This window comes from Bombina bombina, chromosome 9 (assembly GCF_027579735.1).
Source record: "Bombina bombina isolate aBomBom1 chromosome 9, aBomBom1.pri, whole genome shotgun sequence".
Lineage (NCBI taxonomy): Eukaryota > Metazoa > Chordata > Amphibia > Anura > Bombinatoridae > Bombina > Bombina bombina.
In genome coordinates this window covers 230,066,754-230,330,908 of record NC_069507.1, presented here as the reverse complement: position 1 = coordinate 230,330,908, position 264,155 = coordinate 230,066,754, and the positions used below count along the sequence as shown (strand labels likewise).

General features: G+C 38.8%; 1 protein-coding gene across 1 annotated transcript; it reads left to right on the top strand.

Annotated features, from left to right (window-relative positions):
* Nucleotides 1-64,500: 64,500 nt before the first annotated feature.
* On the top strand, nucleotides 64,501-239,123 carry LOC128640512 (pancreatic triacylglycerol lipase-like). Its single transcript, XM_053692988.1, has 13 exons — nucleotides 64,501-64,578; nucleotides 71,819-71,867; nucleotides 72,805-72,959; nucleotides 80,884-81,000; nucleotides 135,828-135,962; nucleotides 139,055-139,163; nucleotides 139,404-139,523; nucleotides 139,631-139,750; nucleotides 140,567-140,685; nucleotides 161,008-161,134; nucleotides 221,675-221,783; nucleotides 234,408-234,578; nucleotides 239,060-239,123. The coding sequence occupies exons 1-13, from the start codon at nucleotides 64,501-64,503 to the stop codon at nucleotides 239,121-239,123; spliced, it is 1,473 nt and encodes a 490-aa protein (XP_053548963.1).
* The last annotated feature ends 25,032 nt before the right edge of the window (nucleotides 239,124-264,155 follow it).

Genomic DNA, 264,155 nt, shown 5'->3' with positions numbered 1-264,155 from the left:
CCAATTCGGCTCCCACCCACCAACGATACCGGCCATCGATGTCCGGTGCAGAGAGGGCCACAGAGTGGCTCTCTCTGCATCGGATGGCCATGTGAGGTTATTGCAGGATGCCTCCATATCGAGGCATCACTGCAATAACCGGAAAGCAGCTGGAAGCGAGCAGGATCGCTTCCAGCTGCTTTCCACACCGAGGACGTGCAGGGTACGTCCTCAGGCGTTAACTGCCTTTTTTTTGAGGACGTACCCTGCACGTCCTCGGTCATTAAGGGGTTAAGCAATGGATGCTGCAATCTACCCATGAAACAGAAGTTAAGAAGCAGCGGTCGTAACTTCTCCTCTGAGGCAGCAAACTACAATCATTCTGATCAGATACGATCGGGATGACTGACACCCCCTGCTAGCAGTGATTGGCCACGATTGTGCAGGGGGTGGCATTGCACAAGCATCACTAGAAATGCTTGTGGAATGTTAAATGCAGACAGCGTATGCTGACAGAATTTAGTAATGTCGGACTGACATGATCTGCTACAGCGCTTTATGTCCGCCCGACATTTAATAAATCGTCCCCCAAGAATCAAATAAAAAAAACTATTTTGCCATTTTCATGCAGCATTTGTTTGCTCTCTCCACAGATTATTTTGATGTTTTTCATAGTTTTTTTGTATGCTCACTTTAGTTTTTATAAAAGAGCATCTTGTTAATAAAACAGATAATAATAAAGTTCAAATCATATTTTGAACTATAAAAATTGTACACAAATTGTGCAATTATTATTATTATTATTATTATTATTAATTGAAGTCAAGTGTTTTGTGTTTATGTTAATTATTGCATTGATAATAATGATTTGAAATAACTAGTTGCAGTCATGACATAAATTGATATAAGCTCAAAACAAGGCCTTCGCTATTTTCTTCAATATGTTTCTCTTTTTTTATGTCAATCATTATAGGGAAATTGAAGTGACCAAAACATCTTTTATGTAATGACGAGAATATGAAAACAAGCAGTCTGAGGTTTACATTTTTAAAAATGCAACTTTTGTGATAGAAAAAGTCACTTTTAAGATAACTAAGCTCCTAAAACAACCAACTAACATAAATGCTTTATTAATTTAGAGGATTCCTACATAAAGCAAATCAAGTGCGACATCCTAACAGCTATGCAACTCAACAGGGATATATATACAGTATATATATATATATATATATATATATATATATATATATATATATATACTGTGCTGTGCATTAATTGAGAGCCTCTTTCCCTTCAGTTCAATACTGCCAATATACCTTGTATTATATATGGTGAGTGTAACATAATTTAAAACCATAGAGTGCAGAGATGTCATTCACTTTTCATATCCTATATGAAGATGTCTCTGAGTCATTGGGCTTCATGTACAAAGCAGCGAGAGCTGCTCTGGAGCCCTTGCGGGGCAGGTTCGCATATGCAAGCCTGCTTCCCGCAATGTAAGGAGCAGCGCTCGTTGTCGGTGATTGACAGTCCCTTCATTTGTTTGATTGGTCACTCAAATGAAGGGGCAGGCATTACACACTCATCGGAGTGTGTAATGATACATTGATCCTCTGCTCGTATGCAGTGAAGGCGGGTGGACATCTTCGCAAGTTGAGAAGCTGTCCGGCCTCCTTTTAATACATGGGACCCATTATCCAAAACAAATAGACTAGTTCATCCATTACCTTGTTATATTTATGCATTACTAGCTTTTGGTTGTATAAGGGAAGAACATCTACATGCATGATGTTATAGAAAATGCCCAACATCAGAGACGTTTACTCATTTATTTGATTGTGGCTACAGGGGCTCTTTCAGAGATTCAGTCTATCTTCTATATTACTTAGAAGGACTGTGTCCCCTAATTTAAATCAGATAAATCTCCACTTTCAAATAATAGTCTCATGCTCCCCAAAGATGCAGAGCAGATATCTTCCGCACAAATGGTGATAACCTATATTATTAGGCAGCATGGAGATATTACTGTGAGGCAAAAGCTTTCCACAGAGGTGCAATTTTTTCCTTCTTGTACCATAAAGGCAGTGAAGTAAAAATGGGTCAGTACCTCTAGGATGCAGTTAATTGACACAAGGAGCAGTCATGTTTCTGTGTGAGCCTTCGTGCTCGCCAGAAACACCAGTTATGAAGCAGCGGTCTAATGACCGCTGCTCTATAACCTGTCCGCCTGCTCTGAGGTGGCGGACAGACATCGCCGGAAATCAACCTGATCAAATACGATCGGGTTGATTGACACCCCCTGCTGGCGGTCGATTGGCTGCAAATCTGCAGGGGGCGGCGTTGCACTAGCAGTTCATAAGAACTGCTGGTGCAATGATAAATTCGGCATTTATCGATGTGCGGCGGACATGATCCGCAATATCGGATGTCCATTCGCACATTAGTAAATAGGCCCCTTGGTCTGCACCACTGGATATCTGGGAGGATCTTCATCTTTTGAAAGTAAAGAAAACAAGTAGACCATACATCCAACTTATTTTTAGGTGATCAACCAGTTATTGTGATTACCTGGAACATTGTGAACATTTCGGGTTTTCTAAAAAGTAGGGCTTTTAAAGGGCCATATCTCTCCCACAAAACACACACAGGGACAAGAGACCCCATTCCAGAATTAGAGAAGTCCCCTCTTTCTAGTGAGATATTTCATGTCTCCCTGTTATTGGTAATGGATTGCTCAAAAAGATGTCTGAAAGATGTTTTCTTAGTGAATGAAATTCCAATGTAAAATACTCCCCACACCAAGCAAATGAGGAGTTTTGTTGACCAGAGCAGATTTAAAAAGCATAAGATAAATGTGTTATCATGGGGTTTTCAAGAGATTTTAGAATCAGAAATAATAAAAAAATGCCATCAAAATCCATTCAATACAAAAAAAAAAATTCTAATTGATTAAAATGGACTTCATAGCTAAAACAATATTACTGTACCATATTCAGTAAGACTATATTTCTTCTTTCAGGAGTACATTATGTGGTGAGGAAACAACAGAAGAAAATACTCTTCAGATCCTTAACCCATGTTAACTTGGCAAAACAATAAAGACTTTGCTGACCTTTTGGAATAAAACTCATCTAAAAATAACTGTTTTGCCTTTTACATTTTTTTTCTGATGCTCATTTATCTCTCTTTGCCCACATTGTTGAATGTTTCTGTTCTTTGTACAATTAAGGTCTAACACAGATACTAAAAAGCAGGCACCAAAAACATTCTCATAAGAACCAATTCTAGCGGAATTTCTACCTTCTGCCATTTCAAAAAAATGCTACCCTTGGCGAGAGTTGTGTTGCCCCTGCTAGCGGCCAATTGGCGGCGAATCTGCAGGGGGCGGCATTGCACCAGCAGTTCACAAGAACTACTGGAGCAATTATAAATGCTGACACCGTATTTTTAACTATTTAAAGGAAACAAATGAATACTGACAAAATTGGCACTAGTCTATTTTTTTTTGTTATTTAAATTTCGTGTTGCATTATTTCGGATATTAATCTTGTTAAAACACGATGAATATCAGTGTTTTGTTAACAAATGTGCATTTGTAACAAAAAGAATGCACATGTCTAAAGGAAACAGATTACAAGGAAGATGTGTGGGACAGAAGCGCTCCACAAAACTGGAGCTTACCAAGCTAAAATAATCAACAAAGTGAATAATTTGTATGTGCTGTAATAATATTATTGCTATATTGTGAAAGTAGATAGTGTTACCATCTATAAACTGAATGAGACAAAAAAGTGTTTTAAACAAGTGTTTTAAAACAAAAGCAGCCAATTTATTAAAATCCTAGAAATTGTTAATATAGCACACTAAAAATGCTATTAGATGCCGGCATCTATAATAAACATTACAAATAATACTGTGCACACCTCTGCATTAGCATATCAAAGTTATGAATATCAATATTATATCATAAATAGCACTAATCTGTATCATAAATAGCATATTAAGAACAAAACATATATGTCTAACCCAAATTTATTGGGGACTTATTAGTTCGTTGGTGCATAGTGTTTAAAGCGTTGAATTCTAATGATCTTACACCAGTTCCGGGAGTATACTCTTCGGCTGTGCACAGCTTTAAAGGTATTATGTAACTCACAGTTCTCCGCTACACAAACGTGTATTGGCAGTCCGTTGGGAGCTCCGATGAGATGGTGACGTCAGGTCTCTTCTGGTCCAATCAGTAAGCACTGTGGATTTCTCGCCCAATTTTGAAAGCTCCTGTGTCGGACACAGAGCGAATCCTCGATTTCAGTTTAAGTTACAAAGATGTTTGTTCTGTTTAGAACTTTTAGGCAATAACTTTATAAAGATCAGTGGCAGTCTCTGTTTGAGATATCTTTGATCCTAAATGCTTGTATCACTTAGGGCCTAATAAACGTAGGCTATATAGAAGTATAACACTTGAAGCAAGAATTACACATATAGTTTGTATCTACAAAGTATAACACAAACAATGTACCTGCAAGGTGTTACAAATACAGAGAGAGAGAAAACACACCAAGTAACACAGGAATTATTCATATGCCCAAAAAACGATATTGTCAAAGTTTTGGGGATGAACCTGCTTGTTACAAGTGTATATATTTTAGTACAGACAGTAAAACAAATTCTACGCGTTTCGGTAGTCACAGCTACATTTATCAAGATGTTTACTGATACTAATATGGCACCTTATATAGGGATCATTTACTCTAATATAATCATGTGCTAAGTTCACCTGTGTTAAAGTGGGAGTGTCAGAAAAGTCTTCATGTTAAACTATACAACATTTAACCCCCAAAGTGTTAGGTATTCTGAATTCAAACATTTTTTATATTGCCAACTAATGTTTTTGAAAAAAATGTGAATTCAGACTAGCAATGTACCAATAATTTCCTTTCTAAAGGTAAATAATTTTATTTGTGTGTCTCTTTCTTCTTAATTTTTTGGTTTTTATTTTTTATTTTTATTTAGAGGACATATAGATTTTTTTATATATATATAAAGGGTTATTTTCTGTTGGTGACATGTGAATACATTTTATTCAAATACAATTATACACTGATGTTTGGTATATATATTTTTTTTTTGTTTTGTTTTTTTGTTGATAATATTAAAAAACTTTTTTTGTTTGGAAATAGTATTTCCAGCGGTCTCTCATCCACATTTGTGGCCCGGACTATCTCTACTTAGCTTCCAAGTTGAAACATGGCTCTGAATGACCAAGACCATATGGAAGCTGTTTTCAGTCTTATGTTTTATGTATTTCTTACATCAACAAAAAGATGATTCTATGTATGGTTTATGTTATAAAAATATGTACATATTTATAATAGAATATTTAAATCAAAGGAGCTATTTAAACCATATGGATGTATGGTTTTAAAACGGTGGATTAATTCAGCTTCCATATGGTTTGGTCATTCAGAACCCTGATTCAAATTGGAAGCTAAGTAGAGATAAACAAATGTGGATGAGAGACGATTGGAAATACTATTGTCAAACAAAATAAGTTTTTTAATATTATCAAAAAAAAATGTATCCCAATATGTGGACTATTATTTACAAAATCTATGTATGTGAGTTACCAGCATATTTGAAGGATTCAACACATTTTCTTAATCTCATCAATGAAATTGAATGGAAGGGAAACTATATTATAGCAATGTGCGATGTGAATGCGTTATACACTAATATAGATCACACATTAGGGCTTCAAGCAAACACACATTTCCTAAAAAAAGATGCCATGCTAATGGATACACAAAAAGAGTTCTTACTAGAAAGTATCAAATTTATATTAAAAAATAATAGTTTCTTATTCAACAAAGAATTTTTTCTCCAGATCAGGGGGACAGCGATGAGCACAAGGTTTGCTCCCCGCTATGCCAATCTTTTTATGGGTTTTTTTGAAGAGATTTTTTTCCATAGTGGGCAAAGGGGAGCAAACCTTGTGCTCTTAAAACGTTTCATAGATGACTTCTTCCTGATCTGGAAGGGTGATCCAGAGATTCTCTCTATGTTTATGGAGGATCTAAATACAAATAATATAGGAATAACATTTACACATTAAATAAATAGTAAACTAATACATTTTTTAGATATTGAAATAGAAATTATGAACAATCAACTAAAAACTAGAACCTATTTCAAACCGATTGACTCAAATAACTACATCCACTATAAAAGTTGCCATTTAAATAGATGGAAGTCCAACATTCCCAAAAGTCAATTTCTAAGAGTGAGAAAAAACTGTACCGATATTGAATCTTATGATATTCAATCTGATATACTGGTAGACCGTTTTAAAGAAAAGGGATACAACCTAAAAAAGGTTCTAGATACAAAGGATAAAATAAGAGCAGTTGATAGAGAAAGTCTACTCAATAAGAATATATCCAACAGAGCAACTAAACTAAAGAGACCTCCTAACACCCAGTTTGAATATGAAGATGATATCACAGCTCCATTCATCACAGAATACAGTTCCCAACATAGAGAAATAAAGAGTATCCTAAATAAACACTGGCACTATATTAAAAAGGATCCAATTTTGGGGGGAAAAAGTTAAAAAATATCCAGATTGTATTTTCAGAAAAGCAAAAAATCTCAAAAGTTATCTTTCTCCTAGTGAATTCAAAAGTTCAAATAATACCTTGACTGTTATAAGTCTAGACAATAAGAAAATTATTGGTTTCTTTCCCTGTCATACTTGCAAATCTTGTAAATCAAGTAGTAAAATCAAGAAAATACCATTTACAGAGGAATCTAATATATTTACAATTAAAGAGATTATCAAGTGCAGTGACTCTAATGTCATATATTGTATTAAATGTTCTTGCAATTTCTTTTATATAGGACAAACTAGTCGTATCCTACGGGATAGGATTAGAGAACACATTTGGAATATAGAACACAAGACAAACAAGACTGTACTATACCAACATTTTTCTGATGTACACTTAGGGGATCAAAAACAATTTAAATTCTGGGGCATTATGAAAATACATCCAAATAGCAGAGGTAGAGTCATGGAAAGTTTTTTGCTAAAAAAGGAAGCTGAATTAATCCACCATTTTAAAACCATACATCCATATTGTTTAAATAGCTCCTTTGATTTAAATATTCTATTATAAATATGTACATATTTTTATTACATAAACCATACATAGAATGATCTTTTTAGTGATGTAAGACATACATAAAACAAAAGGCTGCAAACAGCTTCCATATGGTCTTGGTCATTCAGAACCCTGATTCTACTTGGAAGCTAAGTAAAGATAGCTTGGGCCACAAATGTGGATGAGAGACAGTTGGAAATACTAATTTCAAACAAAGTAAGTCTTTTAATATTATCAACAACAAAAAAATAAAAAAAATATACTAAACATCAGTGTATAATTGTATTTGAATAAAATGTATTCACATGTCACCTACAGAAAATAATCCTTTATATATATAAAAAATTATAAATGTCCTCTAAATAAAAAATAAAAAATAAAAACACAAAATTAAGAAGAAAGAGACACACAAATAAAATGATTTACCTTTAGAAAGGAAATTAATGGTACATTGCTAGTCTGAATTCACATTTTTTTCAAAAACATTAGTTGGCAATATAAAAAAATGTTTGAATTCAGAATACCTAACACTTTGGGGGTTAAATGTTGTATAGTTTAACATGAAGACTTTTCTGACACTCCCACTTTAACACAGGTGAACTTAGCACATGATTATATTAGAGTAAATGTTCCCTATATAAGGTGCCATATTAGTATCAGTAAACATCTTGATAAAGGTAGCTGTGACTACCGAAACGAATTTATTTTACCGTCTGTACTAAAATATATACACTTGTAACAAGCAGGTTGATCCCCAAAACTTTGACAATATCGTTTTTTTGGGCATATGAATAATTCCTGTGTTACTTGGTGTGTTTTCTCTCTCTGTATTTGTAACACCTTGCAGGTACATTGTTTGTGTTATACTTTGTAGATACAAACTGTATGTGTAATTTGTGCTTCAAGTGTTATACTTCTATATTGCCTACCTGGATTAGGCCCTAAGTGATAAAAGCATTTAGGATCAAAGATATCTCAAAAAGAGACTGCCACTGATCTTTATAAAGTTATTGCCTAAAAGTTCTAAACAGAGCAAACATCTTTGTAACTTAATCTCAAATCGAGGATTTGCTCTGTGTCCGACACAGGAGCTTTCAAAATTGGGAGAGAAATCCACAGCAGAAGAGACCTGACGTCACCATCTCATCGGAGCTCCCAACGGACTGCCAATACACGTTTGTGTAGCGGAGAACTGTGAGTTACATAATACCTTTAAAGCTGTGCACAGCCAAAGAGAATACTCCCGTAACTGGTGCAAGATCATTAGAATTCAACGCTTTAAACACTATACCCCAATGAACTAATAAGTCCCCAATTAATTTGGGTTAGACATATAATGTATGTTTTGTTCTTAATACACTATTTATGATACAGATTAGCGCTATTTGTGATATAATATTGCTATTCATAACTTTGATATGCTAATGCAGAGGTGTGCACATTATTATTTGTAATGTTTATTATAGATGCCGGCATCTAATAGCATTTTTAGTGTGCTATATTAACAATTTCTAGGATTTTAATAAATTGGCTGCTTTTGTTTTAAAAAACACTTGTTTAAAACACTTTTTTGTCTCATTCAGTTTATATTTGTTAACACTATCTACTTTCACAATATAGCATTAATATTGTTACAGCACATACAAATTATTCACTTTATTGATAATTTTTGCTTGGTAAGCTCCAGTTTTGTGGAGTGCTTCTGTCCCACACATCTTCCTTGTATACACAATTTTTGGATCATTTCTTAGGAATCAATGATCCCATACAGGAACAGATTGCAATATACCTTCTAGCTAGCACTCACACCACTCGCAATAGGTTCCTAAAGCCTGGGTATGAAGATGCAGGTACTAATAGTGACAATCATGACAGTGTGAGTGTGACGTAAAAATAAACATTCACAGAAAGACAAAAAAGACAATTGGGGGTCCCAACTAATTTATCACAATAAAATAAACAGACTAATGAAAGTCATAACACAAAATGTGCCACTTAACTGCTAACATTCAATAAAATTAGAATATAATATATAACATATAACGTAAAAGTAAATATATATATATATATATATATGATATATATAAATGTTGTATGTGATCTTAATGAAATCTTGAATATCAACAGTCCAACATATCCACACCACAGGATGACAAGTTGGAACTCAACAGGCTGCACTCCAACGTCGTCTGGCACAAGATCAACAACTAAAAAACAACAAGAAACATGATGTAGTAACTGAGGTAAGTATCACATTTTTAAGGGTAAAGAATTCCACTCACAAGTTAGAAGGCACTATGCAGTTCACCACTAGTTACAGGAATCTCATTATAATCAAACTTTCTTTGTATGTAGGAGAGTGTATAGATCACTGCCAGATGGTATCCATAACTCAGTTGCCCAAACCTTATTGTCCCTGGAAGATTGGAAATCACAGCAATCCAAAAAAGACTTCTTCGATAAAATAACTAATGCAGGAGTGAAATATTATTCAGGCTTAATGACAATGTTAAAAACACTCCTGTTATAAACCCCAGCCCAAACAATAGGAAAGGTTCCCCCAAATACGTCATAAAAACTATACTGATCTGCACCTTGTGTATATTGTCTAAAACTAATGGAATTCATTGTTTATAATAATAAATAATAAAAAAACAATTTAATGGATCAATCATCCAAATAAACAGTGTATATTGCTCACAATCTTCTCAAAATACTTATCCAAGTTAGGCACCCAATACCATATACCTGAGGGTCCTCCTACCAACTTGCTCCTCCCAACCTATGTAATACACCTACCCTAATATTCGTAATGCTAACAAGCAACCTACTAATCTGCAATGGGATTCCACAATGATGTTAACAGTTCCCAATAATACTCTGCCTCATCTATGTGTAAACATAATATAGTCTACTGATGGAGTCCATACCCTATCACATGATCTCACACTCGCTCAATACAGTGACCAAACACCACAAACTTACCCCCTCCCCCCCCCCGATCAACACAAAATCAAAGTTAAAGTGATGGCAACGCCCACTTCAAAAGTATTTTTTTTTGTGTACTAACGGTTTGAATTGTTGTCTAATCAGAGCTCTCCCCATGTGGCACTTTTGTTGGAGAACAATTCAAACCTTTATTTTACAGAACAATTTACTTTAGAAGTGGGCTAGGAAGCACGGGGTGTTTTAAATTTATATCCATATTAAAAAGTAAGTAATAGAGCATCTTCATTACAACTGATACATTAATCTCCATCTAAAATATCACTAACATTCCAGATATGATTAGTTTACCATCACTTTAAATATAATGCTAAATACATTGACTTATAAAACTTATAAACAATAATTCCTACAAATAAATAACAGTGAAATATCTATACAGAAGATAATTGATAGCCACCCTCATAACCCCATTACTAAAGCTCATCTAAGTGGTTGCTTCACATAAAGAAGGCCTACCCTCTAACTCTATATCCTCCAATCTTGAACAAGAACCACACCGGCAGTCACTAACATAGCTGTAACGACCAATTCACCACATCAATCTTAACATTCCTCAACCAAACAGCTTCAGGCTTCCCCAACGACTACTAACCAGAAAGCTTCCCCAATAACATATCAGGACCTTCTAAACAAACACTTGTACGCCACCTAAGTGTGTATAGCCAAATAACACCAATGTATCCAAAAGTTCTGCTTGCTATCTAATGCAAATCACCCTCACAATAGCCGCACTTAAAACTGCAAATTCCCCTAAACAACAACACATGAAAATAAAATATAAAATATAAGATCCTATAATCTATAACCTATACTCTCAAAAAAAAGTTTAGTTTATTCCTTGATCTAACAGGTTATAGCTTATAGGATCTTATATTTTTATTTGCTGTAGTTTAGGAGGGGAATATGCAGTTTTAGTGCCACTATGATGGCGGTGATCTACACACGCTCCCATGGACAAGCAAAGTTTGATTAAGATAAGATTCCTGTAGCCAGTGGTGAGTCCGTGCAGCACTGTCAGCATTGCATAGTGCCTTCTAACTTGTGAGCGGAATTCTTTACCATTATAAATGTAATACTTACCTGAGTTACTGCACCATGAGATGCTTCCTATTTCTTGCTGTTTTTTATTCACAGAAAGAGAATGCTGCATGTTATTTATAGCTGTTTGGGTCCTGATCTCACTTTTCCTGTATATAGCAGTAGGATATTGGTATAATACAATTGTACATACTCAAATGACCCTATACATATTTAAATATATGCCCTAGCAACTGCAGACAGAGTGACTATACAATAGAGAAGAATAGAGATTTAAAGATTCAATACCATATATGCTAATACACCTCTAAAATGTCTCAGATGGCCTTTTCAGATTATCTTGCCCATGTGGAATATAATAGAACTAGTCCTAAAGCCCGTTCACACGGGCCATTTTTTGCAGTACAGTGGTCTCACCCGTTGCGCTCTCTCCCTCCCCCTCTCTTTTGCTCTCTCTCCCCCCTCTCTTTTGCTCTCTCTCTCCCCCTCTCTATTGAGCTCTCTCCCCCCTCTCTTTTGAGCTCTCTCTCCACCCTCTCCCCCTCTCTTTTGCGCTCTCTCTCTCCCCCCTCTCTTTTGCGCTCTCTCTCTCCCCCCTCTCTTTTGTTCTCTCTCTCCCCCTCTCTTTTGAGCTCTCTCTCTCCCCCTCTCTTTTGCACTCTCTCTCCCCCTCTCTTTTGCGCTCTCTCTCCCCCTCTCTTTTGTGCTCTCTCTCTGCCCCCTCTCTTTTGCGCTCTCTCCCTCTCCCCTCTCTTTTGCGCTCTCTCTCTCCCCCTCTCTTTTGCGCTCTCTCTCTCTCCCCCATCTCTTTTGTGCTCTCTCTCCCACTCTCTTTTGCGCTCTCTCTCTCCCCCTCTATTTTGTGCTCTCTCTCCCCTCTCTTTTGTGCTCTCTCCCCCCTCTCTTTTGCGCTCTCTCTCACCCCCTCTCTTTTGTGCTCTCTCTCCCCCCTCTCTTTTGTGCTCTCTCTCCCCCCCTCTCTTTTGTGCTCTCTCTCCCCCTCTCATTTGCGCTCTCTCCCCCCTCTCTTTTGCGCTCTTCCCTCCTCTCTTTTGCACTCTTCCCCCCTCTCTTTTGCACTCTCTCCCCCTCTCTTTTGCACTCTCTCTCCCCCCTCTCTTTTGCGCTCTCTTTTGCTCTCTCTCTCCCCCCATCTTTTTTGCGCTCTTCCCCCCTCTCTTTTGCGCTCTCTCTCTCCCCCCTCTTTTGCGCTCTCTCTTCCCCCCTCTTTTGCTCTCTCTCTCCCCCTCTCTTTTGCGCTCTCTCTTCCCCCCTCTTTTGCTCTCTCTCTCCCCCTCTCTTTTGAGCTCTCTCTCTCCCTCCTCTCTTTTGAGCGCTCTCTCTCCCCCCTCTCTTTTGCGCTCTCTCTCTTCCCCTCTCTTTTGCGCTCTCTCTCTCCCCCTCTCTTTTGCGCACTCTCTCTCAGCCTCTATTTTGTGCTCTTTCCCCCATCTCTTTTGTGCTCTCTCTCCCCCATCTCTTTTGCGCTCTCTCCCCCTCTCTCTCTCCCCTCTCTTTTGCGCTCTCTCTCCCCCTCTCTTTTGTGCTCTCACCCCTCTCTTTTGCACTCTCTCTCTCTCACCTTTCTTTTGTGCTCTCTCTCCCCCTCTCTTTTGCACTCTCTCTCCCCCCTCTCTTTTGCGCTCTCTCCCCCCTCTCTTTTGCGCTCTCTCTCCCCCTCTCTTTTGCGCTCTTCCCCCCTCTCTTTTGCGCTCTCTTTCTCCCTCCTCTGTTGCGCTCTCTCTCCCCCCTCTCTTTTGCACTCTCTCTCCCCCCTCTCTTTTGCGCTCTCTCCCCCCTCTCTTTTGCGCTCTCTCTCCCCCCTCTCGTTTGCGCTCTCTCTCCCCCTCTCTTTTGCACTCTCTCTCTCCCCCTCTCTTTTGCGCTCTCTCTCCGCCCTCTCTTTTGTGCTCTCTCTCTGCCCCCTCTCTTTTGCGCTCTCTCCCTCTCCCCCTCTCTTTTGCGCTCTCTCTCTCCCCCTCTCTTTTGCGCTCTCTCTCTCTCTCCCATCTCTTTTGCGCTCTCTCTCCCACTCTCTTTTGCGCTCTCTCTCTCCCCCTCAATTTTGTGCTCTCTCTCCCCTCTCTTTTGTGCTCTCTCCCCCTCTCTTTTGCGCTCTCTCTCACCTCCTCTCTTTTGTGCTCTCTCTCCCCCCTCTCTTTTGTGCTCTCTCTCCCCCCCTCTCTTTTGTGCTCTCTCTCCCCCTCTCTTTTGCGCTCTCTCCCCCCTCTCTTTTGCGCTCTTCCCTCCTCTCTTTTGCACTCTTCCCCCCTCTCTTTTGAGCTCTCTCTCCCCCCTCTCTTTTGTGCTCTCACCCCTCTCTTTTGCACTCTCTCTCTCTCCCCTTTCTTTTGTGCTCTCTCTCCCCCCTCTCTTTTGTGCTCTCTCTCCCCCCTCTCTTTTGTGCTCTCTCTCCCCCTCTCTTTTGCGCTCTCTCCCCCCTCTCTTTTGCGCTCTTCCCTCCTCTCTTTTGCACTCTTCCCCCCTCTCTTTTGTGCTCTCTCTCCCCCCTCTCTTTTGTGCTCTCTCTCCCCCCCTCTCTTTTGTGCTCTCTCTCCCCCTCTCTTTTGAGCTCTCTCCCCCCTCTCTTTTGAGCTCTCTCTCCACCCTCTCCCCCTCTCTTTGCGCTCTCTCTCTCCCCCCTCTCTTTTGCGCTCTCTCTCTCCCCCCTCTCTTTTGTTCTCTCTCTCCCCCTCTCTTTTGAGCTCTCTCTCTCCCCCTCTCTTTTGCACTCTCTCTCCCCCTCTCTTTTGCGCTCTCTCTCCCCCCTCTCTTTTGTGCTCTCTCTGCCCCCTCTCTTTTGCGCTCTCTCCCTCTCCCCCTCTCTTTTGCGCTCTCTCTCTCCCCCTCTCTTTTGCACTCTCTCTCTCTCCCCCATCTCTTTTGTGCTCTCTCTCCCACTCTCTTTTGCGCTCTCTCTCTCCCCCTCTATTTTGTGCTCTCTCTCCCCTCTCTTTTGTGCTCTCCCCCCCCCTCTCTTTTGCGCTCTCTCTCACCCCCTCTTTTTTGTGCTCTCTCTCCCCCCTCTCTTTTGTGCTCTCTCTCCCCCCCTCTCTTTTGTGCTCTCTCTCCCCCTCTCTTTTGCGCTCTCTCCCCCCTCTCTTTTGCGCTCTTCCCTCCTCTCTTTTGCACTCTTCCCCCCTCTCTTTTGCACTCTCTCCCCCTCTCTTTTGCACTCTCTCTCCCCCCTCTCTTTTGCGCTCTCTTTTGCTCTCTCTCTCCCCCCATCTCTTTTGCGCTCTTCCCCCCTCTCTTTTGCGCTCTCTCTCTCCCCCCTCTTTTGCGCTCTCTCTTCCCCCCTCTTTTGCTCTCTCTCTCCCCCTCTCTTTTGAGCTCTCTCTCTCCCCCCTCTCTTTTGCGCTCTCTCTCTCCCCCTCTCTTTTGCACTCTCTGTCTCCCTCCTCTCTTTTGCTCTCTCTCCCCCTCTCTTTTGCGCTCTCTCTCTCCCCCTCTCTTTTGCGCGCTCTCTCTCAGCCTCTATTTTGTGCTCTTTCCCCCATCTCTTTTGTGCTCTCTCTCCCCCATCTCTTTTGCGCTCTCTCCCCCTCTCTCTCTCCCCTCTCTTTTGCGCTCTTCCCCCCTCTCTTTTGTGTTCTCACCCCTCTCTTTTGCACTCTCTCTCCCCTTTCTTTTGTGCTCTCTCTCCCCCTCTCTTTTGCGCTCTCTCTCCCCCCTCTCTTTTGCGCTCTCTCCCCCCTCTCTTTTGCGCTCTCTCTCCCCCTCTCTTTTGCGCTCTTCCCCCCTCTCTTTTGCGCTCTCTTTCTCCCTCCTCTGTTGCGCTCTCTCTCACCCCTCTCTTTTGCACTCTCTCTCTCCCCCCTCTCTTTTGCGCTCTCTCCCCCCTCTCTTTTGCGCTCTCTCTCCCCCCTCTTGTTTGCGCTCTCTCTCCCCCTCTCTTTTGCACTCTCTCTCTCCCCCTCTCTTTTGCGCTCTCTCTCCCCCCTCTCTTTTGTGCTCTCTCTCTGCCCCCTCTCTTTTGCGCTCTCTCCCTCTCCCCCTCTCTTTTGCGCTCTCTCTCTCCCCCTCTCTTTTGCGCTCTCTCTCTCTCCCATCTCTTTTGCGCTCTCTCTCCCACTCTCTTTTGCGCTCTCTCTCTCCCCCTCTATTTTGTGCTCTCTCTCCCCTCTCTTTTGTGCTCTCTCCCCCCTCTCTTTTGCGCTCTCTCTCCCCCCTCTCTTTTGTGCTCTCTCTCCCCCCTCTCTTTTGTGCTCTCTCTCCCCCCCTCTCTTTTATGCTCTCTCTCCCCCTCTCTTTTGCGCTCTCTCCCCCTCTCTTTTGCGCTCTTCCCTCCTCTCTTTTGCACTCTTCCCCCCTCTCTTTTGCACTCTCTCCCCCTCTCTTTTGCACTCTCTCTCCCCCCTCTCTTTTGCGCTCTCTTTTGCTCTCTCTCTCCCTCCATCTCTTTTGCGCTCTTCCCCCCTCTCTTTTGCGCTCTCTCTCTCCCCCCTCTTTTGCGCTCTCTCTTCCCCCCTCTTTTGCTCTCTCTCTCCCCCCTCTTTTGTGCTCTCTCTCCCCCCTCTCTTTTGTGCTCTCTCTCCCCCCCTCTCTTTTGTGCTCTCTCTCCCCCTCTCTTTTGCGCTCTCTCCCCCCTCTCTTTTGCGCTCTTCCCTCCTCTCTTTTGCACTCTTCCCCCCTCTCTTTTGAGCTCTCTCTCCCCCCTCTCTTTTGTGCTCTCACCCCTCTCTTTTGCACTCTCTCTCTCTCCCCTTTCTTTTGTGCTCTCTCTCCCCCCTCTCTTTTGTGCTCTCTCTCCCCCCTCTCTTTTGTGCTCTCTCTCCCCCTCTCTTTTGCGCTCTTCCCTCCTCTCTTTTGCACTCTTCCCCCCTCTCTTTTGTGCTCTCTCCCCCCTCTCTTTTGCGCTCTCTCTCCCCCCTCTCTTTTGTGCTCTCTCTCCCCCCTCTCTTTTGTGCTCTCTCTCCCCCCCCTCTCTTTTATGCTCTCTCTCCCCCTCTCTTTTGCGCTCTCTCCCCTTCTCTTTTGCGCTCTTCCCTCCTCTCTTTTGCACTCTTCCCCCCTCTCTTTTGCACTCTCTCCCCCTCTCTTTTGCACTCTCTCTCCCCCCTCTCTTTTGCGCTCTCTTTTGCTCTCTCTCCCTCCATCTCTTTTGCGCTCTCTTTTGCTCTCTCTCTCCCTCCCTCTCTTTTGCGCTCTCTCTCTCCCCCTCTCTTTTGCGCTCTCTCTCTCTCTCCCATCTCTTTTGCGCTCTCTCTCCCACTCTCTTTTGCGCTCTCTCTCCCCCCTCTCTTTTGTGCTCTCTCTCCCCCCTCTCTTTTGTGCTCTCTCTCCCCCCCTCTCTTTTATGCTCTCTCTCCCCCTCTCTTTTGCGCTCTCTCCCCCTCTCTTTTGCGCTCTTCCCTCCTCTCTTTTGCACTCTTCCCCCCTCTCTTTTGCACTCTCTCCCCCTCTCTTTTGCACTCTCTCTCCCCCCTCTCTTTTGCGCTCTCTTTTGCTCTCTCTCTCCCTCCATCTCTTTTGCGCTCTTCCCCCCTCTCTTTTGCGCTCTCTCTCTCCCCCCTCTTTTGCGCTCTCTCTTCCCCCCTCTTTTGCTCTCTCTCTCCCCCCTCTTTTGTGCTCTCTCTCCCCCCTCTCTTTTGTGCTCTCTCTCCCCCCCCTCTCTTTTGTGCTCTCTCTCCCCCTCTCTTTTGCGCTCTCTCCCCCCTCTCTTTTGCGCTCTTCCCTCCTCTCTTTTGCACTCTTCCCCCCTCTCTTTTGAGCTCTCTCTCCCCCCTCTCTTTTGTGCTCTCACCCCTCTCTTTTGCACTCTCTCTCTCTCCCCTTTCTTTTGTGCTCTCTCTCCCCCCTCTCTTTTGTGCTCTCTCTCCCCCCCTCTCTTTTGTGCTCTCTCTCCCCCTCTCTTTTGCGCTCTTCCCTCCTCTCTTTTGCACTCTTCCCCCCTCTCTTTTGTGCTCTCTCCCCCCTCTCTTTTGCGCTCTCTCTCCCCCCTCTCTTTTGTGCTCTCTCTCCCCCCTCTCTTTTGTGCTCTCTCTCCCCCCTCTCTTTTATGCTCTCTCTCCCCCTCTCTTTTGCGCTCTCTCCCCCTCTCTTTTGCGCTCTTCCCTCCTCTCTTTTGCACTCTTCCCCCCTCTCTTTTGCACTCTCTCCCCCTCTCTTTTGCACTCTCTCTCCCCCCTCTCTTTTGTGCTCTCTTTTGCTCTCTCTCTCCCTCCATCTCTTTTGCGCTCTTCCCCCCTCTCTTTTGCGCTCTCTCTCTCCCCCCTCTTTTGCGCTCTCTCTTCCCCCCTCTTTTGCTCTCTCTCTCCCCCTCTCTTTTGAGCTCTCTCTCTCCCCCCTCTCTTTTGAGCGCTCTCTCTCCCCCCTCTCTTTTGCGCTCTCTCTCTCCCCCTCTCTTTTGCACTCTCTGTCTCCCTCCTCTCTTTTGCTCTCTCTCCCCCTCTCTTTTGCGCTCTCTCTCTCCCCCTCTCTTTTGCGCGCTCTCTCTCAGCCTCTATTTTGTGCTCTTTCCCCCATCTCTTTTGTGCTCTCTCTCCCCCATCTCTTTTGCGCTCTCTCCCCCTTTCTCTCTCCCCTCTCTTTTGCGCTCTCTCTCCCCCTCTCTTTTGCGCTCTCTCTCTCCCCCTCTCTTTTGTGCTCTCACCCCTCTCTTTTGCACTCTCTCTCTCTCCCCTTTCTTTTGTGCTCTCTCTCCCCCTCTCTTTTGTGCTCTCTCTCCCCCCTCTCTTTTGCGCTCTCTCCCCCCTCTCTTTTGCGCTCTCTCTCCCCCTCTCTTTTGCGCTCTTCCCCCCTCTCTTTTGCGCTCTCTTTCTCCCTCCTCTTTTGCGCTCTCTCTCCCCCCTCTCTTTTGCACTCTCTCTCCCCCCTCTCTTTTGCGCTCTCTCCCCACTCTCTTTTGCGCTCTCTCTCCCCCCTCTCGTTTGCGCTCTCTCTCCCCCTCTCTTTTGCGCTCTCTCCCCCTCTCTTTTGCGCTCTCTTCTCCCCTCTATTTTGCACTCTCTCTTTTGCTCTCTCTCTCTCTCTCCCCCATCTCTTCCCCCCCTCTCTCTCTCTCCCCTCCTATCTCTCCCCCCTCTCTATCCCTCTCAACTCTCTTGCGCGACCGTGCGCGACCACGCCTCCTTCACGTATGACCACGCCCCCTTCACAGCAATTCATGTCCGACCACGCCCTCTTCATACCGACCACGCCACTTCACGCCGGCCACACCCCCATTCACATCCGGCCATGCCCACTTCTGCCGCAGATCAGCTAGGGATTCAAAGGCCAGGTGTGTTTGTCCTTGTGCTGTCTCTACTGCGCATGACAGCTTCGGACAAACACACTTGGCCTTTTATATAATAGGATGTTTTCAAATGGTCTCAGAATACTTGCAAAGACATGCAAAAGGTAATTTCTGGGTGTTGCCTTGATGTGTTAAATTTGCAAAGGCAAAACTGGTCTTGAAAAGAGGTTTAAAAGTCTCTTGAAAATGGATTGGGATCACTAACAACTTTTTCAGTCCCTTTAAAAAAAAGGGCTTTTATGGGGTAACCTAAAAATATTGTGAGCGTGGCAAGTAGCTCAAAATGATGTTTTATGATCACTTTGAAATGAAATTAGCCAAAGAGGCCTCAGTTAATAAATTATTTGGAAGAGCCAGTCTAAACCTGTAACTGGAATGGACAAAGCTAGCCACTGTCATTTGATTAGCAACATCTCCATTGTTTGGTAGTTTATTCTCTTTTGATCTTTGTTTAGCAAGATTAAGCTTGTGAAGCCTGCCAGTTCTCAGAATTAGAAAACTCTTACTTTTCAGAGTTAAATTACAGGAAAAGTGGGCAACATACAAAATAAAAAGGATATTGTCATGGTTTTTACTAAACACCATTAAACATTTTATGTCACAATCTCAAAATGTTCACTTTTTCTTTAAATCTGGTATCCAAGAATTGATGTTTACTTTTTTGGACCCATTCTATCTATATTGGAAAAATAGTAATCCTCTGGCATTAATGTTCATCCTTGTAAACAGAACAATTATACCTAATTTATATATATAGGCATCATACCAGTACCCATGAACTACACCATAGTTAATATGTTTGGAATATAAAAAAAAAATCAGTGTGCAGTGTGCACATGTGAGCAGATATTCATTACCGCTATAGACTTCTACATAAGCAAAAATCCCCTGTCTAGAGCATACTCGGTCACACTAAGGGGCCGATTTATCAAGCTCCGTCAGGCTCACAGGAAACAGAAGTTATGAAGCAGCTGTCTAACTTGTCCGCCTGCTCTGAGGCCACTGACAGAAATCAACCGATCAAATACGATCAGTTTGATTGACACCCCCTGCTAGTGGCAGATTGGCCGTAAATCTGCAGGGGGCGGTATTGCACCAGTAGTTCACAAGAACTGCTGGTGCAATGATAAATGCCGAGAGCGTATGCTGTCAGCATTTATCGATGTGCAGTGGACATGATGCGCTTCATCGTATCATGTCCGCTCGCACTATGATAAATCTACCCCTAAGATTCAACTTAAGAGCAAACAAAAACCCTGAAAGTATAACTTTGCTACCCCTACAAAAATTCTGTCCCAGTCCTTAAGATGCTGAAAAATACAAAAAGAAAAAAGGTATGCGCCTGTAGAAGTCAGCTATAAAATGTTGGAATATATATTTGAGGGAAAATACATGTTTGTATACTTCACAATTCTATAGTGGTATAGGCATTCTACTTTGTTGACGTTCGATATGATATACTGATTGCAAACTGTTTTATTAAATAATAAAACAATTGTTAAAACATATTTTAAAAATATATTAAATATATTACAACCTCCGGTGGTTACCTAACATTAAAAACTTTAAACAAAATAACAAGATTACTAAGTAGCTAAATTATTGCTGCTTTTAAATTGTATCATGCTATGTTGCCACTTTAAATAACAGTCTGTATTATGAACAGTCTATATTGTGAACAGTTTATCAATAAAAATGCAGATAGTATTTACTTCTGTCCCTTGGGAAAGATATTATAGTGCTTTGTTATATGGAAGTTGTTTCTTTTGATTGGAAACTACTGTAGTCCAAACTCCAGGTTGTTTCAAAAATGGTAAACTTAGCCGTTATACGGAGAACCGTTGTATAAAATAGGTGCAAATAGTGAATCAGTTCTTTTGCAATCTTTGTAGCAATGGTGTGATGACCCAGTGTAGGACGATATGACTTACCGGAATAAAAAAAAAACGTGTTTCTTTACCACTATTACCTGTAGCTGATCCAGGCCAAACTTACAGTGTCTTCCTTTGCTAATATGAACACTGTCTCCAAGTGGAAAACATTCAAGACCTTTGCCAAACTTTTCAGGAGTGGACGTCCAAGCAAATTTACCTCAAGGTCAGACCGTGTAATACTCAGAGAAATTGCAAAAAAAACATGCTCTGTTACACGCTCCGAGGCGGCGGACAGAAATCAACCCAATCAAATACGATTGGGTTGAATGACACCCCCTGCTACATCATATAATGTCCGCTCGCACATTAATAAATTGACCCCTCCACCTTAACCCGATTGAAATGCTGTGGCTGGACCTTAAGAGATCTATGCATAAACAAATGCCCGCAAACTTCAATAAACTGAAACAATGCTATAAAGAATAGTGGGCCAAAATTCCTCCACAACGATGTGAGAGACTGATAAAGTCATACAGGGAACAATTACTTCACGTTATTGCTGCTAAAGGTGGTTCTACAAGCTATTAAATCAAAAGATGTAAAAAAGTTTTTTTGCAGTTTTCCATTTTTGCTTTATTTTTGTTAAACAAAACATAACACAGTGCAATATGTTCTGTGTTGTTGTTCATTTGAGGAAGTATTTACCTAATTTTAAGACCTGCTAAGGAACAGATGATGTTATTATGTCCTGATACAAAAAATCATAAAATTCAAAGAGGGTGTACTTTCTTTTTCCTATGACTGTATATATATATATATATATATATATATATATATATATATATATATATATATATATATGTGTGTGTGTATATATATGTGTGTGTATATACATGCATACACATATCTAGACATGTATATATACATAATAGCCTTGTCATAGACAATATATCTCTAAACCCTTATAAAAAAATGTATTAACGCTTTAAGGACCAGGCATTTCAGACAAAAACTTCCCCAGAGCATTTTTAACATTTTTGCCATCACTACATTTAAACAGAAATAGAGCCTTTTTTTATATTTACCTATCAAAACTATATATTTGTTTTTAGTAGACAACCCAAAGTATTGATCTAGGCCCATTTTGGTATATTTCATGCTACCATTTCACCGCAAAATGCGATCAAATAAAAAAAAATTGTTAACTTTTTCACAATTTAAGTTTTCTCACTGAAATTATTTACAGCTTGTGCAATCATTACACAAATGGTTGTAAATGCTTCTCTTGGATCCCCTTTGTTAAGAAATAGCAGACATATATGGCTTTGGCATTGCTTTTTGGTAATTAGAAGGCTGCTAAGTGCGCACCACACTTGCATTATGCCCAGCAGTGAAGGGGTTAATTAGGTAGTGTGTAGGGTTAATTTTAGCTTTAGTGTAGAGATCAGCCTCCCACCTGACACATCTCACCCCCTGATCCCTCACTGACCCCTCTCAAAGAGCTCTCTACCCTCCCCCATTCTCCAATGGTCACCCCCATCTTAAGTACTGGTAGAAGGTCTGCCAGTATAAAAAAAAAAAATTTTTTTAATTAAATATTTTCTGCAGGGTAGTATACCACCAAACTCCCTGATCCCCCCCAAACAGCTCTCTAACCCGCCCCCTCTTTGCCACCATCTTAGGTCTAGCAGGTACAGGTGTACTGCTCACTTTTTTTCCGTGACTCGAGCATACCGCAAATCCCCTTACGTAAATTGCGTATCCTATCTTTTCAATGGGACTTGCCTAACGCCGGTATTACGAGTCTTGGAAAAAGTGAGCGGTACACCCTCTCCTGTCAAGACTCGTACCGCATTTAAAAGTCAGTAGTTAAGAGTTTTATGGGCTAACGCCGTAACATAAAACTCTTAAATAAAGTGCTAAAAAGTACACTAACACCCATAAACTACCTATTAACCCCTAAACCGAGGCCCCCCCACATCGCAAACACTTAAATAAATATATTAACCCCTAAACCACTGCACTCCCGACTCGCAAACACTAGTTACATTTTATTAACCCCTAATCTGCCGTCCCTAACATCGCCCACACCTACCTACATTTTTTAACCACTAATCTGCCGCCCCCAACGTCGCCGCCACTATACTAAAGTTATTAACCCCTAAATTTAAGTCTAACCCTAACACCCCCCTAACTTAAATATCATTTAAAATAATCTAAATAAAATTACTACAATTAAATAAATTATTCCTATTTAAAACTAAATACTTACCTATAAAATAAACCCTAAGATAGCTACAATGTAACTAATAGTTACATTGTAGCTATCTTAGGGTTTATTTTTATTTTACAGGCAAGTTTGTATTTATTTTAACTAGGTACAATAGTTATTAAATAGTTATTAAATATTTAATAACTTCCTAGTTAAAATAAAGACAAATTTACCTGTAAAATAAACCCTAACCTAAGTTACAATTATACCTAACACTACACTATAATTAAATTAATTCCCTAAACTAACTACAATTAAACTAAAGTACAAAAAAAAAAAAAACACTAAATTACAGAAAATAATAAAATAATCACAAGAATTTTAAACTAATTACACCTAATCTAATCCCCCTAATAAAATAAAAAAGCTCCCCCAAATAAAAAAAATCCCTACCCTATACTAAATTACAAATAGCCCTTAAAAGGGCCTTTTGCAGGGCATTGCCCCAAAGTAATCAGCTCTTTTACCTGGAAAAAAATATACAATCCCCCCCCAAAATTAAAACCCACCACCCACACACCCAACCCTACTCTAAAACCCACCCAATCCCCCCTTAATAAAACCTAACACTACCCTCTTGAAGATCACCCTAAATTGAGACGTCTTCACCCAAGCGGGCAGAAGAGGACCTCCAGACGGGCAGAAGTCTTCATCCGATCCGGGCAGAATAGGACCTCCAGGCGGGCTGTTCCAATCAGCCAATAGAATGCAAGCTCAATCCTATTGGCTGATTGGATCAGCCTATAGGATTGAAGTTCAATCCTATTGGCTGATTGCATCAGCCAATAGGATTTTTTCTACCTTAATTCCGATTGGCTGATAAAATTGTATCAGCCAATCGGAATTGAAGGGACGCCATCTTGGATGATGTCACTTAAAGGTACCGTCATTTAGTGTTAGTCGTCGGATGGAAGAGGATGCTCCACGTCTGATGGCTTGAAGATGGACCCGCTCCGCTCGGATTGGATGACGATAGAAGATGCCGCATGGATGAGGACTTCTACCCGTCTGGAGGTCCTCTTCTGCCCAGATCGGATGAAGACTTCTGCCCGTCTGGAGGTCCTCTTCTGCCCAGTTGGGTGAAGACATCTCAAGGTAGGGTGATCTTCAAGGGGGTAGTGTTAGGTTTTATTAAGGGGGGGTTGGGTGGGTTTTAGAGTAGGGTTGGGTGTGTGGGTGGTGGGTTTTAATGTTGGGGGGGTATTGTATTTTTTTTTCCAGGTAAAAGAGCTGATTACTTTGGGGCAATGCCCCGCAAAAGGCCCTTTTAAGGGCTATTTGTAATTTAGTATAGGGGCTTTTCTATTTTATTAGTGGGATTATATTAGGTATAATTAGTTTAAAATTCTTGTAATTATTTTATTATTTTCTGTAATTTAGTGGGGGGGTTTTCGCACTTAGGTTTATTTAATTTAATTGTAATTACTTGTAATTAGTTTAGGGAATTAATTTAATTATAGTGTATTGTTAGGTGTAATTGTAACTTAGGTTACGGTTTATTTTACAGGTATATTTGTCTTTATTTTAACTAGGAAGTTATTAAATATTTAATAACTATTTAATAACTATTGTACCTTGTTAAAATAAATACAAACTTGCCTGTAAAATAAAAATAAACCCTAAGATAGCTACAATGTAACTATTAGTTATATTGTAGCTATCTTAGGGTTTATTTTATAGGTAAGTATTTAGTTTTAAATAGGAATAATTTAGTTAATTGTAGTTATTTTATTTAGATGTATTTAAATTGTATTTAAGTTAGGAGGGGTTAGGGTTAGACTTAGATTTAGGGGTTTATTTATTATAGTGGCGGCGACGTTGGGGGCGGCAGATTAGGGGTTAATAAGTGTAGTTAGGTGGCGGCGACATTGGGGGCGGCAGATTAGGGGTTAATAAATATAATATAGGGTTTGGCGATGTTGGGGGCAGCAGATTTGGGGTTTATAAGTATAATGTAGGTGGCGGCGGTGTCTGGAGTGGCAGATTAGGGGTTAATAAGATTATACAGGTGGTGATGATGTCGGGGACGGCAGATTAGTGGTTAATAAGTGTAAGATTAGGGTGTTTATACTCTGGGTTCATATTAGGGTGTTAGGTGTAGACGTAAATGTGTTTCCCCATAGGAATCAATGGGGCTGCGTTAGGAGCTGAACGCTGCTTTTTTGCAGGTGTTAGTTTTTTTTCAGCCATATCTGCCCCATTAATTCCTATGGGGAAATTATGCACAAGCACGTTTAGCCAGCTCACCGCTACCGTAAGCAGCGCTGGTATTGAGGTGAGATGTGGAGCAAAATTTTGCTCTCCGCTCACTTTTTTGCGGCTAATGACGGGTTTGTAAAAACCCGTAATACCAGAGTTGTTTGTAGGTGAGCGGTGAGCATAAACCAAGCTTTAGCACCGCAAGCCTTACCGACAAAATCTCGTAATCTAGCCGTACGTTTTTTTTTATTTATTTAAAATCCCCATTTTTACTGTAGTGTAGCTGCCCCCCCTCAATACCCTACCCCCTCCCAGATCCCTTTCCCTCAAAGGATCGCACATAGGATCCCCCTAATAGCCCCTTCTCCCTCCTTCCCCCTCACTGACGCAGCTTTTTTTTAAAAAAAGTTTTATCCCCTGTAGCGTGGCGTAGAGTTCCCACCAGCTTCCCCAACCCTTCCGCCCCCTCTAGCGATGGGCCACCCACCCGCTACCCTCCCACCCACCAATGATCAACACCACTGCTGTCTGATGCAGAGAGGGCCACATCGGTAACTCTGCAAATCTATTTCTGCAGTGCCCCACTCATGGGGTATGCATGAAAAGCGCGGTCTCGCTATTTGTAGCGAGATCGCGGTAGAGAGAAGCCCAGGACTGCAAAGTACAGGGTCGCTGGTCCTTACGGCATAATGACCAGCGTCATACAGGGTACGGCACTGGTTGTTAAGGGGTTAATATTGGTATGAATCATTTTTATCAGATAGTTTCTATGAGTGTAAATGTAATATGTTTTATTGTGTTTTGTGCAACTTATTTTTTAATCCCTTCAGTTAAGTGTTAAGTCTCCTCAACCGGTTTCCGTAGCAAAAAGTCACCAAGATTACAAATTGTGCGCTAAACCGGGTGCGTAAATAACGCAAAAAAATTAGCGGTATTGCACTCTCCATAGCGCTGCCATTATAAGTTACTGAAAAACCTTATTTTATTGTGCGATATGGTGCGATAAGCCCAAAGCCTGACTTTAGGTGCTCGTGCACGTTTCCCCCCATAGACATCAATGGAGAGAAACCTAACACCTGTGATCGTGGAATGGCAATCGCTATAATGCAATCCCATTGATGTCTATAGGGAAAAGTAAGTTATATATAAACCTAACACCCTAACAAAAACCCCTAGTCTAAATACCCTTAATCTGCCGCCCCCGTCATCGCCGACACTAAATAAAACTATTAACCCCTAATCCGCTGCCCCCGACATCGCCAACACTAAATAAACATATTAACCCCTAAACCACCGACCCAACACATCTCCAACACTAAAATAAAGTATTAACCCCTAATCTGCCAGCCCCCACAACGCCAACACAAAATAAAACTATTAACCCCTAAACTGCCTCCGCATCACTAACACCTAAATAAACCTATTAACCCCTAAACCGCCAGCCCCCCACATCGCAAATACTAAACTAAACCTGTTAACCCCTAATGAACCGGACCACCCATATCACAAATCACTAAATTAAACTATTAACCCCTAAACCTAAATAATACTTTATAATATAACTATCTGAAAATAAATAAATACTTACTTGTGAAAAAAAAAACTAAGATTAAACTATAAATAAACCTAACATAACTATTTTAAGAAAAGAAAATAAACGAAAATTTAAAAAACCTAAATTACAAGATTAAAAAAAACCTCACTACAAAAAAAAACCCTAAAAAACTAACATTACCAAAAAAAAACACAAAAATTACGAAAAATAAAAAAAACACTAATTACAAAAAATAATAAACTAAATTATCCAAAATAATAAAAATAAAAACTAATCTAATAGTCCTATAAAAACAAAAATTCCCCCAAAATAAAAACGCCCCTAAGCTAACAATAAACTACCAATAACCCTTAAAAGGGCCTTTTGTATGGCATTAAATAGTTCTTTTACATTAAAAAATTACAAAGTCCCCCCTAACAGTAAACCCCCCTCACCCAACCAACCTCCCAAAATAAAAAACTTGTCTTAATCAGCTCTTTTGCAATCAGCTCTGTTACTGCCCTGCCCAAAAAAACACGCCAAAAAATAAAACCTAACAGTACTAACCCCAGAAAATGTACTCACAGTTCCTGAAGTCTGGACATCCATCTTCATCCAGGTGGCGAGAAGTCTTCATCCAGGCGGCGACATCTTCATCCATCGTGGGGGCATCTTCTATCTTCATCCCCGTGGCGCAGAGCTGTGGCAGCGTGGAGATGACCAGGACCGGCGGCGACATCCAGCACGAAGCCTCATCTACATGCGATCATCCGCCGCACACTGAAGCTTGAATGCAAGGTACCCATTTTATATTGGGGTACCATTGCATTCCTATTGACTGAAAAATTCAAATCAGCCAATAGGATGAGAGCTGCTTAAATTCTATTGGCTAATTCAAATCAATAGGTTTATTATAGTATTTGTGATGCGGGGGGATGGCAGTTTAGGGGTTAATAGGTAGTTTATGGGTGTTAGTGTAACATTTTAGTTATGAGTTTTGTGAAATATTTTTGTGAAACATTTTTGTTTTGCAAAATCCATAACTACTGGTCTTTGATCGTGGAATGGATCAGGGCAGTATAGACTATAACACTAGCATTTTAGCCGGACCACACAACCTGTAGTACGGCACAATGAAAATCCTGCACTTAAAAGCCATTTATTGAGTGCGGAATGGAGAGTTGCATTACAGGCTAAAATGCTGCGGTATAGCTGTACCGCTGCGACTTGTAATATGGGAGACCTGCATATTGCGCGTGCAATGGCCAATTTTTCAGAGGTATAACCATACTGCAAAACTTGTAATTTTGCCCAGTGTTTGGAAGCTGGCGTATAGAGACAAGGGGGTCAATTTACTAGAGGGCTAGCGGACATAATACGATGTAGCATTTATCATGTAGCATTTATCATTGCACCAGCAGTTCTTGTGAACTGCTGGTGCAATGCCGCCCCCTGCAGATTTGCGGCCAGTCGGCTGCTAGCAGGGGGTGTCAATCAATCCGATCGTATTCGATCGGATTGATTTCTGTCTCCCGCCTCAGAGCAGGCGGACAGGTTATGGAGCAGCGGTCCGTACGGAGCTTGATAAATATACGGAGCTTGATAAATTGACCCCAAGGACTTTTTTTGGGCTGCTTTTTTAAAAACATTGACGGCTGTACACATGAAACACCGGAGCACCGTGCCCTACTTAACCCCTTAATGACAACTGACGTACCAGGTACGTCCAGCAAAAACTGACAGTTAATGACAATGGACGTACCTGGTACGTCAGTTGTCTAAGAGAGTGCTGGAAGCGATCGCAATCTCTTCCAGCAGCTCTCAGGGTATTGCAGTGATGCCTCGATATTGAGGCATCCTGCAATACCCTTTAAAAAGCATCCGATGCAGAGAGAGCCACTCTGTGGCCCTCTCTGCACCGGTAGCGATGGTGCCGTTGGTGGGTGGGAGCTTACAAGGGAGGCGGGTGGGCGGCCCATCGCTCCCCGGCATCCGGTTCCTTCAAGTGCTTTGTGCACGCCGGATGCTGGGAGCGTGCGGAGGGGGGCCTGCGGGCGCGCGCGCGTGCATGTGTGTGTGCACGCGCAGCAACCACTGCCACCAATGACTAGAGAAGAGAGAGGGGGGCAGAAAACGTTTTTTTTTTTTTAAATAAGAGGATCTGCTAGGGTAGGGGGGTGGGGTTAGGTGGGGGGGGCAGCTACACTACAGAAAACCACTGTTTAAGAAAAAAAAAAAAAAAAAAAAACAACCTTTCTTTTTTGGGGAAAACTGGGTACTGGCAGACAGCTGCCAGTACCCAAGATGGTGGCAAATAGGTAGGCTGGGAGGGTTAGAGAGCTGTTTGGGGGGGATCAGGGAGGTTGGGGGCTAAGGCAGGGGTCCATCACAGATGAATAATTAAAAAAAAATAAAAAAAAATAAAAAACACCTTTTATTTTAGTACTGGCAGACTTTCTGCCAGTACTTAAGATGGCCGGGACAATTGTGGGGTGGGGGAGGGAAGAGAGCTGTTTGGGAGGGATCAGGGGGTGGGATGTGTCAGGTGGGAGGCTGATCTCTACACTAAAGCTAAAATTAACCCTGCAAGCTCTCTACAAGCTACCTAATTAACCCCTTAACTGCTGGGCATAATACAAGTGTGGTGCGCAGCAGCATTTAGTGGCCTCCTAATTGCCAAAAAGTAACACCAAAGCCATATATGTCTGCTATTTCTGAACAAAGGAGATCCCAGGGAAGCATTTACAACCATTTGTGACATAATTGCACAAGCTGTTTGTAAATAATTTCAGTGAGAAACCTAAAATTGTGAAAAATTTAACTTTTTTTTTATTTTGCCAAAATGGGCCTAGATCAATACTTTGGGTTGTCTACTACACTACACTAAAGCTAAAATTAACCCTTCAAGGTCTCTACAAGCTCCCTAATTAACCCCTTCACTGCTGGGCATAATACACGTGTGGTGCACAGCGGCATTTAGTGGCCTTCTAATTACCAAAAAGCAATGCCAAAGCCATATATATCTGCTATTTCTGAACAAAGAGGATCCCAGAGAAGCATTTACAACCATTTGTGCCATAATTGCACAAACTGTTTGTAAATAATTTCAGTGAGAAACCTAAAGTTTGTAACAAAATTTGTGAAAAAGTGAACGATTTTTTTTTATTTGCTCGCATTTGGCAGTGAAATGGTGGCATGAAATATACCAAAATGGGCATAAATCAATACTTTGGGTTGTCTTCTAAAAAAAAAATACATACATGTCAAGGGATATTCAGAGATTCCGGACAGATATCAGTGTTCCAATGTAACTAGTGCTAATTTTGAAAAAAAGTGGTTTGGAAATAGCAAAGTGCTACTTGTATTTATTGCCCTATAACTTGCAAAAAAAGCAAAGATCATGTAAACATTGGGTATTTCTAAACTCAGGACAAAATTTAGAAACTATTTAGCATGGGTGTTTTTTGGTGGTCGTAGATGTGTAACAGATTTTTGGGGTCAAAGTTAGAAAAAGTGTGTTTTTTTCAATTTTTTCCTCATATTTTATAATTTTTTTATAGTAAATTATAAGATATGACAAAAATAATGGTATCTTTAGAAAGTCCATTTAATGGCGAGAAAAACGGTAAATAATATGTGTGGGCACAGTAAATGAGTAAGATGAAAATTACAGCTAAACACAAACACTGCAGAAATGTAAAAATAGCCATTGTCATTAAGGGTAAGAAAATTGAAAAATGGTCCGGTCATTAAGGGGTTAAAGGGACATTAAACCCAAAATTTTTCTTTCATGATTTAGAAAGAGCATGCAGTTTTAAACAACTTTCTAAATTACTTCTATTATCTATTTTGCTTCATTCTCTTGATATTCTTTGCTGAAAAGCATATCTAGATAGGCTCAGTAGCTGCTGATTGGTTGCTGCACATAGATGCCTCATGTGATTGGCTCTCCCATGTGCATTGTTCTTTCTTTAACCAAGGATATCTAAAAAATGAAGCAAATTAGATAATAGAAGTACATTGGAAAGTTGTTTAAAATTGTATTCTCTATCTGAATCATGAAAGAAAAAAATGTGGGTTTAGTGTCCCTTTAAGATAAAATTATTGAAAAAGAAGTCAATACGGTCAAGATAACATCTATTGAGAGCGGACTTGGACTTACTCTGAGGCAGAACATGGCAGGTTCTCCTGGACGTTATACTGTTGTATATGCCTACGATAATTTAAATCTTGTGAATGTCTGTCTTATACATAGGGGCAGTAACTAATAAATTGTATTCTTTTTATGTGAGTCGCTGAAGCGCATCTCTTACTCTTTGTTTTTCAGCATCTTAAGTTTCAGATACTTATGGCAGGGAAGCAGCTCTCTCTCACTTACATGTCCTGTTGAACAGCCTTGATGTATTGTATTGTTCACTGGATATCTACAGTATATTTGGAAGATTTAACCAGTAACTTTTTTACTTTGCACAGGCTGAATCACTAATTGTGGTGATCTAAGAAAACGTGTAAGACAAATACATTTAAGAATGTATTCGTATTCTGACTTTTAAAGTTGGTGTGTTGTACACAGACTGCATAACTTGTGAGCGGTCGTGTTTACTTTCAAATTGTAACTATGAGCTTTCCTTTTCGACCCACGTAAAATCCTGATATGGCTTTCATGCTAACATTAGCTCACCAAGTGTAATCTAGCCCAATGTGTTTCTAATTACTTGTTATACCAGCTGAATAATATTAATGATATGGGGAACTCATCCTTCTGGATTATTTGAAAAAGCTGGTAGTAGGAAATTAATGTTTGCTCCCAACTAAATGATTTCTTATTGGCTCATAAACAACTCAAAAAGTTTTATAGTTGGACAGAGATATGCCCTATTTTACACAAGAAAGATAGTTGTGTCCTGAACAGAAACAATTATTTTAAAGAAGAAAAAAAGAAAGATGAAAGAAGATAAAAGAAAGAACATATATTTTTAACTATAACATTATTTTATTAACTATAGACCTTTTTATATATATAGGCTAACTAATAGTGGATACAGTTGTAAGCTTTCAGAATGCCTGACGAAGAGCAATTGTATTCACTATTAGTTAGCTATTAAAGGTATCATCTGTACATCTCTTTTGTTATCTTCATACAAAAGGATTTTTATTTTCTTCAGATAGATATACATATATGTATATAAAACAAAACAAATACTAAATACCGTATTTGTGGAACATTTACATTTTTTTTTTCGTTAAACGAATATAATGTTCCTTTGTTACAGGTGAAGAAGTTTACCTGTAGCATTATTCTTACTTCTAGGGGCATATTTATAAAGCTCCGTATGGAGCTCAATGCCCCGTGTTTCTGGCTCGCCAGAAACACAAGTTATGAAGCAGCGTTCTAAAGACCGCAGCTCCATAACCTGTCTGCCTGCTCTGAGACGGTGGACAGACATTGCCAGAAATTTACCCGATCCAATACGATCGGGTTGATTGACACCCCCTGCTAGCGGCTGATTGGCAAGATTCACAAGAACTGCTGGTGCAATGAGAAATGCGTAGAGCGTATATTGTCAGCATTTATCGATGTGCGGCAGACATGATCCGCGATATCAGATCATGTGCGCTCGCAACTTCTTAAAAAAGGCCCCCTAGTGTGCTGGAGAGCTGCACTAATTCCCTCCCTCTTTCATAGGTTCCCGGCCTTCTCCTTTTCGCAGGTCCTGGTTTCCACCAATCTAAGTCTCATTTTAGCACAGCCCAGGGCTCTTTGAAGAAGGGTGGGTATTAGCTCAGAAAACTGAAGTATGCCTTTGTTTTCATTAAATTTAGTTGGTGTATTTGCTCGGATATTCGTTTCGTGTAAGCAAAACAAATGCACATGCTTAGGGCTCCATTTATCATTGTTTGGAGAAATCCGACTTTCAGTTCTCCAAGAAGTTCTCCGCAGCTCGCCCTCTGTGAGGCGCACTTGTGCGCCAATATTTATCAAAAAACTGGTCGTATTATACCGCTTTTTTCCAAAGTCGGGATGCGGCGTGTTAATGATAAATCTCGACTATATTTACCATTCCATCATCGTAAAAAAACGCATATTTTTGGTATTTTCCTTTTTTATTACTGGATATAGCCATTCTTTTTATTAATGTTATATAATTGTTGTAATTTAATGTTATATAAACATTTATATTTGTAATATGAATTGAACAAATTTCTATATTATTATTCTTTTTGTGTTTTTTTTACAAACCACAACCTTTTACTACTATTCAACGTTATTTTTAACAGATGGCTTACATATTACAAAGTCATTTTTTTTGGTTTATCTACTTAACACACAATGCATGCAGACCTTTTTCTACTATTCAACATTATTTTTAACACATGTCTTACTTATTACAAAGTCATGTGTTTTGGTTTCTCTACATTACACACCCCATACAGACCTTTTAGGCCTCCATTTATCATGATAAATGGAGCCCATACTATTATTCAACGTTATTTTAACACGTCTCACATATTACAAAGTCCTTATTTTTTGGTTTAACTACTTTAGACACCCCATACAGACCTTTTACTATTATTCTACATTATTTTAGCACATGTCTTACAAAGTCTTGTTTTTTTGTCTTTTGTTTAGCTATTTTAGACACCCCATGCAGACCTTTAACTATTATTCCTTTTGATTGGAGTGGGTAGGAGGGGGCATCGGCAAGCACTGACGTACGCGTGACGTGACGCATTGAGAGCTGCGCCAAGTCGGGCTGAGTGAGACGCCACTGGATAGGCGTCCTCGCACAAGTTAGAGCCCGCTAAAAAGTTTGGCTGCGGGGTGGAAGTGGGCTACGGACCGGGATCCACAGCCGGTCGACTCAGTCCCACCTACAAGGCCATCTACTCAGGCGTATCAGCCCAGTTCCTTAGGCGAGGCGAGCAAGGGGGAGGACAACGCAAGGTAAAATTCAAACCGATTTTCTCTATTGAAGTGTTGCAAGCAACAATTTTTACACCACCATGTAGCTGTTTGGTCCCCCTTGCGAAGCCTTCCAGGATCTGGCTCTAAATTTTGTACATCCTAGAGGCTTGCCGCATTCTCACTGCAATAGCTAGCAGTGTTGAAACCCCCTATCATTATTAGGTCTGTGGAGAACAGGGTATTGTAAGTTGAGTATGCCATGGCCCACTGCACATATACTTAAAGTTATATTAAAAGGACTCCTGTGCTGGAAAATCTAACTGATAGGTGGCCTGGATGGGCAAGAGTGATCTTACTTTATCCCCCCCGCTGATAACACGAATAGGAGACGGTGCTATAAAGTGTGCTGGGTCGCTGCAAAAGGTTCAGACTGTCTAACCTGGCATTTCTTGATGCTGCTCTACTTCTACAATGCAGATAAACGTGAAAACAGCGAGCTGGGCTGCTGAAAAAGGCCTAGCCTGCCTTACTAGGCACATCTGGGTGCCGCAACTTTTGTGAGTATTCTGTGAAAGTTTAATCTGAATCTTCAGGTGCACTTTAAACAGATTTACACATGTTTTTTTGTATTTTGTGTCTTACTTTACGTCCCTATGGCCGTGCACTCCATGCCTGATGCAAGTCATCTGTAAAGATAGCCCAGGGAAACAGCTAGCTGGACTGCTGCTGAAGGTCCAGCCTGCAACTAACGGCACAAGAGAGTGCCTTATCAGAATGTAAGTATCCTGTGTTTATTCTATGATGGGATAAAAGGGGAAGTGACAGATACACACATGAGGAGGCCTTGTCTTCTTTCTCCCCCAGCACAGATTGGATATCGAAGTCTGGAACCTCTCTAATTACCTGCGGATAGCAAGTGGACATAGCCTCCTCATCTTTTGCCAATTCAGAGGGGGAATCTGGGGAGAATCAACAGTTAGGAAATTCTTGCAAGATTCGGAAGTGAATCCACTTGAGTATCTGATTGACTTTTGTTTTATTTTTATTTTTATTTATTTTTTATTTTTTATTTTTTTTATTATTTTTTTTTTCTTGTCACCCTCCTTGTATTGTTCTTCATATTTCTGCATTGTTTGGATAATTCTCACTAATGGCATTTTGTTATAAGCATTGTTGTGCAGGGGATAATGATAAGATCAACAGTTCTAGGTCACCATTAACTTAAAAGTTTGTAGTCAATTTCAAACTAGATAATTAAGGTGTAGAAGCAACAGATAGGAAAATCCTTGCAAGATTCGGAAGTGAATTCACTTGAATATCTGATTGACTCTTGTTTTTATTTTTTCTCGTCTCCCTCTTTGTATTGTTCTTCATATTTCTGCATTGTTTGGATATTTTTTACTAATGGCATTTTGTTACAAGCATTGTTGAGCAGGAGATAATGATAAGATCAATAGTTTTAGGCCACCACTAATGCAAAAGCCTTTAGTCAAATTCAAACTAGTTAATTAAGGTGAGGTCTCTCAACTAGGATTAAATAGGGGTAAATAGAAAGTTTTAAGTCTCTCATAACCATTCTTTATGGATAAATTCCTTTTTCCTTCAGTTAACAATAAAACAACAAGCATGGCGAGTAGAAGGCAGCAGGAAAAAAAGTTAATAAGACGCAGCACTGATATTAGTCAGGAGATAGCACAAGGAAATGTGGTCGAAACAGTAAATAACTCTGATTTATTGAAACAAATAAGTGAATTATTTCTTCCTAAATTTGAGGCAATCCAAATAAGCATAGACTCAGTGTCACAGGATATCAAGCAGATGGTTACCAGAATTGGTCTAGCAGAACAGCGAATATCAGATCTGGAAGATAGAGACATAGAGAAAGATAAGGACTTAACATATATTCAGAAACAAGTCAAATATCTTAGTGACAAAGTTGAGGATCTAGAAAATAGATCCAGGAGGAATAATGTAAGAGTGATTGGAGTCTCTGAAACAGTATCTGAACGAGAGTTAATTCATTTTACCTCAAACCAACTGCCTTCCTTATTAAACATCACTGAGCCAACATGTACTTTCACAGTAGAAAGAGCCCATAGGTTAGGCAGGCTAAGAGATCAAGAGGATGATAAGAGTAGACCTAGACCAATTATTATCAAATACCTGAACTTTCAAGAAAAGGTCAAGATTATGCAAGCTTATAGGGCACAAAAAACAGTCCTCTTCCAAAATAAGAAAATATTAATTTTCCAAGATTTTGCATTTGAAACAGCAAGTAAAAGGAAGCTATGTGCCCCCATCTGCTCACGCCTGATCCAGGAAGGTAGGGTAGTTAGGCTACTATATCCAGCCAGAATCAGTATACAGACCAAAGAAGGTTTTAGGATTTTTGATAATCCTCAGGACCTAGAGGACTTCTTGAGAACAGAGCAAAGGTAAAAGTGATCAGATGGGGGATACAAGCTCTGTATCATGGGTAGTCATGCTGAGTAAAAAGTGGAATAGGAGAAGGGAAGAGGAAGGAAATATATCTCTAGGTGTAGAAATGCGGTCAAGTAAGAAGCTAAATATTATAAGTAGGGGTCAATATAGGAAGGTCAGGTGTACGTGTGAATGGGACTCTCCCTTTTTTTTTTTTATCTTCTTTCTTTCTTCCTCCCCCCCCCCTCTCTTAGTTCTCCTATGTCTCTTCCTAGAAGCAGGAAAGAAGCATAAGTTATGACGGGATCATGTAAATTAGGATCGTGGAATGTGGGAGGGTTTACCTCCCCGGTCAAAAGGAAAGCAATACTACAACACTTTAATAAACTTAAAATTGATATTGGCTTTTTACAAGAGACCCATCTAAACGAGTTAGAAAGTCAAAAACTTAAATGGGGATGGGTGGGCGAAGTTATCTATTCGGCAGGAGTGCAGAGAAAAAGAGGGGTAGCTATAATTTTTAGGAAATCATTAAAATATAAAATTCTGAAACAAGAAATTGATCAACAAGGGAGATTTATTATACTAGAGGTAGAACTAGGCTCAAAAAGATTCGTGTTATGCAATGTATATGGTCCAAATGTAAAAAAAAACGAGTTCTGGGAACCTCTTCAAAACAAATTATTGGAATATAACCAAAACATAATTCTAGGAGGAGACCTGAACCTGGTAGCATCCAGTATTCTAGATAGAAATCGGAGGGGGAAAGAGGCTATATCAGGCTGTAAGGATACAAAAAATTTTAAAAAATTCTGCTTCAATCTAGGCTTATTAGATATCTGGAGGAATATCTATCCAGACAGTAAAGAATTTACGTGTCTATCTAAAGTGTATAAATCCCTATCACGAATTGATATGTTCCTAATTAGTGACAAATTGTTTTCTCTGGCAAAAAAAGTCGAAATCTTGCCTATCACAATTTCGGATCACGCCCTATTACTATTTCTATGTCAATCTTGAATCCTAAACCAGGAAACCACAGATTATATTTTCCAACATATTTTTATAACAATTTAAAATTTCGAGGTTTTTTGCTAGAGAAATGGAACCTTTATTATAATGAGAATAGAGGATCAGTACTGAATATAGAATCTTTATGGCAAGCTTTCAAAGCCGTGATAAGGGGAGAAATTCTGGCTTATATGATAAAAGTCAAAAGGAAAAATGACGCTTACTGGATCCAACTCTCTAAGCAGATTATTAATAAATTTCAAAAATATGTTGCAGATAACAGTCAAGATAACTGGCGAAACTATCTGGAAGCCAAAAAACAAAGAGACAATTGGCATATATCAAAAGAAATTCAGCACGAGCTGAAAAGAAATAGTAATTACATGCAATTCGGTAATAAGATAGGGAAATTCTTAGCCAGATTGGTAAGTACTAGGAAAACTAATAGTATCATATCAATAATAAAAACTAAACACAAAACTTGCACTCTCCCTCATGATATCTTAGAGGAATTTACGCACTTCTTTAAACAACTATATCAGGCTCAACCTATAGATAAAATAAAAAAAGATCTCTTTTGGGATAGGATTAAAATACCTCAAATAGCCAAAGATGACCTGGATCTCCTTAACTCTCCAATTAAGGAAGAGGAGATTAAAAACTCTATTGTGAAACTGAAGCTAAACAAAGCGCCAGGTCCGGATGATCTCCCTGGAGAATTATATAAAATTCTTGCAGATTCGATCACCCCTATTCTATGTGAGCTTTTTAATGGTTTCCTACAAGATAATCAAATACCTTCTAAATACTTCACAGAATCTAGAATAATCTTAATCTATAAACAAGGTAAAAATAAAGAATTAATGGAGTCTTATAGACCCATCTCTTTGCTAAATGTGGATTACAAAATCCTAACCCACATTTTAGCAGACAGATTTCAAAAAGTGATTAGTGAACTGGTCCATCCTGACCAAACTGGTTTTATTAAAGGAAGGACACTTATTAAAAATCTTAGGAAACTAGAGATAGCAATTAATTATTGTGAACTAAAAAAAGAAAGGGGAGAAAAGCTCACAGAAGATGCTGCAATTATTTCGATTGATACACAAAAAGCGTTCGATACGCTACTCTGGGATCATATGCTGACAACTATTAATAATTTTGGTATCCAGGGTAAATTCTCCCAAATTATTGCCTTACTTTACTCTAATCCAGGGGCGATTCTAAGTGTTAACTCCTTAACCTCAGAACAATTCAGGCTTCAGCGAGGAACGAGACAAGGATGTCCGTTATCCCCGCTGCTTTTTAATCTGGCGTTAGAGCCTCTGGCAATATTGTTTAGACAAGAACTGTTAGGGATAAATATCGAAGGACACAGAATAACTCAAGCTATATATGCTGATGACCTTCTTATCTTTGCTCAAAATCTCCAATATAATTTGCCTATAATTGTGGAAGCCTTAGAAACTTTCCAGGCCTTTTCCGGCTTTGCAATAATAAAGAAAAATCGGAACTTATGTGGCTTATCAAACTAAAAAGTTCTCCAGAAATCCCTTTTAAAGTGACCAAAGATCATATTACATATCTAGGGATAAAATTCGCATCTAACTCCAAGAGATGGTATAATTTAAATTTTGCACCAGCTATTGCATCACTCCAGGCAGATTTAGAAAGATGGAAGAACCTGCCCCTATCTCTTATGGGTCGAATACATTTAATAAAAATGATCTCTCTCCCCAAATTTTTATATATTTTTCAGGTCCTCCCACTCTTATTACTGAGGAAAGACTGTCAGTTAATCAATAAACTAATAACACAATTCATTTGGTGCAAAAAAAAGCCTAGGATAGCGCTGAAACGTTTGTGTGCCAGGAAAGAGGCTGCAGGCATGGCTCTTCCCGATTTTGAGATGTATAATATAGCCTCCAATTTAAAATTTGTTTGGGACTGGTTTTCTGAGAAAGGACATTTCTCCTTGCTTGAAATTGAAGGAGCCCTAGTAGCACCTTATGCCCTTAAAGCATTAACACACATGCCCTTAAAACTAATTCCTATAGAAACAAGGGGGATGCTAATCATAGACCAACCAATACGGGCTTGGCGTCAATTCTGCGCTAAAATTGGGATCAGCCATAGAGGATCATCTTTTCTATCAATTAAAGGAAACCCTGAATTCGAGGTAGGCTATGACTCAGCTAGATTTAATGCCTGGTCAGATTTAGGGATTAACTACATCGCACAGTTACTCAAAAAAGAAGATAACTCGATTAAAACTTTTAATGAATGTAAATCTGAATTCAATATACCAAATCGCCTTTTCTTTTCTTATTTACAAATACGCCACTATGCTGATCAGTGTAGGAAAATAAAGGCAATAGAATGGGACAATGATATATTAAGGCAGATAACTAGTATGTTTCAAGCAGGAAATTTTTCTATCACGCACTCTTATTATGCCCTACTCACCTCTCAAGAACAAAGCAATAAAAGATATTTGGAACTTAAATGGGATTTAGTAGGTGAAAACTCACAAGATTCAGTCTTATTTAAGAACTCTGGAGATAGGGTAGCAAAGGCAATGAGAGGGGAATACTTTAAAGAACAACAGTTAAAGATTTGGTATCAATGTTATTATACACCCAGCTGGCAGGCTTGGTGGGATAAAAAACATGAGAAGTTAGTTTGTAGTAAATGCAAGTACTTTGCAGCAGATATGTTCCATCTTTTCTGGTCCTGCCCTGTAATTCAAAGATTCTGGGGGAAAATTTCATTCTGGGTCACTAAAATCTTAAACCAACACTTTCAAGTAAGTAAACATGTAGTCTTTTTCCTAGTAAACCAGGAAGAAGCAGGTCCTAGCCATTTATTAATAAATACAATGATAATGCTTGGTAGGAAACTGGTGCTAAAATACTGGCAGTCTAATAAAGAACCCAGATTTTCTGAATTTAAAAATGGGATAACATATCAAATGTTTCTAGAACAAGCCTCAGTACAGGCACAGATAAATAATAATATAAGGCTCTTCTTAAATAAATGTGGGATTTTTATCAAATCTTTAGGTCAGGAAACTCAAAAATTGATCCTGCAGCCGTTTAAGAACTCTCTTTTCCTATTGGAAGCTAACCTTAGAGGTGAGTGGCTGCTTGCTTGAAAGATTGTGGTGGAAACTGGTAGGGGAGAGGTTGCTGTTTTTTTTTTTTTTTTTTCTTCCTCTTCTCTGTGTGTGTGTCGGATAGGATCTAGAGAATATAGCATTAATGGAGATTATAGTTTTGGTAAGGGTCTTTATGTATTAAGAAAAAATGCCATGTCAGAACCGTCTTTTTCTTTTTTTTTTTTTTCGAGTGGTTAGGTGAACATTTCTACCCGCTGAAGGTGTCTATTAATTTCTAAGTGAGATTGTACTCTGTTTTGTATTAATGTTTATTTTTGGTAGCATTTTGTTATCTGCTTTTATGTTGGAAACACCTATTGTTAATTGTTCTTTCTTTTTGGCAAAATAAAAAGATATAAAAAAAAAAAAATTATTCCTTTTGATTTTCAACACGTCTTTTATCTTTACCAACTAATTTGTTTTTCTCTACCTACTTTACACAACCCCTCTAGACATTTCAATACTATTCTTTTCAAATTAATGTCTTACATTGACCTAATCTTACCCTTTCATTGATAAGATGTTTCAATATATTACACAATAGCGACAATTGTTTATATTTGTTAAATAATATATGCATTTATTCTGTATATAAAATAAAATTAAAAAAAATGTTGCTAGCACATTCATAAATTTTTTAATAACACATAAATGAAAAAGTTACATTTTTTCATATTTCAGCCTCATTTTCCTGACTGCTGAGTAACTGCTTATCAGTCCAGTTTCAGCTTTAAGCAGGACTTCAAGGAGCTCTTTTTTGCTTATTACAATTTTTTCATCATCCGGAACTAAAAAATAAAAAAAATATATATTTATATTAAACATATATTTTGATTCTTTTGAATAGCATTTATAGACATGAGAGTAAAAAAAATATCTGTCAATGGAATTACCAACAGCAATAACATATATTCATAAATGCTATAACACTTACCCCAGTTATAATATTGAGGTGACTGAGAGTCTTCATCGTGCACCTCTAAGTTTCTTATATTTTGTTGAGTTTCTTCAAAAAACAAAATTTTGATTACAATGTATTGATAATGTAACTTTAAAATATATCTATCTTACACTATATTTTTCTCTCTATCTATGTTATCTTTCAATAAATTTTATTTCTATATTTAAATCTGTCTTTTTTGATCTATATACATATATCTATCTGTCGATATATATATTAATATATCTATATATATATATATATATATATATATATATATATATATATATATATATATTGATATATATAAAAAAATATGTGTGTTTGTGTTTTTATATATATATATATATATATATATATATATATATATATATATATATTTGTGTATTTAAAAAAAATATATACACATATTAATAAAATTGATATATATATATATGTGTATATAAATATATATATATATGCATACATATCTATTGTTTTATATATATATATATATATATATATATATATATATATAATGTTTGTAGAATAGATATATCGCCATTAAAAAATTAAAAAAAAAATCACCTGATGTTCCTTGATGAACCTCATCTTCTTCATGGCCCTCCTCGTCCTCTTGTTCCAAATGTTCTTCATCTTGCCAACTATGCATAGTATCCTCAATTTCTGACTCTGTAGGCTCTACATGTCCTAAAATTTTTATTACAAATAAATTTATATTTATAAAATATATATGTTAAAGAAATGTCAAAGAATTTTTTTTAAATTACCTTCAATGTTATCCATATCTTCTTCTCCTTGCTCATCCATTGGATTATTATTTGGAGTGCTATTATCTATAGCATTATAAAAAAAGTTAAAAGATAAATTTACTTTAATACCTGGCTTTGAATTTTTTTTTTTTTATCGAAATTACAGTTACATTTTTTATACCTGTGTCTTGAGTCCTATCTTTATCCATAAAAACTGTGGGCAATGGGTCTGATTCCCCTTCAGAACTAGAATTGGTATCAATGGGAAGAAGGTACCTTGGAGCTCTTCTTCTTTTGACTATTAAATAATATAAAATACAACATTTTTGAAAATATATTCTTAAAAATCCAAACACACAAAAACTTTGTCTGAAAATCCTATAAAAACTTGATTCATTCACACTTTATCTGCAGGCAATGGTAATCTTTTAATCCTATTATTGTTTAACTTGTTTATCTTATTGAAAATATTCCAATTAAAAACTATACATTTTTAAAACTTAAGATTATATAATTAAACTATATTTATATCTATATTGCTTACATTTTTTAAGATAAGTCTTTATCAAAGTGCGCATTTTAGATTGCCTCCGGTACAAGTCGTTATATCTTTTCAGACATTGTTTCCTCGTTCGTTTTTGCCCAGAGACTCTCCTTACTCTTCGCACCATTTCACAGAGAATTCGGTTTCTTGTGTCCTGGTCCAAAGTGAAAATCCCTTTCCTTTTTTTTGGAAAATATTTATCCATAGTGTAAGAAATAATCAATAATTCTCCAATAGAGAACTTCTTGGATCGTGGCATTTTCTAAATATTATTCAATCTCTACTCACTGACGGGACTAATTTTGTTTTTTTAAATGCACAATTTTGTAAGCTAATAACTATTTTTACAAATAGCACTCAATTTGGATACATATTTTGGAAAATATTATCAAAAATCGTATTTTAGTATACAACTTGATGGTTTTTTTTATCCATTTTAATAACAATGAAACATTGTATAGAACTGTGCCACAACAGCACTATTTTTTTGGCAACATTAACAAATGTTACATGTATCTGTTGATAAGGTGAAATAAAAGTAAAACAATGTAATGATATTTAAATTTAATATTGTTATTCATAACCAAATTATCTTTATTTACATATAAAATTGTTATTAAAAACAAAAATGGAAATCCAGGTATTCCATATGAAAAATAAACTGCGACATATATCTTTCCAGAACATCATACAGTATACGCCCATTTACATCAACTACATTTAGATACTTTTTTGGAAACCGTTATAAAAGAAAACTTTATTTAGTTTGTATCAACACTTTAGTTATTTTTTGCGCTCTATTGTATCACATTTTTACAATGGCATCTTCCCAAGCTGGAAAGACCAAAAGCGGGAGAAGTATCATGTTCACTCATCGGCAAAATTGTATTTTGGTCGAAGCTGTTATCGAACACTACGATGAAATCATTGGGTACCAAGCCAGAACTGTAAACCCACAGAGAAAGAGAACAATTTGGACACAAATCAGTAGATCGGTTTCAGCTGAAGGAAGTTTTCCTAAGGATGTGCGGGCTTGTCGGAAGAGAGTAACTGATATTAGAAAAAACATAAAGAAAAAGGTTTGCAGGGAAAAGCAATCTGCCAAAGGAACCGGTGGAGGCCCTGGATACAGTGGCGGCTCGTGGGTTATTCAAATGGGGGTTCACTATATATATATATATATATATATATACATACACACACACACACACTATATATATATATATATATATATATATATATATATATATATATATATATATATATATAGACTGCAGCACTTAGATTGAATAAGATCACCTCTTCAGTCAAGATTTTATTTAAAATTCTACACTTGTTTGAATTTTTTTTTGAAGCAGTACAGATTTGTACAAAATAATAGGCAAATTATCATTTGCATAAATAATAAATAAAAAAAACATTTCAAACAAATGTAGAATTTTAAGATAAAATCTTGACTAAAGAGGTATAATGGGGCAGATGATGCAGTTAGAGATATTTCTTTGATAGTGACACTAGCTAATAAACTAAACAGCATTAATTCTCTAACAATATAGCCAGTCTTTTTTATTTATTTTTTGCCTTTTTTTCCCCCTCTCTTCTCCAATATTTTTTTAAATTGACACCAGGTTGACATAGAAACAAAATAGACAGATAAAATTTATGTTAATTTCTTTTTTTAACTGTTGAGGGCAGACAGTATCACTAATCATGAAAAATGTAATTATATTTGCTGTCAGAAAAGCGATACTACAAATGACCACTAGAGGTCCTCAGAGACAAAAAATATTTTTTATGAAAAAGAAAACAAATACAATACGTGACAATTTTATAAACATTTTAACAGTCTTATGATTAGTGCAGATAAGATGAAGAGTAAGTCACCTGCTAGTGCTACAAGACACCTACTCACATAAAGGCTGCTGCTCTGAGTTCACACACTCCCCTTCCTATTCCTAGTAGCAGTGCCACTGCCTGCTCTCAGCCTCTCACTGACTGCTGGAGAGACACGGGGGAGGGAAGTTTAGAATCAAAGACAGATGTGGGATTGGAGTTCCTTACCAATGTAGCTACGGTAGACAGTACCATCATACCTTACACATTCCTTTGTGACATACAGTTAATCAAAAAGTCCACATTTTCCTACAATACAGACACTCTAAAATGATTTATAAAATGTGCTACCAGTGCCTACATTTGGCTATACTAAAAGTAAAGGTATACATGTCTAATTGTCCATAGCAAATGTCAGTGTAAATTCCATGTCCAGCAGTAATAACACAGAGAAACAAAGTTAGACTTTATCCAAATGACTGCTGCACTGCTCATCTCACGATTATACTAAGTATGGGATTCAAGCTTTACTAATATGGAAGATAATGAAGTTATTCCAGCTTGTGGAGACAAGACAGACAGTAAGTGTTTGACAGCAGAAGGGAGGGATGATTTTTTAGTAAATTGAGCATAACACCGTTCACGGAGAATACAGTTTGCAGCAACCCATGTGACTGACTGCCTCGCAATGTCTCTGGATTAAAACTGTACATTGACAGTCTGTGCTCTCTTGATGCTCAAATTTGCCAAACTGGTGTTCAGATTCACATAAACATATTTAGTTATAGCCACTCTGCTTACTGTTAGTCATCCGTGAAGTAACTGACCATTGTTAAAATTCTGATTAAGATTAAGGTCAGTTACTACACGGATGACTAACAGTAAGCAGAGTGGCTATAACTAAATATGTTTATGTGAATCTGAACACCAGTTTGGCAAATTTGAGCATCAAGAGAGCACAGACTGTCAATGTACAGTTTTAATCCAGATTTCCACGCACTCACCACTAACTTGGTCCTTCTTAGCACCAGCAGCTCTTCTCTGCAGGAGTCCCAGGACATGTGACTCGGCTCCCTCTCTTCCTGCCAGACCTAGACAATCAGGAACATGGCAAGAAGAGAAACAGTCACACTCACACAGTCACGTGAATTAATGCAGAAGATGCAGAAGAATAAGAAAAAAAGATGGCAGTAGGCACATTATATAAATGTATTCATCCAATATGACCAGAACAAGGGGTCACTTGTATAGATCATATCCCTCAGACAGTCATTTATATAATGTGCCTAGTGCCATCTCTTTCTCTTATTCTTCTAGTAGAAATATGATCAGTATGGGAGACGGTGACAAACATGCCACATGGAAAAAACATTACTCACTCGGCAGGCAGACAGGCACTCAGTCTTTTGCTGCAGCTCCCTCCTCTTCAGTACTGTAGTTCCCGCCACCAGCCGATGAGATCATGATGCCTGATGTCAGCCCAGATGCTCCACCTCCCAGTGCTCACATACACAGCTCTTAGTGTGCGAGTGTCACGTGACAGCTGCCTCTCGCACACTAAGAGCTGTGCGGTAAGGAGAGCTATAGGCTGGCCTGTAGGTGGCACTGCAGTCAATGCAGTTTTAAAGTGGAAAGGTCTTTTGCCTATACTTCTAACTATCGCACGTGCGATAGATAGAAGTATTAGGCAAAAGACCTTTCCACTTTCAGCCTAAATGTTTAAAAATGACCATTTTAAATGTTTTTAGTTAAAACTGCAGTGGAGCCTGGATGAATGTTTTTATTTAAATCAGCAAAAAAAAAAAAAATTTTTTTTATTTATTTTGTTTTATTTCTCACTCTTTTTTTTTCTTTTTTTTTCGTCAGGGGTCAGGGTGTTCATCAGGGGCATCAGGGGCCAGGGGGTTCACGTGCTCAAGTGCTCCTATAGAGGAGCCTCCACTGCCTGGATATAGGGCCGAATTAACGGACTTTGAACAGATGCTTTATGCACGGATGGGTGATGCCGTTGTGGTTGGCCTGGATGTCCCAGCAGACACTATGGATTTTAGAGGTAAGTTAAATGTAAACGACACCCAAATTTTGTTGTTCATAATTTAAAAAAAGAGAATTAAAAATTATATATCTTTATTATTGAAATCTATTATGTAATTATTTTGATTCAATAGATATTCCTTTATGGAAAGTATATGTAGATATGCTCACTATCTCTTTAATTTTGTAGATTTCTGCTATTGGATATTAAAATTGTGATTAGTTTACATTTTTATTTGGCAAATATGGATTATGGAGAAAATGGAGGCATGAACTATAATAAAAGTAATCTAGTCATTGTTATAACTATCTATTGTCTATCTAAATCTATCTAAATATTTGAAATTGTGTTTTTATCTATAATTATTGAAATTTAATACAAGTATATTTATATTATTTAGAGCAAGAAGATGAGGGACGTCAGGAAGAGGAGATTGATGCACAAGAGGATCAACCTTTGGAAAATGAATTCACCTCACAAGACCAAGAACCCTCCACATCCACAGTACAAAGAGAAGAAGGGGAGAGTAAGTTATTTGTAAAAAAAAAAAAATAGTTTTTATATATTTTAATAACAATTAACAACCAGATGAGAACTGTTGATAACTTGTGGTCTAATGTATATTTTGATTGTATAAATCGATGGTGTTGATATTCTAATATTATTTTTATGTTGTTGTAGGTGTTCGTGCTTTACTACAATCCATGCAGGACAATTCTATATTATTATTCGAGGGTAGGTTGTCTTCTAATTGTCATGTTAATTTTTTGTTTTTTTATGAATGTAACCTATTAATAATACATATTTTCCATGTCATACAGAAGATCAGGTTGAAATCAATTTGGAACCTCTGGTTGAGGATTCTGTATGTCCAGAAGATGAGGATGAGACTCAGGTTGAGGGACAAACATCAGAGGGACCAACACCACCAAATCTAGAAACTCCTCAGAATATAATGGTCAATGACTCTGAAGAAGATGAAAGACCAGAACAATTGATAAACCCAGAAGATGTCACAGGCAGGGGAAATGATATACAAAACCTCACAGACATGGCATTGGGGTTCAGGAATGAGCAAAGTGCATTTTTTAAATAACTGATCAGATTACAAGAAGAAAGAAATGCAATTTTAAAAGATGATTCAGAATTTAAGAGGGATTATTCCAAAAAGAAATTAGAAATTTTGAATCGAAGATTTCCTACTCAATAATTAATTATTAATATTTCTTGTTTTTGCACTTTAATGTTCAAATTGTTTTCATGTTGAAAAGTTAAACACTAGAATTTGGTTACAGTTTAAGTTATTTTTGAAAAAATGTTACATGCTTCAGTATTCAAGTATTTGTTATTACAATAAAAATGTTATTTAAAATACAAAAAAGAATTAAGGCTGTTTGTTTGTTCAAAAACATTTTATTAAAAGAATAAAAACTAATTTTTTTTATTAACAAATAAACACAACTTTTTTTTTTTCATCTGTCTGATTATATAACAGTAGTGAGGATTATTATTGGCCAATTTTCAAACAACTCCTGTGTTATCCGTGGTTTCTGTAATACAATGTTAAAAGATAATTAGAAATCCAGAAATATAATACTAATTCTTTGCCCCACCCCCACCCAAAAAAAATACAATTACTTACATGAAAAATATCTCTCAATAATTTCCATACGATTTTGAACACCGGCCCTAGTAGTGTGCCTGTTTAATATTTGTTGGGGGACATAGATGTCATCTGGTTGATCCTCAAGACACAAATCATCTTCGTTAACTTGAGATATTGCAATATTATGTAACATGCAGCATACTAAAATAATGTCATTGCACTTCTCTGGTGAGTATTGCAAGTCTCCCTGACCTGTCCAACACACGAAATCTCATCTTCAACACACCGAAGGTTCTCTCGATAGCACTTCTTGTACTACGGTGTGACTCGTTGAATTTGATCTCTGCACGTGTATGGGGCGATGCTACTGGTGTCAGAAGCCAAGGCCTACACGGATAACCACTGTCACCTACAAATAAAAAAATTAAAAGAATTATTACATTGGAATAACAATCTATATGCACTTTTAGCACTACAGAAATTAATTAAATAATAACATAAATGAAAAGATCATAAAATTAATTTTCACAAAAAAAAAAGGTCTAAAGTGTATATACATCTAACTACAAATCTATGTCCTTCAAAGTTGAAAACCAAAATTAAACATAAAAACAATAACACCAAAAAATATAAAGTTAAACTCACCCAATAGCCAACCATGGGGCATGTCTCCACGTTCAAACGATGTAAATAATGCTGATTGTTTGAGGATATGGTAATCGTGGCAGGAACCTGGAAATCCTAAACGCACAGCCCAAATTTTTAGGTTGGCATCACAAACAGCCTGAACATTCAGTGAATGGAAGCTTTTTCTATTCCTGTATTGCTCCTCCCTTAAAGCTGGTGGTCTTAAAGCTATGTGGGTGCAATCAATTGCACCAAGAACATTAGGCATACCAGCTACTTGATAAAAAGATGCCTTAACTGTGTGCCATTCTTGCACATTCCTGGGTACAAAAATAAACTTCTTCAGATGTTTCAAAACTGCTTTTAAAACAATTCTTAGATGCCTGCAAAATGAAGGCTGGCTAATGCCCACCACAGCACTAGAGACTGCCTGAAATGAACCAGTTGACAAGAAATGCAAAACTGCTAATAATTTTAAAAGTCCAGGTATCGCCCTTGTTCTTCTTGTCCTAGGGTCTATGTCATTTTGGATCAGAGAGTAAAGATTTATAATACTCTCCCTATTTATACGAAATCTTTGCTTTATCTCCTTCTCAGACAATGCCTGTAGTCCACACCGGGGTAAAAAAACTCTAGGCGTCTCCGTATGGGCATATTACCATCAGCAAGACGATTTTCACGGGCCCTTGCCAAAGAAATAGCAGACAACAGCAGAAAATATTCCATCTTCTCTCTCACAAAAAATGAAGTAAATGAAATGTTCTCCTCAGTGGATATGGAGAACTTTGGAGGGCGTAATTGTAGGAGAATATTAGGTTCTCCCATGGCGCAAAATAGTGATAAATATGAAATTTGGCGATCTGTTAGTCGATTTGATGAAAATACGACCGAAAAAGCGCTGTTTTAAGCTTCAATCGGCGCACATGTGCGCCTTGGCGAGATAGAATAGAGTGGTCGGATTTTTCGGTCGAAAATAAGTTTTTTTGGTCGTATTTTGTTTTAATACATAGGAGAGAATTTACGCCGGCGTATTTATAGGCGTAAATGTAGGAGAATTGCAATGATAAATGGAGCCCTAAGTGTTTTATTTGCTATTATGTACTATGTAACTGAAGCCTTTCTCTTCATTTCAGGGGAGGTTCTGAGGATGTGATACAAAAAGACATTCTTTAAACTCTTAACAGAATAAAAAAAATGTTTTGGAATAAAAAAATAAATAAATCTGTGCACATTCTTTCTGTACGTTGTTTTAATTATAAATACGTTCTGAAAATAGTTTTTTTAACTTTATCACAGAAAGCAGTTAGCAGCTGCAGATTTCATAAAGAGAATTTTTACAAAGTTGTTTATCTTTGATGTGCTAAACTTTACGCAATAGCAAACTCTGATCTAAATCATGAGTCAAATAGGTCAACACATTCTTGGTATGGAACAGAGAAAGGTAATTCTGATCCAGAATACAGGGAGCAAAGTGTTTTTTTTGGGGGGAGTGAGCCAAAAATAGTCTTGGCAGATCAGAAATATGTAAATAAATAGTAGAATAAAAAAAGCACATTGGTGTACTAAATTTTAGGACATTGTTGTCTGGGATCTAATGAATGAATATTGCAATTTAAAAAAAAAAAGTTTAGAAAAGCAGCAAAATGTTGTATGCCTTGAACTATCTAGTGACTCTGGCATCAAAGGGGTTAATTGGAGTTCCCTTCCAGCAGAGATGGCTTCTACAAGAATGAGGCACAGGTGACATTGCTTTGGCCACGTTATATTCATCCTGGGAACATTGTGTCTATGGCGGCACTTACTAAGATTACATAATAAGTAAAGTATACTTCTTTTATTCCTCTTGTATTTTTCTAAATATGGAGTAATTTTTAAGTTCTTAAAGGGACAGTTAATTCCTTGTAATTAAAAGACTTTTCTGTTGTGAAGCTTTAGAATAATATATCAGCCAAATCTTAGGGGTTGATTTATTAAGCAGCGGATGTTGCTTATTTGACGCGAGCTTTCCGGCTCGCCAGAAACAGGAATTGAGAAGCCGCTGCTCCTTAACTAATCTGCCACCTCTGAGGTGGTGGACTGCAATCATCCCGATCAGATATGATCGGGATGATTGACACCCCCTACTAGTGGACGATTGGCAGCGAATGTGCAGGGGGTGGCATTGCACAAGAATTTTACCAGTGTATACTGTCGGCATTTAGAGATGCAGGACGGACATGATTCGCTATAGCGAACAGGGGTCAAGACGAGCCGGAACGCAGTAAACTCTGCTGATGATGGTGGGAAAAGCTGGAGCACAGCCTGGTTAGAGGGATAGTCAAATCCTCTAGTATTGGGCAGTAACACTTCCTACAATACACTAAATGTGCAAGCTTGTCAGTGGCCCTGCTGTGTGATCACCCTGCAATGTAACACATGGAGCTTACATTTCTGTGTGCCTTGCTTTGGGGTTATTTAGCTCACCCCTGATAGTAAATCATGTCCGCCCTCAGGTATGATAAATCTACCCCTTAATTAATGTTTTTTTTTTTTTTTAAATATCATCCTTTTTACTTCAATTGTTGTTTAGCAGCCAAACTCCACCACCATTTGCCATATTTGGAGGAGCCAATCTGGGCTTTAATGTGCAGACATCAAGGCTAACCATGGTCATAATTTTAGTTAAAAAATCACATGCTTTAAGCTATTAGAGCAATGCTGTAATGCTTATGTTGTGGGACGCAGAGCACTGCTGGTCACAAGCAGAAACTGGCACTAATCCAACCAGCAGTTTCCGCTCTGGGCCAGCAGTGCTATGGGGCTTCCAAGCGGTACTTTAACTATGTGATTAATCGTTTTGCAGGGGTTAAACACATATCATTACAACTCTGCTAGTATTAAAGGACCAGTAAATACAGGTGATTTGCATAAACAACAAATGCATAATAAAAAGACAATGCAATAGCACGTTGATCTTCAAAAGAGTAGTAGATTTTTTTTCTGACAAATATAAAGTTATGTCTTTTCCATTCCTCTTGTACCATGTGACAGCCATCAGCCAATCACACATGCATATACATACTGTATAGTCAGTGAAATCTTGCACATGCTCAGTAGGAGCTGGTGACTAAAAAAAAGTGTAAATATAAAAGACTGTGCACATTTTGTTAATGAAAGTAAATTGGAAAGTTGATTAAAATTACTGCTCTATCTGAATCATTAAAGTTTTATTTTGACGTGAGTGTCCCTTTAAAGTTACATGCTCTAACAGATTAGATAATGTCATGTTATCACTATAAAGGTTTTTTAATTCATTTTTTTTGCATTTGTTATTAATTAAGCCAATTAAGAAAAGAATTTCTTGAAAAGGGTGCAAAACAAATAATGAAAGTATATATGAACCCAAATCTTTTCTTTCATGATTCAGATAGAGCATGCAATTTTAAGCAACTTTCTAATTTACTCCTACTATCAATTTTTCTTTGTTATCTTGGTATCTTTATTTGAAAAAGCAGGAATGTAAGCTTACGAGCCGGCCCATCTTTGGTTCAGCACCTGTGTAGTGCTTGCTGATTGGTGGCTAAATGTAGTCACCAAGCAGCAAGTGCTATCCAGTATACTGGACAAAAAAATTGGCTGGCTCCTAAGCTTACATTTCTGCTTTTTCAAATAAAGATACCAAGAGAAAGAAGAACATTTATAATAGGAGTAAATTAGAAGGTTGCTTAAAATTACATTCTCTATCCGAATCATGAAAGAAAAAAAATAGGTTCAGTAGCCCTTTAAGATGTTTACTGTCACTTTAAGAAGATAAAAAAAAATCCTAAAAAAATAGTTTCCCATCATCTAATTAATGGGTCCAGTTACAATTCTTTAGAAAAACTTAAAGGTCCATAATAAACGCTCCTATTTTTAAAATAATACATAGTAACATAGTAGATAAGGTTGAAAAAAGACTGAAGTCCATCGAGTTCAACCTATACAAATCTAAAATACTTACAAAAGCTCCAGTTAAGCTTAAATAACCCCATTAAAATGTGACCCATTTAATACTAGCAATCATATCCATGAATTTTGTTTATATACAGAAATTTATCCAGACTATTTTTAAATGTATCTATGGTATTGGCATTCACTACCTCCTTTGGTAATGAGTTCCACAATTTTATTGCTCTTACAGTGAAAAAACGTTTCCGTTGCAGGAGATTAAATCTCCTTTCCTCCAACCTTAAATTATGACCTCTTGTCAGAACCAATTTTCTTGGAATAAAAAGAGCTTCTGCCATCTCTGTATATGGGCCTTGAATATATTTATATAAAGTAATCATGTCACCTCTCAAGCGCCTTTTTTCTAAAGAGAACAGACCCAGTTTGGCTAGCCTCTCCTCATAGGTTAATTTCTCCAATCCCCTTATTAGCTTTGTGGCCCTTCTCTGAACTTTTTCTAGTTCTGCAATATCTTTTTTAGCAATCGGTCCCCAGAACTGCACTCCAAACTCAAGGTGAGGTCTTACCAGGGCTTTATATAATGACAGAATTATGCTTTCCTCCCTTGAATCAATGCCTCTTTTAATACATGCTAGTATCTTATTAGCCTTTGAAGCCGCTGCCCTGCATTGTGCACTCATCTTTAGCTTGTTATCTATTACTACTCCCAAATCCCTTTCCTCCTGTGTTTGGCTAAGTCTTGTCCCATTTAAAAAATACATAGCCTGCTTATTTTTACTTCCAAAATGTAGAACCTTACATTTTTCCGTATTAAATCTCATTTTCCATTCACTTGCCCATAGTTCTAATTTTAGCAAATCCCTTTGCAAAGAGAGTTCATCCTGCTCTGACCTAATGACCTTACTTAACTTAGTATCATCTGCAAACATAGAGATGTCGCTATTTAATCCTTGCTCCAAGTCATTTATAAAAATATTAAAAAGAACAGGGCCCAGTACTGATCCCTGGGGGACGCCACTGATTACCTTTGTCCAATCTGAGTATGATCCATTTACTGCTACTCGTTGCTCCCTATGTTTTATCCAGTTATTTATCCATGAGCTAACATTTTCAGCTATTCCCAGTCCCTTAATTTTGTGCATTAATCTCTCATGTGGCACTGTATCAAATGCCTTTGCAAAATCTAAGTATATCACATCAACTGATTCCCCTTTATCTATATTTTACTTACTTCCTCGTAGAATCTAATTAGATTAGTTTGACATGATCTATTTCTCCTAAAGCCATGCTGATTAGAACTCATAATCTTGTTTACACGAATATGCTCATCAATATAATCCCTTATAATCCCTTCAAATATCTTCCCCACTATTGATGTCAGACTAACTGGTCTATAGCTTCCTGGATCATCCCTGCTTCCCTTTTTGAAGAGTGGCACCACATCAGCTTTACGCCAATCCTGGGGTACCATGCCTGAGGATAATGAGTCTTGAAAAATTAAGAGTAAAGGTTTGTCTATAACAGTGCTAAGTTCACTTAACACCCTTGGGTGTATTCCATCTGGGCCTGGAGTTTTATTTACCTTAATATTTTTTAGTTTTTTCCTGATATCCTCTAAACAAAACCCAGTTAGTGGTATAGACTGGCATGTTCTATTCTGTTCCAAAGTATCATTCAATGGTTCCTCTCTTGTGTATACTGAAGAAAAAAACTGGTTTAGTACCTCAGCCTTCTCCCTGTCATTATTTATCATGCTACCCTCCACGCATTTTAATGTACCTATATTATCCTTCTTAGATTTTTTGCTATTTATGTACTTAAAGAACCTTTTAGGGTTAGACTTAGAATCCTTGGCAATTAATTTTTCATTTTCAATTTTGGCTAATTTGATTGTTTTTTTGCATGTACATTCCTTATAAATATTGTATGCTGAGTCTGTACTATTTTCTTTTAATAATTTAAATGCCCTACGTTTTTTCCTAATTTCTTTTAACACATTTTTATTTAGCCATAACGGCTTTTTTTTTTTTTTTTTTTAACCATATGGTATGTATTGATATGTATATTTATTTAACAAATTTTTAAATATTATCCATTTATCCTCTGTATTTTTATTAGAAAATACATTGTCCCAATTTATATTATTTAATGATTTCCTTAAATCGTTGAATTTTGCTTTCTTGAAATTAAAAGTCTTAGTTAAGCCTTTAAAACACTGCATATGAAAAGAGATTTCAAATGTGACCATGTTATGATCACTGTTACCCAAATGTTCTTTAACTTCTATGTTTGATATTATATCTGTATTGTTTGATAGCACTAAATCCAATATATCTTTACTCCAAGTTGGCTCCTCTATTAATTGTGACAAGAAGTTATCCCTGAGAACATTTAAAAATCTATCCCCCTTAGCTGAATTACTAGTTTCATTGGCCCAGTTTATATCAGGGTAGTTAAAATCTCCCATAATTACAGCACTGTTATTAGCAGCCTTACCTATTTGGATAAGTAGTTGAGTTTCCTCTGGGTCACTAATGTTGGGAGGCTTGTAGCATGTTCCTAGTAATATTTTTTTAGGATTTTTCCCCCCACTCTTTATTTCAACCCACAGGGTCTCTACATTGTCACTTGTATCATAAATATCTTCCCTTATTGTAGGTTTATGGTCAGGTTTAATATACATGCAGATTCCTCCACCCCTTTTATTATTCCTGTCCCTCCTAAATAATGTATACCCCTCTAAGTTAACTGCCCAGTCATGTGAATCATCCCACCAAGTTTCAGTTATACTGATAACATCATAGTCCTCTTCTGCAACTAAGAGCGTCAGCTCCCCCATTTTACCTGTCATGCTTCTTGCATTTGTTGTCATACATTTAATTTTCATGTGCTTTCTGCTGCTACTTGGTGTACTTTCCTCTATACTTTCTAATGTGACATTTCTTAAGTCATCCCTTCCTTGAGATATTAATGGAGTGACATATTCAGACACTGATCTCTCTGTTCTATTTTGTTCAAATTGACCCTCCCCCCCTTTGCCTAGTTTAAAAGGTTCTCTAAACGTGCTACCATCCTTTCCCCCAACACACCTGCACCCATGTCATTCAGGTGCAATCCATCCTTACTGTACAATTTGTACCCTAGTGAAAAATCAGCCCAGTGTTCTAAAAAGTCAAACCCCTCATTTTTACACCATGTTTTTAGCCATGAATTAACAGACCTTAGCTCCTTCTGCCTTACTGAGTTAACACACGGCACTGGTAATATCTCAGAAAATATTACTTTGGATGTCCTTGCTTTAAGCTTGCTACCTAACTCCCTGAAGTCATTTTTTAGGACTCTCCATCTCCCACTGATTTCTTCATTAGTACCAATATGCACCATGACTGCAGGATCAGACCCGCATCCCTCTAACAATCTATCAATACGCTCCACAATATGCCTAACACGAGCCCCTGGAAGACAGCAAACTGTTCTATGTAAAGGGTCTGGATGACAAATTACCCTATCAACCTTCCTTATAATAGAGTCTCCTACCACCAACATCTGCCTCTGGCCCTGACTTGTATGCCCCTCTTCCATGACTGAAGGACTGCCCACCATAGTATGCTCCTCTTCCACAGCTAAAGGACTGTTCACTATACTAGGCAACACGGCCCTCTCTGACACTGCCACCCCTGAACTGATATCCCCAACATCTTCACTTAATCTTGCAAATCTATTGGGGTGTACCAGCTCAGAACTGGCCCGTCTCTTCCGCTTACTTCGCCCTCTAACTGTGACCCAGCTACATCCTGGAGTCTCCTCATCTGAATCCTCCCCATTCCCACTGCTGGAACCATTAACAACCAGCTCAGTCCTATCCATTTCCCTTTCAAGTGTCTGAATTTCATGTAGTGTTGCAATTCGTTCCTCCAGATCCCCAATACGAGTTTCTAAAGAGACAATATGCTCGCACTTGCCACAAACATATAATCCCAGAAGCGGCTGCTCCAGTGATGCAAACATGTGGCAAGCTGTACACTGAATGAGATTCTCACACATTCTTAATAAAATGTTTAACTTAAAAGTATAAAATAAATATATTTCCCCTTGGTTACCCCAAAACCTTGTTTGCCTAACTACCTTGGTTAGCTAACTATTATACTTAAACAGACAATGTTACTTTAACAGAGAATCAATACAGCAAGCCTAAAAGAGCAAGCTCACAGAGTAAATGTGCTAAATTTATAGGCTTCCAAGGCCCAAACAGGTGAAAATAATCCCACCCCTAATTACCCACACAGACAGAAAAACAAAAAAAATGGAATGCTAGAAATAAAGTTATTTAGTTATTTCCTTTTTTTAAAATAAAAATGCAACCCTTGCAAAGCAAATAATTTAGAAAATAGCTTGGTTAGCTATTATACTTAAACAGACAATGTTACTTTAACAGAGAATCAATACAGCAAGCCTAAAAGAGCAAGCTCACAGAGTAAATGTGCTAAATTTATAGGCTTCCAAGGCCCAAACAGGTGAAAATAATCCCACCCCTAATTACCCACACAGACAGAAAAACAAAAAAAATGGAATGCTAGAAATAAAGTTATTTAGTTATTTCCTTTTTTTAAAATAAAAATGCAACCCTTGCAAAGCAAATAATTTAGAAAATAGCTTGGTTAGCTATTATACTTAAACAGACAATGTTACTTTAACAGAGAATCAATACAGCAAGCCTAAAAGAGCAAGCTCACAGAGTAAATGTGCTAAATTTATAGGCTTCCAAGGCCCAAACAGGTGAAAATAATCCCACCCCTAATAATTAATAATAAAATATAATGACCCAGATTATGAGTTTTGCGTTAGAGGCTATGCGGTGCTAACGAGCAGTAATGTCTCACCGCTCACTTACATGCAGCTCTGGTATTACAAGTTTTCAGAAACCCGTCGTTAAAAGAGAAGAAGTGAGCGTTGAGCAAAATTTTGCTCATTACCGCACTCCAATACCAGCGCTGCTTAAGTCAGCGGTGAGCTGGTCATACGTGCTCGTGCACGATTTCCCCATAGGAATCAACGGGGAGAGCCGGCTGAGAAAAAGTCTAACACCTGCAAAAAGCAGCGTAAAACTCAGTAACGCAGCCCCATTGATTCCTATGGGGAAATACATTTTATGTTTACACCTAACACCCTAACATGAACCCCGAGTCTAAACACCCCAAATCTTACACTTATTAACCCCTAATCTGCCACCCCGACACCTACATTATAATTATTAACCCCTAATCTTCCGCTCCGGACACCACCGCCACCTACATTATATGTACTAACCCCTAATCTGCAGCCCCCAACATCGCCGACACCTACATACTATTTATTAACCCCTAATCTGCTGCCCCCAATGTCGCCGCAACCTACCTACATTTATTAACCCCTAATTTGCTGCCCCCCAATGTCGCCACCACTATAGTAAAGTTATTAACCCCTAAACCTAAGTCTAGCCCTAACACCCACTAACTTAAATATAATTACAGTAAATCTAAATAAATATTACTATCATTAACTAAATAATTCCTATTTAAAACTAAATACTTACCTATAAAATAAACCCTAAACTAGCTACAATATAACTAATAGTTACATTGTACCTAGCTTAGGGTTTATTTTTTATTTTACAGGCAAATTTGTATTTATTTTAACTAGGTAGAATAGATATTAAATAGTTATTAACTATTTAATAACTACCTAGCTAAAATAAATACAAAAGTACCTGTAAAATAAAACCTAACCTAATAGGATTGAGCTTGCATTCTATTGGCTGTTCCAATCAGCCAATAGAATGCAAGCTCAATGGATTGCATCATCCAATAGGATTTTTTCTACCTTAATTCCAATTGGCTGATAGAATTATATCAGCCAATCGGAATTTAAGGGACGCCATCTTGGATGACGTCACTTAAAGGTACCTTCATTCATCTTTAGTCGTCGGATGAAGAGGATGCTCCACATCGGATGTCTTGAAGATGGACCCGCTCTGCGCCGGATGGATGAAGATAGAAGATGCCGTCTGGATGAAGACTTCTGCCCGTCTGGAGGACCACTTCGCCCGGCTTGGATGAAGACTTCTCCAGGCTTCGTTCAGGACTTCGGCCCGGCTTGGATGAAGACGTCTCCTGGTAAGTCGATCTTCAGGGGGTTAGTGTTAGATTTTTTAAGGGTGTATTGGGTGGGTTTTATTTTTAGGTTAGGGACTTTGGGCCTGCAAAAGAGCTAACTTCCCTTTTAAAGGCAATGCCCATCCAAATGAGCTTAGGTTTTTTAGATAGTATTTTATTTGGGGGGTTGGTTGTGTGGGTGGTGGGTTTTACTGTTGGGGGGTTGTTTGTATTTTTTTTTCAGGTAAAAGAGCTGATTACTTTGGGGCAATGCCCCGCAAAAAGGCCATTTTAAGGGCTATTGGTAGTTTAGTTTAGGCTAGGGTTTTTTATTTTGGGGGGGCTTTTTTTATTTTGATAGGGCTATCAGATTAGGTGTAATTTGTTATGAGTTTTATGTTACGGCATTGTACCATAAAACTCTTAACTACTGACTTTTAAATTCGTTAAGGATCTTGACAGGGTAGGGTGTACCGCTCACTTTTTGGCCTCCAAGGACAGACTCGTAATACCGGCGCAATGGAAGTCCCATCGACTTTGCAAAGTTTACGTAAGTCATTTTGTGGTAAGGCCAAAGAAGTGTGCGGTACACCTAAACCTTCAAGACTCGTAATACCAGCGGGCATAAAAAAGCAGCGTTAGGACCTCTTAACGCTGCTTTTTTACCCTGATGCACAACTCTTAATCTAGCTGCAAGTTTGTACAATCCAAATATTATTTAAAATCTTTCAAAACGATGATTAGTAATTTATAAATTCTTACTTAAAAAAAATAGTCCCATGACGATGAATCTCTAAACGTGTCAGAAGTGGGCGTTTTTTTTCCTAACGTTGTTCTTTCCAATTAACATACTCTAACATGGGAGTGCGCATGCTATAGCACAATGACGGTGGAAGCTTTGATAGCCTACTGACACACAAGCAGAGAGAATGGTTTCCCTTAGCAACGGATAAACCATCCCTGCTATCGTGTCAGTTTTGTCAATGTACTTGCGAAAGAATAATTAAAAGGGACAAGACATCCGTATAATATTATAGCCTATAATGCAATATTTCTGTAATTATATTTATATATAAACATTATTTGAACTGAGTTGAAATTTTTTTTTAATAAGTTTTCTTCTGCAATTTGTCAAAAATGACACGCTAGCAGAGCTAATGTATAATATGCTAAGTCAAATAATTTATTATGTCATTCTACGATCCGGATTTGTTTTTTGTTTTTATTATTTTTTTTTTTATTTTTTTTTTAATTATTTTATTGATAAGACAGCAGAATAAAAATACAAAAGTTGGATACTCACATGTATCCAGTACAATATAACAATATTTAAATATACATTGTGGGTATCAAGAGAGCATAAGTGACCATTATTTTACTTTTTAATGTGGATTGATAATTTCAAAGAGTACCAGTTGACAAAGAAGGGAGAAAAACAAAGAGAAAAAATAAAAAAAATTAAATAAAAAAATAAAAGGGTTTTTCCATACATCTCCCCCCCCCCCCCACCCACCCCCCCCTCTCAACCCCCCATCCATTTCGAGCTGATGAAATCTCCCACTCAGGGCCCTTCGCCCTTCACTATAACTGAATATTAATGATTTGTTCTATGTTTGCAATAAAGTCTTTACCCTGACTTAGGACAAGATCTTTCCATTCCTTTAGATATGAATTGTCTTTCTTCCTTTCTAGCCTATAATCATGGGCTGCTATTATTGCCGTATCAATGAGAAGCTTTTTTGCTTCCTTAATCGTAGGTACCCGGGGTTTAGACCAATTGCTAAAAAGAAGCTTTCTGAAATTCAGTATTGCTAATAGAATAAATCTCTTCTTATTCCCCCATAATGGACAAGGAGATAGTAGGATTATAGAGTTTATTGAAAAAGCTATTTTAATACTTGTTATTTGTGAAAGAAAATATGCTACCTTGTGCCAAAACTGATTGACCTTCGGGCAGTCCCACAATAAATGTCCCAAATCTGGATCATTTAAATGGCATTTAGTGCAGACGTTTTTAACCTTACTATTCCACTTGGCTACCCACCGCGGGGTAAGGTAATCACTATTAAAGATCCTGAATTGCGTTTCTCTCAAGTAGGTTGAGTTGGAGATGGAAAACGTTGTCCTTAAACTATTAATTAGTCGCTCTGAAAGGTCCGGTAAATTTATTATTCTCTCCCAGTGGGACCTTGCTCGTTCTATATATTTATCTGTTTTTGCAGACCTTAAGATCTTATATATAGAGGATAAAGAACTTTTCTCCCTTTTTAAATAATCCATTAATGGATGATCTTGAAAGATCTGAGGAAATAAGTAAGATAATTTACGAATATAATCTTTGGCTTGCAAAAAATAAAACATTTGTTTTTTCTGTACTGTAGGAAAAATATTTTGAAATTCTAAAAAATTATAAAATTTTCTAGACTTAAAATCATAAAAATCTGCAACCACAAGGGTTTTAATAGGTGACCATAAACTGAAAATATTAACTGAGCTACCTAATGGAAAATAACAGTTACCTTGAATAGGTATCCATTTGGAGACTGCAATAGAGTAACCACATAACTTCATGGTCTTTCTCCATGCTCCTAAGATATCTCTGAGTAAAGGGTGGTTGGCAATTGACTTACCCAAGATTTTATTTGATGCATGTAGTATAAAACCGATGGAGTGGGGGGCACAGATCTGTTCTTCTAGGTACTTGTCTGATAATTTGAATGACTGGAAGAGCCAGTCTACTGGAAATTTTAATAAGGTTGATAAATTGTACCATTCCAAGTTAGGTAGTGCTAACCCTCCTCCTAGATATGCTTGGTATAGTGAATCTAGTTTTATTCTAGGTTTCCTCCCACTCCACAGGAAATATCTCAATGTCTGATTGAAACGCCATAGATCTATTTTTTTTATGAGGAGAGGGAGCATTCTACATGGATACAGAATTTTAGGAATTATAAACATTTTATAAAGATTAACTTTCCCTGATATTGAGACCGGCAGAGCTGCCCAACTTCTCAATTTTATCATAGTTTCGTGAAGAACCGTGGAAATATTATCTTGGTACCAGTCGTCAGGATTGACAGAAAGTTTCAAACCCAGGTATTCCAATACCTTGGATTCAATGAATTCATAAGTCTGATGTTTGTGACATTTATTCAACCAAATTACCTTTGATTTTGCCAGGTTGGTTTTATAACCAGATACATTACCATAGCCCTTCAAGAGATCTAGGACTGAATTGATCGTATCTTTCGGGTTGCTAACATACAAAAGTAAATCATCAGCAAATAAAGATACCTTTAGTACTTCTTTACCAATATTAATTCCTATAGGAAGTTCCCTCAACTTAATTGCCAATGGCTCCAGGACTAGGTTAAATAACAGGGGGGAAAGTGGGCACCCCTGTCGCGTGCCTCTTGAAAGTGCGAAGGGTTGGGTTAATTCATTGTTGATCATAATCGATGCCTTAGCATCCGAATAGATATTTCTAATAAAGGTACAGAACTTTTCCCCAAAACCATATCTAGCCATAACTTTGAACATAAATGGCCATTCCACTCTGTCGAAGGCCTTCTCTGCATCCAGAGATAGCAGGAAGGCCTCCGACAGAGCAGATCCGCCACTACTATACTGAGAGACAACATGAAGTATTTTCCTCACATTTTTCTCAGATGTTCTTCCGCTCACAAATCCCACCTGATCCTCATGTATGATTTTAGGTGCGATAAGCTTCAGTCTTTCTGCCAAGATTTTCATTAAAATCTTGTAATCAAGATTAAGCAGGGATATCGGTCTATAGGCTGTAAGATCCGACGGATCTTTATTAGGTTTAGGGATTAATACAATGTTTGCCCTTTTGAAGTCATCCGAAATTTTGATATTTTCTTCGAAGTAACCTTTATATAGGTCTCTTAAAACTGGAGTGATTTTTTCTAACAGTATTATATAAAACTCTAAGGGTAGGTTATCTGGGCCTGGTGTCTTACCTCTAGCTAAAGATTTAATAACCCCTATTATCTCTTGATCAGGTATAGGCTTTTCCATGGCTTCCAGATCTGGTCCCGATACCCTTGGCACCTTTGAAGACTCTAGAAATCGATCAATCTCCTCAACTTGAGGTTTTTGTGATGCATAGAGGTCTGTAAAGAAGTTACGAAATAATAAAGCGATTTGCTCCTGATCAGAAAAGATACCATTATCCTTTTTAATCGCCACAATAGATTTTCTTTGAGTTTGTGTCTTGAAAATAGAGGCTAAAAGCTTTCCTGCTTTATTACCATATCTTTTAAATTTAGCTGCTTTGATATATAATGTTTCCTGGGCTTGCTCTAATAGAAAATGATCTCTTTGCTTTTTATTGGATAAATAAATTTCTCTGTTTACTAAGGTTGGATTTTTTATATAAATAGCATAGGCCTCTTTAAGTCTGTTTGATAAATCCTGTTGTTTAGCAATTTGTTTTTTTTTTAATCTGGCCATATATGATATTATTTCTGCTTTTAAATATACTTTAGCCGTTTCCCAAAAGATAGGAGTGTTGTTTCTACAATGAGCATTAAAGGAGCAATACTCTTCCCAGGCATTTACCAAGAAAGACCTAAATTTATCTGAATTAACTAAGTGAACTGGAAAGAAGAAAGAATTAAACGTGTATGATTTCTTAATTTGAATTTGTAGTATTACAGGGGCATGATCAGAGAGAGTAATTTCCAGAATCTCACATTTGGAGATTCTAGGAGCCATAGCCTCTGATATTAAATATAAATCTAATCTAGACATGGTACTATGGGACTTAGAGTGGCATGTAAATAATATTCCTCCAGATGTCTATAAGATTGAGTGGTTGAGAAAGTAAGCTAAAGATTTTTTCTTCATACTTAAGTTGAGACTTTGTATAGTTCTTTGTTTTTTTACTTAAGCCCAGACTAATTCTATCAATATTTGAATTTGGGGTTATATTGAAATCCCCTGTTATAATTATCTTATCTTTTGCGAATTTCAAGATATTCTTGAGTAGCCGAGTCCAGAATACTACATCTGGGCTATTAGGACTGTACAAATTAACTATTAGATAACTCTGGTTTTGAATCTTTATTCTAACCATTATATATCTTGCCTCTCTATCTTTCACTACCTTAATAACCTCATGACCAAGATTTTTATGGATCAAAATTATAACCCCTCTAGCTGCTTTCCCATATGAGGAGAAGAAGGTTTGTGAGAACCCACGTACCTTAAATTTGTTATGTTCAGCCTCGGAGAGGTGAGTCTCCTGTAGGCAGATTATGTCAAGAGCCTTTTTACTTAAGAAGTTTACCACTGCTTTCCTTTTAATGGGGGAGTGGATCCCTCCCACATTCCATGATATCAACTTTATCTTCTAACTATTTTTTGGAGCAAGATTCAAAAATAGACTTTACTCCTAAATATAGAAATAGTGAATAACTCGGAAGGGGACACCGGAGGGGTGGGGAAGGGATACGAGGAGGGAGAGAAAAAAAATAATAATATATATATACTTTTTAATTATCCGAGTATCAATAAGATTCAATAGGGACCAAATGTATACAATTATTAAAGAATCACCTTTACCTATTAAAAATAAACACCAAAATAGTGATATGAAACAAACAAAAACAAAAGAAAAAAAATGGTGTTTAAACCTTAAGCCATTTCTATCATAAAACGTAAATCTTTTAAATTCGGAGAAATGGAGCAATGTGCCTATGCTTTCATCAATTAAACCTGTGATATATATTTTAATTTCTAAATTATAAATCTCTTTGTGCGTGTAAAAATCAGTTATAGATATAAACATAAAATGAAAAGATAGTGTTTCACACTTAACCCATTCCTATCAAATGAAAAAATTTGAATCAACTTCACAAATATGTAAAAGTTTACCCATCTAACTAAAAAATACATATTCCTAACTATAATAGACAGAACAATCAACGATCCGGACTTGTATTGACATAGAGCTGTAGCGTAAATTGGGATTTCACTTGTGTTTTAATGTAATATTTATATATATATTTCTCTGGAAATATTCTGTGTACAATTATTGAACTTTAATATATTGAGCAACAACATAAACATATATAGTATATATCAGCCTTTAATTTTTTGTATTAAAAGTAATAAATATGATGATCATTACAGGCAAATACTCATAAATAATTTATGTAACATTAAAATGCTTTTAACGATTTTCCTACTCATGGATTTGCAGGATTTCTAAATAGCTTTCTCACGCAATGTGTAGGACGATTTATAATCAGCTGTGTGACCAGCTATTACTGACGCTTTAATGGTTGCTATAGCAACCAATGACGAGAGCGATTTTGTGTGCGAGCAAGGAGGGGCAGTATCTGCTACGCGATGGAATGTGCGACCGTGACGTCACCACATTCCTGAGCGCACACGTGACTGGTTGACCACCAATCACCTGCTAGAGACACCTCCTTCCCAGGCTGCTGGTTTATTGGGACTGACTCGACCTACAGATTGTTTTTCAAAGATCTTTATGAGATATTATTGAATGTGCTTATCGAAACAATGACGCTGCAGTCCTATTCAATTTGATTACAAATGTATGGTAACTAGATTAAATAGATACACTATGTATTATTCTATAGCATCTTGAAGCGATTACTGAAATTAAGGTAATTATTATTATTCATTTTAACAGTGATTTTATGAATATAACAAAGATGCCCAGTGAGATGGTATTTCTTACCCAAAACCATACATGTGTTGAAGATATCAAGGGTGCAAGATTATTATAACTTTGTAGCAATCATTATAGTTTAAAAAAAAATTGCAATTAATCTAGGTACAATACATTTCTAATGAAATTGAATAGGACTGCAGGGTCATTGCTTCGATAAGCACATTCAATAATATCCCATAAAGATCTTTGTAAAACAATCTGACAGTGCGAGCCACTCCCAATAAACCAGCAGCCTGGGAAGAAGGTGTCTCTAGCAAGTGATTGGTGGTCAACCAGTCACGTGTGCGCTCAGGAATGTGATGACGTCACGGTCGCACATTCCGTCGGGTTGAAGATTTTGACACAACACTGGCACAAGTATTCAATTGCGTTGCGTATCTAAAACCTGTCATTAATGCGCATGTTCTAAATCCCATATTGGTCGGACGACCTGAACATTGATTGCGAACTTAGTCTGCAAATTTAATGGGCAGTGGAAGGTAGAAAATATTTTATTAAACATAACATTAAAAATAGATTACACATTTAATAGGTCTAAATTTAAAAAATGTTAAGCACATTACAAAGTATTGTTTGATATGTAAAAAAACAAAAGCGATTATAATGGCCCTTTAATGATTTTTCTACAAAAGTCACCATTCAAGACTACATGTATTTTTATAGATAAATCATTTGAAAAACTTTTCTAAATGACTGTAATCAGCCGGCCCTCATAATGTTATTATTGTTTGTTATTTAGCTATCATCTGGAAATGTACAAAATGTTAATCTCCACACACAAAACAAATATACACATAGCATTTGTAAATATAGACATTGTACCAAAACACAAACTTAGCCATTGCGGAATTATTTGTTCAAAATTCAAATCAAACATTTCAATTAAACTTTGGTATCAGCACATAAGGGTATCTACGTCCTGCCCAACTTGTATATAAGGAGTGCTTGCATAAGGACATATACTGCAGTAACACATAGACAAGGTGAGTGCTTTATCATGTGCTTTATGTAGAATTACTGGGACATTGCGTATTAAAGGGACATTAAACACTTTGAGGTGGTAATATAAAATGATAAATTGTATATATATATATATATATATATATATATATATATATATATATATAAAGTCTGCAATATAGTTTCATTATTTATTTTTTCCCCATTTCCTGGAATTTCATTCTGAAATTGTGAGCTTTTCAGTTTCTGTTAGAAATGGAAGAGCAGAACACTGTTATACTCCACACAGCCATTGGCTGCACACTCTAGTGACTTATTTATAACTGTACCTAATTGGCCACAGCAGAGATGGTAACCTCAGTTACAACATGGCAGCTCGCATTGTTTTATAGACATTAAAACTTTACACTTATTTTAAACAGCTACTGAAACTAATCATTTCTTTGAATGCATCATTCTATTTAGCATTTATTTAGTGTTTAATGTCCCTTAATTGTTGATTTTAAGAAAGCAGTTAAATATTAAGCTAGGCATACATTTTACAATCATGCACCTAGATTACGAGTTTTCCGTTATAGAGGGTGTGAAACGAAAGGAACAAAAGTTGCGTTATTTCACTGAAAAGTCTCCTTGTGCATGCAATTTGGTGGTGTTAAGCTCCATACCGCACAAAATCCAATGGCTGCTTTGAGGTGCTCGTGCACGCTTTCCCCATAGACATCAAAGGGGAGAGAGTGTTAGAAAAAAAACTAACATCTGATGCGCGGAATGAAAAGCTCCGTTACGCAGCCTCATTGATGTCTATGGGGAAAAAAGTTACATGTAAAACCTAACACCCTAACATAAACCCCAAGTCTAAACACCCCTAATCCGCCGCCCCCGACATCGCCGACACCTAAATAAAGTTATTAACCCCTAATCTGCCGCTCCCGACATTGCCGACACCTAAATAAAGTTATTAACCTCTAATCTGCCGCCCCCGACATCGCCGACACCTAAATAAAGTTATTAACCTCTAATCTGCCGCCCCCCACATCGCCGACACCTAAATAAAGTTATTAACCCCTAATATGCCGCTCCCCGACATTGCCGCCACTAATAAAAGTTATTAACCCCTATTCTGTCGCTCCCCAACATTGCCGCCACTAATAAAAGTTATTAACCCCTATTCTGTCGCTCCCCGACATTGCCGCCACTAATACAAGTTATTAACCCCTATTCTGACTTTAGGTAAAAGAGCTGAATGCCCTTTTAAGGGCAATGCCCATACAAATGCCCTTTCAGGGCAATGGGAAGCTTAGGTTTTTTATTTTGGGGGGTTGGTTGGGTGGTGGGTTTTACTGTTGGGGTCTGAATTTTTTTCCAGGTAAAAGAGCTGATTTCTTTAGGGCAATGCCCTACAAAAGGCCCTTTTAAGGGCTATTGGTAGTTTATTGTAGGCTAGGGTTTTTTTATTTGGGGGGGCTTTTTTATTTTTATAGGGCTATTAGATTAGGTATTATTGTTTTTATTTTTGATAATTTCGTTTGTTATTTTTCATAATTAAGTGTTTGTTATTTTTCGTAATTTAGTATTTTTTATTTTTTGTAATTTTAGACTTAATTGTTTTTGTAGTGTTAGTTTTTTTTAATGTGTAATTTAGTTTTTTTAATTGGTAGTTATTTTAATTTTAGTATAATAGTTTAGTATAATAGTTATGTTAGGTTAATTGTTAGTTTAAACTTAGTTTTTTTTTATTTCACAGGTAAGTTTTTATTTATTTTAAGATAGGGATATTGTAATTTTAATTTAAAGTTAGGGGGTGATAGGTTTAGGGGTTAATAGTTTAATTTATTAGTGGCGATGTGGAGGGGCTGGCCGTTTAGGGGTTAATCGGTTTATTTAGTAGTGGCGATGTGTGGGGATGGTGGTTTAGGGGTTAATAGGTTTAGTTAGTGGCGGCGGTGTCGGGGAGCGGCGGAATGGGGTTAATAACTTTATTATAGTGGCGGGGATGTGGGCGGGCGGCAGATTAGGGGTTAAAACATTTTAAATAGTGTTTGCGATGCAGGAGGGTGGCGGTTTAGGGGTTAATAGGTAGTTTATGGGTGTTAGTTTACTTTGTAACATTTTAGTCATGAGTTTTGTGAAACATTTTTGTGGCACAAAACTCATAACTACTGCTCTCAGATGGTGGTATGGATCGTGTCGGTATAGGCTGTAACGCAAGCATTTTAGCCTCACCGCACAGCCTGTAATACTGGCGCTATGAAAATCCCACACAAAAACTTCATTTTTTGGAGTGCGGGATTGACGTTGTGTTACAGGCTAAAATGCTTGCGGTATAGGTATAACGACACAACTTGTAATGGCTGTGTTACTGTTTTTACGCTGAAAACGGACACTTAAATTTGAGGGCATTTGGGGCACATTTAGAAAATAACCAGAGGTCTGACCTCTGTTTCATTTTCTGAGTGCTAATTGCTACCACATGCTCGCAGTATCAATAACCAGCCACTTGCAAATTTGCCCCTTTGCTGGTGCACAATAACTTAGCGCTCCACTTGTAATCTAGGCAATAATTGGGCTAGATTACAAGTGATCAAAAAATCAAAAGACAGAGTAAGCTCGGAGGAGGGGAAAGGAAAAAAGGGGGATAATACTAAACCAAATATACACTTAAAAACAGTCAGAGTCCAAGGCTAGTGTCGGTAGTTGGCTGCAGCGAAATTTGTAAAAGTCTCTTAAGTCAAATGTAGTGTTAGATGATGAAAGGTCATCATGCAGCTCCCCGGGTGAGGTCACAGCTTTCCCTTTGGTAGAAGCTGAAAAATATAAGGCAAGAGACAGGGGCGCCCAATGACCTAGCACAGTAGTAGCAGTGGATGGTAGTGTGTAGGTGAAGATGAGATACTCATAAATAGGCTGCACCTCCAGGTATACGCCTACTGGGATATTGCAGCCTCCCAGCTCACTGGTCACTGGTTAATCTCCAAGAAGGATCAGTCACTTCCGTGTGAAATGGAATATAATGAACAAAACACAATGGACGCCCGATGGCCTAGCACAGTTGGAATAAGGGGTGATAGTAAATTCATCAACAAAATACTCACAAAGAAGGTGCACCGCCAGGTGCTATAGGAGCAGACTGGGAACTCACAGCCTCCCGCAAACTTTCGAAAAATGAAACAAATTTTAACACATTTGATCACATTGAATTTAGAATATTTACATAACATTCTAACATTCGATTTTTGAATGTTCGGTTTTGAATTTTACGATTACATTAGAAAATATTCGTTTTGAAAAATTTGAATTTATATTTTTGTAATAGTATTTCTAATGCTTTCTTTAAATGTAATATTCGAATTATGCAATATTGAATCAAAATAGAAACATTCAAATTGATATATTTGTATCTATTATGTATCAATTTACTAGATTCCCTACCACATGAACTGTTGAACTTCTGAATAGTATTTGTTAAATAGAATGTTAAATTCGAAATTTCGAATGTGGACATTCGATCTAATTATAAACATTCAAATTCGAAAGTGACATTCAAAAACTGTAAATAGCATTCGATTATATAATTTTTAAGAATATTCGTTCGAATTAATATTCAGATTTGTAATTCGAATTTCGGTAATAACATTTGTTCTAACATTCAAATTCGGAAATTTGCACATTCGCCAATCCCTAGTCTCCAACAGTGTGGGCAAATAAAATAAAAATTCTATCATAAAACAAACAAGCTGCAGGGATGATAATAGTATAAAAAATGGTTTATTAAAAAATAACAGGCGACACGTTTCTCAGCTCACAGGCTGTTTCATCAGGCCAATATAGGTCTAGATAATTAAAATCAGGAGGGCCAAATTATAGGACTGGAGTATAAGCTTACACTCCTGAGTTCCCAGTAATAACTGGACAGCTTTTCAAGATTACCTTGAGTGAGAGCAGATTAATAACCTTGTTTACTAATCAGTTGATTATTTCTCCTTTGCTCAAGTTCAGATATCCTGAAAATCTGACCTGTTAGAGAGACCTGAGGGCAGGTTTAAAAACCCTGATCTGGAGCCATTTCTCAAACTTTTTGTAGCAAGTACCCCGGAAGCAGGGGAGGCTTTAAAAATTTGCTTGAAAATACTTACCCTGCAGAGCTTTCTTTCTTTCTTTCTTTCTTTCTTTCTTTCTTTCTTTCTTTCTTTCTTTCTTTCTTTCTTTCTTTCTTTCTTTCTTTCTTTCTTTCTTTCTTTCTTTCTTTCTTTCTTTCTTTCTTTCTTTCTTTCTTTCTTTCCTATCGATATTTACTGTATCTATCTATCTATCTCTCTATCTATCTATCTATCTCTCTCTCTATCTCTCTCTCTATATCTCTCTCTATCTCTCTAGCTCTCTCTCTCTCTATCTATCTCTCTCTCTATCTCTCTCTCTATATCTCTCTCTATCTCTCTCTCTATATCTCTCTCTCTATATCTCTCTCTATCTCTCTCTCTCTATCTCTCTCTCTATCTCTCTCTCTATATCTCTCTCTATCTCTCTCTCTATATCTCTCTCTATCTCTCTAGCTCTCTCTCTCTCTATCTATCTATCTATCTCTCTCTATCTCTCTCTATCTCTCTCTATCTCTCTCTCTAACACTCTCTCTCTCTATCTCTCTCTCTATCTCTCTCTCTATCTCTCTCTCTATCTCTCTCTCTCTATCTATCTATCTATCTATCTATCTATCTATCATCTGTCTGTCTGTCTGTCTGTTTAAGGTAATTAATTGTAATCCACCGTAAAATAGTAACTATTACTTGTAATGTCAAAACAAACATTCAAGCATTAAAATACAGAAAAATAAAATAATTTCAGCTTTTGATGAGGGTAGTAATATTTCTACCCATCTAAAATCTTACTTAAAGCGACATAAAAAGCCAAAACATTTCTTTAATGATTCATTTAAACAACTTTCCAATTTAATATTATCAAATTCTGGGAACTATCTGAACAAACCAGTTGAGTGAAACAATGACACAAAGCATATGTGCAATAAATATACAGTAAAATACATAAATACATCTGTACACACCTATATACAACTGTTAGTGCTCCACTTGTAATCTAGCCCTCATTTTGCTAAAATACTAGTTTGTAAACATCACTGAGATAAGGGGCAGTCTGCAGAGGCTTAGTTACAAGTAATCACAGAGGTAAAAAGTATGTTAATATAACAGTGTTGGGGAATTGGTAATAAAGGGATTATCTATCTTTTTAAACTATAAAACATTTTAAGTAGACTGTCCCTTTAATAGAATAATCTAGGAGCAAATTAATTCAGTGGATGCGATTTGTGTCTGTTGACCCACTGTGCGTATATGTGCCAAACAGGTGAGACATAGGGGCCTATTTATCAAGGGCCGAATAGCCCCTAATGCCCCTGTTTCTGCGCGAGCCTTCAGGCTCGCCGGAAACAGCAGTTAAGAAGCAGCGGTTTTAAGACCGCTGCGCTTAACTGGTCTACCACCTCTGATGCTGCGGACATCAATCCGTCCAATCCTATATGATCAGGCTGATTGACATTCCCTGCTAGAGGCCGATTGGGTGGCATTGCACAAGCAGTACATTAGAACTGCTTGTGCAATGCTAAATGCTGATAGTGTAAGCTGTCTTCATTCAGCGATGTCTGGCGGACATGATACGCTACAGCGTATCATATCCGCTAGACATTGATAATTCGGCCCCATAGAGGCAGATATAAGAAACTGCGAGCGGACATGATCATGTCCGCCGCACATGGATGAACTGTTGAACTGCTTGTGCAATGCCGCCCCCTGAGATTTGCGGCCAATCGGACGTTAGCAGGGGTGTCAATCAGCCGATCGTATACGGAGCTTGATGAATTGACCCCATAATGTTTCTGTAGTGTAAGCTTCATTTACTTTATGTTTGCATTTTGTTTTAATTTCAGATGCTTGAAGTGGTATGGACATTTCTTCTCCTAGCACAGATAGTGAAAGGTGAACACTTCTGTCTGCCTGTCTAGTTGTTTTTACTGTTTAACTTTCTGTCTATCTGTCAGTCATTGAACTCAACATTGCAGCTCAAAAATTCAAAGAGATTTGTATCCAGCGAAACCAGTTTTCTAAAACATAAGATTGTTTTTACTGTGTTGGACAATTACATTTACCGTGTTTACAAAGTTATTTTAACCCCTTAGCAACACAGTCTCATTTTATGTAAGAGATATCATGTATTGGGCACTTAACACAACTTTAGATGTTAATAGCAGGAACACCTACTAAAAAACTGTAAAAAAAATAAGTGAGATAAAGATGATGTTAAAGATAATCTAGCCTTCTAAACAAGGTATTTAAAGTGCCATAAAACATGCTGAGATCTGTGCATATCCTAAAATGGGCTAAGTAAAAAATAGTTTGCATAAAAAAAATGTTTAAAAAACTCTGGCAAGTATTTTAAAATAATTTTCAAAAATAAGCAATATTAGTTACATAGCCATGCTGTCTTGAGTAGTCTGATCCACCCCCCTTATCAGTGTTTAGCATCAGAAACACAGGCATTGCATTTCAACTGAGTTCACAGCTGCTTATTTGCTTCTAGGCGCATGCTCCAGCAGATAATGAGTGTGCACGTCTGCATTCTACCAAAGCAAAGGTGGATATAGATACAGCCATAAAAGGAATTGTGTGGGGGAGTTAGAGCTAAACAATTCAGAAATTTAAAAGAAAGGGTTAATTGCGAGGCACTGCAGTATAAACTTGCAGGTAAAGTACATATTATTAAAATTTGTCTCTATCCCAACTTGTTTTATGTCCCTTTAAGCAACCACACAAGCTGCTATGGACATAGCCCATTTTCTCTGTCTGTGTCTTTTCGTATTTGTCTATCTGTCTAGTACAACACATATTTATAGACAACATTTTCAATGCTTTCCAGGAGGTGATGTCTGTTATCCAAATCATGGTTGCTATACAGACAGTCCCCCATGGGGCGGAACTCAAGAGAGGCCTATTTCTACATTACCTTGGTCACCCGAAAAAATCAATACTCGCTTCTTTTTGTATACTAGAGAAAATACAAGTATCTTCCAAGTAAGTCATCTAGTTAATTGTCAAATATAGGTTATCATGAAATATAATATGGCAGTTATGAATCATCACACCAATTTATGAATGAATTTTAATCTATTTAAATGGATATGAAACTAAAGAAAAAAATATTTCATGATTCAGACAGAGCATGCTATTTTATACAACTTTCCAATGTACTTCTATTGCCGTATCTGTGTTGTTCTCTTGGTATTCTTTGTTTTAAAGAATACCTAGATAGGCTCAGGAGCTGCTGATTGGTGGCTGCACATATGCCTTATGTTATTGGCTCACCTATGTACATTGCTATTTCTTAAACAGAGGATACCTAGAGAATAAAGCAAGTTAGATAATAGAATTGCATTGGAAAGTTGTATAAAATTGTATTCTCTATCTGAATAATGAAAAAAAAGTTTCTGGGTTTAATGTCCCTTTAAAAAAAATGTTGAGCTTGATTTATTATTATTTTTATTATTATCATTCATTTGTATAGCGCTGTAAAAGTCTGTAGTGCTTGGTAAAGAGATAGTTGTATACAATTACAACGATTTGCAATAAGATACAAAAAACATAACATAACTGAGCAATATAGTACAGGAGTAGGAGGACCCTACTCTAAAGAGCTTACAGTCTACACGGTGCTGACGCATAAGGTTTAGTGAAGCTTGTCACATGGATTGTAATTGCAGCATTCAGTCAGGCAGTTCAACATTTGTTTTGGGTTGGGGGAGAGGGAGGAGAGATGGTAAGCTTCTCTGAATAGGTGTTTTTCAAAGAGAGGCGGAAGCTATACAAGGTTGGAGATAGTCTGATGGAGCAGGGTAGAGAGTTCCAGAGGACAGGAGCAGCGCGTGAGAAGTCTTGGAGTTGAGAGAGGGACTTAGGAGTAATAGGAATGGAGAGGTGTTGGCCAGAGGTTGATCTGAGAGGACAGGTCGGGGAGTATTTGGAGATGAGAGAGGAAATATAGTCAGGAGTGAGGCTGTTGAGTAAATTATAGGTTAGGGTTAATAATTTGAATTATGATAAATGATGTGATATGAAATATTTATATAAAAACGTATAAAAGTGCCAAAAGATGTCCTTAGTATATTCTTTTTATTTTATCACTTTTCGAGGATAAAGGGAAAAAATAAGAAAAGAAAACACACAAAATAGTGCAATGTCACAAATGTTGGCTTAAATAATAACCATCCAATCCTTACTCACATGTACCAGAGCCCAACTTGTTCTGTTTAATCTGCGTGTTGTATGATTGTTTGGAAATTTTACCTTGATATATGCCACGGATTTACCAGACAATTAGATCTCATTTATGACCAGATTATGAGTGGCACATTAACAGTTATGCTCGAGCGAAAAGGGGTTTATGCAGGTGTTTACACGTGTCGGGCTTAATCAGCGTATCGTATGATTACCAGCTCAAACACAGCCTCCTCTGGGAAGGTATCATTCAGGGCCCATACACCATATGAGGATAAAAGATGTATTCAAACTAAAAACATAAGAAGGGACTATTTACACCTAATGTCCAACTTTTAAGGATCGCCAGAACAGCTGTAATGCGGTTGTTTGACTACAGTCTAAGGGCCAGATTAACGCTCCTGCTTGTGCTAACTCCGCTAGAAGTAAGCTTTTTGCTTGCGCTGGGCAGTGTTCATATCACAAGTAAAAAGTAAACAGTTTTTGTTAGAATATTGCGTGTTGGTTAATGTATTGCCTCTTAGAAGTCAATAGAGCACAAAAAGTGGGAAAAAAACTAACACCCTACTCACAAAGAAATCTGATAGCATATTCTCAAGTGTGCTAACCCGACATGAAAATATGATTATTTCACATTCCAATGTTCTTCACATAGAAGAATATGTTCTATTTATTCATATATACATACACACATATATATATATATAATGGTATTTTGTTACCATATATATTTATACCTATATATATATAAATATCCATGATTATAAATAGGTAGATAGATATATAGATAGATAGGAATATCTATTTATAAATACATATAACATATTCCGCTATGTACAGAACATTGGACCGTCAAATATTTACATTAAATACACACTATAACACTTTATTAAATACGCTTTTACATGTTTTCATCTACTTAACTGCGAAGGGCTCCAATGCACTTATGTACCTCCCTAATTTATGGGTGCTGCCATTATGGTACCTAAGTTACACTAAAGCTTTCTGAAGGAGAGTTACTGCACATGGGCAAACAGGTCAGCACTTGAATGTAGTTACCGATAAATTTCAACATGGCAGCACACATGACTGGAGGGAGGTGGGGAATAATCTCAATAGTATGCTTATAAAATGTATTTCGTGTCCAGTGTCCTTTTAAAATAAAGCTAGCCTAGCATACAAGTAATTAGCTTTTTGTTTAATTACACATTGGGCCTGATGATCTAAAGCTCTCTGGGCTGGCGAGATTCTTTAAGAATGTTTAGTGCTAAGTTTAATGCAGGTCCTGGAAGTTGAACGCGCTAAGTCTCCTGTTAGCTCTGGCAAGACGAGGATCGGGTTAAAGGCTGGTGGGAACTGTAATTACCAGTCGTTCTTTGTAGTATAGAGAGGAGGCAGAGGGGAGGAGTGGCATCAGAGCACTACATAAGGGTGGGCCACAAGTTTAGATGTGGAACTCGGATTGTGCGGGAGACTCTGATGGGGCTGGATGTCATCTGTATGTGTGGTAATTTTGGAGGTAGGTAGGTACCCTGTTTGTAACTATGCTAACATTTACAGTAGGAGGGTGAGAGCCAACTGCCCTTCACCCACTTAAAACAAAGGAATTTAATCACATATACATTCATTTTATATATATAAAAGCTATATATATATATATAAAGCTAACCTTTTTCCCCACATGCTGTAGAAAGTATCCCCCAGTATATCAGCAAGATGTTCTGTGTTCTGCTGTGTGTGCATCATTGCATGTGACTAGCTTGTTTGTGTATGTCTATGTATATATATCGGGGGGGGGGGGGGGCTGCTCTGGCATAAAATGCCTAGGCCTATTTTTGGTCCCAGTACGGCCCTGCCCTCACCCACCTCTACCCCTCTTTCTACCCTTCCTTACTTTGTGACATGTGAACTTTTGGATGTGTTCTGAAGCTTCTAACTTTCAATTTTTTCTATAATTTGATCTCTGATGGTCCATTTCAGTATACTGACTTCTTTACTCTGTCTTTGGGTCATTGAATACCCTGATGCACACCTTAGCTCTAGACCTCTTTAGATGTAATATGAGTAAACTATAAGTTTACTATAAGTGCTGTATGGGCATAATAGTTTCTTCTCTATAGCCATTTTTTTCAATGTAACTTTTTATCTGTTGGTATCTTGTGGCCCAGGATCTAAATTTTACATTGATTAAAAATAATGTATTTCTTTATTTTTTTTTTTTTTTTTAATAATTTTTATTGAGGAATATTCAAAGGCATACAATAGTCATAAAAACAGGTTCTTGCATTACATGTCACATACAGTAAGATTTAGTGTTACAAGAATGAGAAAACCAACACAGAAAATAAACGCAAGTGTAACAATTTACATATCATGCAACCATGAAATACATAGAATGCCTAATATTGAAATGCCTTTTAAATAAAATCCTAGGCCACTCTTGGACCATCCCAAGCATTTAAGATAAAAGAAGGCATGTGCAAACAAAGAGACCACTTGTGGGTCTCGTTGGTAAACCTCAGTTTTTTTATAATTTTATCTCTTGCTAATATGAATAGTGTGTAAATTAAGTAAGGTGCTAAAGGGATAAAATTGTTACGTGCATATATATATTTGGACAATCTTGCATAGATTAAGAAAAAAAAATAAAGCTGAGTATAATGATAACCTGCAAGATTTAGCTAGAAAGGAGGGTAAATAGGGTGCGGTATATGTGAGAAAAACCGCGTAGTCAGTCCTCCCACTTAAGGGAGGCATATTAAGTGGAGTGGGGGGGGTGGAGGTGATGAGTTACCTACGAGAAGCAGATAAGAGATGTCAGCTAGTCTTCTAAATCTGCCAAACAGATGCGCAGGAAATAGGTTGTGGTTGGGCTAACTACTATAGGTGGTTATTTAAACTAGGTGGGTAGAACTTAACATAACTCTGATTAAGGTCTCAAGAGCATATGGAAAACTGGGGGAGAAGTAGATATAGATTAGCTACTCATGATAGTAACGTTGCATTATGAGTGTTGTAAGTATATAGATCCCAAATGATGGGAATGCTAATGCAGGGCCAGCCTGCTGCAGGGATATACTTGGAGTATTGCATTGATGTTGTACTTCATATTGTGGATGGGCGTGGTTTTGATATGTATACTAATCAATATTAATGAGCTAATAAACAAAAAATAGAGGATAACATTATTCCACGCCGAGATTGGTATCTATCTAGGGCGAGAAGGGGAACAGAACTTACTGTAGGCAGGCTCAAACCTATTAGGTATTGTTATTAGTAGCTATTTATCTAAGGGGGTCTTGCCCTTAAAAATAAGTGAACAGGGAAGCGTCTCCTCACCTCAGAAAATTACACACTGGGACTGAGGAGACAATTAGATTCACAGAAAAATATAAAATGCAGATGCTATAAGGAGATGATTCCTATAGGGAGAACAAGCGCTAAAGCAACTGAATGAAACATTAGTGTGCATCTGCCGCCTAGGCATGGGCCCTATGCCCAGCAACAGGCACACACCTTATTTAAACTGTCACCCACATATAAATGAATAAAAGATCTGCTATAGGCGGAGATGCCAACAATGGGAAAACATCATAACAATAAAGGGATGGATCCAGTAAACATAATGGAACATTTATATTCCTGGACATATTAATTATGAAAGCAATACAAACAGTTGTGCATTAGTAACAGGCATTATGATGCAATACTATATCAAAAACTATTCTATAAAGCCATATATTTGTTAGACACAAACATCACGCCGCCCCGGCCGCTGGCAGCGAGAGGTCACGTGCACAAATTTCATCTAAACACAATGCCTATACATGAAGCATGAGAGCCTGCAAACTTAGAAGAATTGTGTGATGAAATATTTAAATTCTGGTAAGCTCACTAAATATGCAAACAATGAGGAGCCTGTACATATAATGCAATAGTATGAATAGCTAAAGGGATGATAATCTGGCCCCATTTAAACATAAACAGAAATACATATAAATAGCATTACATTCAGTTTCTATTAAGTTTCTATTAATGCCCCAATGAAAAATAAAAAGAAACATATCAGGGCTCAAACAAATTTTGCAGGGAACAGCTTGTAGTAATCTGTAAGCATATAATATTGCAGCTCCACACTTGGGGATATACAGTATAGCAGTGGCCAATATAGTATGTATATATAAGCATGACAAGCAGTCCCATCAGACAGTGAGATGTAAATCCAAACTCTGCTATTTGATATGTGTGTGCAATTGCCGTAGATAATATGTGACTAGAAGACATACTAAATAAAATATGTTTACGGCAAATCCAAATATCTCTCCAGTATCTCTATTATCTGATGGGACAGCTGTATTAGCTATAGTAAAAAAAAATCACGTATACAAACGATTAAACCAAAATATGACTGTAAAATAAAGTGGAAATCCAGTGTTTACATCTATCCCAAAAATAACTATTTAACCCAGTATTTTCCTGCAAACAGATATTGACTATTTATGAGGCAAAGGAGCTGTTTTAAATGAGTATTACCATGTCCTGTGATAAACGTATCTGTATAACAGTTTGGTAAGATATAGACACATCTGTCCCAAAATGTAGTAAAAGCTCAGCCAGGAGCCGGGCTTCGCATGGTGGCCAACACTAGGGAGCAATTTCCGAGCATCGGTGTGACAGCTTGGAGTTGGCAGCCCAAGATCTAACGTTAGTTGTGTTCTAGCCGATACCGGCCCTAAAATGAGATGGGGGAATTCCCCACAGCACAAGTTTCTGGAGCGGTATATGCTGAGAGGAGATATGCGCCATTGCTGACCTCCATCCCAAATCAGCAGAGTAGATAGTAGGGCGCTCAAACTGAGTTTTAGCACTCCCGGATCGTTCCCCTCTCAGTGATAGCAGCTTGGGTCGCAGCAAAGCCCGCTCCGGGACCTTAGACTGTTGATCATCAATCTGTTCCGCATAAAGGCAGAAGCCCCCAGCCTCCCGTATGAAAAGCGGGATCTCAGTCAGGGGTGTGCTGTTGAGTTGCAAAAGATCACAAGAGCGCATATCCTCCAATTTGTCGGCAGGCTGGTCCTTAGCTTCTGGGTTAGGTAGGTTCATAATAGATTGCAAAGATTCTGTGAATCGGAGCTGATATTGCTTTAAAAGGGCTCCAATGTCCTTCAAGAGGCAGCAAGCGAATGCCATGGTGAGCTTAGTAAATTTTTTGTGGGTTATCCTTCTGGTGTGGATTAAAGATGGCTGCTCTAGAAAGGCCTCAATTTGTTCCTCCGACAAAGTAGACAGGCTAGCATAACTTCTCCTTGTCCTACGGGCTCCAAACTTCTGAATAATGCTCAGTGAACAATTAGGCACTTTATGAATGTTAATTTTGCTGAGAACAAAGGCCAAATATGCGTTTTTTGGATAGTATACAGCCAGAGCTGTGGCAACATGCGACCTTTCTTTCTCAGAGCTGGCTCCGCCCCCCATAATGTATTTCTTTAAAGATAGCTTTAGCCATGTCCAAATTGTACTTTGTAGCTGTATATCATAAGGTATTATTTCTTGTAAATTCCCTGTCTAAATATTAGTTTTTTGTTAAGTGATGCAGTACTTTATTTTGTGCCTCCATAAATTGTTAAGGCTTTCTTGTGCGTTTCTGGGTGCTAATGTATTAGTGGCTCTCCTACAGTCTCAAATGCATTTGTCTTATATGTTGATAACATCTATGATGCTTGCTTGACTCGCATTTGAATACACTGATAACAAAAGCAATAGTTATGTGGGGTTATCATTATTAACTAATACTCACACAACTACATTCAAAAGCTTATTCTTCAAAGCTTGTGGTTGGTCACTATTTGATCCCAAAATCTGTTTTTGGACTCTTTATTCATGTATCAGACTGCAATCTTTCAGTGCTTGTAGTATAGGTGCTTGCTTCATTTAAGCAACAGCATCTCAGGACTGAAGTATTTGAGGGGACACTTCCCAGAGGCTCCCTGTTGTTTTGAGGGCAGGCCGTGACAGGAAGGTGGCGCCGGTATTCCATGGGTGGTGCAAGAGAAATCCTGTACAAAGAAGGGGTGGGAAAACCGAGTGACAGTCACAGTTGTGTAGGCACATGAAGAGACCAGCCACAATATTGGGGGTTCCAGTGCCCCCCCCCCCCATGATGCCACTGCTATTTAGTTTCAAAAACATTATCATGCTTAGGTCCCCTTTGCCTTATCGTGCCTTTTGTAAGTAACTCACATATGATTATAATCAAATACAATCAAATCCCCTTATATCTAGCTGCTTCACTTAACTTCTGAGATACATGATACAGAAAACTTCTGGGTCTGAATGATAAAAGATGTAAATCACTCTACCACATTGGTAAAAGTTATTGGAACAATGCAAGACAAAAGAAGGACAAGTACCTAAATAAAATTTTATTTGAAGACCTTTTATGCATAAAATGGACAACAATGTATAATTGTCAAATAGGGATACAAATATTGAAAAATATTGTAGCAAATAGGATGTTAATTTGTTTTAAAAATGTTATATATGGCTGATATGTTATCCTCTAGCAAGAAAAAAGAAGTGGCTTGTAAGGTGTTTACGGTCCCATACTATATCACATTAGCATTTATCACACTACTACAGTTTTCAGTGGGTTATATTCCTTTGAAACTAACTTCATCTTGATTTATCAGAACTAAAATTGTCTTTATGTTTCTTTATGCCACAGGAAGTCAAAATATCCACAATTTCAGCATCCAATTTTAATACCAGCAGGAAAACTCACTTCATTATACACGGATACTTAGAAAAGGGGGATTATATATGGATGGAAAAAATGTGCCAGGTGAGAATGTAAATATATTTATGTTACATATAATACAGACATGCAATATGCAGTGTTCTCTACACAAAAGTTTGCCAGCTGGGTGACAATATAAAGTAATTGAGTTGGGCCAGTGTTATACTTTTGCAAAATATTCTGATATCCAAAGTATAAATGAATTGCATACATAGGGGCATATTTAACAATGTGCGAGCGGACATGATACGAAGTTGGCATTTATTATTGCACAGCAGTTCTTTTGAACTGGTGGTACAATGCCGCCCCCTGCAGATTTGCGCTAGCAGGAGGTGTCAATCAACCCGATCGTATTCGATCGGGTTGATTTCTGTCTGCGGCCTCAGAACAGGCGGATAAATTGTGAAGCAGCGGTCTTTAGCTTGATAAATATGCCCCTTAGCCTAAATTTATTTAACTAATTTGGGTAATAAACATTGAAAAAATGTAATATTAGCTAATTTAGTTTATTTTTCTCTAAACATTAAGGGCTAGATTACAAGTGGAGCGCTAATTTACCGTTTGCAGAGATCAGATATCTGAAGAATTTTATAAATGTGCCCAAATGCCCCCAGAATATCTAGGTGTGTATTTTATTACAAAATAAAAATTGCAGCAGTTTAAATTTTAATAAAATAACTGCACTAGGCAGTTTTTGGGGGCTAAATGCCTTTACATTGAGGTCTATGGGAACTGTGTGTTCCCAGTAAATTTATAAGTATATGCTTATATACAGTACATATATATTTATGTGTTAAGATGTGTATATAAATATATATATAACAAAAAAACTATAAGAGGAGAAACAGGACACATCATGATAAATGCTCCTTATATATAGACAGGGGATACAGCACTCTTTTAAATGTAAAAAACATCAGAGTTTAATTTTGTCCTTATATATTAAGGCACTAAATAGGCGGAATACCTAATATACAAAACATGTCAATAAAGCAACATAAATGTGTACAGTGCAAAAACAACTCATATAATAGTAAAAGCAATAAAGTTAGGTCACGTGACTAACAAGGGCCCATATACAATTTTACATCGGCAGTAACAGACTTGCAAGGGTAGAACCGATCCACTTCACCCAGCTGCACATAGAACCCCCTAGCAAATAGCCAAGCAGGACAAGCCTGGGCAGGTTCGCATATAGGGATCTAAGTGGATCGCAGTAGCCTTAAAGTGTGAGGCATACATAAACATGAATCGGCAGAATAAAATACAATGTCAGCCAATATTAGCCAGTACAGATAGCCAGACGCATGCAAGCAATCATATACACAGAAGCAGATAGTTTAAGTAGCAGCAAGTTAGTTCATGCTTGAGCAAAGTTCTCTACGTAACAAGGTCATTTCCATAAGCCAACCTTCCAAAGTATGCGGTATATGAGAGACAAAATCACTGTTTAAATAGTTAGGTTCCACATCCAGGGAAAAAACACAGTCCCACAATTTTGTGAGTTTCCAAACACTTATCTGTCTTCACATGGAAATAGAGCCAAAGTGAGACTCAGCATGCCATAGATTCTCATCTAATCAGAAGATATGTATTGCCTCGTAAAACCCCGCCAGACATCAGCGTTGTGTAGCGCATCAATAGACCCCTTATATCGGACTATTGATGTGCTACACACCGCAGATGTCTGGCTCAAAACTCCATAACCTGTCCATCTGCTCTGAGGAGGAGGACAGAAATCGACAGAAATCAACCCGATCAAATATGGATGAAGACTTCTGCCCGGTTGGATGAAGACATCGGCCCGCTTGGATGAAGACTTCTGCCCGGTTGGATGAAGACATCGGCCCGCTTGGATGAAGACTTCTGCCGGCTTCGATGAGGACTTCTGCCGCTTCGTTGAGGATGGATGTCGGCTCTTCAGAAACTGTGGATCTTCGGGGGTTAGTGTTAGGCTTTTTTAATGGTTTATTGGGTGGGTTTTAATTTTAGATTAGGGTTTGGGCTTTTGAAAAAGAGCTAAATTCCCTTTTAAGGGCAATGCCCATACAAATGTGCTTTTCAGGGCAATGAGGAGCTTAGGTTCTTTTAGATTAGGTTTTTATTTGGGGTGTTGGTTGTGTGGGTGGTGGGTTTTACTATTGGGGGGGTATTTGTATTTTTATTTACAGGCAAAAGAGCTGATTTCTTTGGGACAATGCCCCGCAAAAGGCCCTTTTAATGGCCATTGGTAGTTTAATGTAGGCTAGGGTTTTTTTTTTATTTTGGGGGGCATTTTTTATTTTCATAGGGCTCTTAGATTAGGTGTAATTAGTTTAAATATTTGATCATTTATTTTTTATTTTGTGTAACTTAATGTTTATTTTTTTTTGTAACTTAGTGTTTGTTATTTTGTGTAACTTAGTTGTTAGTTTTTTGTAACTTTGTAATTTTTAATAGTAGGTTTAAATTATTTAAAGTAGGGTTAGGTTTTTAAATATATAATATAGTTAATTAAATTTGTAGTTTAATGTAATTTTAGTCTAATAGTTAGGGTAGGTTAATTAGTAGTTTAATATAGTTTAATGTAATTTTAGTCTAATAGGGTAGATTAATTAGTAGTTTAATATAGTTTAATGTAATTTTAGTCTAATAGTTAGGGTAGATTAATTATTAGTTTAATATAGTTTAATGTAATTTTATTATAACAGTTAGGGTAGATTAATTAGTAGTTTAATATAATTTAATTTAAATCTAAAGGTAAGTTTAAATTTATTATAAGATATGGATGAGTTAATATTTAATATAAAGTTAGCGGGTTGTTAGGTTTAGGGGTTAATAGGTTAATTTAGTTTATGGCGATGTGGGGGGCTGGTGGTTTAGGGGTTAATAGGTTTAGTAAGTGGTAGTTATGTGGGAGGCCAGGGGTTTAGGGGTTAATAACTTTATTTAGTTGCGGTGGGCTCCGGGAGCAGCGGGATAGGGGTTAATAACATTATGTAGATGGCGGCGGTGTAGGGGGTGGCAGATTATAGGTTAATAACATAATGTAGGTGGCAGCAGTGTAGGGGGCGGAAGATTAGGGGTTAATAACATAATGTAGGTGGCGGCGGGGTCGGAGAGCAACGGGATAGGGGTTAGTAACTTTATTTAGTTGCAGCGGGGTCCGGGAGTGGCGGGATAGGGGTTAAACATTTTAATATAGTGGCGGTGTTTAGTGACAGTATATAAATAAAGCTGTGAAAAAGCCGAATAGCAGCAAGATTGATGACTGTTAGTTAACAACAGTCTGCTGCTCATCGCCCCGTATTTGGTGCGCAGCTTTTTGACAGTTTTTTTTGTTAAATATGGAGAGCGTATTCAGGTCCAGGGCCGCGATGTTAGGCAATGTCAGGCGAGCGTATTGGTGCCGGCGAATACAAGTAAGTTGACGGCTTGATAAGTAGGCCTCAGAGAATACAAGTTTAAAATGATTTCCAGTTGACTTCTTTTATTATATCTGATTTGTTCTCATGATATTCTTTGTTTAAAAGATATCTGAATAGATAGCATGCACATGGCTGCAGCACTGCAAGACAGGGAATAGGGTTGTCTTCTAGTGCTCTTGCTAATGTGTAACATTGTTGCAAAACTGCTGCCATATAGTACTGCAGACATGTGAATACTCCTGAGTTTACCTTCCAGCTTTTCAACAAAGGATAACAAGAACATAAAGACAATTTGATATTAGAAGTAAATTGGAAGGTTGTGTAAAATTGTGTGTTGTATCTGAACAATGAAAGACTAAATTGGGGTTTTATGTCCCTTTAAAGTGATAGAAAGGTCAAAATTAAAATCTGCATGGGTGCATTTTGATTATAAATTGACGCATTTTTGCAGTATGCTTCCATTAACAAAAATACTTCCAGAAAAAGTTATAATTGTTACAGCAGCATACGCACATATGCTACATGTGACTAGAGGATTGGGATTCAGTGGTGTGTATTGTGTCAGTGAAGACTTATTTTGTGTCATACAAGCCACTGCTGACTCTTTGGGAAGGTGTGGTGTTTAACAGCCAGTGCATGGTGGCACTTACACCATATGTGTGTATGCTACTGAAGGCAAACAAGCAGTATGAGCTCAGGACCTTTTCCATACTTCTATAATAAACAGGGTGGACACTGTCAGTAGGGTTTCTGCTTACCCCCAGGTTTAACTTATCTTGTATAAATATACCAGCACCCCTGTTCAGGCAATTTAACAGCTTATTTATCAAATAAACAGTCCCATAGAAAACAGAAACATTTTGGGCCACACTAGGCCCTTAATCATGCTACTGATACAATGTTTCCCAGTTGCTTTAAACAATATTACAGTAATTAATTACTTACAAATGTGGGGCATTCTATCTATTGCAGTTTTCTTTCCTCTGCTGCCATCCAGTTGTCAAAAGTCCACATAACATTCTATATTAATTTATTATATCCCCCCTGTTGATCAAAACAGATTTAATCAAACAAATTGTATCAACCATATTAATTACATTTATTTTACATTCTTATTCTTATATTCAGGTCACCTGGATACAAAGTACCTAATCTCTTAATCCACTTTACCTCTTTTCTTTTTAGACATAATTCCATATTACCATCCCTTCTGAGGGCTCGGACATGATCAATAATTTAAAAGTGTATCTGGCTCACTCTATGTCCCGCTTCCACAAAATGTTGCAATCTTATGTTCTGTGATTCGCTCCCTTGCAAAGTGAGTCAACTCTCCAACATAACCCAAACCACATGGGCATTTCAATAAATAAATAATAGGCTCTTTTTTACATGTATAGAAGCCATTATTTAATATTTTCTTCCTCCCATCCGTCTGTACTAAGTATTTAGCTCTATTCATAGGATTACAGTGTGAGCAACTCAATCAGGGATAACTTGTGCCTACTTCCGCTCTTACAAAGCTATCATGTAAATTAACCACCCATTTATAGGATGGAATATGGAATATCCTAAACTCTTCCACTTATTAATTAAATTTTGTTAAAACATACCAGTGCTTTTTGATAACGTTAAAGATTTTTATCACTAAGTTTACTGTACTCAGATACAAATATCATCCTTTTTCCATTATCCTTTTTCTTTTTCTTTTTCTGGACCCTTCTATTTTCATTAAAGAACTCCTTGCTTTTTCCTTTAAAATGCTTATTAGGTTACCCCCTGTTTAGAAAAGTTTTACTCATTTCTTCAGTTCTTGTTTCCAACTGTCTCTCATTCTTAACAATGCTCTTAACTCTCATAAGTTTACTTTTTGGGACAGACTGAAATATCCTCTATTGATGAAAGCTTGTATAATGAAGCAGAATATTTTTAACAGTATTCCTTACAAAAAGATCTGTTTATGCTCTAGAATAATAATAAAACATAGCCTATCTTTAGAGTGTGTCAAAGTGAATTTCAGACCTTGCAATTTATTATTTTACTCTTCCACAATAAATGTACTCGCTCCAGGGGTCCTCTCCATACCTCAAAAATTGCATCTGTAAAAACTGACCACTGTAAATAGGGTGTTTTAAATATGTTATTGCTGTAAACAAATCTATCTTCAAAAAAGCTCATAACTAAATTTGCATAGGAGGGGGGGGGGGGGGGGGCACACTAACCTATTGCTGTTCCTTTTTCCTGTAAGTAAAATGTGTCTTGGAAGAGAAAATAATTATTACACAATTCTAAGGAGATCAACTAGAAAATCTTGTTTTAAATCCACTCCACTGTTATTTAAAAATACCCGCACTGATTGTAAACCTGTTTTGTGTGGAATGGAGATATAAAAACTTGCAACATTAAGGGTAAATAATATACAATCTTTATCCACAATCAGATTCTGGATTTTACTTAGGAAATCATTTGTATCTTTTAAGACTAACTTATGTACCTGAAGAATAGGATTTCATATCCTGTCCAAAAACACTGCCTTGTTAGAAAATACTGACTTAGTGCCTACAACAATTGGTCTGCCAGATTGTTTATACTTTTTTTTTTAATATTTTGGGAAGAGTGCAAAACACAGGAGTAAGTGGATCGTCTTAGTGATTATTCCATTATACAAAGCTTTCAGCAACATTATTCTTATTTCAGCTTCTAGATCTCTGAGGGGATCACCATTAAGAATTTGGTAGACCCTCATCAGAAACCTGTTACAAAATTTCATTAATGTAATAATCACTATCCATCACAACAGCCTCGCATTTATCAGCATTTTTATGGGGATGTTTTTATTATTCTGTAAGGACTGTAAAGTCTCATTTTCCTCCTTAGTTAGGTTAGGTTTCACTTTTAAATTTTTATTCTTAGAAAGTAACATATCCACATCTTTGTTAACAAAATAATTGAAAGTTTCTGCTCCTGCATTTTTACCTGGTGGTAAGAATGATGATTTATTTATAAGTCCTAGATTCTTTAAATCAAAAGAAGTTGACGTACTTGTACATATATAACCAGCCCTGTCATCATTTGAAAAAATAATAGATCTAAAGAATTTAAAAAGGTCTTTATCAATACCAAAAAACACAATCCTTTGTTTAATACAGTCAACTCTGCTTGTGTCAAAATACATTTTGATATATTAACAACTAAGGATTCAGTCCGATTATATACATCATCAGTTTGTATAGTATTACTCAGCTGTACTCACTCTAATCTTCTCTGTTTTGTGTTTTTCACTGCTGACTGCGCCTGAGTGGTTATTATTGATGGTTCTCAGATCCTTGTCGTCTGTGACATCTTCCAGGTTCGCCTATGTTTCCTTCTGCCTCTCCCTTATCCATGTCTAAACCAGAGCTTAAAAAATCAGACTCAGAGGTATTTAAACTACTATCTCTCACTGCTATTCCACTGCCGTTCTCCTGTGTCTGGGCCGTATGGATTTTTCTTCTCCGGTGACATTGTAGTTTGTTGCATGACCACATATACACACGGCCATTGGTGTAGTCATCTGCCTCACAAATACAATTTTACTTTTTTAGTTCCTGTAGCTAAGTTTTATATTCCTGGAGTTTATTTTCTACATCATCTTTCAATAATTTAAAATCCTCTAATAAGAATTGATTTTGAGCTGTAATCTCCAATTAATCAATGACTGTTTGCTGCTTAATGGATTCATCCTGCAGACACTCCACTGTCCACACAATTAAATTGAAAGAACACTTTTTGAGAAAACTTTCAAATATTTTTGTGCAAACAGTGTTGTAAGTTTTTAAAGTTGGATGCAATTTTACCCTCAATACACGCGGAATGTGCTTTACTCTGTAATACTGCTGAGTTCGTTGAGTGCAAATCAAGTTTTGTATAGCGTTTCTTTGCTTTTTCAATGTCTTTCTTGACACTTCCTTATCTGAAGGTCTTAAAAGGTCCCTTGACCCTGTCACCAAAGCAGTGATGTGGGCTGCATCCAGGTCTAATTAAGAAAACATTGTTGGAGCACTGTTACCCTCATTTACCGTAGGTGCATCTTGCTCAGCAGACTCCATAATAGCAAACAAGAAGAATGAGCTCAGCACCTTTTCCACACTCTTATAATAAACTTATATAAGGTACACGCTGTCAATAGGGTTTCAGCTTACCCCCAGGTTTAACATATCTTGTATGAAGACATACATTCAGGTAAAATAACAACTTCTTTATTAAAGGCCCACAGAAAACAGAGAAGTTTCAGCCACACTGGGCCCTTAATCATGCTACTAATACACTGTTTCACAGTTGCTTTTAAACAATTTCCCAGTGATTAATGAATTACTTACAACTGTAGGGCATTCTAACTAATACATTCTTCTGTTGTCATTTAGTGAACAAAAGTCTACATAACATTCAATCGCCTAGATTTAGAGTTCTGCGTTAGCCGTCAAAACCAGCGTTAGGGGGTCCTAACGCTGGTTTTGGCCGCCCACCGGTATTTAGAGTCAGTCAGGAAAGGGTCTAACGCTCACTTTCCAGCCACGACTTTTCCATACCGCAGATCCCCTTACGCCAATTGCGTATCCTATCTTTTCAATGGGATCTTTGTAATGCCGGTATTTAGAGTCTTGGCTGTTCCGATCAGCCAATAGAATGCAAGCTCAATCTGATTGGCTGATTGGATCAGCCAATCCGATTGAACTTGAATCGGATTGGCTGATTCAATCAGCCAATCAGATTTTCCTACCTTAATTCCGATTGGCTGATAGAATCCTATCAGCCAATCGGAATTCGAGGGACGCCATCTTGGATGATGTCATTTAGAGGAACCTTCGAACTTAGGACATCGTTAGAAGAGGATGGATCTGCGTCGGCTGCTTCAAGATGGTCCCGCTCTGCACCGGTTGGAAGAAGATAGAAGATGCCGCCTGGATGAAGATGTCTACCGGTCCGGATGCCCTCTTCTTGCCGGATAGGATGAAGACTTCGGACCCTCTTCTGGACCTCTTCTTGCTGGATAGGATTAAGACTTTGGACCCTATTCTGGACGGATCGGTGATACCAGGCATGGTGAAGATAAGGTAGGAAGATCTTCAGGGGCTTAGTGTTAGGTTTTTTAAGGGGAGTTTGGGTTAGATTAGGGGTATGTGGGTGGTGGGTTGTAATGTTGGGGGTATTGTATGTTTTTTTACAGGAAAAAGAGCAGAATTCTTTGGGGCATGCCCCGCAAAATGCCCTTTTAAGGGCTGGTAAGGTAAAAGAGCTGTAAAATTTTTATTTTAGAATAGGGTAGGGCATTTTTTTTATTTTGGGGGGCTTTGTTATTTTTTTTAGGGGGCTTAGAGTAGGTGTAATTAATTTAAAACTCTTGTAATCTTTTTTTATTTTTTGTAATTTAGTGTTTTTTTTGTAATTTTGTATTTGTTTTTTTTTTGTAATTTAGTTTAGTTGATTTAATTGTAGATAATTGTAGATAGTTTATTTAATTAATTTATTGATAGTGTAGTGTTAGGTTTAATTGTAACTTAGGTTAGGATTTATTTTACTTGTAATTTTGTAATTATTTTAACTAGGTAACTATTAAATAGTTATTAACTATTTAATAGCTATTGTACCTGGTTAAAATAAATACAAAGTTGCCTGTAAAATAAATATTAATCCTAAAATAGCTACAATATAATTATTATTTATATTGTAGCTATATTAGGGTTTATTTTACAGATAAGTATTTAGCTTTAAATAAGATTAATTTATTTATTAAGAATTATTTTATTTCATTAGAATAAAATTATTTTTAACTTAGGTGGGTGTTAGTGTTTGGTTTAGACTTAGCTTTAGGGGTTAATATATTTATTAGAGTAGCGTTGAGGTCCGGTCGGCAGATTAGGGGTTCATAATTGTAGGTAGGTGGCTGCGACATTGGGGGTGGCAGATTAGGGGTTAATAAATATAATATAGGGGTCGGCGGTGTTAGGGGCAGCAGATTAGGGGTACATAGGGATAACGTAGGTTGCGGCGTTGTACGGAGCGGCAGATTAGGGGTTAAAAATAATATGTAGGGGTCAGCGATAGCGGGGGTGGCAGATTAGGGGTTAATAAATGTAAGGTTAGGGGTGTTTAGACTCGGGGTACATGTCAGGGTGTTAGGTGCAGACTTAGGAAGTGTTTCCCCATAGGAAACAATGGGGCTGCGTTAGGAGCTGAAGGCTGCTTTTTTTTCAGCTCAAACTGCCCCATTGTTTCCTATATTTCCATAGCGCTGGTATTACAGGTTGTGCGGTGAGGCTAAAAAGCTTGAATTCTAGTCTATAAAAAATCCAGTTTAAAAAATCAAATCAGCCAATAGGAATGCAAGGGACGTCATTTTGAAAATGCTCCCTTGCATTGAAGATTCAGTGTACGGCGACGACTGTATGTAGAGGACGCTCTGCTTCAGATGTCTTGAAGGATGGACCCGCTTCGTGCCGCCGGAATGAAGATAGAAGACGCCGCATGGATGAAGATAGAAGACCCCGCCTGGATGGATGAAGACCTCGCCACCTGGATGAAGACGTCTCGCCGCCTGGATGTCCGGACTTCAAAAACTATAAGTGGATCATTTTTATTGAGAAACACAGGCAAATAACAGTTTTTAGAAGACAGCGTAAGTTGTACAAAAATGTTATATGTACAGTAATAACATTCATGATAAAGTGGTTATAAAGTAATTCACCTGTTAAGAGCATTAGTTTGCTACATCTCATTAAAAAAGCAGTGAATGCATCAAGGTAAAGTGTGATTGCACTAGTTAAATCTTAAAAGGATTAATTAGGAGGTGGACTGTAGTGCAGAGTAATAGTAAATGAAAACATCACCTGTATTTCTCATCATTTTCAATATAATAAACTAGCAAATTAAAATAACTAAATCATCATAAACTCAAACAACAGTTTTAATATGTGGTTCCTTCAATGTATTGCTGAGATATTAAGAATGTAAAAGCTCCTTATGTAATTAAAATTGTGGGGCGAGGTGACCCATTGTATGTATGTTTTTAGGAGGTAGTGTTTGCTATACCCAGTAGCGGTTCAGACAGGTTGCTATGAGTTGAAGTATAATTATAAGTGAGAGTAGAACATAGGAATTCACAAGTAGCACACCATGGGATTAATGCGAAGCTAAGGAAACACTGGTTAGGGTGCAACGAGATTTGTGACACAAAACCCTGAAAGCTAAACAGACAAGATGAAGTTTACAAACTAACACCTAGATTACGAGTTTTGCATTAGAGGCTATGCGGTGCTAACGAGCAGTTTTCCCTCACCGCTCACTTACCTGCAGCGCTGGTATTACGAGTTTTCAGAAACCCGTCGTTAAAAGACAAGACGTGAGCATTGAGCAAAATTTTGCTCATTACCTCACTCCAATACCAGCACTGCTTAAGTCAGTGGTGAGCTGGTCGTACGTGCTCGTGCACGATTTCCCCATAGGAATCAACGGGGAGAGCCGGCTGAGAAAAAGTTTAGCACCTGCAAAAAAGCAGCGTAAAACTCCTTAACGCAGCCCCATTGATTTCGTATGGGGAAAAAAAAGTTATGTCTACACCTAACACCCTAAATAATAAATAAAGTATTTAGTTTTAAATAATAAATCTAAATAAATATTACTATCATTAACTAAATAATTCCTATTTAAAACTAAATACTTACCTGTAAAATAAACCATAAGATAGCTACAATATAACTAATAGTTACATTGTATCTAGCTTAGGGTTTATTTTTATTTTACAGGCAAGTTTGTATTTATTTTAACTAGGTAGAATAGTTATTAAATAGTTATTAACTATTTAATAACTACCTAGCTAAAATAAATATAAAAGTACCTGTAAAATAAAACCTAACCTAAGTTACACGAACACCTAACACTACACTATAATTAAATAAATTAACTAAATTAAATACAATTAACTAAATTAAATTAAGTTAGCTAAAGTACAAAAAAACAAAAAAATTACAGAAAATAATAAACAAATTACAGATATTTAAACTAATTACACCAAATGTAATAGCCCTATTAAAATAAAAAAGCCCCCCCAAAATAAAAAACCCTAGCCTAAACTAAACTACCAATAGCCCTTAAAAGGGCCTTTTGCGGGGCATTGCCCCAAAGTAATCAGCTCTTTTACCTGTAAAAAAAAAAATACAAACAACCCCCCCCCAACAGTAAAACCCACCACCCACACAACCAACCCCCCAAATAAAATATTATCTAAAAAAATCTAAGCTCCCCATTGCCCTGAAAAGGGCATTTAGATGGGCATTCCCCTTAAAAGGGCAGTTAGCTCTATTGAAGCCCAAAGTCCTTAACCTAAGAATAAAACCCACCCAATACACCCTTAAAAAAACCTAACACTAACCCCCTGAAGATCGACTTACCGGTAGAAGTCTTTATCCAAGCCGGGCCGAAGTCCTCAACAGACAAGATGAAGTTTACAAACTAACACCTAGATTACGAGTTTTGCATTAGAGGCTATGCGGTGCTAACGAGCAGTTTTCCCTCACCGCTCACTTACCTGCAGCGCTGGTATTACGAGTTTTCAGAAACCCGTCGTTAAAAGACAAGACGTGAGCATTGAGCAAAATTTTGCTCATTACCTCACTCCAATACCAGCACTGCTTAAGTCAGTGGTGAGCTGGTCGTACGTGCTCGTGCACGATTTCCCCATAGGAATCAACGGGGAGAGCCGGCTGAGAAAAAGTTTAGCACCTGCAAAAAAGCAGCGTAAAACTCCTTAACGCAGCCCCATTGATTTCGTATGGGGAAAAAAGAGTTATGTCTACACCTAACACCCTAACATGAACCCCGAGACTAAACACACCTAATCTTACACTTATTAACCCTAATCTGCCACCCCCGACATCGCCGACACCTACATTATAATTATTAACCACTAATCTGCATCTCCGGACACTGCCGCCACCTACATTATACTTATTAACCCCTAATCTGCTGCCCCCAACATCGCCAACACCTACATTATATTTATTAACCCCTAATATGCTGCCCCCAATGTCACCGCAACCTAACTACTATTTATTAACCCCTAATCTGCTGCCCCCAATGCCGCCACTACTATATTAAAGTTATTAACCCCTAAACCTAACCCTATCCCTAACACCCCCTAACAAATATAATAATAAATAATAAATAAAGTATTTAGTTTTAAATAATAAATCTAAATAAATATTACTATCATTAACTAAATAATTCCTATTTAAAACTAAATACTTACCTGTAAAATAAACCATAAGATAGCTACAATATAACTAATAGTTACATTGTATCTAGCTTAGGGTTTATTTTTATTTTACAGGCAAGTTTGTATTTATTTTAACTAGGTAGAATAGTTATTAAATAGTTATTAACTATTTAATAACTACCTAGCTAAAATAAATACAAAAGTACCTGTAAAATAAAACCTAACCTAAGTTACACGAACACCTAACACTACACTATAATTAAATAAATTAACTAAATTAAATACAATTAACTAAATTAAATTAAGTTAGCTAAAGTACAAAAAAACAAAAAAATTACAGAAAATAATAAACAAATTACAGATATTTAAACTAATTACACCAAATGTAATAGCCCTATTAAAATAAAAAAGCCCCCCCAAAATAAAAAACCCTAGCCTAAACTAAATTACCAATAGCCCTTAAAATGGCCTTTTGCGGGGCATTGCCCCAAAGTAATCAGCTCTTTTACCTGTAAAAAAAAATACAAACAACCCCCCCCAACAGTAAAACCCACCACCCACACAACCAACCCCCCAAATAAAATATTATCTAAAAAAATCTAAGCTCCCCATTGCCCTGAAAAGGGCATTTAGATGGGCCTTCCCCTTAAAAGGGCAGTTAGCTCTATTGAAGCCCAAAGTCCTTAACCTAAAAATAAAACCCACCCAATACACCCTTAAAAAAACCTAACACTAACCCCCTGAAGATCGACTTACCGGTAGAAGTCTTTATCCAAGCCGGGCCGAAGTCCTCAACAAAGCCGGGAGAAGTATTCATCCAAGCTGGGCGATGTGGTCCTCCAGATGGGCAGAAGTCTTCATCCAGACTGCATCTTCTATCTTTATCCATCCGGCGCGGAGCGGGTCTATCTTCAAGACATCCGATGCGGAGCATCCTATTCATCCGACGACTAAAGCTGAATGAAGGTACCTTTAAGTGACATAATCCAAGATGGCGTCCCTTAGATTCCGATTGGCTGATATAATTCTATCAGCCAATCGGAATTAAGGTAGAAAAAATCCTATTGGCTGATGCAATCTGCCAATAGAATTGAAGTTCAATCCTATTGGCTGATCCAATCAGCCAATAGGATTGAGCTCACATTCTATTGGCCGATTGGAACAGCAGATAGAATGCAAGCTCAATCCTATTGGCTGATTGGGTCATCTTGGATGACGTCACTTAAAGGTACCTTCATTCAGCTTTAGTCGTCGGATGAAGAGGATGCTCCGCGTCGGATGTCTTGAAGATGGACCAGAAGATAGAAGATGTTGTCTGGATGAAGACTTCTGCCCATCTGGAGGACCACTTCTCCCGGCTTTTTTTATTTTTTCCCTCCCTCTCTAGTGACTCTTCTACGGAGTACCACATCTTGGGTATTAATATCCCATACGTCACTAACTCATGGACTCTTGCCAATTACATGAAAGAACATGGTCTTCAGGGGGTTAGTGTTAGGTTTTTTTAACGGTGTATTGGGTGGGTTTTATTTTTAGGTTAGGGACTTTGGGCTGCAATAGAGCTAACTGCCCTTTTAAGGGAAATGCCCATCCAAATGCCCTTTTCAGGGCAATGGGGAGCTTAGGTTTTTTAGATAGTATTTTATTTGGGGGGTTGGTTGTGTGGGTGGTGGGTTTTACTGTTGGGGGGGTTGTTTGTATTTTTTTGCCTTTTAAGGGCTATTGGTAGTTTAGTTTAGGCTAGGGTTTTTTCTATTTTGGAGGATTTTCTTTTTATTTTAATAGGGCTATTAGATTAGGTGTAATTAGTTTAAATATCTGTAATTTGTTTATTATTTTCTGTAATTTAGTGTTTGTTTGTTTTTTGTACTTTAGCTAAATTAATTTAATTTAGGTAATTGTATTTAATTTAGTTAATTTTTTTAATTATAGTGTAGTGTTAGGTGTTAGTGTAACTTAGGTTAGGTTTTATTTTAAAGGTAAATTTGTATTTATTTTAGCTAGGTAGTTATTAAATAGTTAATAACTATTTAAAAACTATTCTACCTAGTTAAAATAAATACAAACTTGCCTGTAAAATAAAAATAAACCCTAAGCTAGCTACAATGTAACTATTAGTTATATTGTAGCTAGATTAGGATTTATTTTATAGGTAAGCATTTAGTTTTAAATAGGAATTATTTAGTTATTAATTGTAGGTTTTAATTAGATTTATTTTAATTATATTTAAGTTAGGGGGTGTTAGGGTTAGGGTTAGACTTAGGTTTAGGGGTTAATAACTTTAATATAGTGGCGGCAGATTAGGGGTTAATAATTTTATTATAGTGTTTGCGATGCGGTAGGGCCTCGGTTTAGGGGTTAATAGGTAGTTTATGGGTGTTAGTGTACTTTTTAGCACTTTAGTTATGAGTTTTATGTTACGGCATTGTACCATAAAACTCATAACTACTGACTTTTAAATGCGTTAGGACTCTTGACAGGGTAGGGTGTACTGCTCACTTTTTGGCCTCCCAGAACAGACTCGTAATTCCGGCGCTATGGAAGTCCCATAGAAAAAAGACTTTACAAAGTTTACGTAAGTCGTTTTGCGGTAAGGCCAAAGAAGTGTGCAGTGACCCTAAACCTTCAAGACTCATAATACTAGAGGGCATAAAAATGCAGCGTTAGAACCTCTTAACGCTGCATTTTTACCCTAACGCACAACTCGTAATCTAGCCGTAAGATAAATAATTCAACAAAACTGTCAAAAATCTATTTTAAACTGTTTTTCTTACCCTACGTTGCTGAGGGTGTTAGGGGAGCAGACGCTAGATGTGCAAGGTTCCCTGTAATGTTTTTAAATATTCAGAGGGCATAGTCTTCTAGTGCACGGTTCCAAATTAAAAGGAAGTAAGAAAAGTTGACCTATAGAGTACCAATTACACAGGGTCAGTATATGCTTTAATTATTAAACATGTAACTCATCAGATAGATTGTTATGTCATTGTATATATATTTGATAAAAAGAAAGCATAGGTAGGTTGCTATGTCTGTTTTCATAAAGTGTTTCAGAAGGGGGAATGTGTGGTTCAGCTTTGAATAGTAGAACGTAGTTTAGGGAGTTTGTTGGAGGATTGTAAGCAAACTATTATTAGAAATTTATCAACCTAGTAAAGTGTTATTATCAGCACACAAATGTCTTCAAAGATATCTCGATACTTAGCTATCTACAAGACAGACATGTAAGATTGTAAAGCAGAAATTAATCATTGCCATAGTTTAGCATCTATGCACATATACCCTGGGATCAAAGCATAACCAAGGGGGAACACTGACCAAAGTACATAGAGAGTTGAGGCTAGAAACCTTTTAAAAGTAGAATAATTAAAGTGAGATTACACTCTTCATAGTCAACATCCGAAAATGTCCTTAGTCAACAAGAGTTGCGGATGAGCTGTGGCCCAGCAAAAGGAGGGCAGGTTCAAGTAAGTAGATTACCCGATTCCCACATGGGTTGTAATTTGATAATCATACCTCAGAAGAGCGCAGCTTGTTTGTAGGGGATGACAGTCGTAGGTGCCCCACATAAGTGCATTATGTTGTTTTCTGTTCGAGTGTGCCTTATTCAAGTAAGGAAGCCTTTCCATTTCAAATATGGCAATTCAATGTGTAGGCATAATGTGGACTCTGCATGTAAGGTGATTATGTTGGTTCGGTTTAAAATCCAGATCTGGAGCGGGGGCAGTATCCGGATGGACCAGCTATGATATTGGCAAGCTCTTTTCTGATGGTCTAGTCGGCTCCATGACAGAGTTCAACGAAATTGTATTGGAGGTACTTGCCCCGGTCACCATTGTCACCGATGCCTCTCTCCTCTGTGAAAGCTCTGAGGTCCCGAGGTTGTCATCTGCTCGCGGATGCAATGTGAGGATAGTAATCGCATCTTGTGAGGCAGGACTAAAAGCAGGTCTCCTCTGCTGATAAGGTTGTTCCTTTGCCTTCATTACTGTGCACAGGTGAGAGCAGAAAAGCAGCAGTCGGTCCAGTTTAGGCAGAAACATAGCTTCTAGTTCAGCCAGGATGTGGGAGTGAATGTGATGATCTTTAATGATAAGTAATGCCATTGTGTGCAATCAAGAGTGGGCATAAGTATATGCTAAGTTGCAGTAGAATTTGTACAATGTGGTGGCGATACTTCCGCTACAGAGCCAAAGGCTTATTTTCTTGCTTCTCGGCGGCCAAGGGATGCTATACCTTGATCCCAGAGAGTTCCCGGGCACAGATGTTGCCAAGGGATGAAATGATGGGGAGATTTAAAGCCACTTTAACTCCAAGCTGAACGGAGCTTCAAGAGTCCATGGTCATCTTGGATCCCTGCCTACCGGAACCTTCAGTCAGCTAGATTATGAGTTTTGAGCACTATAGGGAAATTAACGACCATCACAAAAGCTGTAGTATTTAACCTCCCTATTGCACTGCTATTACAGGTTTTGTAAAACCCGGCTTGCGCGGGCGATATAGTTGCGTTGAGCTCCATACCTCACCCAAATACAAGCAGTGTTTTGACGTGCTCGTGCACGATTTCCCCATAGACATCAAATGGGGAGAGTCCGCTAAAAATAAGCCTAACACCTGCGATTGCAGAAACAAAAGCTCCGTAACGCAGCCCCATTGATGTCTATGGGGAAAGAAAAAGTTATGTTTAAACCTAACACCCTAACATAAAAACCAAGTCTAAACACCTCTAATCTGCTGCCCCTAACATAGCCGCCACCTAAGTAAAACTAATAACCCCTAATCTGCCGCTCCCGATATCACCCCCATCTACATTACAGTTATTAACTCCTAATCTGCCGCCCCCAATGTCGCCGCCACTATACTAAAGTTATTAACCCCTAAACCTCTGGCCTCCCACATCACTAACACTAAAGAAATATATTAGCCCCTAAATCTAACCCTAACGTAACCCTAAGCATAACCCTAACGTAACACTAAGCCTAAATCTAACCCTAACCCCCCTAACTAGTGATGTCGCAAACCTAAAATTTTGCGTTCGCGAATGGCGGACGCGAACTTCCGCAACTGTTCGCGAATGGGCGAACCAGGCGAACCGCCATAGACTTCAATAGGCAGGCGAATTTTAAAACACACAGGGACTCTTTCTGGCCACAATAGTGATGGAAAAGTTGTTTCAAGGGTACTAACACCTGGACTGTGGCATGCCGGAGGGGGATCCATGGCAAAACTCCCATGGAAAATTACATAGTTGATGCAGAGTCTGGTTTTAATCCATAAAGGGCATAAATCCCCTAACATTCCTAAATTGTTTGGAATAACGTGCTTTAAAACATCAGGTATGATGTTGTATCGATCAGGTAGTGTAAGGGTTACGCCCACTTCACAGTGATAGACCAAACTCCCAGTTTAAAGGGACAGTCTACACCAGAATTTTTATTGTTTTAAAAGATAGATAATCCCTTTATTACCCATTTCCCAGTTTTGCATAACTAACTAACACATTTATAATAATATACTTTTAACCTCTGTGATTATCTTGTATCTAAGCCTCTGCAAACTGCCCTTTTTTCAGTTCTTTTGACAGACTTGCACTCTAGCCAATCAGTGCCTGCTCCCAGATAACTTCTTGTGCACGAGCACAGTGTTATCTATATGAAATACGTGAACTAACACCCTCTAGTGGTGAAAAACTGTTAAAATGCAATCTGAAAGAGGTGGGCTTCAAGGTCTAAGAAATTAGCATATGAACCTCCTAGGTTAAGCTTTCAAATAAGAATACCAAGAGAACAAAGCAAAATTGGTGATAAAAGTAAATCGGAAAATTGTTTAAAAATACATGCTCTATCTGAATCAAGTTTATTTTGGCCTAGACTGTCCCTTTAACTCACCGCAAACAGTCCATTTGCACAACCGCAAACTCCCCATTTTTTTAAATCTACACTACTGTTACACCAGATATGAGTTGCACTGGAGTGACACTGTGCCCTGGCAGGCAGGCACTGAAACGCACACGTGTGAAGGAAACTGACTGCTATTATTTAACACAGTCAAAAAAGTTTTTTTTTTTAAATCTACACTACTGTTACACCAGATATGAGTTGCACTGGGGTGACACTGTGCCCTGGCAGGCAGGCAGGCAGGCACTGAAACGCACACGTGTGAAGGAAACTGACTGCTATTATTTAACACAGTCAAAAAAGTGTTGTTTTTTTAAATGTACACTACTGTTACACCAGATATGAGTTGCACTGGGGTGACACTGTGCCCTGGCAGGCAGGCAGGCAGGCACTGAAACACACACGTGTGAAGGAAACTGAATGCTATTATTTAACACAGTCAAAAAAGTGTTGTTGTTTTTTTTAATCTACACTACTGTTACACCAGATATGAGTTGCACTGGGGTGACACTGTGCCCTGGCAGGCAGGCACTGAAATGCACACATGTGAAGAAAACTGACTGCTATTATTTAACACAGTCAAAAAAGTGTTTTTTTTTAAAAATCTACACTACTGTTACACCAGATATGCGTGGTGGCATTGGGCAAGTGGGCACAGTATACGCTGTGAGCCTGACACATATGCTGGCAGGCAGGCAACTGCAATTAGATTACACATGAAAAAAAAAAAAAAGCAGACTGATGTTCTAGCCCTAAAAAGGACTTTTTGGGGTGCTGTCCTTACAGCAGAGATCAGATGAGTCCTTCAGGACTGTAGTGGACACTGAATACACTAGCCTAGCTATCGATTTTCCCTATTAAATCAGCAGCAGCTACACTGTCCCTCCTCTCACTAAGAATGCAGCTTCCAAATGAATCTAAAATGGATGCTGTCCAGGAGGTAGGAGGGTCTGGGAGGGAGGGTCTGCTGCTGATTGGCTGGAATGTGTCTTCTGACTGTGAGGTACAGGGTCAAAGTATTACTCAATGATGACAAATAGGGGGCGGCTCAAACATTGCATATGTTCGCCCGCCGCGGTGAACGCGAACAAGCTATGTTCGCCGGGAACTATTCGCCGGCGAACAATTCGTGACATCACTTCCCCTAACTTAAATATAATAAAAATAAATCTAAATAAAACTTACAATTATTACCTAAATAATTCCTATTTAATAAATACTTACCTATAAAATGAAACCTAAGCTAGCTACAATATAACATAGTTATATTGTAGCAAGCTTAGGTTTTATTTTTATTTCACAGCTAAGTTTGTATTTATTTTAACTAGGTAGACTAGTTAGTAAATAGTTATTAACTATTTAATAACTACCTAGTTAAAATAAATACAAAGTTACCTGTAAAAAAAAACCTAACCTAAGGGCGGAGCTTCGCCATGCTGGGACATGGACGCAGTGTAAACTAGCTCCGGAGCTGCCGAGGACTTTTAGGCATTTCGAAACAGCTGCATTGAGGACTATCACAGCTGAAAGTGGCTTAATACCGGAGCCGATCTGGCTGAGACCTGATGACAGACTAAAATAGCTTTCTACTCATCTGGAGAGTGCCGCTTAGGCAGAGAACACGGCCGCCATCTTTCCAGTCTCCAGGGACGCACCTTGTCATCCGCTGAGGCTGATCAGACCCGGTGAGTGAGGGCATGCACCACAATTGCATTCACCGCATCTTGCTTGCTGAGAGCCATCTTCCTTCGATGCTGTAATTCAGAGAGTCACAGAAGCGCTCCGGTCACGGCCTTGCAAGCCACGTGGCTACCCAGGTATCAGTGCCGCACAGATTTTGGGCCCCTCACTTATCAGGGACTTAAGAAAGCTACCGGGGGGTTATGGCAGAACTGTTGGCCTTATTACATCAGAGAGGGATAGAATTTATTTTACCCGTGCCACTTGGCATAACATTTGGGCCTTTAAGTGAGACGGTCCTGTTTACTCAAGAACTGCCCTGCTAGCCATACTAGGACCATATATAAACTCTTTGTGTATTCTATCTCACACTAGAAAGTACTAACCCCATAACGAATTCAACAGGGCAAGGCTCTGTATAAATGTGAAACTTTATTATCTGGAGTGTTTTTTTTAATAAGGGACAGCTGGATTGAACCTTGAAAACCTGCTGTGTGTTTTTCTTTTTCCCTGACCTGTGATTTAATTCTGCGCTGCACATTTTGTTGGACATACATATTCATTCCATTACCTGTCAGAGTGTTTTGACCCATTAGCTGGGCTGCAGATAAATATATTCTCTACGATTGCTGGGGCCTTTCCTAAGGGACATACCTGCCTCTTTCGAGCTTCCCATACCCTGACACTAACACCGTTACAATGGCAAGCAAGAAGGGCAATAAGCCGGATAAACAGGGTAAAACACACCAGCTGGGGCCATTGGTCTCATCCTTTTTCCATCCACATGAGACGGTGGGATCGGATGTACTGCAACCCCAGGATTCAACCCCTAATAATTCTACTTCTGTTTCTGCTGTTGCACACGACCCTCTGCAGTCCATTCAATCTCAAATCGCCAGCCTCCCATCTAAATCAGACATAGAATCCTTGAAAAAGTTTATAAAAGAGGAAATTAAGTACCTTAAAAAGGATCTCACTGATCTAGGTCCAGAATGGAATACCTAGAGGAAGGCCAAGACCATCTTAGCAACATGGTCAACTCAAATACTCAACAACTGACCATACACGATTCCATGATTCAAAATCTAAGTGACAAAATTGAGGACCTCGAGAACCAAGGGAGGAGGAACAACCTCCGCCTCAGAGGAATACCCGAAGAAATTTCCCAAGACCAGCTCAAGGCTTATGTCACAGACTTCTTTCACTCGCTATTGCCTCAGGCCCCAATTTTGCATAACAATGATATTGAAAGAATACACAGAGCCCTTAGACCCCCACCCAAACCCCCCGCTCCTCCCAGAGATGTTATTCTGAGATTATTGAAATACACGACTAAAGAAGAAATCTGGCAGATTGCAAGGACCAGGAGGTTATTCCAATTTCGTAACCACACTCTGCAGGTGTACCAAGACCTCTGCCCTCAGACGGTGCAGCGAAGAAAAGAGGTTCACTTCATAACTAAAACCCTCAAGGAGAAAAACATTAGATACTGTTGAGGCTATCCATTTAGTCTAATCATCTCACATAATGGGACCCATATGGTTTATAAAAGCTTCTCTGATTTGGATTACATCTCCCAGAAACTTAACCTCTCCTTTGACCTCCCTCCTGAAAAAGTCATAGAAATTCCCCCCAGGATAGATCAAGCAACTGAAGGACCTCCGAGAGAACAGAGACCTTCGTGGTCAAATTTGGCATCTAAGAGACGCAAAACAGGCCCACCCTCTCTAGCAGCGGACTCCTGAACCTTCTGCAATTTTTCTTTGATAAGCACTGATAAGTGTCTGCTGCAGCCTGGACTGGACTGCTCTTGATCTATGCAGCATTGACTCTGATATACCTTGCTTCTGGTCTGGTCTACATGATAGTAGACTGTTCGCAGCTGAGATGCCACAGTGGTATTGTATGATTGTCTTATACCAATGTTTGTTTGTTTATCTACTCTCTTGCATTCTTAATTTAATATGCCAAGTAAGCTATCTTTTGTCTGATTCTTTTGAAAATGCCAAGTTATATGATCTACAATTATAAATGCACCCTAGAAGATTTTCGACACCACTCCAACCTCCTTGAATGGTGTTCTTATTGACCTGCCTATGCTCCACTGACTTTTGCAGTGGTTTATTCTATGTTTGTTGTTATGTTCTGATGATGTTCAACCATTTTATGTTCCTTAGAAATGTCTTATTCAATGTTGTTTGCTTTACTGTACCAGGTACCAGCTATGCAATTTGCTCTAATGTTTGTATCCAAAGCACATCTCTGGGTCCTGAAATTTATTCTTGTGTCTTAAATAGTCACTTTATCTATGGGTCTCCCCAGATATCATGTATGCAGAATTCTGACAGTGTCTCTCAAATCAGGGAAGATAGACTCTATGTATATCCAGATAGACTCATAGGCATAACTCGACTCACGACCCACAAAATTCTAATTTTGAATTTATCTACTGACCATGGAGGATAACCCTAGGTCTATTAAAATACTATCCCATAATGTCAAGGGACTTAACATTCCCCAAAAAAGAACCAGGGCCCTGAGGGAATACCAGAGACTTAATTGTGACATTGTACTATTACAGGAGACTCACTTTAAGAAAGGTAGAGAACCTATCCAGTCCCTTAGGAAGATCAGACAAGTATACCTCTCCTCACATTCCACGAAACACAATGGAGTTGGAATACTGATTCGGAATCAGATTCCTTTTATCCCCACTAATATTTTTAAAGATAAGGAGGGTAGATTGGTTGTGGTCACAGGCCGCCTTTTTAATAAAGTTATCACTATTGCCAATGTCTATGCTCCCAATTCCTGCCCTACTCAGTTTTTGCCCAGTCCTGCAAAACAATTAATGAACTATCTAGAGGCTGCCTGATTATGGGAGGGGACTTTAATTTACCTCTAGACCCCAGCCTTGATTGCTCCTCTGGTGCATCCTTGGTCCCACAGAAAACTTTAAAACTAATCAAAACACCCTTGTCAATGTTAAACCTTCACAATGCATGGAGAATCCACCATCCACTAGTAAAGGATTATTCGTTCTATTGTTACCCACACCAAAAATATTCCCGCATTGACTACTCGATGATAGATGTTACTAGCTTAGCCCTAGTTCAGTCCACAGAGATCTTTCCAATAACATGGTCCGATCATGCCATGATTGGATGTTCAATGAGTTGGCCCACATCGTAAAGACAAGAGCGTAGGTGGAGATTAGATGAGTCATTATTATCCGATCCATTGGCTACAATTCAAATAAAAGAAAAGCTTGAATCTTATTTTTTTATAAATTCCACCCCTGAGATGTCCCCTCTCCATGTCTGGGAAGCCCATAAGTGCGTAATTAGAGGAGAACTAATAGCGATTAAAGCAGAAAGAAACAGGCAAAACACTCTAGCACTTAAAAACCTTTTAGAGGAATTAGAAAAGTTACAGGATACACATAAAAGACATCCCAAAGCTCACTCTTTACTTGAACATATTCAACATAAACAGAAACAATTGGCCCTCCTTTTGGGTCTAGAGGCCAAACGCAGGGCTCTCTTCCTTAGGAGGAGGTTCTATGAAGGTGGGAATAAAAAGGGCAAATTACTAGCTAGACTACTGCGGAAGAAATCCTCTAGAGGATATATTTTGTCTATAAAGGATAAGGGACAGACCTGGTCCACTTCTGCCGACATTGCTAATGGTTTCAGGAACTATTATGAGGAACTCTATAACTTGGACAGGAGAATCCCAATACCTTCCCCTACAGATATCCCAGACTACCTTGCTACACTCCAACTCCCCTCCCTGACAACAGACCAGAAATCTGACTTAGAAACCCCCTTCACTTTGAAGGAACTAAGGAGGGCTGCCCTCTCTTTCCCTCCTGGTAAAGCCCCAGGCCCGGACGGATTTGGCCATTCATATTACTCTAAATTTATTGATATTCTAGCCCCCCATCTCCTGGCACACTTTTCTGACATCGACAACGATAAATACTTCACCCCCCAATCCCTCCAAGCTCACATTTCTGTAATTCCAAAGCCAAACAAAAACCCACATCTCATTTCTAACTACAGACCAATTTCTCTGCTGAACGTGGACATCAAAATTTATGCAAAAATGATATCTATTAGACTAAATCAATACCTCCCATTCCTAATCCACCAAGACAAGGTCGGATTTGTCCCTTGCAGGGAGGCAAAGGACAATACGGTTCGCAACCTCCATCTCCTATGGCACTCTAAAAATTGAGTCCTTCCCACGGTGTGGATATCCACCGACGTGGAGAAGGCCTTCGATAGGGTTAGCTGGACCTTCCTCAAAGCCACCCTACAGATGTTAGGATTGGGGGACTCCATGATCCACAGAATATTTGCCCTGCATAACTGGCCCAGCGCCTGAATCTCCGTAAAAGGCATCCTTTCCCCTCCTTTCCCGATCTCGAACGGTACAAGACAGGGGTGCCCCCTGTCCCCTCTGCTATTTATATGTCTTCTTGAGGCTCTTGCTGCCAAGATTAGACAAAACCCGAAGATTGAGGGTATAACAATAGAACAGGAGACATATAAACTTTCGCTATTCGCGGACGACGTGTTATTTTCTCTCACTAACCCTGCCAGGTCGATCCCTACACTTCTAGGCGAACTACTGATTTTTAATAAGCTGACTAATTTCCTCATTAATAATTCAAAATCAGAATACATGGGAGTTTCCCTTTCGCCTCCCCTTGCCCATCATATTCAGCTCATATGCCCGTTCCGCCGATGTAAAGACTCCCTGAAGTATCTTGGCATACTTCTCTCTGACGACGTTGACTCGTTGTACACTTTTAATTATGCCCCTATCAAACTATCTTTGGAGCGGGAGCTATCTTCCTGGCACTCCAGACACCTCTCCTGGATAGGCAGAATTAATTCAATAAAGATGACGGCCTTCCCTCGACTCCTATACTTGCTACAAGCTATCCCTATACCCCTCCCCCCCCGATTCCTCACAAGTGTCCAACGGTTGTTCTCTTCTTTTATCTGGAAGGGAGGACAGCCAAGAATTAATAAAATGATAATGATGACTCCCCGAATTCATGGTGGTTTGGGACTTCCCAATTTAGAACTATACAGACAAGCCATCTTCATTCAGAGAATCCTCAATACATAGAAACCACAAGAGGTGGGTTCGTCTCGAGAATCTCCTACACTTGGACGTAGAGCTCCAATCTGAGTGTTGGTCCCCCTGTCGCAAGGACCTCATCAAAAAACTAATGAACCCAATTACAAAGGAGACCCTGTCTCAATGGGAAAAAGCTAACAGTCTCAACCCATACCTATCTTCTAACCCTTCCCCGCTCACGTCTTTGATTCATAACACTGGATTTAGCTTGACTGACTTAGGGATACATTCCATCGACCCTTCATCTCACCCTGACATAGCTATACATCACCTTACAGAAAACGAACAACTGTGCTCGCAAACAAAACTTCTGGAACTAGAGTTCGATTGGGCCCACAACTGGTTCAACTATAGGAGAGTCCATCATTACATTACAACTCATAAAAACCAATGTAATATGCTTAGACCCATGACTAAGTTAGAGAGACTAATGTCATCTACTATCCCTCTTAACCACACCTTATCTAATATTCATTCGATCTTAACCCATCCCCCCAGGTAACCTTCCCCACTCCATTGAGTCTTGGGAGAGAGAGCTAGGGACTGTTATTCTCCCCCAAACAGCATCATCTATCTTCTTAAATACTAAATCATCCTCCTCTTCAGCGGGGCTGCTGGAGATGAATTATAAAGTCCTCCATAATTGGTATCTTACTCCTAGGCGCCTATATAAATTATATCCCATGACTGGTGATTCCTGCTGGTGTTGCGGACATAAAGGAAGTGGCATGGGCCACATGTGGTGGTGGTGTAACTGTATAAACCAATTTTGGAGAACCATCATCAGGGAGATTGAGAAGATTTTCCAGGTAGTACTGTCCTTGGATCCTCTAATATTTCTCCCGAATAACTTCATTAAGCTTCCCTCTAAGGCACACATTATCCTACTCCGTATATTTATGAACAGTGTCAAATCTCTCATAGCAAAGAATTGGAAATCTCCAGAACCCCCCGACATAATAATGTGGAGAAATAAGGTCTCTGACCTTATAGAGCTAGAGGAATATAGATCCTTCAGACTAGACACGAGAGACCTGTTCATTACTGCTCAAAACATGTGGGACCAGTATATAAATCCAAATTGACCCCTGTATAAGCTTTCTCAAGATTACCCTTCTTAGTTTTACTAGAAAGATCGTTGGATACAAGATTTATTTATACTTAAAGTTTGTTTGACCCAGAGTATGTACATTAACACTTTTGCTGGTACTGTATAATGGCCTTGCTGGCCTAATCTTTTGCTTTTGTATATTATTTTTTTGTTTTTTTGTTTTTTTTGTTTTTCATGTTGTTTAAAAAATTTTTTGAAAAAAGGAATAGTTACTCTTGTTAGACAGTATTGGTCACATTGAATACTATTGATTCATTTGTTCTTGTATTTTTGACTCCGATTTGTATGTCTTTTGAAACTATTTCAATAAAATAGAACTTGGAATAAAAAAAACTAACCTGCCTCACACTAAAACCTAACATTACAATAAAATAAAATAAATTAAATTAATAAAATACAATTATCTAAATTGCAAAAAAAAATAAACACTAAATTACAAAAATTAAAAAACAAAATTATCAAAAATAAAGACGAATTACTCCTAATCTAATAGCCCTATCAAAATAAAAAAGCCCCTCCAAAATAAAAAAAACCCTAGCCTACACTAAACTGCCAATAGCCCTTAAAGGGCCTTTTGCGGGGCATTGCCTCAAAGAAATCAGTTCTTTTACCTTTAAAAAAAAATACAAACAACCTCCCAACAGTAAAATCCACGACCCACCCAACCAACCCCCCTTAAATAAACCTAAGCTAACCATTGCCCTGAAAAGGGCATTTAGATGGTCATTGCCCTTAAAAGGGCATTTAGCTCTTTTGCCATTTCCTGGATAGGGCAATCAGCTCTTTTACGAAGGGCCCAAACTCTAAGCTAAAAATAAAACCCACCCAAAAAACACTTAGAAAAAACCTAACACTAACACCCGAAGATCCACTTACAGTTTTCGAAGTCCGGACATCCATCCGCATCCAGCCGGTGAAGTCCTCATCGAAGCGGGCAGAAGTCTTCATCCAAGCGGGCAGAAGTCCTCATCAAAGCGGGCAGAAGTCTTCATCCAGGTGGCATCTTCTATCTTCATCCATCCGGCGCGGAGCGGGTCCATCTTCAAGACATACAGCGCAGAGCATCCTCTTTTTCCAATGATCGCTGAAGAATGAAGTTTACCTTTAAGTGATGTCATCCAAGATGGCCTCCCTTACATTCCGATTGGCTGATAGAATTCTATGCCAATAGAATGCAAGCTCAATCCTATTGGATGATTGCAACAGCCAATAGGATTTTTTCACTTTTAATACCTATTGGCTGACAGAATTCTATCAGCCAATCGGAATGTAAGGGATGCCATCTTGGATCACATCACTTAAAGGGAAACTTCATTCTTCAGCTACCATCGGAAGAAGAGGATGCTTTGCGCCAGATGTCTTAAGGATGGACCTGCTCTGCGCAAGATGGATGAAGATAGAAGATGCCTTCTGGATGAAGACTTCTGGCTGCTTCGATGAGGACTTCTGCCCGCTTTGATGAGGACTTCGCCAGCTGGATGAGGATGGATGTCCAGACTTCAAAAACTGTAAGTGGATCTTCGGGGGTTAGTGTTAGGTTTTTTTAAGTGTTTTTTGGGTGGGTTTTATTTTTAGCTTAGGGTTTGGGCACTTCGTAAAAGAGCTGATTGCCCTTTCCAGGGCATGGCAAAAGAGCTAAATGCCCTTTTAAGGGCAATGCCCATCCAAATGTCTTTTCAGGGCAATGGTTAGCTTAGGTTTATTTAGGTTTTTATTTTGGGGGTTTGGTTGGGTGGGTGGTGGGTTTTACTGTTGGGGGGTTTATATTTCTTTTTTACAGGCAAAAGAGCTGATTTTTTGGGGGGCAATGCCCCGCAAAAGGCCCTTTTAAGGGATATTGGCAGTTTAGTGTAGGCTAGGGTTTTTTTTATTTTGGGGGGCTTTTTTATTTTTATAGGTCTATAAGATTAGGAGTAATTCGTTCTTTTTGATACATTTGTTTTTTCTTTTTTGTAATTTAGTGTTTATTTTTTGTGTAATTTAGATCATTGTATTTTATTAATTTCATTTATTTTATTGTAATGTTAGTTTTTAGTGTAAGGCAGGTTAGGTTTTATTTTACAGGTAAGTTTGTATTTATTTTAACTAGGTAGTTATTAAATAGTTAATAACTATTTACTAACTAGTCTACCTAGTTAAAATAAATAAAAACTTACCTGTGAAATAAAAATTAACCTAAGCTAGCTACAATGTAACTATTAGTTATATTGTAGCTATCTTAGGTTTTATTTTACAGGTAAGTATTTAGTTTTAAATAGGTTATTTAGGTAATAATTGTTTTATTTAGATTTATTTTAATTATATTTAAGTTAGGGGTGTTAGGGTTAGGGTTACGTTAGGGTTAGGGTTAGGGGTTAATATATTTATGTAGTGATGCAGGAGGGTGGCGGTTTAGGGGTTAATAGGTTTATTATAGCGGCGGTGTGGGAGGAAGGCAGATTAGTGGTTAATAATATTTAAATAGTGTTTGTGACGCCGGAGGGCAGCGGTTTAGGGGTTAATACATTTTTTAAGTGGTGGCGATGTCCGGAGCAGCAGATTAGGGGTTTATTAGGAGTTAATAGGTAGTTTATGGGTGTTAGTGTACTTTTTAAAACTTTAGTTATGAGTTCTATGTACAGCTTTGTAACGTAAAACTCATAACAACTGACTTTAGATGGCGGTACAAATCTTGTGGTTTCAGGCTGTACCGCTCACTTTTTGGCCTCCCAGGCAAACTTGTAATACCGGTGCTATGGGAGTCCCATTTAAAAAATACTGATGTTGCAGGATGGCCAAAAAGGTGTGCGGTACACCTTTACCTGCAAGACTTGTAATAGCGGCGTTAGGGAAAAAGCATTGTTATAAAGCATAACAATGCTTTTTCACTCATAACGCAAAACTCATAATCTAGCTGAGTGTTAGGTTTTTTTTTTACTTTTTTGGGTGTTTTTTTTTTTAGATTAGGGTTTGGGCTTTCTTAAAGAGCTAAATGCTCTTTTCATGGCAATGCAAAAGTGCTAAATGCTCTTTTAAGGGCAATGCCCATACAAATGCCCTTTTCTTGGCAATGGGTAGCTTAGGTTTTTGTTAGAGTTAGTTTTTTTTATTTTAGGGGGTTGGATGGGTGGTGGGTTTTACTGTTGGGGAGTCTTTGTATTTTTTTTCAGGGAAAAGAGCTGATTTCTTTAGGGAAATGCCCTGCAAATGGCCCTTTTAAGGGCTATTGGTAGTTTATTGTAGGCTAGGGTTTTTTTTATTTTTGGGGGGCTTTTATATTTTTATAGGGCTATTAGATTAGGTGTAATTTGTTTTTATTTTGGAAAATTTTGTTTGTTATTTTTTGTAATTTAGTGTTTGTTATTTCTTGTAATTTAGCGTTTGTTATTTTTTGTAATTTAGTATTTGTTATTTTTTGTAATTTTAGATTTTTTTTTTTAGTAGTGTTAGTTTTTTTAATGTGTAATTTAGTTTATTTAATTTGTAGCTATTTTAATTTTAGAATAATAGTTACGTTAGGTTAATTGTTAGTTTAACTTATGTTTTTTTAATTTCACAGGTAAGTTTTAATTTAAATTAGGGGGTTGTAAGGTTTAGGGGTTAATAGTTTAATTTAGTTTTTTGTGATGTGGGGGGCTGGCTGTTTAGGGGTTAATAGGTTTATTTAGTGACGGTGATGTGGGAAGCCAGAGGTTTAGTGGTTAATAACTTTATTTAGTGTCAGTGATGTCAGGGAACGGTGGAATAGAGGTTAATATCTTTATTATAGTGTCACGATGTTGGGGTGCGGGGGAATAGGGGTTAATAACTTTATTATAGTGGCGGCGATGTCTGGAAGAGGCAGAATAGGAGTTAATAATTTTATTTAGGTGCCGGCAATGTCGGGGGCAGCATATTAGGGGTGTTTAGACTTGGGGTTTATGTTAGGGTGTTAGGTTTAAATGTAACTTTTTTTCCCCATAGACATCAATAGGGTTGCATTACAGTGATCGCCAATCTGCACTTCAGGTGTTAGGTTAATTTTTTACACTCTCTCCCCATTGATGTCTATGGGGAAAGCGTGCACAAGCACGCATTCTCAGCCCTTGGATTTTGTGCGGTATGGAGCTCATTGCCACCATATCGCACGCACTAGGCAGCTTTTTAAAAACTTGTAATGGCAGCACTATGGAGGGTGAAATAACGCAACATTTGTTGCGTTTATTTTGCACCCTCTATAGCGCAAAACTTGTAATCTTGGTGAATATATTTTAAGTAAAATATTTCATAAAAATTAATGTAAGTCATAATATTTATTTAAGTCACCTGGATAAAAAGTATCTAATCTTTTAATCCACTTTACCTCTTTTCTTTTTAGTCATTAATTCCATATTACCACCCCTTCTTTAAGTAATTAATTAATTACTGGAAAATATTTTAAAACAACTGTAAAACATTGTATCAGTAGCATGATTTAGGGCCCAGTGTGGCTTGAAATGTCTCTGTTTTTTAATGGGATAGTCACTTTAATAAATAAGTTGTTAATTCACCTGAACAGAAGTGCTGGTGTCTTAAGTTATTTATTAATATTATTATTATTATCAGTTATTTAAAAAGTGTCAGCAGATTATACAGCGTTATACAAAGAATAAAAACATTACAGGGCTACAGTAACACACAAACAAGTACAGTAGGGGTAAATAACAGTTGTAGGTGCAATAATTGAGGAATTGGGGAAGGCCCTGTCCTTGAGCACAATCAGTAGCAGTTCACTTAAATACAAAGGAGAGGGAATGGACACAGAAGGTAAAGGAGAAGGGAAGTAAGTCTGATATAAGGCAGAATGAACTGAGAGTGAGTGATGACATAGGGAAACAAAAAGTGTGTGGTGACTGAGCAAATGAGGTTTGGAAATGTGTAAAAGAATGTGATACAAAGGCTGTGAGTCTGAAGGGGTTCTCTCTATCCTGGATTATTAGTGACAGCTGCACATTATTACTATTAGAAGGTGATTATATAGAGAGTAAACACTAGGGTGGGTGGTGGTAGGAGGAATGGAGGGCTAGTGCTGGCAAATCTGGAGTCTGATGTTGGATTTACAGCTGTAGAGAAGAGAAAGGAAAGGTAAACATTCCTGGTAATAAAGTATAGGGAAGGAGTGGTTTAAACACAGCAGAGGGGTTGATAAAAGATTGGAATATTACAAAGAGAGTTAAAAACAATTCCATAATAGACCAACAGAAATGAGAAACAATTGCACTCAGTATCTTGATTGGAGAGGCCATTCAGGTGAATTACCTTGCAAACTGGTTTGCAAATCTGTGAGTCTGATGTTGGATTTAAAGCTTGTAAACTGGTTAGCAAATCTGTGAGTCTGATGTTGGATTTAAAGCATGTAAACTGGTTAGCAAATCTGTGAGTCTGATTTTGGATTTAAAGCTTGTCTTCATACAACATATGCATGCTACTGAAAAACAGTAGTAACTATTACTAGAAGCATTGTTGCTAATGGAAGTATATTACAAAATTCTTCCATTAAAAATGTAATTACACCCATGCACATTTAAATTTTGACCTTATGATCCCTTTAAAGGGACACTTAACACCTGCTTAAGATTTTCTGAACTAACTGTTTCTGAGGAATCAAAATAAACTAATACTCTGTTATCAATGCTGTATGTTCATCTTACTATAAAACAGCTTGTGTTTTCCTATGCAGGGTGCCATATTGTAACGCACGTTTTAGGCACTGCAGTCACATGACATGTGTGCATGGCAGCTTCTCTCACTGATGTTATAGAAGGTAGTGAGCAGTCAAATTGTCAATGCTAATTCACTGTAATGCAAAACATGCATTAAAGTGTATGAGGACAAAGATCTATTTTATATTTGTAATACAGTAATTGCATCTTCTTTTATCAAGCATATTTTAAACGTTTTATGTATTGAACATACCCACAGTGTGTGTTTCACTGTTCACTAAGTTCAGTTTCAATCCCCCGATGTTCAGAGGCAGAGGGGAGGGGGGAGGAGGGAGGGGGAGAGTCTAGAAGCCGTTATTTTAACTCCCTGTTATTCAGTTCTCTGCAATATCTGAGGAGAATTTTCTCTGTCTGTGTTCCAGGAATTTCCTTTTGTTTTCATAATCATATTATTTTAATTATCAAACAGCACCACACTTTTTATATAGCATAAAAATTGTGGTGCTGTTTGATAATTAAAATAATATTATGGTGAAAACAAAAGTAAATTCCTGGAACACACACAGAGAAAATTCTCCTCAGATATTGCAGAGAACTGAATAACAGGGAGTTAAAATAACGGCTTCTAGACTCTCCCCCTCCCTCCTCCCCCCTCCCCTCTGCCTCTGAACATCGGGGGATTGAAACTGAACTTAGTGAACAGTGAAACACACAGACTGTGGGTATGTTCAGTACATAAAATGTTTAAAATATGTTTGATAAAAGAAGATGCAATTACTGTATAGCAAATATAAAATAGATCTTTGTGGGGGGCGGAGCCTGATAGCAAGGAGAGCAGACGTGTATGTCTGGAGCTCCTCTGACATAACTTGTTAAAAAAGGGGCAAATATCCAACTTTTGCAACAGCATTATTTTCAAAATACTCTGGAAGTAAAGATAACCACGTATACCAGCCCTTTAGTGATTAGACTAATGATCTAAGGACTTTGAGCCACCTCAGAGACAGTACGTTCTGAGGCCTTTAGTAACTGCCTGGATTGTATGGATGTGATCTCTCCAAATATCTACGGAGTACTATCCTCTTTACTTATGCCAAATGGATCCGGAGGCTGCATTAAACAAATTTGAGGCTACCGTTTGTGGGATGCTGGAGGAACACTACTCTGAGATTAGCCTGTCATTTGCACAGCTCCTTGAACGGATTTGCACCCTATACGGTGCACAAGATGGCGGCGGCAAATTAGGAGTCACTACAGCAACACACTTGAATCCCCTACAGATGCAAGATGTCTATACACCTTTAGAAGCAGTAGATGTCGGGGCAGAAGTGAGCAAACCTTACATCGGAACAAGTGGAGAGAGATCGCAAGACGGCATAAGAAGGTCAGCTCTCTTATATAACGCACCGGATTTAGAGGAAAAGACTATACACGCGGAGGCCCCAGGAGGAGTTAAAGCGCTTGGTGTCAACTGTGTAACTGATCTGAGCACTGCAGTCTACCTGCTAGAAGATGACCACGGCTCCCCAAGTCTGCATCATAAGGGAGTGATCAGGAGAGAGACTATCGATAGCCTGCCAGTAGCAATAACATTCCCAGAGAGATACGGTATGCAGGTAACCCCTTGGCTCATGCTTCCAGTAAGCTTAGACGCTCCCCACGGATATTCCTCTCCAGTTACCGGAGTCGGCTAAAGCAACAGAGTTCACTGCTGTTGAGGAGTAATAAAAATTCAATACTCCGGAGACTCTCCTTTATTGAACTTACAATCCCCTGACACTCATTTGGATCCTTAGTGCCTTGTGGACTTCTAATATGGAGGCTACCCAATATGCTCCCTCATTCTTATGTGTCCCACTATTAGGTAGACCATAACGCAGTGTTTTGGCTAGCACATTCTTGTATACTATTAATGTACTTAATATTCTTGGTTCTCATACCGGTTTATGGTATCATGTTATACTTATGAGAAATGTACAAAGTTTGTGTGAAATGGGTCTATTTAGGGTATCGATATCTATTCAGTAGTTTTAAATGTTAATTGGTCAGATAACAGAGCCTTATATTTTTATTTAAAAGCTCTGCACTGTTTATATCTAGTTTAGATATATGCATCATATAATTATTAGCTGAGAGCCAGTGTATTACAGTCTTAGTTATAATCTAAAAGCCTTATAAGCCTTTACACATTTATTTTTTCAGCTGCCCATATCTGCTTTCCACAAGACTCTTGCAAGACATTTTGGGTGATAGACTCTCACTCTAACCTCTGGGCCCTCTACACATGGTGACCAAAATTGGTTATTAGAATTAAGTTTTCTTTTTTCTTTTTATATGGACATTATATTCCACACTTCCACTCTGGAAGATATGGCTCTACAACATTAACCAGTTAAAATTGCATACAAAGAAGCTAGTATGTTTATAAAACCCTATTTTATAATACTTATATCCATTGTATTTGCGCAGCTCTAAGATTAGCATTGGGTAATCTTATAAATATGATATTAGCTAAACTTTAAGGTTGATGGCCTGATTACTGCTACTTTAGATACTATATAAAACTAATGTACTACCCTAACACATATTGTCATAATTTAACTGCCTACTCTCCACACCATCCCCCTTTAATCTTAAACAACTATTCTGGACATAGCCCCCTTCCCATCTAAATTAAAAAGCTAACACAATTCAAAAGGTCTGATTTTCAATAGATTGTTTTAATAAAGATAAAAATATAGAGACTTAAGTTAATGTTAAAAATGTTTTCCCTTGCTCTCATTGCGCATGTGTATAATAGATTGTCATGTGTTACCTTAGCTAACTGATTTTTGCAGCCACATAATGTGTGTATGATATATACTGAGAGTCGCTAGTTTTGCAGCTGGGTGGTTCTTGTGTTTGTTACTTGCATAATTGTTTTCTATGAATAGTCTGTTATTGGGGCCTAAGTTGCCTTAAGAGAAGGCCTTTTGAGCAGTACATAATGCGCTACCTAGCTTGTTTTATATATCCCTCATGACATTTGATTCTCATAGGCTTATGTGCTAATTTCTTTCGTCCCCTGTGCCCCCTGCTTCATACCAGGATTCATAGTAATGATAGGCACATTAGATGCATAAGTAGGAGATAACACCAGCACATGCTTCAAAGTCATAGCATCCTCCTGCCTAACAGCTGTATTCTGGGGCCTTTGATAAGCTCCAGCATTATACATAAAACATTGCCTACCTGTTGTATTGATTGCATTTATATGTTAGTCTTGAGGATATGTATGTTTGTGTTTATATGCTCTAGTTCTCACCTCTTCTCGTTATAGCTCATTTTATTAAAAAAGGGAGCTGGTTTGAGATTTAGATCGCCCCTAGGCGAGTCAGATTACTGCAAAGGCATTTTTTGGCTTCTGAGTTGCTGTGTGCAGTTTAAGACCTGCTATCTTTATTTAAGCTCATGGATTAAATGGAAGGTATAGCTATGCTTATCCACTTGCTGTTACATTATTCTACTATATATCATATTTACTACATGACAATGATTACAAAAGAAATATGTCATTACCAATATTTTAAGCACACATAGTTATCTTATGCCTATGTCACTGAGCTTTGATATTTATGTTTGTCTTATGTTTGTTATATATCTTATAAGCATGCCAAGTGTTATTTTGTATCCCCCCCTATATAGGGGTACTCTTTCTACTTAGTACACTCAAGTCCCCTGCTAAAAATGGTATACCCCCTATGTAGAATCTATTGATAGCGCAAATTTTCTGCCCATACTGAGCTCCTCTCTTCCCTTTCCCGCCGGTACATGTTGCCTGCGGGTCATACCCCTATTCCTTTTCCCCACATCGCTTATAGCTAGCATTTCCCCAGGAGAGGAGCTCACCCAGAAGTCTCCTAGACCCCATACTTCCTAATATCCCCCCTCTACCATAACTTTAGTATCGCTAAAAATCAGCATACTCCCCTAATCTTCTGTCCCATAGTTTACAAATCCTATTGCGATGTCAGTACTAAGCCATGTTAAGCCTTGACAACGCTCCTTTACTAACTTTCATACCATCACCCTTATAGATACAACCATATTATTAGAGGGGAAATTTAATGGCAGAGACTAACCTAACTCGCACTATGTTTTGCTAGATGTAATTTTGTTTTTATGGTCATAGGGTCCCTTCAATTAAACATTCCCAAGCTCCTAACACCTACCTTAAACTACCTACTTATCCACTGAATCTCCCTTCCCCCCTATGTATTTCAGCCCAAAAGTGGCTGACATCTATGCTAATTCTCCACAGGCTGATATCTTTGACTCAGATATTCCATCGACTGTTATCTATAGTACTGTGGAAATTAACTGTTAATAGTATAACAAAAATGAAGTTTTATTCTATCTCGCCTAAACTCTTGTCTATATTCATGCTAAGACTGGATATGTATTTATCTTGTCACATATGTATTTTATATTTTTCCTTTTTTTTTCTTTTTGTTCTCTAATGATATCAGATTGTAGACAATGTTTTACTCACTCTGTTGTAACATTGGCCTCAGGGCGAATCTTGTTTGTGAATATATATTTTAACTTCAATAAAAAAATATTTTCAAAAAAAAAAAAAAAATAGATCTTTGTCCTCATACACTGTAATACATGCTTTGCATTACAGGGAATTAGCATTGACAATTTGACTGCTCACTGCCTTCTATAACATCAGTGAGAGAAGCTGCCATGCGCATCACATGACTTGGTGCACACATGTTACAAGATGGCACCCTACATAGGAAAACACAAGCTGTCTATATGCATAGAAAATATGAATGAGTTTTCATGAAGAGTTTATAGTAAGATAAACATACAGCATTGAGAAAAGTGTATTAGTTTATTTTGATTCCTCAGAAAAAGTTTAGAAAATTTTCAGCAGGTGTTAAGTGTCCCTTTAAATGGAAAAGTTTATATCAAGTTAGGAATCCAAAAAGTAGTTGGGGCTTTGAGCTCAGTTCTGAATTAAACACTATTGTATTAAATTACTTATAATAAAAATTAACACTTTATTAACATATATGCAACATACACAAACGTTTAAAAATACAGCTACAACTGTTAGGCGATAAGGGGTATTTCACATCCACTATTTTAATGATAGCCCAGGTGTGTGGCTGCTGTATTAAAAAGGACTGTGTGGGCTGTGAGAGACTGGTCACTCATTCAATTTTGAGCATATAATAAAGTGTATTCAATCTTTAACTCTGCCGTTAATATATTTCTAAGTTAGCTGGCTATTCAGTCTCCAACTAATCACCATAACAATAACAGTGGCAGGCTACAGAATGTAACTATATTGTATTTGTAACAAATGTATCATTTTTTTCCCCAGTTCAAATTATTTTAACTCCGCAGTTACGTCCCTCATAGCCCCGCCCACCGACGCGTTTTGTCACTCTTGTGTGACTTCGTCAGGGCTTAGTGGTGGTCTCGGCCATATTAGCTTCTCTTATAGGCATATGTTGCCATGGAAATCAGTTTTGTTGATAGCAGTGTTGTACTGCCAGGCGTCAGTGTTAAATTCATGTGTGTCCGCAGAGGGTGCTCATATTAATTTAAAACAAAATGATTGTCTTTATATGTCTATTAAGTTCCACAAAAATTGGATGCGTAATAAGGATTTCAATATTGGCTATTTGTTCTTTTGGAAATATGTGTCATATTCCTGTACAGGAAAGGATTCCTGGAATACTGTTTTTATCCTACACTGAGGGTTTGACGGATATAATCACCTTTAAACATTTCTCAATTCAGTTTACTATTAATAAGCCCCAGGATACATATATTGTGTATGTAGATATTTATTTATATATCATGTGTTATCAGCATTATCGCAATAGGACATATCAGTCAAAAATTAATGACAGTTCAGGGCTATTTTTTATGCTTATTCCACAAAGTCATAAGATGCAGTTTTAAAGTATATTTTGCATATTTTGTTATATTGAACGGCCTACTAGGTATTTTTTCCAATCCTGATCGCTTTCAATTATTTGCATACTGGAGTACTATCAGACAGGTATTATGGAATTTCTGTATTATCCCAGAAAACATTTATATGATATCGCTTCATCTAGCCCTTTTGGTGCGGCGGCTTGCAGTCCATGAATAGTGATGTCGCAAACCTAAAATTTTGCGTTCGCAAACGGCGGACGCGAACTTCCGCAACTGTTCGCGAATGGGCGAACCGGGCGAACCGCCATAGACTTCAATAGGCAGGCGAATTTTAAAACACACAGGGACTCTTTCTGGCCACAATAGTGATGGAAAAGTTGTTTCAAGGGTACTAACACCTGGACTGTGGCATGCCGGAGGGGGATCCATGGCATAACTCCCATGGAAAATGACATAGTTTATGCAGAGTCTGGTTTTAATCCATAAATGGCATAACTCACCTAACATTGCTAAATTGTTTGGAACAACGTGCTTTAAAACATCAGGTATGATGTTGTATCGATCAGGTAGTGTAAAGGTTACGCCGCTTCACAGTGACAGACCAAACTCCCCGTTTAAAAGGACAGTCTACACCAGAATTTTTATTGTTTTAAAAGATAGATAATCCCTTTATTACCCATTTCCCAGTTTTGCATAACTAACACATTTATAATATACTTTAAACCTCTGTGATTATCTTGTATCTAAGCCTCTGCAAACTGCCCCTTTTTTCAGTTCTTTTGACAGACTTGCAGTCTAGCCAATCAGTGCCTGCTCCCAGATAACTTTTCGTGCACGAGCACAGTGTTATCTATATGAAATACGTGAACTAACACCCTCTAGTGGTGAAAAACTGTTAAAATGCAATCTGAAAGAGGTGGGCTTCAAGGTCTAAGAAATTAGCATATGAACCTCCTAGGTTAAGCTTTCAACTAAGAATACCATGAGAACAAAGCAAAATTGGTGATAAAAGTAAATTGGAAAATTGTTTAAAATTACATGCTCTATCTGAATCATAAAAGTTTATTTTGGCCTAGACTGTCCCTTTAACGCACCGCAAACAACCGCAAACAGTCCATTTGCACAACCGCAAACTCCCCATTTGCACAAGGTTGGATACCAAGCTAGCCATGTCCCGTTCCTTGTCCTCACTGATGTCATTGAAGGTCTCTTCCTCTACCCAGCCACGTACAACACCAAGGGTCCCCGAAAGGTGTCAACAAGCCCCCTGGGACGCCTGCTGTGTTTGGTCTTCCACCTCCTCAAAGCCACCTTCCTCCTCTGACTCCTCTTCTTCAGACTCCTCTCTCTGCATTGCCTCTCTCTGTGTTATTATAAGGTGTGTTAAGTAGTACTATTCCTATCAGTTTGATCCCTGTTACGTCCCCTATCAGGGGACGTGTATATGGCATCGATTTTAGGAACCGGGAGATGGAAAAAGATGCTTGGTTGGTCCTCCTACTTCAAATTTGGGGCACTGCGCGTGCAATCTAATGTACCACCAGATTGGAGTCGTGTGTTAAGTAGTACTATTCTTATCAGTTTAATCCCTGTTACGTCCCCTATCAGGGGACGTGTATATGGCATCGATTTTAGGAACCGAAAGATGGAAAAAGATGCTTGGTTGGACCTCCTACTTCAAATTTGGGGCATTGCGCGTGCAATCTAATGTGCCACCAGATAGGAGTGGTGTGTTAATAGTTCTATTCTTATCAGTTTAATCCCTGTTACGTCCCCTATCAGGGGACGTGTATATGGCATCGATTTTAGGAACCGGGAGATGGAAAAAGATGCTTGGTCGGTCCTCCTACTTCAAATTTGGGGCACTGCGCATGCAATCTAATGTGCCACCAGATAGGAGTGGTGTGTTAAGTAGTACTATTCTTATCAGTTTAATCCCTGTTACGTCCCCTATCAGGGGACGTGTATATGGCATCGATTTTAGGAACCGGGAGATGGAAAAAGATGCTTGGTCGGTCCTCCTACTTCAAATTTGGGGCACTGCGCATGCAATCTAATGTGCCACAAGATAGGAGTGGTGTGTTAAGTAGTACTATTCTTATCAGTTTAATCCCTGTTACGTCCCCTATCAGGGGACGTGTATATGGCATCGATTTTAGGAACTGGGAGATGGAAAAAGATGCTTGGTCGGTCCTCCTACTTCAAATTTGGGGAACTGTGCGTGCAATCTAATGTGCCACCAGATAGGAGTGGTGTGTTAATAGTTCTATTCTTATCAGTTTAATCCCTGTTACGTCCCCTATCAGGGGACGTGTATATGGCATCGATTTTAGGAACCGGGAGATGGAAAAAGATGCTTGGTCGGTCCTCCTACTTCAAATTTGGGGCACTGCGCATGCAATCTAATGTGCCACCAGATAGGAGTGGTGTGTTAAGTAGTACTATTCTTATCAGTTTAATCCCTGTTACGTCCCCTATCAGGGGACGTGTATATGGCATCGATTTTAGGAACTGGGAGATGGAAAAGATGCTTGGTCGGTCCTCCTACTTCAAATTTGGGGAACTGCGCGTGCAATCTAATGTGCCACCAGATAGGAGTGGTGTGTTAAGTAGTACTATTCTTATCAGTTTAATCCCTGTTACGTCCCCTATCAGGGGACGTGTATATGGCATCGATTTTAGGAACCGAAAGATGGAAAAAGATGCTTGGTTGGACCTCCTACTTCAAATTTGGGGCACTGCGCGTGCAATCTAATGTGCCACCAGATAGGAGTGGTGTGTTAATAGTTCTATTCTTATCAGTTTAATCCCTGTTACGTCCCCTATCAGGGGACGTGTATATGGCATCGATTTTAGGAACCGGGAGATGGAAAAAGATGCTTGGTCGGTCCTCCTACTTCAAATTTGGGGCACTGCGCATGCAATCTAATGTGCCACCAGATAGGAGTGGTGTGTTAAGTAGAACTATTCTTATCAGTTTAATCCCTGTTACGTCCCCTATCAGGGGACGTGTATATGGCATCGATTTTAGGAACTGGGAGATGGAAAAGATGCTTGGTCGGTCCTCCTACTTCAAATTTGGGGAACTGCGCGTGCAATCTAATGTGCCACCAGATAGGAGTGGTGTGTTAAGTAGTACTATTCTTATCAGTTTAATCCCTGTTACGTCCCCTATCAGGGGACGTGTATATGGCATCGATTTTAGGAACCGAAAGATGGAAAAAGATGCTTGGTTGGACCTCCTACTTCAAATTTGGGGCACTGCGCGTGCAATCTAATGTGCCACTAGATAGGAGTGGTGTGTTAAGTAGTACTATTCCTATCAGTTTAATCCCTGTTATGTGCCTTTTTTTTTGGTTTGGTTTTTTAAGCCACAGTGCAGCATCAGAGGCCAGAAAAATTAGTCATGTACACATGCCTGAAAAATTAGGTATTGTTGCAGCCGCTGCTGTAGCAGTGGCCAGAACAATTGATGTTTGTTTCCCAGGCAGAAAGTGCCCTAAAACATTGCGGCTTGAACCCTAGTTGGTAGCGGATAAGTCACACAAGTCATCCGGTATTCAGAGATAAAATACAGCAGCGTGTGGACCATTTTTAGCCCAAGGCAGCTCATCTCATTAGGCCTTTTTAAGTCGAATGTATCGCCCACTGTCAGTCCCTTCGGCATCCATCCCTCATTCATCTTAATAAAGGTGAGGTAATCTAGACTTTTTTGACCTAGGCGACTTCTCTTCTCAGTGACAATACCTCCTGCTGCACTGAAGGTCCTTTCTGACAGGACACTTGATGCAGGGCAGGCCAGAAGTTATATCGCTAATTGGGATAGCTCAGGCCACAGGTCAAGCCTGCACACCCAGTAGTCAAGGGGTTCATCGCTCCTCAGAGTGTCGATATCTGCAGGTAAGGCGAGGTAGTCTGCTACCTGTCGGTCGAGTCGTTCTCTGAGGGTGGACCCCGAAGGGCTGTGGCGATTAGTAGGACTTAAAAAGCTCTGCATGTCCTCCATCAACAACACGTCTGTACAGCGTCCTGTCCTTGCCGGCGTGGTCATGGGAGGAGGAGGATTACTTTCACCTCTTCCCCTGTTAGATTCCCGTTGTGCTGTGACATCAACCTTATATGCTGTGTAAAGCATACTTTTTAATTTATTTTGGAACTGCTGCATCCTTTCTGACTTGCGGGAATTCAGTAACATTTCAGGCACTTTATGCTTATACCGGTGGTCTAGTAGCGTGGACACCCAGTACAGGTCGTTCTCCTTCAGCCTTTTTATACGAGTGTCCCTCAACAGGCACGACAGCATGAAAGACCCCATTTGCACAAGGTTGGATGCCGAGCTACTCATGTCCCGTTCCTCATCCTCAGTGATCTCACTGAAGGTATCTTCTTCCCCCCAGCCACGTACAACACCACGGGTACCAGATAGGTGACAACGAGCACCCTGGGATGCCTGTTGTGGTTGGTCTTCCTCCTCCTCCTCAATGCCACATTCCTCCTCTGACTCCTCTTCCTCACAATCCTCTTCCAGCGTTGCCACAGGTCCAGCAAGCGATGCTGATAAGGCTGTTTATGGTGGTGATGGTGACCAAAAGTCTTCCTCTTCCTCTTCACGCTCATCTACGGCCTGATCTAGCACTCTTCGCAGGGCACGCTCCAGGAAGAAAACAAATGGTATGATGTCGCTGATGGTGCCTTCAGTGTGACTGACTAGGTTTGTCACCTCCTCAAAAGGACGCATGAGCCTACAGGCATTGCGCATGATCGTCCAGTAATGTGGCAAAAAAAATCCCAGCTCCGCAGAGGCTGTCCTAGCACCCCGGTCATATAAATAGTCATTAACGGCTTTTTCTTGTTGGATCAGGCAGTCAAACATTAGGAGTGTTGAACTCCAACGTGTCGGGCTGTCGCAAATCAAGCGCCTCACTGGCATGTTGTTTCACCGCTGGATATCTGAAAAGTGCGCCATGGCCGTGTAGGAACGCCTAAAATGGCCACACACCTTCCTGGCCTGCTTCAGGACGTCCTGTAAGCCTGGGTACTTATGCACAAAGCGTTGTACGATCAGATTACACACATGTGCCATGCACGGCACATGTGTCAACTTGCCCAATTTCAATGCCGCCAGCAAATTTCTTCCGTTGTCACTAACCACTTTGCCGATCTCCAGTTGGTGCGGAGTCAGCCACTGATCCACCTGTGCATTCAGGGTGGACAGGCGTGCTGGTCCGGTGTGACTCTCTGCTTTCAGGCAAGTCAACCCCAAGATGGCGTGACACTGCCATATCCGGGATGTGGAATAGTACCTGGGAAGCTGGGGGGGTGCCGTTGATGTGGAGCAAGACGCAGCAGCAGAAGAGGACTCAGCCGAGGAGGTTATGGAAGAGGATGGAGTAGGAGGAGTAGAGGAGTCACCCACTCCTCTGCAGAGCCACGCATTCCATGCTTGGCAGCCGTCACCAGGTTTACCCTATGCGCAGTGTAGGTGATATACCTGCCATGACCATGCTTTGCAGACCAGGTATCAGTGGTCAGATGGACCCTTGCCCCAACAATGTGTGCCAGACATGCCATTACTTCCTTTTGCACAATCGAGTACAGGTTGGGGATTGCCTTTTGTGCAAAGAAATTTCGGCTGGGTACCTTCCACTGCGGTGTCCCAATAGCTACAAATTTTTGGAACGCCTCAGACTCCACCAGCTTGTATGGTAAAAGCTGGCGGGCTAAAAGTTCAGACAAACCAGCTGTCAGATGCCGGGCAAGGGGGTGACTTTGTGACATTGGCTTCTTACGCTCAAACATGTCCTTGACAGACACCTGACTGTGGGCAGATGAGCAGGAACTGCTCAAGGCGAGACACGGAGTGGCGAATGGTTGAGAGGGGGCAAGGAGGACAGCAGTGGTTGACGTGGCTGAAGATGCTGCACCAGGAGGAGGATGGCGGCTTTGTGTTTGTGTGCTGCTTGTACTCATGTGTTGATCCCATAGGCGTTTGTGATGTGCGATCATGTGCCTTCGCAAAGCAGTTGTACCTAGGTGGGTGTTGGACTTCCCACGACTCAGTTTCTTTTGGCACAGGTTGCAAATGGCATCGCTGTTGTCAGAGGCAGACACACAAAAAAAATGCCACACTGCTGAGCTCTGCGATGACGGCATTCTGGTGGTGGCAACAGCATGCGTTGATTAGCGTGCTGTCTGGCTGACCCCGGGTGCCGATGCATGCTGTCTGACTGTGCCACTAGCTCCTTGCGATGACCTCCCCCTCATTCCAACTCGTCTCCTCCTCCTCTCTGTCTCCCCATCTAAACTTTCCCCCTCTTCTTCTTCTCTTCTAGCAGGAACCCATGTGACATCCACGGATGCATCGTCATCATCAACCGCTTCACTTGTATCTGACAAGTTAACAAAGGAAGCAGCAGCGGGTACAACATCATCATCATCACACCGTACGTCCATGTGTGTAATGCTGCCTGACTGAGACATATCCCTGTTATCTACATCCTCTGGCAATAATGGTTGCTCATCTCTATCACTCATTTCTTCCAACTGATGTGTAAATAACTCCTCTGACAGATCAAGTGAAGCGGCTGTGGTGCTAGTGTTGGTGGTGGCGGCAGGCGGGTGAGTGGTAACTTAAGAGGTGCCCGAAGCTAAGCTGGAGGAGGATGGTGCGTCAAGGAAGCTGTAGAAGATTGGGTGTCCTGTGCTAGCCAGTCAACTATGTCTTCAGAGTCAGAAATGTTCGAGTTCGGGGTACGTGGCCTCTGAACACAGGGCATTATTCTAGGGCCAAAGGGAATCACAGCACCACGAACACGACGGCCCCTGCGGGGTGGCCTGTCTCTGCCTGTCATTTTTTTTTTGATTAGTGGTACTATGCGTGCAAGCTATTGTGACAACAGATATGAGTGGCACTGTGCACTGGCAGAAGATGGCAGAGTAGATGCTGTCTCTGTAGGCCTGACACACACGCTTGCAGACAACTAACTGCTATTCAATCTATTACAGTCAAAATTGTATTTTATTTTTAAATGTACACTACTGTTACAACAGATATGATTTGCACTGGGGTGACACTGTGCCCTGGCAGGCAGGCACTTAAACGCACACGTGTGAAGGAAACTGACTGCTATTATTTAACACAGTCAAAAAAGTTTTTTTTTTTTTTTAAATGTACACTACTGTTACACCAGATATGAGTTGCACTGGGGTGACACTGTGCCCTGGCAGGCAGGCACTTAAACGCACACGTGTGAAGGAAACTGACTGCTATTATTTAACACAGTCAAAAAAGTTTTTTGTTTTTTTTAAATCTACACTACTGTTACACCAGATATGAGTTGCACTGGGGTGACACTGTGCCCTGGCAGGCAGGCACTTAAATGCACACGTGTGAAGGAAACTGACTGCTATTATTTAACACAGTCAAAAAACTGTTGTTTTTTTTAAATCTACACTATTGTTACACCAGATATGAGTTGCACTGGGGTGACACTGTGCCCTGGCAGGCAGGCACTTAAACGCACACGTGTGAAGGAAACTGACTGCTATTATTTAACACAGTCAAAAAAGTGTTGTTTTTTTAAATCTACACTACTGTTACACCAGATATGAGTTGCACTGGGGTGACACTGTGCCCTGGCAGGCAGTCACTTAAATGCACACGTGTGAAGGAAACTGACTGCTATTATTTAACACAGTCAAAAAAGTGTTGTTTTTTTTAAATCTACACTACTGTTACACCAGATATGAGTTGCACTGGGGTGACACTGTGCCCTGGCAGGCAGGCACTTAAACGCACACGTGTGAAGGAAAATGACTGCTATTATTTAACACAGTCAAAAAACTGTTGTTTTTTTTAAATCTACACTACTGTTACACCAGATATGAGTTGCACTGGGGTGACACTGTGCCCTGGCAGGCAGGCACTTAAACGCACATGTGTGAAGGAAACTGACTGTTATTATTTAACACAGTCAAAAAAGTGTTGTTGTTTTTTAAATCTACACTACTGTTACACCAGATATGAGTTGCACTGGGGTGACACTGTGCCCTGGCAGGCAGGCACTTAAACGCACACGTGTGAAGGAAACTGACTGCTATTATTTAACACAGTCAAAAAAGTGTTTTTTTTTAAATCTACACTACTGTTACACCAGATATGAGTTGCACTGGGGTGACACTGTGCCCTGGCAGGCAGGCACTTAAATGCACACGTGTGAAGGAAACTGACTGCTATTATTTAACACAGTCAAAAAACTGTTGTTTTTTTTAAATCTACACTATTGTTACACCAGATATGAGTTGCACTGGGGTGACACTGTGCCCTGGCAGGCAGGCACTTAAACGCACACGTGTGAAGGAAACTGACTGTTATTATTTAACACAGTCAAAAAAGTGTTGTTTTTTTAAATCTACACTACTGTTACACCAGATATGAGTTGCACTGGGGTGACACTGTGCCCTGGCAGGCAGTCACTTAAATGCACACGTGTGAAGGAAACTGACTGCTATTATTTAACACAGTCAAAAAAGTGTTGTTTTTTTTAAATCTACACTACTGTTACACCAGATATGAGTTGCACTGGGGTGACACTGTGCCCTGGCAGGCAGTCACTTAAACGCACACGTGTGAAGGAAAATGACTGCTATTATTTAACACAGTCAAAAAACTGTTGTTTTTTTTAAATCTACACTACTGTTACACCAGATATGAGTTGCACTGGGGTGACACTGTGCCCTGGCAGGCAGGCACTTAAACGCACACGTGTGAAGGAAACTGACTGCTATTATTTAACACAGTCAAAAAAGTGTTGTTTTTTTTTTAAATCTACACTACTGTTACACCACATATGAGTTGCACTGGGGTGACACTGTGCCCTGGCAGGCAGGCACTTAAACGCACATGTGTGAAGGAAACTGACTATTATTATTTAACACAGTCAAAAAAGTGTTGTTGTTTTTTAAATCTACACTACTGTTACACCAGATATGAGTTGCACTGGGGTGACACTGTGCCCTGGCAGGCAGGCACTTAAACGCACACGTGTGAAGGAAACTGACTGCTATTATTTAACACAGTCAAAAAATGTTTTTTTTTTTTTAATCTACACTACTGTTACACCAGATATGAGTTGCACTGGGGTGACACTGTGCCCTGGCAGGCAGGCACTTAAACGCACACGTGTGAAGGAAACTGACTGCTATTCTTTAACACAGTCAAAAAAGTGTTGTTTGTTTTAAATCTACACTACTGTTACACCAGATATGAGTTGCACTGGGGTGACACTGTGCCCTGGCAGGCAGGCACTTAAACGCACACGTGTGAAGGAAACTGACTGCTATTATTTAACACAGTCAAAAAAAGTTTTGTTTTTTTTAAAACCTACACTACTGTTACACCAGATATGAGTTGTGGCACTGGGCAAGTAGGCACAGTATACGCTGTGAGCCTGACACACACGCTGGCAGGCAGGCAAATGCAATTAGATTACACAGGGAGAAAAAAAAAAGCAGCCCTAAAAAGGGCTTTTTGGGGTGCTTTCCTTACAGCAGAGATCCGATGACTCCTTCAGGACTGTAGTGGACACTGAATACACTAGCCTAGCTATAGATTTCCCTACTAAATCAGCAGCAGCTACACTGTCCCTCCTCTCACTAACAATGCAGCTTCCGAATGAATCTAAAATGGATGCTGTCCAGGAGGTAGGAGGGTCTGGGAGGGAAGGTCTGCTGCTGTTTGGCTGGAATGTGCCTGCTGACTGTGAGGTACACGGTCAAAGTATTACTCAATGATGATGAATAGGGGGCGGATCGAACATCGCATATGTTCACCCGCCGCAGCGAATGCGAACATGCTAGGTTCGCCGGGAACTATTCGCCGGCGAACAATTCGCGACATCACTATTCATGAATCCATCTGCATTCCTTTTGCAGCAATATTTTATTAAAGTTACCTCTTCTGCCTTTTAGTTTCAGCTGTTCAATTGTAAAAAACTTAATATCATATTTGGCATCTGCATGGAATGTATTCATATGCTGGGCTATTGGTACTGATCTATTCCATTTAATATTACCAATATGTTCCAAAATCCTAGTTCTTAACTCCCTGGAGGTCTCTCCCACATATATCAAATTACTTTTGCACATTGCAACATAAATAACCATATTAGATCTACAGTTCATGAAAGTTTTTATCTCATACGTTTTATTTGTATTGGGATTTGTAAACCATTTTTTCGGAATTATGTTTCTGCATGCTTTGCAGTGTCCGCATTTGTAGAAACCTTTGGTTTCTCTAAACCATGTTCTTGGTTTTGGTATCGAATAATGGCTGTTAGTTAAAATATCTTTTAGATTTTGTGTTCATCTATTTGTGATTAGGGTTTTTTTGTTATTACCTCCAGTAAGTCAGGATCGTCTGTCAGTATGTGCCAACGTTTCTGAAAGATCTGACGTATTTTGTGATTATTTTCATCAAAAGTGCCTATGACTCTTATGGATTGTTCCTTTTCCTTTATTGGTGTGCAGCCTGTTGTGGCATTTCTTAGTAAAGATCTTCTGTCTGAGGCTTTCACTCTTTGATAGGCTTTCTTGACAGATTGGTTAGGGTACCCCCTCTCTTTAAACCTTTTTCTTAGTTCAAGTGCCTCTTTCTCAAAGTCCTTGTCTTTACTACAGTTTCTCATAGCCCTTAGGTTTTTCCCGTTGGTATACCTAATTTTTTATTTTTTGGGTTAAAGCTTTTCCATTCAAGCAGTCTGTTAGTTTATGTACTCTTGCTATACAATTTAGTGTTCAAAACACCATCATTGTCTTTGATAATCTAGGAATGCAATTCTTGGTTCATCTACTGTGTGTGTATATTTAATTCCATAAATGTTGTTATTTAACCATTTCATGAAATCTAGAAAATCATTTTTTGTGCCAGATCATAGTGTTAGCACATCATCAATGTATCTCAAATATAATTCCATATACTTCATATATGGACAAATCAGTATTGTACTGACAAAAACTGTACATCTGATTAGCACTCACATTCCTGAGATAGAATTTTGTGGATATTGACTTAGATGAGACTCCTAGGTGGAGTTCAGAGCTAGAATATTAAAATTTAACTTTTATTCAAAATTATTAAAATATATTACAAACACACAAAGACAAAAACTTTTAAAATTATCATCTGCTGTTGAGATTGTTTTCTTTATTAGGTGAATTCTCAATAGGACTAAGCTTGTAACATATGAGTTATGAACTATAGTTATAGACTTATCAATAGTTTAATGTTTCATCACATAGCATGATCACTGGTTTATCTTGGGATCTGAGTAGATAGTTTACTAGTGTAGGTTCTTGGGTTGCTCAGATGTCAATCATCTAATGTAATGTTAGAGTTAGAGCAAAGTGAGTATAGCTACCCTTCACCCTATATTCCCATTAAAGGGGAGCACTATATCTGAGAGGATGTCACCAACCTTAATATGACCTACAAATCCTATTTTTCCAGGTAACTGCAATTTATCAGTTAATAGACAGTGACTGATTTTAGCTCCTTTATTTGTTATAGTAAAAAGGCATTGCCTGGTATTGCAGAGGATTGGATTAATTTGTTAAATATCTTGAACTTATTGTTACAAGCTCCAAACACTATTTAACTAATAGTGGATGTTTGGCTCCAATTTTGCCTGAACAAGTTATAATAATGTTGATACTATGTATTGAATTAAATCTCCACTAGGTGTCAGTGTTGTCACATAAATTCTCCCTTTTAATAATATCAGAAATGCCGTTCAGTATATACTGGTAACTTTCAGATTATTTGGGATGTAGGGAGCCTGTGAAAATTACTGTGAGTACAATTATATGTGTTACCGGATTGCTGTTAGCCCTACTATTAACTTAGGAGTCTTAAGAGTCTTCTGAATATCATTAGATTATATTGCAACTCGATAATAATAGACTCGCAAGGAAAAGTGAACACTGGGAGAGTGTTTAGAAATTTTACTTGAACAGTCAGTGATCCTATAGATAGAACAAATGGTTATATTGTTACAGTATGGTTGTGTTTGTTTAACTTGTATTACATCTCATTTGTAAGTTCAGATTCAGATTGTTACAGTATGATTGTGTTTGTTAGCATCCTGATTTATTATGCTCATTTGTTCTATCCAAGCCAAAAACAGGTTGGCATATGTGGGTGCGCAACAAGTGCCCATCGCTGTTCCCCTCTTTTGAACTTATATTTTGTTATCAAAAAGAAAATAATTGTGTGTTAGGACAAAATTTAGTAGATCAATAGTGAAGTCATCATTCAAACTCCCTTTTGGATTTACTGTCTTTTGAAAATGTCTTACCGCCTCAAGTCCTAGATCGTGCATGATGTTGGAGTAGATATTTTCTACATCAATACTAGCCAGTAGTACATTATCATCCACTATCATGTTTTCTAAATGATTTAGTACATAATTTGTGTCCTGTACATATGATGTCATGGTGTGTACAAATTTCCTAAGTTTTTTTATCTAGGAAGATACTGACCTTTTCTGTGAGGCACCCATTGCCCGATACAATGGGCCTACCTGGAGGGTCCATTAGATTTTTGTGTACCTTGAGGAGACTATAGAATGTGGCTATTCTTGCCATTTTGTTCATCATGTACTGATGTTAATCTTTAGTGATTAGTCTTTCATTGACTCCCTAATCAAGCATTGCTGTTAATTCATCTATAAATCTCTCTGTAGGGTCTGTTCTGATAACACAATAGTCTTCACTATTATCAAGTATGTCCTTACACATTTTTAAATATTTGTCATTTGTCATGATTACTGTATTGCCACCCTTGTCTGCATTTTTGAGTGTAATGTCAGGATTATTTTTTAGTTCAGTCAGTGCTGTTCTTTCTTTGTAGCTTAGTTTTTACCAGTTGCACTTTTAGTATCTAGTATTTCGAGTTCAGTCATTACTAGGGCCACAAATTTATCTATCAGTGAGTATTTAGATATCATTGGTATAAATGTACTTTTGCCTTTTACTAGACTCTTATCAGCATTATCTAAAGGATTCTCATTTTCATTTAATAGTTCCAGCATGGCCTGGACCATTTCATGGTCCTCTATTTCAATCCCTAAGTCATTCAATTGATTCCGGTTGATATTTTTATGGAATTTATGTAATGCCAGTTTCCTGGCAAATAAATGTGTGTCCTTAACCCAATCAAACTTGCTATATCTCGCTGTTGGTATAAAAGATAGTCCTTTTGCTAATAATGTGTGATGTTCCTTTGTCAATGGAATGTTAGCCAAATGTATTATTTGAAAGTCTGTGTTATTTATTTCTGTTTGTTGTATCCTCTGCCCCTGTACTGCTGCCTCATTCTTAGTGTTCTCCTTGGGGGAAACAGATCTTTCTCTTAAAAAATACGTATAATTGCAGGTTCATTTAGAGCAACTGTACTCCCTTCTGATACTAGGGCCTCTATTTACCAAGGTCTGGCGGACCTGATCCGACAGTGCGGCTCAGGTCCGCCAGAATACGCTCTCCGTATTCAGCATTGCACCAGCAGCTCACAAGAGCTGCTGGTGCAACGCCGCCCCCTGCAGACTCGCGGCCAATCAGCCGCCAGTAGGGGGGTGTCAATCAACCCGATCATACTCGATCGGGTTGAATTGCGGCGATGTCTGTCTGCCTGCTCAGAGCAGGCGGACAGGTTATGGAGCATCGGTCTTTGTGACCGCTGCATCATAACTGCTGTTTCTGGTGTGCCTGCAGGCTCGCCAGAAACACAGGGCATCAAGCTCCATTCGGAGCTTTATAGATAGGCCCCTAGGTGTGTTTGTTCCTTTTCAGACATAACTGATTCACTTACTGAGCTTTCTAATTGTTTAGTCTTGCTCTCCTGTTTTTCAGTGTTATATCTTGGGTTCCTTCTTTTATAGAGGTTTTTATACATGTTCCCTTTCTGAAGATCTGACCAGTCTCTTTGTAATTTTCTATTTTTCAATTCACTTAATTCTTCTTTAATTTGTCAATATGGAATTTAATTTTTTGATCAAGTGCATCAAATTCCTTATGTGTATTATATTTGTTTGTTTGTACTTTAGCGTCTTCAACTAGCATAGTAAACTGGTCATATTGTTTCTTTTCATACTCTGTCAGCAGCATAAGGTCTAAAGAACACTTTGTTAATATCTCTTGCCATCTTGTTATAAAATTCTCATCGCTGATGTAAAAAGATGGTGCTAATTGTATGCGCAGACCTCTGGGTACTAATTTATTTTTGACATAGTTTTCAAGGCTAAAAATTTCCCAAAAGGATTTAACCTGCTTTTTCATTATCTTAGCAATATTTTTAAACAGCCAACGCAGTCCTTTTTAATACAGCAGCCACACTCCTGGGCTATCATTAAAATAGTGGATGTGAAATACGCCCTAGCAATTGTAGCTGTATTTTTAAACGTTTGTGTATGTTGCATATATGTTAATAAAGTGTTAATTTTTATTATAAGTATTTTAAATGGAAACGTTTAAAATTATGAATTTTTTATCACTTTTTGAGATATATAATTTAAAGTATTACCTAACTCAATATTTGCTTTTTAATATAAATATAGACAACATGTTTACTAAAATCAACTCCACACCATTTCAGAGATCTAAACCCTACAGACGGCTAGATTACGAGTTCTGCATTAGCCTTAAAAAGCAGCGTTAAGAGGTCCTAACGCTGCTTTTTAACGCCCGCTGGTATTACGAGTCTGGCAAGTACAGGTGTACCGCTCACTTTTCTTCCGCGACTTTTGGCTACCCAAATCCCCTTACATCAATTGTGCATCCTATCTTTTTAATGGAATTTGCCTAACGCCGGTATTACGAGTCTTGGAAGAAGTGAGCGGTACAGCCTCTACCTCCAAGACTCCTACCGCATTTAAAAGTCAGTAGTTAAGAGTTTTATGGGCTAACGCCGGAACATAAAGCTCTTAACTAAAGTGCTGACAACTACACTAACACCCATAAACTACCTATGAACCCATAAACCGAGGCCCCCCCACATCGCAAACACTATAATAAAATTATTTAACCCCTAATCTGCCGACCGGACACCGCCACCACCTACATTATAGCTATGAACCCCTAATCTGCTGTCCCTAACATCGCCGTCACCTATATTATATTTATTAACCCCTAATCTCCCCCCTCCCAACGTCGCCGCCACCTACCTACACTTATTAACCTCTAATCTGCTGACCGGACATCGCCGCCACTATAATAAATATAGTAACCCCTAAACCCTGCACTCCCACCTCGCAAACACTATAATAAATTTTATTAACCCCTAATCTGCCCTCCCTAACATTATAGGTAAGTATTTATTTTTAAATAGGAATAATTTATTTAATTATAGTAAATTTATTTCGTTTTATTTAAATTATATTTAACTTAGGGGGGTGTTAGGGTTAGGGTTAGACTTAGGTTTAGGGGTTAATAACTTTATTATAGTAGCGGCAATGTTGGGGGCAGGAGATTAGGGGTTAATAATTGTAGGTAGGTTGCGGCGATGTTAGGGAGGGCAGATTAGGGGTTAATAAAATGTATTATAGTGTTTGCGAGGCGGGAGTGCGGCGGTTTAGGGGTTAATACATTTATTATAGTGGCGGCGATGTCCGGTCGGCAGATTAGGGTTTAATAAGTGTAGGTAGGTGGCGGCGACGTTGGGGGCAGCAGATTAGGGGTTAATAAATATAATATAGGTGTCGGCGATGTTGGGGGCAGCAAATTAGGGGTTCATAGGGATAAGGTAGGTGGCGGCGGTGTCCGGAGCGGCAGATTAGGGGTTAATAATATTATGCAGGTGTCAGCGAAAGTGGGGGCGGCAGATTAGAGGTTAATAAGTGTAAGATTAGGGGTGTTTAGACTCGGGGTTCATGCTAGGGTGTTAGGTGTAGACTTAGAATGTGTTTCCCCATAGGAAACAATGGGGCTGCGTTAGGAGCTGAACGCTGCTTTTTTGCAGGTGTTATGTTTTTTTTCAGCCAGCTCAGCCCCATTGTTTCCTGTGGGAAAATCGTGAACGAGCACGTTTTTCAAGCTTACCGCTACCGTAAGCAACGCTGGTATTGAGGGTTGAAGGGGAGCTAAATTTGGCTCAACGCTCACTTTTCTGAGGCTAACGCAGCCATTCAGAAAACTCGTAATACCAGCGTTGGTTTAAGGGAGGCTTGTTAGCCCCGCAAATTTTTACCGACAAAACTCGTAATCTAGGTGAGATTTTTTATCAAGAATGATTTACATCACATTGGAGCCAGAACACATTTTGTACAATTGTTTTGCCCTGCAGCTAATTATCTCTACCATCCCTCAGTTCAAAAGTACAAAAACATCTTACTGTGATGGCTATCATAGGCTCGCACCAAGCAGCCTCTGGGGCATAATTTTTCATCTATTTTTTTTTTAGAGATTATTTCATCTTCCTGGGTTAAAACTGTCAATAGATATTTCTGCAATCCTTTTATAGCATTACATTACATAGTAGCCACATTGTACAAACACTCTGCATCAGTCTCTGGTTGGTGAATATGCATAGAGTGCATGCTTGCCTGACAGTCAGACAGACACCAATCATTGGCTGCTCCCATATAAGCACAGGGGGTGTGTGCAAAATGTGTTGATTTAGTAGGTAACAATGAATAGATAAAACAAATATATTGCACATTTCTTACAGACAAGCTATCACTACAGAACCTGAATTTACTAAATGCTATAATCTGCCGAATTATCTGTTTTTAGACAATGCTTCAAGTGGAAGACGTAAACTGCTTCTCTGTTGACTGGAGTGGAGGATCTCGTACTTTGTACTCACAAGCAACAGCCAATATCCAAGTTGTTGGAGCAGAGGTGGCCAATTTTATTAACATTCTTCAAGTAAGTAAACTACTTGTAACTGCTTTTATTGGTCTCACAAGACCTGCATATCTATATGTTCAAAATAAAGAATACAAATACTACAAAAGTATTTTTATTAGGCTAGATTACAAGTGGAGCACAATCAATAGCAGAGAGGATGTTACGTTTTCCACAAACTTGGACAAAGAATATAGCATAATATAGTATTATAAGGGAATAGTTAAAGGGACATGTACCCAAATGATGAAGTATTAAAGAGTGATTCAACATATGTGTAAAAATCTGACTAAAAAATATCACATGCACATCTCTATGTATAAAAGCTAAATATTTTTTGCCTCAAGGTTTCTTCAGCAGCCGCAACCCATTGTAAAATAACTTTAGCCAGCCAATCAAGATGCTAGTCATTGACATGCAAGGGAGCATGCATCTGGCATGTGCATGCACAGTTATGTTATTTCCCTCCTACATTTAAAGGGACATGAAACCCAAAATATTTCTTTCATGATTCAGGTAGAGAATACAATTTAAATAACTTTTCAATTTACTTCTATTATTTAATTTGCTTCCTTATCTTGTTATCCTTTGCTGAAAGGTTTATCTAGACAAGTTTATTAGCAGCAGAGAACCTAGATTCTAGCTGTTGATTGGTGGCTGAATATATATATATATATATAAATTGTGATTGGCTCACCCATGAATTTAGTTAGAAACCATTAGTGCATTGCTGCTTCTTTAACAAATGATACCAAGAGAATAAAACAAATGAGATAATAGAAGTAAATTAGAAAGTTGTTTAAAATTGTATTTTCTATCTGAATCATGAGAGAAAAATGTGGGTTTCATGTCCCTTTAAGGATGTTAACTGGGATACTTCAGTGAAATCTCATGAGATCACTATAATGCAATGTATATCATCAGCCCCAATGAAGCTAATTGCTAGTGATGTCGCGAATAGTTCGCCGGCGAATAGTTCCCGGCGAACATATGCAATGTTTGGTCCACCCCCTATTCCTCATCATTGAGTAAACTTTGACCCTATACCTCACAGTCAGAAGACACATTCCAGCCAATCAGCAGCAGACCCTCCCTCCCAGACCCTCCCACCTCCTGGACAGTATCCATTTTAGATTCATTCGGAAGCTGCATTCTTAGTGAGAGGAGGGACAGTGTAGCTGCTGCTGATTTAATAGGGAAATCGATAGCTAGGCTAGTGTATTCAGTGTCTACTACATCCTGAAGGACTCATCTGATCTCTACTGTAAGGACAGCACCCCAAAAAGCCCTTTTTAGGGCTAGAACATCAGTCTGCTTTTTTTTTTTTTTTCTGTGTAATCTAATTGCAGTTGCCTGCCTGCCAGCGTGTGTGTCAGGCTCACAGCGTATACTGTGCCCACTTGCCCAGTGCCACCACTCATATCTGGTGTAACAGTAGTGTACATTTAAAAAAAAAAAACACTTTTTTGACTGTGAAATAATAGCAGACAGCTGCCAGTACCCAAGATGGCCGCCAATAAGGCAGATGGGGAGGGTTAGAGAGCTGTTTTGGGGGGGGGGGGTCAGGGAGGTTGGGGGCTAAGGGGGGATGCTACACCACAGCATATGTAAATATGCTAAAAAAATAAATAAAAAATATTTAAAAACCTTTTATTTTAGTACTGGCAGACTTTCTGCCAGTACTTAAGATGATGGGGACAATTGTGGGGTGGGGGAGGGAAGGGAGCTGTTTGGGAGGGATCAGGTGGTCTGATGTGTCAGGTGGGAGGCTGATCTCTACACTAAAGCTAAAATTAACCATGCAAGCTCCCTACAAACTACCTAATTAACCCCTTCACTGCTAGCCATAATACACGTGTGATGCGCAGCAGCATTTAGCGGCCTTCTAATTACCAGAAAGCAACGCCAAAGTCAAATATGTCTGCTATTTCTGAACAAAGGGGATCCCAGAGAAGCATTTACAACCATTTGTGCCATAATTGCACAAGCTGTTTGTAAATAATTTCAGTGAGAAACCTAAAATTGCGAAAAAATTTAAGTTTTTTTTAAATTTGATCGCATTTGGCGGTGAAATGGTGGCATGAAATATACCAAAATGGGCCTAGATCAATACTTTGGGTTGTCTACTACACTACACTTAAGCTAAAATTAACTCTACAATCTGCCTACATGCTCCTTAATTAACCCCTTCACTGCTGGGCATAAAACACGTGTGGTGCGCAGTGGCATTTAGCAGCCTTCTAATTACCAAAAAGCAATGCCAAAGCCATATAAGTCTGCTATAATGGCATGTCTGGCACACAGTGTTGGGGCAAGGGTCCATCTGATCACTGATACCTTGTCTGCAAAGCATGGTCACAGGGCAGGTATATCACCTACACTGCGCACTGTGAAGCGGGCGTAACCCTTACACTACCTGATCGATACAACATCATACCTGATGTTTTAAAGCACGTTATTCCAAACAATTTAGGAATGTTAGGTGATTTATGCCCTTTATGGATTAAAACAAGACTCTGCATCAACTATGTTTTTATTTTCCATGGGAGTTTTCCCATGGATCCCCCTCCGGCATGCCACAGTCCAGGTGTTAGTCCCCTTGAAACAACTTTTCTATCACTATTGTGGCCAGAAAGAGTCCCTGTGGTTTTTAAAATTCGCCTGCCTATTGAAGTCTATGGCAGTTCGCTCGGTTCGCCCGTTCGCGAACTTTTGCGGAACTTCGCGTTCGCGAACCCAAATTTTTAGGTTCGCGACATCACTAGTGACTATCGCTAGAGCGTTAAAAAATAAGGTTGCATAGAAGCACTAATATGTTTGTGCTGTACTTGTAGTCTAAACCATTAAAAATGATTGTGCTGATCAATGTATTTTCTATGCAGGGCATATTGTAGAGTAATAGTTATTAAAATTAGTATCAGCTAAGTCTTGTTATATCTATTATTATAGGTTTTAATTTTCATGTTAATGTACGTTTACAAAAATAAATTATTTTGAAAGCACATAATAAACATATTATGCATCTAATATGATTTTTCTCTTAGCTATAAAATGGAGATAATAGCAATATTTTTTACGATGCCATTACATTGATTTTGGAAATTGTTTGTTAGAGCAATTTTAGCCACCCTCTATCAATGGTAAACTTGATTGGTCACAGTCTGGGAGCGCACGCAGCTGGTGAGGCTGGAAGGAGAAACCCTGGAATTGGTAAAATAAGCGGTAAGTTCAGCTGGCAAATCTAGTGAATATATAATATAAATGATGCCCAACTGATTAGACATCAATTATACCATTTCCTTGACTTTAAATTGATGATTCATCAATGTGTAAGCTGTAAGGAATATAAAGGGAGTTATTTCAGGTTATGGAGAGAGGGGAATCAATTTAATTATGGAATCTAATGACATTTTTATTAACTCTTTATTTATTAAAAATAATAATTACAAATATTTAAACCAGGTTTGGATCCAGCTGGACCATTATTTGAAGGAACACCCACTGAAGTCAGACTTGATTTAACCGATGCTGTTTTGGTGCAAGTGATTCACACAAATGCAGCTGAATTTCTTCCTTATTTTGGTAAGATGTGAACTCGTTATTAGTTAACCTAGAAAAAATAATTAATTTGTAGGAGGTAAATTGTAAATGTCACATAGTAGATCTTATTATACATTTTTTTGTTTCAGGTTTAGGAATAAAACAGCCAATTGGACATCTCGATTTCTATCCGAATGGGGGGGAATTTATGCCAGGATGCCCAAAAATCATAATCAACTTAAGTCTAGACATTGACAAAGTTTTTGAAGGCAAATATTCTATATTTATTTAAAAGAATATTAACTTTAATTCACAAATTATTAGGAACTACATTATCCTTGGCTAAATAGTGCTAGGGCACATTAAAAATAAAAATATGTATCCCCTAGTTTTTTAAAGCTTCAAGCACTCCCTAAAGACTCTTCTGTTCAGGGCTGCATACAACCTACACTGACCTTTCATAATACCAGTTCCTCTCCTCTATTGCTATCCACCATGAACCTCCTTAGAATGTAAGCCTAAGAGCCCAAATGCTTGCAGATCACCTTCACAAGAGCTGACTACAACAGTGTGACTCTATGCAGGTCCCTCTACCCATTTGATCCCTGTAATTGCTACCTTGTAAACCGCCTATGTTTATAGCACTGCAGACTATGTTGGCGCTCTACAAATAACATAATAATAATAATAATAATAATAATAATAATAATAATAAAGATAATAACAAAATTAAGTATTTTTGTTAGTTTCCTATATTGTTTGATTTATTTAAATACCTAAATAAAATATAGCAAATAAGATATCAATTTCATATCATATAACTTTCTTTTCATAAGTCTTATATACACCTAGGATAACAATATTTTATCATAGTTTGTGCTAGGAATATTTATAATAATATTTAATTTATTGCATGTATCTTGTATTTCACAATATCTTATAATCTATTCTTATTAAAATATATTTAATAATTCATTTTAATTTTACAAAAACATTATTATTTTTTTTATATTTTTTAGCAGAAATGTATAATCTGTTCTTTATCTTTTTTACTTGTATGTCTTATTGTATAATTATTTTATCAGGACTTGCGGAAACTGCCGGATGCCATCATGCACGAAGCAGAGGATACTATACCGATAGTATTCTACATCCTGATGGATACATTGGTTTCCCCAGCCCCTCCTACAGTGAATTTCAGAAAGTAAGTTTATACTTTAAGTGTCTTTTTATTTCTAGAGCTAAAAACAATATACAATAATTATATAAGGCCTATATACGTTTAGGAACATTGTACTCCAAAATGTTGTATTGTCTATATTCAAGAACAATGTTTAAACATGCTGATAATTTTTTTAGCAGAAAAAAATTTGAAGTAAAAATTTAGATTGAAGCTAAAATAGTTGTGTATTTCCTATTATTGCTTGTTGGGTGACAGGTACTTCCTGCTTTCAGAAATCTTGGAAAAGTACTTCAACTTTATTGCAAAGATTAAAATTGAAAATACTCATAACGGCAATCCATTAAACAGTCTTAAGTGTTTGGCTTGCCTTAACTTTACTCATGGTCTATGAGTAAGGCTTAGGCACGCCGAAACGCGTAAGACTGCGCACAATACATACAGACAGAGAGCTACATGGATGTCTGCCGCAGCTAGCTTGAGCAAATATGAGTACAGCGTTAGCTGCTAACTTAAGATCTTATTATCAATACAGATTAATTAGGTGCAAGAACTGCATGATTACCTCTCCCAATCTGACACACTATTTTTTTACATATTTTACCGGGATTTATAGGTACTGCTTATTATTGCCTAGAAGCTCTTTCTCTTTTATATTGACTACAGTTGATAACAAACCCCCTTCTCTTGTTGTATCCTTAACTCCCTGCTTACACTCATAAACTGATCCTTTTTGCTAGTCCTTATTGGATTCTAGGTACTTCCTCCTTAGTCTTATTGGCAGACACATACAATTGCTGTTTATCAAGAAGTACAGAACTAATACTCCTGTATTTGGTTTAAACAGATTTTGGTTCACTTTTTTCAGGCAAGTAATTTGCATGTTTAACTGCTGCACTTTCAAATTGATGGTTTCAATTACAGTACATTGTCCCTTTAAATGCTTTATAAATCATACCAACATGTCTTCTCTCTGGCCTAGATTACAAGTTGAACACTATTGATAAGGCAGGAATAGTGCACAATATGGTATTACAAGTCAACTGTAAAATAGTTGTACTAGAGAGTATTCCTGTTTGTGGCCAACTTTTTTTTAGTGCACCTTATACTCTCAGTGGATTGAGCGGGTGGAGTATAAAATTGCTCATATTACAAGCTATGAGTTGTGCTCATAATAGCGCTACAGAAATGATTCACCTTCAGATTTAAAGTAAAATGTTAGGGCTAGAATAAAAGTATAACACATTTATAATATGTCAAAGTTAAGTATTTCACACATACTGTACATATATATTGGGAACCCTCCCTAGTCTATCACCATCTCATATACATTATCAATTTATATCACTGTAAAAAACTTTTATATATATCAAAATAACAAGAGTATTGCATTGAGCAATGATACTTTTTTATTCTACTAACTATACATTTATAAGATGACAAGCTTTCGGAAGAGTGTTTTCCTTTTTCAAGTCTGAAGCAATACTGACCAATTTGATGGAATTTACAGATTATATCTTAAAACAGGCTAAAAAGACAAAGGGGCATATCTATCAAGCTCTGTACGGAGCTTGAAACCCCGTGTTTGTGGCGAGTCTGCAGGCTCGCCGGAAACACCAGTTATGAAGCAACAGTCTAAAGACCGCTGCTCCATAACCTGTCCGCTTGCTCTGAGCAGTCATCGCCGAAAATCTACCCAATCGAGTACGATCGGGTTGTTTGACACCCCCCCTGCTAGCAGCCGATTGGCCGCGAATCTGCAGGGGACGGCATTGCACCAGCAGCTTACAAGAGCTGCTGGTGCAATGCTGAATACGGAGAGCGTATCAGGTCCGCCAGACCTTTGATAAATATCCCCCCATGTGTTACAGAGGTCTGAATGCAGGGGGAGGAGAGGGTGTCGTAAAAATCATTATGGGGTTTTAGGAGACAGGCAGATAGTGTCAGTAAAAGATAACAGGCAGGGGAAATATATGGTTATACACAAAGCATATACTGACATAAAGTTATATATCAACATAGAATCAATATGAATGAAGATGGAAAATTAGGTATACAGGGGAATGTAAGATAGTCAAAAAAGGAGAAAGGAAAGAAAGAAAAAAAAGGGGAATAATAATAATGACAAAAGTGTTCACATAGGCTTACCTGTGTACCTATGCATAGAGAGTTTGGAAGATACAATGTAATTGACTACAGTATATGAAAGTACATTACAAACATTTTTGATCCACATTTAGTCCAGAATTTAGCAAGTTGAAGTGCATTATCATTTTCATTTCAAAGGTTTTTCTTTCCATGGTGTTTTTGAAGTTGCCTCTGAGAATCTTGAGTTTGAGGTTTTGGATGGAGTGGTCAGGTTGGGTGAAATGGTGACCAACAGGGGTATAGTATTTTATTTCACAGTGGTTTTTGATTGAGTGTCTGTGTAAGTTCATCCGAAGGTGCAGTTTTTGGCTTGTTTCTCCAATATAACATCCCACTTCACATGCAGTGCAATGTATCATTTATACCACATTTGCGGATATACATGAATATGCTTCTTTAATGTTATAGGATTTACTCTTGTGATTAGCTGTGTTGCTTTCACAAATGTGTTGACATAGTTTATATACACAGTATATATTAAAATATAGTTTAAGAATTTGAGGACCTCCACTGATTTTTCATTATTTACATGCACCTTCAGCATAGAGCACTTTCGGGTTAGCAAAAGCTGGAACCTGAGTTTGTTGTGTGGCCTATAGAAATCTATTAGGTTTATGCTATCTATTAGGTTTATGCTATCCCGCCTCCAGATGTTAGGGTTCCCAAGACTTTCGCTTGAGTGCTAACATTTTAGTTTCCGCTTGTAATATAAAAGTAAAAAGGGAGCACTAGGGATTGCACACTAGCGATTTTAGTTCACCATAACACGTATTTTATTACACTCCGCTTGTAATCTAATCTAATAATCAAAAGCTTGACAAAATAGAGAGAAATCACGCAAAATATTAGAGTGCTTTTTTGAGCATTATATTGTATTGTATGTGTCTGCACTTCATAAGCAGAACACTTGAAAGTGAGATAAACAGCTAAACTTTAGAGAAGAAGTAAGGGCGCTAGAAAAGCTTAAAATACCCCTTAAAAGCTTGACAATTGATTAAAAACAAAAAATGACCAGGGACTTAGATAAATTATATGTATATTTTATAAATCTCCGAATTAGACAAACACAAATTTAAAAAACAACACAATTATTTTTTTTTAACAAACAATCAGATTCAAGTTCAATCCGATTGGCTAAACCAATCAGCAAATCAGATTGAGCTTGCATTCTATTGGCTGATCGGAACAGCCAATAGAATGCGAGCTCAATCTGATTGGCTGATTGGTTCAGCCAATCGGATTGAACTTGAATCTGATTGGCTGATTCAATCAGCCAATCAGATTTTTCTACCTTAATTCCGATTGGCTGATAGAATCCTATAAGCCAATCGGAATTCGATGGACACCATCTTGGATGACATCATTTAAAGGTACCTCATTCGTCGGGATGGATGCTCCGCGTCGGAGGAGCGAAGAAAGAAGATTGAAGATGCCACTTGATGGAAGATGCTGCCGGATGGAAGAAGACTTTGCTGCCGCTTGGATAAAGACATCGCCCGGATTGGATGAGGAGTTCGGCCCGGTTGGGTGAAGACAAGGTAGGGAGATCTTCAGGGGGGTAGTGTTAGGTTTATTTAAGGGGGGTTTGGGTTAGAGTAGGGGTATGTGGGTGGTGGGTTGTAATGTTGGGGGGTGGTATTTTGTTTTTTTTTCAGGCAAAAGAGCAGTTTTCTTTGGGGCATGCCTCGCAAAAGGCCCTTTTAAGGGCTGGTAAGGTAAAAGAGCTTTGAACTTGTTTAATTTAGAATAGGGTAGGGAATTTTTTTTTATTTTGGGGGGCTTTATTATTTTATTAGGGGGCTTAGAATAGGTGTAATTAGCTTAAAAATCTTGTAATCTTTTTTTTATTTTTTGTAATTTAGTGTTTGTTTTTTTTGTAATTTAGTTTAGTTTATTTAATTGTATTTTAGTTTAGATATTTGTTGTTTATTTAATTTATTGATAGTGTAGGTGTATTTGTAACTTAGGTTAGGATTTATTTTACAGGTAAATTGGTAATTATTTTAACTAGGTAGCTATTAAATAGTTATTAACTATTTAATAGCTATTGTACCTAGTTAAAATAAATACCAAGTTAGCTGTAAAATAAATATAAACCCTAAAATAGCTACAAATGTAATTATTAATTATATTGTAGCTATCTTAGGGTTTATTTTATAGGTAAGTATTTAGATTTAAATAGGAATATTTTAATTAATAATATTAATATTAGATTTATTTTAATAAGAGTTTAGTTAGGGATGTTAGAGTTAGATAGGGTTATTATACTTAATATATATATAATATAATAACGATATTAACTATATTAACCCTAATATAATTAGGGTTAATATAGTTAATATAGGTGGCGGCGGTGTAGGGGGATTAGATTAGGGGTTAATACATTTATTATAGGTGGCAGCGGTGTAGGGGGATTTAGATTGTAGGCAAAAGAGCTGATTACTTTGTGACAATGCCCCGCCAAAAGCCCTTTTAAGGGCTGGTAAAAGAGCAGTTTTCTTTGGGGCATGCCCCGCTAAAAGCCCTTTTAAGGGCTGGCAAAAGAGCAGTTTACTTTGGGGCATGCCCCGCAAAAAGTCCTTTTAAGGGCTGGCAAAAGAGCAGTTTTCTTTGGGGCATGCCCCGCTAAAAGCCCTTTTAAGGGCTGGCAAAAGAGCAGTTTACTTTGGGGTAATGCCACGCAAAAAGCCCTTTTCAGGGCTATTTGTAGGGTTAGACTTAGGTTTAGTGGTAGGGATAGTTTAGTATTTTAGGGGTTAATATAGATGGCGGCGGGGTAGGGGGATTAAATTAGAGGTTAATAATTTTAAAATAGATGGCAGCGGGGTAGGGGCTCACTTTAGGGGGTAGGTAAGGTAGATGGCGACGGGGTAGGGGCTCACTTTAGGGGGTTATAGATTTAATATAGCTGGCGGCGGGGTCCTGGAGCGGCGGTTTAGGGGTTAATAACTTTATTAGCTGGCGGCAGAGTCCGGGAGCGGCGGTTTAGGGGTTAATACATATTTTATGGTTAGGATAGTGAGGGGGGATAGCGGATAGAGGGTTAGACGTTTCGGGCTATGTTTAGGAGGCGTGTTAGACAGTGCGGGTGATTTCATACTTTAGTCAGGTTTTGTAGGCGCCGGCAGTTTCTAACGTGGCGTAAGTCACTGGCGACGCCAGAAATTTGTACTTACGCAGATTTCTGGACATCGCTGGTTTATCCGACTTACGGCACGTTAGCATCTGACGGCGCCGTATATTGGATAGCTCGAGATGCGAGCTGAAACTGCGGGCGACGCGGGTTCCCTTGCTTGCGCCGCAAACTACGCCGTATATCGGATCGCGCCCATAGGGTTTGGGGTAGCTTGTCATGTGGATTGTAGTAGCAATATTGAGTCAAAGCAGTTCAAGAATTATTCTGGGTAGAAAGAATAACAGAGGAGAGATGGTAAGTCTCTCTGAATAGGTGTGTTTTCAGAGAGTGTCTAAAGCTATACAAGGTTGGAGACAGTCCATGAAGTTTGTAATAGAGTTACAGAGGACAGTTAGAACTCTGCTTGTTATCTAGTCCAAAAGCAGCTATTTCCAATGAATTAAGTTAAAGGAGCTATTAGTATATAATTTAATACATTCCAGCAGGTGGAACAATGGGAACAAAATAACAAGGAAAAAAAAATCACAATACTGTAAAACATACAATGCAATGCATTATGTAATATATTAATTTCACTAATGTTTCCATATAAATGTGTATTTGGGGATAAAATAAATTATAAAAAATAGTCTGTTTAGGAACTTTAAAATCACATCCTGCTCTGGAATTGCAGTGCATTGTGGACTTTTTCTGGGATTATAGTTACAGGCAATTTATATTTTGTTCATGTTATTGTTGTCCTAGTATGTCCAAAACATATCTTAAAATCTGCATATTAACTGTGGGGGGTAAAGTTATTCTTTTCTACAAAATATATTTGCTTATTAAGTGTCAGATTACAAGTGAAGCGCTAATGAACACTTCTGCTCAAGCGTTAACTGCGCTAGAAGTAAGCTTTTTTCTCTTATCGGTGTGCGCTCATATTACGAGTTGAAAGTAAACTGTTTTTGCTCTGGTGCTAACCCGAAAAGCGCAAAAAGCTGAAGTTAGAATGTATCTCTATGTTAAATCCCTTTCCCTGCGTTTTTTTTCTAACACGTGAGACCTCATATCTTTGAGCCTTTATAACTTTTGTGTGCAATATTTTTGTTAAATAATGTTTATTAGATGGTGTTATTATTAATGTAAGTGTGTACTTTGTAATGTATTTGTGATGTGTTTTGTGCAACTTTTTTGTTTCACAAAACAGTTAACTAGAACTCTGAGGATGCGGTAATCATACTAGCATAAATCACGATTGCGCTCAAGCAATCGCGTTTACTTTCAAATTGAAATACCAGCAGTAAGCCTGATAAGCGCAAACCCCCATGATAAAAAACTTTTTGCTTGGACAAAAAAGTTTGCGCTCCACACGTAATCTTCATGTACTGTATTGTAGATTTTTGTATGAACATATCCCAATAAAGGGATATAAAAGAACGCTGATATTTAAAATATAAAAAAGCAATATTCAATATAAAACCAGGTAATACACTTAAAGTATAGTAGATCAAGTCTACCGTATTAGTGCTGTTTATTGTCCATAAACTGGTGGTAAATTGAAGGGATAAAGGTTACGTGAGTAGGGCTGCTCCTCTTGATCCCAGAGAGTGTGGAACAACTGTTAAAATAGAAAGTAGAAAGAGGGCGCCACAATAGCGTGATACCGTCTGGATATGTAGGTATAGATATAAGTAAGTATTATGCTTACCAGATGGTGTGACACTGTACTGTGACCAGTGCAAGAAAGCAGGCTAGCACTTATCAGTGGCTAGTGCACTGTGGAAGCCAAACTCCAAAGGCACTTGTCCTAGTTGAAACTCTGAGTGTGTCTCCTGTTGGCTGGACTTCAGGTGCTGCAGAGGTGTAACACGCAATTAACTAGGATATTTTACTAAATACATATATTTTCTCGGGGGTAATAACCATTTCACTAACACTCATATAAACAAACAATTAAGATACTTTATGTTAGACAGTGAGTGCTGTCAGATATCACTTTTATAACACGCACCTAGTAAAAATATCTCACTCTTTTTTCCATACCTTTTTTTTTATTTTTTCTTGTGGTTAGCATCCACTACAGTGCAAGACCACTTTTAGCACGCACATTATCTACAACATTTGCCAACACATCACATCTCTTTATATACATTATACACATCAGAGGAGCTTTATGGTCAGTCACTTTTATTAATCAATACCACACACACAACTTTCACATCACTTTTTTTGTTCCTGCGTCTTCTTAGACAACTTTTTTCTACATCCAACACTTCACCACCAAATCTAACCAAAGTAAAGAATTGTAATCATATAGTCCTGTGCACTCACATTCAACATGCAATCCAAGGAAGAAAGGAATTCCAAACGTATGGGTTTCAATCTATCCAAGGATATTTCTATTGTGGAAATCTTATCAGAAACACATGAAATTAAACCCATGAGGGATCTTTTTTATTTATTAGAAGAGGAAATCAATAAAGAAAACAGACATTGGTGGGATTTGACCACATTAGAAAAATACTTGGAAATCAAACATATTCCTAGACGTCTGAGACTTTTAAAACATTGCTCATTCAAAGATGATGCATCAACCATCAAAAGATGGTATGAAGCGTTAGATGAATGTTCTTTTAACCTCATCAAAATTTTAATAGACCATAGGAGACAACTTTACAATCAGTGCAGTGTAAATATAGAAAAAAATCAAACAGATTTAAGAGTCTACCAACAAAATCCTGAATATAACAAAATTAACAAGGATATCAGTGAAAGGACTGATAGATATCAAGAAAATTTAGTCTCTAACAAGAATAAGAAATTACAGAGAGATCATGAAGACTATACCAATGACTGTGTATACACATATAATCGTAAGAACGACACGCAAGAACACATAGCTAATAATTCAGTCAGAGCGAATGGACCAAGGTCCAACATAGGGGAAATAACAAAAGGCATAAGACATCATTTACTCCAACTAACACCATGCACACATCTTCACAATCATAAACCACCAATCCTTGGCATCACAACAAAATATCTCACAATTCCAACACAAATCACAACAGATCACAACATTATCACAATTATAATGGTGGACCCAACAGGAACCAACACGATTACAGAACTCATCACAACCATAATCACAACCACCAAACACAAACACAACACTCATACCAATATACACAAGCACAACAACACAATTACAAACAAGCACATCAATACAATTACAACAAATCATTTCAACCACAACATAATCAACAATCGGGAGGACAATTGTCCTGTAACAAAGACTCCTATTATGGAATACGAAATAACAATAGTTATCATTATCAACATCCAGAATATGCTACACCGAATACACATTCACTAAGAGAACCAACATCTATATCTGTAAACACTGAATTCAACTCTCATCATAACAATGCACATCGTAATTTGTATCAAGATACATTCGAACATCCTAATAGATTCAGATTATTGCCCACTGAACACAGAGAATCCTCATCAGATGTAGAGAGTCCTAGTACAAGTCACGACCCAGCTCCTTTTTTAGGGTTAGCTCCATTTTTAAGAACAGAAAGTCCGCATACAAGAGCAGGCAAAAGACTGCACACTACAGAAAACGAGGTTCCAGAGGCAGAGCCCTTGCCGCCAAGAAAAAGGACTTATCCAGACTAGATCAGGGAATCTTTAATCTGTCCACTTATCCATTATCTATCCCAGAAAAAAAGAATCTTAAAACGAGGGCTTTCTTTCTGTCCACAAAACACGCCCAAAATGTTTGATATTTTTGTGGATTTAAATAATTTCACACGTAAACTTAGTCTACAAAAATACTTTGCAAATAAAAAACTCAAAACTGATCATATCGATTCTTCAATGACCCAAACTATTTTGACCGATTCCATGCCACCAAACAACAATTTAGTTTGCCTATATTCAGAAACTAGTGATCTTACCAATCATCTGTTTGATGGATATATACATACCGATGTTAAAAATAAATCCAATTTCAATCCCACTAATATAGGAAAGGATCATATAGATTTGTACCACAGTATGGTTTTAGAAGATTTTGACAATTTATTGAGGACAAAGAACAAAAAAAGAAATTATTGTCTCATGAGCCAGCAAAAGGCCATTTCTAGTCTTAAAAATAACCCCAACATCATCATCCGCGACGCCGACAAAGGCGGCGGAATAGTTATCCAGGATTTGGCAGATTATATTAGGGAAGCAGACAGGATTCTAGGAGACCAGGAATATTATCAAATACTACAAGGAGATCCCACTGATAAATTTCTAAAGTCTTATACAGAACTGATAGAAAAAGGGTTCACCCTAAAAATCTTGAATAAAAATGAGATTTCCTAAAAGTACAAAATCCAGGTATTGCCCTTGGATCACCTGTGATGTCAGCTCTTTATATTCGAACATTTCGCACGATTTAGGTTTATTAGCAATTTCACATTATCTTCACAAGGATATTTATTTGCCAAGCACACAATTTGATTATATTTTAGAGAGCATTTTGTTTATTTTACAGCATAACTATTTCATATACCAAGACAATTTTTACTTACAGATCAAAGGAACGGCCATGGGGACCAGGTTCGCCCCCAGTTTTGCAAATCTATTCATGGGTTTCTTTGAAGAAAAATACATCTATTCAGCAAACTTTGGGGCGAACCTGGTCTTCTATGGCCGTTATATAGATGATCTGATTTTCTTATGGGAAGGAGATCTATCGTTGGCCAACAATTTCATAGAACATTTAAACTGCAATAACATGGGCCTAAAATTTACGGCCAACATTCAAACCCAAATATCGAATATCTAGATCTCATCCTCAGTTTAGAAGAACACAATATTACATCTAAGACCTTTTTTAAAGATGTCGACAGTAATAGTTTTTTAAATTACCACAGCAATCATCACAGGAATTGGATACACAATGTACCCTATAGTCAATTTCGTAGGATGAGACGAAATTGTAGCGATTATAACACTTTTTTGGAACAAAGTCAAGTATTATACAATAGGTTTATTGAAAAAGAATATCCCCCCATTTTACTAGACAGGGCCCTTGAGAGAGCGAAAAATCTTAATAGGGAGGATATCCTAGCAGATAAAAAAACCAACAAAACAGATACACCTTTTGGAGAGAAAGAAACCTTTTTCATAACACAATATAATTCTGATTTTCACAAAATACAACACATCATAAAAAAAATTGGTATATAATACAAAGGGACCCCATTCTCAAACATTTGGTAAAAGAAACACCAAAAATCATATATAAAAGAGCGCCTACACTTAGAAATCAGCTAGCTCCCAGTAAGAAAGTAAAACACAAACTTTCTAATAGAACATTACAAAATCCTAATCAGAACAAGGGACTATTTGGCCTTCGGGGTATTTACAAATGTGGCAAAACAGGATGTGGCTCTTGTAAAATTATCAAATCAGGGATTAAAAATTTCAAATCCACAATCACTGGTGAGATTTTCCAAATTCCTATCTTTTTCAACTGCAATTCATCTTTTACCGTTTATCTTATGGAGTGTTTATGCGGCCTCCAATATGTAGGCCGCACCTCCAGGAAACTGAGAAATAGATGGGGTGAACATCACCGCAACTGTAAAAATTCCAGAAAAAATAAAATTAAACATAGCATACCTAATCATTGTCTAACCAAACACAATGGAAATCCATACATTTTCAAATACATTCCCATTGACTTTATTCCAAAGAGTTCTGACAACAACAGACTCACCAGACTTAGACAGCGTGAAACATACTGGATCTACAGACTGAAGACTCTTCATCCACAAGGGTTGAATGCCAACCTGGATCTAGCAGCCTTCAATTGATAGACATCTACAGCTATTACAATATTGAATTTATCCTCTTCTGATACAGAATACTAATTTATTTTATAACATTCATAGGCCAGATACACTATTGGAAAAATAGGGCAGAACTACATATCCAGATAGTAATTTTATTATTATTATTATTAATAATCTGATTGCATCTGTTAAATGTGAGAGAAAATAGGTACCAATTAGAAATTTAAATTTATATCAAATTTATATCAAATACCAGATTTCATTATGAAATTTCAGACACAGATTATTAATTATTATTCACACTTTACATATACCATACACTCAAAGAGAAATATTCCTTTTCTTCATCTTTCTAACAAAACAATTATTTTTCCCAAACAAACAATTACAAACAACACAACTATAAGCGTGGGTGCACAGGCACATGATACAGATATTTGACAAGGGGAGGGGGGGGTTTATAAACATGTTTGCATGCATATGCATATACAAAAATACCTCTGTTTATTGAACAATTCATTTTATACATACACATCCCTATGTACAAACACACCTTTTTATATTAAAAAAAAGATTGTGTATATTATAACAAACTCGTTTTTTTGAGGTTATATATACATTAATTCACTATAACAAACTATATTGAGGCTATACAAGTATTTTTCTTCAACATAAACCAAGTAATAACACTTTTTTAATTCTTCATATTTATAATGCAAACAACAGGTTAAAGGTCAAGACTCCTATCTAGATCTTTATTATTTAATGAATCACCCTTTTATACATACACACACTTTTTTACAATTAAACATATTTTTTCATATTCAAAAGAATTGTGTCTATCACAATAAACTACTAGGGCCTAGATTTGGAGTTTGGCGGAAGCCGTGAAAACCAGCGTTAGAGGCTCCTAACGCTAGTTTTAGGCTACCGCCGGTATTTGGAGTCAGTCAAAAAAGGGTCTAACGCTCAATTTTCAGCCGCGACTTTTCCATACCGCAGATCCCCTTACGTCAATTGCGTATCCTATCTTTTCAATGGGATCTTTCTAACTCCGGTATTTAGAGTCGTGGCTGAAGTGAGCGTTAGAAATCTAACGACAAAACTCCAGCCGCAGAAAAAAACCAGGAGTTAAGAGCTTTTTGGGCTAACGCCGGTTCATAAAGCTCTTAACTACTGTGCTCTAAAGTACACTAACACCCATAAACTACCTATGTACCCCTAAACCGAGGTCCCCCCACATCGCCGCCACTCGATTAAATTTTTTTAACCCCAAATCTGCCGACCGCCACCTACGTTATCCTTATGTACCCCTAATCTGCTGCCCCTAACACCGCCGACCCCTATATTATATTTATTAACCCCTAATCTGCCCCCCACAACGTCGCCGCCAACTACCTACAATAATTAACCCCTAATCTGCCGACCGCAAAGCGCCGCTACTTAAGTTATCCTTATGTACCCCTAATCTGCTGCCCCAAACACCGCCGACCCCTATATTATATTTATTAACCCCAAATCTGCCCCCCACAACGTCGCCTCCACCTGCCTACAAATATTAACCCCTAATCTGCCGAGCGGACCGCACCGCTACTCTATTAAATTTATTAACCCCTAAAGCTAATTCTAACCCTAACACCCCCCTAAATTAAATATAATTTTATTCTAACAAAATAAATTAACTCTTATTAAATAACTTATTCCTATTTAAAGCTAAATACTTACCTGTAAAATAAACCCTAATATAGCTACAATATAACGAATAATTACATTGTAGCTATTTTAGGATTAATATTTATTTTACAGGCAACTTTGTAATTATTTTAACCAGGTACAATAGCTATTAAATAGTTAAGAACTATTTAATAGTTACCTAGTTAAAATAATAACAAAATTACCTGTAAAATAAATCCTAACCTAAGTTACAATTAAACCTAACACTATACTATCATTAAATTAATTAAATAAACTACCTACAATTACCTACAATTAAACCTAACACTACACTATCAATACATTAATTAAATACAATATCTACAAATAACTACAATGAAATAAACTAACTAAAGTACAAAAAATAAAAAAGAACTAAGTTACAAAAAATAAAAAAATATTTACAAACATAAGAAAAATATTACAACAATTTTAAACTAATTACACCTACTCTAAGCCCCCTAATAAAATAACAAAGACCCCCAAAATAAAAAAATGCCCTACCCTATTCTAAATTACTAAAGTTCAAAGCTCTTTTACCTTACCAGCCCTGAACAGGGGCCTTTGCGGGGCATGCCCCAAGAAATTCAGCTCTTTTGCCTGTAAAAAAAACATACAATACCCCCCCCCAACATTACAACCCACCACCCACATACCCCTAATCTAACACAAACCCCCCTTAAATAAACCTAACACTAAAGTGCTCTAAAGTACACTAACACCCATAAACTACCTATGTACCCCTAAACCGAGGTCCCCCCACATCGCCGCCACTCTATTAAATTTTTTTAACCCCTAATCTGCCGACCGCCACCTACGTTATCCTTATGTACCCCTAATCTGCTGCCCCTAACACCGCCGACCCCTATATTATATTTATTAACCTCTAATCTGCCCCCCACAACGTCGCCGCCAGCTACCTACAATAATTAACCCCTAATCTGCCGACTGCAAAGCGCCGCCACCTACGTTATCCTTATGTACCCCTAATCTGCTGCCCCTAACACCGCCGACCCCTATATTATATTTATTAACCCCTAATCTGCCCCCCACAACGTCGCCTCCACCTGCTTACACTTATTAACCCCTAATCTGCCGACCGCACCGCACCGCTATTATAATAAAGTTATTAACCCCTAATCCGCCTCACTAACCCTATAATAAATAGTATTAACCCCTAATCTGCCCTCCCTAACATCGCCGACACCTAACTTCAAACATTAACCCCTAATCTGCCGACTGGAGCTCACCGCTACTCTATTAAATTTATTAACCCCTAAAGCTAATTCTAACCCTAACCTTAACACCCCCCTAAGTTAAATATAATTTTATTCTAACAAAATAAATTAACTCTTATTAAATAACTTATTCCTATTTAAAGCTAAATACTTACCTGTAAAATAAATATTAATCCTAAAATAGCTACAATGTAATTATTCGTTATATTGTAGCTATATTAGGGTTTATTTTACAGGTAAGTATTTAGCTTTAAATAGGAATAAGTTATTTAATAAGAGTTAATTTATTTCGTTAGATTTAAATTATATTTAATTTAGGGGGGTGTTAGTGTTAGGGTTAGACTTAGCTTTAGGGGTTAATACATTTATTAGAATAGCGGTGAGCTCCAGTCGGCAGATTAGGGGTTAATGTTTGAAGTTAGGTGTCGGCGATGTTAGGGAGGGCAGATTAGGGGTTAATACTATTTATTATAGGGTTAGTGAGGCGGATTAGGGGTTAATAACTTTATTATAATAGCGGTGCGGTCCGCTCGGCAGATTAGGGGTTAATAAGTGTAGGTAGGTAGCGGCGACGTTGTGGGGGGCAGATTAGGGGTTAATAAATATAATATAGGGGTCGGTGGTTTTAGGGACAGCAGATTAGGGGTACATAGCTATAATGTAGGTTGCGGCGGTGTACGGAGCGGCAGATTAGGGGTTAAAAATAATATGCAGGGGTCAGCGATAGCGGGGGTGGCAGAATAGGGGTTAATAAGTGTAAGGCTAGGGGTGTTTAGACTCGGGGTACATGTTAGGGTGTTAGGCGCAGACATAGGAAGTGTTTCCCCATAGAAAACAATGGGGCTGCGTTAGGAGCTGGACGCGGCTTTTTTGCAGCTGTTAGGTTTTTTTTCAGCTCAAACAGCCCCATTGTTTTCTATGGGGGAATCGTGCACGAGCACGTTTTTGAGGCTGGCCGCGTCCGTAAGCAACTCTGGTATCGAGAGTTGCAGTGGCGTTAAATATGCCTGTACGCTCCCTTTTTGGAGCCTAACGCAGCCATTCTGTGGACTCTCAATACCAGAGTTATTTTAAAGGTGCGGCCAGAAAAAAGCCCGGGTAGCTAACGCACCCCCTTGGCCGCAAAACTCCAAATCTAGGCCACTGGCAATAACTTCTAATGAAAACAAAGTGATAATTTCCTTTTAAAATAGATTATGTTTACTATAACAAACTATTATTGAGGTGAAATATGTTTCAAGCCATTATAACAAACTATATTGAGGCTATACAAGTATCTATCTTCTACAAAAAACCTAATAATAACATTTTCTTTAAATCATCACTTTCACCATGCAAACAATAGGTTAAAAGTTTAGACTCCCATTCAGATCCTGATTACTTAAAGGGCCACTGTAAGTAAATATTTTCTATGCCTGTTACTAACTAACTACCCCAAATACGCTTTTTATCAATAGCATTTCATTAACATATCTCTACCGTATAGCAGAAATCTTGTCTGCAAATTTAATTGTTTTCCAAACCCACTCCGTGGGTATCCTTTGCTCTGTACCAATCCGTTTACAGTACCTAGGTTTCAAAATGGCGCTTTAAACACAAAGTTATTGGTTTAAGTATTTTGAACATGCAGTGCTGAAAATAGTGGGCAGGATAATGTGACATCATCGGCGAATAAAAGATATAACTTTTAGAACGTTATGAAACTTTGTTTTGGAGAAAATATAGGTCAGTAGGTTTTAATTAATGTTTATTAACTTTAATATGTTAGTTGTTTAGCTTAAAAATTATAACAGAAAGTAATCCTTTAATGAACTATGCATTTTCCATACATACACTTATTTTAAATTAAACATATTTTTTTCAAAAGGATTGTGTCTATCACAATAAATGATTAAGTGAGGTTATATATGTAATAACTTTTAATGAAAACAAAGTGATAAGATTGTTTTATTTGTTCATTCATTTTCACAATGTAACCAATAGGTTAAAAGTTTAGATTCTTACATTTATACACACCCTATTCTAACCTTGTTACTCTGTCTAAATTTTTAAATTGTAACAGCTGGGAGCCTGTTTTGGTTTCCACAGCTGAATGCACACAAATGTTTTTCTATTGGATTACACATATGATGACAACTTCCTCTTTTGACACACAAATGTGTATAAATTGTTAACAATTGTTAATGATGGCATTCACTTTTTTATCTGATGAAGCAACCTGTTTGAGGTTGAGAAACACGTCATAAGTATTAAAAGCCATTTTATTTGAAGTTGTCTGTGTTGTGGTTTATCAATACCAACTGCATAACACACAAAAGATTACACCTCTGCAGCACCTGAAGTCCAGCCAACAGGAGACACACTCAGAGTTTCAGCAAAAATAGCACTCTGGGGATTACCCAGAGTGCTATTAATGTAGTCTATCTCAGATAGGGTAACTCAACCTACCTGTCAGTTTTTTGCTTAAACTCTGTTTCACTACATAGCACCGCCTTCCTCAACCGTACTTACGTGCTGAATGCACACAAGTCAATTAAGAATATAGGAGATAATCTCATTTCATTTGAAGTAGTGCCATTGGACACCCCCTTCTTTCTACACTCAGAGTTTCAACTAGGACAAGTGCCTTTGGAGCTTGGCTTCCACAGTGTACTAGCCACTGATAAGTGCTAGCCTGCTTTCTTGCACTGGTCACAGTACAGTGTCACACCATCTGGTAAGCATAATACTTACTTATATCTATACCTACATATCCAGACGGTATCACGCTATTGTGGCGCCCTCTTTCTACTTTCTAGATTTTTGTATGTTCATGCTTTGGCGCCCATCTTGGGCCTGTGTTTCTGGCGAGTCTTCAGACTCACCAGAAACAGCAGATATGAAGCAGCGGTCACAAAGACCACTGCTCCATAACCCTGTCTGCCTGCTCTGAGCAGGCGGACAGGAATCGCCATAATTAAACCCGATCAAGTACGATCGGGGTGATTGACACCTCCCGGCTGGCGGCCAGTTGGCCGTGCGTCTGCAGGGGGCGGCGTTGCACCAGCAGCTCTTGTGAGCTGCTGGTGCAATGCTGAATATGGAGAGTGTATTGCTCTCCACATTCAGCGAGGTCTGACGGACCTGATCCGCACTGTCGGATCAGGTCCGCCAGACTTTGTTAAATAGAGGCCTTTGTATATTGGGTCAGGGGTTTGGCAAAACAGGCTGTACTGCCTGCATGAAGATTTGTGAAAAACATGCTTTTTAACCAAAGACTAGTTAGAAAAGGCTCTATATTTAAACTGCACACATCTTTAGAGGTACAGGGAGATAATTTTGCTTGGTAGGATTATGTTAATAGTTAAATAATATTTACAATTCATTGCAAACAAATATCCCTTTAAATTAAAAGAAAATGTTAAAGTGACACTAAACACAAAATTGAATCTCCCATAAAAAATCCTTATTAACCCCAGTAAAATATTGCAAAATACATTTACAATTTCTGTTACCTACTTTTTATAGTCATCTCCCAACTGTCCTGATATTGTCATAGTTTGTGAGTCTTTTTACAATCACTCCTTGTCGCTGCAAATATGCTGGTTTCCAAAGGCTAACCAGGGACTGCTTAGCCCTGCCAATTGCACCCTCTACTATGACCAACCACACTCATGACATACACTGATTACGTTTCTTTGCTTCTCACAAGGACTGGAGATCTGTAGTACATCTGTAGTTATCTATCGCCCCCCCTCCCCCTGGACCAACCTCCCAATTCCTTGCCAACTTTGCTGCCTGGCTTCCTTACTTTCTCTCTACAAATAATCCTACTCTAATTCTGGGGGACTTCAACATCCCCATTGACAACCCATCTGCCCCTGCTGCCTCTAAACTTCTCTCGCTCACTAACTCCCTTAACCTCTCACAATCCACCCTATTCCCTACCCACCATGATGGACACTCTATTGATCTGGTATTCCCCCATCTCTGCTCTCTCCCAGATGTTGCCTGGCGCCCATTTCCCACCTCAGACCACCATCTGCTCACCTTTAATCTTAATATACAGGCTAAACCTACTCCCCCCCCTTGTCCCCGCACCTGTAGAAATCTGCACACTGTAGACCCTCCCCAACTCTCCAACCTTATTTAAATACGCCTCCCCCACACTCCCACAATATCCTGCCCTGACCTTGCTATAACCCACTATAACAATACTCTCTCCTCTGCACTTGACACTCTCGCTCCGCCCCAACTTCACAAAGCCCCACGTCATCAGCGCCAGCCCTGGCACTCCCAGCAAACACGCCAGCTACAAAAATGCTCCCTCACTGCTGAACATGCCTGGAGGAAATCCTGCTCTGAGCCTAATTTCATGCACTATAAGTTCATTCTTTATTCTTACACCTCTGCCCTTCACTTAGCTAAGCAAACCTACTTATCTTCTCTAATATCCACTCACTCCTCAAACCCTAAAAGACTCTTCTACATTTTCAACTCTCTTCTCTACCTACCTACACCACCCCACTCATCTACGTTCAGTGCTCAAGACCTGGCAGACTACTTTTCGAATAAAACACTTACCATCTGAAGAAACATCCCAACATATGCCTGCAATCTCCCAACTTCACTCCCAGTCACCCTCTCTAACACTCTCTGCATCCTCCTCCCAACTACTGAGAGTAAAGTGACTTTCCTATTGTCTTCCTCATACCTCACTACCTGCCCACTTGACCCTATTCCTTCACATCTAATACCTTCTCTATCTCCCACCCTCACTCCAGCTCTTACCCACATATTTAACCTATCCCTTTCTACCGGCTTATTCCCTGCCTCCTTCAAACATGCAAAGGTCACCCCCATCCTCAAAAAACCCTCCCTTGACCCTAACTCTCCTGCAAACTACCGCCCCATAACACTGCTCCCGCTAGCTTAAAAAATCCTTGAAAAACTAGTTTTCGGTCGCCTAACCCACTTCCTGTCCTCCAACTCACTGCTAGACCCCCTGCAATCTGGCTTCTGTCCCCAACACTCAACTGAGACTGCCCTCACCAAGGTTACTAATGATCTCCTTTCTGCTAAAAACAAAGGCTACTACTCTATACTCATCTTACTTGACCTCTCTGCTGCCTTTGACACTGTTGACCATCCCCTTCTCCTATGGACTCTCAGCTCTCTTGGGCTCTGTGACACTGCCCTCACCTGGATTCCTCTAGTCACATGAAGTATTTTTGTTAATGGAAGCATACTGCAAAAATGCTTCAATTTATAATCAAAATGCACCCATGCATATTTTAATTTTGACCTTTCTATCACTTTAAAGGTGTTTAAATCTAAAGTGATAGTAATAAAGCAGTGTCAGTTGCTTCAGGCTATGACACATTAAGACAAATAATTGGTGAGAAATTAACTTCACTAACCTTACAGTTGCCCTCATCTATCTCTTCACTAATATCATTCTCACCTTTGCAGTCCCCACCTCCTGTTTCCTGTCCTCCTACCCATCTAGATTGTAAGTTCCCACAGGAATAGGGCCCTCAATTCCCCCTGTATTTGTCTGTAAAATGTTGTCTTTTATTGTATTGTTTCTCTGTTGCACTTTTATCCTTGTACCCAAGGGCAGCGCTGAGGAATCTGTTGGCGCTTTATAAATAAAGAATAATAATAAATACATAATTGCAGTTATGCTAAAATTATCTGCTTTTAAGGCAGTGCTGTCATTTGTCTAATGTGTTGGTCTAATGCAGTCTCTGATTGACAACAGCAATGGAGGCAAAATGATTAATTCCATCAGGCTTTTAATGGAGTTTATATCTGGGATGTTTCACATTGGTGGTCCAGGGGTGTTGTTAAGTAGTTGTGGGGTTTGACCTGCCAAAAAAAGTACAGAGACAGGGAGTAGTAACTGCGGTTTTTTACCCTCCTCAGTCCAATGTGGTCTAAAATTAAACACTGGTGGATATTTGCACCCCTTCCCCCAGAACCACCTCTGTTGTTAAGACGTTTATAATGTCCCTCTTACAGATTTCTTGCTCTTTGTTTATTTCAGCTTAAAATGTATAACAACTCACACTAGTTATATATATATATGTGTGTGTGTATGTATATATATTAAATTGCAGTGTTTAATTAATAAACCTCATGTTAAATATACTATTACTCCAAATAAAAAAAAAACCCCATACAATATAATAATAGACATTAGATTTCTGCTTTCACCGGGAACACTTTAGAAAATAATAAATTATTTATTGCACTAAGATAAACTAATGGCACTTTCTCATCTCCATAGGGCACTGCTTTTCCATGCCCCACTGGTGGTTGCCCTGTCATGGGGCACTATGCTGTTACCTATGCTGGGAACACATCAAACAGCCAAACTTTTTACTTGAATACTGGAAATACAGAAAGCTATTCACGTAAGTTAAATATTTAATAACTACAATAATTGACTCTCTTTTTTATTTTCTTTTATAGGAGTAATTAGTATTTGTTTTATTTTTTTTTCTTATCAGAAATATTTACAAATATAGTAGGCTCCATAAATAACTTATTCTAATCACATTTGTTTTTAATATATCAGTAACCAAGAATATTTGAAAATTAAAAAAAATATATCTGTATTAATTTGGTCCTCTTACATTACCTATTCCATCCTTGCACTGCTATTATTGCTGTTATCAAATTGACTTCTAGCATTTTGTTATTAAGTAGTTCTTCCATTAACATATATATATTTGTGCTAGAAGTGCCCTAATACATCATATCTCACATACAAGAACTACCAGCAATGCAGAAGAGCAATTATTCAACACCAGTGTTCTAGGGTGTTCTCGAGGCGTGGTACAGCATGGAAGTATTAGTATACATTTGGTTTGAACGTTTGATAAACAAAACATGGTTCTATAAATATTTTGAAAAATTTAAAATTCACCATAAAAGAGGTAATTTTAATTGTGCAAGATTTGCATCTATATATCTATTTTATCACTTCAGTATATTTATATTTTCATATTTGTATTTTTGAACTTCCTATTATAACATTTTAACACCATTGAGGGTTTAAGTTTGTTGTTGATACAGCTTTGTAATGTGTAGTGAAGTCCTCAATGTGTTAGGTCACTGTAATGTATGTGTAAATTAAGATCAAGTGGAATATTGATTACCTCTTATCAGGACCAGACTGGGAATGAAAAACAGCCCTGGAAAAATTGAAAACCAGCCCTATTTTCTGTTGAGTCCATAAAATGGACATGGTACATTTTTCTCGAGATTTTTTTTCTCTTTATTTTCTTAAATTAGTTAAATCAAAGATAAATGTGAAAACAGCATAAAGAAAACATTAAGAGCAAATGCAAAAATAACAATCACATTAGATTAATATTGTTAATGAGACACAATATATGTACAGTGTGTAAGAAAAAAAAAATATTTTCCAACAACAGATAAAAAACAATAAACAAATACAGCAAAACAATCATTGTTTAATTCTATATTATTTAATCCTAACACAATTCAGTCCAAATTCAATTTAAGGGAGAGAGAAAAAGGAGAGAGAAAAAAAAACACTCCCAGTGCATTTCACACACAATTTAAGAGACAAAATCCTTGTCCAGTAGAGAAGAAAGAAAAAAACACTCTAAGTGCATTTTACATCCATATTAAGGGACAATACTCCTATTTTAGTGAAAAAAACACACTCTAAATACATTTCACATCTATATTAGGGAACAATGCTCTATTGCCCACTAGTGAAAAAAAATAAAAACCAGACTCTCTAATTCTATCATATAAACTGAGACATTCTCTTTACTTTTCCTTATTCTCTTATCCTCCTAATCTCCCTTTTCCCTAATTTTACTCCTTCCTTGTCTCTTCTTATCATTTCCTCCCTTTCCCTTCAGTATCATCATATTATAACAAAAAAGAATGTACTAATATGGTTCACTTCATATGAAAACACCAAGAGAAAATAAACTACTTTTATTGTTGTATATCAATAATTTCATGAAATTGTTCTATGTATGATAAGACATTCCTAACCATACACAGAGTGAAAGTGAAAAAAAAAAAGAAAAAAAAAACTAAAACAGACCTCTCCGGCTCCTCCTAAGATAACTTAGACCCAATCGTCAAGCAGTTTCTCTTCCAACATTATTGATGATTTTTTAAAAGGTTAAAGAATTTGAGTAATAACATTCCAAGATTGATTAAGAATGTTCTTTTTTCATTTTTGCAGAAAGCTCTTAATATTCGGATCTGAAGCAATATTTACATCTTGTTGTTCAATAAACATATGTTCATGAAAATTACTAAGACATTCCTTTAAGCTTGGTACATATTTTTCACTCCCTAAGAATTACACTTCTTCCCATTAAAATGACTCTTGTAACGGACATTTTACCCCCGCAACAATGACATTATTGCACACGTTAAAGGCCAGATTATGATTGTAGCAGTATTAAACACTCCCGCGTACACGCTAAATCCGCTAGAAGTAAGCTTTATCTCAGGTAAAACGTGCATTGTAAGTTGAAAGCAAAAGTTATCACTCCTGCACTAAACTGACGGGCGTAAAAAGCTGAAGTTAGAATATTGCGTGCATTAACTTATTCTCCCATAGAAGTCAATGGAGCAAAAAAGTGGAAAAAACATTAACATCCTACTTGTGTGCAAACATGATTGCATATTCTCAAGTGCGCTAACCTGACATCAAAATATGAATATTTCACATTCCAATGTTCTTCACATAGAAGAATGTTATATTTATTCATGAATACATATTTCTACATATATCTGATTGTATTTTAGTACAATAAATAGCTATACCTCATATATATATATATATATATATATATATATATATACAGTATATATATTAATATATATAGGTATAGACATATACTGTACAGATATATATAGGAATATATATTTATAAATACATAGAACATATTCTGCTATGTGCAGAACATTGGAATGTGCAATATTTACAGTAAATACATAAACACTTTATTAAATATAAATATTGCTTAAATATGCTTTTACATGTTTTCCTCTATTTGAGCAAAGAGCTCCAATGCACTTATATAAATGTGTACATATGTATTTATGTATTTATATGTGTCTATATTGCTGTGAATACATATATACACATATAAATACATAAATACGTACACTTATAAATACATAAATATACATATTTAGACATGTGTATGTATGTATCTCTATGTTAAAGCCTTTGCAGCATTATTTTTTTCTAACACCTGAGACCTCGTTTCTTTGAGCCCTTAGAACTCTTTTGTGCAATATTTTTTTATAATATTTTTTATTAGACAGTGTTATTATGAGTGTAACTGCACTTTTCAATGTAGTTTTCATGTGTTTTGTGACACTTTTTTGTTTTGCAAACCAGTTAACCAGAGCTCTGCTAAATTTCTATTAAAAAAGTAGAGAAGATAGATAGAGATGACATCCTTATGAACAAAGACAAACAAAGAGATTGGAAAGAGAATGGCACATATGGAACAATTATTCTTGACTATAGTACTAAAGGTTTTAAGTTGAAAGAAACAATATAAAAGAATTGGGATATCTTAAAAAGGGATCCAGGATTAGAGGAGATATTGAGGGATAGACCCAGAATAGTATTCCGTAAAGACCCTAACCCAAAGAATATTTTGACTAAAAATGATAGAAGTAAAGAGATTAAGAAAGAAGCATGGCTAAATAATAATCATCTGAAGTTTTTTACATGTGGGATGTGTAATGGGTGTACACAGACTAACAATACATCTAAACACACATAAAGCTTTTTATCAAAAACAAATGGTTAAAGATATAAGATAGATCAAATGATAACATAACTGTAACCACTAAGGGAATAGATACAGTGACATGCGGTGATGTCAGAGGCTGGTGAGGCACTGGCTATGATACCCCCGAGAAGCCCATATATAAAAAGAAAGCGACATCAGGGAGGTGCCAGTTAGCACTTTACAGAGAGACTGACTGTGCTCTGTAAAGTGAAGAGAAAGAGAACATATCACAGTCAGTCATTCTCTCTGTAAAGTGCTAACGGGCACCTCCCTGATGTCTCTACCTTTTTATAACTGTGCTGACCACCCCCTCACTGCATGATGTATTTGTTTTTTCAGCCCCCTATTTTTTGGAGGCATTTGTTAACCCTTATGCTGCATAAGTCGTGAAGCAGGCAGGGCTGCAAACTAGCAGATAACACTTTTGGAGGTGAGGGAACACAAGCCCAAATTGCATATCTTAGTTGGTGTAGTAAAAGTTCTGGTATCCTTTCATGCAACCCCTAAGTCTTGTGTTGCCCACTGCATGTTGTTTTATTGTCAGCTCAAGAGTATACTTTAGACCTTTTTCTCCCATGCTTTTATAGAACCATATCTGTATTGGTAGGTATATGGACACTGGATTAGTTAAGAATTTCCTACCTAATCCAGTGTCCATATACCATTACCTACCAATACATATATGGTTCTATAAAAGCATGGGAGACAAAAGGGCAAAAGTATACTCTTGAGCTGACAATAAAACAACATGCAGAGCACTGGGCAGCACAAGACTTAGGGGTTGCATGAAAGTATACCAGAACTTTTACTACATGAACTAAAATATTTAATTGAGGTCTGTGTCCCCTGACCTCCAAAAGCTTTCTTTGCTTGGCAGCCCTGGCTGCTTCACAACTTGTGCAGCATATAAAGCCTCTTCTTCTAGTCTTAACTTCTCCTCTTGTAAGGCTAACTGTGTATGATGAACAAAACAATAAGGGTTAACAATATCAGAATCTGTCTACCTGTCCTCTAAATTAGAAAATAAAATAGTTTAAAGACGGGGGGGCGGAGCTAGCCGCAGTGCAGACCAGACGTGTTTCAGCTCAGCTCCTGAGACACAAGGTGCTTCTAACTTAATTAATTGATTAATTAGCAAAAAAATTGAGACCAAAGTCCATGCATATGTAGCCCACTGACTAGCCCTATAGATCGGATCACTTTTTCTACATTATCAAGAGACTTTGCTTGAATCCAGTGACCGAGTCTGTGGCGGCGGCAATCTACACTGCTCCGGGGGTGACTCGGTGACTGGCGGCCTGTCAGACCTCTCACTGGGATAAGCTGCGGAGGACCTTTGTCTCCTGGGGGTCTCCCTACTGTTACCAGCCGCCTGCCGAATACCACAAAGCTCCGGAGGGTCGGGGATCCGCTCCGGAGCACTCCCTCAGAAGAACACAGAGGCCGCGGGACTGATTGTTCCACCCGACTGAATCCGAAGGACTCCTCCTGTTGGCGGAGATTGACTGCCAGCCTCACTTCACCTGACCAGCTCCGGAGGGCCGGGGATCCGCTCCGGAGCATACACCCTGCAGCCTGGCCCTAGGAAGAAGAAGGACCGTGCGGTTGGGAGCCTTACCTAGCTGTGCCAGTGACCCTCTAAGGTTAGTGCCGCCTATGTTGTGGACCTCAGGGGGTGAACGTCTGAGCCATTTAGGGGAGAGGGAGAGCCTGTGTAGTTAATCGGGGCCCACGCAGGAGGTTGTTAGAGAGCTAACCTGCTTGAAAAAGGCACGAACGCCCGCCATCTTGGGCCTAGCCTGGTGATTCATTTGACACTGCGCCACTGCATCCTAGAGGCCTACTTGGGCTCCCCACACCCAGGGACTACCTAAGGCTCACCCCTGCTGGTAACCTATACACTCCTAAGGAGGAAGCCATAGTATTTTACATAATACACCCCCGGATTACACCTACCACCCCCCAGCTCACAAAACGCTGTGGCCCAGGCTGCTTCTTTATAGACTTTCAGCTTGTAATAAGATCTGCACTCGCCCACCTGAGAGGGAACATAAAGGGAACAGCTGAGGCATCGGCCCTGGTACAGCTCTTCTCTCTTATTCCACGCAGCCTGCGCATAGTCACAAACCCCTAGTGCAGAGAGCTACAGACATAGATAAAAGGAGAACTACCTAAGCCACTCTCCTTGGTTTGCCATACAACCTCCACACCAGTCAGCATTCTGCTACATAAGCATTTGTGAACCTCTTTTGTTGCTAATTCCTCAACCCTATCAGGACAATACTAGAGGTTAATATTCAACTTTCCTACTACTATACTTTTGTTGCAGTAACGCCAGCCCCTGCCGCTGGGCCCATCCACGGAGGACATCCACACACACTGGGCATTTGTACTAATTGACCTAGCCTAGCAGATTGAGAGGTCTCAAAAAGGTTCAGCCTAGAGAGCCTTACATAAAGTGACAGTGACTGTGCATTCTCTCTTTCTGCATAGACTGGGAGGAAAATAATTTACCCCACCCCTGGGTAATAACTTACATAGCCCCCTTTCCTATCAGATAACTCAGAGAGCTTGATCTCTGCTACCCCATCTCCATCTTACTCTCTCGAGACTGTGGGACTCTATTCTGAACTCTTAGTAAAAGAATAAATGTGAAAGGCTGCTGCGTCAGTGCAATTGTCCTTGGGCTTGATACCCATGGTGTAGTGTCATTTTATAACAACTGTTTCCTTTCACAGGTTTCCTCAGGCCCTAACTGGCTACAGGCCTCTGTTCCTTTGTGGCCTTGCTTAGAGTGGAATGTTTCATTCTATTTGATTGTATTGACCCCACATAACTTTTGTTCTCTCTCCTACAGGACTTGTGATTCCACATTGTCTGGACCCCAGTTTCCCCTGCCTGTCTACTGCACCTACCCAAATTATTAACTATTTGAGAAGGAAATCTTAGCCTTTCGATCTGTGCACTAGCTGACAGGGGCCACGGCTCCGGATAGCCTGGGTTTACAAGCCCGTCTATGTACTGATATCACTCCCTCACCTTATATTCTGACACAGTCGGACTCGCTATTTCTAATTTAACAAGGCACTTGTGGTATATTGACTAACCCCTAACTACTGCTGTCTAACCCCTCACCTCCCCGCTCCCGCCCGGCTAGTCCGGGTGGGTCACTTCCAATTCCCTTCCCCCTTCCTTCGGGACGTATCCCCCTACTCCCCGAGGTGAGAGACTTGGGTGGTAGCAACAAAATTAAGTACTCATGTAACTTCTCCTTTTGAAGTGTGACTCAGCCCCGCTCTAACTACGATATAGGCATTATGTAAACTACGTGCTTCACTTTGGTATGTTTAACCCTTGAATTTCTTCCAAAACAGCAGGTTATTGCCTTTGAACCCCCAGAGATTTACTACCTTGCCTTCCAGAGATCTAATCACTAGCCTATAAGATGCCTCACATAATAAAGAAACATTCAAAGTCTAACCCCAAACCTAGGAAGACAGTCTTTGACCATTTTACCAACGCTTCCAAGGAACCCCCATCCCACCTAAGTGGTGAAATGAGTGAACCGGACTCCCAAGATGAAGAGTCTCAATCTAGCCAACACTCAGCATCTTCCTCCCAACATTACATTACAGAATCATCGCTCAAGAAACTCCTGGCCATCCAGACTAAGTCCATTACCCAAGAAATCCAGCGCAGCTCCACAGAACTCAAGAAAGAAATTTCAGAAATTGGTGACAGAGTTGATGCGCTAGAGCGCAAGCAAGATGATCAGGCTGTGGATCAATCCAACATCCTGGCCTATGCTGAAAACCTGGCTGAGCAGATCTCACAATTAGAATCTAAACTGGCTGACATGGAGGACAGATCGAGGCAAAGTAATATCAGATTCAGGGGAGTCCCAAAAACGGTGGCTCCAGCAGACATCCAAGGCTACCTCCAAGATCTCTTCAAAGAGCTTATAGGCACCCCTGAAGGCCTATCTGGCACAATGGAGAGAGCGCACAGGGCACTGCGCCCCAGGTCGGTGAGTTCTGACAAGCCGAGGGACATTGTAGTGTGCTTTCATAGCTACTTATATAAAGATCGCCTCCTTCAAGCTGCTTACCATAAACCAAATCTAAGTGGTAGGTTTGAGGGGGTACAAATATTACCCGACCTTTCGGCACATACCCTCCAACAGCGTCGACACTTCCAGTCAGTAACTACTGCTCTGCGCAAGGCCAACTACCGATATCGATGGGGGTTCCCAACCAGGCTCATAGTTACCAAAGATAACCAATCCATAACCATCACTACACCCTCTCAGGGTATGACTCTATTAGCCTCATGGGGACTATTAGTGGACCCCCTGAGTATACGGGCTCAACCTCAGTCTGCCTTGAGAGCTTCAGCCCCTGAATGGTCAACGAAAGAACAGAGAATCAAAAGGCCCAAGATACAACATCTGCAAGCTTCTCAAGGACACCCTGAGCCCACTGAATAGGCTCCTACAGAAGTCACCCAACCTGGTTTAGAAGTTTGTCGGCTCTTAGATCTCTCCTGATGGTACTTTGTGCCTAGCCTGCATATTGTCTCAGGCAAGGTTCCTATGAGACTTTTTGAGCCGCTATAATGGTTACTTATGGAATAGGTTATATATTATAAGTTATGATAAGTTATATTATTTGCTGTTTTGTAATTGTTTTGGTTTAAGCACTTTATATTATGACAAATACATCCTTAGAGCGGGGTTGACGTTTCTTCCCCGCTGTGCTAGCTCCGGAGCTGTTTACTCAGCCCCCCAACTGAAGCCCACGCTAGGGCTCCCTTGAGGTGGACTACTTCCACCACACCAGAGACACTACTCAGTGTCCCCCTTTCCTACTTACCTATCCCCCCATTCTCTTCTCTTTTTCCCCACTTTGTCTTTCAGACCTAGGTACTCCGACTTCCCGGCTCCAACTTTCAATCATCACTAGACATGACCTGCTCTCCTTTGAGGTTTCTTACTCAAAACGTTAGAGGACTTAACACCCCCTTTAAGAGAAGTCTTTTATTGCGCTCGCTGAAACACCACAATCCTGACGTGGTGTTCCTCCAAGAGACGCATTGGTTAAATGATGAACCGATCAGACTTTCCTCCAGGGATTACACACATATTGAGTATGCTCCCTTTACTAAAAAAGCCAGGGGCACTGCAATTCTCCTGCACAAGAGACTAGCTATTGAACCAGTCTTGACCATCAGAGACCCACAGGCCAGATATATCATCCTGGTCTGTAACATTAACCACGTGCCCTATACACTTGTATCAGTCTATCTACCCAACACTCACCAACCCAAGTGCCTCAAACACATTCTCCACGTCATCTCCCAGCACAAACAGGGTAGGGTCATTATCTCGGGAGACTTCAATATGACATGGGAACCGAAACTGGATAGAAAATCTTCTGACTTAGCTAGGGCCCCTCCCTCTACCGAACGACTTGCAGCGAAATTCCGTACTCTCATGACAGGCTCAGGGTTATTTGACATTTGGAGGGCCATTCACACTCAAGACCGAGACTACACGCACTATTCACAGCCACACCGACAATACTCCAGACTCGACTACATATTCTCCACGGCAGACTCTCTAGATCTAGTCACTAACACGGCCATCCATATTTGCCCCTGGTCTGATCATGATTGCGTTACTGCCGACCTTATATCTTCAAACACCACTCGCTCTAGACCCTCCTGGCGCATGCCCCACAACCTTTTGCAAGATATTCCCCTCAGAGAAAAATTACGTACAGAAATTAGACACTTTTTTGAAACTAATGACCGGGCTCAGGTTGGTGATGACACCCTATGGGGAGCTGCTAAAGCAACCATAAGAGGTTTAATGATATCCGAACAGGCTAAAATACGAAGGCAAGCGGGTCTCTCGCTGTCTCAGTCTCACATTAAACTTAGAGAATTAGAGGCCCAAAATAGAGTAAACCCTACTAACTCCTTAACGACACAAATAACTGATCTTAAAAATCACATCTCTCAGCTAGAGCTTCGGAGAACCCAGGATAACCTAACTAAACTTAAGCAACTGTATTTTTATAAGGGCAACAAGGCGGACACTCTCCTAGCCAATAAACTCAGAAACAGAGCTAGTATCTCACGCATACATGGCATTGTCAAGGAGGGCTCCCTCCTTAAAATTCCCTCACAAATAGGGGAGGCTTTTGCCGAGTTTTACTCCAACCTCTATAACATAGAAAAATCAGAGAACCCCCCTGTGACCTCAGAAGACTCCATTCGCGAGTACTTAAAAGCTTTGAACCTACCGTCCCTCTCACCCGATCAAAAGGAAACCCTAAACCTCCCATTTTCTCTTAGAGAAGTGCAACAAGTTATCAAGAATTCTAAATCATTTAAATCACCTGGGCCAGATGGCTTCCCAGTGCATTTCTACAAAACCTATATCCAAGAACTCTCCCCCCTGCTTCTTAGACTCTTCAACTTGGCTAGGAAGGAAGGTAAATTTAAGAGTGAATTTCTTGAAGCCACTATTGTAACTATATTGAAACCTAATAAGGACCCCTCTCTTTGTGCCAGCTACAGGCCAATCTCACTAATCAATACTGATATTAAGTTCTTCTCAAAAATTTTAGCTAATCGTATTGCCAACCTTCTCCCCTATTTAATCAACCCAGACCAGGTAGGATTTATCCCCAAAAGAGAGGGACCAGATAATACTAGAAGACTCTTGAATGTGATGACTCTGTCGTCTAGCCTCAACAAACCTTTGGCGATCATATCGTTAGATGCAGAAAAGGCCTTTGATCGGGTGAGATGGCGCTATCTGTGGGAAGTACTAGACACCTTTCAACTTCCGAGCTCCCTCATGGGAGCAATCAAAGCCTTATACTCTACCCCCTCTGCCTCGGTAAAGGGACTCGGTTTCCAAACTCCCCCTTTCCAAATTTCCAACGGGACTAGACAGGGCTGCCCCCTATCACCCCTGCTCTTCGCGCTGGCCATCGAGCCGTTGGCAGAACAAATTAGACTTGACCCGCACATGAGTGGGATTACCCTATGTGGTACCAAACATAATATAGCCTTATTTGCTGATGACATTACCCTTTTCTCCTCCGATCTCACGACCACCCTCCCTAGACTTTTACGGATAGTCAGGGAATTTAGTGCCCATTCGCACTACAAACTAAATACTCCTAAAACTGAGATTTACACCCAAGGCTACCAGAACTCGACTATGGCCCCTCTAAAATCCAAATATCCGTTCAGATGGTCGGAAACTTCAGTGACCCATCTGGGAGTTAAACTGTCCAACGACTTCCCCCGGATTATCAGGGATAATTACCTCCCCTTACTGTCGGAGCTTCGCTCCCTCAGTGGGAGTTGGAACCTCTCGCAGGTCTCATGGCTGGGACGGATCGCAGCTTTAAAGATGTCTTTTCTACCTCGTCTCACATACTTATTCCGCTGTCTGCCAATCAGAGTTCCCAGACATATTCTATTACAATTTCAAAGCGAGTTCACTAAACATATATGGCAGAACAAACCCCAGAGAGTGGCGCAGAGAGTTCTGCAGCTGCCTAGGTCAAAAGGAGGTTTGGGCTCTCCCTCGATAGTGCGTTACTACGAGGGAGCCATGCTCACCCACATCTCTCAATGGGGAGTCATGCAGTCTTCCTCCAAATGGCACTCCATTGAACAGGCCTCATTACCCTACAACTTAACATTGCGTGACCTGATTTGGACGCCTACACATTGTCGTAGGGAACTATCCCTGTTAAATCCCATCGTCCAGGAATGCCTGCAATTTTGGGATAAAATCCGCCACTCTAGACAAATTGCCCCTCACCCCTCCCCCATAACCTCCTTGTCCGGCCTATTGGTAGGCCTACAGGATGCCCATCCACGGAAATGGACCCAAATCGGAATAAAGGTGGTCTCGGACCTCTGGCTTCCACCACCGGAGTGTGGATTTAAATCTGTGTCGCAGTTGGGAGCTGAGGTGACCATACCCCATATCCTGAAATTTTAATATTATCGTATTAAAAGCTTCCTGACCTCCTGGGGCTTTAAGCCTCAGTTAAACCACCCATTAACCCCGTGGGAGACCACTTGGAACCAAGGAAAGAGGCTTTATAGGCCACTCTCCAGACATTATACCCTGTTGGACTCTGATCTAAACTCAGACTTGGCTCCCCACCTTTTAAAGTGGGGAACCCTGCTAGACAAATCACTCACAATAGATGATTGGGAAAAAGCGCTTGAACGAACCAAAAAAGCCATACACTGCACCACCCTATTTGAAACTTATTATAAGTTGGTGGCTCATTGGTATTACGTGCCCTCCAGGCTAGTTAAAATATTCCCTAGCACATCTCCGTATTGTTGGAGGGGTTGTGGTCAGAGAGGGGACTCTCTACACATTTGGTGGGAATGTCCTAAAATACGCCCCTTATGGACAAAATGTTTTAGAGTCCTTCCCAAATTGGGAATCTCCTTACGTAGCTCTCCCGCAGTTGCCCTGCTACACATAGGTACTCACTCTATCCCCAAGCATCACGCTTACATAAGTATATACCTTTTCATGTCCATCAAACATCTGATAGCCTGTGACTGGAAATCAGAGTCCCCACCTAGCTGGACGAGAGTTTGCTCCTATATGGCTTACTTATACAATATGGAAAAAAGCATATTTTATAATCTAGGCAATTCTGACCTATTTGAGCTTACATGAGCCGACTGGAAAGACATCTATGACACAACCTGGAGACCTAATGTTCTTTCTCCCTCTTAGCCCTCTTGGGCGGGATAGGAGATCTGACTTAGGGATAGACCCGACTGGACCCAGATGGCTTTTTTTTTTAAACACCCACTTCTCACTGACGACATACTCCTCAACTCTCTTCCTCCCCCCCCCTCTTCTCACTTCTAGACTTCTATCCTTTCCCCCCTTATCCGGGCCAAGAGACCCTTGGGTCTCCCCCATTCGTGCTACAAGGTACCAATATGTACTTTAACTAATCTCTATATTAACGGAATTTCCTTGAACAATATACTAGTCATCTTACAATGTGTGTCTATAGACTGTTTAGAGGACGAGATGTGTCCTCGCATTACTAAATTTGTTTCTGTTTTGTTTCTCTCTTATTATTCGCATACTCTTACTTGTAAACATGATAAGACCAATAAAGCTCTTTTGAAAACTAAAAAAAAAAAAAATAGTTTAAAGACATGCAAATAAAAAAGACATGCAAATAAAACAATAATGACAATAAATAAATTAAAACATTACACTTAATCCACAACAGAAATGGCCTCCAATATGCACTTTGTTTGTAACATGACCTTGATTTTATTTTAAATAAGTATCTCAAATAACATGTTAGTAATATGTTGACTAAAATATATAAAAAAAAGTGCAGGTTTAGTTTGGTACACTGCTCTGACTCTGTATTGATATGCTCTGCACAAAGCATTCGGCTAGATTACGAGTTTTGCGTTAGAGGCTATGCGGTGCTAACAAGCAGTTTTCTCTCACCACTTACTTACCTGCAGCGCTGGTATTATGAGTTTTTACAAACCCGGCGTTAAAAGGCAAGAAGTGAGCAATGAGCAAAATTGTGCTCCTTACCGCACTTCAATACCAGCGCTGCTTAAGTCAGCGGTGAGCTGATCGTACGTGATCCTGCACGATTTCCCCATAGGAATCAACGGGGAGAGCCGGCTGAGAAAAAGTCTAACACCTGCAAAAAAGCAGCGTAAAACTCCTTAACTCAGTACAATTGATTCCTATGGGGAAATACAATTTATGTTTACACCTAACACCCTAACATAAACCCCGAGTCACCCCTAATCTTACACTTATTAACCCCTAATCTGCTGCCCCCGACATCGCCGACACCTACATTATACTTATAAACCCCTAATCTGCCGCTCCGGACACCACCATCACCTACATTATATGTATTAACCCCTAATCTGCTGCCCCCTACAGCCAATAGAATGCAAGCTCAATCCTATTGACTGATTGCAATCGAAATCTAAGAGACGCCATCTTGGATGACGTCACTTAAAGAAACCGTCATTCAGTAAGAATACTTCGTTTGAAGAGGATGCTTTGCGTCGGATGTCTTGAAGATGGACCCGCTCCGCGTCGGTTGGATGAAGATAGAAGATGCCGTCTGGATGAAGATTTCTGCCCGTCTGGAGGACCACTTCGCCCGACTTGGATGAAGACTTCTCCCGGCTTCGTTGAGGACTTTGGCCCGGTTGGATGAAGACTTCTGCCGCTTCCTTGAGGATGGATGTCTGGTCTTCAGAACAGTAAGCCGATCTTCAGGGGGTTAGTGTTAGTTTTTTTTAAGGGTATATTGGGTGGGTTTTTAGATTAGGGTTTGGGCCGCAAAAGAGCTAACTTGCCTTTTAAGGGCAATGCCAATCCAAATGCCCTTTTCAGGGAAATGGAGAGCTTAGGTTTTTTTACATAGTATTTTATTTGGGGGGTTGGTTGTGTGGGTGGTGGGTTTTACTGTTAGGGGGGTTGTTTGTATTTTTTTTTTACAGGTAAAAGAACTGATTTCTTTGGGGCAATGCCCCTCAAAAGGTGCTCATAATACCAGCGCTATGGAAGTCCCATAGAAAAAAGATGTTTTCTTGGCACAGGATGGCAGGATGCATACTGTAAAAAAATTATCATAAAGCAGCTTTCTCATTATAATTTATATGTGAAACAACCTCAAGTAAGACCTTATTAAATATTAACTAAAATAAATTATGATCTGTAGTTAGTAACATCTCTATGATCTCTAAGAATAAGAATTTATCAGTTGTTACCTAATGGGGAAATATATACAATAAAGGGACAGTAGGTCAAGTTCAACAACAGCAGTGGAGCACTTGTTTGGAAACGGTTATTTATTTCACTGTTCAATTTCGAAATCTATCTACATGCTGCAAAATAAAAAAGGAATGAATCATTCCTTTTTTATTTTGCAGCATGTTAGATAGATTTAGAAGTTGATATTACTATTAGTAGATACTACTGTAATGCTTAGCTAAAGCTAGCTAACTATCGGCCAGATTACGAGTTTTGCGTTATGAGCGGCTCGGTAATAACTTGCAAGTTATTTCCACCGCTCACCTTTAATAGCGCTGCTATTACAGGTTTTCAAAAAACCTGCGTTAGCGGGCAATATGGTTGCGTTGAGCTCCATACCGCACACAAATACCAGCGCTGCTTTGAGCTGGTTTTACGTGCTCGTGCACGATTTCCCCATAGACATCAATGGGGAGAGCCGGCTAATAAAAGCCTAACACCTGCAATAAAGGAGTGTAAAGCTCCGTAACGCAGCCCCATTGATTTCTATGGGGAAAGAAAAGTTACGTTTAAACCTAACACCCTAATATAAACCCCGAGTCTAAACACCCCTAATCTGCCACCCCGACATCGCCAACACCAAATTTACCTGTAAAATGAAACCTAACCTGAGTTACACTAACACCTAACATTACACTAAAATTAAACAAATTACATTAATTAAATACAAATAATTACATTACAAAAAAAAAATAAACACTAAATTACACAAAATAAAAAAGAAATGATCAAATATGTAAACTAATTACACCTAATCTAATAGCCCTATAAAAATAACCCCCCCCCAAATAAAAAAAAACCTAGCCTAAACTAAACTGCCAATAGCCCTTAAAAGGGCCTTTTGCGGGGCATTGCCCCAAAGAAATCAGCTCTTTAACCTGTAAAAAAATTACAAACAGCCCCACAACAGTAAAACCCAGCACCCACACAACCAAACCCCCCAAATAAAATTGTATCTAAAAAACCTAAGCTTCATTGAGGACTTCTGCCCGCTTGGATGAAGACTTCTCCCGGCTGGATGAGGATGGATGTCCGGTCTTCAAAAACTGTAAGTGGATCTTAGTGTTATGCACGGAGTATCCTCTTCATAATGTCCCAGCCGTACACTGAAGGTTCCATTTAAGAGACGTCATCCAAGATGGCGTCCCTTGAATTCCGATTGGCTGATAGAATTCTATCAGACAATCGGAATTAAAGGGTAAATTGGAATAGCCAATAGAATGCGAGCTCAATCCTGTTGGCCAATAGGATTTTTTACCCTTTAATTCCGATTGGCTGATAGAATTCTATCAGCCAATCGGAATTCAAGGGATGCCATCTTGGATGACGTCATTTAAAGGAACCTTCATTCTTTAAGAGGGATCAAAAGAAGAGGATGCTCCACGCCGGATGTCTTGAAGATGGAGCTGCTCCGCGTTGGAAGGATGAAGATAGAAGATGCCATCTGAATGAAGACTTCTGCCCGCCTGGAGGACGACTTCTTGCCGCTTGGATGAAGACTTCTCCCAGCTGGATGAGGATGAATGTCCGGTGGATCTTCGGGGGTTAGTATTAGGTTTTATTAAGGGTTTATTGGGTGGGTTTTATTTTTAGATTAGGGTTTTGGACAACAAAAAAGAGCTAAATGCCCTTTTAAGGGTAATGCCCATCCAAATGCCCTTTTCAGGGCAATGGGGAGCTTAGGTTTTTTAGATAGGATTTTATTTGGGGGGTTTGGTTGTGTGGGTGGTGGGTTTTACTGTTGGTGGGTTGTTTGTATTTTTTTTACAGGTAAAAGAGCTGAATTCTTTGGGGCAATGCCCTGCAAAAGGCCCTTTTAAGGGCTATTGGCAGTTTAGTTTAGGCTAGGGTTTTTTTTATTTCGGGGGGACTTTTTTTATTTTGATAGGGCTATTAGATTAGGTGTAATTAGTTTAAATATTTGATAATTTCTATTTTATTTTGTGTAATTTAGTGTTTATTTTGTTTTTGTAATTTAGTTAATTGTATTTAATTAATGTAATTTATTTCATTTTAGTGTAATGTTAGGTGTTAGTGTGAGGCAGGTTAGGTTTTATTTTACAGGTAAATTTGTATTTATTTTAACTAGATAGTTAGTAAATAGTTAATAGCTATTTACTACCTAGTCTACCTAGTTAAAATAAATACAAACTTAGCTGTTAAATAAAAATAAAACCTAAGATAGCTACAATGTAACTATTAGTTACATTGTAGCTAGCTTAGGGTTTATTTTATAGGTAAGTATTTAGTTTTAAATAGGAATTAGTTAATTAATGATAGTAATTTTTATTTAGATTTATTTATTTTAATTATATTACAGTTAGGGGTGTTAGGGTTAGACTTAGGGTTAGGTTTAGGGGTGGGGGTGGCAGATTAGGGTTAATAATATTTAACTAGTGTTTGCGATGCGGGAGTGCGGCAGTTTAGGGGTTAATATGTTTATTATAGTGGCGGCGATGTCCGGAGAGGCAGATTAGGGGTTAATATTTTTATTACAGTTTGTGATGCGGGAGGGCCTCGGTTTAGGGGTTAATAGGTAGTTTATGGGTGATAGTGTACTTTGTAACACTTTAGTTATGAGTTTTATGCACAGCTTTGTAGCGCAAAGCCCATAACTACTGACTTTAGATGGCGGTACGAATCTTGTCGGTATAGGCTGTACCGCTCACTTTTTGTTAAAGGACTTTTTGAAAGGTGCAGTAGTTACGTTGTGTTACGGCCAAAAAAGTGTGCAGTACAGCTATACCTGCTAGACTTGTAATAGCAGTGGTAGTGAAAAAGCAGTGCTATGAGCCATAACGCAAAACTCGTAATCTAGCCGTATGATAATAACTAAATATTATAATTCCTTATTTCCAATTCCTTCCAATTCCATTTCCCACCCATGGGCTATCCTGTATCTGTCTTCAGCTACATCCAAATATGACTGAATTTACTTTGCTTATGTTAAGCATTTTCAGCAGGTACTGATGGATGGTGTAGGTGATGGTGTTTTTGTTATCATTTAGGCACCATTTTAATATTTATCAACCTGGTTTAAAAAGCTGCCATGTAATTTAATGGTTTATGTTACATTATGAATGGCAGGTTGGCAGTGGAAGGTTGTATGCGCCGGGTTCCTATTAATTTTTTCAATGGTAGGGTAGCTGAAAAAACATGATCATTTACACACACTACAGCTTGCTAATGCTTGCCTTACTTAGCTGCCCTTCCTATGCCTAATATCATTCATTAATTCATAATAAAATAAATAACAAATATTTATTTCCATGCCATTGCCAATGCCAGGCCAGCAGCCAAATGGATACCTAAATAGCTGTTGCAGCCTCAGGACATCCTGTCCGATGACGGCACAACACACACAGTCCAGGACTCACGGCCCTCATTCTTCTAATCCTCCTCAGTGAAGTCCTCTGTACTCAGTGTACTAGACACTGTCTCACACTTGCCGGACACTGGACACCAAAATCCTCGTCCTCTCTCTGAGTGACACTGTGTGACAGACCGACTCACTCCCACATGGCTCCTGGTTCGTCGCAGCAGCTCCCTCCTGTTAACTGCTGTGTCTTCCTGCTAATGCGATGTCACTCAGCCGAGTCAGCCAAGACCAGCAGGCACGCCTCCCCTGCAGCGCTGATGCTGCTGATTGGCTGTAGATTTAGCTCCATCAAAGAGGCGGTTTTGAGAACCTCTTCTATTGGAGTGTGTATGGTGCGCAGTGAGCCACCACTGGGTGGCGCTAGCTCATAGTGAGCTAAGAAGCGTATTCAGCATCCATGTTGCACAATGAATGGAGGGCAGCGGAACAGCTCACTGCCTCCTTATTGCGCAACAGTCATGAATGCTGATTTTTTTTTAAATTATATATTGTGATGGTAATCACATCGGGTTGCTCCGGTGATTTGCCTCCTATTACTGCATGTCACTGAATAGATAAGGTAACCCCACACTGGCGAGGGGGGATAAATCAACACTTTAAACAAGTTAGAAATGACATGGATAGCCTTGTACCAAAAGAACTCAACAAAGATTTTGAAGTTTGTCATTTTCTGTAAAACTTTAGTGCACATTAATATGAATAGATATGAATGAGATATTAGCCAGGACCAATCTTACCATGTGCAATTTGCAGTACTTGTACCTCTTCCTCAACTTCTTAGGAACTTATTTTTACATTACTTATTTTTACATTTTGTGAATAATTTTTAGTATATTATTCTATTTTATTCTATTTTATTACAAACAAGATTTCTATTTACCATATAACTATATATGTATAGTGCAATATTAACTATAATATACTCCCATGTTTTGAGAGGTATACTTATATAAATACAGGTGGCCCTCGTTTACGCCAGTTCAATTTGCACCGTTTCAGAATAACAACCTTTTTTTTCAGTCATGTGACTGCTATTGAAAATCTTTGGAAAGCAGTGCACTAATTAAAACAGCCAGTAGGTGGAGCTGTCCGCTTGTTTTGCAGAAAAGTTATGCAACTTAATAGACTGATCTATATACACACAGCAGACATTAGCTATCGAGCAACAAGATTTAGCAGCCACTTCCCTATTATCTTCCTGTCCAGCTGCTTGAGGTGAGGGTGCCTAACTGCTTATTAATCACTGCAGATTGAAATGCATAGAATATCTTCTAGAACTGATAGAGTTTATATTAAAGCATAATTATTTTAGGTATTTGGATAACTACTATATACAGACAAAAGGTACTGCCATGGGGACCAGGTTTGCTCCCAGTTTTGCTGTCAGGGTGCCAGGAATCAGGCTGAGACGAGAAGTGCAAAAAATAATCACACCTTTATTAATAGCAAAAAAATAATAAAAAGTCCACAAGTCAAATAACAAGCCAGGAATCAAAACCAGAGCTGGTAGTCAGACGAGCCGAGTCAGGAGCCAAAGCGAATAGTCAGACGAGCCGGAATCAGGAACAAGGAAAACAGCAGAGTCAGGAACAAGCCAGGGATCAGGAACCAGGAAGGACGTCAGGCAGCTAGGTAATACACAGGAACTCTCACAAACAGGTCTGAGACAACGCAAAGGCAAAGCATACTGAACAGAGGCCCTCTTAATAATAAGTGATGACATCACAATTCTGAGACTGCATCCTGTCTCACAAGGATGATGCACACCAGTCTGGCCATAAAAGGAAGTACAGCAATTGAGCAGCACCCCCCACAATGCATCATAGTCAGGAATCCTCAGCAATGTATAGAACAGCTGCCAGGCAAATACTGTGCTCGTGACGACCGTGGAAATCTGCCCAATTCCACTATGACAATATGAAACATGGAAATGTCCACAGCACAATTTACTTAAAAAGTATCTTTATTGACAAAAGATAGAGCGACGTTTCGTGACTGCTGTCACTTAATCATGCTATACATACAATACTCAGAGGTGATCCTTTTAAACTAGTTTGCTTGGCGCCAATACTTTTTACACTTGAGCGCCACCTGCTGCACAAAACATATTGCTCTTTAAACATCCAAAATTTATACAATTTGCAACAAGACACTTTTTGTTAAAGATACATAGTTTAAACATTTTTACAGCAAGAAAATACTATCTCTACAATATCTGAAGCAGTTATAACCTACCCTGATAACAGCACTACATATCTATACATTATTATAAATAGATTTAATGAGACCTATTTTTCACCAAAAAACTGACCAATCGAAATCCCTATTCATGCCATAAGGTACTAATGAACCCAATTTATGAATCCAATGCATTTCTTTTTGTTTTAACATTTTCTCACGGTCACCACCCATTCTCTGCGGGCCCACATAATCAATGACCTGCCACCGGAGCTGGCTGATACTGTGGCCTTTCTCCAAAAAATGATTGGAGACTGGTGCCTCCCTGTTCCCACATCTAATATTATATTAATAATATCGCCTGCAAAAAGAGCTAAAAGAAAGGAAGCGGACAAAATTTGTTCGGGATGAACAAGATTACTCACAAGGCTGGGTCTACAGATGGCGACAGGGTCCCCATGGCAACCGGGGTAAACAGACCAGAGGCAGACGTACGACCAATCAGCAGCACAAGAAATCCGCACGTGATACGGAAGGCGACTCGACGGATGTGACGTCAAGTTCCACGAGTCTGAGCGAAAGCGATACAAGCGGAGAGCAGGGAGAAAGCACCGCAAGAAAGGCACCGGTCAGAAAATCCAACCGGAGGGGCGGAGGACATCAGAGGAATCGACAGTAGTAAATATATCCGGTGTCACGTTGGATGATGGTGAGCTTGCACTCCTCAATAGAGGACTTTCGTTTTGCCCAAGTAAGCAGACTGACTTTTTTGAGATAAACAAAGATCTGAATAGGTTCTATAGGAACATTAAATTGAGAGTACAATTTGGTGATGTGAGTGCCAAGCATAATACCCCCGGTAAAGACTCTGGGAATTGGACTCTAAAAAAGTTGGGTCTATGGAAAAAAGTAATTATACACCATTAGTCCATAACGATAGTGTCAATACGTTTATACAACTAGTAAATTTAGACGTGAATAAATTACAACAGCAGGTTCTCAGAGATGGTAAGAAGGTAAAAAGTAATGTGAGCAATGTTGAAAAGAAAGCAATACAGTCCTTTCAGGGTAAATTGAATAATGTTATTCTGAAGGCAGCCGATAAGGGGGGTGCATCTGTGGTTATTGATAAACAGTACTACATTGGGGAAATTAGACAACAACTAGATGACCCTGAAACATATAAGAAATTGTCATGCAATCCTGTTCACAGGATACAAAAAGAATTATTGGCCTGCCTGGAGAGGGCAGTAAAGGTTGGGGTGATTGACCTAAAGTTGAAAGATTTTTTATACAATAAGTCACCAAGAACACCAATTTTTTATACTATACCAAAGATTCACAAAAACCTTGCTGCCCCTCCAGGCAGGCCAATCATTTCCAGCATAGATTCTGCCTTTTCTAATGTATCTATTTTCATTGATAAATTGTTGCAGCCTGAGGTCGTAAAATGTAGTTCATACATCAAAGACACAGGTGATTTTTTGCAAAAAGTGAGGGAATTGCATTTACCCAGTGACCGTTTTGTACTGTATACATTAGATGTTGAAAGCCTCTATACCTGTATAAAGCATGAAACAGGTATGGGGGTGATTAAGAAAATTTTGCATGTGAATGGGGGTTACACCCCACAACAAAATGCTTTTATAGAAGAATTATTGGGCTTGATTCTACACTGGAATTATTTTATGTTTCAGGATGATTGGTTTATACAGATAAGAGGAACTGCCATGGGGTCCAACGTGGCCCCATCATACGCCAATTTGTTTATGAGCATGATTGAGGAGAATATAGTTTATGACAATAAATGGTTTAAAGACTATGGAGGAGCCTGGTGGCGCTTCATAGACGATATATTTGGCGTATGGTGGGGCCCCGTGGACTCCCTGGTTCAATTTGTAACTGACCTAAATTCTTCTGTGAGAAATTTAGAATTTACACTGAATTTCAGTGAGGAGAGTATCATGTTTTTGGACACTAAAGTGTATAAGAAAGGTCTTAGATTAGAATTTGATCTATATTCAAAAGAAACAGATAGGAATACATTGCTAGAGTTTGATAGTTTCCATCCTCGTCATTTGGTAGAATCCTTACCCAAGAGTCAATTGATGAGAGTCCACCGTATTGTGTCTGAGTCAGATAATCTCAATAAAAGGATTAATGAAATGCAAGAAAAATTCCGTAATAGAGGTTACCCTCAGCACGTATTAGATAGATGTAGTAATAATCTTACCACTAATAAAGATCATAAGGATAAGAATAAGAGAATGATCTTTACATCACAGTTTAGTGCCCATGGGAGACAAATAGCTAAAATCATTAACAAGCATTGGCCTATATTACATAGGTGTAACAATGATATTATTGAATTTAAAGAGAGACCTATTATGGCCTATAAAAGGGTAAAGAACTTGAGGGACTATTTTGTGAAGTCTGATATAGGACCAGCTAAGCATCTACAACAGAGCCATTTAACAAAGAAGAATGTAGGATGTTATCCTTGCTTAGGATGCATTAGTTGTAATTCTGTAATAAGGGGCAAAGAGTTTGTCCACCCTAGAAGTGGTAAACGGTATACTATTAGGAATTTTTTTACTTGCGACACTACACATGCAATCTATCTAATTAAGTGTCCGTGTTCCCTCATCTATATTGGAGAAACGGTAAGAAAAGTGAAAGATAGGCTTAGCCAGCACCGCTCCAATATTAGATGTGGGAACAGGGAGGCACCAGTCTCCAATCATTTTTTGGAGAAAGGCCACAGTATCAGCCAGCTCCGGTGGCAGGTCATTGATTATGTGGGCCCGCAGAGAATGGGTGGTGACCGTGAGAAAATGTTAAAACAAAAAGAAATGCATTGGATTCATAAATTGGGTTCATTAGTACCTTATGGCATGAATAGGGATTTCGATTGGTCAGTTTTTTGGTGAAAAATAGGTCTCATTAAATCTATTTATAATAATGTATAGATATGTAGTGCTGTTATCAGGGTAGGTTATAACTGCTTCAGATATTGTAGAGATAGTATTTTCTTGCTGTAAAAATGTTTAAACTATGTATCTTTAACAAAAAGTGTCTTGTTGCAAATTGTATAAATTTTGGATGTTTAAAGAGCAATATGTTTTGTGCAGCAGGTGGCGCTCAAGTGTAAAAAGTATTGGCGCCAAGCAAACTAGTTTAAAAGGATCACCTCTGAGTATTGTATGTATAGCATGATTAAGTGACAGCAGTCACGAAATGTCGCTCTATCTTTTGTCAATAAAGATACTTTTTAAGTAAATTGTGCTGTGGACATTTCCATGTTTCATATTATCATAGTCAGGAAGAGAGGTGAGTAAAATGGCTGCCAGCAGCACATGGCAAACACAACAGGGAAAAAACCCTGACAGTACCCTCCCCTCAACGACACCTCCCCTGCGGGAGGACAAAAGGCTTATTGGGGAAACGGGCATGGAAAGCATGGAGGAGGGTGGGAGCATGAACATCAGAGGAGGGAACCCAAGAACACTCCTCCGGACCGTAGCCTCTCCAGTGAACCAAATACTGTACACGGCCCCCGGACATACGAGAGTCAATAATGCTGCTGACCTCATACTCCTCATGGTTGTCAACAAAGATAGGACGAGGACAACTCAACACAGTGGTAAACCGATTACAAACCAATGGTTTCAAGAGGGAGACATGAAAAACATTGGAGATGCGCATAGCAGGAGGAAGGTCAAGAGCGTAGGCCACAGGATTAACCGTTGGAGTATTCGAAAGGACCAACATAACAGGGAGCCAATTTATTGGAAGGCACATGAAGGTTCAAGTTGCGGGAGGACAGCCAAACTCTCTCACCAACCTGGTAGGAAGGTGCAGGCAGACGCCTACGATCACCCTGGAACTTTTGGCGCTGCATAGAACGATGAAGGCAATCCTGAATCTGCACCCACGTGGAACGGAGTTGCCAGAGATGCTCCTCCAAAGCCGGAAAACTCTGAGAAATGAATGAATCGGGCAACAAGGATGGTTGAAACCCATAATTCGCCATGAACGGGGATATCTTGGAGGAAGCATTAATAGCACTATTACGAGCAAACTCTGCCCAAGGTAACAGTTCAGACCAATTATTGTGGTGATCTGTGACATAGCCACGGAGGAACTGTTCCAGAGCTTGATTAGACCATTCCGCAGCCTCATTGGATTGAGGGTGATATGCAGAGGAGAAGGAAAGCTGGATCCCCATTTGAGCACAAAAGGAATGCCAAAATCTGGAGACAAACTGGCTACCCGGTCCAACACTATCTCCTTGGGTAACCCATGTAAACGGAAGACCTCCTGGGCAAAAATTGAAGCAAGCTTCTGAGCGGTAGGCAGCTTCATCAAGGGAATGCAATGTGACATTTTAGAAAAACGGTCAACCACCATAAGGATAACAGTATTGCCATTGGAAATAGGGAGCTCAACAATGAAGTCCATGGAAAGATGTGTCCAAGGATGCTCAACATTACCAATAGGTTGAAGAAGACCCACAGGAAGACATTGAGGAGTCTTATTCTGTGCACAAACTGAGCAGGAGGCAACATATGCAGCAACATCAGAACGAAGACCTGGCCACTAGAATTGTTGAGTGACAGACCAAATCATTTGGTTCTTGCCTGGGTGACCTGCGGCTTTAGGATAGTGGTAAGTGTGCAAAAGTTTAGTTCAAAGATTCTCAGGAACAAAACACTTACCACTAGGTTTCTCAGGAGGTGCATTGGTTTGTGCAGCCAGGATCTCCTCCCCCAAGGGTGAAGTCAAATTAGTACTTATGGTAGCCAAAATATGGTCAGGAGGTATAACAGGAGTAGGTACAGACTCCTCCTTGGACAGAGGTGAAAATTGTCGAGAGAGGGCATCAGCCCTAACATTCTTACTACCAGGCAGGTAGGAGACCACATAATTAAACCGAGGCAAAAATAGCACCCATCTGGCCTGTTGGGGAGACAAACGTTTTGCTTCAGATAGATAAGTTAAATTCTTGTGGTCAGTCAGAATGAGCACTGGCATGCTAGTACCCTCGAGAAGATGCCTCCATTCCTTAAGTGCCAAAATTATGGCCAGTAATTCCCTGTCCCCAATTTCATAATTGCACTCCGCTGGAGACAATTTCTTAGAGAAGAAACCACACGGATGCAAGGAACCATCAGGCGTAGGACGTTGAGACAAGAGGGCACCTACTCCAGTCTCAGATGCATCGACCTCAAGAACGAAAGGCAGGACAGGGTTAGGATGAGCCAGAACTGGAGCGACAGCAAAGGCAGTCTTAAGACTATCAAAGGCCTTAATGGCAGTAGGTGACCAATGGAGTGGATCATTCTCTTTACAGGTCATGTCTGTGATAGGTCTGACCAAGGAAGAAAAGTTTTAATAAACTTTCTATAGTAATTGGCGAACCCCAAAAAACATTGAATAGACCGAAGACCAACTGGGTGAGGCCACTGCAGAACTGCAGATAACTTGTCAGGATCCATGGAGAACCCTGCAACAGAGATAACATAACCTAGGAAGGTTACTTGAGACTGATGGAACTCACATTTCACGAGTTTACAAAACAGGCCATTCTCACGTAGTCTCTGAAGAACCCGTGTAACATCAGAACGATGAGCCTCAAGTGTGGGTGAGAGTATGAGAATGTCGTCTAAGTACACCACAACATACTGTTGCAACATATCTCGTAGGACATCATTAATAAATTCCTGAAAAACAGCAGGAGCATTACATAGGCCAAAGGGCCCGCTCCTGGTGTTAAAATCTGTCCATTCATGGCCCTCCTTAATCCTAACGAGATTGTACGCTCCTCTCAAATCAAGTTTAGTAAAGACCGTAGCTCCCTTGAGGTGGTCAAAGAGTTCCGTAATAAGCGGAATAGGGTAAACATTCTTAATGGTAAGACGATTAAGACCCCTATAATCGATACATGGTCTTAACTCGCCACCCTTTTTCTTCACAAAGAAGAAGCCAGCCCCTGCAGGAGAGCAGTATTTGCGGATGATCCCCCGCGACAGAGCATTGGCAACATACTCCTCCATAGCACAATTCTCTGCAACAGACAGAGGGTACACCCGGCCCCGAGGAGGAATGGCTCCGGGTTTTAGGTCTATGGCACAATCGTAAGACCGGTGAGGAGGCAACGTACTGGCACACACCCTGTCAAACACATCTAGGAGTTCTCGGTACTCCTCTGGCAATTGAGAAACCGAAGAAGTGCACAAGATTTTAACTGGTTTCCGAAGACAAGTGGAAATATATTGTGGGGACCATGACAAAATTTCGGACCTGCGTCAGTCGAGACTGGGATTGTGCTTTTGGAGCCAGGGATAACCCAGAACAACCTGAAAATGCGGAGAGTTTATCACCTGGTACTGGAGGGTTTCAAAATGGAGAGCCCCAACAGCCATGGACAACGGAGCAGTTTGGTGAGTAACAAGTGCGGGCTGAAGGGGCCTGCCATCAATGGCCTCAATAGCAAGCGGAACGGACCGAGGCAAAACAGGAATGGAGTGCTTTGATACAAGAGCAATGTCAATGAAATAGCCCGCAGCACCGGAGTCAACAAGAGCCTGGGTGACTATGGAGGAGTCCACCCAGGAAAGAACAACCGTGACCAAAGGTTTCTCCTTAAGCGGTTCCGGGGACGAGGATAAACCACCCAAGGTCTGCCCCCGACAGGACCTTAGGTGTGAGCATTTCCCGGCCGTGTAGGTCAAGACTTCAAAAGGTGGCCCTGTAACCCACAATAGAGGCAGAGCCCCTCCCTCCTCCTAAAGGCCCTCTCCACCACGGAGAGATGTGTGAATCCCAGCTGCATCGGCTCAGCAGTACCTGGTGACTTGGGACCAGGAGGCATGGGAGGAGAGGGAGGCATGGGTGGGAACGAACATGTAGGAGACAACGGAACAGGAGGCTTCCGCAAGCGCTCCTTGAAAGAGGGCCTCTCTCTGAGTCTGATGGCAATTAGGATAAAAAAAGACACCAATGCCTCGAGATCCTCTGGTAAATCTCTGGCAGCAACTTCATCTTTAATCGCATCAGAGAGCCCATGAAAGAAGGCGGCAACAACGGCTTCATTGTTCCAACCTACCTCTGCGGCAAGCGTACGGAACTCAATAGCATACTGAGCAACAGATCTTGTACCTTGCTGAATGGACATGAGTCATTTAGCAGCAGAGGAGGAGCGAGCCGGAACATCAAATACCCTTCGAAAGGAGGCCACAAATTCAGAGTAATTTGAAATCACAGGTTTATTAGTCTCCCACAAGGGATTAGCCCAGGCAAGAGCTGTGTCAGAGAGTAACGAGATGAGAAATCCCACCTTAGCTCTGTCAGAGGGAAACGCCTGAGGTAACATCTCAAAGTAAATGCCCACCTGGTTCAAAAACCCTCTGCACTGAATAGGATCGCCTCCATATTGCTGAGGTAGAGGTGCAGAACCGGACATGCTCCTGGTAGGCATAGGTGCAGCAGTGGAAACAGGAGCAGCCATAACTTGCGGGACACTCTGGTCCAAATGTGCAGTGAGAGTCAGCAGGGTTTGCAGGGCTAGTGCAAATTGATCCAAGCGGTGATCCTGTTCATCCATCCTGGAAATGATGGCAGGTAAAGGTGGATTATTAGCACCATCAGGATTCATGGCCTTTGCGTAATCTAAGGGTGCCAGGAATCAGACTGAGACGAGAAGTGCAAAAATAATCACACCTTTATTAATAGCAAAAAAATAATAAAAAGTCCACAAGTCAAATAACAAGCCAAGAATCAAAGCCAGAGCTGGTAGTCAGACGAGCCGAGTCAGGAGCCAAAGCGAATAGTCAGGCGAGCCGGAATCAGGAACAAGGAAAACAGCAGAGTCAGGAACAAGCCAGGGATCAGGAACCAGGAAGGACGTCAGGCATCCAGGTAATACACAGGAACTCTCACAAACAGGTCTGAGACAACGCAAAGGCAAAGCATACTGAACAGAGGCCCTTTAAATAATAAGTGATGACATCACAATTCTGAGACTGCATCCTGTCTCACATGGATGATGCACACCAGTCTGGCCATGAAAGGAAGTGCAGGAATTGAGCAGCATCCCCCACAATGCACCATAGTCAGGAAGAGAGGTGAGTAAAATGGCTGCCAGCAGCACATGGCAAACATAACAGGGAAAAAACCCTGACATTCGCTAATATGTTTATGGGACGTTTTGAGGATATTTACACCTATTGCGATAACTGGGAGCATAACCTGGTCTTCTATGGCAGATACATAGATGATTTAATCATCATATGGAAAGGGTCTATAGATTCAGCCAAGGACTTTGCTCTAAAACTAAATACAAATTCATTTGGCTTCACTTTCACTCACAAAATACATCCAGACAAAATTTAATATTTGGGTATAGTCCTCACATGGGACTATCCTCATATGGTCCAATCAAAAACCTATTTTAAGTTAGTGGACAGCAATAATTTTTTAGACTACCGAAGTAATCATCTTTGTAGTTGGAAGAGGAACATACCATATAGCCAATTTAGGCACATAAAGCGCAATTGTTCACGCCTGGAAACATATGATGAACAGTCATTGGTTTTGAAAAAAAAGGGATATCCACTGTTACTCATAGAAGAAGGTTATTTTAGAACTAGAGAATTTGAGAGAAAGGATATTTTGAATCCCCCACCTCAAAATGGGTTTAATAATAACATCAATAAAAGGAAGAACACCTCATTTATTACCAATTACAACTCCAATTATAAAGCTATAAAGATAATACTTAATAAACACTGGTATCTTCTCAAAAATGATCCAATCCTTAAAGGAATATTAGATGATTCACCTAGTATAACTTTTAGGAGAGCACCTACTATCAAGCAAAAAGTAGCCCCTAGTAAGATAATAATGTCTAAAAGAGTACCTAGAATAGGAATTGCTGCTAATAATAGTTATATGAAAAAAGGATCCTTTAGATGTGGAAAAAAATGGTGTAATATGTGCAAATATGTTACTCACGGGACCACTAGTGTCATCTCTTCTACCTCAGGATATACATATCAACTTAGAGAAAGATTGGACTGTGGTTCCAATTATGTAATATATCTACATACCTGTGGATGTAGGGCCCAATATTTAGGTAGAACCATCAGAAAAGTTAGAAGCAGATGGGGAAAACACTATAGAAATGTAGTCAAAAAAAGTCCCAAACATAGACATCATACTCAATGTCATGTTGGTAATAAGTGTCAGTTTCGGATTACACCACTGGAAAGGATCCATTACAAACAAGGTACTAATAGGTTTAAAAACCTCTGTCAGAGAGAGAGCTACTGGATCTACAAATTTAACACACTGTATCCAGCAGGTCTAAATGAAAATATAGATATGTCTGCATTTTAAACATATATATATAAAATTTGATCTATATTTCATATTGTACATCCTGTTGAACATCTGTCATATCACTACCTCTTTTGCATGCAACAGTAAACATAGATAGGCCTATATATACATATATTTAGTACATTATAGATTCTATAAGCTTACCATAGGTTATCTACACCTCACTATTAAATATAAATTATCACAAATATAATAAATATTTTATTTTAATATTTATAAAGTATCAATTTTTCTCACATATTTATGTTAGGCACATTTATTATACAGGGAGTGCAGAATTATTAGGCAAATTAGTATTTTGACCACATCATCCTCTTTATGCATGTTGTATTACTCCAAGCTGTATAGGCTCGAAAGCCTACTACCAATTAAGCATATTAGGTGATGTGCATCTCTGTAATGAGAAGGGGTGTGGTCTAATGACATCAACACCCTATATCAGGTGTGCATAATTATTAGGCAACTTCCTTTCCTTTGGCAAAATGGGTCAAAAGAAGGACTTGACAGGCTCAGAAAAGTAAAAAATAGTGAGATATCTTGCAGAGGGATGCAGCACTCTTAAAATTGCAAAGCTTCTGAAGCGTGATCATCGAACAATCAAGCGTTTCATTCAAAATAGTCAACAAGGTCGCAAGAAGCGTGTGGAAAAACCAAGGCGCAAAATAACTGCCCATGAACTGAGAAAAGTCAAGCGTGCAGCTGCCAAGATGCCACTTGCCACCAGTTTGGCCATATTTCAGAGCTGCAACATCACTGGAGTGCCCAAAAGCACAAGGTGTGCAATACACAGAGACATGGCCAAGGTAAGAAAGGCTGAAAGACGACCACCACTGAACAAGACACACAAGCTTAAATGTCAAGACTGGGCCAAGAAATATCTCAAGACTGATTTTTCTAAGGTTTTATGGGCTGATGAAATGAGAGTGAGTCTTGATGGGCCAGATGGATGGGCCCGTGGCTGGATTGGTAAAGGGCAGAGAGCTCCAGTCCGACTCAGACGCCAGCAAGGTGGAGGTGGAGTACTGGTTTGGGCTGGTATCATCAAAGATGAGCTTGTGGGGCCTTTTCGGGTTGAGGATGGAGTCAAGCTCAACTCCCAGTCCTACTGCCAGTTTCTGGAAGACACCTTCTTCAAGCAGTGGTACAGGAAGAAGTCTGCATCCTTCAAGAAAAACATGATTTTCATGCAGGACAATGCTCCATCACACGCGTCCAAGTACTCCACAGCGTGGCTGGCAAGAAAGGGTATGAAAGAAGAAAATCTATGACATGGCCTCCTTGTTCACCTGATCTGAACCCCATTGAGAACCTGTGGTCCATCATCAAATGTGAGATTTACAAGGAGGGAAAACAGTACACCTCTCTGAACAGTGTCTGGGAGGCTGTGGTTGCTGCTGCACGCAATGTTGATGGTGAACAGATCAAAACACTGACAGAATCCATGGATGGCAGGCTTTTGAGTGTCCTTGCAAAGAAAGGTGGCTATATTGGTCACTGATTTGTTTTTGTTTTGTTTTTGAATTTCAGAAATGTATATTTGTGAATGTTGAGATGTTATATTGGTTTCACTGGTAAAAATAAATAATTGAAATGGGTATATATTTGTTTTTTGTTAAGTTGCCTAATAATTATGCACAGTAATAGTCACCTGCACACAAAGATATCCCCCTAAAATAGCTAAAACTAAAAACAAACTAAAAACTACTTCCAAAAATATTCAGCTTTGATATTAATGAGATTTTGGGTTCATTGAGAACATGGTTGTCGTTCAATAATAAAATTAATCCTCAAAAATACAACTTGCCTAATAATTCTGCACTCCCTGTATGGTACCAGTATTTAGATTACAGGAAGATTCAAATCTGACCATACCTATGTATGTATGTTTGTATGTATGTATGTATGTGTCTATGTATGTATGTATGTATGTGTCTATGTATGTATGTATGTATGTGTGTATGTATGTATGTATGTATGTGTCTATGTATGTATGTATGTGTCTATGTATGTATGTATGTATGTATGTATGGATAGGCAGGGCTAGTAGATGACAAAGACCAAAATATCACTTTATCACTTACACATATATTCACTATATGCTTTATTGAGTATTATTTATTACATTGGATATCATCAAAATTATTTATTAATTTTATAATTTAGGACAAATATTTTATTAGTCCTATAGATCAAAGTTAAGCAACATTAGGTATGTTTGTATTTAGTTTATATATTTTCCTATCATATTAGTTTAAAGTAATTGATTATATTATTATTATATGTACACTATTTCACTTACCGGCACATTTATAACACTTATTAAAAAAATAATAATAATAATAATTTCTGATATAACATATTTAGTTATATATATAGAGCTCTGTGTTCTATTCTTATTACCCACATATAAATTACAGGTATTATCAGTACAATCTAGGTAGTTTGCAACTATCATTTGGATATCATATTCGTTTGTGGACTCTACCCATGCACATTCTAGGCTAACTACGTAAGCATAGGAATCACGTGATGCATCAGTAATTCGACTACCTTAGCCCTGATAGGTTCCACGTTACTCCGGAATGAGTGACGTATACGGAAATATATTCCGACTTGAACTAAAACAATTCAGAACAAACTACACAATGCTCGTTTTAAAAGAAAAAGGTACTATTAGACATCTTATAAAAAAATTTATGATTGGAGGTAGTCACCGGAACAACATACTTATAATATGAATATTACTATATAAACTATCACATAACAATAATAGTGATCTATGTTTATAAAATATAAGTTCAAGTTATTTTGAACAGTTTAAAGATCACCTCTAAAATGGGCATTTATAAGGATCTTTTGATTCAAACATTATTAACTTAATCAGCACTTCATATTTATCTTTAAAAGTTATAACTTGTCAGTGAAAACATATTAGATCATTTTCAGTATTTAGATACCTAGTGGATTTATGTGATCCTATTTAGAAACATACAATATGGTATTGATATGACACTGATCACAAGATTTTTTAGATTTAGGTTTTTTAAAGTTATGTATATATATATATATATATATATATATATATTTATATATATATATATATATATATATATATATATATATATATATATATATGCATTGAAAAAAAAGTTCTTATATGAGTTGTTATTTATTTGTAAACCTGTGTCATTGTATTAGTATTTTTAATGAGATCAATTATGTGCATACACACCTGGATAGGTGTGTCGCCTGATAATGAATTAGGATTGGTTATGTGGATGTATTTAAGCCAGTACTCTCATTGTTTGAATAGAAGCCAGATGAAACAGACAGCAGTCTGAGAAATGCGTTGCTTATTGTGTTTTAACTTCAAGTGTCATATGGTTGACAGTTTCATTTGTATCTTGCCTTTAAATTGTTGTTTTTTATAACCTTATTTTGAGAGTCTGAGCTTATTTGGCCCTGTAAGACACTGGAGAAACCAGTATTCTTGCTGTGCCATTGAGTTGGGACACTGTGAGATCCCAGTCTGCCTGATTTAGCACAACTGAGTGCTGCTTCACTTGTGAGTATCATTTTAATTTTCACTTTATCCGTTTGCACCAACTGTATCACACTAGGAGGCGCCTTTGTTTTTGTGATCCATTTCACAGAGAAAACTTGTATCCAGATCCTATCTACCTGGCAAAGCAGCAGACTCCATCTTTTGAGTGTCTGCATTATATAGGACTATCATTATAGAACAAAGGGACTGATCCTCTTTGGAACATCGCTGAAGAGTGTGTCATATACAGATAAGAGCTTGTAGGACTTGATTGTGTCCATGTTTTAATTCATATGCTATTTAGATATTTATTTATGTTTTATTTGTATGCCATTTAGATATTTATTTGAATAACTGTAACATTGTATTGTATTTATTATACATTTATATTGATTTATTTTTATATTTAATTATTTAACTTTATAGTTTTAGGTTATATACATTATAAGCCTTATATTACAAATGTATTTGCATTTAGATTATCATATTCTTGAAATAAGTGATTAATAATTTCCTCCTTGTCTACAGTGTTTTGTGCCCCCTAGAGTTAACATAGTATTAGTGTTATAGATTTTTGCATAGAATAGGTGCAGACCCAATATTATCTAACATGCTAACAATGCAGAGAACTGATTGCTGAAAAATGATGCAGTCTGTTGTGTAATTATTTTATTAGGTGCTGTTAGCAAAAGTTTTTGTTCATTAAACTTAGTTTGATGATGATACAATCTATATTATTAGGTTTATAATGCTGTTCAGCATTTAAAGACTTAATTTCAAAGCTTTAAAAATAATGTATTAGGTGTTACTTATGAAAATTTTGAGAGGGGCCTGGAACCTAACTCCCTCACTTCCCATTGACTTACATTATAAACTGGGTTTCAATTTATAACGGTTTCGATTTACAACCATTCCTCCTGGAACCTAACTCCGGCGTAAACTGAGGGCTACCTGTAAATAGAAAGGTATAGGTAATATAAATGTGAATCTTTGTAGAATCCTTAACAATTATGTTCTAATAATGTATTTTAATGTAAGTAATTTTGTAAAACAGCAGTTTTAAATAACATATATATTGCATATTGTATTATGTTATGCCCCTTACCTGTTTCTAACATTTAATGTATGATAAATGGACTACACATATGGAGTCTTTTTAAATGGTGAAACTACAAAAATGGATGCTCCCAAAAGAACTACCAAAATTGCGGTTGTGCCTTTTCTTTTGAGGTCAACTGGAAGTGACATGATACGAAAACCAGAAGTGACACATCTACATACTCCGAGTGGCGGGAATTAGAAAAATGGAAGAAAGCGCAAAACCTAAACAACTAATAGTAGCCAAGTAACATACAACCAATAGGGTCTCAATAAAGGGGTTTAAAAGCTCGGCAAGGAAGGAGATTAAGTTATATCCTTGACAAAGTGGAAGCGAAACAAGTGTCGGATTAACCTACTGGAACCCTATCACTGGCTTTACACAGTGACTTTGGGTAAAAATAAGGTGTTTTGGACCCTTTTGCTCTAGGTTTAAAATTGTGGTTAACTCACTATTATGCCCAATGTGTCGCCATTATTGTGCTAAAGTGTTGAGTTTGTTTTATATGTTTTAATAAAAGCAGATTTGAGGTTGGTTAGGTACCAAACACAGTGGCGTATTTAGGTTTTGTGCTGCCCTAGGCACTCAGAACCCTGCTGGGAGTAATGTGACTTTTTGCTCTGCTGCATTTCCAAATTAAATGTTCAGCCAGGGCTTGTAAAAAGCTTGCAAACACTCAGGTAGGTTGAATTAGCACATATGTACACAGTAATACTCATATATTATGTCAGACTACGGTGATACTAAGTACACCTCTTAGTAACATAATTTCCCTCTCTTATAGTTATGATTCAGGCAGAGTAATGCCCCTATAGAAAGCAGATAAATTGTGTTGTGCTTTATGCAGAGAGTAGACAGTGAATATAGCCTCACGTGATGGCATGATTCAGAAATAATGGTGGTAGTCAAACTCAAAGGGCAATAAAGTTTTATATTGAAAATTGAAATATTTTAATGTGTGAGACGAGTTGTGATCATGGCAGACAATAGATAAGTAAAAGTTAAGCGCTACAAGCAAGGGTGTGGGAGAGGACTATAATAAAAATACAATTTATACTGATATATATTAGAGGGTGTGTGTAAAGAATTCAATGGCCATGAAAATAGTGTCTAAACGTTAAAAATCAAGAGACAAGAGGGACTGTATTTATATCCAACATTAAAATAGTGTATACATAAACGACGACAATCTAAGGTGTATCTAAAAGAAAATATATACTGGATACAAGCAAGAAGTTGCGATTTATATTTAAGAATTGATTTATTTAAAACTAAATATTAAAACAATGTATCAAAGAAAGTACATATCTAAAACAAACGTATCTAAAATAGGCTGGGAAGCAGGGACGTCTCCCTTAAATGGTAATAATTGCCAAATGTAAATTAACTTTAAAAGATCAGAATTATTTAGTACTTGTGTTTATATAGTATAGGCAACAGTAGAGCAATATTATGTATCCTTGGATTTCCAGTTGCAAGTAAAAAAGACAAAGGTAACTGTCAGATGTAAAGCCGTACTGTATACGGCTTGGCGTTACCGGATGATACTGATTGCGCCTTTTTGTGTGGCTCCTGCATGACCGGTGTAACGTCACGTGTGTAAATAGCGTACGGAGTTCTCGTAGTAGCCCCTATTCCACAATATGTGTGGAAGTCTTGGGGGAGTGGAAAGATACTTTGCGGTCACAGAAAGTGACTTGTATTTTTCTTTGTGTGTTATAATGGGAAAAGATGATCCTCAAGGATTAGTTGTTTGTAGCTTGCAGGCTTTGCGGTCGCGATGTAGCGACTTGTAGCAAAGGATGTAGTTTATTTCTTTTGGTTGCTAGTAGCAACTAAGGAAACCTCGGGTGACAAAACTTGGCGGTCGTATTAAACGACTGAGACTGAAAGGCTGATCTTTGCGGTCGCTGATTGCGACTAGAGGATCTTTAGTTTAAGAGGCTTGGCGGTCGCTTAGTCGCAACTAGGAGATCCTTAGAAGTAATAAACAGTGCGGTCGCTTGTAGCGACTAAAAAGTTCCTATGTTAGTGTGACCAGGCACACAACAAATAGGCGAAAAGTCTTCTAAAGTGCAGTTTGGTAGAATAAGCAGATGACAATATACAAATAGCACAGTGTCCAGTCAACGCGTTTCGCCCTTGGGCTTTATCAAGACAAATTAGTCTGTGCTACCACATGAGTATTTAAATGCTTACACCTATTCCTATTGGCTGTACATTAAATCAATTAAAGGTGGAATACATAGATGCTATGATTCATAATAAAGGTGGAATCCCTTTAGAAATCACACAAAGCTCCAATTCAGTTATTAAAACACAAACTTTCTTTGTTAAAAGACATTTTTTAGTGTTGGAGATAATTGCAAAGTATATACAAAAACAAAGTTATATATCTGGATAATGAATTTGCTAATAAAGTGTTTATTGTTTATTAAAGGATGGGCATAAAATATATGAAATGTACTTTAATCAAAAAACTCTTAAGAGATTAAGCAAGAAAAAAATTGAATTAGGCTAAAATGTATATATATGTAAATATATATATATATATATATATATATATATATATATATATATATATATGAGATGGAATCAGACTTATAGAAAAGGGGTGATATCTAATTCGGAATTCAACCCTATGGGATGTAGTGTATCCATATTATATATCATTTTAGCTTCTAGTTTTAGCAGTTGTTTTTCTAGATTACCCCCTCTCCAATTTAATTTTACTTTGGCTAAGCCCCAGAATCTAAAATGTTTAAGGTTGTTTTGGTGAGTTTCTCTAAAATGTGAGTACAGGTGTGTATCAAGGTTCCCTCTATATATACAGGAGAGGTGTTCCCTAATCCTCTCACAGAGGGTCCTAGTTGTTTCTCAGATGTAATATTTCTTGCAAGAACACTCAATAATATAGACTACTCCTTTGTCCTGGCACCTTATGGTATCCTCAATTTTGAATTTAAAATTATTGACCTTAATTTCCTTCATTTTGCAACTATATTTACAGGAACGGCACCCAAGGCATGGGAAGAAGCCAGATAATTTATTCCCTTCTAGGTTTGTCTCATAACTTTTTCTTGTCAGGGGTCTTAGTTCACTTTGTGCCAGTTTACTCTTCAAATTTTTTGCCCTTCTATACATTATTCTAGGCTGTTTGGGTACTTTCTCTCCTATTATTGGGTCTGCTTGCACTAAGTGCAAGTGTTTTGTTAGAATTTTCTTAATTAAATTATTATTACAGTTATAATCTGTAATGAACGATACATCTATTGTATCTGATTTTTCTTCATGGTTTAGGGTGTGTTTATCCTTGTTCTTATATGTCAGAAAGTTCTTTCTATCTATTTTATCAACCTCTTCCTTTGCCAAATTAATATTTTTTTCATCATACCCTCTTTCTTTGAATTTGTTTTCTAGGATGGTTATTTGTTTCTCATAGTCTGTGAGTCTTGAGCAATTTCTTTTTATCCTTAAATATTGCCCTTTAGGGATGTTGTTCTTCCACCTTTCCAGATGGCAGCTGTTATAATGTACAAAATTATTAGCGTCTACCTTCTTAAAATGTGTAGTGGTGATGATTTGATCATCTATTACTTCAATTTCAAGATCAAGGAAAATGGCTTTACTTTTACTGTATTTGTATGTGAAATTGATGTTCCTATCATTTTTATTCATATCGTCACAGATTTCTTTTAGTTCTGATTCTTCCCCCTTCCATACAAATATGATATCGTCTATGTATCTTTTATAGAGTACAAGATTTGCACCCAGCCTATGCTGAGGGAAGAAAGATTCCTCCCAATCTCCCATAAAGAGATTCGCATAGCTGGGTGCAAATCTTGTACCCATAGCAGTCCCGTTTTTTTGTAGATAAAACTTCCCATTGAAGGAGAAATAGTTTTGATTCAAAATGAATTCAATGCCTTCTAGTAAGAAATCTCTCTGTTCTTTTACCAATGTGTGATCTTTTTCCAAAAATTAAAATGAAGGAAATTAAGGTCAATAATTTTAAATTCAAAATTGAGGATACCATAAGGTGCCAGGACAAAGGAGTAGTCTATATTATTGAGTGTTCTTGCAAGAAATATTACATCGGAGAAACAACTAGGACCCTCTGTGAGAGGATTAGGGAACACCTCTCCTGTATATAAAGAGGGAACCTTGATACACACCTGTACTCACATTTTAGAGAAACTCACCAAAACAACCTTAAACATTTTAGATTCTGGGGCTTAGCCAAAGTAAAATTAAATTGGAGAGGGGGTAATCTAGAAAAACAACTGCTAAAACTAGAAGCTAAAACGATATATAATATGGATACACTACATCCCATAGGGTTGAATTCCGAATTAGATATCACCCCTTTTCTATAAGTCTGATTCCATCTCATATATATATATATATATATATATATATATATATATATATATATATATATATATATATATATATTTACATATATATACATTTTAGCCTAATTCATTTTTTTTCTTGCTTAATCTCTTAAGAGTTTTTTGATTAAAGTACATTTCATATATTTTATGCCCATCCTTTAATAAACAATAAACACTTTATTAACAAATTCATTATCCAGATATATAACTTATTAGCATCTATGTATTCCACCTTTAATTGATTTCATGTACAGCCAATAGGAATAGGTGTAAGCATTTAAATACTCATGTGGTAGCACAGACTAATATGTCTTGATAAAGCCCAAGGGCGAAACGCGTTGACTGGACACTGTGCTATTTGTATATTGTCATCTGATTATTCTACAAAACTGCACTTTAGAAGACTTTTCGCCTATTTGTTGTGTGCCTGGTCACACTAACATAGGAACTTTTTAGTCGCTACAAGCGACCGCACTGTTTATTACTTCTAAGGATCTCCTAGTTGCGACTAAGCGACCGCCAAGCCTCTTAAACTAAAGATCCTCTAGTCGCAATCAGCGACCGCAAAGATCAGCCTCTTAGTCTCAGTTGTTTAATACGACCGCCAAGTTTTGTCACCCGAGGATTCCTTAGTTGCTACTAGCAACCAAAAGAAATAAACTACATCCTTTGCTACAAGTCGCTACATCGCGACCGCAAAGCCTGCAAGCTACAAACAACTAATCCTTGAGGATCATCTTTTCCCATTATAACACACAAAGAAAGATACAAGTCACTTTCTGTGACCGCAAAGTATCTTTCCATTCCCCCAAGACTTCCACACATATTGCGGAATAGGGGCTACTACGAGAACTCCGTATGCTATTTCCACATGTGACGTTACAACGGTCATGCAGGAGCCACACAAAAAGGCGCAATCAGTATCATCCGGTAACGCCAAGCTGTATACAGTACGGCTTTACATCTGACAGTTACCTTTGTCTTTTTTACTTGCAACTGGAAATCCAAGGATACATAATATTGCTCTACTGTTGCCTATACTATATAAACACAAGTACTGAATAATTCTGATCTTTTAAAGTTCATTTATTGTTACATTTGGCAATTATTACCATTTAAGGGAGACGTCCCTGCTTCCCAGCCTATTTTAGATACATTTATTTTAGATATGTACTTTCTTTGATACATTGTTTTAATATTTAGTTTTAAATAAATCAATTCTTAAATATAAATTGCAACTTCTTGCTTGTATCGAGTATATATTTTCTTTTAGATACACCTTAGATTGTCGTCGTTTATGTATACACTATTTTAGTGTTGGATATAAATACAGTCCCTCTTGTCTCTTGATTTTTAACGTTTAGACACTGTTTTTTTGGCCATTGAATTCTTTACACACACCCTCTAATATATATCAGTATAAATTGTATTTTTATTATAGTCCTCTCCCACACCCTTGCTTGTAGCGCTTAACTTTTACTTATCTATTGTTTCCACTATTTTTTAGTTAAGCTAGGTCTCATCTTTTAGCGCTTGTAATTTCCTCTTCTACTATCATGGCAGACAGACAGTCATTGCATGTACTGTCTGTCTGCCATGATCACAACTCGTCTCACACATTAACATATTTCAATAGGGTAAGGGGTAATATGCACCAGGAAGAGATATATAACAGGAAAGAAGATATATAACTCTCCTGTACTAGCTGTGGCACTGCACTAGAATTCTCTTTCTCTGGAGTCTGTGTGTAAGACTCAGACTGTAGACTGGTAGTGGTAATATAAATGTTACTACATGGTACACACAACAGTCAGACTCAGTGCTGCTATAGTAATTTATGCAGTCACAGTGACAGTGAGTGACCATGACCAACCTGAGCTCTAACTTAGTGACTCCACAGCTTCACTGTACTCCAGTCCGCTTTCACCCCCTGCAATGACTGATGACCTGATGTGGACATCTTTGCGGTTGCAGCTTGGGAGGTCACATGCACACGTGCGTGACTCCCTCAAGCCATGTGCTGCTACTGTGCATACATCTTCTGGAAGGCAGGCCCGCACAAAATCAATTTTTTTAATACCCTCCACAGTCAGTAAGTGCAGGCAAGTGTCGCCCCCCAATTTTTTCCGCCCCTGACCAAAAATAACACTTCTGCATACGTTTGAGCTTTACAAATTAATCACTGAACCACATGAGTAACAACTTGTAAAGTCACCAAAATCTATTAAGAAGTTTAATCAGAAGGAAGTAAATGGCTATACCTAATATCATATATATATATATATATATATATATATATATATATATATATATATATATATATATATATATATATATATATATATAAATATCTATCTATAAATACATAGAACATATTTTGCTATGTGCAGACCATTGGAATGTGCAATATTTACAGTAAATACATAAACAGTTTATTAAATATGAATATTGCTTAAATATACTTTTACATGTTTTCCTCTATTTGAGCAAAGGGCTCAAATGCACTTTTATATATGTGTACATATGTATTTATGTGTTTATATGTGTATATGTCTCTGTGAATACATATATACACATATAAATACATACACACATAAATACGTATTTTTAGACATGTGTATGTATTTATCTCTATGTTAAAGCCTTTGCAGCTTTTTTTTCTAACACCTGAAACCTCATATGTTTGAGCCCTTAGAACTTTTTTTGTGCTATTGTTTTATATTAATTGTATAAGACAGTGTTATCATGAGTGTAACTGTACTTTTCAATGTAGTTTTCATGTGTTTTTGACACTTTTTTGTTATTTGCGAAACAGTTAACCAGAGCTCTGAGGTTGCGTTCAATCTCTTATTATTTAAGGGCAATCCTTCACTTCCATGTGTACCATTGCTCTAAAAGAGCATGATTTAATAAAGTTTTCCTCTATTTCTAAGAAGGAATAATGGCCAATATTTTTAATATCCAATTAATAACTATTTTACTTAAACTAAATAAATAATAATTTTTATATCAGATAACATCAAACTACCAAAAGACTTACATAAACTTATTTTTTTTCGAGGTTTCGTAGCACTAAATATAAAATCTATGAAGCTCTTATTAATTAATTTCAAGGCCTTCATTACATATAGAGCGTCGCCCGCAAAAGCCGGCGACCCCAGATTTTGCGCGATTTTGGTATTACATATACGGCGTAGCATACAAGTTATGCGTGTATTTTTCACCCTTCGCCCATATTTTTTTTACCCATAGACTAACATAGAACAGACGCGCAATTTGGTTTCCAATATACAGCGTAAGGACTTACGCGCGCAGAATTCAGAAAATCTACTCCATTCTCATCTCGCCACAAATTGCAGGCGAAGCAACCCTTGCACTGACTTAAAAACCAACGTAACTCTCTGAAGGCCTAACAAACGCATGCTCAATCACATACATATCAGCCGCTTGATCTCAAACAGTTAAACCTCTTCCAAGCATTTATTAGTCCTGCCCCTGCAAGTGTGTCAAACCAATCACAAACAGCACAACCTCTCAACAGGAAGCCTAAAAAACCCGCCAATGCACATCCTCATTAGCCACCATGTTTCCCCTGCTTTCCATAGAGAGGCAGCATCATGGGGCACAATGGGTGCATCATGGGGCACAAGGGGTGCTGGAAGCCCTACAAGCCCCTGTTGTTCTGTCTATACATGCTGATTCTATAGTTGCTGCTGAGGTCCCTGGTCATGGTGCTGTAGCCGTCCCTGCTCCTGCTGCTGCTGTCCCTGTTCCTGATGCTGCCCCTGCTGCTGCCCATGCTGCAGCTGGTCATATAATTACATACTGCGGATTTCCACTGCATGTAAGTGAAACTACTACATCCCACTCCCTTCCATTAACCACCCTAATTACTGAAAATATCTCATTTGTTTAATTCATGTTTAGGTCACTATGATTTATTGACTATCATTAAGAAGACTGAAAATGGATGTTTATACCTAATGTTCACATCTTCTGTAAATACATTATTATTTATATATATATATATATAACCATGCCATGTGTCAATTTCTATTGGATGTGAGAAACCTTGATTTACATCTTATAAGTGAATATTACTATATGTACCCTTCATACACAACTATGTGATGTGGTTTATAGAACATGAATATGTCATAAACATGATAATATTACCTTTTTGTGGACATTTCCACACAGGTCTTATTATATGTTTTAACAATATTACTGTACTAAAACACAACTCACATGAATGTGGATGACAGTTATATGGTAAATAACAGAGGACAAGAATTATGATGAACTATAACAATATTTATTTCTTTTTAGGCTTCTTGGATGAGGGAGCTGAGGTGACTTTAGTGGATTTCCTTGTTCCCCTGTTTTCAGAAGATTCGGATGTATCTGCTGGTGTGCTGGCCACAGATGATAGCCTGGAGGCAGTGTCCTGCTGGTGTGTAAAGTGCTCAACCAACACACCCAAGAGTTGATTTTGTTCTCGTCATCTATTGTCAATCTGCATCTGCATATCAGACAGAATTTGCATCATCAGTGACTGGTTTTGAAAACTTCCACTTAATGATGCTACCATGTCCCTCTGCAGCTCTATGCTACATTTGTGTAACCTCTCTTGGCTCCTGAAGAACCTGTCTTGGCTCCTGAAGAACCTCTCTTGGCTCCTGAAGAACCTCTCTTGGCTCCTGTGGAACATCTCTTGGCCTCTTTGTCTGCTCTCGGAGCTTGTTATGAGCCTCCTCTGGAGTGCAATGTATTCCTCACCCAGGGGAGAATACAATGCATCCACAGGCTCTTGAGCAGCAGTGCTTTTAGGTGCTTGAAGTGCAGGTTCAGCTGCATCTGCTGGTGCTTGAGTACTTTCAGCTGCATCTGCTGGTGCTTGTGGGACATTTTCAGCTGCATCTGCTGGTGCTTGTGGGACATTTTCAGCTGCATCTGCTGGTGCTTGAGTACTTTCAGCTATATGTTCATCTGCAGATGGTGGAGCTCTCCCAAGTGAAGAGGATGGTGGAGCTCTCCCAAGTGAAGAGGATGGTGGAGCTCTCCCAAGTGAGGAGGATGGTGGAGCTCTCAGAGTGGATTTATAGTCCCACTGATGACCAGTGTGTGACCACTCAGCCTGTCCAGTTGGCACTTCTTGTGACATAGCCTGTGTGCAAAAGCCATGACTGCCCTGTGATTGTGTTGGGGGGGGGGGGGGGTAAATACATGGACCCTTTGTGGCTCTCTTGGCTCCCCCTCAAAGCCAAAAGAAGAATATTCCTCTGGCCAGGAATCTTGCCAGGGGTCATATGTCAAGGTGGTGGCATCACTTCCGGGTCCTCAACCGAAGCCATCCAACCCTGCTCATGCCTGGGAGCATACTGTTCATGTTGTTGCCTAAAGACTGGTGGTGGTGGCTGCATGCCTGTGACTGGTGGTGGTGGTGGAGGTGGCGGCATGCCTGTTTGCATCCTCATGACAGGAGGTTCTGTGGAGGAGTCAAATGATGAGAGGGATTAGTACAGTCAGATATATGTCCATGTGGGCATACAATGTACATTGATACATGCTAGGGCCTATACTGATTCTCATGTCAAACTCTATAACATGCATGTGCACATTGTGATTTGTGATATGAGGGATTTTCATATGCGCAGTATACAGGTATGTGTTTCATACAATATTTATGTGTACATGTCAATGATGGAAAAAATGTGTTCTTTAAGTGACACTATGGTCACACAATTTACTTTAGCCTGATGTAGGCACAGAACCTGCTTTCTTGAGCTAAAAGTATTGTGATGGCTATAGTGTCCATTTACTGAAAACTCTACATGTGGCTTGTGGCCTGTGTTACTCTGAGACATGTTAGTATTGCACTATTCCACCTCATATCATGAATTGCATTGTGTTAAGTAGCATTAATGTGAAATATAATTGTAGATGTTTTTGTTAGTAGGCCAAATACCATGCTCCTCATTGTGTATGTGTGACATTAAAGGATGTTATATCTCAAATACATATAATACTGGTGTGTGGGATGTTACTCACCAGCATGATGTGCTGTGGTTGCAGCCCCTGAGTCACGAGCCCCTAGAAGTCCACGGACTGCTGTGATACTCAGGGACCTGTGTATCATCTCCTGCCAGGTGTTATATTCGATGTCCAGGGGTGGACCACCTCCTGTTCCCCTCTGGTGTATAGCTTCCTGCCCCATCTTATCTTTCACCCGCCTCTTGCAGTCATTCCACCGCTTTTTAAGGCCCTCAACAATCCTCCTCTGTTGATGGCATCCTCTACCGCCAACCATGCTGTTTTATGCCTTTTGGCAATGCCTTTGCCCTTCTCCTGGCCAAAGAGGGCACTGTGATTGTCCATGATGGCCTGGACTAGGGCAACATTCTCATGGAATGAGAAATTTGGACATCTCATCCTCTCATCCTCTGTGGACACCTGGCTTTCTCCCTGTGATGTCCCTGGTGTGGGTTCCTCCCTATCCTCTCCCTCCTCCCCCCTTCTGTCCCCATGTGCACCCTCTGTCTCTCTTCTAGATGTGCCTGGTCTATGGGGCTCTCGGACATCTCCCCTCCCATCATCCCTTCTAGCTCTCCCTCTCCCCACTCCACTTACTCCCTGACGGGGACCCCACTGCTCCTCCTGTACTCTACAATGCTCCTCTCCCTGCCACTCCTCTCCCCTCCTCCCCTCCACCCTACCTCTCCCTGCCATCCTCACACTACAAACACTCACACACTCACACTCACTCCCAGTTCAACCACACACAATCACAACCAAACACTCAGCCTATCACACTGTAAAATTGAAATAAAATGTGAGAGGTGTTATAAAAAAAAAAGTGTTGTGTATTTTGTATATGTATGTATGCAATATGTGTGCAATATGTAAAAATATGTGTAAGTGTACAAGCTTAATCAACCAACAATGCGACCTAACTAACTCCTCTGTTTGCACCTCTCTCTCTACTCTGACTAATCCTCCACTCCACTGTAGTGTGCTGTAGCTCAACGAACCATCCAAACACACTGAAGAAAATGGCGGCTGCGCATGGGTTTATATATGAATTTTGAATAGAGTAATTACATGTCGCATTTTTAGATTAAGTCGCGGTTCATTTTTACGAGTGTTAGCCTAATTTGCATAAAACTACTTTTTATTGAGACTTTACGTGGACAAAATACAGGCGTAAGTTACTTGCAACGACTAAAATGTGTATTTGCGCACTTTTTGGAAGATCGCCAGTTTGTCCTACTTACGCCAGTTTAGCATCTAACGGCACAGTATATGTAATACCCCGATGTGCGAGGTGAAATTACGTGCGGCGCGGGTTCCCACGCTTGCACCAAAAATGACGCCGTATATCGGATCGCGCCCCAAATCTTTGCTTCTAATCAACCCAAGTTGAAGGGCATTCTCTGTAAGAGACTATTTAATTAAAAGTGATGTAGGTAGTTTCAAAGTTAATAAGACAGGATATATCACAGATAAGAATAAGGGTTGTTACCCTTGTTAGGGCTGTTTCAGCTGCAGCAATATGATCAAAGGTCGCCAGTTTGTACACCCACACACAGGCGTTAAGTATGATAGTAAAGATTACTATACCTGTAATTCTGACTTCATTATTTATTTGAGCAAATGCCCATGTGGTTTAGTTTATATTGGAGAGTACTAGAAAAGTGAGGGAGCGTATGAGTCAGCATAAGTCAATTATTAGTAGAAGGGATGAGGATGCTCCAGTCTCCAACCATTTTGTAAAAGCAGGTCATCAGATTTCTCAATTTAGGATTCAGATTATAGAAAGGGTTGAGAGACCTAGGAGAGGGGGTGATAAATAGCTCATATTAAAGAGAGATTAGGCCTTCTGGATTTGCAAGTTAGATACCCTGCATCCCAAGGGCCTTAATAGAGACCTGGACTGGTCCTGGTTTCTATGAACTATAGCTTTAAGCCAGACAAATATCTATTCTACTATCTAAGAATGGAATTGATTATTTTATGTAGTTTCAGATTTTAGTTCCTGATACATCTCATTCCGTTTTTTTAAAAATTTATACAAAATTAGTGATAACTATTGTAAACATGTATGTATATGTATACTATTAGGGAGATGTAATGTAATTTTTCCACCAATAGGTGGTAATGGGAATATAGAAGGGTGATTAATACACCTGTGAATACACACACCTTAAGGGTATAAAGGATGTTGGGATACATACTGTTAGATGTACATATAATTAAGGGCTGAGTCCCGAAACGTTGTGTTTTTGTTTCTCGTGTCCTGAATAAAAATTTGTGGAACTGGTGCTGCTGCTGCCTTTCTGTACCTTTTGGATTACTGAGGGAAGCGTCTCCTTCCTTGCAGCAATCACAGTGTCGCTGGGTTTGCTGGACTCCTTCCTTTATTTCTATTTGATTTCGGTTAATTATTTCCCTATTTCTTTTTAATTAAATTAAGTTAATCTGTAATAAAAAAACTCATTAATGTTGTTGTATAGGCACTTTGCAACCCATTGTCATCCATGAGTCCCTTGCAGAGTGTGAAAATGATTATCCATAGTGTGATCTAGAGAAGACACTCAAAACAGAGCCACTCCGTCCTAGGTTGTTCTTGCTGATTGGTGGATAAATTCACCCACCAATAAACAAGTGCTGTCCAGAGGTCTGAACCAAAAATTGGTTGACTCCTTAGCTTAGATGCCTTCTTTTTCAAATAAAGATAGCAAGAGAACAAAGAAAAATTGATTATAGGAGTAAATGAGAAAATTGCTTAAAATGGCATGCTCTATCTGAATCATGAAAGAAAAAATGTGTGTTCAGTGTTCCTTTAATATGTTATGCTCAGAGGAGAAAAAAGAGAGGTGATACAGCTGCATCTCCTCACCAGCAGCAGCACTTCCTCAAACTGTAGCTGGCTAGCCTCAGGTCCTGCAGCCCATGGGGAAATCTCCTAGAGGGGTAGTTATCAAGCCGTCTACTTTACCTGCCTTCGCCGGTTCAATACGCCCGCCTAAGCTCGCCTACCATCGCCGCCGCGGACCTGTAAAATTTCGCCTAAGTTATCAAAAAAACTGTCAAAAAGCTGTGCACCAAGTACGGGGCGATGAGCAGTGGACTGTGAGAGTTATCACTCATCCAATCTCGCTGCTCTTCGCCTTTTTGACAGCTTTATTGCTAGCCTGTCACTAAGTACCCACACTAACTACACTGTTCTACCCCCTATACCGGCGCCCCCGGAGCCCCCCGCAACTCAATAAAGTTGTTAACCCCTAAACCGCTGCTCCTAGACCCCGCCGCAACTATAATAAATGTATTAACCCCTAAACCGCCACTCCCAGACACCGCCGCCACCTACATTATACCTAGTAACCCCTATCCTGCCCCCCCTATACCGCCGCCCTCTATAATAAAGTTAGTAACCCCTATCCTGCTGATCCCGGACCTCGCTGCAACTAAATAAATAGTTTAACCCCTAAACCGCCGCTCCCGGACCCCGCCGCAACCTATCTTAAATTTATTAACCCCTTATCTGCCCCCCTACACCGTCTCCACCTATAATAAACGTATTAACCCCTAATCTGCCACCCCTACACCGTCGCCACCTATAATAAATTTATTAACCCCTATCCTGCCCCCCACTACACCGCCGCCACTGTAATAAAATTATTAACCCCTAAACCTAAGTCTAACACTAACCCTAACACCCCCCTAACTTAAATATTAATTAAATAAATCTAAATAATATTTCTCTTATTAACTAAGTTAATCCTCTTTAAAACTAAATACTTACCTTTAAAATAAACCCGAATATAGCTACAATATAAATAATAATTATATTGTAGCTATCTTAGGATTTATTTTTATTTTACAGGCCACTTTCAATTTATTTTAACTAGGTTCAATAGCTATTAAATAGTTATTAACTATTTAATAGCTACATAGTTAAAATAAAGAGAAATTAACCTGTAAAATAAAAACTAACCTAAGTTACAATTACACCTAACACTACACTATACTTTAAAAAATTATTTCTATTTAAAACTAAATACTTACCTGTAAAATAAACCCTAAGATAGCTACAATATAATTAATAATTACATTGTAGCTATTTTAGGATTTATATTTATTTTACAGGTAACTTTGTATTTATTTTAGCTAGTTAGAATAGTTATTAAATAGTTATTAACTGGGGGGTGGAGCCAACTAGCAAGGAGAGCAGACATATGTACATGGAGCTCCCTTACTATACCTAACTTAAGATGATTTTAAATCCATTTATGTGATCTAAACTTATGGACTTTGTAGAAGGCAAGGACAATCGTGCCTGGTTACTGATTTGCAAATAAATCCTGAATTGATGGCATACTACGCTATTTCAGTGCATCAAGGTTTGAGGCCTGGCATTGTCGACGGCCCAGTTGAAGTATAATTCCTCCTGAAGTTTTCGAAGTTCCCTCACTTTACTACTAACATAATGGACCTGGAGACCGCACTAAATAAGTTTGAGGATCGCTGTTGCGAGATCCTGGAGGATCACTTCTCAGAGATGAGCGTTTTAATCACACAGCTATGCATGCAGATATCTATCACACATAAGGGACAAGATGGCGGCGATGAGCAACGACCCTCTAACATTAATGGTATCCAGTCCCTAAAACATACGGAGTTATCTGTTCCTCTCCAAGCCGCAACTACTATGACCACCACAACCAAGCAGCTCAGCAACGTGAGGTGCGAGACACTGCAGGACATTTTAAAAGAACTGCGGCCTGAGATTAACCCTGCGGTGGCTAGACCGGCTGGGGATATGGAGCTGGGTACTCACCTAGAAGATCGCGATGTGCTGGGAAAGGCTTCCACTATTCTACCGGCTGATGGAAACGGAGTCCTAGAGTCAGGGCTGAGACTGCTCATGAGCACCACACCAGGTGCTAACCCTTACATGAGGTCACTTCCTCACGCAGTCCTAGACCACTCACTTACCATAGCTTCTAACGTCTCTGCAGCTGTCGCCCAGGCAGCAACTAGCCTCTTACCAGACATTAACTCAGAGGTGGGTGGCCCTGCGAGTAGAGTCCCTGTAGAAGAGATCAGAGAATTGCCGAGTCCAGATTGCAGAACACAGTCGCCCACCAGGCGATGGATACAGTCCAGCATTGATCGTGATCTGTTTGAGGCGGTCTTCCTACAGGTTAGTGAAATACCGGTCTCCCTCAGAGAAGTAATCACGGAGGACCGTCTTCTACAAATTTGGCCACAGCCCACTAACGACGGGTATTACGGATGCCTGAGAACCGCTGAGTCATTCTTACATGTTGGAACCATGACTCCACTACTCCTTCTGGATTCAGTACGTAGCCAGGGGCGATCAGGAGTAGGATAAGGTGGAGGTATATACAGATCAGCTTCATAGAGCTATTCACCACGCTAAGACAAACAACTTTTGTTTCATTATCTGATTTGTGTTTGACCACTACAATTATTATGTTTGCCACCCACTTACTTAGTTTATTCCCCGGTGTGGGTTCTCTGCATATTTAATAAACACTTCCTCACGACTCCTCTAATTATACAACGCACTCCAGACTCAGCTACTCTGTAATTCATGGACAGCCACGTCCTAGATCTGAAGTGTACTAAATATAACAAATTCAGCCAAAGAGGTCTATGATCAGAGCCCTAGTCTGTTGATATCCGGACATTCAGCTTAGGAATCTGGGCTTGATATACAGGTCAGCTTTTAGGAGACTCGACTCAGTTTGCAGTCTCCAGTGGATGGAGTATTCCCACAAGTGTTAGTCCTCCTACTATTAAGATTCATAACAACAGATCCCTGATCAATATTACAGAGTGGTTAGGACTCAGTTGTTCATGAAAGAATTACAGTCTGACAATAGATTAAACATGAACATCAAGGCATTTATGGAGATTACATGTTCAATGTACACTTACATTATATCTATACTCCCTTTTTTTCTGTCTGTTTCCTAGCATGTATGAATATTTATGTATTGGGTAATTAAGAGATTTCACTTTGCCATTTTTCTATACTTTCTCTATAGCAGGCCTGAAAACAAAAATCTGTATTATTTCAATTGAAAGTTTTACTTGTCCGTTTATCTGAAAAATGTTCTCATAACGCTTAGACCCACATATCCTTTGTTTTGCCTGCTTTTGAATTTCTTATCTAATTTTTCCTCCTATACAGGTTGAATTTTAATATAGGGACTACTTATATAACGTTGGCAGATCTACTAGCGGATGTTTAATTTTGCACATTCTTATTTCTATATTGACCACACAAATGTTGTCTTTGTCATTTAGAATGTAAACTTTCATGAATGTTGGTCTGTTTACTCTCCACCTTGTTACTAATGTGAAACAGGTGATGTGAACTATAGTTAGATAAATTGCTATACGTTATTGACTCACTAGTTTACCATGTGATTAACACTAAGAGAAGCTCACTCTCCCACTAGGCCTCTAGAAATTCTCGTTATAAACTGGCATAATACTTATAGATTCAATATGCTTATAGATCCATTATAGCCTTGACATTTAGGCCATTAAACTCCATAAATATCCTAATGAGCTCCGGAATAGCATCAAGCTAGCTAACGAATATCCACTAGGTGACATAGCATAAATCTTATAGACAAGCCAATCCTATTGATAACTACGCATGTAAGGAATCTTGCTATATTTTATTTCCCGTAGTTACATTTCAAACCACTCAAGAATCTACAGAAATACAGAAGATAGTAGGATAACTGACTTTATAGTAATATTTTTTAAGTCTTTGAGAGATCTTATATCCACACATAATCAATATTTCCCTTTCATCCTTAGTTAAGCTACAGGTCTTCGTGAGATAAGATATGGATCAGCTTCTTCATGGTTTTATTATTGTTATATAATTAAGAATTGGGGACACTTCTGTCTCCGGGTTATCAGTTTCTATGTTATAACTGTTTACCTAATTGCCTATTGTCTATGTTTATTGGCTGACCTCCCCCCCCCCCCCCCCCCCAGATGGCAACCAATACTCTATTGCTATACTTCATCTTTCTAATTTTAGTCTTATTAGATCCCCTTAATTATAGCGGTGCTTACCCGCTGAATATCCCCCTTTACCCCCCAAACTACTAAATACTATACCTTAATCTTTCATATACCTTGAGCTTGCAGATATCAGACCCCAGGCCCTATCAGCACTTTCAGAGTATCAGAATTTTGGACCCTCTACTTTGACATTGTTGATTTGCAGATAAGTCACTTACGGCTAGATTTAGAGTTTTGTCGGTAACGACCCGCGTAGCTAACGCTGGCTTTTTTCTGGCCGCACCTTTAAAATAACTCTGGTATTGAGAGTCCACAGAATGGCTGCGTTAGGCTCCAAAAAAGGAGCGTAGAGCATATTTAACGCAACTTCAACTCTCGATACCAGAGTTGCTTACGGATGTGGCCAGCCTCAAAAACGTGCTCGTGAACGATTCCCCCATAGGAAACAATGGGGCTGTTTGAGCTGAAAAAAAACCTAACACCTGCAAAAAAGCCGCGTTCAGCTCCTAACGCAGCCCCATTGTTGTCTATGGGGAAACACTTCCTACGTCTGCACCTAACACTAACATGTACCCCGAGACTAAACACCCCTAACCTTACACTTATTAACCTCTATTCTGCCGCCCCCGCTATCGCTGACCCCTGTATATTATTTTTAACCCCTAATCTGCCGCTCCGTAAACCGCCGCTACTTACATTATCCCTATGTACCCCTAATCTGCTGCCCCTAACACCGCCGACCCCTATATTATATTTATTAACCCCTAATCTGCCCCCCACAACGTCGCCTCCACCTGCCTACACTTATTAACCCCTAATCTGCCGAGCGGACCGCACCGCTATTATTATAAAGTTATTAACCCCTAATCCACCTCACTAACCCTATAATAAATAGTATTAACCCCTAATCTGCCCTCCCTAACATCGCCGACACCTAACTTAAATTATTAACCCCTAATCTGCCGACTGGAGCTCACCGCTATTCTAATAAATGTATTAACCCCTAAAGCTAAATCTAACCCTAACACCCCCCTAAATTAAATATAATTTTAATCTAACGAAATTAATTAACTCTTATAAAATAAATTATTCCTATTTAAAGCTAAATACTTACCTGTAAAATAAACCCTAATATAGCTACAATATAAATTATAATTATATTGTAGCTATTTTAGGATTAATATTTATTTTACAGGTAACTTTGTATTTATTTTAACCAGGTACAATAGCTATTAAATAGTTAAGAACTATTTAATAGCTAAAATAGTTAAAATAATTACAAATTTACCTGTAAAATAAATCCTAACCTAAGTTACAATTAAACCTAACACTACACTATCAATAAATTAATTAAATAAAATACCTATAATTATCTACAATTAAACCTAACACTACACTATCAATAAATAAATTAAATACAATTCCTACAAATAAATACAATGAAATAAACTAACTAAAGTACAAAAAATAAAAAAGAACTAAGTTACAAAAAATAAAAAAATATTTACAAACATTAGAAATATATTACAACAATTTTAAACTAATTACACCTACTCTAAGCCCCCTAATAAAATAACAAAAGCCCCCCAAAATAAAAAAAATGCCCTACCCTATTCTAAATTACTAAAGTTCAAAGCTCTTTTACCTTACCAGCCCTGAACAGGGCCCTTTGCGGGGCATGCCCCAAGAAGTTCAGCTCTTTTGCCTGTAAAAAAAAACATACAATACCCCCCCCAACATTACAACCCACCACCCACATACCCCTAATCTAACCCAAACCCCCCTTAAATAAACCTAACACTAAGCCCCTGAAGATCTCCCTACCTTGAGTCGTCTTCACCCAGCCGAGCCAAATTCTTCATCCAAGCGGAGCAAGAAGAGGTCCTCCATCCGGTAGAAGTCTTCATCCAAGCAGGGCAGAAGAGGTCTTCCATCCGATTGAAGTCTTCATCCAAGCGGCATCTTCTATCGTCATCCATCCGGAGCGGAGCGGCAGCATCCTGAAGACCTCCGACGCGGAACATCCATCCTGGCCGACGACTGAACGACGAATGACGGTTCCTTTAAATGACGTCATCCAAGATGGCGTCCCTCGAATTCCGATTGGCTGATAGGATTCTATCAGCCAATCGGAATTAAGGTAGGAATATTCTGATTGGCTGATGGAATCAGCCAATCAGAATCAAGTTCAATCCGATTGGCTGATCAAATCAGCCAATCAGATTGAGCTAGCATTCTATTGGCTGTTCCGATCAGCCAATAGAATGCGAGCTCAATCTGATTGGCTGATTGGATCAGCCAATCGGATTGAACTTGATTCTGATTGGCTGACTCCATCAGCCAATCAGAATTTTCCTACCTTAATTCCGATTGGCTGATAGAATCCTATCAGCCAATCGGAATTCGAGGGACGCCATCTTGGATGACATCATTTAAAGGAACCGTCATTCGTCGTTCAGTCGTCGGCCAGGATGGATGTTCCGCGTCGGAGCAAGAAGAGGTCCTCCATCCGGTAGAAGTCTTCATCCAAGCGGGGCAGAAGAGGTCTTCCATCCGATTGAAGTCTTCATCCAAGCGGCATCTTCTATCGTCATCCATCCGGAGCGGAGCGGAAGCATCCTGAAGACCTCCGACGCGGAACATCCATCCTGGCCGACGACTGAACGACGAATGACAGTTCCTTTAAATGATGTCATCCAAGGTGGCGTCCCTCGAATTCCGATTGGCTGATAGGATTCTATCAGCCAATCGGAATTAAGGTAGGAAAATTCTGATTGGCTGATGGAGTCAGCCAATCAGAATCAAGTTCAATCCGATTGGCTGATCCAATCAGCCAATCAGATTGAGCTCGCATTCTATTGGCTGATCGGAACAGCCAATAGAATGCGAGCTCAATCTGATTGGCTGATTGGATCAGCCAATCGGATTGAACTTGATTCTGATTGGCTGATTCCATCAGCCAATCAGAATATTCCTACCTTAATTCCGATTGGCTGATAGAATCCTATCAGCCAATCGGAATTCGAGGGACGCCATCTTGGATGACGTCATTTAAAGGAACCGTCATTCGTCGTTCAGTCGTCGGCCAGGATGGATGTTCCGCGTTGGAGGTCTTCAGGATGCTGCCGCTCCGCTCCGGATGTATGACGATAGAAGATGCCGCTTGGATGAAGACTTCAATCGGATGGAAGACCTCTTCTGCCCCGCTTGGATGAAGACTTCTACCGGATGGAGGACCTCTTCTTGCTCCGCTTGGATGAAGAATTTGGCTCGGCTGGGTGAAGACGACTCAATGTAGGGAGATCTTCAGGGGCTTAGTGTTAGGTTTATTTAAGGGGGGTTTGGGTTAGATTAGGGGTATGTGGGTGGTGGGTTGTAATGTTGGGGGGGTATTGTATGTTTTTTTTTACAGGCAAAAGAGCTGAACTTCTTGGGGCATGCCCCGCAAAGGGCCCTGTTCAGGGCTGGTAAGGTAAAAGAGCTTTGAACTTTAGTAATTTAGAATAGGGTAGGGCATTTTTTTTATTTTGGGGGGCTTTGTTATTTTATTAGGGGGCTTAGAGTAGGTTTAATTAGTTTAAAATTGTTGTAATATATTTCTAATGTTTGTAAATATTTTTTTATTTTTTGTAACTTAGTTCTTTTTTATTTTTTGTACTTTAGTTAGTTTATTTCATTGTATTTATTTGTAGGAATTGTATTTAATTTATTTATTGATAGTGTAGTGTTAGGTTTAATTGTAGATAATTATAGGTATTTTATTTAATTAATTTATTGATAGTGTAGTGTTAGGTTTAATTGTAACTTAGGTTAGGATTTATTTTACAGGTAAATTTGTAATTATTTTAACTATTTTAGCTATTAAATAGTTCTTAACTATTTAATAGCTATTGTACCTGGTTAAAATAAATACAAAGTTACCTGTAAAATAAATATTAATCCTAAAATAGCTACAATATCATTATAATTTATATTGTAGCTATATTAGGGTTTATTTTACAGGTAAGTATTTAGCTTTAAATAGGAATAATTTATTTAATAAGAGTTAATTAATTTCGTTAGATTAAAATTATATTAAATTTAGGGGGGTGTTAGTGTTAGGGTTAGACTTAGCTTTAGGGGTTAATACATTTATTAGAATAGCGGTGAGCTCCAGTCGGCAGATTAGGGGTTAATAATTGAAGTTAGGTGTCGGCGAGGGCAGATTAGGGGTTAATACTATTTATTATAGGGTTAGTGAGGCGGATTAGGGGTTAATAACTTTATTATAGTAGCGGTGCGGTCCGCTCGGCAGATTAGGGGTTAATAAGTGTAGGCAGGTGGAGGCGACGTTGAGGGGGGCAGATTAGGGGTTAATAAATATAATATAGGGGTCGGCGGTGTAGGGGCAGCAGATTAGGGGTACATAGCTATAATGTAGGTGGCGGCTCTTTGCGGTCGGCAGATTAGGGGTTAATTATTGTAGTGAGGGTTAGTGAGGCGGATTAGGGGTTAATAACTTTATTATAGTAGCGGTGCGGTCCGCTCGGCAGATTAGGGGTTAATAAGTGTAGGCAGGTGGAGGCGACGTTGAGGGGGGCAGATTAGGGGTTAATAAATATAATATAGGGGTCGGCGGTGTTAGGGGCAGCAGATTAGGGGTACATAAGTATAACGTAGGTGGCGGTCGGCAGATTAGGGGTTAAAAAAATTTAATCGAGTGTCGGCGATGTGGGGGGGGCCTCGGTTTAGGGGTACATAGGTAGTTTATGGGTGATAGTGTACTTTAGGGCACAGTAGTTAAGAGCTTTATGAACCGGCGTTAGCCCAGAAAGCTCTTAACTACTGACTTTTTTCTGTGGCTGGAGTTTGGTCGTTAGATTTCTAACGCTCACTTCAGACACGACTCTAAATACCGGAGTTAGAAAGATCCCATTGAAAAGATAGGATACGCAATTGACGTAAGGGGATCTGCGGTATGGAAAAGTCACGGCTGAAAAGTGAGCGTTAGACCCTTTTTTTAATGACTCCAAATACCGGCGGTAGCCTAAAACCAGCGTTAGGAGCCTCTAACGCTGGTTTTCGCGGCTACCGCCAAACTCCAAATCTAGCCGATATATTCTTATATAAATTCCATCTGCAAATTGTCCATTAGAGCCGAATATATCTTTTATTATGGCCGATACATTTCGAATTCACTTCGAGGATACAGCATTTATGATAAAGATTTATCAAATTTCTCAAGATTAAGGCATGGGCTGATTGTTTTGTTTTGTTCATGTATAACTATATAATTAACTTAAAAAGAGGATGCAATACCTATGAACATTTTTATCCCTCAAACAATGGTTCTTTTTCAATGCTAATTATATCATTGTAAACGTGACACAATGTCTTTATATAGTGTTATACTTATTTGAGGTTGTTTGGCGAATTCTGTCATGTAATATTCATGTTTCTGTTATATCTTTGTTATTCCTCAATAAAAAGATATTTAAAAAAAAAAAAAAAAAATAGTTAACTATTTAATAACTACCTAGCTAAAAGAAATACAAAATTACCTGTAAAATAAATCCTAACCTAAGTTACAATTAAACCTAACACTACACTATCATTAAATTAATTAAATAAATTACCTACAAATAACTACAATTAAATACAATTAAATAAACTAACTAAAGTACAAAAAATAAAAAAGCTAAGTTAAAAAAAATAAAAAAAATAAGTTACAAACATTTAAAAAATATTACAACAATTTTAAGCTACTTACACCTAATCTAAGCCCCCTAATAAAATAACAAAGCCCCCCAAAATAAAAAAATGCCCTACCCTATTCTAAATTAAAAAAGTTCAAAGCTCTTTTACCTTACCAGCCCTTAAAAGGGCCCTTTGCGGGGCATGCCCCAAAGAATTCTGCTCTTTTGCCTGTAAAAGAAAAATACAACCCCCCAACATTAAAACCCACCACCCACATACCCCTAATCTAACCCAAACCCCCCTTAAATAAACCTAACACTACCCCCCTGAAGATCATCCTACCTTGAGTCGTCTTCAGCCAGCCGACCATTGATGGAACCAAAGAGGAGATCCGGAGCGGCAGAAGTCATCATCCAGGCGGGGCTGAAGAAGTCTTCCATCCGATAGAAGTCTTCATCCAGGCTGCGTCTTCAATCTTCATCCGGAGCGAAGCGGAGCCATCTTCAGACGAGCCGACGCGGAGCCATCCTCTTCTTCCTGACGACTAACGACGAATGGATATTCCTTTAAGGGACGTCATCCAAGATGGCATCCCTTCAATTCCGATCGGCTGATAGGATTCTATCAGCCAATCGGAATTAAGGTAGGAAAAATCTGATTAGCTGATTGAATCAGCCAATCAGATTGAAGTTCAATCCGATTTGCTGATCCAATCAGCCAATCAGATTGAGCTCGCATTCTATTGGCTGTTCCGATCAGCCAATAGAATGCAAGCTCAATCTGATTGGCTGATTGGATCAGCCAATCGGATTGAACTTCAATCTGATTGGCTGATTCAATCAGCCAATCAGATTTTTCCTACCTTAATTCCGATTGGCTGATAGAATCCTATTAGACAATCGGAATTGAAGGGACGCCATCTTGGATGACGTCCCTTAAAGGAATATCCATTCGTCGTTAGTCGTCGGGAAGAAGAGGATGGCTCCACGTCGGCTCGTCTGAAGATGGCTCCGCTCCGCTCCGGATGGATGAAGATTGAAGACGCCGCCTGGATGAAGACTTATATCGGATGGAAGACTTCTTCAGCCCCACCTGGATGATGACTTCTGCCACTCCGGATCTCCTCTTCGGTTCCATCGATGGTCGGCTGGCTGAAGATGACTCAAGGTAGGATGATCTTCAGGGGGGTAGTGTTAGGTTTATTTAAGGGGGGTTTGGGTTAGATTAGGGGTATGTGGGTGGTGGGTTTTAATGTTGGGGGGGTTGTATTTTTCTTTTACAGGCAAAAGAGCAGAATTCTTTGGGGCATGCCCCGCAAAAGGCCCTTTTAAGGGCTGGTAAGGTGAAAGAGCTTTGAACTTTTTTAATTTAGAATAGGGTAGGGCATTTTTTTATTTTGGGGGGCTTTGTTATTTTATTAGGGGGCTTAGAGTAGGTGTAAGTAGCTTAAAATTGTTGTAATATTTTTTAAATGTTTGTAACTTATTTTTTTTATTTTTTGTAACTTAGCTTTTTTTATTTTTTGTACTTTAGTTAGTTTATTTAATTGTATTTCATTGTAGTTATTTGTAGGTAATTTATTTAATTAATTTAATGATAGTGTAGTGTTAGGTTTAATTGTAACTTAGGTTAGGATTTATTTTACAGGTAATTTTGTATTTCTTTTAGCTAGGTAGTTATTAAATAGTTAATAACTATTTAATAACTATTCTAACTAGCTAAAATAAAAACAAAGTTACCTGTAAAATAAATATAAATCCTAAAATAGCTACAATGTAATTATTAATTATATTGTAGCTATCTTAGGGTTTATTTTACAGGTAAGTATTTAGTTTTAAATAGAAATAATTTTTTAAAGTATAGTGTAGTGTTAGGTGTAATTGTAACTTAGGTTAGTTTTTATTTTACAGGTAAATTTCTCTTTATTTTAGCTAGGTAGCTATTAAATAGTTAATAACTATTTAATAGCTATTGTACCTAGTTAAAATAAATTGAAAGTTGCCTGTAAAATAAAAATAAATCCTAAGATAGCTACAATATAATTATTATTTATATTGTAGCTATATTCGTGTTTATTTTAAAGGTAAGTATTTAGTTTTAAATAGGATTAATTTATTTAATAAGAGAAATATTATTTAGATTTATTTAATTAATATTTAAGTTAGGGGGGTGTTAGGGTTATTGTTAGACTTAGGTTTAGGGGTTAATAATTTTATTACAGTGGCGACGGTGTAGGGGGGGCAGGATAGGGGTTAATAAATGTATTACAGGTGGTGACGGTGTAGGGGGGGCAGGATAGGGGTTAATAAACTTATTATAGGTGGCGGCGGTGTAGGGGGGGCAGATTAGGGGTTAAGAAGTTTAATATAGGTTGCGGCAGGGTCCGGGAGCGGCGGTTTAGGGGTTAAACTATTTATTTAGTTGAGGCGAGGTCCGGGATCGGCAGGATAGGGGTTAATAAATTTATTATAGTTGGCAACGGTATAGGGGGGCCAGGATAGGGGTTAATAGGTATAATGTAGGTGGCGGCGGGGTCTGGGAATGGCGGTTTAGGGGTTAATACATATATTATAGTTGCGGCGGGGACCGGGAGCTGCGCTTTAGGGGTTAACATATTTATTATAGCTTGTGGTGGGCTCCGGTAGCGGCAGTTTAGGGGGTTAATAACTTTATTTAGTTGCGGCGGTGTAGGGGGGGGACAGATTAGGGGTGTTTAGACTCGGGGTACATGTTAGGGTGTTAGGTGTAGACAGCTCCCATAGGAATCAATGGGATATCTGGCAGCAGCGAACATGAAATTTCGCTATGGTCAGACTCCCATTGATTCCTATGGTATCCGCCGCCTCCAGGGCGGCGGTTTGAAAACCAGGTACACTGGGCCGGAAAAGTGCCGAGCGTACCTGCTAGTTTTTTGATAACTAGCAAAAGTAGTCAGATTGTGCCGCACTTGTGTGCGGAACATCTGCAGTGACGTAAGAATCGATCTGTGTCGGACTGAGTCCGGCGGATCGAAGCTTACTTCACAAAATTCTACTTTTGCCGGTATCTAGGGCTTGATAACTAAGTCGAATCAGCCTTGTCTCAAATACGCTGCGGAATTCCAGCGTATTTGAGGTAGACACGTTGATAACTAGAGGCCCTAGTGTCTTGGTAGGCCAATTTGCCCTTGCCTCTTATAACAGACTTTATATGTAACCAATGATAAAGCTACAGAATATAGCCCTCACATATTCATACTATGAATACAGATATCCGCAGAGTATCTAAAAATCTTACTATAAAGGGCTCTATTTGATTGTTGATATGGAATGGACTTTTAAATTATGCTCATCATGTTCTTGCAAATAAAGTGTAATAAGGTTTTATCATCACAGGATGACCCAGTCTTTTGTTGGATGACAAGTATGTAGTATTTCTACAAATGTAAACAAAAAGTTACTGATTTAATAATATTTTAATTTAGATATCACACTATTATCACAGTAATTTATTGTTCTGACTACTTGATGCTCTATCTAGGCTGGCGATACAAAGTGTCTGTCGAGATTGTTGGCTCAGCAAGCGTAAATGGAAATTTCAATGTTATTTTATTTGGAACAAATGGAAATACTAGACATGAAATTTACAAGTAGGTGAACACAAGAGCACATGGACTGTCTAAAATAAATGTTTCTTTTAATCAGTGTATCAGAACCTGCTAATGCTAATGAAACCTCTAGTTTATTTTTTATATTTGCCACAAAAGATTATCTAATTATTAAAATTATATATGACAGTTGCATTAGCCATTCTTTAAGTGCACATAGTATACTATATATAATTATTTGAAGGGACAGTAAACTCTAGAGATGTGCAATGCATTTTTTTGACAAAATTAAAATTCCAATGTATGCACCAACAAAATGTAAGGAAAACAAAAAAAACTACTGATAAAATTATCAGTATTCATTTGTTTCCTTGAAAACGTTTTTAGGGCTTAATGCTTACCTTTGCACGTTGGAGAGCGCACTAATCTAGACCTCTTTTATGACAGAATCCCAGATGTGCTAACAGGAGGCTCCCAGGTCCTACACTAGATAGTTTAGTGAAGGCACTGGGTGTGATGATAGCAGGATGTGATGTCACTAGCATGTGGGCGGGGCTTAGGTCCGGTGTCTGTGTCGCAGTTAGTTTAGTACAATCAACCTGTCTGGATGTGTATTGCTATGCTCTGCAATAAAATAGAGTTGTACCATCATTGCTGTGTCCTGCATATGTCCTGCATCTCATGACATGGTGTCAGAAGTTCTGGACTACGCTTCTGTTTCTGATGATGACGATGTCAAAGTTTACCCCACCTGAGCCTTTTGACTTTTCTCAGCCTGCAGCTTGGCCCACATGGCGTCAGCGGTTTCAGCGCTTCAGGATTGCTTCCAAACTGAACAAGGAGAGTGGTGAAGTACAAGTTAATTCTCTTTTATACTCTATGGGGAAAGATGTAGAGCCAGTGTTCAATGCTTTTACTTTCCAAGAAGGGGAAGAAGTTAACTTTGATATAGTTATGGATAAACTCAGTGCCCACTTTGTGCCCAAAAGAAATGTGATTCATGAGAGAGCTTGTTTTCACAAACGTAATCAGCGTGTGGGAGAATCTGTGGAGTCATTTGTGCGCAGCCTGTATGAATTAGCTGAATTCTGTGAGTTTGGTGTTGCTAAAGAAGAGCAAATCAGAGACAGAATAGTTATTGGAATTGCAGATGCTGAAGTCTCCCTGAAGCTGCAGTTAGAGCCTGATTTAACATTAGACGGGGCTATTAGGATGGCCCGCCAGAGTGAACTGGTGAAAAAGCAAAGTGCTGATCTGAGGTCTGAGAGTATTGTGGATGAAGTGCAACAGTCTAGGAAAATTACTAGTGAAAGGCACAGTGTGAGCGGTAGATCTAAAGTACTGGAAAGGCCTAGAAGTGGATGGGCGCAACATGGCCGATGCACACGGTGCTACCGGGCTCATGATCAGAGTGCTATATGCCCGGCCAGAGATAAAAGATGCAGAAAATGTAACAGAATAGGCCATTTTGAAGTGGTGTGTAAAACTGAATACATTAAGGAGATGCAGGTGGACAGTGACCAGGAGGGTCAGGAAGTGTCTTTTGTGGGGTCTGTTGTGGAACGGACAAGCTCAGAGGAAGATTGGAAAGTTACCTTTACTGTAATGGGAGCCAATGTTGATTTTAAGATTGACACAGGAGCTGATATCACTGTAATGTCTTTTGCTGAATTTATGAAACTGCCTCGACAGCCCCAGCTGGCGAAGGTTACTACAAATGTTCATAGTCCTGGTGGCCGCATTGATTGTGTGGGGAAATTTCTGGCCAGCTGTGAGTACAAACAAAGGAAGTTCACCATGTGGGTGCATGTGATCCGAGGTCAGTGTGTTAACAGTTTATTGAGCAGAAAAGCAGCCTGTGACTTGGGCCTCGTGGCCAGAGTGAATGAGATCTCTGAAGATATGTTTGGCGAGTTGGGCCTACTGAGCTGCAAACCTGTCCGTATAGCACTTAAAAGTGACGCAGTCCCGTACAGTATTTCTACTCCTCGTAGAATTCCGTTCCCGCTCATGCCTCAAGTGGAGAAAGAGCTCATGCGCATGAAGTCTATGGGGGTTATTGAAGAGGTTGTTGAAGCAACTGATTGGTGTGCCCCCATTGTTCCAGTTGCAAAGAAAAACGGAAAGGTGCGCATCTGTGTGGACCTGAAAAGGTTGAATGAGGCAGTAAAGAGGGAGAGATTTGTGCTGCCGACACTGGAAGATATAGCCCCGAAGTTGGCTGGGGCGAAGTTCTTTTCCACATTAGACGCTTCTAGCGGCTTTTGGCAGATCCCCCTGGATCCAAAGTGCCGCAAACTGACTACCTTTATCACTCCGGTAGGTCGGTTCTGTTTCTGCAGACTTCCCTTTGGGATATCCTCCGCTCCTGAGATCTTTCAGAGGGAAATGAGTTCTCTCCTGAGTGGCCACGTGGGCACAGCAGTCGTCATGGACGACATTCTAGTGTATGGGTCTACAGTGGAGGAGCATGATCAGCGTTTGAGTTGTGTGCTGCAGGCTATCAAAGAGTCTGGGCTGAAGTTGAATAAAGAAAAATGTCATTTTAGGAAAACTGAATTATGCTACTTTGGGCATATCATCAACGGGGATGGCATCAAGCCGGACCCCGAGAAAATTCGGTCTATCGAACAGATGAAAAGCCCTTCTGATGTACATGAGCTGAGACAGATATTGGGCCTTGTAAATTACGTGGGCAAGTTTCTTCCAGATTTATCTACAGTTTTGCACCCTATCACAGAGTTGCTTAAGAAAGATGTTGCCTGGGTCTGGGGACCCTCACAAGAAAAAGCGTTCCTGCATGCTAAGTCCCTGCTGGGGTCTGCCCCAGTGCTGGGGTTCTACGACCCTTCAAAAAAGACTGTGGTTAGTGCTGATGCAAGCAGTTATGGGTTGGGGGCTGCACTCCTGCAACTGAATGACAACAAACTACAGCCCATCGCCTACTGTTCCCGCACACTGACGGCTGCGGAGTCAAAATACGCTCAAATTGAGAAAGAGTGCCTGGCTGCAGTTTGGGCCTGTGAGCGCTTTCAGCGCTATCTAGTGGGTTTGGAGAAATTTAGTCTGGAAACTGACCACAAACCGCTAGTCCCTCTTATCAATTCTTATGACATCGACAAAACATCCTTGAGATGCCAGAGACTTTTAATGAGACTACTCAGGTTCAATGTTCAGGCAGTGCATGTGCCGGGGAAGCAGCTGGTTGTGGCAGATACACTGTCCAGGCTCCCGCTGGCTGCTGCTGAAGAATCCTCCACAGAGTCGGATGTAAAAGTGTATGTTGATTCAGTTCTGGCCTCTAAGTCCATTTCTTCAAGGAAACTGGAAGAGATAAAGAAAGAGACATATTTGGACACAGATCTGCAAGAAGTTATAAAGTACATAAGAGATGGCTGGCCCGAGAGCCGGGCAGCCTGGATGTCTTTAAATGCTTACCAGCCAGAGAGGTCGCAGCTCACGGAGCTGGAGGGGTTGGTGCTGTTCCAAGACCGTATTGTAATTCCTGTCAGCATGAGGAAGGAGATGTTAAACAGGATTCATGATGGCCACTTAGGCATTACAAAGTGCAGAGAAAGAGCAGCTACAGCTGTGTGGTGGCCTGGGATCAGCTCCGACATTGCAAATCATGTGTCTAAATGTGCCTTTTGCCGGGAACGCCGGCCTACTCAGAGAAGGGAGCCCTTAATGTCTACTCCGCTGCCTGCGGGGCCGTGGCAGAAAATAGCTGCTGATTTGTGCGAACTGCACGGGAAAAAGTTTCTTATTGTTATCGACTACTATTCCAGGTATTTGGAAATAGCACCCCTGAATGATATCACAAGTCAGGCCGTTATCATTCGCCTGAAGAGCTTGTTCGCCCGCTGGGGCATTCCAATGGAGCTGGTGAGTGATAATGGCATGCAGTTCGCTTCTACAGAGTTCAGTGCTTTCAGCAGGGAATATGATTTTGTACATTCCACGTCAAGTCCACATTATCCGCAGGCCAACGGAATGGCTGAAAGGGCAGTTCAAACAACAAAATTCATCCTAAAGCAATCTGAACCGTACCTAGCCCTCTTGTCATACAGGGCGACGCCCATTCAAGCCACCGGGTTTAGCCCGGCACAGCTGATGCTAGGACGCCAGATTCGCACCACTTTACCCTCAGTGGGTGTCTTCAAGCCGCCTGGCCCTGTTCCTCGGGACGAAGTCCTTAGGAGGGATGAAGAGGCCAAAAAGGGTTATCGTTTCTTCTACGACAGGAGACATTCTGTCAGGCCTTTACAGGAACTGAAAGCGGGCCAAAGTGTCAGAATTAAACTGGATGATGAGAAGAAATGGAAGACGCCTGCTACGGTAGTGGGCCGCTCTCCAGAACCAAGGTCTTACACAGTCCTTACAGAGGGAGGGACGGTTACACGCCGTAAACGAAGACATCTTCAGCCTGTACCTGAGAGTCTGGAACCGGATACCTCAGTACCACCGCCGGTGGGATCTCCTGTTCTAAGAGAGGTGCCTTCCCCTCAGCAAGATCATAGCGGGGATATATCTTTGCCTCCAGCAGACTCTTGTTCACCATCTTCTGTATCAGAGGACAGTTCATGCAAAGTTACATCAAGCGGAAGAGTGGTGAGGCTTCCGGCCCGATACAGGGACTGACTTTAGCTAGAACAGTGACCGGAAGTATGGGCAGAATAATCCCATGGTCACTGTGGACTAGGGTAGTCTACCCCGATGTCCAAGTCAGGATGTAATTTATTTGTTCATGTTTTCTAATCTATCTGTTTTTATAATGTTCTAAAACAAAATGTTGTTGTATACCCTGTTGGTGTACCTTGTTATTTAATATATGCAAATGTATGCTTTGCCTTTGAAAAAGGGGAAGATGTGATGATAGCAGGATGTGATGTCACTAGCATGTGGGCGGGGCTTAGGTCCGGTGTCTGTGTCGCAGTTAGTTTAGTACAATCAACCTGTCTGGATGTGTATTGCTATGCTCTGCAATAAAATAGAGTTGTACCATCATTGCTGTGTCCTGCATATGTCCTGCATCTCATGACACTGGGAGCCTCCCGCGCTAAGCCTCCTATTAGCGAGGATGGCGTTCTGTCATGGAAGAGGAGAGGATTAACTTTTTCACCTGTAGCTTAGAACATTTACATTTGTTTTAATAAAAACTAATGTAAAGATTTAATGAAAATTCAGTATTTGTTTAGTTTACAACTAAACAAATACTGAATAGTGCAGCCAACGAATATTCTGAGTAATTAATATTTATTACAAAAATTTCTTAGCAGCACAAGTCTAATAAACACCTTGTAATTCTAAATATTATAAAGTTTTATAATAGGTCAATATATCAGCAGAGTTTGAACATTATTAGAACAAATTGACACCTTTCTTAATTTGAAGGAGACAATCCAAACTTGAGCCTGAAGAAGGCAGAGCTTGCCACTGTCATTGTGTTAACAAAATGTCCATTGTTTGGCTTCAACAAAAAGCCTTAACCACTGCAGTCCCTAAGAAGGACACATTCAGTGATTGGCTGCTACGGTACATAGTACTGCCACTGCTGATTGGGTCATTGGGTGTATCCTGCTCAGGAGATGCAATGGTTGTGGTTATAAACTGGATTTGTGGGGGATAAACATAATGGGCTAGATTACAAATGGAACACAATCAATAGAGTAGGGAGAATTATTTTTTGAGCATGGTTAAATATTTTAACCCCTTGAGTGCTAACAACGGCTCTGTGGTATACCTTTAACTATAACCCCTCCTATTTGGTCTCCACCCTATATAAGGACTACCTGTAACACTCATTTACTGCCTGATTATTGAAGTCTTAGCTACTCTGGTGTAGCTTTCCTTATCTCAGGTCTCCTACTGCTTGTATCCTGTGCAAGGTGGTTTACTTTGTTTACTCTAGCTGCGTCTTGAATCTCTTATGCTCAAATCGTTACTTTGTCATTACCGACTTTGGATCATTCAACGGCCGGATCTACTTTTTCACCGCTACCCGGAATGAAGCCGCATTCACACACGCTGCCTCTCCAAACACGGATCTTCCAATGCGGTAACAGAAATATCACGGTCCTCAAGGTGGTAACGTATACGAACAATGCTAAAGCCTTTAAACTTCTTACCTGCTTGTTTTTGTTACCATACTGAATTATTGGGCATCTCCTATTACCTGCAACATCCAATATGAACAAACATTGTATGTCTGTGGAATGTCTGAACTTGTAAATATTTTAGGCTGTGTGTGATTGCGTGAAGTAAGAAGAATCATTTGTTTCTACCAATTCAGATTCTGAGCTTGTCAGTATTTCTTTTTCATCTGTGGCCTCCGGTTATATATATATATCTTGAACATAAGATATATATTATATTAAATATTCCTTATATTTATTAACACTTAAGTCAGTAGTTAATATACAAATTCATCATATATTAAATGTCTCATATTGTTTAATCAGGCTACATAGAAGTTGTTTTCTGATTACTACAAAAAAGAGCAACAAGCTCTAATTTTAGAGCTAACCTTTATAACCAATGTGCAAATACTTGTTTACTTAAATACGAAGCTCAGAATACCACATAATAATCAGGCCTAAAATACCGAATTTTGAATTAATTAAACATTATGGATCCTAATGAAATAAAAAAGGAGTTTAATAATGTTTACCTTAAACTTGATTATTTAGCAAGAGCTGTGACAGAAGTGCAGACTGAAAATGCTGCACTGAAAACTATAGTTAAAGATTTTGTTACACAAAAGCCTCATGACCCACCTGAACCTCATATTAATTATCCACAACCTTTTTCAGGGAAACGTTCTGAGTTCAGGGAATTTAAGAATGCCTGTAATTTATTATTTTCTCTTAGACCTAAGACTTATCATACTGAGCGGATTAAAGTTTGTACCACAATATCTTTCCTACAAGGTGAACCCAGGACTTGGGCTAATAGGTTTTTTGAAAACAATAACAATATCCTGGATTCATTACAAGATTTTTTTTCTGCTTTAACTAGTTTATATCAAGACTCAAATTCTCAAATAAATGCTGAAATGAGATTGAGGTCTTTAAAACAAGGTAAGAGAAATGTGGAGGATTATACCACTGAGTTTCAGATGTGGGCAGAGGACTCTCAGTGGAATGAAATCAGTTTGAAAAATCAATATCGTTTAGGTTTATCTGAAACACTCAAAGATGAACTTTCACGTCTTGAGATCCCAGATACCCTTGATGGTCTTATTAAATTAAGTACATCTTTAGATCGTCGTTTGAGAGAAAGGAGGGCAGAAAAGGCCTCTAATGATACCTCATATAGAAGACCTTACCAAGTCACAACAAGTCATGACAAAGCTCATGGCAGAGCTACCCCTATGGAGATTGGTGTACTTAGAGGACCTCTGCCACCAGAGGAAAAAATTAGAAGGAGGTTGGAAAATCTCTGTTTATATTGTGCTCAAAAAGAACATGTAGTATCTACTTGTCCTTTGTTGAAAAAACAAAAGAATGGTAAGAAAAAAACCAGTGACTTTATTTACAGCATAGCTAATGATACACACATGACTTTGTCTATTTCTTTACAGTGGGACCAGAAAAATATCCAAACCAAGGCATTAATTGATTCAGGAGCATCCGGAAATTACATTGATTCCACTTATGTAAATAAAAATCGAATACCTACTATTTGTAAACAAAATCCTGTATCTATTAAGCTGATAGATGGTTCATTAATAGAACAAGGACCTATTAGACATCATACTATTCCCCTGCTTGTAACATCATTGCAGGGACACACTGAATATTTATCTTTTGATCTCATAACCATTCATCAGCATACTCTCATCCTAGGCTATCCTTGGTTGAAGAAACACAACCCTCACATAAATTGGGTTTCAAATAAGGTAACATTAGATTCTGCTTTTTGTTCCCAAACTTGTTATCCACATCAAACCATAGCGTCACTTGATATTGGTTTACCCTCGTGTTATCAGGATTTGGCAGATGTATTTAATTTAAAAGAGGCAGAAAACCTTCCACCTCATAGGGAGTTTGACTGTCCTATCGATATAATACCTGGTTCCAAAATCCCTCATGGTAAGATCTATCCCCTCTCTCAAGAGGAACTCCAGTATATAAGAAACTACTTAGACGAAAATTTACGTAAGGGATTTATTTCACACTCCACATCCCCTGCAGCTGCAGGTATGTTTCTAGTAAGAAACAAGGATGGTACCATAAGACCTATTATTGATTATAGAGCTTTAAATAACATCACAATAAAAAACAGATACCCGTTACCTTTAATACCTGAACTTTTGGAACGTCTAACTGGTGCAACTATTTACACCAAATTAGATTTAAAGGGAGCTTATAATTTGATTAGAATTAAAGAAGGTCACGAATGGAAAACGGCATTCAGGACCAGATATGGCCTTTTCCAATATAATGTAATGCCTTTTGGTCTGAGTAATGCTCCGGCAACTTTTCAGTTTTTTATAAATGAGATCTTTCGTGACCTGATAGACGTTTGTGTCATAATATACCTTGACGACATATTAATTTATTCTAGAACACCTCAAGAGCATGAAAAACATGTACGCTGGGTATTAACTCGTTTAAAAGAACACAAACTATATGCTAAACTGGAAAAATGTTCCTTTCATGTCACAGAAATAAAATTCTTGGGTTACATCATCAGTCCCAACAAAATTCAAATGGATCCGGAGAAGGTATCAGCAATTCTAAATTGGCCTACTCCTACTTCCACAAAATCTGTACAACGATTCATTGGTTTTGCGAATTTTTATAGGAAGTTTATAAAAAATTTCTCTTCAATCGTTAAACCATTAACAACACTCACTAGTGAAAAACAAAGATTTAAGTGGACCGAATCCGCTAGTCTTGCCTTTAATAAATTGAAAGAAAATTTTACTACAGCTCCCATTCTAGTTATGCCAGATTTTGATTCAGAATTTATCCTTGAAGTAGATGCATCCGACTCAGGTATCGGTGCAGTTTTATCACAACAAGATAAGAACAAGACTGAGATTCATCCTATTGCTTTCTATTCAAAAATGTTAACTAGTGCTGAGAAAAACTATAGCATAGGAGATAAAGAACTTCTAGCTATAAAACGTGCTCTAGATCATTGGAGACATTTATTAGAAGGTTCTAAGCTACCTTTTAAGATTTATACTGACCATAAAAATCTTGAATTTCTAAAAACAAGTAAGACCTTGTCTGCAAGACAAGCAAGATGGTCTATATTTTTTGATCGTTTCGATTTTCTCTTAACCTACAGACCAGGACATTTAAATACCAAAGCCGATGCCCTCTCTAGATTACATGAACAAGACACTCATAAGCAAATTTACCAAATCATTCCAAAAGAAAAAATTATAGGTTTATTAACACCTTTAGAAGAGGAGATCTTAAAAGAATTAAAACATGAACCACCACATGGAATAGACTGTCAAAAAGATTCCAAGACTGGTCTTTTCTATCATAATTCTAAACTATATATCCCCAAACAAATTAGATCTTCTATTCTTAAACAAACCCATGACGGGACACTAGCAGGCCATCCAGGTATTTCTAAAACTATAGACCTAACCAGGAGAAATTATTGGTGGCCACTCATGGATACCTATATTACAAACTATGTAAAACATTGTGATACCTGTGCCAGAAACAAGTTAACACACAAAAGACCATCAGGTCTTTTATCTCCTCTGCCTATTCCTGACAAACCCTGGAGTACCATATCAATGGACTTTATTGTCGAGTTACCTGAATCCCACCATTACAATACTATTTTAGTTGTCATTGATCATTTAACAAGACTGGCTCATTACATTCCCCTAAAAGGTCTCCCTACAGCTTTCACTACAGCTCACGTTTTCCTAGACAACATAGTTCGCTTACATGGACTGCCCAAAGTTATAATAACTGATCGTGGTACACAGTTTACCTCTAACTTTTGGAGATCCCTATGTAAGTTAATCAAAATTGATTCTAGATACTCGACTGCTTTTCACCCTCAGACAAATGGCCTTACAGAACGACTCAACCAAACCCTTGAGCAATATCTTCGTTGTTATATATCTCATCTGCAGGATGACTGGTCATCCTATTTACCTTTGGCTGAATTCTGTTATAACAATACTACTTCTACATCTACTAAACTATCCCCATTCTTCGTTACTTATGGATATCATCCTACTACTATTTCATTGTCCTCTCAACAAGTGAACTCTCCCTCAGCATTGGATTTCGCAACTACCCTACAAGAAAGACTTAACATCCTGAAAAAACATCTTTCGGAAGCTAAAGATTATCAAAAAAGGTTATATGATACCCATCACACTGCTAGCCCGGCTTATCAGATTGGAGATTTGGTACTACTCTCGACAAAGAATCTCAAACTGTCAGTTCCTAGCAAAAAGTTAGCAAATCAATATTTGGGTCCTTTTAAGATTTCTAAAATAATCAACCTCAATGCTGTGAGATTAGAGCTTCCCCAGGATTTTAGGATTCACCCCTCTTTTCATGTCTCTCTGTTAAAGCCATATCTTCCTTCACCTCAGTCTCTCTCCTTGTCTCGACCACCTCCAATACTCGTTGATGATCGAGAGGAGTATGAAGTTGAAGCTGTATTGGATTCTAGGATCCATAGGAAGAGGTTAGAGTATCTTGTGAAATGGAAAGGTTATGGTTCGGAGGATAACTCTTGGCAGCTTCATTCTGATCTTCGCACTCCCCGTCTTCTACGAAATTTTCATCGCCGCTATCCTGAGAAACCTAGTTTGGAAACCCCTGGGGTGCTTCCTTGAAGGGGGGGAGATGTGGTATACCTTTAACTATAACCCCTCCTATTTGGTCTCCACCCTATATAAGGACTACCTGTAACACTCATTTACTGCCTGATTATTGAAGTCTTAGCTACTCTGGTGTAGCTTTCCTTATCTCAGGTCTCCTACTGCTTGTATCCTGTGCAAGGTGGTTTACTTTGTTTACTCTAGCTGCGTCTTGAATCTCTTATGCTCAAATCGTTACTTTGTCATTACCGACTTTGGATCATTCAACGGCCGGATCTACTTTTTCACCGCTACCCGGAAGTAAGCCGCATTCACACACGCTGCCTCTCCAAACACGGATCTTCCAATGCGGTAACAGAAATATCACGGTCCTCAAGGTGGTAACGTATACGAACAATGCTAAAGCCTTTAAACTTCTTACCTGCTTGTTTTTGTTACCATACTGAATTATTGGGCATCTCCTATTACCTGCAACATCCAATATGAACAAACATTGTATGTCTGTGGAATGTCTGAACTTGTAAATATTTTAGGCTGTGTGTGATTGCGTGAAGTAAGAAGAATCATTTGTTTCTACCAATTCAGATTCTGAGCTTGTCAGTATTTCTTTTTCATCTGTGGCCTCCGGTTATATATATATATCTTGAACATAAGATATATATTATATTAAATATTCCTTATATTTATTAACACTTAAGTCAGTAGTTAATATACAAATTCATCATATATTAAATGTCTCATATTGTTTAATCAGGCTACATAGAAGTTGTTTTCTGATTACTACAAAAAAGAGCAACAAGCTCTAATTTTAGAGCTAACCTTTATAACCAATGTGCAAATACTTGTTTACTTAAATACGAAGCTCAGAATACCACAGGCTCTGAGCCGTCGCAGAGTTTCTCACTCAGGTGCTAATGACGGCGCAGAGCCGTCGCTAGCACTCTCCCACCTTGAGGGAGATCTGGGGGCTCCCACCCGCTCCTACCCCGGCAATCGTGCCTGTAGAGTGACAGGCATCGCCAGGGCTTCCCGTTTTGCGTGGTGACGTCACGCGTAATGACGTGATGACGTCACAGTGCAACTTTATGTAAAAAAGACAATAGACAATATAGGGAAAGGGGGCATGCTGCTTAGAAGTCTTGGGGATCTGAAATGAAAAGAAAAAAAAGTAAAAAAATAAAAATGTAAAATTAAAAAACCCTCAAATGTGCTTAGCACCCAGGTGGGAAAGTGCTTAGCACTCAAACGGTTAAATAAAGCATAAAAAAAATAGATTAAACTTTTCACAAACTCTATACTTTTAATGGATAGTGCAGAGAGCGCTATTAGCAAGCTCATTGTACTCTTATGGAAAGTGGTGACCTAAATATTGAGCTTGAGCGCAATCCAAAATACCAATGTAAAATTAGCTATTTTTAAAATTTCAAGTAAACCATTATTATTAATAATATAGCACAGAACTACATGAAGAACTTCACTTCTCAGCTTAGCTTCCCACTGGCTTAGCTCACTCTCTGCTTAGCATTTGAGTGATATACGACATACATTCTATTGTGCACTCCCATAGAAGTCTATTATGTGAGAGATTTAGCGCACCTATGTTATCTGACATGTATATGTTAGCGTTACCTAGACTATCACTCGAGCAATAAATAATAACTTTGGACTTGCATATTTTTGCACTGTACTTTTAATCTAGGCCATAATAAGAGGTCAGTACTAAGACATTAATTTGGTTAAACATGTGATTTATTAAATAAAGACAGCTTTATAATTATAAGGGCTAAATGCAAAATTCGTAGGTATGGTTTACACAATCAGACTAACTCACATGTAAAATATTTCCACAGTGGACTTATCATACCTGGCAGCACATACACGGCTTTCATTGATGCAGAAACAAATCTTGGGAATGTCAAGCATGTGATATTTGGCTGGTACAGCAACCTCATTAATTTTTTTTCCACAACTTTATTGGGGGCTAAATTTGTGACAGTACAATATGGAAAAGATGGTACAACGTAAGTATTAAACATGTTATACTTACATAAATCAAACCTTGCAGTGAAAAAAAAACCAGTAGAATGATGTTTACAAATAAATTAGCTCTTGGTTAAGTGAGTGCTGTTACTCGAGCATTTTAAAATATTTTCGGTCAGATTACAAGTGGAGCAGTATTTAAAGTTCCTTTTTGAGTGTTAATTCCGCTGAAGTAAGCTTTTTTGAGCGCATCGGGTAGTGCTCGGATTGCAAGTTAACCCGACACGTAAAAAGACGACCTTAGAATATCACGCATGTGATAATGTATTCCCCAATAGAAGTCAATGGAGCAAAATAAATTGGAAAAAAAACATACTTGCACGCAAACTCAATTGCTTATGTGCATGACATCTAAATTTACAGTAAATACACAGTAAAACACTATATTACAAATGAATATTGCATTAATATGATTTTTCATGTTTTCATCTACGTAAATGCAAAGGGCTCCAAAACACTTATATACATGTCTTATGTGTGTACATATGTATTTATGTGATTATATATGTCTGTAAATATATATATATATATATATATATATATATATATATATATATATATATGTATATATATATATATATATATATATATATTTATATATAAATACATCTGTATACACATATATACATATACATCTTTAGACATACAGTATCTCACAACAGTGAGTACACCCCTCACATATTTGTAAATATTTTATTATATCTTTTCATGTGACAACACTGAAGAAATGACACTTTGCTACAATGTAAAGTAGTGAGTGTACAGCCTGTATAACAGTGTAAATTTGCTGTCCCCTCAAAATAAATCAACACACAGCTATTAATGTCTAAACCGTTGGCAACAAAAGTGAGTACACCCCTAAGTGGAAATGTCCAAATTGGGCCCAAGTGTCAATATTTTGTGTGACCACTATTATTTTCCAGCACTGCCTTAACCCTCTTGGTCATGGGGTTCACCAGAGCTTCACAGGTTGCCACTGGAGTTCTCTTCCACTCCTCCATGACGACATCACAGAGTTGGCAGATGTTAGAGGCCTTGTGCTCCCCCACCTTCCATTTGAGGATGCCCCACAGATGCTCAATAGGGTTTAGGTCTGGAGACTTGCTTGGCCAGTTCATCACCTTTACCCTCAGCTTCTTTAGTAAGGCAGTGGTTGTCTTGGAGGTGTGTTTGGGGTAGTTATCATGTTGGAATACTGCCCTGTGGCCAAGTCTCCAAAGGGAGGGGATCATGCTCTGCTTCAGTATGTCACAGTACATGTTGGCATTCATGGTTCCCTCAATGAACTGTAGCTCTGTAGTGCCGGCAGCACTCATGCAGGCCCAGACCATGACACTCCCACCACCATGTTTGACTGTAGGCAAGACACACTTGTCTTTGTACTCCTCACCTGGTTGCTGCCACACACGCTTGACACAATCTGAAACAAATAAGTTTATCTTGGTCTCATCGGAACACAGGACATGGTTCCAGTAATCCATGTCCTTAGTCTGCTTGTCTTCAGCAAACTGTTTGCGGGCTTTCATGTGCATCACCTTTAGAAGAGGCTTCCTTCTGGGATGACAGCCATGTAGACCAATTTGATGCAGTGTGCGGCGTATGGTCTGAGTACTGAAGGGCTGAACCCCCACCCCTTCAACCCCTGCAGCAATGCTGGCAGCACTCATACGTCTATTTCCCAAAGACAAACTCTGGATATGAAGCTGAGCATGTGCACTCAACTTCTTTGGTCGACCATGGCGAGGAAACTGCTGTATGGTCTTGCCCACCGTGCTGCAGCTCAGTTTCAGGGTCTTGGCAATCTTCTTATAGCCTAGGCCATCATTATGTAGAGCAACAATTCTTTTTTTCAGATCCTCAGAGAGTTCTTTGCCATGAGGTTCCATGTTGAACTTCTAGTGACCAGTATGAGAGAGTGTGAGAGTGATAACACCAAATATAACACACCTCCTCCCCATTCACACTTGTAACACTAACGAGTCACATGACACCGGGGAGGGGAAATTACTAATTGGGCCCAATTTGGACATTTCCACTAAGGGGTATACTCACTTTTGTTGCCAACGGTTTAGACATTAATGGCTGTGTGTTGTGTTATTTTGAGGGGACAGCAAATTTACACTGTTATACAGGCTGTACAATCACTACTTTACATTGTAACAAAGTGTCATTTCTTCAGTGTTGTCACATGAAAAGATATAATAAAATATTTACAAAAATGTGAGGGGAGTACTCACTTTTGTGAGATAGAGTTTTCTAGCTAAACTCAGTGTGGAAATGCTGGAACCAAGCAGTCAAAGAGAAGGATCATCATCCTCCATTCATAGAAACATCTAATGTTTGTCATGTGTCATCACTAGGTCTCACTGGACCACCATGCAGCTAGTGAAGGAAAGCTAGAATTAAAACAATATGTTTACCACAAAATGCCAGATATATTTTACAAGTGGCATAGTATAAAAAGTTAAAACGTATTTTAAAACATCAGCAACGCGTTTCTCAGTACAGCAGTGCTTTTTTATAAGGCTGTCTTTGCTGCTCTTATTGTTACTAAGTAACTATTCATTTTGTAATTATAACATATAATTGGTAACAACAATATGAAATAATTAGTTGCAGCCATGCCACAAATTGATATAAGCTCAAAGCATGTTTTGCTTTTATATTATGTCAGTCATTATAGGGACATTGAAATGACCATAAAATCTTTCATGTAATAAGCAGAACATTAAAACAAACAGTTTGGGCTCCATTTATTAAGCTGCTCCTTAAACTATCTGCCACCTTTTAGGATGATTGACAGCCCCTGCTAGCAGCTTATTGGCTGCCAGTGAGCAGGGGGCGGCACTGCACAAGCATTTCACAAGAAATGCCTGTGCAAGGAAAAATGCGGACAGAATATACGCTAATTAATTTAGAGGATTGCTACATTGAGCTAGTCAAGTGCCACACCCTAACAGCTATGCGACTCAATTAGGATATATATATATATATATATATATATATATATATATATATATATATGTGTGTAAACTGTGTTGTTCTTTTAGTGAGTGCCCGTTTCAGAGTGCAGAGATGTCATTCACTTTATATCTCCTATGGGTAGATGTCTCTGTTATTGTGTGAACAATTAAGGGCCGATTTACTAAAGTCTGGAGAGACATGATACAATGTAGCGTATCATGTCCGCCGCATATCGATAAATACCGACAGCATACACTGTCGGCATTTATCATTGCACAAGCAGTTATGGTGAACTGTTTGTGCAATGCTGCCCCCTGCAGATTCGTGGCCAATCGACTGCTAGCAGGGGGTGTCAATCAGCCCAATTGTATAGGATCCGGCAGATTGATGTCTGTAGCCTCAGAGGCAGCGGACGAGTTATGGAGCAGTGGTCTTTAGACCGCTGCTTCATAACTACTGTTTCCGACGAGCCTTAAGGCTCGCACAGAGACAGGGGCATCAAGCTCCTTTCGGAGCTTGATAATTCTGCCCCTTAGACTAGTCCCTTGTTATCTATATGCATTACTAGGATTTGGCAGATGGAGGTCACAACATCACCTACGTGCATAATGCTATGAGTTGTTGGAAAATGCCCAAAACCCACCCCAGACATTTACTCATTTATTTGATTGTAGGTACAGGGGCTCTTTCAAAGCCTCATTCTATCATCCACATTAACAGTGTCTCCTAATTTGAAACAGAAAAATCTCCACTTTCAAATGAGAGTTCACTTGTCCACAAAGATGCATAGTAGACAATTTTGTTGCAAATGCTGATAACCTACACCATTAGGCAGCATGGAGATATTACTGTTATGCAAAAGCTTTCCACAGAGTGGCAATATCTCCCTCTCGTACCATAAAGGCAGTGAAGTGAAAAGGGGTCAGTACCTCAAGGATGCTGTTAATTACTAATTAGTAATTTGTATTAGTTATTGTCTGCACTACTGGATACCTGGGAGGATCTTAACCTTGTGAAAGAAAAGAATACCCTTCATTGAACAAGTAGGCCATATACCCAACATATTTATACAGGTGATCTGATAAGTAGGGGCCCCATCTATTGTATAAAACACACATCGAGACAAGAGACCTTATTTCAGAATTAGAGAAATCATCTCTTTCTAGTAAGTTATCTCATGCCTCACTGTTATTGGTAGGTGATTGTGCAAAAAGATGTCTGAGAAGTATTTTTTAGTGAATGAAACACCAGTGTAGAATACTCTACCTGCAAGGAAAAGGGGGTGTTTTGTAGCACAAGAAATTTTCAGAAGCATAAGATAATCAGGTTGTCATGGTTTTCTCAAGAGTTTTGGAATCTTAAATAAAAAATAAAAAAAATCCTATGAAAACTCATCCTATGCACATTGCAAGAAATGTTTAATTGATTGAAATCACCTCCATAGCTGGTAAAATATCATTGTACCAGACTAATTAAAACTATTTTTTTTTAATTTCAGGAGTACATTCTGTGGAGGGTTTACAACAGAAAAAAGCTTTCAGCAGAGTATTGGTAGTTGCTAATATTTTGCCAACTAAACAAACATTTTGCTGACTTAATAAAACTTTTTTAAAAACAAGAAAGAATTTTGTTTTTTAAATTATTTTTCTGACTCATTTATTTCTCTTTGTTCACATAGGGCTATATTACAAGTGGAGTGCTATTTAGTGTTCACGCTTGAACGTTAACTTTGCGAGTTGGGTTGAGCATGTATTATAAATTGAAAGTAAAATGCTAGCGCTCTTGTAAAAGCAGATGTCTTCGAAAAGATACTCGGCTAGATCAGGAGTTCTGCGTTAGCCTTAAAAGCAGCGTTGAGAGGTCCTAATGCTGCTTTTTAACTCCCGCTGGTATTACGAGTCAGGCAGGTACAGGTATACCGCTCACTTTTCTTCCGCGACTCGAGGCTACCGCAAATCCCCTTACGTCAATTGCGTATCCTATCTTTTTAATGGGATTTGCCTAACGCTGGTATTACGAGTCTTGGAAGAAGTGAGCGATAGACCCTCTCCTGTCAAGGCTCCTACCGCATTTGAAAGTCAGTAGTTAAGAGTTTTATGGGCTAACGCCGGAACATAAAGCTCTTAACTAAAGTGATAAAAAGTACACTAACATCCATAAACTACCTATTAACCCCAAAACCGAGGCCCCCCCCACATTGCAAACACTAAAATAATTTTTTTAACCCCTAATCTGCCGACCGGACATCGCCGTCACTTTAATAAATGTATTAACCCCTAAACCGCCGTACTCCCGCCTCGGAAACATTAGTTAAATTGTATTAACCCCTAATCTACCGTCCCTAACATCGCCGACACCTACCTACATTTATTAACCCCTAATATGCCGCACCTAACGTCGCCGCTACTATACTAAATTTATTAACCCTTAAACCTAAGTCTAACCCTAACCCTAACCCCCACTAACAAATCTAATTTAAATAAATCTAATGAATATTACTATTAACTAAATTATTCCTATTTAAAACTAAATACTTACCTATAAAATAAACCCTAATATAGCTACAATATAACTAATAGTTACATTGTAGCTATTTTAGGATTTATTTTTATTTTACAGGCAACTTTGTATTTATTTTAACTAGGTACAATAGTTATTAAATAGTTATTAACTATTTAATAGCTACCTAGCTAAAATAAATACAAATTTATCTGTAAAATAAATCCTAACCTAAGTTACAAATACACCTAACACTACACTATAATTAAATAAATTACCTAAATTAAATTAAACTAATTACAATTGGGGGCGGAGCTAACCGCCGTATGAAGAGGTTGTGGGTCTGTACAGCTCCGGTGATTTTGGAGACAAAAACCGCTCAAAAATAATTTTCCAGAGCTCTAAAATTGCAGATTTAGGAGCATATAACTAGTGAGTTGAGCGCTGAGCATATATTGATAGTGATGTCGCAAACCGCCATTGACTTCAATAGGCAGGTGAACTTTAAAACCTACAAGGGCTCTTTCTGGCCACAATAGTGATGGAAAAGTTGTTTCAAGGGGACTAACACCTGGACTGTGGCATGCTGGAGGGGGATCCCTGGCAAAACTCCCCTGGAAAATTACATAGTTTATGCAGAGTCTGCTTTTAACCCATAAAGGGCCAAAATCACCTAACATTCCCAAATTGTTTGCAATAACGTGCTTTAAAACATCAGTTATGATGTCGTATCTATCAGGTAGTGTAAGGGTTACGGCCGCATCACAGTGACAGAGCAAACTCCAAGTGTAATGCACCGCAATCAACCGCAAACAGTCCACTTGCAGAACCACGAGATAGATAGATTTGATAAATAGATACATAGATTACATAGCTCAATCGATGCAATATACATATGATCGATACACTGTACATAGATCAATACATGCAATATACATTTGATAGATACGAATTACATCGATCAATAGATGCAATATACATTTGATAGATACAAATGTTATCGAATCAAAGATGCAATATACATTTTATAGATACGAATGACATCAACCAAAATATGTAATATACATTTTATAGATACGAATTAAATCGATCAATAGATGCAATCTACATTTGATCGATACGTTTGATAGTTCGATCGATTTGATATATAAATAAATCGATTTGAAATATATATAATTTCCCTGACAGAGTATAACAATAAGACATGCGGTCTGTGACCCGTGGTGTGTTAAGTAGTACTATTCTTAACATTTTACTACAACCTGTTACTCCCCCTATCGGGGGAGGTCTATATGGCCTTCATTTTTGGAACCGGGAGATGGAAGAAGATGATTGTTCTGTCCTCCTACTTCAAATTTGTCAGAAACACAAGTGGCTGTCTCAAAACAGTCCGGACAGAAGATAGATCGATAGATAGGATAGATATACATAGATTGATAGTTAGATAGAATCGATAGAAGAGAAATAGATAGATTTTTTAGATATATAATTACCCTTATAAAGTATAATAATTAAACATGCGGTCTTGGACCCATGGTAACTAGCTTGTGTTAAGTAGTACTATTCTTAGCACTTTCAGCCCTGTAACTCCCCCTATTGGTGGAGGTCTATATGGCGGTTATGATTGATTACCCTGACAAAGTATAACAACAAGACACGCGGTCTGGGACCCATGGTAATTTTGTTGTGTTAAGTAAAACTTTTCTTATCACTTGAATCCCTCTTACCCCCCCCCCCCCTTTTGTTGGAGCTCTATATGGCTTGCATGATTAGCCTGACAAAGTATAATAAGAAAACATCTGGTCTGGGACCCATGGTAACTAGGTTGTGTTTAAGTAGTACTATTCTTAGAACTGTAATCCCTGTTACTCCCCCTATCAAGGGAGGTCTATATGGCCTGCATGATTACCCTGACAAAGTATAACAACAAGACACACGGTGTTGGACCCATGGTAACTAGCTTGTGTTAATTAGTACTTTTCTTAGCACTTTAATCCCTGTTACCCCCCTATCGGGGGAGGTCTATATGGCCTGCCTGATTACCCTGAAAAAATATAATAATAAGACATGCGGTCTGGGACCCATGTTAACTAGGTTGTGTTTTAAGTAGTACCATTCTTAGCACTTTAATCTCTGTAACTCTCCCTATTTGGGGAGGTCTATACGGCCTGGATGATTACCCATTCAAAATATAATAATAAGACATCTGCTCTGGGTCTTGGACCCATGGTAACTATGTTGTGTTAAGTAGTAATGTCCTTAGCATTTTAATAGCTGTTACTCATACTCACCCTATCGGTGGAGGTCTATATGGCCTGCATGATTACCCTTAAAAAATATAATAACAAAACATGCGGTCTGGGACCCATGGTAACTAGGTTGTGTTAAGTAGTAATTTCCTTAGCATTTTAATACCTGTTAGGGGAGATCTATATGGCCTGCATGATTACCCTTACAAAATATAATAACAAAACATGCGGTCTGGGACCCATGGTAACTAGGTTGTGTTAAGTATTACTCTTCTTAGCATTTTAATACCTGTTACTCACCCTATCGTGGGAGGTCTATACGGCCTGCATGATTACCCATACAAAATATAATAATAAGACATCTGCTCTGGGTCTGTGACCCATGGTAACTAGGTTGTGTTAACTTAAGTAGTACTGTTCTTAGCATTTTAATACCTGTTACTCACCCTATCGGGGGAGGTCTATATGGCCTGCATGATTACCCTAACAAAATATAATAACAAGACATGCGGTCTGGGACCCATGGTAACTAGGTTGTGTTGAGTAGTACTGTTCTGAGCATTTTAATACCTGTTACTCACCCTATTGGGGGAGGTCTATATGGCCTGCATGATTAACTGAACAAAATATAATAATAAGACATATGCTCTGGGACCCATGGTAACTTTGTGTTAAGTAGTACTGTTCTTAGCATTTCAATACCTGTTACTCACCCTATTGGGGGAGGTCTATATGGCCTGCATGATCACCCTTAAGAAATATAATAACAAAACATATGCTTTGGGACCCATGGTAACTAGGTTGTGTTAAGTAGTACTGTTCTTAGCAGTTTAATACCTGTTACAACACCGAATGTTGGCAGGTCTATCTGGCCTTCATGATTAGCCGCACCCAAACCAAAAAAAAAAAAAGCCAAGCGTTCTTGGATTAACACCCATGGCTAAATCGGTTGTTTCAATTAGTACTATTCTTAGCACTTTCATCCCTGTTACTTTCAGGCCTCTTGGGGGTGGTCTACATGGCCATCATGATTAGCCTAACAAAATACTACAATCCAACCTTGGCTCAGTCTTCATAGGCCCTTCATTGGCTGTATTTTGGTAGTACTGTTCTTATTAGTTTAATACCTGATACAAAACAGAATGGTGGCAGCTCTATATGGCCTGCATGATTGGCCACACCCAAACCAAAAAAAAGCCAAGCGATCTTGGATTAACACCCATGACTAACTTGGTTGTTTCAAGTAGTACTATTCTTAGCACTTTCATCTCATCCCTGTTTCTTCCAGGACTCTCGGTGGTGGTCTACATGGCCATCATGATTAGCCTAACCAAATACTACAATCCAACCTTGGCTCAGTCTTCATAAGGCCCTTCATTGGCTGTATTTTGGTAGTTCTGTTCTTATTATTTTAATACCTGATACAACACCGAATGGTGGCAGCTCTATATGGCCTGCATGATTAGCCGCACCCAAACCAAAAAAAAAGCCAAGCGGTCTTGGATTAACACCCATGGCTAACTCGGTTCTTTCAAGTAGTACTATTCTTAGCACTTTCATCTCATCCCTGTTACTTCCAGGACTCTCGGTGGTGGTCTACATGGCAATCATGATTAGCCTAACCAAATACTACAATCCAACCTTGGCTCAGTCTTAATAAGGCCCTTAATTGGCTGTATTTTGGTAGTTCTGTTCTTATTATTTTAATACCTGATACAACACCGAATGGTGGCAGCTCTATATGGCCTGCATGATTAGCCGCACCCAAACCAAAAAAAAAGCCAAGCGTTCTTGGATTAACACCCATGGCTAACTCGGTTGTTTCAAGTAGTACTATTCTTAGCACTTTCATCTCATCCCTGTTACTTCCAGGACTCTCGGTGGTGGTCTACATGGCCATCATGATTAGCCTAACCAAATGCTACAATCCAACCTTGGCTCAGTCTTCATAAGGCCCTTTATTGACTGTATTTTGGTAGTTCTGTTCTTATAAGTTTAATACCTAATACAACACCGAATGGTTGCAGCTCTATATGGCCTGCATGATTAGCCGCACCGAAAGCCAAAAAAAAGCCAAGCGGTCTTGCACTAACACCCATGGCTAACTCTGTTGTTTCAAGTTGTACTATTCTTAGCACTTTCATCACATCCCTTACTTCCATGCCTCTCGGGGGTGGTCTACATGGCCATCATGATTAGCCTAACCAAATACTACAATCCAACCTTGGCTCAGTCTTCATAAGGCCCTTCATTGGCTGTATTTTGGTAGTTCTGTTCTTATTAGTTTAATACCTGATACAACACCGAATGGTGGCAGCTCTATATGGCCTGCATGATTAGCCGCACCCAAACCAAAAAAAAGCCAAGCGGTCTTGGATTAACACCCATGGCTAACTTGGTTGTTTCAAGTAGTACTATTCTTAGCACTTTCATCTCATCCCTGTTACTTCCAGGACTCTCGGTGGTGGTCTACATGGCCATCATGATTAGCCTAACCAAATACTACAATCCAACCTTGGCTCAGTCTTCATAAGGCCCTTCATTGGCTGTATTTTGGTAGTTCTGTTCTTATAAGTTTAACACCTGATACAACACCGAATGGTGGCAGCTCTATATGGCCTGCATGATTATCCGCACCCAAACCAAAAAAAAAGCCAAGCGTTCTTGGATTAACACCCATGGCTAACTCAGTTGTTTCAAGTAGTACTATTCTTAGCACTTTCATCTCATCCCTGTTACTTCCAGGACTCTCGGTGGTGGTCTACATGGCCATCATGATTAGCCTAACCAAATACTACAATCCAACCTTGGCTCAGTCTTCATAGGCCCTTCATTGGCTGTATTTTGGTAGTACTGTTCTTATTAGTTTAATACCTGATACAACACAGAATGGTGGCAGCTCTATATGGCCTGCATGATTAGCCACACCCAAACCAAAAAAAAGCCAAGCGGTCTTGGATTAACACCCATGACTAACTCGGTTGTTTCAAGTAGTACTATTCTTAGCACTTTCATCTCATCCCTGTTACTTCCAGGACTCTCGGTGGTGGTCTACATGGCCATCATGATTAGCCTAACCAAATACTACAATCCAACCTTGGCTCAGTCTTCATAAGGCCCTTCATTGGCTGTATTTTGGTAGTTCTGTTCTTATTATTTTAATACCTGATACAACACCGAATGGTGGCAGCTCTATATGGCCTGCATGATTAGCCGCACCCAAACCAAAAAAAAAGCCAAGCGGTCTTGGATTAACACCCATGGCTAACTCGGTTCTTTCAAGTAGTACTATTCTTAGCACTTTCATCTCATCCCTGTTACTTCCAGGACTCTCGGTGGTGGTCTACATGGCAATCATGATTAGCCTAACCAAATACTACAATCCAACCTTGGCTCAGTCTTAATAAGGCCCTTCATTTGCTGTATTTTGGTAGTTCTGTTCTTATTATTTTAATACCTGATACAACACCGAATGGTGGCAGCTCTATATGGCCTGCATGATTAGCCACACCCAAACCAAAAAAAAAGCCAAGCGTTCTTGGATTAACACCCATGGCTAACTCGGTTGTTTCAAGTAGTACTATTCTTAGCACTTTCATCTCATGCCTGTTACTTCCAGGACTCTCGGTGGTGGTCTACATGGCCATCATGATTAGCCTAACCAAATACTACAATCCAACCTTGGCTCAGTCTTCATAAGGCCCTTCATTGGCTGTATTTTGGTAGTTCTGTTCTTATAAGTTTAATACCTGATACAAAACTGAATGGTGGCAGCTCTATATGGCCTGCATGATTATCCGCACCCAAACCAAAAAAAAAGCCAAGCGTTCTTGGATTAACACCCATGGCTAACTCGGTTGTTTCAAGTAGTACTATTCTTAGCACTTTCATCTCATCCCTGTTACTTCCAGGACTCTCGGTGGTGGTCTACATGGCCATCATGATTAGCCTAACCAAATACTACAATCCAACCTTGGCTCAGTCTTCATAAGGCCCTTCATTGGCTGTATTTTGGTAGTTCTGTTCTTATTAGTTTAATACCTGATACAACACCGAATGGTGGCAGCTCTATATGGCCTGCATGATTAGCCTCACCCAAACCAAAAAAAAAGCCAAGCGGTCTTGGATTAACACCCATGGCTAACTCGGTTGTTTCAAGTAGTACTATTCTTAGCACTTTCATCTCATCCCTGTTACTTCCAGGACTCTCGGTGGTGGTCTACATGGCCATCATGATTAGCCTAACCAAATACTACAATCCAACCTTGGCTCAGTCTTCATAAGGCCCTTCATTGACTGTATTTTGGTAGTTCTGTTCTTATAAGTTTAATACCTGATACAACACCGAATGGTGGCAGCTCTATATGGCCTGCATGATTATCCGCACCCAAACCAAAAAAAAAGCCAAGTGTTCTTGGATTAACACCCATGGCTAACTCGGTTGTTTCAAGTAGTACTATTCTTAGCACTTTCATCTCATCCCTGTTACTTCCAGGACTCTCGTGGTGGTCTACATGGCCATCATGATTAGCCTAACCAAATACTACAATCCAACCTTGGCTCAGTCTTCATAGGCCCTTCATTGGCTGTATTTTGGTAGTACTGTTCTTATTAGTTTAATACCTGATACAACACAGAATGGTGGCAGCTCTATATGGCCTGCATGATTAGCCACACCCAAACCAAAAAAAAGCCAAGCGGTCTTGGATTAACACCCATGACTAACTCGGTTGTTTCAAGTAGTACTATTCTTAGCACTTTCATCTCATCCCTGTTACTTCCAGGACTCTCGGTGGTGGTCTACATGGCCATCATGATTAGCCTAACCAAATACTACAATCCAACCTTGGCTCAGTCTTCATAAGGCCCTTCATTGGCTGTATTTTGGTAGTTCTGTTCTTATTATTTTAATACCTGATACAACACTGAATGGTGGCAGCTCTATATGGCCTGCATGATTAGCCGCACCCAAACCAAAAAAAAAGCCAAGCGGTCTTGGATTAACACCCATGGCTAACTCGGTTCTTTCAAGTAGTACTATTCTTAGCACTTTCATCTCATCCCTGTTACTTCCAGGACTCTCGGTGGTGGTCTACATGGCCATCATGATTAGCCTAACCAAATACTACAATCCAACCTTGGCTCAGTCTTCATAGGCCCTTCATTGGCTGTATTTTGGTAGTACTGTTCTTATTAGTTTAATACCTGATACAACACAGAATGGTGGCAGCTCTATATGGCCTGCATGATTAGCCACACCCAAACCAAAAAAAAGCCAAGCGGTCTTGGATTAACACCCATGACTAACTCGGTTGTTTCAAGTAGTACTATTCTTAGCACTTTCATCTCATCCCTGTTACTTCCAGGACTCTCGGTGGTGGTCTACATGGCCATCATGATTAGCCTAACCAAATACTACAATCCAACCTTGGCTCAGTCTTCATAAGGCCCTTCATTGGCTGTATTTTGGTAGTTCTGTTCTTATTATTTTAATACCTGATACAACACTGAATGGTGGCAGCTCTATATGGCCTGCATGATTAGCCGCACCCAAACCAAAAAAAAAGCCAAGCGGTCTTGGATTAAAACCCATGGCTAACTCGGTTCTTTCAAGTAGTACTATTCTTAGCACTTTCATCTCATCCCTGTTACTTCCAGGACTCTCGGTGGTGGTCTACATGGCAATCATGATTAGCCTAACCAAATACTACAATCCAACCTTGGCTCAGTCTTAATAAGGCCCTTCATTTGCTATATTTTGGTAGTTCTGTTCTTATTATTTTAATACCTGATACAACACCGAATGGTGGCAGCTCTATATGGCCTGCATGATTAGCCGCACCCAAACCAAAAAAAAAGCCAAGCGTTCTTGGATTAACACCCATGGCTAACTCGGTTGTTTCAAGTAGTACTATTCTTAGCACTTTCATCTCATCCCTGTTACTTCCAGGACTCTCGGTGGTGGTCTACATGGCCATCATGATTAGCCTAACCAAATACTACAATCCAACCTTGGCTCAGTCTTCATAAGGCCCTTCATTGGCTGTATTTTGGTAGTTCTGTTCTTATAAATGTAATACCTAATACAACACCGAATGGTGGCAGCTCTATATGGCCTGCATGATTAGCCGCACCCAAAACAAAAAAAAAGCCAAGCGGTCTTGCACTAACACCCATGGCTAACTCTGTTGTTTCAAGTAGTACTATTCTTAGCACTTTCATCTCATCCCTTACTTCCATGCCTCTCGGGGGTGGTCTACATGGCCATCATGATTAGCCTAACCAAATACTACAATCCAACCTTGGCTCAGTCTTCATAAGGCCCTTCATTTGCTGTATTTTGGTAGTTCTGTTCTTAGCACTTTCATCTCATCCCTGTTACTTCCAGGACTCTTGGTGGTGGTCTACATGGCCATCATGATTAGCCTAACCAAATACTACAATCCAACCTTGGCTCAGTCTTCATAAGGCCCTTCATTGGCTGTATTTTGGTAGTTCTGTTCTCATAAGTTTAATACCTGATACAACACAGAATGGTGGCAGCTCTATATGGCCTGCATGATTAGCCGCACCCAAAACCAAAAAAAAGCCAAGCGGTCTTGCACTAACACCCATGGCTAACTCTGTTGTTTCAAGTTGTACTATTCTTAGCACTTTCATCTCATCCCTTACTTCCATGCCTCTCGGGGGTGGTCTACATGGCCATCATGATTACCCTCACCAAAATATAACAATAATACGTGCGTGCAGGGAACCATGGTAAGGTTACTTCCTTTTGCAAAATTGAGTATAACAGTTGCAGGCAGAGGTTCTGACCCTGCATTATGGCTGCACCTCTCCCTAAAAGAGGCATGCGTTACTGTGATATCCCTTTAAATCTGAACCTGCATAAGCACTTCCTTCCTATTTAAGGAAGTGCTTATCCCTCAATCAGGGCCTGAAAATTGAAGCTGTTAATCAGATCTCCTTACTCCTCTGTGGAGCTACTACCACTTTTTGTTATTGTTGCTTTAACCCTCAGGTCTTATTCTGCACCTTCGATACCCGCTGGGTATCTACAGTTACCTCTATTCTGACCGGGATCATCTTCCGGATTCATCCGCCAACCGGATCTCCTTTCACCACGCCGAAGTCGCGCTCACGCCGAACCTAAGAGCTGCATCTTACCTCTCAGCCTTTACTACTAAAAGGCATAACCGCTCTCCACGCTTCATACCACCGCAACTGTTGAGATAAGTACCGCTCTCCACGCTACAATTTATTCTCGCATAAAGGTTAATCCTTGAACACCATTGTTTGTTATAGGACGTATCATTTACCTATATTGTGTTACACCTCTGACTCAGTATATTGCGGTTTGGGATTCAAGCTAGTATGTCTGGACTGTGTATATATTTTATTGCGTGAAAGTGAAAGTGCGTGAAGAAACTACCTCTACCTTACCAAGCAGTTTATTCCTTTGTTTTGCTTGAACTGCTTTAATCAGCATTATCTGTTGCATTATACTTAAACTCATCTGACTTGCTCTGAACTCTAATCTCAGTTACTTATAACCTTTCCTGATTAATATATATATTCCTATCTTATTGAAGTTTCATATTACTCAATCAATTACAAAATTAATGTCTCACCTTAAATAAGTAAGTTTAATAAATCATTTTCTCTTGCTTATTTTAAGAAAAGAGCAACAAACCCTTTATTTTTCATTTATTAATTATCACTCTATTAGATAATCTCTGGTTATCACAGAATTTTCAGGCCTATAAGGTTATAACCTGTAATAATTAGGATGGATCCTAGTGAAATAAAAAATGAATTCACTAATATTCATCAAAAATTGGAATATTTAGCCAGGGCCTTAACTGAGGTACAATCAGAAAATAAAGCACTTAAAACTTTAGTAAAAGAATGTTTACCAGCGAAGAGCTCAGAAGTCCCTGAACCTCACATTAACTATCCACAACCCTTTTCTGGCAAACGAAGTGAATATAGAGATTTTAAAAATGCTTGCAATTTACTTTTTTCACTAAGGCCTAAAACTTATCACTCTGAGAGAATCAAGGTTTGTACCACCATCTCCTTCCTCCAGGGGGAGCCTCGCTCATGGGCTAATAGATACTTTGAGAATAACCATCCAATTTTGGATTCCCTGGAAGAATTTTTTTTAGCCATGACATCCCTATATGAGGACCCTCACTCCCAGATGACGGCAGAAACGAAATTGAGATCCCTAAAACAGGGAAAGAGGAATATAGAGGACTATATTACTGAATTCCAAATGTGGATAGATGATTCCAAATGGAATGAAATTAGTTTGAAGAACCAGTTCAGACTGGGCCTTTCAGAATTGTTAAAAGATGAGTTGTCCCGTTTGGAGATGCCCGAAACCCTGAACGGACTGATGAAATTAAGTACTACCCTGGATCGGCGTTTACGTGAAAGGAAGGCTGAGAGAGCTACCTATGACGTACCACCTAGACGTCCGTATCTTTACACACCCAACCAGGAAAAGGGTTACTTCTAATCAAACCCCAATGGAGATTGGAGCCATAAAAGGACCTTTAACACCTGAAGAAAAGGCCAGACGCAGATCTGAGAATCTTTGCTTGTATTGTGGGCAAAAAGAACACTCAGTTACTAATTGCCCAATTCTTCAAAAGCAGAAGAAGGGTAAGATTCATTCAAAACATAATATTTTATACTTCACTCAAAACCCTCAACTGACTCTTAACCTTTCTTTACAGTGGGATTGGAAAAACGTACAGTCTAATGCATTGATCGATTCTGGGGCAGCCGGAAATTATATCGATATTTCTTTTGTTGATTTAAATAAAATTCCTATTGTTTGCAAGGCACAACCAGTCTCTGTTAAACTCATTGATGGCTCCCTCATACAACATGGTCCCATTACCCATCAAACGATACCTTTATTAGTGACAACTGACGATGGACATACTGAATATCTTCCTTTTGACTTAATTTCCATCCACATGCATACACTTATTTTAGGCTTTACATGGTTGAAAAAACATAACCCCAGCATCGACTGGTCCAATCCACAGGTAACATTAGCATCACCATTCTGTTTAAAAACTTGTTTTCCATATCAGTTAATCTCTGCTATTGAACCCGAACTACCAGAAATTTATCAGGATCTGGCAGAGGTGTTTGATCTAAAAGAGGCAGAAAACCTCCCCCCTCATAGGGAGTTTGATTGTCCAATTGATTTGATACCTGGCTCTCAAATACCTCACGGAAAATATACCCACTTTCACAAGAGGAACTTACTTACCTACGTTCCTATCTAGACGACAATCTTCGAAAAGGTTTTATATCCCATTCAACATCTCCAGCTGCTGCTGGAATGTTCTTAGTACGTAATAAGGACGGAACAATAAGACCTATTATTGATTATAGAGCTTTAAATGAAATTACTGTTAAAAACAGGTATCCTCTACCCCTCATACCCGAATTATTGGAACGTTTAAACGAAGCTACAATCTATTCAAAACTTGATCTTAAGGGGGCTTACAATCTTGTCCGTATGAAAGAAGGTCATGAGTGGAAAACCGCCTTTAGAACCCGTTATGGGCTTTTCCAATACAATGTAATGCCCTTCGGCTTAAGCAATGCTCCTGCAACCTTCCAGCATTTTATTAATGAAATATTCCACGACCTTATGGACATCTGTGTTATAATTTACTTAGATGATATTTTAATATACTCCAAATCACCCTCTGATCACGAAAAGCATGTAAGATGGGTACTCACCCGTCTCAAGGAGCACAAATTATATGCTAAATTAGAAAAATGCGTATTCCATGTCTCTAAGATAAAAATTTTAGGTTATATAATAACTCCTAACCATGTACAAATGGATCCTGACAAAGTGTCCGCCATTAAAGATTGGCCTGCTCCCACTACTGTAAAAGCGCTACAACTCTTTATAGGTTTTGCTAATTTTTATCGAAAGTTTATTAAAAACTTTTCTTCAATAGTTAGACCACTGACACAACTGACTAGTGTTAATCAAAGATTTAAATGGTCTCAAAAAGCTCAAGAAACTTTCGAAAAACTTAAAGAGTTATTTTCTACAGCCCCAATCTTATCACTACCCAACTTTCATCTTCAATTCCAACTTGAAGTAGATGCCTCTAATACTGGCATAGGAGCAGTACTCTCCCAACAACAATGAGAATGGGGAAATTCACCCCATTGCGTTTTATTCAAGAACCTTAACTAGTGCAGAAAGTAATTATAGTGTGGGGGACAAAGAATTGTTAGCAATAAAGAGTGCCCTTGAACAATGGAGACACCTCCTAGAAGGATCTAAACTCCCATTCATTATTTTTACTGACCATAAGAATCTTGAATATTTAAAGAAAAACAAGACTTTGACAGCCAGACAAGCGAGATGGTCTCTATTTTTAGACCGTTTTAACTTTATAATTACCTACAAACCAGGCAGTCAAAATTCTAAGGCTGATGCTTTATCGCGTATAAACGAAAACTTAAATCATGAACCACCTAATTTTACTATCCCTCCTGAAAAAATCATAGGCGTCCTGACACCTATAGAACAAGAGGTTCATAAGGCTTTAAAACAAGATTCAATACCCCACCAAACTTGTGTTAAAGACTCTCAATCTGGACTGTACTATCATAACAGTCAATTGTATATACCCAAGAGCATGAGATCTTCAAAACTCACACACACCCATGATGATACAATGTCTGGTCATCCTGGAATTAAAAAGACCATTGAACTAACCAGACGTAATTTCTGGTGGCCTGGCATGAACAAATATATTTATGATTATGTATCAGGATGTGAGAATTGTGCCCGAAATAAATTAGTTCATAAGAGACCAATTGGTCTACTTACACCTCTGCCTATCCCAGATAAACCATGGAGTACCATAGCCATGGATTTTATTGTTGAACTTCCACTTACTCAACAATATAACACTATTATGGTAATAATTGACCATTTAACCAGACTAGCTCATTTTATCCCTCTTAAGGGATTACCCTCAGCTATGACTACGGCTAAGGTATTTATCGACCACATAGTCAGACTACATGGTTTACCTACCAACATAATTACAGATAGGGGAACGCAATTTACCTCTTCTTTCTGGAGATCTCTGTGTAAATTGTTAAAGATTGACCACCTTTATACCACTGCTTTCCATCCCCAGACTAATGGACTCACAGAGAGACTTAATCAGACCATAGAACAATTCTTACGTTGTTACATATCACATCTCCAAGATGATTGGACAGTTTTTCTTCCCATGGCCGAATTCACATATAACAACTCCATAAGTACCTCTATCAAAACTTCCCCCTTTTTTGCGACATATGGTTACCACCCAAACACTATATCTCTTTCTAATAAATCAGTAAATTCTCCCACAGCAACTGAATTTACATCTAACCTCCATGAAAGGTTAATTGTCCTGAAAAGACATCTTCATGAAGCCAAACAATATCAAAAAACATATTACGACTTAAAACATCGAAAGGGTCCTGATTATAAGGTTGGGGACTTAGTACTTCTATCAACAAAGAATCTTAAACTCAAAGTTCCTAGTAAGAAACTTGCGAATCAGTTCTTGGGTCCATTTCCAATAGAACATGTGATCAATTCCAACGTGGTTAGACTTAAATTGCCAAAAGACTACAAAATACATCCTTCTTTCCATATCTCGTTGTTGAAACCATTCCCAACCAAAGACCATACTTCTTCTATTCCACCACCTCCTGTTATGGTGGATCATCAAGAAGAATTTGAGGTTGAATCCATACTGGATTCTAGGATACACAGAAATAAACTGGAATATCTCATTAAATGGAAGGGTTACGGCCCTGAGGAAAACTCTTGGCTCATCCATTCCGAAGTCCATTCGCCCCAATTGGTCAGGATCTTCCATAAGAAATATCCACTTAAACCTCACGCAGAATCCCCAGGGGTGATTCCCTGAGGAGGGGGGCATGTGATATCCCTTTAAATCTGAACCTGCATAAGCACTTCCTTCCTATTTAAGGAAGTGCTTATCCCTCAATCAGGGCCTGAAAATTGAAGCTGTTAATCAGATCTCCTTGCTCCTCTGTGGAGCTACTACCACTTTTTGTTATTGTTGCTTTAACCCTCAGGTCTTATTCTGCACCTTCGATACCCGCTGGGTATCTACAGTTACCTCTATTCTGACCGGGATCATCTTCCGGATTCATCCGCCAACCGGATCTCCTTTCACCACGCCGAAGTCGCGCTCACACCAAACAGACGCCGAACCTAAGAGCTGCATCTTACCTCTCAGCCTTTACTACTAAAAGGCATAACCGCTCTCCACGCTTCATACCACCGCAACTGTTGAGATAAGTACCGCTCTCCACGCTACAATTTATTCTCGCATAAAGGTTAATCCTTGAACACCATTGTTTGTTATAGGACGTATCATTTACCTATATTGTGTTACACCTCTGACTCAGTATATTGCGGTTTGGGATTCAAGCTAGTATGTCTGGACTGTGTATATATTTTATTGCGTGAAAGTGAAAGTGCGTGAAGAAACTACCTCTACCTTACCAAGCAGTTTATTCCTTTGTTTTGCTTGAACTGCTTTAATCAGCATTATCTGTTGCATTATACTTAAACTCATCTGACTTGCTCTGAACTCTAATCTCAGTTACTTATAATCTTTCCTGATTAATATATATATTCCTATCTTATTGAAGTTTCATATTACTCAATCAATTACAAAATTAATGTCTCACCTTAAATAAGTAAGTTTAATAAATCATTTTCTCTTGCTTATTTTAAGAAAAGAGCAACAAACCCTTTATTTTTCATTTATTAATTATCACTCTATTAGATAATCTCTGGTTATCACAGTTACAGAGTCTGTGGGCATGTATGCAAAGAGCTGGCCTGCCTAAAAGGAGCAGCAAGGCAGTACAGGTCGTTCTCCTTCAGCCGTTTTATACGCTGTCCCACGGCCACGACCCTCAACAGCCACAACAGAATGAAACACCACATATGCCATCCTTTTGAACAATAGAGTACAGGTATGGCATTAATTTTAGTTACACGGAGATATTTATTATGAACCGTGAAATTGAAAACAAAAACATGATTGGACACCCAGTACAGTACAGGTCGTTCTCCTTCGGCCTTTTTAGAAGAGTGTCCCGGACCCTCAACAAAAACAACAGCAGGAAAGAGGACATATGGCATCCTTTTGAACAATAGAGTACAGGTACATCATTGATTTTAGAAACCCAGAGATAATTTTTGGCAACTGGGAAATAGAAAAAAACATTCATTGGACACCCAGTACACTTCTTTATCCTTAGGCCTTTTTATAAGAGGGTCCAGGACCCTCAACAGAAACAACAGCAGGAAAGAGGACATATGGCATCCTTTTGAACAATAGATGACAGGTAAGGCATTGATTTTAGAAACCCATAGATAATTTGTTGCAACTGGGAAATAAAAAAAAACATTGATTGGACACCCAGTACACTTCTTTATCCTTTTGCCTTTTTAATTTTTTATAAGAGGGTCCAGGACCAGGACCCTCAACCAAAACACCAGCAGGAAAGAGGACATATGGCATCCTTTTGAACAATTGATTACAGGTAAGGCATAGATTTTAGAATCCCTGAGATAATTTTTATGAACATGGAAATAGAAAAAAACATTGATTGGACACCCAGTACACTTCTTTATCCTTAGGAATTTTTACAAGAGGGTCCAGGACCCTCAAACAAAACAACAGCATGAAAGAGGACATATGGCATCCTTTTGAAAAATAGATTACAGGTAAGGCATTGATTTTAGAATCCCTGAGATAATTTATATGAACAGGGAAATAGAAAAAAACATTGATTGGACACCCAATACACTTCTTTATCCTTAGGCCTTTTTACAAGAGGGTCCAGGACCCTCAACCGAAACAACAGCATGAAAGAGGACATATGTCATCCTTTTGAATAATAGATTACAGGTAAGGCATTGATTTAAGAATCCCTGAGATAATTTTTATGAACATGGAAATAGAAAAAAACATTGATTGGACACCCAGTACACTTCTTTATCCTTAGGCCTTTTTACAAGAGGGTCCAGGACCCTCAACCGAAACAACAGCATGAAAGAGGACATATGGCATCCTTTTGAACAATAGATTACAGGTAAGGCATTGATTTTAGAATCCCTGAGATAATTTATATGAACAGGGAAATAGAAAAAAACATTGATTGGACACCCAGTACACTTATTTATTCTTAGGCCTTTTTATAAGAGGGTCCCGGACCCTTAACAGAAAAAACTGCAGGAAAGAGGACATATGGCATCCTTTTGAACAATAGATGACAGGTAAGGCATTGATTTTAGAAACCCAGAGATAATTTTTTTCAACAGGGAAATAAAAAAAAAACATTGATTGGACACCCAGTACACTTCTTTATCCTTTTGCCTTTTTAAGTTTTTATAAGAGGGTCCAGGACCCTCAACAGAAACAACAGCATGAAAGAGGACATATGGCATCTTTTTGAACAATAGATTACAGGTAAGGCATTGATTTTAGAATCCCTGAGATCATTTATATGAACTGGGAAATAGAAAAAAAACATTGATTGGACACCCAGTACACTTCTTTCTCCTTAGGCCTTTTTATAAGAGGGCCCTGGAACCTCAACAGAAACAACTGCAGGGAAGAGGACATATGGCATCCTTTTGAACAATAGATGACAGGTAAGGCATTGATTTTAGAAACCCAGAGATAATTTGTTGCAACTGGTAAATAAAAAAAAACATTGATTGGACACCCAGTACACTTCTTTATCCTTTTGCCTTGTTATAAGAGGGTCCCGGACCCTCAACAAAAACAAGAGCAGGGAGCTGGGCATAGGAGTACAAGGGAGTGTGACAATAATAATGTGAAGGGGAAGATTGAGGAGTTGTGGCATTTTGAATTTGTTATCGTGGGAAGTACTTGCAATGACCTTGCTCTGGTGAATCCATATCGCAAATGTCTTTTTTAAGGCCCTGTTTGTCTATATTTTATGAATTTCAGCATTCGTTAAATGAAGCGCGACTTAAGGCTGGTGAGAAACGACCTTTCTTCTGGCTGTTTGAAAATGTTGTGGCTCTGGACAAACATGTGAAGAAGAGGGCCATCTGCCATATTCTGCACGCAACCCCTTTGATGATTGACGCTAAACATGTGTCACCTGCAAGCAGAGCTCGTTACTTCTGTCTAAATCTTCTTGGTATGGACAGGCCACTGTTTCCCACAGCAAGTCATAAGCTTGAACTACAAGATTGTCTTGAGTATGGTAGGAAATCAAAGTTTAGTAAAGTCTGTACTATCACCACAAAAACTGAACTTCTTGAAGAGAGGAAAATGCCAGCAGTTTCCTGTGCTTATGGATGACAAGGAGGACGTCCTGTGGTGCACAGAGATGGAGAGGATTTTTGGTTTCCCTGTACACTACACAGATGTCTCCAACATCACCCGAAACACAAGACAGCGACTCTTGGGAAGTTCCTGGAGTGTTCCGGTAGCCATCTCTTTGCGCCCCTAAAGGAATACTTTATCAGTGTTTAACCCCTTCACTTCTAAGCCTAACCGCCTTGATGAAGCAGATTGTATATTTTTTTATGCTGCTACTTATAGATCTAACCCCAATTGTAAATCATGCTTCAGTTAGTAACTCAAGTTAAATTATATTAATTTTTTTTTTTATTATTATTATGCTCAGCAGATTCAAAACATACCATTCTTGTATTCATATCACATGACATGTCAAAATGCTGCATGGAAAATGGCAGTGTGCAAAGTCATAATCTTAGTGAACCTATAAGTGCATTAAATTTTCTAAAATAAACAAAAACAACGAGAAAAAAAAATAAAAAGGAAAGAGGACATATGGCAAAGGCATTGATTTTAGAAACCCGGAGATAATTTGTTGCAACCGGGAAATAGAAAAAAACATTGATTAGACACCCAGTACACTTCTTTATCCTTAGGCCTTTTTATCAGAGGCTCCAGGACCCTCAACAAAAACAGCAGCAGGAAAGAGGACATATGGCATCCTTTTGAACAATAGAGTACAGGTAAAGCATTGATTTTAGAAACCCGGAGATAATTTTTAGGAAACGTGAAATAGAAAAAAACATTGGACAGGACACCCAGTACACTTCTTTATCCTTAGGCCTTTTTATCAGAGGCTCCAGGACCCTCAACAAAAACAGCAGCAGGAAAGAGGACATATGGCATCCTTTTGAACAATAGATTACAGGAAAGGCATTGGTTTTAGAAACCCCGAGATAATTTGTTGCAACCGGGAAATAGAAAAAAACATTGATTAGACAACCAATACACTTCTTTATCCTTAGGCCTTTTTATCAGAGGCTCCAGGACCCTCAACAAAAACAGCAGCAGGAAAGAGGACATATGGCATCCTTTTGAACAATAGATTACAGGAAAGGCATTGATATTAGAAACCCAGAGATAATTTGTTGCAACCGGGAAATAGAAAAAAACATTGATTGGACACCCAGTACACTTCTTTATCCTTAGGCCTTTTACACTTCTTTATCCTTCGGCCTTTTTATAAGAGGGTCCAGGACCCTCAAAAAAAAACAGCAGCAGGAAAGAGGACATATGGCATCCTTTTGAACAATAGATTACAGGTACAGCATTGATTTTAGAAACCCAGAGATAATTTTTGGCAACTGTGAAATAAAAAAAAACATTGATTGGACACCCAGTACACTTCTTTCTCCTTAGGCCTTTTTATAAGAGGGTCCAGGACCCTCAAACAAAACACCAGCATGAAAGAGGACATATGGCATCCTTTTGAACAATAGAGTACAGGTACAGCATTGATTTTAGAAACCCAGAGATAATTTTTGGCAACTGTGAAATCGAAAAAAACATTGATTGGACACCCAGTACATTTCTTTCTACTTAGGCCTTTTTATAAGAGGGTCCAGGACCCTCAAAAAAAACACCAGCAGGAAAGAGGACATATGGCATCCTTTTGAACAATAGAGTACAGTTAAAGCATTGATTTTAGAAACCAGAAGATAATTTGTTGCAACCAGGAATTTGAATCAAAAAAATGATTCGATGGACACCCACTACACTTCTTTCTCCTTAGGCCTTTTTATAAGAGGGTCCAGGACCCTCAAACAAAACACCAGCAGGAAAGAGAACATATGGCATCCTTTTGAGCAATAGAGTACAGGTACAGCATTGATTTTAGAAACACAGAGATAAATTTTTGCAACTGGGAAATAGAAAAAAACATTGATTGGACACCCAGTACACTTCTTTCTCCTTAGGCCTTTTTATAAGAGGGTCCAGGACCCTCAAACAAAACACCAGCAGGAAAGAGGACATATGGCATCCTTTTGAACAATAGAGTAATGGTACAGCATTGATTTTAGAAACTCAGAGATAATTTTTGGCAACTGTGAAATCGAAAAAAACATTGATTGGACACCCAGTACACTTCTTTCTCCTTAGGCCTTTTTATAAGAGGGTCCAGGACCCTAAAAAAAAACACCAGCAGGAAAGAGGACATATGGCATCCTTTTGAACAATAGAGTACAGTTAAAGCATTGATTTTAGAAACCCGGAGATAATTTGTTGCAACCGGGAATTTGAATAAAAAAAATGATTCGATGGACACCCAGTACACTTCTTTCTCCTTAGGCCTTTTTTATAAGAGGGTCCAGGACCCTCAAACAAAACACCAGCAGGAAAGAGAACATATGGCATTCTTTTGAACAATAGAGTACAGGTACAGCATTGATTTTAGAAACCCAGAGATAAATTTTTGCAACTGTGAAATCGACAAAAACATTGGACACCCAGTACACATCCTTTTGAACAATAGAGTAAAGGTAAAGCATTGATTTTAGAAACCTGGAGATAATTTTTTGCAACCTGGAATTTGAATAAAAAAAATGATTGGATTTACACACAGTACACTTCTTTCGCCTTCAGCCTTTTTATAACAGGGTCCAGGACCCTCAACAGAAACACCAGCAGGAAAGAGGACATATGGCATCCTTTTGAACAATAGAGTACAGTTAAAGCATTGATTTTAGAAACCCGGAGATAATTTGTTGCAACCGGGAAATTGAACCCAAAAAATGATTGGACACCCAGGACACTTCTTTCTACTTCAGCCTTTTAATAAGAGAGGGAGAGTCCAGGACCCTCATATGAAACAACAGCAGTAAAGAGGACACATGGCATCCTTTTGAACAATAGAGTACAGGTACGGCATTGATTTTAGAAAACCAGAGATAATTGTTTGGAAACGTGAAATTGCCCAAAAAAACATGCTTGGACACCCATTACAGGTCGTTCTCCTTCAGCATTTTTATAAGAGGGTCCAGCACCCTCAAAAGAAACAACAGCATGAAAGAGGACATATAGCATCCTTTTGAAAAATAGATTACAGGTAAGGCATTTATTTTAGAATCCCTGAGATAATTTATATGAACAGGGAAATAGAAAAAAACATTGATTGGACACCCAGTACACTTCTTTATCCTTAGGCCTTTTTACAAGAGGGTCCAGGACCCTCAACCGAAACAACAGCATGAAAGAGGACATATGGCATCCTTTTGAACAATAGATTACAGGTAAGGCATTGATTTTAGAATCCCTGAGATAATTTATATGAACAGGGAAATAGAAAAAAACATTGATTGGACACCCAGTACACTTCTTTATCCTTCGGCCTTTTTACAAGAGGGTCCAGGACCCTCAACCGAAACAACAGCATGAAAGAGGACATATGGCATCCTTTTGAAAAATAGATTACAGGTAAGGCATTGATTTTAGAATCCCTGAGATAATTTATATGAACAGGGAAATAGAAAAAAACATTGATTGGACACCCAGTACACTTCTTTATCCTTAGGCCTTTTTACAAGAGGGTCCAGGACCCTCAACCGAAACAACAGCATGAAAGAGGACATATGGCATCCTTTTGAACAATAGATTACAGGTAAGGCATTGATTTTAGAATCCCTGAGATAATTTATATGAACAGGGAAATAGAAAAAAACATTGATTGGACACCCAGTACACTTATTTATTCTTAGGCCTTTTTATAAGAGGGTCCTGACCCCTTAACAGAAACAACTGCAGGAAAGAGGACATATGGAATCCTTTTGAACAATAGATGACAGGTAAGGCATTGATTTTAGAAACCCAGAGATAATTTTTTTCAACAGGGAAATAAAAAAAAAAACATTGATTGGACACCCAGTACACTTCTTTATCCTTTTGCCTTTTTAAGTTTTTATAAGAGGGTCCAGGACCCTCAACAGAAACAAGAGCATTAAAGAGGACATATGGCATCTTTTTGAACAATAGAGTACAGGTAAGGCATTGATTTTAGAATCCCTGAGATCATTTATATGAACCGGGAAATAGAAAAAAACATTGATTGCACACCCAGTACACTTCTTTCTCCTTAGGCCTTTTTATAAGAGGGCCCCGGAACCTCAACAGAAACAACTGCAGGGAAGAGGACATATGTCATCCTTTTGAACAATAGATGACAGGTAAGGCATTGATTTTAGAAACCCAGAGATAATTTGTTGCAACTGGTAAATCAAAAAAAACATTGATTGGACACCCAGTACACTTCTTTATCCTTTTGCCTTGTTATAAGATGGTCCCAGACCCTCAACAAAAACAAGAGCAGGGAGCTGGGCATAGGAGTACAAGGGAGTGTGACAATAATAATGCGAAGGGGAAGATTGAGAAGTTGTGGCATTTTGAATTTGTTATCGTAGGAAGTACTTGCAATGACCTTGCTCTGGTGAATCCATATCGCAAATGTCTTTTTTTAAGGCCCTGTTTGTCTATATTTTATGAATTTCAGCATTCGTTAAATGAAGCGCGACTTAAGGCTGGTGAGAACCGACCTTTCTTCTGGCTGTTTGAAAATGTTGTGGCTCTGGACAAACATGTGAAGAAGAGGGCCATCTGCCATATTCTGCACGCAACCCCTTTGATGATTGACGCTAAACATGTGTCACCTGCAAGCAGAGCTCGTTACTTCTGTCTAAATCTTCTTGGTATGGACAGGCCACTGTTTCCCACAGCAAGTCATAAGCTTGAACTACAAGATTGTCTTGAGTATGGTAGGAAATCAAAGTTTAGTAAATTCTGTACTATCACCACAAAAACTGAACTTCTTGAAGCAAGGAAAATGCCAGCAGTTTCCTGTGCTTATGGATGACAAGGAGGACGTCCTGTGGTGCACAGAGATGGAGAGGATTTTTGGTTTCCCTGTACACTACAATGATGTCTCCAACATCACCCGAAACACAAGACAGCGACTCTTGGGAAGTTCCTGGAGTGTTCCGGTAGCCATCTCTTTGCGCCCCTAAAGAAATACTTTATCAGTGTTTAACCCCTTCACTTCTAAGCCTAACCGCCTTGATGAAGCAGATTGTATATTTTTTTATGCTGCTACTTATAGATCTAACCCCAATTGTAAATCATGCTTCAGTTAGTAACTCAAGTTAAATTATATTAATTTTTTTTTATTATTATTATGCTCAGCAGATTCAAAACATACCATTCTTGTATTCATATCACATGACATGTCAAAATGCTGCATGGAAAATGGCAGTGTGCAAAGTCATAATCTTAGTGAACCTATAAGTGCATTAAATTTTCTAAAATAAACAAAAATAACGAGAAAAAAAAATAAAAAGGAAAGAGGACATATGGCAAAGGCATTGATTTTAGAAACCCGGAGATAATTTGTTGCAACCGGGAAATAGAAAAAACCATTGATTAGACACCCAGTACACTTCTTTATCCTTAGGCCTTTTTATCAGAGGCTCCAGGACCCTCAACAAAAACAGCAGCAGGAAAGAGGACATATGGCATCCTTTTGAACAATAGAGTACAGGTAAAGCATTGATTTTAGAAACCCGGAGATAATTTTTAGGAAACGTGAAATAGAAAAAAACATTGGACAGGACACCCAGTACACTTCTTTATCCTTAGGCCATTTTATCAGAGGCTCCAGGACCCTCAACAAAAACAGCAACAGGAAAGAGGACATATGGCATCCTTTTGAACAATAGATTACAGGAAAGGCATTGATTTTAGAAACCCGGAGATAATTTGTTGCAACCGGGAAATAGAAAAAAACATTGATTAGACACCCAGTACACTTCTTTATCCTTAGGCCTTTTTATCAGAGGCTCCAGGACCCTCAACAAAAACAGCAGCAGGAAAGAGGACATATGGCATCCTTTTGAACAATAGATTACAGGAAAGGCATTGATATTAGAAACCCAGAGATAATTTGTTGCAACCGGGAAATAGAAAAAAACATTGATTGGACACCCAGTACACTTCTTTATCCTAGGACTTTTACAATTCTTTATCCTTCGGCCTTTTTATAAGAGGGTCCAGGACCCTCAAAAAAAAACAGCAGCAGGAAAGAGGACATATGGCATCCTTTTGAACAATAGATTACAGGTACAGCATTGATTTTAGAAACCCAGAGATAATTTTTGTCAACTGTGAAATAAAAAAAAAGATTGATTGGACACCCAGTACACTTCTTTCTCCTTAGGCCTTTTTATAAGAGGGTCCAGGACCCTCAAACAAAACACCAGCATGAAAGAGGACATATGGCATCCTTTTGAACAATAGAGTACAGGTACAGCATTGATTTTAGAAACCCAGAGATAATTTTTGGCAACTGTGAAATCGAAAAAACATTGATTGGACACCCAGTACACTTCTTTCTCCTTAGGCCTTTTTATAAGAGGGTCCAGGA

What these genes read in the sequence shown, in the direction of transcription:
- LOC128640512 (XM_053692988.1), top strand. Translation starts at nt 64,501, where the DNA reads ATGGTTGCTATAGCAACCAATGACGAGAGCGATTTTGTGTGCGAGCAA. An exon ending in ATTTTATTAACATTCTTCAA is followed by an intron (nt 135,963 to 139,054) that starts GTAAGTAAACTA and finishes ATTGTTTGTTAG; the next exon opens with AGCAATTTTAGCCACCCTCT. An exon ending in CATTGACAAAGTTTTTGAAG is followed by an intron (nt 139,751 to 140,566) that starts GCAAATATTCTA and finishes TTATTTTATCAG; the next exon opens with GACTTGCGGAAACTGCCGGA.